This window comes from Talpa occidentalis, unplaced genomic scaffold, assembly GCF_014898055.3.
Source record: "Talpa occidentalis isolate TD23 unplaced genomic scaffold, MPIMG_talOcc4v2.1 talOcc4.7, whole genome shotgun sequence".
Classification (NCBI taxonomy): Eukaryota; Metazoa; Chordata; class Mammalia; order Eulipotyphla; family Talpidae; genus Talpa; species Talpa occidentalis.
The window spans coordinates 80,827,572-81,095,397 of NW_023605083.1; the positions used below are offsets into that span (position 1 = coordinate 80,827,572).

The 267,826-nt window shown below is 43.2% G+C and overlaps 4 protein-coding genes, 1 non-coding gene and 2 pseudogenes across 13 annotated transcripts; 2 read left to right on the top strand and 5 right to left on the bottom strand.

Moving 5' to 3' along the window:
* Nucleotides 1-21,311: 21,311 nt before the first annotated feature.
* LOC119231270 (myb/SANT-like DNA-binding domain-containing protein 3) lies at nt 21,312-22,433 on the bottom strand (annotated as a pseudogene).
* Nucleotides 22,434-26,163: 3,730 nt separating this feature from the next.
* On the bottom strand, nt 26,164-54,553 carry ZNF207 (zinc finger protein 207). Of its 3 annotated transcripts, XM_037492199.2 has the most exons (12): nt 54,341-54,553; nt 52,686-52,812; nt 46,403-46,541; nt 45,036-45,203; nt 44,824-44,899; nt 44,277-44,324; nt 43,236-43,306; nt 40,398-40,555; nt 39,486-39,578; nt 38,248-38,490; nt 37,272-37,431; nt 26,164-37,124 (listed from the first exon to the last, which is right to left on the bottom strand). In XM_037492199.2, exons 1-12 carry the CDS (start codon nt 54,379-54,381, stop codon nt 36,964-36,966), a joined length of 1,485 nt encoding a protein of 494 aa, XP_037348096.1. In that variant the 5' UTR covers nt 54,382-54,553; the 3' UTR covers nt 26,164-36,963. The 3 variants fall into 3 exon arrangements, with proteins under 3 accessions (XP_037348096.1, XP_037348098.1, XP_037348099.1); XM_037492201.2 differs by lacking the exon at nt 44,277-44,324; XM_037492202.2 differs by lacking the exon at nt 39,486-39,578.
* Nucleotides 54,554-67,472: 12,919 nt separating this feature from the next.
* CUNH17orf75 (chromosome unknown C17orf75 homolog) lies at nt 67,473-81,346 on the top strand. Its single transcript, XM_037493836.2, has 10 exons — nt 67,473-67,671; nt 68,346-68,426; nt 71,052-71,177; nt 72,983-73,126; nt 74,308-74,365; nt 75,881-76,000; nt 78,490-78,554; nt 78,978-79,114; nt 79,846-79,949; nt 80,765-81,346. The coding sequence occupies exons 1-10, from the start codon at nt 67,532-67,534 to the stop codon at nt 80,978-80,980; spliced, it is 1,191 nt and encodes a 396-aa protein (XP_037349733.1). The 5' UTR covers nt 67,473-67,531; the 3' UTR covers nt 80,981-81,346.
* A 7,835-nt stretch (nt 81,347-89,181) lies between these two features.
* RHBDL3 (rhomboid like 3) lies at nt 89,182-177,054 on the bottom strand. 3 transcript variants are annotated; one of them, XM_054688884.1, is made up of 8 exons: nt 132,962-132,979; nt 117,681-117,839; nt 114,472-114,696; nt 110,065-110,213; nt 108,288-108,400; nt 101,020-101,120; nt 92,330-92,390; nt 89,182-89,633 (listed from the first exon to the last, which is right to left on the bottom strand). In XM_054688884.1, exons 3-8 carry the CDS (start codon nt 114,694-114,696, stop codon nt 89,362-89,364), a joined length of 921 nt encoding a protein of 306 aa, XP_054544859.1. In that variant the 5' UTR covers nt 117,681-117,839; nt 132,962-132,979; the 3' UTR covers nt 89,182-89,361. The 3 variants fall into 3 exon arrangements, with proteins under 3 accessions (XP_054544859.1, XP_037348595.1, XP_054544860.1); XM_037492698.1 differs by lacking the exon at nt 132,962-132,979 and adding an exon at nt 134,477-134,594 and having other exon boundaries at nt 89,234-89,633; XM_054688885.1 differs by lacking the exon at nt 132,962-132,979 and adding an exon at nt 177,015-177,054 and having other exon boundaries at nt 89,314-89,633.
* LOC119233090 (U6 spliceosomal RNA) lies at nt 151,484-151,589 on the bottom strand. Its single transcript, XR_005122256.1, has one exon. It is a non-coding gene; the product is annotated as a U6 spliceosomal RNA (small nuclear RNA).
* Nucleotides 177,055-183,241: 6,187 nt separating the features above from the next.
* Nucleotides 183,242-242,174, bottom strand: RHOT1 (ras homolog family member T1). Of its 5 annotated transcripts, none has more exons than XM_037495258.2 (21): nt 242,054-242,174; nt 225,876-225,934; nt 224,174-224,255; nt 221,614-221,657; nt 221,334-221,387; nt 221,127-221,179; nt 218,061-218,169; nt 217,649-217,750; nt 210,874-210,972; nt 210,251-210,359; nt 209,367-209,487; nt 206,708-206,792; nt 206,235-206,380; nt 204,311-204,411; nt 202,334-202,464; nt 201,541-201,624; nt 200,723-200,842; nt 198,383-198,585; nt 197,251-197,346; nt 195,477-195,599; nt 183,242-184,355 (listed from the first exon to the last, which is right to left on the bottom strand). In XM_037495258.2, exons 1-21 carry the CDS (start codon nt 242,127-242,129, stop codon nt 184,238-184,240), a joined length of 2,115 nt encoding a protein of 704 aa, XP_037351155.1. In that variant the 5' UTR covers nt 242,130-242,174; the 3' UTR covers nt 183,242-184,237. The 5 variants fall into 5 exon arrangements, with proteins under 5 accessions (XP_037351155.1, XP_054545795.1, XP_037351156.1 ...); XM_054689820.1 differs by lacking the exon at nt 242,054-242,174 and adding an exon at nt 239,066-239,095; XM_037495259.2 differs by lacking the exon at nt 197,251-197,346.
* Nucleotides 242,175-265,022: 22,848 nt separating this feature from the next.
* Nucleotides 265,023-265,132, top strand: LOC119233218 (U2 spliceosomal RNA; annotated as a pseudogene).
* The last annotated feature ends 2,694 nt before the right edge of the window (nt 265,133-267,826 follow it).

Here is a 267,826-nt window from a genome sequence, read left to right on the forward strand (position 1 = left end):
GGTGAGAGGATTCACCAGAGACAGAATGGGGAGCAGAACAGGCAGATCTACTGAAATACACTGCTGAGGGAGCAGAGTGAGAGGCAGGAGAGGTCTGCTATGCCATGTGGGTCAGCTCCCTGGCCAGTGATCAAACTCTTGCTGCAGTGGCTGGCGATAGCTTGATAGTGCTGTGTCTTTAACCCCTGTGCCACTAGGAAAGCCCCAGTATAGATATTTTATAAACTTTCTGGGTAGAGAAAGCGTTTCAGTTTCCTGGTTGCCTGTGCTCAAGGGAAATAATGAAGTTTCTTAACAAACAATAGCACACTCACACACACACACACACACACACACACACACACACACACACACACACACCATGAAGCTCTGTCTTGCCCACATGCTCCTCTGTAACCTTGTGTCTGATGATGCTACTGTGAAATCAGCATCCAGTCTGACTCTTATTCTTTTCTCAGTAGTCTGATTTCTCTCTCTGATACTCGTCTCCAAATCTATAAATCACAAACAAAATTTAAGTTGATTTTTTTATCTTTTCTTTTTATTTTTTAAAATGAAAGTTATAAATAATTTAAGTCTTGTGTGCAGGAGAAAGACCCCTGGCTTCTATTACCTTTAAAAAGAAGCATAAAAAGGGCCTCCCCGGTGGCGCAGCGGTTGAGCACAGGGTTGCGAAGCTACCCGCAGCCTCTGCAGCGCCGGTTCGATCCCCGGCTGCTCCCCAGCCACCAGAGAAGGGCCCCACATGGCGCACAGACCTCTCCTGCCACCCGCTGCTCCCCTCAGCAGTGTGCCTCGGTCCCCCTGCCTGCTCTGCTCCCTGCTCTAGCTCTGGTGAATTCTCTCACCCTCCCTCCTGCACTTCTGACTGTACCCAGTGCTTGTATAAATAAATAAGTAAATCTTAAAAAAAAAAATACTTCTCATTGTCAAGATCTCCAACATAGTTCATTTTTTAAATACCTGTTCTTGCTTCAAGGATGTAACATCCTTGCCTCTCTCTGGCAGTGTTAATTATGCTTTTTCTACCCCACCAACTGGGAGAACATTTTTGCACACAACACTAATGATAAAGGACTGATCACAAAAATCTGCAAAGAGCTGATGAGACTCAACAACAACAAAGAAAATAATCCCGTCAAAAAATGGGCAGAAGAGCTAAAAAGAAACTTCTCTGAAGAGGAAATGCAAATGGCCAACAGGCATATGAAAAAATGTTCAACATCACTTGTAATCAGGGAAATGCAAATCAAAACTACCATGAGATACCATCTTACACCAGTGAGAATGGCACATATTAAAAAAACTAGCAACAACAAGTGTTGGCGAGGGTGTGGAGAAAAAGGAACTCTTCTGCACTGTTGGTGGGAGTGCAAACTGGTCCAACCACTTTGGAGAGCTGTGTGGAGATTTCTGGACCTACTAAACATAGAGCTTCCATATGATCCAGCAACTCCACTCCTAGGTATTTACCCAAAGGACACAGAAACATCAATTCCAAAGAACACCTGCACCCCTATGTTTATAGCAGCACTGTTTACAATAGCTAAGCTTTGAAAACAGCCCAAATGCCCAAAAATAGATGACTGGATCAGGAAGATGTGGTACATATACACCATGGAATATTACTCAGCATTCAAAAAAGATAAACACATGCAATTTGCAGCAACATGGATGGCGCTGGAAGGGATCATGCTCAGCGAAATAAGCCAAAAAGAAAAAGAAAAATACCGGATGGTCTCACTCATAGCAGGAATCTAGAAAACTTAAATAAGGGACCAGAAAAATGAATAACTATAAGAAAGCGAAAATCAAAATCAGCAAAAAGCTATGAACCAGAGACACTTTTTGAGGGGTGAGGGGCAGGAGGGGAGGGATTGGGGTCAGAATGGGGGGGTTGCAATTGTATGGGGAATATAAAAATAAAATTTATTATTTAAAAAAAATTATGCTTTTTCTACAGGTTTGTTCCAATTCTTTTTTTTTAAGATTTATTTATTTATTTATACAAGAACCGGGGTACAGGCCAGAGGTGCGGGAGGGTGAGAGGATTCACCAGAGACAGAGCGAGGAACAGAACAGGCAGAGTGACTGAAATACACTGCTGAGGGGAGCAGTGGGCAAGACAGGAGAGGTCTGCCACGCCATGTGGGTTGCTCCGGTGGGGATCGAACCAGCACTGTCGAGGCTGTGGACAGCTCCACAGTGCTGCACTCAACCACCTGCGCCACCAGGGAGGCCCCCCAATTCTTTCTTTATTTTTTTTTTAAAGATTTATTTATTTATTTATTTATTTATTTATTTATTTATACAAGCACTGGGTACAGTCAGAAGCGCGGGAGGGTGAGAGAATTCACCAGAGCCAGAGCAGGGAGCAGAACAGGCAGACTGACGAAATACACTGCTGAGGGGAGCAGCAGGCGCGGCAGGAGAGGTCTGCTTGCCATGTCGAACCCTCACCGGCGGCCGGGAATCGAACTGGCGCTGCAAAGACTGCGGGCAGCTTCGCAGCCCAGCGCTCAACTGCTGCGCCACCAGGAGGCACCCCAATTCTTTCTCTATTTTGAAGATTTATTTTATTTATTTATGCATACAAGAATTGGGGTCTAGGCCAGAGGTACAGGGGGGTGAGAGGATTCGTCAGAGACAGAGTGGGGAGCAGAGCAGGTGGACTGACTGAGATACACTGCTGAGGGGAGCAGCGGGTGAGTCAGGAGAGGTCTGCTATGCCATGTGGGGTAGCTCTCTGTCTGGGTATTGAACTCATGCAGCAGTGGCTGGCGATAGCTTGATAGCGCTGAGACTTTAAGCCCTGCACCACCAGGGAGGTTCCAGGTTTGTTCCAAATCTATTAGTTATGTTTCATCAAGTGAATTTTTGGTTCTTGACTCTATTTCAGATACTCACATATCTAGGCATTCTTTACCAGAAATCCATTTTTTCCACTGAGATTCTGACTAGATTGTAACATCCTCTACTTGGCCAGTTGACTTTCAGTGTTGGGGTATAACTGAGGGAGGTACAGATTTTTTTTTTCCCAAACATTTATTTATTTATTTACCCAAGCACTGGGTACAGTCAGAAGCGGGGGAGGGTGACAGAATTCACCAGAGCCAGAGCAGGGAACAGAACAGGCAGAACAACGAAATACACTGCTGAGGAGAGCAGTGGGCACAGCAGGAGAGGTCTGTCGCGCCATGTGGGACCCTTGCCCAGCAACCGGGGATCGAACTGGCAATGCAGAGGCCATGGGCAGCTTCGCAGCCCAGCGCTCAACCGCTGCGCCACCAGGGGAGGCCCAGTACAGATTTGATTGTTGGGGTTTATCATCCATGTGATCTTCAGTGAGACTGGAGGATGCGTAAAAAATGCTATGAGCTGTGTGGAGTTTCCACTGAACACTAAAAATAGAATCTTCCATATGATCCAGTGATTCCACTCCCAGGAATTTACCCAAAGGACACCAATTCCAAAGGAAACATTAATTCCAAAAGAATCCTGTGCTCTTATGTTTATTGCAGCACTGTTTACAATAGCTAAGATATGGAGACAACCCAAATGCCTCAAAATAAATAAATGGATCAAAAAGCGGTGGTATATTTACACAGTGGAATATTACTCAGTGATCAAAATAGACAAACTCTTGCCATTGGCTGCAACATGGATGGAGCTGGAAGGGCTTATGCTAACCGAAATAAGTCAGAAGGAAAAAGATAAATATGTATAGCCTCACTTATATGTGGAATACAGAGAAAACAAACAAAAGATCAAGAAAGCTGTAACTAGCGGGGCCTCCCTGGTGGCGCAGGGATTAAAGACAGCGCTATCAAGCTACTGCCAGCCACTACAGCATGAGTTCCATCCCCAGCTAGCCAGGGAGCTACAGACCTCTCCTGTCTTGCCCGCTGCTCCCCTCAGCAGTGTGCTTCAGTCAATCCTCCTGTTCTGTTTCCCACTCTGTCTCTGATGAATCCTCTCACCCCCCACACCTCTGGCTTACACTCCAGTTCTTGTATGCATAAATAAATTTTTTTAAAAACAAAGTTATAACTAGTAAGCTGACCATAGATATGAAGCATATAGCAAGGGAAGGGTGGGACAAAACAGGGGAAGGAAAGCTCACAGGCGATATGGTGATGGGAGAACTATGATGGGAGGACTACAATGATATAGGGAAAAAATGTAATAGAAAGAGGGGGAAAAAAAGAAAATACTATGAAGACATAAGCCTCAGCAGTTAGTTGTCCAGATTTAAGGGCTCCTTGTTGTTCCCTGATATTGCCAGCCACTTGAGACACTGTCCTCAATCTGAGGTACTGCTCCTATCTGGAGAGGGTGGTTGCAGTTGCACGACCTACAGAAAGGAGAATGGAGGGCCTCCCTGGTGGCGCAAGGGGTTAAGCACAGCACTGTGAAGCTATCCACAACCTCTGGAGCATGAGTTCGATCCCTGGCCGGCCAGGGAGCAACACACATGGTGCAGCAGACCTCTCCTGACTTGCCCGCTGCTCCCCTCAGCAGTGTATTTCAGTCAGTCTGCCTGTTCTGCTCCTCACTCTGTCTCTGGTGATTCTTCTCACCCCTGGTGCCTCTGGTCTGTACCCCAGTTGTGTATGCATAAATAATCTTTAAAAAAAGAAAAAGAAAGGAGAATGGAACAGTCCCGGAGGGTACCACAGGACTACCCACTAAGCAGTCTCTTCCTGCCCCAATCGCCCATCTCTTCCTGCCTCCGCCCATCTGAAAATGAAGCTCTCTCTTCTTGTGGTAGAACTGAATTTTGTTTTTGTTTTTTTAAATATTTATTTATTTATTTAAACAAGCACTGGGTACAGTCAGAAGCGAAGGAGGGTGAGAGAATTCACCAGAGCCAGAGCGGGGAACAGAACAGGCAGACTGACGAAATACACTGCTGAGGGGAGCAGCGGGCCTGGCAGGAGAGGTCTGCGTGCCATGTGGGACCCTCGCCGGTGGCCGGGGATCGAACCGGTACTGCGGAGGCTGCGGGCAGCTTCGCAGCCCAGCGCTCATCCGCTGCGCTACCAGGGGAGACCCAGAACTAAATTTTGAATTCTTACATACACAATGGACTGCCATCACCCTCTTCAATTCAATCCCATCTGATTTAGTCAGGAATTTCTCACAATCCCTGAGAATTTATCTTGTTTGAGAGCACATTAATGAATATGTTAAATAAATATTTTTTCCCATCATTTCTAAAGTTTGGGGAAAAGGTCAGAAACTGCAATATGTGCAATATGTTCACCATCTTGAGCCAGAAACTCTGATGTAAAATTCAAGTGAAATGTTATTTTTGTTAAAAATCACCATGCAAACCATTTCATTTTAATCTGTTCATTCATTTATACGTCTCTCCATCCATTATCCATCTGTCCTTCTATTTGTATACCTACCGTAAGGGGAGAGATATGTGGAATGCTTTTACCTTAATATTAAAATACTATTTGAAGTGATTTCTTTTCTAATTTCTATTTTACTGCATTTTCTGAATTTATAATAAATATGAGTAAATTTTTACAAATAAAGTAACTGTTAAAAGCATGTTAAGGTAAATTGTCTTAGAGTGTGGGGATCACAGGTAATTTTTCATTTTGCCTATATGCATTTCCTAATTTCAAAAGTGTACCTGAATTTTTGCTGCTAGTAAAAAAAGTTGAAAGATGGGGCCTCCCTGATGGCATAGCGGTTAAAGACACAGCGCTATCCAGTTATCCGTGCCAGCCACTGCAGCACGAGTTCAAGCCCCAGTCAAGGAGCAAACCCACATGGTGCAGCAGACCTCTCCTGTATCACCCACTGCTCCTTTAAGTGTAATTCAGGAGATCCACCTGTTCTGTTCCCCACTCAGTCTCTAGTGAATCCTCTTACTCCCCGCACCACTGGCCTACACCCCAGTTCTTGTATGCATAAATAAATAAAATAAATCTTTTTGAAAAAGGAAGGAGCTGTTTTCTTACATACCCACCTCTTTGTGAGGAGTACTCAGGTTTTTCCTTGGACTTGTACTCTGAATTATAAGGGGTTGTTAGAAAACCCATCTTGGGGGGGGGGGCGGTTTAAAAAAAAAAAAGAAAACCTATCTTGTGCAAATACTGAGGCTTTATTAGCATTCCAACTATTTAAAAAGGGCTTCAGATGTCCACAACTTGTTCCATTTGTTCTTCCTCCACCAGGTAGAACTGAAATCGTTAAAAATAATAATGACAAATAAGAAGAGGACTTGGAGTGCTAGTGTCATTGCAGCTGGAGGCTGTGACACAGTGCTCTGCCTGTCAATTGTAGGAGCTCCTTAGCACCAGGGAGCTAATCAAGTAACTGATAGTGAAACTGTTACTTCACTTCATCCTTAAAAACACTTCTGATAGGGCCTCCCTGGTGGCACAAGGGGTTAAGAACAACACTATGAAGCAATCCGCAGCCTCTGCAGCACAAGTTCGATCTCCGGCCTGCTAGGGAGCAACCCACATGGCACAGCAGACCTCTCCTGCCTCGCCCGCTGCTCCCCTCAGCAGTGTATTTCAGTCAGTCTGCCTGTTCTGTTCCCCACTCTGTCTCTGGTGAATCCTCTCTCTCTCACACACACACCCCCCGCACCTCTGGCCTGTACCCCAGCTCTTGTACGCATAAATAAATAAATCTTTTTTTTTTAAGATTTATTTATTCAAGCACTGGGTACAGTCAGAAGAGCGGGAGGGTGAGAGAATTCACCAGAGCCAGAGCGGGGAGCAGAGCAGGCAGACTGACAAAGAAATACACTGCTGAGGGGAGCAGCGGGAGCATCAGGAGAGGTGTGTTGTGCCATGTGAGACCCTCGCCCCAGTAACCGGGGATCAAACTGGTGCTGCAGAGGCTGCGGGCAGCTTCGCAACCCAGTGCTCAACCGCTGCGTCACCAGGGGAGGCCCTAAATAAATAAATCTTTAAAAAAAAAAAGCACTTCTGATAGAAAATACTATACAATTTGTGTTTTACAGATGAGGAAATAGAGGCTGACTTAGAGAAAGTATAGAACCAGCAAACCCCCACAATTAGGAAGCAGTAGTCAGTATAAATCACCAGGGAGTTACACAAAGATCAGGAAGGTGAGAAAAGAATACATTTAATTCACCACAGGGCAATCCCAACAAACAGAGCCAGTCACTGGGACATTACCATTTAATGCCCATATTCTTGGCAGGCATCTTGACACCAGAGCATTTGGTAGCTTTATCTTCTCTTGAAGTTGCCATTTCTCGTTGTTTCTTTCTCTCTCTCTTTTTTTATTTTTAAATTAGGTGAGTTTTTTTTAATATTTTATTTTTATTTATTTATACAAGCACTGGGTACAGTCAGAAGTGCAGGAGGGCGAGTGATTTCACCAGAGGCAGAGCGGAGAGCAGAGCAGAGAAGGCAGACTGACAAAGTACACTGCTGAGTGGAGCAGCGGGCAGCAGGAGAGGTCTGCGTGCCATGTGGGACCCTCGCCCGGTGGCCGGGGATCGAACCGGAATTGCAGAGGCTGCGGGCAGCTTTGCAACCCAGCGCTCAACCACTGCGCCAGCGGGGAGGCCCTCTTTCTCTTTTTTCAGAGACTTTTTTTTCCCCTGACCTTTTCATTACCTGGATTCATCTCAAGAGTACTTCACTGTCCTTTTTGAGGAAACTTCCCAACTAAATAATTTTCCAGCTTTACCCTAGAGTCTGGTGTAATTTAGTATATTGCAGGAATTACTTCCCTATCTCTGCTTTTCAGCAAATATTTCTGTCAGACATAGCAACACATAACTATAGCATTAGCTCTGTGAGGTCTGGTGAGGATCTCATAGATCTCAGAAAGGATTTCTCAAACCCATGTTTATTTTGAGGAATTACAGAAATCTGCTGATTTTTTTTTAATATATTTGAGATTACTGCATCAGTCAGTCTTAACCATAACTCATGTTCCACACACACACACACACACACCCCTGACATACACAATTGCAATGTTTCATTGTATGCCAGGCTTCTGGTCAGTTCACATTTTATCATTGCCTTTGTCACAGTAACAAGATATAGGACAAGATCTGTTAAGACCGCACCCTGTCCCTTTGGCTACTAGTCAAAATTCCCGTTGCTAGTCCACCCGGTATCCTGCATAGGTGATTTAGACATATTCTGTGCAAAATCTTTTTTTTTAAGAGATTTTTATTTTATTTTTTAAAATGATTTATTTATTTATGCATACAAGAACTGGGGTACAGGCCAGAGGTGCAGGGGGTGAGAGGATCCCCCAGAGACAGAGTGGGGAACAGAACATGCAGACTGACTGAAATATACTGCTGAGGGGAGCAGGAGGCTAGTCAGGAGAGGTCTGCTGTGCAATATATGTAGCTCCCTGGCAGGGATCGAACTCATGCTACAGAGGCTCCAGAGAGCTCCACAGGGAGGCCCAGATTTTTTTATGCATACTAGAGCTGTGGTGCAGGCCAGAGATGTGGGAGGTGAGAGGATCCACCAGAGACAGTGGGGAGCAGAAAAGGCAGATCTACTGAAATGGCCTGCTAATGGGCAAGACAGGAGAGGCCTGCTGTGCCATGTGGGTAGCTCCCTGGCAGGGGATCGAACCCCTGCTGCAATGGCTGTGGATAGCTTCAAAGGACTGCATCTCCACCCCTTGTGCCATCAGGAAGGCCCCTGATTACAAATAAGTAATCAGTATTAAGTCAGGCAAGTCACAAGCCACATTTTTCAAATGTTTCTCATTTAGTTAATTCAATAGTACAGCTATCTGCCCAAATTTTGAACAAGAATTTTGTGTTGTGAGAATGAATTTCCCTAGGAGAAATTGTTTCTGGTATAATAGTCGTGGCATTTTCATTATATCATGTATGAAGTATGTATAATTCTCAGTAACTAATAGTGCTTTTACCTGACACCACATAATTCCTCTTCCTTCATAGTTTAATCAGTCAGATCAAGACAGACATCTTGGTTTTCCTTTCACGTTGGGGGGGTGGGGTAGAGAAGGCACAGAATGGCTCCCACAAAGAAGCCTGGCGAAAAGAGCCTTCACACCACAAAGGGGCCAGTTACCAGAAAGTCACCCCGCAACACTCAAGGGCACATCCACCAAGTGGGTTTCAGGAAGTGCGCTGCTAGAGCACGTACAGACCAGGAAGTCTGTGATGAAGGAACTGGGCACTCCAGATGTGCACAGTGAAACATTTGGCTCAACAAAGGAATTAGGAAGCCTGCCCCGTGGCGCAGTGGTTGAGCGCTGGGTTGCGAAGCTGCCCACAGCCTCCACAGCGCCCGTTCGATCCCTGGCCACTGGGTGAGGGTCCCACATGGCGCGCAGACCTCTCCTGCCGCGCCCACTGCTCCCCTCAGCAGTGTGCTTCGGTCCTTCTCCCTGCTCTGCTCCCCGCTCTGGCTCTGGTGAATTCTCTCACCCTCCCGCGCTTCTGACTGTACCCAGTGCTTGTATAAATAAATAAATAAATTAAAAAAAAAAGGAATTAGGAATGGCTGGGCCAAAAGAATAAGGAATGTCCCATACCATATCATGTACAGTGGTCCAGAAAAGGTAATGAGGATGAAGATTCACCAAACTGTATACATTGGTTATCTGTGTACCTGTCACAACTTTCAAAGATCTACTGTCAATGTGGATGAGAACTAACCACTGGTTGTTAAATAAAGTTAGGCAGTTGTAGCATGCAGGAGGTAGTATGCAGGTTAACAGATAATAAAATTACTTTACTTGTATTATTCCATTTAATTCTCCCAACAACCCAATGGAAATAGATATTATGTAACCAAAAAAGTGTCACTAGAAAAGATCAAAGCTAGCATTAAAGTTCAGTTACTTCCAACATCAGAATTTTCTTCCCACTACACCATGATTAAAGAGAAACACATTCATATAACAGTGACACAAACTATAACAACTTCTTCTAAGTTATAAATATATAGTTATATTATGTCATATAATATATAGAGTTATATAGATAAAATGCTGCCCAAAACCTACAGTCCCTTTTATCTGTCAGTAGTATAAATGTTTTTTTTTAAAAAAGATTTACTTATTTATTTATACAAGCACTGGGTAGAGTCAGAAGCACGGGGAGGGTGAGAGAATTCACCAGAGCCAGAGCGGGGAGCAGAGCAGGCAGAAGGACTGAAGTACACTGCTGAGGGGAGCAGCGGGCAGCAGGAGAGGTCTGCGCGCCACGTGGGACCATCCTCCGGTGGCCGGGGAGCAGCTGGGGATCGAACTGGCGCTGCAGAAGCTGTGGGCAGCTTCGCAACCCAGCGCTTAACTGTTGCGCCACCAGGAGGCCCTCTATCAGTAGTATAAAGGAAAAAGAGAATTCTTATCAGTTAGTTGAAAGACTAGGGAAGACTTAGGGAAGATATGGAAACTGAAAAAGGTATTTAAGGATGAATAAAATGTCAACAGGTCCTGAAATTCAGTCATCAAGTAAATTTCCCATGTAGATTCACAGGGAGGATCACTTAGTCCTCATACTCTCATACTTCTGAAAATTCTTCAGTACTTTGGAACCCCCATCTTCAGCATTTCTCCATTTCACCTGCAAATGCTGCAAGCCAAAGCTTTCCTTTATATCTTTTTTCCAGGACACCTAGAGTTATCCTGGTTTAAAAATAGTCAATTAATTCAAGGCACAAGACATTTTTTTTTTAAAGATTTATTTATGTACATAAGAACTGTGGTACAGACCTGAGGTGCAGGGGGTGAGAGGATTCACCAGAGATAGAGCGGGGAACAGAACAGGCAGACTGACTGAAATACACTGCTGAGGGGAGCAGCGGGCGAGACGGGTGAGGTCTGCTGTACCATGTGGGTAGCTCCCTGGCCGGCCAGGGCTAGAACTTGTGCTGCAGAGGCCAAAGACAGCTTCACAGAAGACACAAGACTTTTCAACAGCACTTTGCATTGTACTCATTCCATGCATTCTGATTGATTTCTACCTACCTAATGTTGTCTGACCTTAGTTTATGTTTTCTAAGTTTTCTTTCACAACCCTGTAAATGTGGTCTGGTCTCTCCTCCTCCTCAGTAACAGTCTATAGTCTGAAAGCTAAAAGCAATAGAAAGAAGGATGAACTTATTTAACTCTAATATCAACTGAATAACAAAATTCAATAATAAAACTAAAAAAATGCAGTAATGCTTAATTTCCTTTGATGATCAAATGTTAACAACATACAAATTCATAACTTATATCACAATGTTTTCACTGAAATTTCTCTTTATTATACTGCGAAAGTAATATTAGGAGAAACCTCACTTTTCCGAGTTTATCTACCTTGGAGATGCAAATAAAACATGCCAAACATTGCCCCAGGCATTTGTATTGTTGATAATGGAAAAATTGTACTTATATGTGGGGCATTGTGTTAAGGTTTTAATTTTCATAGGAGTCTATATAGGGACTCCCTGGTGGCACAAGGGGTTAAGTCTCAACGCTGTGAAGCAATCCACAGCCACTGTGGCATGAGTTCGACCCCTGGCCAGGGAGCTAACCCACATGGCACAGCAAACCCCTCCTGTCTTGCCTACTGCTCCCCTCAGCAGTGTATTTCAGTCAATCCACCTGTTCTGCTCCCCACTCTGTCTTTGGTGAATGCTCTCACACACATACCCCAACACCTGGCCTACACCCCAGCTCTCTTATGCATAAATAAAAAAAATAAATCTTTTTTAAAAAAGAGTCTATAAAGTACTACTAGTGTATTTTTTACAAATGAAGAAATTGAGATTCAGAGAGATTGTATTACTTGCCCAAGATTACACTGCTAGTCAGGCTGAGCCAGTGCTTGAAACAAAATCACACTAATTCAAACCAAAATCACTCTGACACAAAACGTCTGTTCTTTCCACTATAGAATGTTCCTTTCTCCTCCAAATCCTGCACAAAGAGGTCAAGTCATTGAACCAACATGTTTCCCCAAAATTATCAATACAGAGTGTCCCCAGGTGTGGAGTCACTGACAAACTGCATCTGAACGCCACAAAAGCAGAAAGCAAAGCTTACTAGGCAATTTTATCACACTCCTCCTTCTAGCTATTGTTATGGAGCAAATCTGTCATACAAAGGGCAGTTCTAGGGGAAAATTGGATTTGGCCTAGGTAAGGAGACAAGTGAAGCCTCAGGATCACCCTGATGGGTAGCATTAGATAGCAGCACTGCTCAAAATAATTCCACTATTCCATTGGGTACAGGCTTTCTGCTCAGAATCAGAATAAAAGAATTCCATTCCAAAAGAAAACCAACCCCTAACAAAGCTTCTGTTATAGTGTTTACAAGGTCACTTTCATAAGAAAGAATTCTACACAATCCACAAAAGAAACTGCAAAAAATTGGCTGTTTTTCGATGGCATATAGATTAGTACCAGTGTAATTAATATAAATGGACTATGTATTCATCGTTGATACATAACTTTAAAAAAAAGCAAGCCTGTCTGTACCTCAGAAATATGACTGAAAACAATAGCTTCTCTACTTCTCAAATTTAAAAAGTACATTTCCTGGGCCTTCCTGGTGGCACAGGGGGTTAAGTCTCAGTGCTATCAAGCTATTGGCAGTCACTGCAGCATGAGTTATATCCCTGGCCAGGGAGCTGACCCACATGGTGCAGCAGACCTCTCCTGTCTCACCTGCTGCCCCTCTCAGCAGTGTATTTCAGTAGATCTGCTCCCCACTCTGTTTCTTGTGAATCCTCTTAACCCCCACACCTCTAGCCTATACCCCAGTTCTTGTATGTATGCATAAATAAATTTAAAAAATGAATAAGGGCAGGTCAAGAAAGAAAATCACAAACCGCCTCATGAGTGTAGATTAAAGAAAAACAAGATTTTAACAAATTTAGCAATTATTAAAATAATACATAACATACAAGGAGGATTTAATCTGGAATGCAAGCATTAAAAATTCTTTTAAGGGCCTCCCCGGTGGCGCAGCGGTTGAGCGCTGGGTTGCGAAGCTGCCCGCAGCCTCTGCAGCGCCGGTTTGATCCCCGGCCTCTGGGTGAGGGTCCCACATGGCACGCAGACCTCTCCTGCTGCCCGCTGCTCCCCTCAGCAGTGTATTTCTTCAGTCTGCCTGCTCTCCTCCCCGCTCTGGCTCTGGTGAATTCTCTCACCCTCCCGCAACTTCTGACTGTACCCAGTGCTTGTATAAATAAATAAATAAATCTTTAAAAAAAAATTCTTTTAAGGGCCTCCTCTGGTGGAGCAGGCGGTTGAGTGCTGCGCTGTGAAGCTGTCCACAGCCTCTGCAGTGCTGGTTCGATCCCCGGCTGCTGGCGAGGGTCCCACATGGCACTGCAGACCTCTCCTGTCGTGCCCGCTGCTCCCCTCAGCAGTATATTTCTTCAGTCTGCCTGCTGTGTTCTCTGCTCTATCTCTGGTGAATCCTCTCACCCTTCCGCACATCTGGCCTGTACCCCGGTTCTTGTATAAATAAAGTAAATAAATCTTTAAAAAAAAAATAAAAATAGGGCCTCCCCGGTGGCGCAGCGGTTGAGCGCTGGGTTGCGAAGCTGCCCGCGGCCTCTGCGGCGCCGGTTCGATCCCCGGCTGCTCCCCGGCCACCAGAGGAGGGTCCCACATGGCGTGCAGACCTCTCCTGCCGCCCGCTGCTCCCCTCAGCAGTGTACTTCGGTCCTTCTGCCTGCTCTGCTCCCCGCTCTGGCTCTGGTGAATTCTCTCACCCTCCCGCGCTTCTGACTGTACCCAGTGCATGTATAAACAAAAAAAAACAAACAAACAAACCAGCAAACAAATAAATAAAGCATGCCTCTATAAAAAAAAAAATAAATAAATAAAAATAAAAATAAAAATAAAAATTCTTTTAAGACCTAAGAATCACCTATCACTCCTCTGTTCAAAATTTTCCAACAGCAAAATATAAGGTTCTGTATCAAGGGCCTTTGTACTTGTATGTATTTTGTTTTAGGTGTAACTTTAACTTCATGACTGATATTTTGATTTCACAATTGAACTAGCAGCATTTTATTTTATTTTGTTTAAGATTTATTTATTTATGCATACAAGAGCTGGAGTACAGGCCAGAGGTGTAGGGGGTGAGAGGACTCACCCAAGACAGAGTGGGGAACAGAACAGGCAGATTGACTAAAATACACTGCTGAGGGAGCAGCGGACAAGTCAGGAGAGGTCTGCTGTGCCATGTGGGTTCTCCCTGGACAGCCGGGGATGGACCTTGTGCTGCAGTGGCTGCGGAGAAATTCATAGGTTGCTTCTTAACCCCTTGCGCCACCAGAGAGGCCCTGGGTTTTTTGTTGTTTTTTTTTTAAGAATTATTCCTTTAGATCTCCCTGGTGGTACAAGGGGTTAAGCACGGCACTATGAAGCAATCATAGCGATGCAGGGGTGAGGGGGTTCACCAGAGACAGAATGGGGAGCAGAACAGATGGATTTAATGAAATACACTGATGAGGGGAGCAGTGGGCAAGACAGGAGAGGTCTGCTGCACCACATGTGGGTTAGCTCCCCATAAGACTGGGACTGAACTCAGGCTGTAGAGGTGATAACTCTGAGACTTGACCCCTAGGCCACTGGGGAGGCCCCAAAAGTACATTTCCATACCTTATTTCATTTGGGCTTCAAAGATAGTAAAGGAGGTTTATTCACTTAGTGATCATTTATAGAGGAGGTCTGGTTCCAGGTTTTGTACTACAACTTGAGGAACCAAAGATAAGACAAAATTGATCATGACTTCAACTAAAAGACTGACAACGTTGGGATATACAACTAGAAGTGTAAGTACGAGGGGCCTCCCTAGTGGCGCAAGGGGTTAAGTCTCAGCACTATGAAGCTATCCGCAGCCACTGAAGCACAAGTTTGATCCCTGGCCAGGGGGCTACACACATGGCACAGCAGACCTCTCCTGTCTCACTCGCTGCTCCCCTCAGCAGTGTATTTCAGTCAGTCTGCCTGTTCTGTTCCCCACTCTGTCTCTGGTGAATCCTCTCACCCCCCTGTTCCTCTGACCTGTACCCAGTTCTTATATGCATAAATAAATAAATATTTTTTAAAAAAGAAGTGTAAGTATGAAAGAATAGAATAGGAAGAGACTGATTATTGGGATGTGTGGTAATGGTAGATGGTGATGGCATTTATAGTCTGTCTCTGTTACATACTTTTTTCTCCCCCCAAACTTTATTGAGATATAATTGACATATAACATTGCGTGAGTTTGAGGTGTACAGCGTGCTAACTTGATGTGTTATAGTTTTTATTTCAAAGAAGAGTTGACATTTCGTCCATTTTGAAATTGTTTCACAATTTAACCTGATTTGATGTCCTTTTGAAAATTATATAAATTTTCTGCAGTTATAATTTTTTCCTCTGGAAAATATGAGTGATGTTAGAACATTCAGCCTAGGACACCCACCTTGATACTGCATTTGTGGTAGGCGTAATTAATCTATGTACATAATTTGGCCCCTTGCATCCAAGATGCAATTTTGTTAATTAGAAATATTTTAGAAAATTAATGATTTGTAGGTTTTTGTTATTTTTAGATCTGAAAAAGATGAAGAGAAAAACACGACGTCTAGCGATTGAAGTACATGAAAAATCAAACCACAAAAACAAAAGCCCTTGAGATGAAGAACAGAAAATCTGTGATTATTAACATTATTAACTCCACAGGGGTGTTGAAGTGATCAGAGTATCAATAGCATAATTAAGTGGAAATGTAACTTTTATTTATTTTTTTAAAAGATTTGTTATGCATACAAGAACTGGGGTACAGGACAGAGGTGTGCGGTTGTGGGGGGGGGGAGAGAGGATTCACCAGAGACTGAGTGGGGAACAGAACAGGCAGACTGACTGACATACACTGCTGAGCGAAGCAGTAGGGGGACAGGAGAGATCTGCTGTGCCATGTGGATTGCTCCCTGGCCAGCCAGGGATCAAACTGGTGCTGCAGTGGCTAGCAACAGCTTGATAGTGCTATCTCTTTAAGCCCTGGGCCTCCAGGGAGGCCCCTTGACTGTCTCTTTCAAGCAGCATATAGAAGGGTTTTAAAAAATTGAATATAGCAAACTAATCTTTCACAGAGGAGTTAAATCAATTCATTTCTTGACTACTGGTATAGCTGGACTTATTTTCCCCATATCAAGTGTTTTCTGTAAATTTCTCCCTTTTTATTCCCTCCCTGCCTTTTACTGAATTGAACAATTTCTGTATTTTTCTTTCATAATTATGCTTGTTTGGAAACTACATGTATCTAGCTCTTTACTATAGATTGTTACAGGATACACACTTACGTTTACATTTATTCTGAATGTTGCACTGTTTGTCTTCCTCCTGAACATTGTACAGGTCCTCTTTCTTGTTATTCCTATTTAGAGCTGCATGTCTCAGAGTGTGTCCCCAAAACCCATTTAAGAATCTACAAGGTTAAAACTACTTCGAGAAAATTGAGAGGCTGCTTTTTGCCATTCTGTTGATATTTGCATTGAAGATACAAAAACAATGGGGAAAGCAGCTGGTGTCTGTGCATGAATGAAGGCAGTGGTACCAACTGCCCCAGCAGTCACTATATTCTTCATTGTCACAGGGAAGGAAAAAGCCATCTATGCTTAAAAAGGCACTTTATGGGACCTCCCTGGTAGCACAAGGGGGTGAGCCATGGCACTATGAAGTTATCCGCAGCCAAGTACGAGTTCGAGTTCGATCCCTGGCTGGCCAGGGAGCAACCCACATGGTGCAGTGGACCTCTCCTGTCCTGCCCGCTGCTCCCCTCAGCAGTATATTTCAGTCAGTCTGCCTGTTCTATTCCCTGCTCTGTCTCTGGTGAATCCTTTCACCCTCCACCCCTCTGGCTTATACCCCAGTTCTTGTATGCATAAATAAATAAATCTTAAAAAAAAAAAAAAAAAGCGCCTCCACGGTGGTACAGCAAGTTGAGCGCAGTGCTGTGGAGCTGTCCACAGGCCCTGAAGTGCAGGTTAGATTCCCAGACAGCCAGGGAGATACCCACATGGTGCAGCAGACCTCTCCTGTCTCACCCAGTGCTCCCCTCAGCAGTGTATTTCAGTCAGTCTGCCTGTTCTGTTCCCCACTCTGTCTCTGGTGAATTCTCTCACCCTCCCACATGTCTGGCCTGTACCCTGGTTCTTGTAAGCATGAATAAATGTTTAAAAATCTAAAAAAATATATATGGTATCATTTAAAAAAAAAGGCACTTGAAGCAGTAAAAATTGTTAATGCCATTAAAATTTGACTTTGATTACATGTCCTTTTAAGATTCCAAGTAATATGGGATGCAGACAGCATTTCTGTTGCACCCTGAAATACAAAGTTTGTCTCCTGGAAAAGCACTTGTGTGATTGAATTGAGCTTGATTAGCCACTTTTATTCACAGGACATCATTTTTATTCAAAACAACAACTGATAGGTTAACCATGATTTTACAGACATGGGTATTTGACAGACATTTCCTTGATATGAGTCTGTTACTTCAAGGTAAACAACTCAGTTTTTGTTGTAACAAAATAATTCAAGCTTTCAAGTAAAAAGGTTATAAACACACCTTTTTCCAACTACATATCTGTGAGGCTAAATTGTATATTTCAATTTGGGAATTAGAATTTCTTATCAATGTGACTCCTTCACATTTAACAGTATATATGTATATATGAAGATGAATACATGAATCATCTAAATCATCTATAAGAACCCAGGTGCCTCCTATTAAACAATTGAAAATCTTGCAAAAATTATAAGAATGACACTTATTAAATTTTCACCTTGGAAAATATTTAAATGTGCTCTTCAATATTGGGTTTATGATTTCTAAATGAAATAATTTTAAATGTTAATTTCTAATATGGCAAATATTGACATAACCCACAGAACAAAAGGTAAATATTGGACCCGCAACAATTTTTATTTAAGAGCATTAAAGGGATCATAATAGAACTGTTCATTTCAATTTTTATTTTCAGACTTTTAGCAAGACCATTTTTTTTTTTTTTAAAAGATTTATTTATTTATTTATACAAGCAATGTCACAGTCAGAAGCACAGGAGGGTGAGAGAATCCACCAGAGCCAGAGCGGGGAGCAGAACAGGCAGAAGGACGGAAGTACACTGCTGAGGGGAGCAGGCGGCAAGAGAAGTCTGAATACGATGTGGGACCCTCGCTGGCAGCCGGGGATCGAGCCGGTGCCGCAGAGGCCGCAGGCAGCCTTGCAGCCCAGCTCTCAACCGCTGCGCCACCAGGGGAGGCCCAGCAAGACCATTGTTTATAGTTAATAGTTGATTTAAATTTATTGATTGGCAAAACTAATTTCTATGTTCATTTTTTTTTTTTAGTTCTCACCTCTATCATTAGACACTTTTACTTCTTGATTCCAACATTTCCCTCTGAATTCACTTTCTTGTAGAAGTGTATCTTTAATTTTAAAGTGATGGCCTGTATTAATGTATAAAATGTTTATAATTTGCACTTTTTAGAAAATATTTATGAACTCAAGAACTAGGGTGTAAGGCAGAGGTGCAGGCGGTGAGAGGATTCACCAGAGAGAGTGGGGTAGCAGAATAGGCTGATCTACTGATAAACACTGCTGAGGGGAGCAGCGGGCAAGACCGGAGAGGTCTGCTGCACCATGTGGGTTAGACCCCAGGCCAGGACTGGGGAACTGAACTTGTGCTGCAGTAGCTGGTGATAGCTTGATAGTGCTGTCTTTAACCTCTGTGCCAACAGGGAGGCCCTGCACTTGTTCTTGAATGTTAGTTTAGCCATGTGAAATTTTTTATTTTAAAGATTTATTTATTTATTTATTTGTTTATTTATTTATTTATACAAGAACCGGTGTTGCACGGGAGGAGAGAATTCACCAGAGACAGAGCGGGGAACAGAACAGGCAAACTGACAAAACACACTACTGAGGGGAGCACCAGGCAACAGGAGGGATCTGCTGAGCCATGTGGGACCCTAGCCGGCCCCCGGGAATCAAATCGGCGCTACAGAGGCTGCGGGCAGCTTCACAGCGATCAACAGCTTGCACCACCAGGGGAGGCCCTTTTTTTATTTTTTAATTTTTTTTAAGATTTGTTTATTTATTTATTTATACAAGCACTGGGTATAGTCAGAAGCGCGGGAGGGTGAGAGAATTCACCAGAGCCAGAGCCGGGAACAGAGCAGGCAGACTGAGGAAATACACTGCTGAGGGGAGCAGCGGGCAGCAGGAGAGGTCTGCGCGCCATGTGGGACCCTCGCCGGTGGCTGGGGATCGAACCAGTGCTGCAGAGGCTGCGGGCAGCTTCGCAGCCCAGCGCTCAACCGCTGCATCACAAGGCCCAGGGAGGTCCTTTTTTTTAAAAGATTTATTTATTTATGCATACGACAACTGGGGTACAGGCCAGAGGTACGGGGCGGGTGTGTGTGTGTGTGTGTGTGAGAGGGTTCACCAGAGACAGAGTGGGGTAACAGAACAGGAAGATTGACCAAAATACACTGCTGAGGGGAGCAGTGGGCAAGTCAGGAGGAGTATGCTGTGCCATGTGGGTAGCTACCTGGCCGGGGATCAAACTTGTGCTGCAGTGGCTGTGAACAGCTTCATAGGCTGCATCTTCACTCCTTGTGCCACCAGGGAGGCCCAGCCATGTGAATGTTTTGGTTAACATTTTTTTCCTGAGTTTTTTTTCCCAAGTCTTTTCTTTCCTTTTTTAAAAAGATTTATTTATTTATACAAGCACTGGGCACAGTCAGAAGCACCGGGGGCGGGGGGGGGGTGAGAGAATTCACCAGAGCCAGAGCGGAGAGCAGAACAGGTAGAGTGACGAAGTACACTGCTGAGGGGAGCAGCAGGTGGCAGGAGAGGTCTGCGCGCCATGTGGGACCTTCACCGGGTGTCCATGGATAGAACCGGCGCTGCAGAGGCTGCGGGCAGCTTTGCAACCCAGCGCTCAACCGCTGCACCACCAGGGAGCCCCCCCCACCCAAGTCTTTTCTTTTAATAAAACAAACATGACAGAAATCTAAGTGAACATATCCTTAGTTCCAACAAAGCTAGGATTGTTGGAAAAACTATTTGGAATTCCTCTTTGGGGAGGTGCCTTAACAGGCTATTTATGGGCCACATAGAAAACATCCTTCCAAACGTTGGTATGTTGGGGGGCCTCCCTGGTGGCGCAAGGGATTAAGATACAGCACTATAAAGCTATCAGGAGCCACTGCAGCACGAGTTAGATTCCTGGCCAGGGAGGTGACCCACATGGCGCAGCAGACCTCTCCTGTCTCACGCGCTGCTCCCCTCAGCAGCAGTGTTTCAGTCAATCCGCCTGTTCTGTTCCCCACTGTCTCTGGTGAATCCTCTCATCCCCCGACATCTCTGGCCTGTACCCCAGTTCTTGTATGCATAAATAAATCTTAAAAAAAAAAAAAAAACACAAATGTTGGTATGTTTCACAACCGAAAATCCACACACAAAAGATGACACTAAAAAATGAAAAATGTGTTGTAGCTCTCACAGAGGTGCCCTGAAGACCTCCAGCAAGTTTTTTTTTTTTTTTTAAAGATTTATCTATACAAGCACTGGATACAGTCAAAAGAGTGGGAGGGTGATAGAATTCACCAGAGCCAGAGGGGGAACAGGCAGACTGACAAAATACATTGCCGAGGGGAGCAGCAGACGCGGCAGGAGAGGTCTGTGCGCCATGTGGGACCCTCGCCTGCAGCCGGGGATCGAATTGGCGCTGCAGAGGCCGCGGGCAGCTTCGCAGCCCAGAGCTCAACCGCTGCACCACCAGGGGAGGCCCAAGACGTGCAGCAAGTTCTGAGCAACAGCTCCACCAGGACATATGTGTGGCCACCAGGACAGGCACTTTCAGTGGGAAAGGGATTCATTTGATAGAAAAGTTCTGCTGCCTGTTAAAAACAAAACAAAAACAAAAACAAACAAAAAAACTCCACACACAAACAGCCACACTCCTTTATAGTCACACTTCCTTTCGATTTAAAAAATACAAGGGGCCTCCCCGGTGGCGCAGCGGTTGAACGCTGGATTGCAAAGCTGCCCACAGCTTCTGCAGCGCCGGTTCGATCCCCGGCTGCTCCCCGGCCACCAGAGGAGGGTCCCACATGGCACGCAGACCTCTCCTGCCACCCGCTGCTCCCCTCAGCAGTGTACTTCGGTCCTTCTGCCTGCTCTGCTCCCCGCTCTGGCTCTGGTGAATTCTCTCACCCTCCTGTGCTTCTGACTGTACCCAGTGCTTGTATAAATAAATAAATCTTTAAAAAAAAATACAATACTCACACATGGTTCTTGTATGAATTCTAATTAAGAGACATTACATTCAGAATTATAGCACTCAGTGATAATTTTCAGAAGATGCTAATAGCTTCTTTGCCACTTAGAGAGGGTACAGAGGGTGCAACTGTTTACCTGAATGAATTCTTAAATAAGTGACTCCTACTGCTCTAATTTTCCTAGATATAGCTCAGTCACAAATTATTGACCGTGAGTTTGTGTTCCAGACTTTCTTTAATCACAAAGGTGCCATCCCCAAAGTCTTAGGGTGAATTGGGAAAGGGCTGGTTAAATGAGGAAACGGGCCATTCCTTGGTAAAAGTTTGCAGTTTTCTTTCCCAATACATCTTCTTTTACTGAGAACTTCCATTTTTATTCTGTGTTCCTTCTCTGCCATCTCACACTCTTGCTCTATCTGCTGGATTTTGGCCACAGGCACCTCATTCGTTTGTATCAGCTGCAGTTGTAAGATGGACATTTGTTGATGGTGTTCTTTCTCATGCATCTTTTTAAAGCACCTTCCTGAGAGGTTTTGCTCCTGTAGTTTTTATTGGCTGTTATTCCTTATTATTTTTATTGGCTGTTATTAGCTGAACACGTGGGTTCAGGTTGAGAGGTCCCCTCACATACTGGAAAATGTATGAACTCTTTCTCATCATCGCACAGTTCTCTATTTGAAACAGCAAATGATTCTTGGGCTGCGGGGCCCGGATGGAACTGGGGCTCCTCTTCCAGAGAGCTCTGGAGAAGTAGAGCTGCTCGGGCAGCTGGAGATCTTCTCCTTCCCCAGCAGGTGGGTGCTCAGGAGGGGGCTGACGCTTAGTTTCGCTTTCTCTCTCCTTCCATGGGCCTTAATTTTTTTGGTCCGAGCCTTGTTCTCCCAGCACTTCTTCAGCTGTTTGAAATCCCTCAGCGACACGCCGGGCTGAGAGTTGTACTCGTGGGCCAGCGCCTGCCAGGTGCACTGCTTGGGGGCAATAGTTCGGGCATCACTTTTCTTACATTCCAGCACATATTTGTACTTTTCTACCAAAGCAAGCAGGATACTCTTTTCCAACTCTGAGTATTTGGCAGGTTTTATAATTTCGTTGTTTTGCATTTTCCAGTGTTTGTCCTGGCCATTAGCTAGCCTGCAGCAGCGGTACGGCGGCCAAGGAGACCGCGGGAGGGGCCGGCGAGGCGCGATCGCGGGCGGCCTCGGCTCCAGAGTGCCGGGTGGAGGCGGCCCGCTCCTGGCCGGCCAGGCCCCGCCGCGCGGGCCGTGGCCACAAAATTCCGAGCTTTTGAGAGACATCGCTTGTTTTCTGGCCTGTTGTTGCTGGCAAGCTAAGTCAGTGTGATTGACAGTAATTGGTGGTTCTTTGTAAATAATGTTTTCTCCTGATGTTCCACAATTTTACAATAATGTGTCTGGTGGTGGGTTTTTCTTTATCCTGCCTGGTCCTCAAGATGCCCACCTAGTCTGAAAATTCATGTTTTTTTAATTCTACAAATATTTCATTCTTCTCCAATATTGTCTGCCATTCCCACCACCTATTTCTTGAGAACTCAAGTCATTCAAATTTTTCTCAAGTCTTCTCAATCTGGGGATGATTTGGCAATATCTAGGGAACACTTTTGTTTGTCACACCTGGTCAGGGGTGGGTCACAACCGGGAGGAGGTCCTAGTATATGATGCAGTGTCCCTGCAAAGAGCAGATGCAGATCCCCACAATAAGGACTTACCTGGCCAAAAATGTCAACAATGAGGTATAAAAACCATGTAACCATACACTAACACTAGATATTTTAAGGTTTATTTATGAATACAATAACTGGGGTACAGGCCACAGGTGCAGAGGGTGAGAGGACTCACCAGAAGACAGTGGGGGAACAGGCATATCGACTGAAATACTCTGAGGGGAGCAATAGGCAAGACAGGTCTGCTGCCCCAAGTGGGTTGCTCCCTTGCCAGAATTGAACTTCTGCTGCAGAGGCTGCGGGCAACTTCATAGGTTGCATGTTTTTTTTCCCCCTCCCAAGATTCATCTATACAAGAGCTGGGGTACAGGCCATAGGTGTGATGGGGAGGAGGTATGAGAGGATTCACCAGACACAGAGTGGGGAGCAAAACAGACTGACTAAAACACACTGCTGCCGGGAGCAGCAGGCTCAACAGGAGAGGTTTGCTATACCATATGGGTTGCCCCCGGCCAGCATGGAATAGAACTCATCCTGCAGAGGCTGGGGATTGCTTCATAGTGCTGTGCTTAACCCCTTGCTCCACCAGGGAGGCCTAACACTAGGTAATTCTTGTCTCTTACCATCCTGGAAAACTCATTACTTTCCAATTAACTGATTCTCTTTTCTTTTTCTTTAAAGATTTATTTATTTATACAAGCAATGGGTACAGTCAGAAGCGCGGGAGGGTGAGAGAACTCACCAGAGCCAGAGCGGGGAGCAGAGCAGGCAGAAGGACCGAAGCACACTGCTGAGGGGAGCAGCGGGTGGCAGGAGAGGTCTGCACGCCATGTGGGATCCTCCTCCAGTGGCCGGGGAGCAGCCAGGAATCGAACCAGTGCTGCAGAGGGTGCGGGCAGCTTCGCAACCCAGCGCTCAACCACTGCGCCACCAGGGAAGCCCTTAACTGATTCTCTTTTCAACAAGAACTGGGGTACAGGCCAGAGGTACAGGAGGTGACAGGATCACCAGAGACAAAGCAGGAAACAGAACAGGCAGAACCACTGAAATACACTGCTGAGGGGAGCAGAGGGCAAGTCAGGAAAGGTCTGCTGCGCCATGTGGGTAGCTCCCTGGCTGGAGATCGAACTTCATAGGTTGAATCTTAACCCCTTGCACCACCATAGAGGCCCCTATGATGACAATTTCTAAGGTATTTTCTTTATCCAAGTATGTGATCTCAATCCCGCTGTGGTACTTCATTGTTCCAAAATCTAGGAACTGAAGTCCTGTTGAACACTCTTGTATTTATTCCCACCTACAACATTCAATTGAATTCCACTGGCCAGTTACTGCTTTAACCACATCAGTCTAGTCAGCAGCTTATCCCCCTTGATATCATGCTCCACCATGCTGACTAATCATTTGCCTCTCTTCCATTATCAGACCTTCTTCCTCTTTGGGACAATCTAGTTTGCTTGCTAGTGAGAGCTGCCCTAAATTTTTTAAACTTTTCTAGATAAATGAAATCTAACAATACTGGCCAAACACAACACAAGGCAGGAGCCATATTTAGAGGGATCATGAGTTTATTACTCTCCAGTGGGTGTGTTTATTTCTAAAGGTATTTTTATTTATGCATACAAGAGCTGGGGTATAAGGCAGAGGTGTGGGATGGGGGGAACATTCACCAGACAGAATGGGGAGCAGAACAGGTGGATCGACTGAAATACACTACTGGAGGGGGGGGACGGACAGCACGCAGACAGAAGAGGTCTGCAGCACCATGTGGGTTAGGGATCAAAAGGTGCTTCAGTGGCTGCCAATAGCTTGATAGTGCCGACCTAACCCCTTCTTTCATTTATTTTAATCACCTATATGATGTAGGTGATTTCAGTAGCTATTTATGTTTTTGTTATTGCTGATCTAGCCTACCTATTCTGGAGTTAATCTTTCACTGTGCTGACAACGGGAACTTTTTACTTTAACATCTCATGGGAAGTTATTTCTCAAAAATCCCTTTAATCTTCTTGGAAAAACACAAATCATGTTTTTCACGAAGCTTTGTCCAAGAGACCTTTTTACCAGTTTTAGTAGAGCAAAAACAAGTCCTTAATGAATCTTACAGAGCAGAAGTGGGTACTATGTTCACCTTTAACACTCTCTGCTCTCCTTTGCTGTTTACATCAATAGTGGCTACCACCACTTCAACTTTTTCCGTGATCATCCAGTCACTAGCTTTTGAGCCAGATTGTCTTTTAACTACACCCTACACAGCCCACAAACTGCCACCACCTCCTTCATTCCACCATCCAAATTAGCATCTTTAAAAAAAATCAAACCTTACCAGCTCAAAGTCTTGTCAGCAGCTTCCATCAGACAATAGAAAGTATGGTCCCATGTGACTTGGTCCATCTCTCACTCCAAGCTCAAAGCACACACCTACCAACCAACCAACCTACAATTCACAATCTTTTCCAGGACTCTATGCTTTCACACCCGTTTTTGTGCCTAGCATTCCTTCTGCCTACAATAGTTACCCAAAGTGCTGACTAATTAAATCCTCAATTCTAAGATCCCTTTTCAGATAAATTTCTTACCTGTACACATTATCAAAATATATAATATGCATTAATGTACACTTTTAAAAAGATTTTTTATTTATACAAGAACCGGGGTACAGGCCAGATGCATGGGAGGATGAGAGGATTCACCAGCGACAGAGCAGGCTACAAAAGAGGCAGACTAATAAAATACACTGCTGAGGGGAGCAGCGGGTGAGACAGGAGCGGTCTGGCTCGCCATGTGGGTTGCTCTGAGGCCAGAGGGGATCAAACAAGCACAGCAGACGTTGCAGACAGCTTCACAGCGCTGCACTCAACCGCCTGCACCACCAGGGACACCCATTAATGTACGCTTTATTTTTTTTTTCTTTTTAAATAGAGGCATGGTTTTTTATTTATTTATTTGTTTGTTTGTTTATGCATACACTGGGTACAGTCAGAAGCGCGGGAGGGTGAGAGAATTCACCAGAGCGGGGAGCAGAACAGGCAGAAGGACCAAAGTACACTGCTGAGGTGAGCAGCGGGCGGCAGGAGAGGTCTGCGCACCATGTGGGACCCTTCTCCTCCGGTGGCCGGGGAGCCGCTGGGGATCGAACCGGCACTGCAGAGGCTGCGGGCAGCTTCGCAACCCAGCGCTCAACTGCTGCGCCACCGGGGAGGCCCTAATGTACACTTTAATAGTTTAGATTTTCACTAACTGCCTATCCTTACCCCACCCTCATTTGAACTGGCTGGCAAGAAAGCTTTCTCACATGGTAACCTTTCTCACAGGCCTGGGGAATTATTACCATAACTAGATTTGACTTCATGCTCTAATTTTAGTCTAAAGCATAATACTAATTCCACCTTCTCAAACAACTTTTATCATGTTACCCACAATGAGAATCTTTGTTTTACCCCTTTATCTGTATAGACATTCCATATTTAACAAAAATGACTGTCTTCTATTTCCCAGAGCACAAGAACTAATCAGGGACAACTGATACCTATCATTATCCATTCTCAATATAAATCATTCAGTAAACAACTTAATGACATGGGCTCAAATATGCAAACTTTTATTCACCTTTGTAAACAAGAGGCCGGCAAATCTTTCAAAACTGAAAATTGCTTCAGGTTAGAAAAATAAAGCAACATTTTCCAAATGGTACTTTAGCTTTGTTAATGCTAATAACCCTGAAACACCTCAAAGGAGAAAAGTATCAATGTCTTTTCTGAATTCTAAGTCTTAGTTATTATATGGCTCATACATTAAAGAGTACTTCTACCACAGACCCTACCATTAGACTGGAATTATTCCACATAATCAAACATCACAAATGCCGAGTCACCCACTTCACTTTTCTTTTGCACAAGCTTCTGTCAAAAATGGGGGGGAAAAATATATATGTATGCATGACCCTAGCAATTAAGTAGATTTAATGTTGGCAAATTTTTAAAGCTATTTAATTACAAGCTTGAGTGAATTTAATCACATTTAAAAATGGCCACAATTGGGCCTCCCTGGTGGCGCAAGGATTAAGGCACAACCTATGAAGCAATCCACAGCCACTACAGCACGAGTTCAATTCCAGGCCAGCCAGGGAGAAACCCACATGGAGGACAGACCTCTCCTGTCTCGCCTGCTGCTTCCCTCAGCAGTGTCTTTGGTCCTTCTGCCTGTTCTGTTCCCTGCTCTGTCTCTGGTGAATCCTCTCACCACCCCCCATCTCTGGCCTGTACCCCAATTCTTGAATTAAAAAAATAAATAAATCTTTAAAAATAAAAAAGGCCACTATTATGTGCTTGGCTAAACCACATAATCATACAGGTGAACTGGCCATTTAATCCTTTTAAGTTCAAGTCCTCCTTACCTAAGTTCCTGGTGTGATTTTGCTCTTTGCTGCCCTCCTTGCCTGGAGAATGAATTGAGGGAAAGGTCCCCACTCTTTCCTACAACCTATTGGGATCTTACACCAGTTCACAAATTTAATTAATGCTGTACTAGTATGCATAGAAAACGATTTACTTCTCAGAAATAAATCATCGTCCTGAGTGTAACAAGTAAAAATGTTTGTACTTTAATCTTATTTAATACATGGTTATCACAGAACAAGGGTGAGGGTGGAGTAACATCTTATCATCATTTCTTCTTAATTTAAAAAGCATTGCTTTCATGCAATTAAAGTATTGGCTTAATAACATTTTACTATTATGCAACGATTCCTCAAAATAATCCAGAAAAGAACACGACTCCCCCCTCCCCGCCATTTTAGATTAGTTGCCTATTTATTGTGTTTTAACTGGAGCTGAAAAACAAAATCACTGCTTTAAATAGTGTATTTAAACAATTCTTATCAAAGATAAATTTTCCTTCATGTTCAATAAAGGAAATGGCAAGGGTATGCCACTGATGTCTACCCTGAAAAGAACTTGAAATATAAAATTAGTATTTAAACACGATACAAAATAAAACAAACCAGACAAAGGAGTAAAGCACGTATCAATTTAATAATTAAGCACAAATTTGTAAAAATGCTAGCCACACACATACTGAGTCGCAAAGGAGATTCAGGGATTCTTCTTCATGTCTAAATATTATCTTAAACTAAGGAAACTTGGCTACTTACTCTCATGACTATCACATGCATTTAAAGTTACATACTTACCAAGTTTTCAATGTCTGTTTATTCTTGCTAGGAAAGGACAGAGTTCCTTAGAAATTTACTTCACTTTAAATCTTAAAGACATAAATTGAGGGTCCACACTTTGTTTAGTGCTTAACTAGAAGAATACATCACCATTATCACATACTCAGACATCAATTTCCAGACAACTTTAGACACTATCATTGTTCATAATAAAAAGCATTTACTGACTGTTCATTATTGGTTTACAAAGATCCCAACAGGAAATATGTGAAAACATATTTAGCCTTACTGACATAAGCAAGGATGTGGCTAAAAATAGGTAAAAAAAAATTTAAAAATCATGTGTAACATACTGTCGCAAGATATGGAACAGGACACATTTAATTGGAAATATCCTCAGGTTTTCACTGGCATACAAATCCCAGAAATCATTGTTTCTGACAGATTTAAGATTACACTTCAAATTATCAAGTCTCATTCAAACAGATCCTACTGAGCAATTATGAGACTGGGTGTTCCTTCAAACACTACCTTCAGCTTAATTGCTCACAAATCTCTAACAGCTGAATAGAACAATGGACAGAAATTTAGATAGTTTTACACCTATGCAACTTGGGAACTCAAAGCATGAGAAAGCTTTTGACTGTCAACGAAAAAGCAAACCTAGTTTTAAAACTTCTTTAATGGTTGTTGGTTGTGAGTAAAAACACCTTTTCATGTCACCAAAAGGAAATAATTTGTGTCAAATTAATGCAAAGGTGAACCTGGAACTACCAAAAATCCTAAGTACCTACCTACTAATTAACCTTCCTAATATTCCTGATTAAGATACCATTACCTGATGAATATAAAAATTCAGTTCTCTCAGTTCTTGTGAACTAAGCATCCCATTTAAGTGAAATTTTAAAGGAAAAATTTTGATAGGCAAAATTTGAGTACTCACCAGAAGCTTTAAAGAGCTAGTTTTAAGGAAAACCATTTCGATGTATCTATGCCATTTCTTATAAACTGTGAAATGCAATGAAACTTAAGCCCTCAGGTAATTTGATACTAAGAAACCAGTGAATCTTATAAAATATATATTATCAGCTAATAAGTTAATGTCAAAAAATTTTAACCAAATGCATGACCTTTACATAAAATAACATTTAATAACGTTTTAAGTGGCTAACCACCACCCCAATTAGATAGTACAAGAGGAGTCAGTTTTATGACTAGTTGTCTCAAATTAGTCATTACACTTAGGTAAAAGGAGTAAGTCATGTATACTAATCAACCTCACAGATTGGAAGGATGGTTCAGGCTTATAAAAACTAAACTTGTATGCTTTATTCTCTTCTTGGTGGCTTATTTTTTTAATCTAATTTTCTTTGCTTAACATTAAAAGAAAAATACTTAAAAGGAAATCTCTCAGGGTGGGGTCAGGACAATAATAAACTGGTAAAACCAATGAAAATAAAACCATTAATATAACCTTCACAACACATTACTGTCTCTATCCCCTTCAAAAGAAATACATGAAGAATATCATCTAGATTGATTTCTTGATGGGAAGTCTGTTTTCATTTGCGTATTAATAAGATTTGTCATTCTTAGTTCAAAGTAAAACCCCACAGTGGTGGTATACCAACAGAATAGGTGGTTTACAAAAAAATAAAAAGGTAACAAAAATTATTTACAGCAAGAATTACTAACATTTAAAGAAAAAAAAGGAGTATAAAAACATTTTCAAGCCTATGATTGCACACCAGTGAAGAGACTTGACTTTTTTCTTAGGTTGATTCATACTGTAAAAAGTTGAAAGGCAAATGAGTACCACACCAAAGAGTGGCTTAAATCTAAGATCCTGGACTCAAAAACCTTGCACTCCTTATCAAATACCATCATGGGCACATATAGCCAATGGAAATTTTCACTGTCTTCTCCTTTAAGAAAAAAGGTTTCTATTTAGGTTCAACCTCAACCAAATAATAAAGGAGCTTTATTACAACTGAGATTAGCAAACCTAGAATTACTATGGCCCAAGCACTCAGTGTTTAAAAGTGTCCAATGAATCTACTATTAGTTATACTCACATTTAAGTAACTGCATAGCTTTCTTCCTTGTGTGGGTTATATGGATATGTTTGAAAAAAATACAAACATCAGGTACTTACAGATTAAACTAACCTGTACTGGCAGGGCTGTGGGATTTTTCTTCTCTACCAGTAAGTAGCAAATGCTGAAATTCTGCTGCTAGTTAACAAAAACACAAATTGTATTAAACTGAGGAGTTCAATCCATAGCTTAAAAGTCAATGTGCATTTAATTTCCTCAGAGCCTGACATTAATACACTGAAAATTTTTCCCTAAGTCTTAAAAATATTACAGTAACTGACCTTAGAGTTAAGAACACTGTGTATTTCGGACACATCTCATTTTGAAAAATAAACTGTACTACCGCAAAATTTCAGTTACTCTAAAAAAGCGGGGAGGAGGGCCATATATCTGGGGGGCGGGGAACCTCTCAAATGTTGTAATTTCTATATTTAAATATACATATAGAGACACATCTGAGGCAAGCAATTCTTAATAGCTTTTAATTTTCAAAAATCTTAATCTCAATAAAGATTTTCAATTTTAAAAACATGGACTGAAAAGTAAATTCTACTGGAAGCACATTAAACAAGTCAATATCTAAAAGGAAGGCTTTGCCCAAAATGAAACTGTTCTAAATCAAACTTAAAGGGACTTTAAACTCCTTGTCTACTTGGGTGGTTAAGCAACCTCATTTCATTAAGAGAGACTGGAAAATGTTAAGAATGAGCACTGAATTATAATAAATGATTTGGCAAAATCTTGTAACATGCAAACAGGAGTGCTGTTAACTTTCATTACATTAACTTTGACATTATATACAATGGCCTCTTTCAGATAATCACTATTTTGACTGTAATAAATGGGGAATCCATTGTCATTGAGTTATTCAAACTTAATGAAAGGTGAAAAATAGAATTCATTATCCATCATGGTGAAATACAAAAACAAAACCCCAGACACAGTGAGAATGCCAGAGGATTGGGAGAATTGTAAAAAGGACTATCTTTTTACAAACACAGTACTACATAAACCCTTGACCAAACACACAGCTATTAACATAGGTGTGCCATGACAACCTCAGACACAGCACTATAGCATTTAGAATTAATGGGTGGAGTCCAAGTAATTGACTATAATAGTTCACTCACATGGCTCTTCTCTGTAGTTATTAATATGATCAAAATTAAGTCTCATAAAATAGCTGGTGATTAACATGAAAGAACCTAACCATGAACCAACCAGTCTTGATTTATAATTTGCTTCAGAAAAAGTTGAAATTAAGCTTCAGTGAGCTCTTTGGGGCTCCAATTTTTGCTTAATATGACTTTTACGTCCTGCTTAGTAAACAAAAATACTTTCCCCTGAGAATATGAGATCAGCTCAACAAACTTAGATTCTAAAACTTCAAAGAGGTTTTTCTAGAGTTGGGAAGAACGAAAAGCTCTTCCTTTTATTGCCAAATTACTATGCAAAAATGTATAGATCCCAGAGCAGGAAAAACAATGTTTCTAAAAGCAATTCTCTTCTGAGCCTTACTGAAGAAACTGCTTTTTAAAAAGTCTCTTTTCAAACGGATTGCTCAACAAAAAAGTCAAGTAAGAACATTAAAACATATGGATCTATTTAAAATAGGAAGCTATAACTGAATTATAACATTATAGGGAATGCCTAAATGCTGAGATATTAAATATGTAGTTCTGAAGATTCATTACAAAATTGTGAATATCCATTATGTGCATGACATACATCATTAAAAAGTTTATTTTGCCCAGAAACATCACACAGAAGTGTTAGATGATTTCTATGCTATAAAAACAAAACATTACTTGTTGATTCAGATAACAGAAAGCAAAATACTGAGTAAGGGTTAAAAAAAAAACCCTTCACTAATTTCAAGTCATGAGGTATTTAGCAGAAGTCAAACTGGGGAAATGTTTACTTAAAAAAACCTGCCCTGAATCTTCCATTTATAACATTTTCCCATAAAAAAAGCAATTTCATTTCAGAAGAAGACACAAAAGGTTATTAAATATTGTAAGGAGTATTTCACCTTTGAAAAAAGGACATACCTGATTTACACAATACTTAAGGAGGGTACACATTCCTTATTTCTTATCCCCTCATCAATTCAAGTATCAGTTAATGCAAAAAAAATTTTCTCACTGAAGAGGTGATATCAACATTTCATTTACCACATTTCACCAGTGGACAAAATAAACAACTGAAAATTATAGAATTTCCAAAATCGCATTTTTTCTACATCACAGAACTACAGAGACAACAAAGAAACTGTATTTTAAATTAGGTATTAATACTTTCAACAAATTATTCTACCTCTAAGAAAACCCACCCACCTTCAGTACCAAGGGTCATTTTTAATGACTTCAATTAATCACTATTACTGATCAGGACAGGCAGTTTTACTCTTGAATTATTTCGGTATATGGGGGGATAATGAGGGCAATAGAAAACATCTCCAATTACAGAGTCTTAAATGTAACTTGAGCAGGGCATCAGATATTGTAATGGACTATTTTTGCTGTCACAAATTTTTTTCAGTCATAAAGATCTTTTATCCCAAGATTCAGTTACAGTGAAAAAAGGCATGTTTTAATTAAGTGGATTAACAGGCAAAAATCTGAAATTCACTTAATGTATATATTTGATGCTTCCAAAAATTAAAAGCACATAGAAATACAATCCCAGTTTGGAAGTTAAATATTATTGTTCAGAAGAAAATGCTGTCTGGATAGAAAGGTGGCTTAAATACATGAACGACAAAAGAATCCAGGCTTTTGTTTTGATCTCTCTCCACAGCCTCCTTTACCCTCTACAACAAACATACAAACACACACACAACTTTTCTCATAAAATGAAAGAAGTTTTAGTTGGAAACAAGTATTTTCCATGTGTGAATACTGCATAAATTAGTGTTCAGTAAGGCAGAAAACAAATCTCAAATGGTTCCAAATAGTTTAATATACTACCTTATCAAATGATTCCAATTTCAGTTTGGCTATCTTAAAATCAGTAATCTAATAGGAAAGGTCTGTAACAAACTTTCTATTATACTTTTCAGCCAAATGTGTAATGTATATACATACATACCACAAACATATAGCACCATCTTCCCACTGTCCACAGGGCTCTACATTAACATTAGCTCTAATGTGGTGAGGTCTGAAAACTTTAAAAATCACAAGCATTTCCAAATGACCTTTCAACCTTAATGTGCAGATTTCAGTATCCAGTAGCATTTCCAAAGATTAAACTTAAGGATCCTTAAGGTTAAATTTAGTAGTTTAGGAGGAAATAACCAATAAAATTTTCCTTAAGATCTAAGTGGAAAATTTGAAACATCTCATGCCTCAAAATCAAGTATATGAAATTTTGTCAATTCACAAACGGTAAATACAGGAATACCAACTTTACTGAGGCTGTTAATTATGCAACACAAAGTAAATCACATAAAATCACATCTATTACTTTTTACTTATGCTTATTAACACCACAGTCAAACATAAATATTAATATAGAGCCTTCTCTGCCAAAAGAGTATAAAAATCCTAAATTTAATTAAATTTAGGGGCCTTCACCAAACTTGCTGCAAGTTTGGGGACATAAATATCCAACAGCCATAAAGCTGTGAAAGCCCCTATAAGGAATAAAATAAATCCCACTTGCCTCAGACTGAACAGGGCAACACTGAGACTCAGCCTCAGCCTGTCCTATGGCAGGGCTATAGGAAGAAGAAAATTTTAATTTTAGAAAAACATTACCCAATTAATTTAAAAGACATGCATTAAAATTTAAAAAAAAAAAAAACCCCAATGATCAAGCAAGCAAAGGAAAAAAGAGCGGCTCTGCTTTTACAAACTCCTGTCCAATAATATGATTCTATTCTGAGCCCATATTTATTTATACTGGTGATCACCCCCAAATAGCTAAGTTTAATTAAGCCGAGTTTAAGTTCATTATGTAACTTGATCAGTGGAACTGGAGTATGAGTGCTTTCTCCACTCCTAACAGTAAGTGCATGAGAGATTACTATACAAAGTATTCTAATCAAATTGTCAATTCCAACAGTCCCCTCAAAGCTGAGCATCACTTTCTGGTCCTTCTTACTGTCACACAGTAAGAACTACACAATAGAAACTAGTGCCAGACAAAATATTTAAGCCACAGTTTCATGGAAAAGTTATACAGGCGTGGAGTAGAGCCAAGGCTGGCAGCTCCATTAACCTTACAACTTCCTTAATTACAGCAATCACAATGTCTGCCTAAGTATATTAAGTTCCAAAAGTTGTCTTCTGTGAGTAACTCAAGTTCATCTTACTATTTAAGAAAGCATAAGTCAAAGTTAACTATTTCACCATAATTTGTTCCACTCGCGATTTAACCACATTATGGACCCCAGAAGCAGTCAGGTAAAAGTATTTTCTAGAAGCTTAATTATGCTCTGATGCATGCACAAGTTACACTTTATACCAAATGGGCACAACTGAGCTACACACCTATCAATGCAGGATGTGCACAAGCTTATGAAGTACCCTGTATAACACTAAGAGTTGACTTTTAACTGTAATTTTATCACTTAAACATAAAAGTATCTCCTTTCAAACCTCAAAAACAACATACCTCTTTAGAAAATACTGCTTTTCTTTGCTTTTAATGCAAATAAATATTTTCATCACTTCTGGAACTAGCTACTAACCCATTTGTAGTTTGTTGATAAGTCTGTACATGAAATGCTTGAGACATCAGGTCTAGGAGAACATCTTCTATTAAATCATTCCATTTTGCCTTAAAGATTTTCAACTCAAGTTTTTCTTTAGCACTATGACAATTATGCTGCCAAATCTAGGAAGTGCACATTAATTAAAAACCCAGGCATTTGGTGAGGGAAGTGGCATGGGGCTTGGCTGTTGGCAGAAGGGAAAAAAATGCATTCTTGGTGATAACGTGGATGTTGCCTTTTAAACTATGGAATTTTTTGAACCTCAATGGTAACCACAGCACAGGAGCTATAAAACCATTTGGAGCAAAATATCAGATTTAAAATAGCACTCATCTATATCATACTTGCAATGTTTTCTTTAAATAAGTGACTTCTACTTGCTATCTAATTATGCACACAATTTTATGATTATTGAGACATTTTTCAATTTATTTTCCTTTAAGGTGAAATCCTGTACTTTCTAAACAAAACTTCAGATTCCATGTCTAATATCTATACACATAAAGGTAATGAAATGTTATTACCCTTTTCTCAAAAGTCTACTTTATACTCAGGAAAAACTTGATTTCATAATATTAATAATTATACTTTGTACATATCAACAATTATAAAATTCCCCACAAAAATATCAGTTAGCCAGATGCCCCCAGAAACGTCTCCGAGAACTATTATATTTGAAATACAAGATAGTGAATAGCAGTTACTTCTTCAGAGAGGTTCTCCATAGGAACACAGTAACAAATTTCCAAGAATGAAAAGGTTTATCTGTAAGGCTATTGAGGCTTCGTAACAGAAGTTAGCCATCTGATCAAATATGTTATCTTCCAAGAAAATCCTAAAACTGAAAATTGCAAATGCATCTGTTAAGCATCCTAACAGAGGCTCATTCACATTCTAGGCATCATACTTTCCCATGAACAGCAAAAAAACTATTACTGCATGCACCTAAGCTTCTAGAAGTTTGCACCTGAAAAGCTTCTGAGGTCCAAGCAGTACTGCAGTTTCGAAAATAATCAGAAGGAAATAAATGGGTCTGGCACTAGGCTCTAAACATAAACAGCAGCAGGAAGGAGGGAATATTATGGTTTACATTTTAAATGGTCTATAACATCTAACATGTATTTACACCAAGGAAGGTGGAAACGTGACACATATAAAGATTTCATACCCATTATGTGGTGACCCGTGTATCTTAAGTTTTTCTGTCAACTGAAGTACTAACATACAATTCTCTACACACTGTTCTGTTTAAAACATGCAGCTAAGAAACAACCTACAATTCAAACACAAAATTCAAAGATATATCAAAACTGCATTGATAACTGAATTTTTATTTGTGGACATCTACTGTGGCATGCATCTGTACAAACCTTTCAGGCAGTGGTCCACAGCTGGGTTATGAATAAAAAGGCATAAACTTTTCTCTCATTTTATTACAATGAAGTTTAACAGTACAGAAAAGTCACATAACCTTGGTGGGTCAGATTTCTTAAACCCTGCAACATGAGGAACTCTAAATACATTAAATATTGTTACACATTCAGACTTCCAATGTACAGGTACTTGGAAACAGTTACAGCCCTCACCAAGCTAGGTTGGGGACATGAAGTCCAACAGCATCTGAAATGCTGTGAAGGCATAACTTTACAAAAAGCAATGTAAGCTTACAGAACTTGCCTTTATTAAGGTGGTATGTTCATGTATTTCCAGCGCCTTCACAATATAACGAACCAAATTTACTATACTTCACTTCTAAAAACCTAGATGAAACATGAAAAAGAAGCCATACAGTATAAATTGCAACTTCAGGAAAAGTTCCTGCTTTATTATTCCAAATAATTTTTCCCATGTAAAATAAATGTCCAATAGTTCCTGGTATGTGGGAAGATAATGTTTGTTAAAGTCACAATGAAGCCTTATTGACGGAAGCTTGGCTATATAAACAGCACAAGTTGAGAAAAGGTTTAATCTCCAAACCTATTAGATTGGATGAAGTAAGATCAGTAACGGCCACCTTGCGACATTACAGGAGGTCTCATTCCCATCGGAGGTCGAGGAGGCCCACCTTGGTAAGGGGGTACCATTGGCGGTCCCTGCCCATATGGAGGCATGGCACCAGGAAGATAACCTGGCATGCCTTGATGATGACCACCATATTGACCTAAAAAACACATTCAAAACACACACACACAAAAAAATAGATTGTTAGTCTATGCACTGTACTCTTAAATACAATATATTTTGCAGATAAAATAATTATCTGTATATTTGAAAATTCACTAAATACAATAAACGTAAAGAGGAATACCATGAGGCGGCATTGGGGGTCTCATTCCTTGTTGCTGTGGGATGCCTGGCTGTGGTGGCATCATACCTCCAATTGGTCCAACTGGTGGATTACCAATTGGAGGCTGTCCTGGTCGAGGAAGATTACGTTGATATTTAGGTAACTGTGCCCTTCTCTCTTCCTAAAATAAAAGCAAGTACAATATTAAACAACTAAACACGGATTCATTAGGCATAAAGGCAACATCTTAAATTTTAAGTCGCCAACTCTTTTATCTGCCACTTAAGTGTCACAAGTCAGTCCAATCTTACAATCTCAATGCCGCAAGAAAAACTCACCTACTTTATTAATATTTAACGCACAGCAAACAACTCTCTAGGAATTATCAGTTACTTCAGCAAGAAACTGTCTAGTGGGCCTCCCCAGTGGTGCAGTGGGTTGCGAAGCTACCCACAGCCTCTGCAGCACCAGTTCTATCTCTGGCCACTGGGCGAGGGTCCCACATGGCGCGCAGACCTCTCCTGCCACCTGCCGCTCCCCTCACCAGTGTACTTGTCAGTCTGCCTGTTCTGCTCTCCGCTCTGGTGAATTCTCTCACCCTCCCGCACTTCTGACTGTACCCAGTGCTTGTATAAATAAATATTTTTTTTTAAAAAAAAAAAAGAAAAACTGTCAAGTAAACAAGGAATGTTTCAGGGGGGATTTACAGATTCTACCCCACATTTAACTGTTCCAGTTAATTTATGCAAACCTATTTCTAACGAAATGATTAACAACCCAACTTAAAGAAACAGTGGAGTCGAGAGAAGGAAATGTCTTATATCTCAGGTCAAAAATGCAATGCTCACTGTATTTTGTGGTTTTAAAATAAGAATGGTAAAAATCACTGAGTATTAAATGAGAGCCTAAGATGTTACACAAAATCAACAATATCCAAATTAGTTGCTACAATGCTATTCAAATCAAACTCAACAGTGAAATATTACGAACAACTTACCAGTGATATATCCTCATCTGGATGGATCAACTTACTGGTTGCACTGGTTGTTGTAAGTGTAGCAGGCTTACTTGTTATTGAAGCTGCTGGTTTAGCTGCAGTGCTATTTGTTGTACTAGTGGTAGAAGCCGTAGACTGTGTATAAGCAGGGAATGTAGGCTTTGGGGGTTCTGTAGTTGTTGCAGGGGTACTATTCAAGGGCTTGAAATCTGTACCAACAGGTCCTTGGACAGCTGCCTGAGCCTGTAAAACACAATCTTTTATCAACAAAACTTTAAAACCTAAAATTATCAAGCGTATCTACCAATTTAACTTAAAAAGACATACATATATTTATAAACGACTAAAATTTAAATGAAATTGTAACAAACCTAACATGAGAAATGCTCCACAGAATTCCAGAAAAGACTAAGAGAACGTCAAAAATGCTGGGTCAAAGTCACACCCAAAACACAGCCGTGGAAACAAGAAAGACTGCATAGGAACTTCTCCAATGTCATCTATTACCTCACCAAAATTATAAAGCTTTGTATTTATTTCAGATTGATGAAATTAAGTAGTATAGAGTGGAACAGCTTAAATTATATTTTTTACTACTCTAAGTTAGATTAATCTACCAAGCAGCTAAAAAAAAGAATTACAGAATACAAACATTTGGATAAATTTCAGTTACTTAGCATAGAATGAAAAATTAGTATTGATGACAGATTAAAGAATATGCCCTCCAGAGAAATGTTCTTTGTATAGTAATACTAATACAATGCCCTCCCAAATAGAAATGGCTAGGTGACTGTCATGGACAAAGGGTTTAGTAGGATCTTTTAAGTAAAAAGTTATCAGCAATAAATGTGTTACTTTTCATAATACCAATTATCTAAAACATGTAGACTAGGCCAACTTAAGAACGAAATGCAAAATACTAAATTTCCTTACTGTATACATGATGCATTAAAGAGCATAAATCATAATAGCTTAATCATGCATCAGGCTAACCATTGGCCACTATAATGCTTTTACTGCTTACATGCTTTTTTAACCCTTTAGAACCATAGGTGTTTGGGGTATATTCTTTTTCTATTCATATCAGTTCAAATTTTCAAATGACATTGATTTATTTATCGTTAGTTTTACTTGTAATAAGTTAAACATATTTTAGGGAAAGATTTAGTTTAAAGTAGGGTCCAAAGGGTTAAGTTATAAAGCCATTTTAACAATTTATACTGCAACTTCCTGCGTACTTGTGCTGTGCTAGGAAACAGAGCTTTAGAAGATGCAGACAGACTTTCTGAATTGGATGAAGCTGTACTTGAGCTTGTTACAGGTGTCCCCATCTGTAGCATAAAAGAAAGGAAACAATGAAAAGTCTCCAAACAAATGGGTAAAAATAAGCCAGGTGGTAGACTTTTTTAGTAGATTGCATGTTTTGTAAATGCAAAATTATAATGCAATCAAATCTCTATAAAGGCACGCAGCTAATGCATTTACAATAAACAAGTGACAGTATGAGCCTCAAAACTTTTTAATTCTACACCAATAATCTAGTTAACTAAAACTAATGTGTTTCTGTACTGTATTTCACAAATGATACCTTAAACAGAGAATATGGAAGCATTATTTTGACGCTTCAATTCTCTACCAATGAGATTTTATTCCCTCTTAATAAATAACCACACAAACATAAGTTAATGTGCTTAGAGCACTTACAGGCAATACTTAAAAATCAAAACAAATTACTGTATACATAATACATTTAAAAGAAGCACCTTTCACTTGTGAATTCTGGAAGAAAAAAACAGTTGGAAATAGAAGTATGACCAGGTTAACTGCCATTAAATGACCTGGCAAGACTTTTTTCTTTTACTGTGGTTTCATGTAAAGGAGGACTTTTTTTCATATAATTAAGACCCCAGAAATTAAATTTTCATTTTTAACTAAAGCAAAGAATAAGCAGAGTTTACAGCTATGAAAAAATTAATTTACTACATTCTCTCTGGCTCCAGTGAGAAAATTAATGCATGAAAACATGAAATAGGCCACTTGTAAGTATACTAAATAGTTTATACATTAAGACAGTGACGATTTCAAAGATTTCTGTCAAAACTGCATGATACCTTCAAACAGAAGTGCACTCCTCGGAAATTTCACCTTACCTGTCCTGCACTGGGGAAAAGAGGTTTAGTAACTGGAGGCTGTGGAGCAGGAACTGCTGCTGTTGGTGCAGGTGGTCTATTAAGTATACCTGGCGCTGACACAGCCTGTGCTTGAGTCATTGGAGGAATTCCAGGACGTGGAACAGGAGGGGGCATACCTGTAGAGAAAAAATGTTTGGGGGGAGGAGGTACCCAACTGTTGAATTATTTAGTACAGAAAAAAGATTATTACCCAAGACTGCTATTCAAATATATCAAAACTGCTTCAATAAGGGTCTCCCAGGTGGGTGCAGAGGTTAAAGTCTCAGCGTTAGCAAGCTATATCGTCAGCCACTGCAGCATTAGTTTGATCTCCGGCCAGGGAGCTAACCCACATGGTGCAGCAGACCTCTCCTATATCACCCACTGCTTCCCCACAGCAGTGTATTTCAGTACATCTGCCTAGTCTGCTGCCTACTCTTTCTCTGGTGAATCCTCTCACCCCCTGCGCCTCTGGCCTTCACCCCAGTTCTATGCATATTTAAATAAAATGTTAAAAAAAAAAAAACTGCTTCAATACTATAAAGTTACTGACAATTAACTACTAAAGCTCCATGAAGTCTATGAAATATAGGTATCTGACTCTTGGAAACACTCTTGCCTCAAACTTGCCATTCCTTACACCTATTCACAGAATCTGGGGAAGTGAAAGATACTACTAGAGACTGTGTACATATATACAAAGCAGCAATTTAGTTGTTATTACTAATCTAGCTAATTGAGATTTCAATAATATGACAGATGTTCTCTGAGCTGTAATGCAAATTAGTTGTCATACCCACAAAAATGTTTCCATAAGACTAATTCTACAACTTTATTTTTTTTTAAGCCTCACTCTGTTATTCTAACCCTGAGATTTTATTTATTTTTAAAGATTCATTTATTTATACATACAAGTACTGGGATACAGGGCCTCCCTGGTGGTGGAGGTCAAGCGTAGCACTGAGAAGCTGTTCATAGCCTCTGCAGCGTGGGTTTGATTCCCGCCAGCCAGGGGGGAGCCACGCACATGGCGCAGCAGACCTCTCCTGTTCTGCTCCCCGCTCTGTCTCTGTTGCATCCTTTCACCCTACTGCACTTCTGGCCTGTATCCCCGTTCTTGTATTTAAAAAAACAAACAGAAAAAGAACGGGGGTACAGGCCAGAGGTGTGTGGGTGAGAGGATTCACCAGAAGACAGAGTGGGGAGCAAACAGGAAGACTGATGGAAATACACTGCTGAGAGGAGCACTAGTTGAGACGGGAAGTCTGCTGTGCCGTGTGGGTAACTCCCTGGCCGGCTGGGGATCAAACTCGTGCTGCAGAGGCTGCAGGACAGCGTCAAGGTACTGTGCTTAACCCACCAGGGAGGCCCTCTACTAAACTACTTCAAATACATTTTTTGTAAAATGCATCACTAGAAGGAGTCTTTAAATTAACTCAGCTTAACTTCAACTATTCAAATCTTACTGCTGCTTGATTTTTCCTGTATCCTTTTGCACTAAACATTATGTAATATTTACTTCTCTAAATCTACCATGGACTGGGGCCTCCCCTGGTGGCGCAGCGGTTGAGCGTTGGGCTGCCCACAGCCTCTGCTGTGCCAGTTCTATCCCCAGCCGCTGGCGAGGGTGCCACATGGTGCACAGACCTCTCCTGCCGCGCCCGCTGCTCCTCTCAATAGTGTACTTTGGTCCTTCTGCCTGTTCTGCTCCCCGCTCTGGCTCTGATGAATTCTCTCACCCTCCCATGCTTCTGACTGTACCCAATGCTTGTATAAATAAATAGATGTTTTTTTTAAAAAAAAAATCTACCATAGACTGCAAACCAATCTTGCTAGGATTAAAAAAAAAAATAAAAAAAGCCACCAAGAGACTCATAAAGGCCTCCGTAGTAGACACTCTAGACTAACCATTACATCTCTTTCCCCATAGTCTGTAAAGTCAAGACACTTCCATTTCCCAAATTCCCTTATAGTTAAATGGTCCATTAGACCTACTACTGAAAAATAATTTGTAAGGGGCTAAGGAGCTACAGGGAAAAGAACAGAATACACTGCTGTTGACACGCTTTCCTGCCTGAGTGAAACCTTGAAAACTACTGCATGACCTATCTGAGGGAAAAAAAGCTAAGGTTAGATATGAAGCAAATTTAAAAGTTATGGGTTCTTGGGGCCTCCCCGGTGGCGCAGCGGTTGAGCGCTGGGTTGCGAAGCTGCGCGCGGCCTCTGCGGCGCCGGTTTGATCCCCGGCTGCTCCCCGGCCACCGGAGGAGGGTCCCACATGGCGCGCAGACCTCTCCTGCCGCCCGCTGCTCCCCTCAGCAGTGTACTTCGGTCCTTCTGCCTGCTCTGCTCCCCGCTCTGGCTCTGGTGAATTCTCTCACCCTCCCGCGCTTCTGACTGTACCCAGTGCATGTATAAACAAAACAAACAAAGAAACCAGCAAACAAATAAATAAAGCATGCCTCTATTAAAAAAAAAAAAAAAAAAAAAAAGTTATGGGTTCTTGGTATCACCAAACCAGTGAATTTACAACTTTACCTTCTGCTGATGATAATGCAGGTGCTGCATACAGTTTATTGGATTTCTCTTTTTACTTTCTACAAAAGTCTGTTAATCACTCCGGCTGTTTTTATGTCTATTGTTTATACTGTATTTCAAAATACAAGGTAAATCATAGCACTTCTAACTTTATTTTAAAATGTCACCAACCTTTGGAATTACACTGCACTAATGCCCACTAATCAATATCTTAACTAAAATACTCAAGAATAAAGTATTTCAGTCATATTAAAAAAGAAATTGCCTAAAATTTCATACCTGGTGGCATACCAGGCATCAGAGGTGGTATTCCTGGTCCAGGTGGCATCATTCCACCCATTGGCATCATTCTATTAGAAAGCAAATGTCAAGAAACAACTGCAATTAACGACTTATTAGAAAATATTTCGGCTAAAGCCTGAAACAATAAATAAGACTTGAACTAGACCCCTAATATTGAAAAGCAACCAACCTAAAAGCACACACAATACACTAGAATAATCCTATCAAAACACCTCTGAAAACCAGCAAACTCTTGGGTTTACCAGTAAAAGGGTCCAGTTTTTATTGAGAAAACATTTTAATACATTTAAAATCAATGAGAGCATTCTTGTATGTTCCTTTAGATAAGAGACTACATCTAAAATATGTATACAGTAATTAGAATGCCAAACCACTCTCTCTCACTTGGAAAATATCCACACAACTTAAATTTTAGAGTTGTCAAATTTTTCAAAGGGAAAATATACTGTGAAGGTTTTTTTAAAAAATTAAAATTATCACCAAAATTAAAGAAAAATAACTCAATACTTAATTCCAAAGTAAACCCAAATCACCTTTTATTCAGAACAGCTACCTAACACTAAACCATTACTTAAAAACATAACCCGTAATTATTTTATTTCCCCTAAAATAGCTCACCTTCAAATATCTGTGTCCAATTCACTTGATTTATGTAACTTCTATCAAATTTCTAATATATATTTTAAAAGAAAATTCAATTACCTTCTGCAATATTAAAGCATATAATTTTGCAAAAGAAATGTATTTTTCTTAAATACCAACCATTTTTACTAAGTCCCATTACTTTTAGCAATTTAGGGAAAAAACTGCACCTTTAAAAAGGTCTCTACTATTTTCTCACAGATGTTTTTATTTCCCTCCATTAAAAGACCTATGTCATCAGCTTGCACATTTAAAGTTTTAGTGGAAAAGGTCAGAAAATTTCGGAAGTCAACTGAATAGATACCATTTAAACACACACAAAAAAATGACATTATGATTATACCTCCTGAATTACATTATGAATGAGATGCTTACATGTTTTCACCGCAAAATGACTGGGTGTATTTTCTCTGATGATGCAATCTGTGAAAATGTATGACAAAATCAAAATCTAACTGTGATTTTCAAAATACAGTGGGAAAGTGTATTGTATACCTCTGACATCCAACAATATTTAAGTAAAAGTGATGGGCATGAGCACCTCATCCTCATTTTAGTTCTCGATGACAAATCATTTTACAGCGTTTCCTTCTTGTCACAACTACAAAGTGTCACGGACAGTTCTGAATCTCAGAAACTCAAATCTCTAACCAAGTACTTTAATTAATCAGATGCAACTGAAGTAGATGGATGCCTACATATATTCTAAAACCCAAAAGTCAATTCTCTTCAGAGGCCAATTTATTCTTTACAACTTATTGGTAGACCCCTTTATTAGAAAAGTTAATATTTACAGAGCCCATACTGTTCAGAAGCAAAAAAAAAAAAAAAAAAAAAGGTACCAAGCAATTCATTTAATATCCAAGGTGAAAAAGATCATTACTAGGCATATGCCCACAAATCAATTAAAAAGTTTTCTTACCCCGGTGGCATGCCTGGCATTACTGGTGGCATTCCTGGCATCAAAGGAGGAACACCTGGCATTAATGGGGGTATGCCTGAAACAAGAATTAAAAAAAAAAAATCACAAGTATTAAAGGGTTAGGAGAAGGAATTTTAATACTGCATATCCCCCTCCATGCCCCCAATGAATAATATTCTAAGAACATTCAAGTTAAGAAATCTTATTGTTACCTGGAGGCATTCCTGGTGCTCCAGGAACTGGTGGCAGTCCTGGCTGTGCCATCGGTGGGATGTAACCTTGTTGAGGTTGAACAGGTTGTGGTTGAAATGAAGTTGAAGCTGCAGAGTCATCATCATCATAGTCATCAGAATCATCTTGTTGCTTCTTTTTTTGACTCTCTGCTAAAAAAGTTCTAATTAATTTTCCCCAGAGTAAAAAACGAAAAACCTAAGCAAGTTTAGGACAGCAATGATTTTTTAGTTACTTCAATACATTTTGTTTTACATTTCACATGTTTTTAATCTATAGTAAGTAAAAAAGTTAATATTCCTTCTTCTCTCTTCTAAGACAGACAAAAGTAATTACCCTACATCTTCCTATTACACCAAATGGAAAACTATGACAAAGAGCTTTGACCTGTTATGCCTTTTAAGAAAGAAAAGTTTACAGGTGAGTTAGCAGTTTCTATCGTATGAGTAGTTTATCACTTCAAATTCCACATCAGGGCCTCCCGGGTGGTGTTAAGGGGTTAAGCACAGCACTGTGAAGCTATCCAAAGCCTCTGCAGCAATTCCAGGCCAGCTAGGGAGCTACCCACACTGAGCAGCAAACCTCTCCTGTCTTGTCCGCTGCTTCCCTTAGCAGTGTATTTCAGTCTGCCTGCCTGTTCTGCTCCCCACTCTGTCTCTGGTGAATCCTCTCAACCCCTGCACCTCTAGCCTGTACCCCAGTTCTTGCATGCATAAATAAATCAATCTTCAAAAAAATTTTCCACATCAAATAGTAAATTTTTCTTACAACTAGTGGTTACATAAGTCAAAGCAAGCTACCTTCACTTTTAAAACCTCAAAACTTTGTTAATTCCTCTTGGATTCATTATGAGTTAAAAAGATAAAATGTTTTTGAATGATCCAAATGCTATCACAGATATACAAAGAAAACTTATAACTTCAAACAGAAGACAAGTAAATCTCAAAATTGGAATATGAATAAATGTAGTATCTACCATTAATTTTATTGGTAGTACTAACAAGCTTACTAGTGAGGCTGTATTTAAAAAGTTCAATATTGGGCTTCCCCTGGTGGCGCAGCGGTTGAGCGCTGGGTTGCGAAGCTGCCCGTAGCCTCTGCGACGCCGGTTCGATACCCGGCTGCTCCCCGGCCACCGGAGGAGGGTCCCACATGGCGCGCAGACCTCTCCTGCCGCCCGCTGCTCCCCTCAGCAGTGTACTTCGGTCCTTCTGCCTGCTCTGCTCCCCGCTCTGGCTCTGGTGAATTCCCTCACCCTCCCGCGCTTCTGACTGTACCCAGTGCTTGTATAAATAAATAAATAAATAAATAAATAAATCTTTAAAAAATTAAAAAGTTCAATATTTACCTTGGGTTTTCTGTTCAAGAAGTCGTCTTCTTTCATCCATGTCTTTTTCTGGAATACCCTCCATACCATATATTTCCAACTCAATGTCTGTTCTCCCAGGTATTGCATTTGGTACAGCATCTATTGTCTCTTTATGTACCTAACATTAAAAAACAGAAAACCTCTCATTAGACAAAAGTTATTCACAAATTCCTCAGAGACCACTTATAGAATAATGGTTAATAACTGGTTCTACAGTAAGGCTACCTGGATTCAATTTTCAGTTTTGCTGCTTACTTCTTTGAGATTGGGCAAAGCATTTGGTCTCTCACTCACATTTTATTCCACCCATACAGTACCTAACTTCTAGGGTTATTTTTAGTAGTAGCGCATATAAAAGGATGTGAAATAATGCCAAACTAACATTATTTTGAATTTACCATGTCATCTTGCTTGAATAATAGCAATGAATTAGTCCTACACAAATCAGAAAGGTTCAGTTTTGAATAAAAAAGTAAAGCTTACACAAGTCTTGAATATTAGAATTAGAAATTAGACTATTCCAAGGCCTCCCTGGTGACCTATGGGTCAAGTCTCAGAGTTATCACCTCTATGGCCTGAATTCAATACCCAGCCAGGGAGCTAACCACATATGGCACAGCTGACCTCTCATTTTTCAGCCACTGCTCCCCTCAGCAGTGTATTTCAGTGCATATGCCTGTTCTGCTCCTTACCGTCTTTGGTGAATCCTTTTAACCCCCACACCTCTGGCCTGTACCCCAGTTCTTCTATGCAATAATAAAATCTTTGGAAAAAATTTAGAATATACCAAGAATGATCTTTAAGCAAACCAGTAGTTACACAGCTACATTTACAATTACCATCATCCATAACATTATTTCTGGCACTTTAACACTGCCACAGTTGTGATCTCGTCACTGTCCTACCTCTGAATTTATATGGTAGGTCACAAATAAAGAGGTTTTATTTATATTGTGAACACTGACAATGTAGGAGTACATAGTGTTTATCAGATCAAATTTTTATAACACCCAAATGTGGAAACTTCTGCCAGCATGTAAAACCCTCATCAGTCTTGGTTGTTAACTGTGAAGGCATTAACTTAGGCTAAAGAATCTTAAAATTGGGCCTCCCCTGGTGGCGCAGACGGTTGAACACAGCACTGTGAAGCTGTCCCCAGCCCTCTGCAGTACCAGTTTTATCCCAGCCGGCTGGCGAGGGTCCATAAGGCATGGCAGACCTCTACTGTCTCGCCCGCTGCTCCTCTCAGCAGTGTATTTCAGTCAGTCTGCCTGTTCTGTTCCCCACTCTTGTCTCTGGTGAATCCTCTAACCCTCCCACGAATCTGGCCTGTACCCGGTTTTTGTGTAAATAAATAAAAATCTTAAAAAAAAAATCTTAAAATTATTTTGCTTATACTGAATCCTGCAAAGTCAGAAACTCTTGATTTGGGCCATCAATTTTAATAAATCTTCCAGACAATTCCAATGCATGCTTAAGTTTGATATCCACTAATTTATGTTTGTAAAAGATTTTATTTTAATTTATTTATGTATACAAGTACTGGGGTATAGGCAAGAGATGCAGGGGTGAACGGATTCACCAGAGACAGAGTGGGGAGCAGAACAGGCAGATCTACTGAAATACACTGCTGAGGGGAGCAGCAGGCAAGACAGGACAGGTCTGCTGTGTTATGTGGGTTAGCTCCCTGGCCATGCCACAGTGGCTGGCGATACAGCTTGATAGCGCAGAGAATTTAACTTCTGCACCACAAGGGAGGCCCAGAAAACCACTAATTTAAACTAATGACTTTGATCTAGTTATCCAAGATAGTAGTATTTTTTCTTCTCAAGACACTGAATAGAAAAAGTTGTTTTTTTCTTAAAAGATGCATTTCAGAATATTGCCCTACAAATCAACTCACACAACCTTTACATCTGATTAATCACTGAAAGTTGGGGGCCTCCCTGGTGGTACAGGGGTTCAAGTCTCACAGGTATCAAGCTATCACCAGCCAGTGTAGCATGAGTTCGATCCCGGGCCAAGGAGCTAAATCACATGATGCAGCAGACCTCTCCTGTCTTGACCACTGCTCCCCTTAGCAGTGTATTTCAGCAGATCTGCCTGTTTTGCTCTCCACTGTCTCTGGTGAATCCTCCCACCCACCCCATCTCTGGTATGCATAAATGCAAATACTTAAAAGCTGGTCCTTGTTATGATTAAACAATCCATTAATAAAGCCACTAAACAAGTGACTGAATGTTTCTTTAACTTTCTAAATAAGTTTTATTTCATTTATTTGTTTATGCACACAAGAATTTGTTTATGCACACAAGAAAGGATTCACCACTGACAGAGTGGGGAGCAGAACAGGCAATTTACTGAAATATACTGCTGAGGGGAGCAGCAGGTGAGAAATAAGAGGTCTGCTGCACCATGTGGGTTAGCTCCCTGGTTGGGGATGAACTCAGGCTGCAGTGGCTGGTGACAGAGCTGAGTTTAACCCCTGCACCAGCTGGGAGGCTGAAGTTTTTAACAGCCGCTATTCTTGATTAAAATGCAGACGAAGTAACTCATATCCTAAGTTGGTTTTTTTAATGCATTTATACACTCTAGTCTTCACTACAGGTCTATGTGACAGGGACAAAATTAAGCTTACAAGCGAAAAAAACATACTTCACCTAAAAATCTCCAAACATTACAGTAATAGGATTGCTTTTCTAAAAAAAAAATATTTATTCCATTTATGCATACAAGAGCTGGGGTAAGGCCAGAGGTGTAGGGGGTGAGAGGATTCACCAGAAACAGCGGGGAGCAGAACAGGCAGACTGACTGAAATAACACTGCTGAGGGGAGCAGTAGGCAAGTCAGGAGAGGTCTGCTGTGCTATGTGGGCAGCTCCCTCGCCAGGGATCAAATGCGTCCTGCAGTGGCTAAGGGATAGCTTCATAGGTTGCATCTTAACCCCTTGCTCCATCAAGGAGGCCCAGTAATTAGATTTCTTAAAACCCTGCCTAGCTGTTTCTAGGGTATTGGTTGAGAAGATAGGAATATTGATGTAACTGTCTGAAGTTACTTATGCCCTAGGGTTTATTATCCATAAAACTGGAATGTGTGTGATATAGCTGCCATGCCTATCTCACTGGTCACTGTAAAATAAGAGTAGGGCTATATAAATAGAAGCACTTAGCCAATTAAAAATGTTATTAATAGTTTCTCAACTAATCTCCTTCCACTTCATTTCAAGATTATCTATTACAACTCCTTGAATGAGTGCCTCCACTTTTTCACTTTCTCTTCAAAGCATTCCAATCAGGCTTTCATCCTCATCATTCAAGGAAATCACTCTTAGCAAGTGACCAACAACCTCCACTCTGATTAATACCAATGTCAATCTAAGTTCTATTCTTCTTTGACCTACCACCAGGACTAGACTCAGTTAAATAACTCAATTCTGTCAACATTTCATATGAGCCTTCCAGGGCACTATACTCTCTTAATTCCCCCCCCCTTGTATTTCCCTATGTGGTTTTTCTTTAAACTTCTGACCTGTAAATGCTGAGCCCTTGAACCTCTTTTCTATCTATATTCTACTCTAGGAGGAAAGGACATCTAGTATCATGGCTTAAAATAGCAATCCTTACATGAATCCTGCCAAATCTCTAGCTCCAATTATCTCTGAACTCCAAACTGTAGATCTCACTGACCTATCTCCACCCGGATAGTCAGCAAGGCCTTCTCAAAAATATATCCCCTCTCAAAGTTAAAACCCAACCGTAACACCTCACTTTCTCTCATGCCCCACATTTAATCCATCAGCAAATTCTGGTCTGTCATCATAACCTCCTGCTCTACTCAAACTTCCCATTTCATTCAGAATGAAAGAAAATGGCCCGCAAGACACTGAAGTCCTCCTATATAAAAGGAGCACAATACTGCCCTTCCCCTTTCCTTTAATATAAAGTTCTTCTGAGGACCTCCCCTGCTGGCGCAGCAGTTGAGCCCTGGGCTGCAAAGCTGCCCGCAGCTTCCGCCAGTTCCATCCCTGGCCACCAGTGAGGGTCCCACATGGCTCGCAAAACCTCTCCTGCGGAGCCTGCTGCTCCCCTCAGCAGTGTATTTCACCAGTCTGCCTGTTCTGTTCCCTGCTCTGGCTCTGGTGAATTCTCTCACCCTCCTGCGCTTCTGACTGTACCCAGTGCTTGTATAAATAAATCTTTAAAAAAAAATAAAGTTCTTCTGATAGGCATTTCAACTGCTGTTTCCTTGAAGTTCTCCTTCGCAGCCTTGCAGATTTTTGGTCAGATGTCACTTTTTCATTCAAGTCCTCCCTATGCTCTTTACCCAGTGTTAGCTCTGGTAACACCTTAAGCAAATCAAGTATTTCCTCCACAGTACAGATCTAAATAGTGATTTTGTTTTCTTCACAGCTGTATACCCAAGTGTTTAGCACAGCGCTGTCTCACAGACTTTCTGTGATAAACAATGTTTTGTATCTGTACTAACCAAAACAGTAGTTATCTGCCAGTTTTTGACCGGAAATGTGGAAATAATTTGACTGACGAATTGAATGTTTTTAATTAATTTTCTTTCACAGAGCCACATGTAACATATAGTGACTGCCATAGCAGTAAGCTGTGGGTGCAGCATATAGAACGGAGGCGCTTAAGTATTTCTGATGGATATTAAACTGCTGTTACAGTTAAAAGAACCTATAATCTTATTTTTATTTTTTTTTTAAACTTTTTTTTTTTTTTAAATAGAGGCATGTTTTATTTATTTATTTGTTTGTTTGCTTGTTTTCTTTATACATGCACTGGGTACAAGCACGGGAGGGTGAGAGAATTCACCAGAGCCAGAGCGGGGAGCAGAGCAGGCAGAATGACGAAGTACACTGCTGAGGGGAGCAGCGGGCGGCAGGAGAGGTCTGCGCGCCATGTGGGACCCTCCTCCGGTGGCCGGGAAGCAGCCGGGGATCGAGCTGGTGCCGCAGAGGCCGCGGGCAGCTTCGCAACCCAGCGCTCAACCGCTGCGCCACCGGGGAGGCCCCTAATCTTATTTTTAAATTTGAGGGATCAAAGTGTTTTTTTAATTTGCCTCCCTGCCTCCTGTCAACAGTAGTTTCCAACAAATAGGGATCTGCTCATCTCTTCTCTCTAGGGTCCAATTAAGCAAAAATGTAGGCAGCTCTAGGATGGGTAAAATATGTTGGGCCTCCCTGGTGGCACAAGGGGTTAAGATGCAACCTGTAGGGCCTCCCCGGTGGCGCAGCGGTTGAGCGCTGGGTTGCGAAGCTGCGCGCGGCCTCTGCGGCGCCGGTTTGATCCCCGGCTGCTCCCCGGCCACCGGAGGAGGGTCCCACATGGCGCGCAGACCTCTCCTGCCGCCCGCTGCTCCCCTCAGCAGTGTACTTCGGTCCTTCTGCCTGCTCTGCTCCCCGCTCTGGCTCTGGTGAATTCTCTCGCCCTCCCGCGCTTCTGACTGTACCCAGTGCATGTATAAACAAAACAAACAAAGAAACCAGCAAACAAATAAATAAAGCATGCCTCTATATAAAAAAAATAAAAAAATAAAAAAAAAAAAAAAAAAAAAGATGCAACCTGTAAAACTATGCCCAGCCACCGCAGCACAAGTCTGATCCCTGCCCATGGAGCTACCCACATGGTGCAGAAGACCTCTCTTCCTGACTTGCTGCTGCTCCCCTCAGCAGTGTGTTTCAGTCAGTCTGCCTGTTCTGTTCCCCACTCTGTCTCTGGTGAATCCTCTCACCTTCCCCCCACACCTCGGGCCTGTACCCCAGTTCTTGTATGCATAATAAATCTTAGAATGTACTCTAGAAATCACTGAATGATATGAAAAGATACCATTCCAAAAGAGGTCCTTGGAATAACTTAAAATAAGTCTAGCTCCAGGCTACAGATACAACAAATCCCTCAACAGCAATGAGTAATGGCAGCTAATTATACATTGATTCTTAAGAGTTAGAAATGGTGTCACAAAATTTATATCGCTGATCCTTCTTCTCTAACCCAAATACTGAGATACTTTGTGATTTCAACTATTCACTAATCTAACCTAGGATCAAAGATGCTATCAATAATATAAAGGTAAATGGCAATACAAGTTTTCTTTAAACATGAACAGAGGTTTTTCTTGAGGGCTAAAGAACAGGTTTGTTATTTCTTAAGCTGTGTGGTCACCTTACCTAACCTTGTGTAATAAAGTTTTTCACATTCTTTCCAAATTACAGAAGTGCTAAACTCAAGAAAAGAAAAACCATTACCTGCATGCAGTGAATAGCCAAGCCAGGACCTGTGTACAATTTCTTATGACATATATGGCATTTAAAATGCTTTGCTTTTTGGTGCTGTATAAGGATCTTCTCATCATCAAAATCTCTATTACAATACCTGATCAGTATTGTTAAGGTACAAAAATAGCACAATGGTGGCAATGCCTATTTTAAAAATCTGTTAAAAGATGAGAAAACAGGGTTAACGCTAAAATAAAGTAACAGTTAAAACCAAGAAGGCACTTTAGAGAAAATTTGGTTTTGGTATTTATTAAACCTATAATCAAGGATTGTTAGGGGGAAAAGGATGTCTGGGTTGCCCTATAATAGGATTATACCTGATTTCCCAGAAGCCTATAAACTCTCTTCACCATCCCTCAACATATCTCGAAACAGACTACTTAACTTGGTCCAATTCCCGTGTTTAACAGAAACTTACTTGAAATTAACTTTCCTATTATTAAATATTTCAATATTTACAAATACCCCACGGACTTACATAGCTTGGTTCAATTCCCGTGTTTAACAGAAACTTACTTGAAATTAACTTTCCTATTGTTAAATATTTCAATATTTACAAATAAACCACGGACTGCAAAGACTCAATATTGTTTATTTAAAAAAAACTCAAGGTTTTAAGTCAAAAAAATTTCAAAATTCAATAAGAACATTCGAGTTAGGAATTTAATATTTAAAATCTAATATTGCTATTACTGAGAAGCTAAGAATAAGTTCGAAGTGAATACACAATTTCGTAATTCTTCAAGTTGTTTGCAGTTCGTATAAATCGGTTGCCAAGGAATATACTTACACTCACAGTTCAGTTAAATTAACAAAACTGGGAATTCTCTCACTGGTCACAATTTCCTGAAGCACACTAGAAATTTGGTGACTTTTTCCATTCTAGATAAATCCAGCTCTCTAACAAATCATTTTAAAGTATAAGGCAGCAAATAAAATCTGTTTATGTAAAGACAATGCTTCTATAAAACGTCACGTTTTATTCAGAAAATAAAAGGGCCGTTTCTCTCCCCCACTCCGTCCAACAACGCTAGGACCCCACCCTGAAAGAGAACGTTTCTAGAGGATTAAGGCGCCAATGGTGAGACGCGGAAGCTAGTTCTTTCCTCCGCCCCCGCCAAAAAATGAGGAGGGGGGTGGTGTTGAAATGAGGGTCGACTGCAATAAACCTTGACTAAATCACCGATTTTACAAAACGAACAACAAAAAAACCCACGCGAAAAGCGGGTGGCGGACTCCGGAAGCTCTGCCCCAATCCTCCGTAAATACTCACAGAAAGTCCCTTTGTTGGCTCGTCACCAAAACAAGGGTAGCACAATAGTCCCTAACAAACGCTACCCTTGCTGGAGGGGTCGAGGCCGCCTCCCAGGGGCACCTCAGCAAGATCCTCCTGAGTCACCGGAGTCACACGACTCATAACTGCAAAAGCCTCTCGTCCAAGGGTTCCCTTCCTCGAGAAGCCTACCCAATGCTAAGTCTTCCCAAATCCGACTCTAGTCGCAAGTCACCAGTTTGGGGCCTAAATCCCAGACCTTCTCCGCCACAGGCCAAAGACGGGCCTCCCAGTCCCAACCACCACAACCCACGCCACCACTCGGCTTCCACTTCAAACCGACAAAGGATATCAGCACCACGGCTTCAGCTGCTTCTTCTTTTTGCGACCCATAACCGGGCTCTGCCGCCGAAGTAAAAGGGAGAAGAAAACAAACACGGAAAACGAGGCGAACAACCGCTCACTCTTCCGACCCAACCGCCACCACCGCGTCCCACAGGAAACAGCCACAAAATGGCCGACGCCCTCGTTCGGTGCTCTGCCTCCCGTCAGGCAATGCGGCTGAGGGCGGGGCCAGGCAGGAAAGGGTCACGTGACGTCGACCTCCGCCCTGAGTGGGTGGAGATTCAGGGCCGCTGAAGGCCGGCCGCCATTTTGTCTGTTTAAGCAATCCGGGCTCTTCCAGGCTGTGCGTTCTGATCCCACCGATTTCTTCTGTAAATGGAGGCGGGGACCTAGGTACGCCTGGGCGCTCGCGAATTGAAAAGAAAAGGAAAAAAAAAAAAACGAAAACATCACCAGGACAATTAAGGGCAGACTACAAATAAAGGATAATTGAGCTAGCCCCCAATTGTTAAATTTGGTTCATTGCCTGGATAAATCCTTTTGGTAGCAATTGTTTGATATTTGCCTCCTCTATACTAAGTCAGAAAAGCCGCAGTCTCTGCCTTATAGTGCACAACTTGGTGACAGAGTACAACAACGCGGTGTTTGTTTTAGCGCGGCGATGCGAGGAATACAAAGTGCTGCGGGACCGCAGGGGCGCGGAACCCCACAGGGTGTTGGCAGTCAGTGGGTATGGAGAGAGGTTTTCTAAGGGTCAGTGGGCGCGGAAGAGGTGGAGGGAGCGAAAGGGTCAAGTCTCCGAGGCTGAGCACCTGAAAAAAAAAAGCAGATGTTCATAGTGAAAGAGCCTGGCCAAGAAATAGTGCTAGAAAGGCCGGCAAAGGCAACTTCTGGACGTCCAGGAGCAGTCTGAGGAGTTGGACTCCGTGCTTTTAAGTCTCTGGGAAGACACAGGAGATTTAAGAAGACAATTAGAGAATACTGGAAATAAGAGACCGTACAGATGCTTAGGAGCACGGTGTTTGGTTTCCTTTTCCACCAGTGCCCTTGCTGACCTACTTTGGACAAATCACTTAAACTTATTTGGCAGCACTTAGAGTTTAGCACCTAGAAATAACTAGATGTAAATTATATGTTACTATTAAAAACAAAAAAAAAATAACATCTCCTTGAGCGTTTATTGTGTGTCAGGCATTGTAGTTTAAGTTTTATATTATTTGTCTCGACAAGCCTGTGATGGCGATGCCATTAACACCTTGTTAATACATACATAAGGAGGGGGGGGAAGAGGCTTAAGAGTGTTGAATTAGGGCCTCCCTGGTGCGCAGGGGGTTAAGTCTCAGAACTCTGAAGCTAAGTGCAGCCACTGCAGCACAAGTTCTTTCCCCCCTGCCAAGGAGCTAACCCACATGGCACAGCAGACCTCTCGTGTCTGGCTCACTGCTACCTTCAGCAGTGTATTTCAGTAGATCCCACCTGTTTTGCGCCCCACTCTGCCTCTGGTGAATACTCTCAGCCCTCCCCACACCACCACCCCCAGCCTACCTTCCAGTTCTTGTGTGCACAAATAAATAAATCTTTTTTTTAAATGTATGTATGTAAATAAAATTTACTAAAAATGAAAAGATTGTCACCTCACAGGGCAGCAGCATTGGGAGTGGAGTGGTGCAGGATGGAGGGAAGACAACTCAACTCTAAGTGGAGACAGAGCAAGACCTAGAGGGACTTGCGCCTCTGGAGATGCAGGCCTATTCCCAGGGAGGTCTCACATTTATTGGAAATCAGATTCAGGGAAGGTGGGCAAGTAAATGGAGGACGGTGCTGGTGGGAATGTGTATTGGGGATGCATAACTGTCTGGCACAAGGTAGGGGGAGTGAATAGGGGCTGTTACCTGGGGGGCTCCATTGTTGCTGCTGATCAAACCATTTTATCTCTAGTTCCTGTTTACACCTAACTTTTTGTCAGTGTGGTCTAGCTGGTGTGGTCTAGCTGGTTATGCTAATCTGGCCATAATGTCGGCCTGCTGTTTTAGGCAGATACTGTTTTTTTCAGTTTGTTCCTCATACTATGACATTTGTCCTGGCAAGAGGCCCCCTGCCTGACTATACATATTAGCTTGACCAGCAGGAACTTTGGGCACAAGACAACATCCTGAACAAGGGAGGCTGGGGAATCCACAAAAGATTTCACCTTTTTTTTTTTTTATAGCTGAGTAGTATTCCATTGTGTATATATGCCACATCTTCTTTATCTACTCATCTGTCATTGGGAACTTAGGTTATTTCCATAGCTTGCTAGTGTGGATAGTGCTGTCATGAACATAGGAATGCATACATCTGCCAAATTATTGTTTTGAATTATTTGGCTAAACACGTAGGGGAGAGACTGCTGCATCATATGATAAATCTATTTCTAATCCACTCCTGTCTTCACCCCCATTAGCAGATTTATTTTTCTTTTAAAAGGTTTCTTTATGCATACAGGAGCTGGGGTGCAGGCCAGAGTTGTAGGGGGTGAGTGTATTCACCAATGACAGAGTGGGGAGCAGAACAGGCTGACCTACTGAAATACACTGCTGAGGGGAGCAGTGGGTGAGACAGGAGAGGTCTACTGAACCATATGTGGATTAGCTCCCTGGCCAGGATCATCCCTCCCAGGCCATTAGGGGTGATAGTGCTGAGACTTAACTTGCAGGCCACCAGGGAGGACCTAAAGGGAAGGTTCATGAGGTGGGGTGGAGAGCAGTCATTACTGTTCTGGGTTGGGCTATGCCTCAGCATGTATAGATGGTTACACTCCAAATGTGCATTCACATCTAGGCCTTTTTTCTCCATGAAAATTGTGAGAAAATCATAAGTCAGGAACTAATGCTTTTTGTGTAGCATGGTACTTCACAGTGAAATTGTTTGGACAGAGGCCTCCAGTCCATGATTTAGTCCACGTGTTCTAACAGGACTGGGTGGCAACACATCCTATTGCCTCACAATTTTGTTCATTTAGATTGTTTCACAAGTATTCTACTTCATTCTCTTTAATAGTTGCGTAGTCTTCTGTTACCTATGTGCATTTGTTTCCTGCTATGGGGAGAAGATGGGGTGAGGCCAGAGGCATGGGGCATGTAAGAATTTACTAGAGTGGAGATGGATTTATTAAAAGACACTGCTGGGGGCCTCCCCGGTGGCGCAGCAGTTGAGCGCTGGGTTGCGAAGCTGCCCGCGGCCTCTGCAGCGCTGGCTTGCGAAGCTGCCCGCGGCCTCTGCAGCGCTGGCTCGATCCCCGGCTGCTCCCCGGCCACCGGAAGAGGGTCCCACATGGCGCGCAGACCTCTCCTGCCGCCCGCTGCTCCCCTCAGCAGTGTACTTCGGTCCTTCTGCCTGCTCTGCTCCCCGCTCTGGCTCTGGTGAATTCTCTCACCCTCCCGCGCTTCTGACTGTACCCAGGGCTTGTATAAATAAATAAAAATAAATCTTTTAAAAAAAAAAAAAGACACTGCTGGGCCTCCCCTGGTGGCACAGGTGGTTGAGCACCGCGCTGTGAAGCTGTCCTTAGCCTCTGCAGCGCTGGTTCTATCCCCGGCCACTGGAGGGTCCCACATGGCACACAGACCTCTCTGTCGCGCCCACTGCTCCCCTCAGCAGTGTACTTCAGTCCTTCTGCCTGCTCTGTTCCCCGCTCTGGCTCTGGTGAATTCTCTCTTGCCCTCCTGCGCTTCTGACTGTACCCAGTGCTTGTATAAATAAATAAATGAATCTTTTAAAAAAAAAAAAGACATTGCTAAGAGAAGCAGTGGACACTAAGGAGTGCACACTAAGGACAAGCAGTGCACACTAAGGAGTGCACACTAAGGACAAGCAGTGCACACTAAGGAGGATTTGAGGCTCTTTTATACTCTATTTTCAAGGGCTTTTTTTTTTTTAAAGATTTTATTTATTTACTTATACAAGCACTGGGCACAGTCAGATGCACGGGAGGGTGAGAGAATTCACCAGAGCCAGAGTGGGAAGCAGGACAGGCAGATGATGAAATACACTGCTGAGGGGAGCAGCGGGCACAGCAGGAGAGGTCTGTCGAGCCATGTGGGACCCTCACCGGCGACCAGGGATCGAACCGGCGCTGCAGAGGCTGCCGACAGCTTCGCAGCCCAGCGCTCAACCGCTGTGCCACCAGGGGAGGCCCCATTTTCAAGGGCTTTCTAACTTGGGGTACCAGTTTGCACCAGTTACCCACTGGGATATCTGTTCTCAGGCACTGGCCTTTGACACGGAAACATGTTCTGGCTTTTGCTGCATTCCTGGAGCTGGGCTGTTTTTTCTGGTCATGGTGGTCAGTTTTATGGCCTTGTCTGCAAGGCAGTCATATCCATTCCCTATCTATTCCAGCCTTCCAAATCTGTCTACTGGGTCAGGAGTGGGGGTTTAGTTTTTAACCTAACTAAACTACTCCTACATTTACTATTGCTGATTTAACAAAATATCACAAATTGAATGGTTTAAAACAACACAATTTTTAAAAAATTTATTTTATTTATGCATACAAGAGCTGGGGTGTAGTCCAGAGGTGCGGGGTGGAGGTGGGTGAGAGAATTCACCGGACACAGAGTGGGGAGTGGAACAGACACTTTGACTGAAATGCATTGCTGAGGGGAGCAGTGGACAAAACAGGAGAGATCTGCTATGCCATGTGAGTTAGTTCCCTGGCCAGGGATCGAACTCATGCTGCAGTGTTTGCTGATAGCTTCAAGTGCTGAGACATAACCCCTTGTACCACCAGGGAGGCCCTAAAACAAACATTTAAAAAATGTTTTATTTTGTCTTTGTATAGGAGAAGTTGGATGAAGGTCAGAGGTGCAGGGGGTGAGAGGAGTCACCAGAGACAGAGTGGCAAACAGAACAGGCAGATTTACTGAGATACACTGCTTAGGTGAGCAGCCGGTGAGACAGGAGAGGTCTGTTGCAACTTATTTGGGTAAGCTCCCTGGGAATCAAACTCAGGCTGTAGAGGTGATAGCACTGAGACTTATCCCCTAGGCCACCAGGGAGGCCCAAAACAACACAATTTTATTATTAATTATATATTAAGCTTGTTGTCTATTATTCACCTGGAGCCAAGTCTGAAAAGGGTTGGCAGGACTGCATCCCTTCTGAGAGCCAGAGGGGAGAATCTATATATTACCTTTCCTAGCTTCTAAAGGATGCCCAAACTTCCTGACTAGTGGTCCAAATCATGTCAGTTTCTTTTTTTTTTTTTTTAAAGACTTATTTATTTATTTATTTGTTTATTTATACAAGCACTGGGTACAGTCAGTAGCACAGGAGGGTGAGAGAGTTCACCAGAGCCAGAGTGGGGGACAGAACAGGCAGACTGACGAAATACACTGCTGAGGGGAGCAGTGGATAGGGCAGAAGAGGTCTGTCGCGCCATGTGGGACCCTCGCCGGTGGCCGGGGATTGAACCGCCACTGCGAAGGCTGCGGGCAGCTTTGCAGCCCAGCGCTCAACCACTGCGCCACAAGGGGAGGCCCTCACTTCAGTTTCTGTCTCAGGTGTTAGAATTGCTTTCTTGTCTCTGATTTTCTCCGATTAACTCTGGGAAGTTTCACCAGAGGGGCTTCCCCGGTGACGCAAGGGGTTAAATCGCAGCACTATGAAGCTATCTGAGGCCAGAGAGCTGACCCACATAGCGCATCAGACCTCTCCTGTTTCACCAGCTGCTCCCCTCAGCAGTGTATTTCAGTCAGCCTGCCTGGTATGCTCCCCACCCTGTTTCTGGTGAATCCTCTCACCCACAGGGCCTCTGGCCTGCACCCCTGCTCTTATATGCATAAATAAATAAATAAATAAATAAAGCTTTAAAAAAAAGTTTCACCAGAGCTCCCTTTCAGAAGCATGCAGTAAATTTCCCAGGTGATTTTCTCCAAGAGACAGAAGCATTAGTTATATCCAAAAGGGCAGATTTATCATAAAAAGGGGGAGAAGAATAAAGGACACTTGCATAGACATAAGTAGCCAGAATGAGATGCCCCTGAAAGGAACAAGTTTGCTAAGAGAGGCCTGCATGGTCACAGGGGGGCAGCCTTGGGAGGAGCTGCTGCTGCTGTTTTGCAAAGGCAGGTCAGAGAAGACAAGCACAGTACAGGCATGGGTGGATAGGAGGGCTGCTGCCTGCTGCCAAATAGAGAAATTGCGCTCATATAGCCTTCTCTTTGGGAGGGGTTCATTACTTCATGGAGTCATCAACTTTGTTAACCTAATTACTTCTAGGGTGTGAGTAGGTTGATTTGTAAGTACCAGTTATTCTCTAGAATGACTCTCAATCTCCATATCCCCACTTCTGGTCTATGCCTCAGGATACTTTCTATAGCCCTCTGATGCTTGCTATAGAAGTTGGTGCCTAAGGATTTTTTCATTTCTATAGCTGGCTTAAGGACTGTTAATCAATTCTAAACCCACCTGCAGCTTTTGGCCTTCAGTGACCCAGGTTTCTGGTCTTGTGGTGCCTCCTGCCACGTTTTCTACTTTTTTTTTTTTTTTTAAGATTTATTTATTTATACAAGCACTAGATACAGTCAGAAGCGTGGGAGGGTGAAAGAATTCACCAGGGCCAGAGGGGAGAGCAGAGCTGGCAGACTGATGAAGTACAACACTGAGGGGAGCAGCGGGCAGCAGGAGAGGTCTGCGCGCCATGTGGGACCCTCGCCAGGTGGCCGGGGATTGAAATGGCGCTGCAGAGGCTGTGGGCAGCTTCGCAACCCAGCGCTCAACCGCTGCGCCACCGGGGAGGCACGTTTTCTACTTTTTTTTTTTAAAGATTTATTTATTTATGCAAACAAGAACTGGGGTACAGGCCAGAGGTGGGGGGGACGAGAGAATGAGAGGATTCACCAGAGACAGAGTGGGGAACAGAACAGGCAGACATACTGAAATACACTGCTGAGGGGAGCAGCAGGCAAGTCAGGAGGTCTGCTGCACCATGTGGGTAGCTCCTGGCTGGCCAGGGATCGAACTTATGCTGCAGAGGCTGCGGATAGTTTCATAGTGCTGTGCTTAACCCCTTGCGGCACGGGGAGGCCCGCATGTTTTCTACTCTTAACCTCCATCAATTGCATTGGCCCACATGGATAATCTAATTAAGAGAGTCTTAATTTAATCATACATTCAAATCTCCTTTTGCTATGTGAGATGACACTCAGGTTGCAGGGACTAGGACAAAGACATTTCTTTGGGGGGGGAGTGGAATGTCATTATTCTACCTACCACCCATACCATAACTTATTTTATCAGTCTCCTACTGACCAACATTCAGATTGATACCGGAATTGTCAGGTCTAGTCTCCCAGCCAGGAACGGATCTCAGGCTGCAGGGGCAGCGCTGAGCCCCAGCCACTAGACCCCCAAGGGTTGGTGTCTCACGAAGCCGCAGCAGGAACTTCGCAGAAGCTCAGGCAAGCAAGCGAGAAGAGGCAGGTTCGTTTATAGAAAGAAAAAGTTTATTGAGGAGGAAAAGAGCAGAAATAAAGTGGGACTCCCAGGCCAGGGAACCAGGCCTGGGAGGGGCAAGGAAGCCAAAGTGGAATTGTGTTTCAGGGAATATATACCTTTTTTCCCTCATTATTCTAAAGCTTTACCAGTCTCTCTGTGATTGGTTAGTTCTCGGTTGTCTCACTTAATTTGCTACTGAGTGGGGATCTTTACATTTCTTATCTAACAGCTTTTTCTTTTTCCATTTGTTGCATCTTTAAATTTATGGCCCAGTCTTCTGGATGGGCATCCCTGCATTGAAGTTAAACAGTTGCCCTTCTAATGTGACCATAAATTAAACCACTCTCCATTTCTCCAATCTCCGCCTCCCTTTAACACCTGAAGGAAACCAGGACCAGCATTAACAATGTTGTCCTTGGTCCTGGCATGTTTGTTTTTCCTAATGGAATTGGTTATATTTCTTTGGTTGTCCTTATCTCTGAAGCCTCCCTAAATTCTTCAGAGGTCCCCTCCTGCACTGTCCCTAAAACTGCCTAATAACCCTAGCTTGCCCTGTCTCAAGATCATGTCTAGTTTTTCATTATTCCAAGCTATGCTGCAAGGACTATCTTTGGACATATTTATTTTACTCGTGTGTCTAAATTTCTTCCCAAAATGCTACAGGGCAACCCCGATATGAAATGGGCTGCCTGACTGGGTCCTCACCAGCATGCTTAAAAGGGACTTATAATAAGACTCAACTGCAGGCACACACAAAAAGGTTAATAAAGGGTTTGTTTACAAAAGAAGGAGAAATGAAGAAATGAATAACTCATGGAGAAATAAAGGGAGAAAAAAATTGGTGAATGAGTCCTACCAGATGCTCTGAGCTGGAACCCCAATAGCATGCTAAAAACTAGGGAAAAGCCAAGAGACCCCTAAGGCCCGCAGGTCTGGTTATATACCAAGCTTGGCTGCTAAACCCTCAGGTCCCAGCAGTCCTCCCTTCCGTGATAATGACATTGTGGGATTTGTGGTTCTTGGTGTCTTGGATCTCTTTGGTCTTGGGGGGTGGAGTCCATAAAACCTGTGTTTGTGGAGTTCCTTCAGGGCATCCTTTCCCCCCAACAATTGCATGTGCATTAATCTTATTTCTATCAATCGTTTATGCAAATGCTTTCTTACACACTCCAGTTCAGGGTATTACCATACTTTTTAAAGATTTATTTATTTATGCATTTGTCATTTGTGTTTGACTTTGGGTTACAAAGAAATGTTACATTTTTATTAATCTTTCCTGTTTGGATTCTAAGAGGTACAAGGGAAGGGAGTGAGAGGATTCACCAGAGACAGTGTGGGGAGCAGAACAGGCAGATCCATTGAAGTACACTGCTGAGGGGAGCAGCAGGCGAGTCAGGAGAGGTCTGCTGGGCCATGTGGGCAGCTCCCTGGCCAAGGATGGAACTTATGCTGCAGAGGCTGCAGCTAGCTAGATAGCGCTGAAACTTTAACCCCTGCACTACCAGGGAGGCTCTGGAAAGGTAATCTTTAACTGATCCCGGTTCCCCCACCCCCATCCTTTCTTTTTAGTAGAAGTTATTTAAGGAAGTGACCAGTCATTTCCCTAGTTACTCAGTTTCACTGAGTCACTCTGAATCCTAGGGCAAGTTACGAAGAATTAGGCAGCCTTAAGGACAGTGCAAGGACTTCAGGAGAGTTAAGGAAGGCTCCAGGGCCTCCCCGGTGGCGCAGCGGTTGAGCGTTGGGTTGCGAAGCTTCCTGCAGCCTCTGCAGCGCCAGTTCGATCCCCGGCTGCTCCCCGGACACCGGAGGAGGGTCCCACATGGCGCGCAGAAGTCTCCTGCCGCCCGCTGCTCCCCTCAGCAGTGTACTTCAGTCCTTCTGCCTGCTCTGCTCCCCGCTCTGGCTCTGGTGAATTCTCTCTCACCCTCCCGCGCTTCTGACTGTACCCAGTGCTTGTATCAATTAATCAATCAATCAATCAATCAATCTGTATAAATAATAAATAAATAAATCTTTAAAAAAAAAAAAAAAAAAAAAAAAGGAAGGCTCCAAAGATAAGGACAACAAATCAAACACCCCAGGACTTAATGACATTAGGGACTTATTTTATGACCTTAGGGTCAAGAGGACATTCCAAATAGAGGGCAACGAAGAAAGATAAGGGTTGGTACACAGAGACTTAGTTCCCGGCACAGAGACATTTAGGCAGTGAGTGAGACCACTGAGAACTAACCAATCACGAAGAGACTGGTGAAGCTTTAGAATAATTAAGGAAAGAAGGTATATATTCCCTGAGACTGGACTCCACTTTGGCTTCCTTGCCCCTCCCTGGCCTGGTTCCATGGCCTGGGAGTTCCACTTTATTTCTGTTCCTTTTCTCCTCAATAAACCTTTTCTTTCTCTGGGCCTCCCTGGTGGCTGAAGGGATTAAGCACTGCACTATGAAGCAATCCGCAGCCTCTGCAGCAGGAGTTCAATCCCAGACCAGCCAGGGAGCAACCCACATGGTGCAGCACACCTCTCCTGACTCGCCTGCTCCTCCCCTCAGCAGTGTACTTCGGTCAATCGGCCTGCTCTGTTCCCCACTCTGTCTCCCGTGGGTCCTCTTGTTAGGGGGAAAGGATGTCCTGAGATAATCCCATACAGGCTTTGTGGACCCCACCCCCACTCCAGACTAAAGCCATCAAGACATTGGGAAAGACAAATCCCATCACCACCAAAGGGAAGGTGGCTGGGACCTGAGGGTGGAGTTGGGCAGCCAGGTTGGATATAAAAACCAAACATGTGGGCCTTGGGCTGGCTCGCTATTGCTCGCCTCCTGGCTTCACTGCTCCTGGCTGGCGGCCAGCTCTCAGAGTGCCATTTGGGATTCCCGATTGGCGGATCGGGTAGGACTCATTTAAAACTTTGTCTCCCACTTTTCTCCCTGAGCTGTACATTTCCTCATTTCCCCTTTCCTTGTATTAACCTTTTATTAACCTTTGCGTGTGCCTGCAGTAGAGCATTGATAAGTCCTTTTAAGCGCGCGGGTGAGGACCCACAGTCAGGCACCCCTTTTTGTATCGGGGTTGTTCTACAACACTCTCACCCCCGCATCTCTGGCCTGTACCCCAGCTCTTGTATGCATAAATAAATAAATCTTAGGAGAAAAAATAAAAGAAATAAAAATAAAAAAAAAAAACAAACTTTTTCTTTCTCTAAATAAACCTGCCTCGGGCCTCCCCGGTGGCGCAGCGGTTGAGCGCTGGGTTGCGAAGCTGCCTGCGGCCTCTGCGGTGACGGTTCGATCCCCGGCTGCTCTCCGGCCACCAGAGGAGGGTCCCGCATGGCGCGCAGACCTCTCCTGCCGCCCGCTGCTCCCCTCAGCAGTGTACTTCGGTCCTTCTGCCTGCTCTGCTCCCCGCTCTGGCTCTGGTGAATTCTCTCACCCTCCCGCGCTTCTGACTGTACCCAGTGCATGTATAAACAAAAAACAAACAAATAAAAATAAATAAAAACATGCCTCTAAAAAAAAAAAAAAAAAAAAAAACCTGCCTCTTCTTGCTTGCTTGCCTGAGCGTCTGTGAAGTTCTTGCTGTGGCTTTGTGAGACACCAACCCGTGGTGGTCTAGTGGCTGGGACTGGCTGGGAGACTAGACCTGCAAACCTACAATTTCGGTATCAACTCCCAAGTATACAAATTATTATTAAACTTTATATTTTGTTTTCTCCTTTTGTCAATCTAAAAGAATGAAGAAGGGCCTCCCCGGTGGCGCAGCGGTTGAGCGCTGGGTTGCGAAGCTGCCCGCGACCTCTGGGGCGCCGGTTCGATCCCCGGCTGCTCCCCGGCCACCGGGGGAGGGTCCCACATGGCAAGCAGTCCTCCCTGCCGCCCGCTGCTCCCCTCAGCAGTGTGTTTCGGTCCTTCTGCCTGCTCTGCTCCCCGCTCTGGCTCTGGTGAATTCTCTCACCCTCCCACGCTTCTGACTGTACCCAGTGCATGTATAAACAAAAACAAACAAACAAATAAAAATAAACATGCCTCTATAAAAAAAAAAAAATAAAATAAAAGAATGAAGAAGGGAAGGAACAACACCTCCCTTCCCCAATCCATCTTTCTTCTGTAAACTGACCGTAATTTTTGTTTGTTTATTGATAAGTAACAGCACTTCATCTATTAAATATGTTGCAAATATTTTTTCCCGGTTTGTAATTTGACTTTGGGTTACAAAGAAATATTACTTTTTTATTAATCTTTTCCTGTTTGGCTTCAAAGTGCTTGATTAGGTTTAGAAAGCTTTCTCCAAGAATTAAAAAAAATAATTCTCCCATATTTCCCCTCCTTTCTGGCCAGGGGAAAAGGAAGCCTCATTTAAAATTCTTAAGGGCCTCCCCGGTGGCGCAGAGGTTGAGCGATGGGTTGTGAAGCTGCCCGCAGCCTCTGCAGCGCCGGTTCGATCCCTGGCTGCTCCCCTGCGACTGGAGGAGGGTCCCACGTGGCGCACAGACCTCTCCTGCCGCCCGCTGCTCCCCTCAGCAGTGTGCTTAGGTCCTTCTGCCTGTTCTGCTCCCCGCTCTGGCTCTGGTGAATTCTCTCACCCTCCCGCGCTTCTGACTGTACCCAGTGCATGTATAAACAAATAAATTAATTAATTAATTAAAAAAAATTTTTTTAAATCTTGGGGCATCCCTGGTGGGGTTAAACACTAGGGTTAAGCACCTTACTATGAAGCAATTCGCAGTCTCTGCAGTACAAATTCGATTGTCAGCAGGCCAGGGAGCAACCTATGTGGCGCAGCAGACCTCTCCTGTCTCTCCCGCTGCTCCCCTCAGCAGTGTATTTCAGTGGATCTGCCTGTTCTGTTCCCCACTCCGTCTCTGGTGGATCCTCTCACCCCCTGCACTTCTAGCCTATTCCCCAGTTCTTGCATGCATAAAAAAATAAATCTTAAAAAAAATAAAATGCCTAAATCTTTAATCAATTCAGTGAATAGCGTATTCTACAGGGCAACCCCGATATGAAGTGGGCTGCCTGATTGTGGGTCCTCACCAGCATGCTTAAAAGGGACTTATAATAAGACTCAACTGCAGACTCAACTTCACGCGCATGCAAGGGAGGTAGAAGAGCAAGCTTTTTTTTTTTCTTCTTCTTTTTTTTTTTTTTTCTCCACCTGCTAGTTGTATCAGCTTTATCACATAAATCTCTTAAATGACAGAGCGAGGAGAAAAAGGAGTTAAAAGAGAAATGGTGAGGGCCTCCCTGGTGGCGCAGCGGTTGAGCACTGGGTTGAGAAGCTGCCCGCAGCCTCTGCGGCGCCGGTTCGATCCCTGGCTGCTCCCTGGTCACCGGAGGAGGGTCCCACATGGCGCGCAGACCTCTCCTGCCGCCCGCTGCTCCCCTCAGCAGTGTACTTAGGTCCTGCCCGCTCTGGTGAATTTTCACCCTCCCGCTCTTCTGACTATACCCAGTGCTTGTATTAAATAAATAAATTTAAAATAAAATACTTAAAAAAAAAAAAAAAAAAAGAGAGAGAAACGGTGAAAGGTTTTCCGTAAAGGTCGTCCGCTAGCCGGGCGGGGAGCCCAGCCTTTCCAGGCCAGCTTCGCCGCTCGCGGACCCGGGAGGCAGCGGAACGCAGGAGCGCGAGCCCGGAAGCCGGGCGGGCCGGTGCCCCAGGGCGGTGCAGCCGCGGCGGAGCTGTTTGGTGGGAACACCGGCTGCTCGCAGACGGCCGCGATGCTCCCCTCCCTGCAGGAGTCCCTGGATGGGGACGAAAAGGAGCTGGAGAGCAGCGAAGAGGGTGGCTCGGCCGAGGAGCGGAGACTGGAGCCGCCGCCTAGCAGCCACTACTGCCTCTACGGCTACCGCGGAAGCAGGTACAGGGTCCGGCCGCCCCTGCGTCCCTGCCCTGTCCCGGTCGCCCGGCCCCGCGGCCCATCCCCGTCCCCTCCCGCCGCTCCCAAGCGCCGTTTTCTCCCCTCCCGGCCGAGATCGCTGGCTTCAGGGGCTTCCTCGCCTCCGTGCCGTTGTTCCAGGCCCCGGACTTTTGTGCCAGGCCCTCTCAAGCCTCTGCCTCCCTCGCTGTCCTGTCATAGCGCCTGCCTGTCCTTTGTTCAGCGCACTGCCTCGCACGCTCAGTAGCGTCAGTTCCCAGCCCCCCACCTTGCTGTCATTATCTCCCCGCTTTCCTTCCTTTCCCCGCCCCCCCTCCCTTTGGTTACTCTCTGTCCTTGCTGCCTGTTTTTCCTCCTCCCCACCCGACTTCCCTGGGACGCTATTGGTACTGTCATGTCTGTTTTGTAGGGGATAGTTCCTGTACCCTTATGGATATTTAATTAACCTTTTCTCCACCCCTTAGATGACCTGGAGAAAGTAGGGACATTGTCATCCCTATTTTATGGTTTTATGAGGCCAGGCAGTGGTTGAGCCATGCACTTCTTACTTGAAGCATTTTGGTTGACTGCTGACCCCCACCCTGCTTGCAGGCTCCCCATTCTTCGTGTGAGTTTGAGCCCATATCTGATACCTGTATTGCTTTTGTGGCGTACAGATTGACACAGCAACGAGGGGACAGTGATGATGGAAGCCCAAGTGGCACAAGTGCAGAAACTCCCTCTGGTGATGATTTCAGGTAAAAACAGCTTGACCATGACCTATGTATGTGTTTTTATCTTCAGTGCTTCTTTGCCCTGTAGATGTTAGTCGGTACCCTATATCCACGTTCAGTGGTAATTTTTTTGCTTTCTCTAAATCAACCCATCCAACTCACCTATACCCCTATGAGCCTCATCTTTGTTTTGTTATTACTCATTCAAGGCTGGGATAAATCCAAATACTAATCACCTAGTGACCCTAAGTGACCCTAATCACTTAGTGACCCTAAGTGACTACCCAGAGACAATTATGCTGTTTCTTGGTTGGAACTCCAGTAAAACATTCAATATCATATTGGTATCAAGACATTTTTTAAAAAGCTGCTTTTATGTATGCATACAAGTGGGGGGTGAGAGGATTCACCAGAGACAGAGAGAAACAGAACAGGTGGATTGACTGAAATACACTGCTGAGGTGAGCAGCACGTGAGACAGGAGAGGTCTGCTGCGTCATGTGGGTCACTTCCCTGGCCTGGGATCAAACTCGTGCTTCAGTGGCTGTGGATAGCTTCATAGTGCTGTGTCTTAACCCCTTGCACCACCAGGGAGGCCCTGATATCAAGCAGTTTAAATCTAAAAACCCGGTCCACACACATGTTTGAATACACTTTCATGCTCTTCTACTACAGAATAGAATATAACAATCCCAGGAAAGCAGGGATTTGGTGGTACCTAGCATATGGTAGTTATTTAATACATATTCATTAAGTGAATAAATGAATAATCCTTAACACTTGATACAAAGTAGGTAGGATATAATACAGAAATATTATGTTCATTGATTGGATAATGGATGATTTAAGGAATTTTCCAGAAGTCCTAACAGTATTATGGCTATATTTGCATACTTATACATCTTTTTTTTTTAAAGATTTTACTTTTTTATGTATACAAGAACTGGAGTATAGGTCAGAGGTGCGGGGTGGGGTGGGGTGAGAGGATTCACCAGAGACAGAGTGGGGAACAGAACAGGCAGATTGACTGAAACACACTGCTGAGGGGAGCAGCAGGTGAGGCAGGAGAGGTCTGCTGCGCCATGTGGGTAGCTCCCTGGTTGGCCGGGGGATTGAACTCGTGCTGCAGAGGCTAAAGACAGCTTCATAGTGCTGCTCTCAGCCCATTGTGCCACCAGGGAGGCCCTGAGTTCATACATATATATTTTTTAAAGATTTATTTATTTTTATACAAGAATTGGGGTACAGGCCAGAGATGCCGGGGCGGTGGGGGGAGGGTGGTGGTGAGAGGATTCACCAGAGACAGAGCAAGGAACAGAACAGGCAGACTGACCGAAGTACACTGCTGAGGGGAGCAGCGGGCGAGACAGGAGAGTTCTGTCCTGCCATGTGGGTTTCTTTCTGGCGGGCCGGGAATCGAACTCGTGCTGCAGTGGCTACGGATTGCTTCATAGCTTGCGTCTTAACCCTTGCGCCACCAGGGAGGCCCTGAGTTCATATTTTTTAATGGGAAGTTTGATGATTGAAAAGGGAGACCTTTTCTTCCTGAATATTCAAATAATAGTCTCTGTTTATATTCTAACCTAAATCAAACTGAAATTTAAAATTTTATATAAATGATCACTTTGGTGATCATTTATATAAAATTTTAAATCACTTTGGTGATCATTAAAAAGTCATAAATGATCACCGAAGTGGTATGTTTATTCCTGGGATGTAGTTAGAATATTGCAGAAAGTGGAGGATGCACGAAATAGGATCTAGGAGAGTACAGAAGTTAGTAAAGTGATAAATGTAGTGATGGGTAGAAGAAGGAAGGGTCCACTGGAGGCTAGTGATCATTAATTTAAAATGAGATAAGACATCGTTGATGTGAGTTTTTGCCCCACGACATTCCACCGCATAGGTGCAGGTGCAGCATAGACAGAGAGTTGGACTAACCAGGCTGAAGTTTCTCTAAGCAAATATAGTAAGGTGAAAACAACAATGGGGGTGAATGAGAACTTGTGTAGGGGTGTGATTATAGTGACTGATCATGCAATTCAAGCTGAATATAGAGAGGTGCAGTGAGGAAAATGGGAAATTGGAGGGACTATGAAAAAGAGTGGGGCATCCCTGGTGGTGCAAAGGGTTAAGACGCAGCAGTATTAAGCTAAATGCAGCCACTGCAGCACGAGTTCAATTCCTGACAAGGGAGCTGACCCACATGGTGCGGCAGACCTCTCCTGACTGGCCCGCTGCTCTCCTTAGCAGTGTATTTCAGTCAGTCTGCCTGTTCTACTCCCTACTCTGTCTCTGGTAAAGCCTCTCACCCCCTGCATCTCTGGCCTGCACCCCAGCTCTTATATGCATAAATAAATAAAACTTAAAAAAAAAAAGAAAAGAAAAAGAGGGAATGCCAGGATTGGGGGTCCCAGTGGAGTCACAGTACGAGAAGGATGTAGTGCAGAGAAAGGACTATTTTACATTGTTCAGTGAGGTAGGAGGTGCTTGGTGATGTAAATTCCTAGAAGTGTCTCTAACTTGAGTTAGAGAGAAAACTCCCTCAAAGTCCTTAAAGAGACTCTGGCCTTTGGAATATTCTGTTTGATTTATGGTGTATGAATGCAGTAGTTCACTGATAAGGAATGTGTGTCTCTCTTTGTCAAGCCTCTCCTTGGTGGATACTAATCTACCATCTGAAATGGAGCCAGAGCTGCGCAGTTTCATTGCTAAGCGTCTTTCCAAGGGAGCAGTCTTTGAAGGGCTGGGTAATGTTGCATCTGTGGAGCTGAGGTAAGTGTAAAATGTGCTGTGTCTTGAGTTTTTATTTCTGAGTTAAATATGAGAAGTGGTGAGAAACACCAAAAGATCAACCTTTATTAAACCTGCAGTGTTCATCTCTTTCCTCTGGCAGCCAAAGCACTAGGCCACACACTTAAACATTTATGGATGAAATTCATTGACTAGCGGAGACCCTACCTTCCAGGTGTACTTAATTTCATTTTGTACTTGGAAGAAATGAATTAATTACCCAAACTGAAACTGTATACTTGGCATTTGTAAGGTGCTTTCACAGATTTTGATGCCATTCTCCCTATAAAAGGAAGCAGCAGATAGACACTCTTAATTTCAGTTTCAGTTGAGGAAATAAACTCTTAAGTTAGGTCACAACACTGATTACATCAGTGGCATTCAGGCTTAAACATAGGAATCCACTGTTGAATTCCAGCTCTCTTTCAATTACACCTCTTTTTTAAAAAAAGATTTACTGGGCCTCCCCCGTGGCGCAGCGGTTGAGCGCTGGGTTGCGAAGCTGCCCGCAGCCTCTGCAGCGCTGGTTCGATTCCCGGCTGCTCCCCGGCCACCAGAGGAGGGTCCCACATGGTGCGCAGACCTCTCCTGCCGCCCGCTGCTCCCCTCAGCAGTGTACTTCGGTCCTTCTGCCTGCTCTGCTCCCCGCTCTGGCTCTGGTGAATTCTCTCACCCTCCCGCACTTCTGACTGTACCCAGTGCATGTATAAACGAAAAACGAACAAACAAGTAAATAAATAAAACATGCCTCTATAAAAGAAAAAAAAAAAAACTTGCAAAACACTTTAAAAAAAAAAAATAAAAAAGATTTACTTATTTATGAATAGAAGTACTGGGGTATAGGCCAGATGTATGGGGGGTAAGGATTCACCAGAGACAAAGTGGGGAGCAGAACAGGCAGATCCACTGAAACACACTGCCAAGTGGGCAAGACAGGAGAGGTCTGTTGCGCCATATGTGGGCCATCTCCCTGACCAGAGAAAGACCCCAGGACGCAGTGGTTATAGTGCTGAGACTCAACCTCTAGGCCACCAGGGAGGCGCTCATTACATCACTTGATGGTAGTTCACTTCAGATCATGATGTTGGTATCAAGGATTATGGGCCACAGCCCAAAGATAAGGCCACTGGATAAATATGTTGCATCTGCCTAGAGCTTCAATACTTTGTGAAGGTTTGTGGAGGGAGAGAACATGCTTAAAGTAAACATGGAAAAACTATGAGTGAGTGAAATTCACGTGAATTTTTCACATAAGACAAGACAATTCAAACAGGGGCTACCTACCCTCGTGGTGCAAGGGGTTAAGAAGCAACCTATGAAGCAATCCGCAGCCTCTACAGCATGAGTTTGATCCCCGGCTGGCCAGGGAGCAACCCACATGGCGCAGCAGACCTCTCCTGACTCGCCCACTACTCCCCTCAGCAGTGTATTTCAGTCAGTCTGCCTGTTCTGTTCCCCACTCTGTCTCTGGTGAATCCTCTCACTCCCCCACACCTCTGACCTGTACCCCAGCTCTTGTATGCATAAATAAATAAATCTTTAAAAAAAAAAGAGAGAGAGAATTCAAACAAGTTCCATGTTTGTCAGGTGCTGCTTTAGTTAAAGGCCATCATGGAATATGTTTTATTTCCTCTGCTATTACAAGGAAACCAAGGAAAAGTCTGGGAAGCTCTCGCTAGTGGGCAGTCTAACAGTATTGCCAAATCAAGATGTCCAGGCTTTAGAGCAAGCCACAAATTAGATGTATCAGTTATCAAAATAATACATTTTACCTTTTTCTTTTCTAGAACCCCAGGTTATCGGGTCGGATGTTATTACTGCCTTTTCCAACAAGAAAAACCGCTTCCTGAAACAGCAACAACGGACTCTGAGAGTAACACTTCAGAGTATGTGGTCTGTTTTTTAGGAGGTTCTGAAAAAGGACTTGAGCTATATCCTTTCTTTGGTCTTTGAGAATATCAGGAAATTTTGGGAAGGCAGTGGATTAACTACTAACCTCTAGAAAGCTTTTCTTTCCTTCTTTCTTTCTTTCTTTCTTTCTTTCTTTCTTTCTTTCTTTCTTTCTTTCTTTCTTTCTTTCTTTCTTTCTTTCTTTCTTTCTTTCTTTCTTTCTTTCTTTCAAGATTAATTAATTAATTAAATATATTTTAAAAAGATTTATTTATTTATTTATACAAGCACTGGGTACAGTCAGAAGTGCGGGAGGGTGAGAGAATTCACCAGAGCCAGAGCGGGGAGCAGAACAGGCAGAAGGACTGAAGTGCACTGCTGAGGGGAGCAGCGGGCGGCAGGAGAGGTCTGTGCGCCATGTGGGACCCTTGCCGGAGGCCTGGGATCGAACTGATGCTGCAGAGGCTGCGGGCAGCTTCACAGCCCAGCGCTCAACCGCTGCGCCACCAGGGAGGGCACAAGATTTATTTATTTATGAATAGAAGAACTGGGGTGTAGGCCAAAGATGCAGGGTTGGGGGAAGGTTGAGAGAATTCACCAGAGACAGTGGGGAGCAGAACAGGCAGATCTACTGAAAGACACTGCTGAGGGGAGCAGCAGGCAAGACAGGAGAGGTCTTCTACGTTATGTGTGTCAGCTCCCTGGCCAGGGATCGAACTCAGTCTCTAGCGGTGATAGCATGAGACTGAGATTTAACCCCTAGGGCACCAGAGGCCCTAGAAAGCTTTTCTTTTCTTTTTTTTTTTAAGATTTAATTTATGCATACAAGAGCTGGGGTACAGACCAGAGGTGTGGGGGGTGAGTGGATTCACCAGAGACAGAGTGGGGTGCAGAACAGGCAGACTGACTGAAATACACTGCTGATGGGAGCAGTGGGCAAGAAAGAAGAGGTCTGCTTCGCTGTGTGGGTTGCTCCCTGGCTGGCTGGGGATCGAACTCTGCAGAGGCTGCGATTGCTTCATAGTGCGGTGCTTAACCCCTTGTTCACCAGGGAGGCCCCCAGAAAGCTTTTCTACCCCTCTGTATTTACTTGAATTTTTTGTCTTCCTATGACCAGTTTATCTTGGCTTATTTTAATCACAGTTTGCATCATTTGAGAATTGTGTATTGAGAGATAAAACAGTACTTTGATGTATCCTTTATTGCTTCCTTAAGAACACACTTTCAGACTTGAATTGGACAAGTATATTCAAGGGCTAAGAAATAACCTGAACTGCGAGGTAAGGTGAATCATTTAATAGGGTTTTTTTTTAAAGATTTATTTATTTATTTAAGCAAGCACTGGGGTACAGTCAGAAGCGTGGGAGGGTAAGAGAATTCACCAGAGCCAGAGCAGAGAGCAGAACAGGCAGACTGACGAAGTACACTGCTGAGGGGAGCAGTGGGCGGCAGGAGAGGTCTGCGCCATATGGGACCCTCACCCAGCGGCCGGGGATCAAACCGGCGCTGCAGAGGCTGTGGGCAGCTTCGCAACCCAGTGCTCAACTGCTGCACCACCGGGGAGGCTCTCATTTAATAGTTTTTTAAGACAGAGATGTTTAATATACTGTAATGACATAGTTATCAGACCATACAGGTGGACACCTAAATTCTGAAAAAGTGCTACTTTGTGGGTAGTAGAAAGATGATTGTTAAAAGAAACAGAAATGTAGTCCTATATATGCTCCTGATGTTTTGTATACATGAAAAATTCAGTTCTTTAAATTCCATGGCATCTGGTAGTACACCAAATGAGGAAAAGATGCTCTTTGCCTGATTTTTAGGAACATAAGCTTTATATTCTGGTTAGAACCAATGATCCATGATACTATGCTTCTGGCACTGGACATAATACACAGTGTTATGACTATCTGCATTTCAATGTTTAAGACTTTGGGGAAACATTCTATTTTTCATTAATTTGTCTTTTATGAGTTACATACATCCATATCAATTAATTCATTAATTTATCCATACCTTTTAAGAACTATGCATTCAACTTGTTGCAATTGTTAAAGCCATGTCTCTTATAAGTTTGCGACCCATTACATGTGGTAATGATTCCTTTTACATATTACTGCAGAAGAGGAAAGGGTAGCATAGGAATGAGCCAGGGACCTGTGTCCAGAGGAAGCTCTCCCAAGCTGGAGCTATTCCTGGCTGACACTAGTCCCCAGAGAGTAGTACAGCCAGGAAAGCCAAGCATGCTCATGCACGGCAGCATGTCTGACGACTGGAGTGGGCTTGAGTGCTCTGACAAGTTAACTTTTCTTCCTTATTCACATTTGGAATGTGAATGAATTCTCTGTCTACACTCATTTATTCACCAGGCATATAATAAGCTCATACACGGATATTTCAGACCCTGCAGCAGGGGCTGGAGAGACAAGGATTTCTAAGAAAGTATCTCCAGTGAGTAGTGTGTGTGGTGTGTGGTGGGGGGATGCCCAGCTCTTGCCAGTGAAGAAATAACATGGGACCCTGTTCAGTCTCTTCCATTTATGTAAACATTTCTTAGTAGATCTTTTAAGAAACTCAGTACAGAATTGATCCTCAATCCTTTAATTTCTGACATGCCCAGGAAAGTTGTATCCTAATTCCTTTTTCTGGAGTTCGTAGTGTTAGCTTAAAAAAGGAGGTGTATGTTGCCAGTTCTTTTTACTGACAGAAGTATGGAGAAGAAAATGTGAAGTCCTCTAAGCTGTGTTAAGTCCATTTGCTTTTGTTAAAGCAAATGACATTCTCTCTTAATCTAGGAAAGGGGTCTGGAAAACCACATAAAATCCTACCTGAGCAGCTGGTTTGAAGATGTCGTATGTCCAATCCAAAGGGTGGTTCTTCTCTTTCAGGAGAAGCTCACCTTTCTGCTACATGCTGTAAGTATTCCCCAAACAAAAGCATTTCCTTACTCAAGAATCACTGTGGCATGGGAGCCTCCCTGGAGGCTCAAGGGGTTAAGCACAGCACTGTGAAGCTGTCCTGCAGCCTCTGCAGCACAAGTTCGCTCCCCAGCCAGGCAGGGAGCAACCCACATGGCGCAGCAGACCTCTCCTGTCTCGCCCACTGTTCCCCTCAGCGGTGTATTTCCATCAGTCTGCCTGTGCTGGTCCCCACTTTGTCTCTGATGAATCCTCTCACTCCCTGCACCTTTGGCCTGTACCCCAGTTCTTGTGTGCATAAATAAATAAATCTTAAAAAAAAAAAAAAAGAATCACTGTGGCAGAGTTTGGATTATTTAGAGACATTATTATCTTTGAACATTGCTCCCCCCAGCCCCTAGTATCCATTCAAACTATGCTTGCTAGGGAGGGCCTCTCTGGTGGCACAGGGGTTAAAGACACAGCATTATCAAGCTATTGCCAGCCATTGCAATATGAGTTTGATCCCCAGCCAGGGAGCTAACCCACATGGTGCAGCAGACCTCCTATCTTGCCTGCTGCTCCCCTCAGCAGTGTATTTCAGTAGATCTGCCTATTTTGCTTCTCACTCTGTCTCTGGCGAATCCTCTCATCCGCCACACCTCTGGCCTATACCCCACTTCTTTTTTTTTTAAGATTTATTTTATTTATTTATGCATATAAGAGCTGGGGTATAGGCCAGAGGTCTGGGGCAGGGGAGGGGGGTGGTGAGAGGATTCACCAGAGACAGAGTGGGGAGTAGCACAGACAGACTGACAGAAATACACTGTTGAGGGGAGCAGCGGGCGAGACAGGAGAGGTCTGCTGCACCATGTGGGTAGCTCCCTGGCTGAGGATCAAACTTCTGCTTCAGTGGCTGCTGATAACTTGATAGTGTTGAAACTAAACCTCTCGGCCACCAGGGAGGCCCACACACCCCATTTCTTGTATACATAAGTAAGTAAATCTTTAAACAAACAAACTATGCTTGCTATTAAGATTTTTTTTTGGGCCTCCCCGGTGGCGCAGCGGTTGAGCGCTGGGTTGCAAAGCTGCCCGCGGCCTCTGCGGCGCCGGTTCCATCCCCGGCTGCTTCCCGGCCACCGGAGGAGGGTCCCACATGGCGCGCAGACCTCTCCTGCCGCCCGCTGCTCCCCTCAGCAGTGTACTTCGGTCCTTCTGCCTGCTCTGCTCCCCGCTCTGGCTCTGGTGAATTCTCTCACCCTCCCGTGCTTCTGACTGTACCCAGTGCATGTATAAACAAAACAAACAAACAAATAAAGAAAGAAAGAAAACATGCCTCTATAAAAAAAAAAATAAAGTGTACACTTCCATGTTTAAAAAAAAAAAAAAAAAGATTTTTTTTTTTGTATTTACTGTATTTGCTCATAGTTACATTACTATGGTAGGATTGCAAATACTGAGTCTTCCTGGTAAGTAATTTTAAGTAATTACTTTTTGAAGTAATCTGGGAGATGTATACTTTTCAAAAAATTGGAAATTGGAGTAGGAAAACAAAAATTCCAAATGGTTTCTACTATATAAGTATCCAAATGAAAAAATGAAAAATTCCCAGACAAGGAAGTCTTCAATAAATGGCTCAGTTTTTCATTTAAATATGTATTTGGGGGGCCTCCCCAGTGGAGCACAGCGCTGTAAAGCTGTCCGCAGCCTCTGCAGCGCAGGTTGGATTCCTGGCCGGCCAGAGAGATTCCCACATAGCACAGCAGACTTCTCCTGCCGCACCTGCTGCTCCTCTCAGCAGTGTATTTCAGTCGTCTGCCTGTTCTGCTCCCCACTCTGTCTCTGGTGACTCCTCTCACCCTCCCACACCTCTGGCCTGTGCCCCAGCTCTTGTATAAAAATAAATAAATATTTAAATAAATAAATATGTAGTAGGTAAGGGCAACTGTGCTGGCCTAGAGGGTAAGTTGCAACGCTATCACCGCCATAGCCTGAGTTCGATCCAGGGCAAGGAGCAACCCCACATGGCGCAGCAGGCCTCTCCTGTCTTGCCCGCTGCTCCCCTCAACAGTGTATTTCGGTAGTTCTGCCTGTTCTGCTCTCCACTCTGTCTCTGGTGAATTCTCTCACCCCGTGCACCTCTGGCCTACACCCCAGTTCTTCTAAATAAATAAGTCTTAAATAAATAAGTCTTTAAAAATAAGATATAAATAAAGACATAAATAAATAAATCTTAATAAGTCTTAAAATAAATAAGTATAAGTAAATATGTCTTAAAATAAGACATAAATAAATAAGTCTTAAAAAAAATGTGGTGGGTAAATGCAACTGAGACAGGATGGTCCGTTGAGGGAGGGGGCACAGCATTGTTTCAGGCTAAGCATGGTTTGGGAGAGCTCCAGGGTTGTGCCCATCAAGCATCTTCTGAGGAAAGTGATGTTTAGTCATGAGTAGCTGCTCTACCAGGAAAACTGTTATCTGTGAAGCTTTTTATTCTCTTGTAGGCCCTGAGTTATACTCCTGTCGAGGTTAAGGAATCAGATGAAAAAACAAAGAGAGACATTAACAGGTAATGAACATCATTTTTGGAAAGAGAGGAACTTTTTATGTTTTTTTTTTTTTTTAAAGATTTATTTATTTATTTATACAAGCACTGGGTACAGTCAGAAGCGCGGGAGGGTGAGTGAATTCACTAGAGCCAGAGCGGGGAGCAGAGCAGGCAGAAGGACTGAAGTACACTGCTGAGGGGAGCAGCGGGCGGCAGGAGAGGTCTGCGCGCCATGCGGGACCCTCCTCCAGTGGCCGGGGAGCAGCCGGCGATCGAACCGGCGCTGCAGAGGCTGCAGGCAGCTTCGCAATCCAGTGCTCAACTGGTGCGCCACCAGGGAATCCCCACTTTTTATGTTTTTAAAGCCCCCTTAGTGCAGAATGAATTTGCTTTCTCCATCCTGTCCTTCATTACTGTTGATGGAAAAGGACTTTGTGTGTCCAGGTTTCTGAGCGTGGCCAGTCTTCAAGGCCTTATTCATGAAGGCACCATGACATCTTTGTGCATGGCCATGTCGGAGGAGCAGCACAAGTCTGTCGTCATCGACTGCAGTAGCTCCCAGCCTCAGTTCTACAATGCAGGTGAGCTGCATCTCTGAAACAGCTTTCTTGGGGCTCTGATGTGTCTCCTTTTTTGCACTCAGAACCAGTGATTCAGACTTATCCTTCCTTCCATCTGCTATTTGACATGTTTATCCCAAACTCACCAAAACCAATATTAATTGTAGGAACATGGAAATCACATCATGCCTAGCAGTTCCATTCCCGTGTACATAGAGAAACGCTTATTATGTACATAGAGACAAATATAAAAATGTTTATAAAGGCATTGTTTGAAATAGCAAAAAATTCGAAGCAGCTTAAATGTCAATCAACAGGAAAACTATTTTCAGATAGTGAAATACAGTATAGCAGTGAAATAAATGAACTAGAGCTATGTGTCTCAGTATAGCTTGTACATACACTATTTAGTGAAACAGACATTTAGGAAAAATACGTAAGGGTTTAACATACCCAAGATAACACTACATAGGGTTTAGAGATAAAAACAGTATGTGGCAAAAGTTTAAAGAAATTCATGGAAATGATAACTCTATCTGATGAAAAGGAAGAAGGGGGTTGAAGTTGGTACGAGGCACATAGGGACGTCAACCATTGTGTTATTTCCTAACCAAGTGGTGAGTACAGTACTTTTTTATACCATTGTAGATGTCTTAAATAATTCACTATAAAAAGAAATAATTTATAAAAAGAAAGAATATCTTCCACTTTGTAGGATTTCATTTTATTTATTTACTTTTTCTATAATATAGGAAGCAACCGGTTTTGTGAGGATTGGATGCAGGCTTTTTTAAATGGTGCTGAAGGAGGTAACCCTTTTCTTTTTCGACAAATAGTGGAGAACTTTAAACTAAAGGTAAGTAGTTGGCGGTGTGCCAAGTACCACCTAATTTTTGTTTGAATTTTAATTAGTATCAGTAGCAGAGTAACAAGTCTTTACAGCAGTGATATCTATTAAGTAGGACATTCTCAAACCTAGTATCTTCAGAAGACTATTAGTTTTTGCATTTTTCACTGGCTTCTGCATACATATCATTTTATTTCTAATTAATTGGGTTGAATGCTTATATCTTAGGGACGTCAGTCTTATAATTTGTGACATGTCTTAGTTGGAAAGCACATAAAAAGTGGTTCAGTGCCTAAGGGTTCAAAATTCTGGTGGGAAGTGGCCTGTTATCACCTTACTTAGGAGAGTTTAAGTAATTTTACTTTATATAAGAGATTTTGTTCTTATATATTGAAAAAGCACATTAGTGATAGAAAATGACAAATATTTAAAATAAAAAGCAAACATCTCACAACATACTGAGTTCTCAGGTAGATAGGAGGGTTTTTTTTAAAAAAGTTTTACTTTTATTTATGCATACAAGAAACTGGGGTGTAGGCGAGGGGTGAGAGGATTCACCAGAGGCAGAGTGGGGAGCAGAACAGGCAGATCTACTGAAATACACTGCTGAGGGGAACAGCAGGTGAGACAGGAGAGGTCTGCTACACCATGTGGGTTTCTCCCTGGTTGTGGATCAGATCAAACTCAGGCCTCAGTGGTTGGTGATTGCTTGATAGTGCTGAGACTTTAACCCCTGTGCCACCAGGGAGGCCCCGGTAGGAGGTATATTTTAGGCTTCATTGTTATCTTACTGAACACATCTTTAACTGGGTATCCTTTTCTAGGCCATACAAGACACAAATAATTTGAAGAGATTTATCCGACAGGCAGAAATGAATCATTATGCTTTATTTAAATGTTACATGTTCCTAAAGAACTGTGGTAGTGGAGACATCCTTTTGAAGATTGTTAAAGTGGAGCATGAAGAAATGCCAGAAGCCAAAAATGTGGTAGCTGTCCTGGAAGAATTTATGAAAGAAACTCTCTCCCTAAGTTTTTGATCATAAGTTTTGAGATGATTATATTGTGAAGTTGTACATTGGAGCCTTGGTGGTGGTGTAATTGTTCAGAAGATTGCTATTTAAGATTATCTGAAATGCATTCCAGGTATCTTCATTTTTTACTTTTAAATTTTAACTTAATTAAACATAAAAATCTGAGGAACAGCTTCACTGAGTCATAGATAAATATATATTGGAGTTGTAGAATTTTGGTATTATCTCTGGTGCCATAAATTTAGACTTACAAAGTTGTTGGTTAAAAAACTCCAGGGGTGATTTTTGTGGCTTCTCCTAGAAGTTTGCTGTAGTATTTAGAAATTTTTCCTCCCAGAAAAATCATAATACTTCTCAATAAATTACAGCTTCCTTAAAAAATAATTCCTAGTTTAGGGCAGATTAGCACAGTCACACCATCTCAGAGACAGATATGTGCATCCTGTGGGTGCTTGACAGATTTTTTTTTTTGGTCTGGTTGATAATGGCATGAACAATGAAACCAGCTTTAAGTCAATGTGCAAATCATGAGTCTGTAAGAAATTAAAAAGAACTTAAATATAAAGCATTGTTTCTGATAGAAAGCTCCTGCAGATTGGCCCCTATCTTCATTTATTCACAGTTATTTTCTTTTAGATGAAAATGTTGGAGTTTTTAAACAATGTCCAGAAAAAGAAACAAAGGACATAAATTTTATAAGCAAACTGTAATATAAAGAACAGAGTTACTCATTGATTTTAGTTTTTTGTACATCTGTTACAAGCCTCATATTGTTTTACTCTGAATCAGTTGAAAGCACTCTCAGCTAGAGCCATCTATAATTCCCATGGAAGCAGATTGTAGCTACACACACCATTACAGTTTGTTCTGCATAGCTCTTTAATAAGTCCATTTGATAATGATTTTTTTGTTTAGAAGATCAAAAGTCTTGTATTCTCACTGCCCTCAGGATGCTCAGAGGAATACAAGCCCATAAAAGTGAGGAATCCTTTCTTAAACTCATCTGAATTCACATTAAGTGCTGAGTTTTAACTTTTGAAATGACTGACAATGGCCTTCTCCTTTCTCCTTTACAAAAGTCTGTGGACATGACTCATCAAGCCATTTCTTTTCCTTTAATGAGAAATACAATTCAGGATCTTCATAAAGGCTTTCATATGGTTTTAAACTTTAATAACTTGGATTGTAGGCAGTGTAGAAAAAAATCTAAACACTTCATAGCATTAAATTCAGAACTATGGGAAATCAGCAATTTTATGACACTACGTTTGAATCTGAGTTTTTCTAATGTACCTTGTTGCTCACTTGGAAATCATTTTTTTAATAAGCATAATTAGAATGTTGACATTTTGAGCCTGGGAATTATTTTTCATTTTCAAATTCACAGCTCATTCGTGAGTCCATGTTGTAAATGATATTTAAAGCAAATGCTTCAAATCACTTTATGATTATAGGCAACGTATATTTAATATATTCTTTACATGTATTTATGTACATGTACATATTTTGTAATGTAGACTCACTAAATTACACAGTTGTATACAATACAATCTTATTTTAAGTCTGTGACAGGCCGCATGTCACTGCTGTCAATAAGGAAACTGGTGACATGGAATTACCTTGTTGGCCATGAGAAGAAACTCACAGAGCTCATGACCAGAAACATGTACTGTATTCAAATTTCGATAAGCTAATGTACTAACTTTTAAAATTTTAAAAAGGATTTGTTCAGCTGTGGAATACATTTGTGTACTTTTTGTATGCTATACAGACGAAATGTATGTCATGGAAAAATGGTTTCATTTTATCTGTAATTACATTTGTAATAATAATAATAATAATAATAGCAACTTAGTTTTTCACCAACGCAGTCATTTTTATTTAATGAGCTTGCTTCTCAAGCCTAACATTTTTACTAATTTGCAACAAGTTTATGGGGAAATTATACTTATTATGCTAAGGAATTTGTTGAAGAAAACCAAGTTGCCTGCTGGGATACACCCTTCTGCATCAGGCAGGGTATAAGAGCAATTTCCATCACAATGTTTTATTCATTGTCTAGCAAAGTTGCACGTAGAACTCAATAACCCAAGTCATCCTCTTTCTCTTATTTATTATTGACCATGACAGAATGCCTGTCTTTTTTTTTTAAGATTTATTTATTTATGCATACAAGAGCTGGGGTACAGGCCAGAGGTGTGTGTGTGGAGCGGAGGGTGAGAGGATTCACCAGAGACAGAGTGGGGAGCAGAACAGGCGGGTCTACTGAAATACACTGCTGAGGGGCACAGTGGGCAAGTCAGGAGAGGTCTGCTGCGCCATGTGGGTCACCTCCTTGGCCAGGGATCGAACTGGTGCTCATGCTGCAGTGGCTGCCAATAGCTTCATAGTGCTGAGACTTAACCCCTTGCACCACCAGGGAAGCCCAGAATGCCTGTCCTTTACTAGAGGCTCACTTATGCCAGATGCTAGGAAAAACTACAGGCTTTTTGGAAGTAAGATTCAGTTACTGGGACCACGCTTTCCTAACCATGTGTCCTCTCAGTAATGGAAATCCTCCTGGCTTGCATGAATTCTTTCCACTTGGAGTTCTAAGAAGGCAGTTCCAGTTCTACAATTGCTAAATTTCCTAACAACCTGTGCTTTCACAGACTTTAAAACATATGGATACATCTGAGTTAGCAGTTCTAGATTCTGGAATCAGGGTTGATAGGAAGTAGTAATATATAATAGCTGTAGATTTTCTTATAAATACTTCTAGGAGGGCTGACCAAGTGGAGATCCTTTTGAGTGAACACCAAGTGAATATTCCAAGTTAATTACTATGACTGGATGCACCCCCCTGCCCCACCCCCCCCCGACACAGTTCAGTGAGGCTGAACTTTATTTTTTTTTTTTTTTAAGATTTTATTTATTTATTTATTTATTTATACAAGCACTGGGTACAGTGAGAAGCGCAGGAGGGTGAGAGAATTCACCAGAGCCAGAGCGGGGAGCAGAGCAGGCAGAGGGACCAAAGTACACTGCTGAGAGGAGCAGCGGGCGGCAGGAGAGGTCTGCGCACCATGTGGGACCCTCCTCCAGTGGCCGGGGAGCAGCTGGGGATCGAACCGGCGCCTCAGAGGCCGCGGGCAGCTTCGCAACCCAGCGCTCAACCGCTGCGCCACCGGGGAGGCCCGAGGCTGAACTTTAAACAGCACCCTGACACAGTGTCCTTGAAGTCCTATACAAATAACCTGAGACTGAAAGCATGAGCTTTGGAACCAGGCAGCAGTCTGGGGAGTGAATTCAGAGCCATGTCCTTCCAGCAAATTATTAAAGAATTTTCTAAGCTTTTCTTTAATCTGTACCTACTTCACACCAAATAGCGGTGTGACTAAATGAGAGTAATATATTGAAATGCCTCACCCAGTGTCTGGCACATAGTAGGAGCTCAGTAAATTAACTCTATTTCCTAATTACTTTATCAACATACATCAAGTTTTTTGGTTTTTTTTTTTTTTTAAACTTATTAAATCAATGACAATTTGGTGGGAGGGAGGAACCAGAAAAGAGGGAATGCTAGGTCAAGGGCAAAGCTAACTACACAGTCTCTGGCTGGTCAGAGTGCTCACCTTTAATGCTCAGGGGTTAGATTCTAAAACTGCCCAGTGAGAACGTCAGTGCTCAGAGAGGGTCCCCAATTTTCCTGTAGGGAGGTCAGTTCTCCACATTCCAAACAAGTGGGGTCTTTGTCCTTCATTCTGAACTGTTCTCTAAAGTTGTTCTGGGATGACTCCTGCAGTGTTTAGAAAATGATACACAGGAAACTGATGTGAAAGAACATTATGGCAAACAACTCCCACACTGAAGTTAATGGGATAATTTAATTCTCAAAGGAAATTTAACAGTTATGAGTGACAAAACTATATACACTGCCAGTGGCTCAGAAAAACTGGTAAAAACAATTCACTTTCTCAGCCTCTATCCATTCAAAGCCCATTTGATTGTTAAACTCACCAAGTACCAGGCTTACCTTTGATGCTTCTTCTCTTTATTTTTATTTTTTATTTTTATTTTTTAAGATTTATTTATTTATACAAGAACTGGGGTACAGGCCAGAGGCGTGGGAGGGTGAGAGAATTCACCAGAGACAGACTGGGGGGCAGAACAGGCAGATGGACTGAAAACACTGCTGAGGGGAGCAACGGGCGAGACAGGAGAGGTCTGCAGCGCTATGTGGATATCTCCCCAGCCAGCCGGGAATCAGGAATCGAACCTGCGCTGCAGAAGCTACGGATGGCTTCACAGTGCTGCGCTCAACCTGCTGCACCACCCGGGAGGCCCTCTTCTTAAAGATTTATTTATGCATACAAGAACTGGGACTTAGGCCAGAGGTGTGGGGCGGGAGGGGGAGTAGGGGGGAGAGGATTCACCAGGGACAGAATCGGGAGAACAGGCGGATCCACTGAAATATACTGCTGAGGGGAGCAGCGGACGAGTCAGGAGAGGTCTGATGCTCCATGTGGGTAGCTCCCTGGCCGGTGATTGAACTTGTGCTGCAGTGGCTGTGGATAGCTTCATAGTGCTGCGTCTTAACCCCTTGCACTGCCAGAGAGGCCCTGATGCTTCTCTTACTACATTTATGCCCCCCCTTACCTTCCTTTTCTGTGTATGAACTGACCATGTCTTTTCCCCCTGAGAACCTTCCTATACCGCCTCAAGATCAAGGTGTTGACAGCCCTTAGGAATACCTAAAGACTAAGATTGGGACAAAGAAGGAAGTACCTAGGTATTTCGAAGATTCTTCTAATAATAAGTCAAAATATTAGTCTCTCACAGGGAAAGATATGTAAGAGTGAAAAGACAGTGTCACTGAGGTTCTTGACCTGAAGCCATGAATGAGTTCCTTATTCATGTTTCCCCAGACCCCAAAATGTACACGTTGTCTGTGCTCTTATATGGGAACTCATATCTTTCGTACCTACTCAAAAGAGTTCAGTGTTTCAAGAACTCTCAATTTGAGTTCTTAGCCACCAATCTAGAACCCCCTGGGCCACCCGATGCCCGGGCTGTACTGTATAAATTGTAGACCGAGCACCCCTGCTGTCCATCCTCCCACTACCCTGTCCCAGCCCAAGAGGAAACAGGTTCTAAAGCCCACCTTCAGGTCACTTCCTGAATAACAGATGGCTTAAAAAAAAATCTTTAATGGAATCTGTGCTCAAATAATATGTTACAACAAAAATATACAGAATGTACACAATACAAAAATATTTAGAAACAAACATTGCAGCTTGTGTTTTGTTTTTCCACTTACTCAAGTCTTTGGGGGCGAGTTCAGAGCTGGGTATGTTTTTAAGGCAGAGGAGTGTGGGTGTTCTCCAGCCAGCGCTGGGAGCGGCACCCACCATGCCAGGAGAGGCTTCCGCTGCACCGGGAATCTGCATTATTTGCAAATGAAATTGGATGCTGGGGAAAGATCCAGGCTTGGTGAACAGTGACTCCTCTAAGTCTCAGGGCAAGAATGGTTCTCATGGAAATTGAGAGTCCTATTAGCTGCAAAGAGCCTCATTAGGGAGCTTTTCCTAATTAAAAAATGAATGATTAATGGTGTCATTAAAGCAAAATTTCTCCTTTGAAGGCTTGCTTTCCTTTCCCCAGGTTCTGTGATTCCTCTTCCGTTTAACCAGCGGGCGAGTCTATGGCTGCTGTTTGGGGAATCCCCAGCTTTCAATTTCTGTATCCCTTGAGTGCAGGGCCGCCCTCTTTCCACAGCCTGAAGAGTCATACCACCCTCAGCTTCCTGGCATGCTGGGCGGGGCCACACTGGAGAGGGGGGGAGGGGTAATAGGGAGGTGCTGTGCGCTGGGGTGCAGGGAGCTAGGGAGGAAAGGCACCTGCTGTGGAGAAAGTCAGACACCATAAAGCAAAGCCTACCAGAGAGCTGTCTTGGGCCCTGGGTTGTTAGCACTGGCTGTTGTCAGCACTGGGTGGCCTTGCTTGGAAGTAAAGGGGTGGGGGGTGTGTATGTGTCAAGCAGCCAAAAGAACTTTTGGACACTCTGCTGAGGGAAGTGCAGTTGGTTCTGGTGGCAAGAGGTGTGCACCTGGGACTCCCTTAGTATGTCCCAATCCTCCAGGATGGCAGGTGGGATCCCCTCTCACGCAGTCCTTCTGGGTAACAAGCTTCCATTTCAAGCCCTGAGGGAACTGGGTGCTTCTCTGAGGGCTTTCTAGAGTCTTCTAGTTCACAGTCATCTCACCCCTCAGAGAGAAAGGCTCTTCTCCAGGTTGCACCAGACAAAGGCAAGGGTGGCTCTCTGCTCCCACTGCCCATAAGCCTGGGCCCCCTGGTGCCAGGACAAGATCTGAAGGGGAGGCCCTGCCTTTCAGTAGGGCACTGGCAGTCTCTGCCCCCCAGAAAGGCCAGCACCCCTCAGGTTAAGCCGCAGCTGCAACCTGTGACCAGGACCCCTCTGCTAAGAAGCTGATTCTTCCTTCTACATCTTTCTCTCAGGGGGGACAGACATTGGCAGCACAGACAAGATGCCCCACACTGATGCAGTCCACACCACCTGGGCCCATCCTACCTCAGTGGCTCAGCAGTGTTGGCACAGGACAGCAGCAGTTTAGAAGCCAGATATGGGCGCCAGAACAATTGATTTAGCATTGGGCAAAGGGCTTGGCATTGCTTGGGGTTCACCGGGGGAGTCCTTGGGTAGGAAGACCCTGCTCATTTACATGTGATCACTGGGTTCAGGAAGCCACAGCAATCTAAGTCCCCTGAATGCCTGGGCTGGTGACTCTGAAGCTCTGACAGGCATAAGCCCAGGACCTCTGCAGCCCGGACCTGGGGTTCTTCCTCCTTTCTCACTAGTGAAAAGGGGGTGGGGCGGACTTGGTAATCTCCAAGTTCTCCACCGCTCTGAGCATCTGAGTCTACAGCCGCTGTCACCTCCGTGGGTACAGGGCCACCCTCTCTCCACTTCCGACACTCACCCAAGCACTCAACAATTCTTCTCTAGAAGCAGTTTCCTCCATACTTGAAATTCCTCCTGTGCCTCCAACTCAAATCAACACATGGCCTCCATAGTTCTTCCCCAGTCTCCCTTGCACCCCCAAAACTCCTTCTCGCCAAAGGGAGAGAGAACAGAATCTGCACATATGAAAGTCATCCCAGAGGGAAACAATAACAGAGCTCGGCAAAGGCGAGGAAAACCTCAGCATCCTGAGGGCCTCTGGAAAGGCCTTAGTCTCTATCTCCAACAATTCTCTTGGTCAATCCCTGATCAGTGATTCTGAGGGAGAGGCTTGGAAGGATGGGGGATGGGACAGGAGAAAGCAAGCTTTGCTTAAAAAATGCAAAGATGCTCAGGACCCCTCTCATGCTCCTCACATACTCCCACTGCCCCTCACTGGCTTCCTCTGCAGTCTCCCCAGCCTCACATCAGCTTTCCCACCACATGGGCATCTCTGCTTACTAAACCACACACACACACACACACACACACACACACACATGCGCACATGCACACACATGTGCATGAATACGCCAGAACACTGTCTCCATAACCAAAGGAGAGGCACGATGTGGGGTCAGGACAAAGGAAGGGTAAGAAAAGACCCCATAAACAAGGCAGGGCATGAGAGGCTGGGGCAGTGGTGTCAGTATTCTGGGAGAAAGGGAGAGAACAGTCTAAAGTTGGTCCCGGGCCTTCCCTAGGGCGGAACTTAGCATGCAGTTTATTCTCTCCTGCTTGGGTTCACCTTGCTGGGTTCCTCCCAGGCACGGGAGAGAGTGGAATTACAGCATCTTCCTTCTTTGCCACCAGAGCATGAGAGGTCATGCCTCAGTGCCCAGCGACAGGCACAGGGGGGCAGCCTGGGCTCCCCCAGGCCAAAGTCAACATGTCCACTACCAGGTCCTCTGCTCTAGAGCTCCAGACCCAACAGCTGCAGGGGAAACACTTCCTGGTTTGTAACTTGCTCTGGGCTGGACAGGGCCTGCCTGGCTACTGCACCCTCAGGTCTTTCTTATGTCTCTTAGGGTCTCTCAAGGTGGATGATGAGGGAGACAGCTGCTGTTTAATCTGTGACAAGGGAAAGGACCCCAGGACATGTAGAATAAGCCTAGCCCAAGGGGAAGGCCACTCTCACCCCACCCCAGGCCTTCACCCTGGACTGATGTACTCAAACAGTTTAGAAAAACAATGGCCACATCCATCTCCTCCAGCAGGTGCCTTTCAGAAAAGTCTCCAGTGTCTCCAAGTCTGAAGACAAACATCACAGCTGCCCAGCACCTCCTGTCCTTTCCTTCCGGCCTCACTGAGCTGGTGATGTGATAAAGAACACAGATGCACCTTTCTGATGCTGCTCCTCCCTCCCCTCCTTGGATCCTCCAGCTTCTTAGGGGGGTGGTGGCAGCTTTAAGTCCAGCAGGGTGTAGGCAAAGATGTTCCAGAAGATGGCGAATAGCACAAAGATGGTGTACATGGCCACAAAAATCCACCACAGCGATTGGTCCTGCAGCCTCTGCTCGTAGTTCCTCAGGACTACCACGCCCAGGGTGATGCCCACAGCCACTCCACCCAAGTGCGCCACAAAGCTTGGGTGAGGGCACGGGGGATAGGCCGACGGGTGGAACCGGAGCCACACGGCCCGCCCAAACTCCATGCTCACTGCAAGGGGGAGGAAGCACAGAGAGTCACAGGAGGGCCCCTGGGCAGGGACTGAGGCAGAGAGGCCTTGGAGCCATCCACCCATCCTCCCACCCATTCATTCATTCATTCACTGTCTAGTAAGCCAAGCACTGTTCTATGCCCTGCAGATGTAGTGTAGAAGGCAGATCTCTGTTCCCCCAGAGTTTCGAAGGTTGGGACCTAAGCCAGCATGCAAGCACCTACACAAGGTAATCTCAGGAAGAGAAAAGGCATAGGGAAAAACAGGTGATTTAAAAACAAAGCCAGGCATAAGGCAGGAGATTCTTTGCTTTGGGGAGTCTGGCAAGATCTCCCAAAAGAGCTGAGATGTGATCATCGAGAGAAGCCCCTAAGAAGAGCGTCCTAGGCAGAGGGGAAAGGCTCTCACTGATGCCCAAAGGCTCTACAGTCATGAGTTCTGGAAACTCAGTGTCCCCTTCAGGGTAAATTCTCAGCCCCAGCGGGCCAGGTTGCACTAATGGGACATGAATAACAACTTCAGTACATGCTAGAACTTTTAATAGTTTTCACGTTTTCACGCATTATCTCAAAACCCTTAGAAAACTCTCAGAATCAATGTTTTTGTGGTGGGAAGGAAGGAGTGGAAGGGAAGAAGGCCAAAGAAGGAATGGAAGTAAAGAATCCCACAAGTGTTGGAAATCATAACAGATTCTAAAACGCTCCCAGCCTGCTCTTCAGTTCCCCTTCCTTGTGTAAACTTATTGGGTCCGCCAACCCGGTGGGGGCGTATCCTCAGAAAGGACAGGTGGGGGACACCGCCGCTGCACGGCCCACCACCAAACGAATACCAAGGGTGGGTTTCTGACCCCCATTTTACAGATGGGGAAACGAAGGAAAATTTGATATATTTTTGAAAGTCCTTTGGAGGGAATTTCACACTTGCTCAATTACTATTTAATTAACCAGTGCCCACTCCCGGGTGCCAGCACCTCCTGGAACACTCATTCCCCTTGGGACTGCCTGACCTTCTGGACTTGCGACCTGCAACTCCAAGGATGGCCGATAGATGGCGGGAAAGCAACAGCCAGGGACGGACACAGAGCCTCCCGCCACCCCACCACCCACACCTCCTCCCTAGGCCCTGAGGCATCTTTCTAACAGCTTAATAGGCCCTCCCTGGGTTTCACTTGGGAGGTCTGAAAGACATTGGCATGCCATCCTAAACTGCCTAGTTTTTAGGCTGCTTAGAGTTGGGTTTCATTAAACAACAAGATTCATGCTTTTTTTTTTTTTTCCTCTTCTTTGAAAACAAACTCAGACAGAGCAGACAGGGAAAGCTATGCCCATCCACTGCAGCCCTCTGTTCTGGTTCATGGGATCCAGGGCTGGAAGGTCCTCTCTGGCATTAAATGGGATTGGTCCTCCAACCCCATGCAGACATAGAATGTGCTAATGGAATGAATGAAACCAGAGAGCCCTGCAAGTCATGGGCTAGGGAAGTGGGGGGTGGGGGTCAAAGTGGAGCCTGTGCTGGTGCTTCCTCCCTTCCAGGTTGGCTCAGGATCCTTCTTCCTCTTCCGCACGCAGGAGGTGGCACACCCAGGCAGAGACAGTCAAAGTGCCGCTGCTTAGCTTGGCTAAAGTGTGGGCACTAGAAATGGGACAGGCTGGCAGCGAATTCTGGCTTTACCACCTCTAGCTGAGTGGCCTTGGACAAGGAACTTCACTCTGAGCCTCGAGTATCTACTGTAAAGCAAGCCTGCTAATAAAAAGCCCTCATGGCGTGGTCTTCTGAGGACTGGATGACAGAATCTGTGCTCCCTCTTGTCTCTTCCTCCCTCTGTTGCTTCTGTTCCAACTCAGCTTTTTCTATCACAGAGAGAGCCTCTTGGCCTCTGGTCTCATCCCCCACAGTCAACTCATTCTCCACACTGCAGCCCCACCAATGTCCTGCAACTCCAATCTGTCAGTAACTCTCTTGTGGGAAGCCCTCAGTGACCTCTCCGTGCGTTCAGGATGAAGTCACACGTTTCTCCTTGCATCTAAAGCCTTTCATGACCTCACTCCTATTATCTCTCATCACAATCATGCACAGACCCAAATCACATGTCAGTTTTGCTAACATCGCTTGCTGGTGATGGCCCTTCATCCGCCCGTGTCTTTGTTCATGCGGCACCTTTGCTGGAAATGCCTTTGGACTTAGTCTACACGGTGACCCTGTCTGTCTGTCTTTAACACTCAAAATAGTCTCTGCAGGTGGCCCTGACTTCTTCCCAACTAGGGCCCTCCCCCAGTTTTCACAGGGGCCTTGGTTATAATTTGTGAACTTGCTAAAACTGCAAGACTGTGTGCGTGTAGGCACACAGGTGCACATATGTGCATTTTTCTGGGGAGAAGGATCCTAGTTTCTATCAGGGGATCTCAAAACATCGGTGTCATGACCCAAAGGGTTATTAAGAAGTTCTTTTTCCTGATCTGGGTACTTGAGTTTGTCCTGTGTGTACTTTTCCGTTGGCACATTCTATGTCCACAGAAAGTTGCTGAGAGCCGAAGTGGTAGTAGAGCAGGACTCCTCTCGCTGTATTACTGACTTGTCTGCTCTTGTTTCCTTGCCCGGGAGCCCCTTGAGGGCAGGGACATGCCATCTTTACGTCCCAGGCCTGCTGCAGGGCTCCCTTTCCCCAATCTGCCCCACGCACCCCTGAGGTACTTACTACAGATCAAGGCCACAGCCATCCGCAGCAGCTTGAACTGGCACTTCATGCCTGACCAGTTCTAGGGGAAAAGGAGAGAGTTCCGTCAGTTCCAGATCAGGCCAGCGTAGAAGACTTTTTTCCCTTCCAGCACACAGCAAGTTTATTTATTTTTAGAAGATTTATTTTTATTCATGTATACAAGAACTGGGGTCTAGGCCAGTGGTGCAGGGGATGAGAGGATTCACCAGAGACAGAGCGGGGAGCAGAACAGGCAGATCTACTGAAATACACTGCTGAGGGGAGCAGCGGGCAAGACAGGAGAGGTCTGTTGCGCCATGTGGGTAGTTCCCTGGCTGGGGATAGAACTCATGCTGCAGTGGCTGCCAATAGCTTGAGAGCACTGAGACTTAACCCCTGCACCAGCAGGGAGGGCCACATGGCAAGTTTATTAAGGAAAAGTATAAAAAGCAAAGAGAGGGAGGCAGGTGAGCAAGAAAACTTGATGTTTAAATAAATAATCTCCATTAAGTATTGCCTTAGGGGGTTATGGCTTAGCTGCGGATCACACTAGCTTGGCTTTGAGACTTGAGACAATGGTCAATTTATTGTTGCCATAAAAGCTCTTGGGCTGCACTAACAGAAGAGTCTGGATCCAGAGAGGAAGCCCCTCTCCCCTGCACGGACAGAAGGCGCTGAGAGTTGCAACAGTTGCTGGGGCTCATGCTCACAAAGGGGTGCAGGACAGCAAAGCAAAGTCCAAGCAGACACGACAGGATGATGAAAGAACTCAAAACCCTGTGTGTGAGGGTCGAATGAAGAGAAGACTCAGGGGTCAAGTTCAGGCGGCCAAGTTATCTAGTGAGCCAACACGGGAAATGGCATACGCTGTGTGACCAGCAAGTAGGAGACGAAAAGGATGAAACCTTCAGAGGTTTTTGTTTGTTTGTTTGTTTTTAGCTCAGGATAAGTACTTCGAACAAGGAGAGCTGTCCAAAGACGGAATCCCCCATCTTGGGGGATTGTGAGTTTTCCATGATTGAGGGGTCCACATGGCTTGGAGGGGATGCTCTAGAGAATTGGGCACTGGAAAGGGGGGGACCAGATGGCCTTCAGACAAATCCCTCTTTCCCCTGAGAATCTCTGAATACTCTGAACCCCCAAAGCAGATAAACAGAGTACAATTATTCATCTTATAAAAGGATTTTTCACTCTACAAAAGACTTCACCACAGGACTCCTTTGCAGGGCACTCCTGCAGTGCATTCAAAGCACCACTCCCTTTAAGCAGATGCGGGCGCGCGCACAGAAGCCAGCCTGGACCAGAAGCCAGCCTGGAATCTTCCTGGAACACATCAGCTCAAGGGAAGGAGGCAACTGTGTACAGCCAGGGGCTTCTGTTCCCTCCCACACACCCTTTCTGCCTTTGCCTCCTGGCCCAGGCCCATCTGGGGGGCATGTCTCACACTCCTTTGACATTGAGGGGACACACGTGAGACTTCGTGAGGGCCCTGAACACTGGCACGTACAATAATGCTACAGAAGCTTGAGTTGAGCAAGCATTATGCAGGGAAACTGCCAAAAGAGGGAGAAATCCTGTAGCATTGGGCGTCTTGTTCCCTCCCTCCCTTTCTCCGATTATTCCTCTGACTGGCAACTTCTTCACAAAGGCAAGGTGGGTGACACATGGCCCCTCTAGGTGGGAAACGTCTGATCTCGGCTTGCTCACAGGAGTCTGTGCTAAGGAGCAGACGGCAGGACGTCGTTGTCACCTGTTGACATCTGCCCACAGGGGAACCCTGCCAGGAGACGAAAAAAATGAGAGTTGGAGTCCCCTAATCTCTCTAGCACCCCAACCCACCCAGCTTGGTTCATTCACTGATGGTGGGTGTAGGTTGAACCGCTAAGATGGGTGGGTCCTTGGAGTCACCTGATGGACCATCTCCTCCCACAGTGACATACAAAGGGCCCTCCCGCCCCTGCAACAGGGAGCTCACTATGTCCCACAGCAAACCTGTGAAGGGGCTCCAATCTCTGCAAGTTCTTTCTGCCAGGATTTGCCTCTTTCTCAGGTCCACCCACTGGTCTTAATTCTCCCTTAAAAGTGACACCTATGTTGGGGCCTCCCTGGTGGCACAAGAGTTAAAGACACAGCACTATCAATCTATTGCCAGCCCCTGTGGGTCAGAGAGCTACCCACACGGTGCAGGCCTTTCTTGTCTCGCCCGCTGCTCCCCTCAGCAGTGTATTTCAGTCAATCCACCTGTTCTGCTCCCCACTCTGTCTCTGGTGAGTCTTCTCACCCCCCACCTCTATCTTACACCCCAGTTCTTGTATGCATAAATAAATAAATCTTAAAAAAAAGTGACACATATGTTGATAGAATACCATTTACAACAGGCAAGAAGCAGAAGCTACCCAGTGTCCATCCACAGATATACAAGTCAAGTATATACTCCATTACAGATGAGGGAATATTATTCAGTCTTAAAAAAGAAGGGTGTTTGACACATACTTCAGTGAACTTTGAAGACATTATGCTAAGTGAAATAAGAGTGTCACAAAGGGACACATATTACACTGTAGAATTCTATTTACATGAGGTACTTAAAGAGTAGTCAAATTCTTAGCAACAGATGGTTGCAGTGGGTAGGGTGGGGAGCCGTTGTTAGTGAGTAGAATTTAAATTCTGCAAGGTAAAAAACCTTCTGTGGGCAGATGGTGGTGATGACTGGACGACCATAAGAACACACTTAACACTAGTGAACAGTACACTGAAAAGTGGTCCAGATGGTAAATTTTAGGCCATGCATATATTTTTTTTTTTTTTTTTAAATAGAGGCATGTTTTATTTATTTATTTATTTGTTTTGTTTATACATGCACTGGGTACAGTCAGAAGCGCAGGAGGGTGAGAGAATTCACCAGAGCCAGAGCAGGGAGCAGAACAGGCAGAAGGACCGAAGTACACTGCTGAGGGGAGCAGCGGGCGGCAGGAGAGGTCTGCGCGCCATGTGGGACCCTCCTCCGGTGGCCAGGGAGCAGCCGGGGATCGAACCGGCGCCGCAGAGGCCGCGGGCAGCTTCGCAACCCAGCGCTCAACCGCTGCGCCACCGGGGAGGCCCCATGCATATATTTTTTTAAAGATTTATTTATTTTGATTACAAGAGCTGGGGTGCAGGCCAGAGATGGGGGGTGGTGAGAGGATTCATCAGAGACAGAGTGGGGAGCAGAACAGGCAGACTGACTGAAGTACACTGCTGAGGGGAGCAGCGGCTGAGTCAGGAGAGGTCTGCTGCGCCATGTGGGTAGCTCCCTGGCCGGGGATTGATCTCACATTGCAGTGGCTGTGGATAGCTTCATAGTGCTACGTCTTAACCCCTTGCGCCACCAGGGAGGCCCCAAGCCATGCATATTTGATAATGAAAAACAGACACCAAGAGTGATACAGAACACTCCCACTACCCCTTTTCTTCAGAAAAACACCTTACCTGAAGACATCGTCTCTCACAGTTCTGAGTGATGATTTGGCCAAGCAGGTCCAGAATGTACTTTAGCCGAGGTTCCACCCATCCCGGGCCCTACCTGGGTTTCATTTTAGAAAGTACCATCGTCTTTTTGGTCTGGCAAGAGCATCAGTGGGATGGCTCGGAATTTCTTTCTCTCTAGTATCTCCATTTGTTAATTTGAGATCATGATAGTGCCTATCTCAATTACCTACCTCACTGGGTTGTTGTGAAGGTAAAATGAATTAATACGCAGAGAGCACCAAGAATGCTGCCTGGCATGCGGTAAGCGTCATCTTAAGTGTCTGATATTAGCATCTATACATGAAGCAAAGATGGTGGGCTTGCCATGCAGAGAGGCTTTGTGACGTCTGCATGTCAGTGGCCGTGGATAGAGTCCGGGAGCTCCAGTTTTGCCACAGCACTCCCCAGATCAGCTGTATTCACAATACCTGCCTGGGCCCTGAAGACAATGGACTTTGTCAAGAAAATCCAGCCTCACATGCTTTCTGCACTTTAAGGAAGAAGAAACTGAGGATCCAGAAATACCACTTTCGGGTTACCATGAGTTGATGACTTTGATAGGGTTCCCAGTCTAGGGCTCTGTCCACCCACACCTCTGTCTGTCCCTGGCGGCTGCCCCAGCTGCCCCCAAAGCCGAGCAAAAATCAGCACCTGAGGGGTTAAACTGAAGTCACCCTTTCCCACCTGCTGCCTCATTTCTCCAGTCCATTATTCCTTCCAATAAAATGAGAACAGTGAAACAACAGGAGAAAAGGAAAAAAGCTCACCCATAGCAGCACCGCTGAACTATCAATGTTGAAAGCCTGTGGGCCCCTGGGGAATATAAACCTTTTGCAGGCCTTTTAATTTCATTCTCTTCCAGAGCCTCGCAGGGTGAGACAGTAACTCACCCACAGCAAACCAGGCAGTAGCGCGTCCCCTCCGCTTCTTGCTCACCCAAGGAGTTAAGAGCTCAGAGGCTGAAACCCAGGCCTGGAGCTTCCATTCCAATACAGCTTTACATATACCCAGTAGAAACAGTTTCTTATCAAGTGACTTCAAGAAAACCCAACACAGGAAAAGGGAAAGTATAACATAAATTAGGGATCCATTATTTGTTCTACGGAAGGATTTTTACTTAAAATGAACCTTGTAACAGATCTTTCGTATCTTTTAGATGATTTTTCCTTGTGCTTTGACAACATGATTAGTTTGCAAAATTCAGATCTCAAAACATTTTAGGAAAACATCTCTGACATGGAGCAAAATATAAGTAAATAATTATATATTTAAAAGTGGAACCCTGGAGGGCCTCCCCGGTGGTGCAGCGGTTGACAGCTGGGTTGCAAAGCTGCCCGCAGCCTCGGCAGCACTGGTTTGATCCCGGGCCACCGGTGAGAGTCCCACATGGCGCATAGACCTCTCCTGCCGCCCGCTGCTCCCCTCAGTAGTGTACTTGTCAGTCTGTCTGCTCTGCTCTCCCTTCTGGCTCTGGTGAATTCTCTCACCCTCCCACGCTTCTGACTGTACCCAGTGCTTGTACAAATAAATAAATCTTAAAAAAAAAAAGTGAAAAAAAAAGTGGAACACTGGCCAGCTGGTTCCAGCAAAAGACAATTAATAAATTATGTATATCTTTATACCTCTAGTATTTACAATAAGAAGTTTTGACTATAGGTGTTTTTTTTCCAATTTTATTTATTTTTGCATAGAAGAACTGGGGTGTAGGTCAGAGGTGCAGGGGGTGGTGAGAGGATTCACCAGAGACAGAGTGGGGAGCAGAACAGGCAGACTGACTGAAATACACTGCTGAGGGGAGCAGCAGGTGAGACAGGAGAGGTCTGCTGTGCCATGTGGGTCAGCTCCCTGGCCGGGGATGGAACTCAGGCCGTAGCAGTGATAGCACTGAGACTTAACCCCTATGCCACCAGGGAGGCCAATGACTGCAGGTATTTTATGTCAACCAGATCTTTTGCTGCAATACTTTCAGAATTTAATCCCTTGATGTAAATTGCAAACATTTTGGAACACAGTATGTTTTCATGAAAAATAAGACATAATTTCATTCAAGACAGTAATCTCTCATTTAGATAGATAAGCCTGAGACAACACCTGAGAGATCAAACACTACAAAAATGAACAGTGATGTAAAAATATATAAATAAAAAGGAAAAAAAAAGGATAAGCCTGAGCAGCGGTTGAGCACGGAGCTGCTGCTATATGGCGCGCATCTCCTTGCTCCCCTCAGCAGTGTATGTCACCCTCCCGCGCTTCTGACTGTACCCAGTGCATGAAAAAAACGACATGTTTCTTGATTGTTCTCTGTACAGAGATCAGGTAAAATGTATAAAGATTAGAACAATTACATGTCTATAAGTACAGACACACATACATGCACACACTCAGGGTCTCGGTACTGTGAGGCTATCTGTCACATGGAAAGCATTTCCATGTCCAGTTATTCCATGACTTTCTTATAACTACCTTGTGAAGAAGAGAGTACAGACGAGAACAGCCCTGAGGCATGAAGGCACTCACAGCTATTCCGACAGTGACACCACACTGAAATTTGACTGCCCAGGCCATGCTTTCCCTCCTTTTCATTCCAGCGAAGTGCTTTATTATGTATATACACAGAGAAAATCTTCATCTTCATTTTGGAGTTAAAAATAGTATATCCATTAGGTTGAACCGTGTGTGAAATCGCCATAGTCTAAGTGCTTCTGATCTACGGAGATGCAATTTCATAGGTTCTGTCCAACATCTCTCTGAATTGCTGGGCACTGAGCTAATTTGAGTAAAGGCAGCTTCTTAATGAAAGGAAGCCAACCTTCCTTTTTTTTAAAAAAAATATTTATATATATTTTTCATCATTGTTCATTTTTAAACAGTTTGCCTTTTTTTTTTTTTTTTATCCTCAGGCATTTGTTGCTGTCAAATAAGCACCACACAACTTCTTGAGAAGGCCTACGTTATCATGCTCTGGGGCCTATGAAGTGCTCAGTGCCAGGTCTAAAGCCATGTGCTTCTGGAAGGGCTCTCAGATGGACCGGTCATCACCACAGCCACAGGATACTTGCCAGCCAGCTGGAACAAAACTGCTTTCACACCTCCCTCCTCAACTCCCACGCCCACTCCCTGGTCTTGGGGAGATCAGCCCTCACCACAGGAACTTCTGGGGCATCAGGGCTGTTTCCCATGTACTGGGGAAGGAGGTAGAAATGGGGGCATCTTTATGAACAACTGTTTGCTTCTTCTTTCCCACATTCACTTGGCTGTGCTTGCTCATCCCCTTACACATATACACGTCTTGGGGGAACAGGGAGGGAAGGTTAGCATTTCCTTCTACTACAGAGAGGAATTGGGGCAGGGGGAGGAGGCAGTGGAGGAGGCAGAAATCCGAGGAAAAGCTGTGTCTGGGGAAAGCTGTGGCACTGATACAGAATGACCCATTTAAAAGGGCCATGTGAGGCAGCTGCGCGCCCAGGTTCTCAGCAGACTGAGCGGCGTGCATGTGCGAGGTACGTGTGTGCGTGCACGTGTGTGAGTAAACACACACGCATGAGCACACACCCAGACTCCCACATTCACGCAGGCTTTCCCACACCTGCTGTATCTTTCCAAGTGCTCATCTCAAGTTGCCAAAATTCAGGCAAGTAGCAAGTACAGTGAGTATCTCCTGGCTTTCCCCCTTTCTCAACTCTCTCTCCCTGCAAAGAAAAAGGATTTCTCTGGTGAAAAGAAGAGGCATGGTATTGAGGAGTGGGGCAGGTGAGAATGGCAATAATAAAAAGAAATGGAGAACCGAGGAACTCCAAAAACAGTTGCAACTGAGCTTCACACAGCGACTGAGTGAGCGAAGACAGTGATGGAGGACGGAGGTGAGAGCAGGGGGACCCTGAAAAGAAGTCCGAAAAGCCTTTTCTGGACATTGTTCATTCCTCCTTCGCCAACATTTAGTAGGCTCCATCAACCAGGTACTCTGCCCCACGCCAGGCACTGGGGAACCAGGTGAGTGAGACCTGGGCCCTACCTGAAAGCTCCCCAGGACAGCAGGGGTGTGAGGCAGAGGTGGCCAAGCACAGCCAGAGATCCCATCTCTAACCTGAGGTCACCTGGCCTCTTCTGGGGGCACTAGGGAATTAAGTTAACATTTATACTGAGTGTGGGGCCCCTCTGGTGATGCAAGGGGTTAAGATGCAGCACTATGAAGCTATCCGCAGTCACTGCAGCATGAGTTCTATCCCTGGCCAGCCAGGGAGCAACCTACATGGTGAAGCAGACCTCTCCTGTCTCGCCTGCTGCTCCCCTCAGCAGTGTATTTCAGTCAATCCTCCTGTTCTGTTCCCCGCTCTGTCTCTGGTGAATCCACTTACCCCCCACACCTCTGGCCTGTACCCCAGTTCTCGTATGCATAAATAAATAAATCTTTAAAAAACAAAAAAAAATTATACTGAGTGGTTATCGCATATCATCTCTTTTCACAGATGAAGAAACAAAGACACAATGCAGTTAAGTAATCTTTTGATGGCCACACCTTAGGAAGCGGGTAGTTGGGACTCAGACCTAGACTGACTGAGTTCATGGCCTACACGCTGAACAATTTCCCTAGACTGCCTTCCAAGAAAAGGCAGAGAAGAGGGAGCGTGAGAAATGGATTGGTCACGTCCTGCCACTGTGAGGGACGGGTGTAGGGGGACAACACTTTAACTGTTGTCAGGAGCTGTAGGTTCAAGTCCCCATTTGGCCACAAACTTTACAGTGACTTTGGACAAATCATTAAACCTCCCAGAGTCTCCTTTCCAGTTTGAGAAATGTGATGAGATCATATCTAAGATCATCTCATAGCTCATACCATCTATGACAAACAACAAATTACAATTATTCATTTCAGTGGTGAAGAATTTTAGCACTTTTTAAAGTCACCGAGTGGGAAAAAGGAAGTGGGAGGTAGGGAGATGGGCAGAGTCACAGGCAAGGTCATGGCTGGAGAAAACAGGAATTGATCGGAAAGGGCCCCGTGGAACGGGCCTGCAGCGGGGAGAAGCATCTAAATTCTGTTACTGGGCGGGTCTGGCTACTGCTTGATGGGCCAGGCTGCAGCGTGGGTGAGGACCCAAAGCCCAGCTCTAGCAGATGAACGCCTGGGCTGAGTGAGTCAGAGGGCAGACCAAGAAAGGCGAGTTGAGACAGGAGGTGCTCACCATCACAATGTTGGCCAGATGGGCAGAGACGAGTGCATAGACCCCTCCAGAGGAGCCCACGACCGGCGCAGTCATGTCAGCCACGGACACTGCCAGGGACCCTGGTACAGAGAGAAAGTGCGGATTTAAGAACTCTGCAGTAGGGTCCTCACCCCAACCCCAGGCTCTTGGAGGCTGCAACCTGAGGGTAAGACCCCAAAGCTGAGGGGCGGGACCGTCGAGTTGGTAAGAAGGTTTTGCTGATCTGTTGCTTGGGGGCGAGCTTGCGTCATTCATTTGGACCCTGCCCCCATTTCTTATAGCCTAGCAACGCAAACCAGGGCCATAACTGACCCAGTGGTAGAGGAGGCGGTGCTGCAACTTTGGCGATCAGAGGAAGCCTGTGGAACCCGACCCAACGCTCACTGAGATGTGTCAAGAGTCATAGCAGTGACTTGCCCTTCAGGACAAGAAGGGTAAGAATGAGGGAGAAGGGACATAAGTCACTTAAATAGTATTGCTTGGGCCTCCCTGGTGGCGCAAGGGGTTAAGCACCGCACTATAAAAGCAGTCCGAAGCCTCTGCAGCAGGAGTTCAATCCCCCGGCCGGCCAGGGAGCAACCCACATGGCACAGCAGACCTCTCCTGACTCACCCGCTGCTCCCCTCAGCAGTGTATTTCAGTCAATCTATCTGTTCTGTTCCCCACTCCATCTCTGGTGAATCCTCTCGCCTCCCGCATCTCTGGCCTGTACCCCAGTTCTTCTTTTTTTTAAAGAAGATTTATTTATTTATTTATTTATACAAGCACTGGGTATAGTCAGAAGCGCGGGAGGGTGAGAGAATTCACCAGAGCCAGAGCGGGGAGCAGAGCAGGCAGACTGACGAAAAAATACACTGCTGAGGGGAGTAGCAGGCGCGGAAAGAGAGGTCTGCGCGCCATGTGGGACCCTTGCCGGTGGCCGGGGATCAAACCAGCGCTTCAGAGGCTGCAGGCAGCTTTGCAGCCCAGCGCTCAACTGCTGCGCCACCAGGGGAGGCCCTGTACCCTAGTTCTTGTATGCATAAATGGATAAATCTTTAAAAAATAAAAATAAATAAATAGTAAAAAAAAAAAAAAGACCCCAAAGCTAAAGGCTCTCTTCCTCCTATGGTCCTATGTCATCTGGGAACCTCCTAGGGCATTAACTTACAGTGAAAAGAACCATTTCACTCAAACCTCTCTTTTTTCCCCTGGGGCCTCCCTGGTGGCGCAAGGGGTTACGCACTGCATTATGAAGCAATCAGCAGCCTCTGCAGCATGAATTCCATCCCTGGTCGGCCAGGGAGCAACCTACATGGTGCTGCAGACCTCTCCTATCTCGCTTACTCCTCCCCTCAGAGTGTATTTCAGTCAGTCTGCCCGTTCTGCTCCCTACTCTGTCTCTGGTGACTCCTCTCACCACCCCGCATCTCTGGCCTGTACCCCGGCTCTCGTATGTATAAATAAAATCTTTTAAAAAAACACCTTTTTTCCCCAAAGATTTATTTATTTATGCATTTAAGAGCTGGGGTTCAGGCCAGAGGTATGGGGGGGCGGGGGTTGAGAGGATTCACCAGAGAGAGTGGGGAGCAGAACAGGAGGATCTACTGAAGTACACTGCTGAGGGGAGCAATGGGCAAGACGGAAGAGGTCTGCTGCGCCATGTGGGTAGCTCCCTGGCCGGAAATTGAACTCATGCTGCAGTGGCTGTGAATAGCTTCATAGTGCTGAGACTTAACCCCTTGTGCCAACAGGGAGGCCCTTAAACCTCTATTTTTACACATGGGAAACAAAGACTCAGCAGACGGAAGTGATAGTCTGTCTCTCACTCCAGCCTCTGCCTCACATTGTGCTATCTCAGGGTTCTGGAGCAAGAACAGAAATAGAACAGTAGTTATTGCAGAAACAGCTACTATGGATGGGGCACCCTGCACTAGACGCTGGCCAGGCATTTTACAGAGCTCTCCTCTCTCACCCTCAAGGCAGTCCTTTGAGGCAGGTGCTGACAGTCTCATTGCAGAAATGAGGAGACTGAGCCCAGAGTCACCTGGTAGGAAGGGCTGGAACCAGGATCTGAGGCCAGGTCTGCCTGACACAAAGCCTGTGCTCCTGGTCTCTCCAGCAGGAGAGTGTCTCTCTCCCCAAACAGATAGGTCAACCACCACCCTCCATGACAGCACTCTCTGCTCCATAGCTCCAGAAACCTGCTTAGCCTTACCTCCAACCTGCCTCTTGCAGAGTGAAAGCACAACAGGCCAACAGGCTCTCCTGAGCAGGGGCTTCTTTGGAGGAAAAAATGTCCTTGAAAAATCCCCAGAAAGAGAGATGATGTCATTCCCTCTGGGAAGGGTATAGACTCTTGGTCAGGGGGATGACAAACTTTTGTCTTGGGAGGGAAGCTGGGCAGAGAGGAGATGGGAAATGTATTGTTTTGGTCTCATTTAAGTGTGATCAATGCTTTGGCTTCCAGGGAAGGACATGGGAGACTAAAAATAACTAGGAGGTAGAGCCCAAGGCTCGGAGGATGAGAGGTGACTGGTCTGGGTGAGTGTGCAGAAATCACCGCTGGAAAATACCCGCAGGCTCATGAGCCAATTAGCTGCTGCCTGGGTGGAGAGAGGGGGCACAGCCTGCCACACTCTGCAGGCTCTACAGGATGGAGTGCCTGCTACTTGGAGAGACTGGGCTCAGGCAGCAGAGAGCCCCTGTGACAGCCCCATGTCTCTCTTGCCCACCCCTGCCCTGCCTTTCTCTCAGCTCACGGGATCCTTCAAGGAAGTGATCCTCACAACAGATTCTTGGTCTCAAGGGGGATGTAATCTCTCAGGAAAAAACAAACTGTCATGAATTGAGAACTCCCAAGTCCGTCTCCCCTCCCAGAGCAACTATAAATCTTTCTTCTCGCCTTTCATGCTTTCCCTCTGGCTTTAATTAGGTATTGATCTATTGTCAGATAACTTTTTTTTTTTAAACTGCCTAGCCACAGGGTCAGCTATGTATAACAGAAAAAAAAAAAAAAAATCCCAGGGTGGCAACCAGATAGGCAGGGGGATCTGCATGACAAAGGATTCCCACGCTCTCCTGGCGGGCTGGCTAGGAAGGCTGCAGTGCAGGGCTGCAGAGGGCTGGATGCCCAAGCCACTCCTCATTAATTACCGTTTGGACAGAAGAAGCCCCACAGCCTCTAGGGACTGGCCTTTTTTTCAGCTTACATCCCTACATGCCAGTCCAGACTCTGCTCCCTAGGCCTCCTCAGCGCAGCAGGGGAGAGGAGTCAGGGAAGCCTCGGCAGGGGCCTGGCCTCCATACAGTGACCTTTCCTTCACCTCACCCGTGGATGGGAGGCCTGACCCCAGGGCTAGGGGTCAGTCTCGGATTGTGGCAGGAATATGAAATGGGGGTGTGGCTGGCTAGTTGTGTGACCTTGAGCACAGCCCCTGGATTCTTTGGGCTTCAATTTTCACATCTGTGAAACAAGGAGGTCTAAAGCTTTCCAACATTTGAGTAGTGAAACCCTTTTTTCAAAGGAAACCTTATCCAAACCCCTACCCCATGGAGCAGGGCACAGAGAGCTACTCTGGCTGAAGGGGGAGGGGTGTGGGGAGCAACACTCTTCACTCATAGAAGGGACCGTGAAGGTTCCTTCCAGATGACATAGATATCCAATAATCCGAATTTTGGCCTAAGATCCAGAGTCTAAGACTCTGATCCTGGTTCTAGAATTGTGAAGGGAACAATCTGGAGGTAATTCATCTATCCTCCATTTGTGGCATAAATTCTTTCCTGACAGGACTCTAATTAGCCCTGGACCAGGGTGCCTGGAAGAGATCAAATCCAAGCAGAGGCATGTATGTATATGAACACGGTAATAAAGGTCATGCCTGAAAGGATTAATTAATAAAGGCAGAATTCCTGACAAGCTGTTCTGAACCTAACGGTAACAGTACAATAAGGTCAGTATGAATTCCATGAAGGTGGTAAGGTTAGAGGACGGAGAGGGAATGGCAAGCTGGGGTGACACGTCACTTCTGCACAGCAGCAGGCCAATGACCACTTCTCATCAGGGTTATGAATTTTCCCCCAAAATTCTGGGTCCACGCCAGCATGCGGGTAAATTGGCGACTTTGCCATAATGCTCGGCTGTGATAATTTTAGCCTGTAGAATTTAAAGCAGGTGTTCTCTAACATCTCCCTTGGCCGGTTAAAAAAAAAAATTCAAATGCAAATTGGCAGAATATCTATCTTTAGGCAGCATAATTTTATTTACATATATATTCTTTCATTTGTTCTACAAATATGTGTTTAACATGTGTCATACCCTGCACTAGACTCCTGGGGTGTACTCATGGCTTATAATCTATACTCAAGGCTTGGTGGAACTATTAGAATTCTGGATTTTTTTTTTAAGGTTTATTTATTCATGCATACAAGAACTGGGATACAGGTCAAAGGCGCGAGAGGGTGAGAGGATTCACCAGAGACAGAGTGGGGAACAGACAGACTGACTGAAATATGCTGCTGAGGGGAGCAGCGGGCGAGGCAGGAGAGGTCTGCTGAGCCAAGTGGGATTCTTGCCGGCCGGCTGGGATTGAACCCAAACTGCAGAAGCTGCGGACAGCTTCAAAGCGCAGAGCTCAACCGCTTGCGCCATCAAGGGAGGCCCTAAAATGCTGGCTCTTAAAGGATTGAAATTGTTAGCCAGAAGTGAGATACTTATTGGCCTCAAGCATTGATTAGAAGCACAGACAGGAGGGAGGGTGTCCACCCCAGTTCTAGTACTTCTCAGCTGAGCAAATTGAGCAAGTCATTTCACTACTCTCAACTTCTTATGAAACAGTGGGGGACAACGCCCCCCTCATAAGACTGTCGTAATGAACACAGGAGATAATAAATTCATGTGCCTTTATCACATGTTCTGGGGTACTGATGTGCTCAGCAGAGGTGAGTGACCATTGTTACAAAACATGTGATGGCCTTGGATTTGGAATATTTTCACTGGGCAAGAATTAGAGGGCAGGGCCAGAAGTCTATTAAGACCTCCGTAGGGGCCTCCCTGGTGGTACAAGGGGTTAAGATGCAGCACTATGAAGCTACCTGTAGCTACTTGCAGCACCAGTTCGAGTTTGATCCCCGGCCAGGGAGGTGACTCACATGGTGCAGCAGACCTCTCCTGTCGCGCCCGCTGCTCCCCTCAGCAGTGTATTTCATCAGTTTGCCTGTTCTGCTCCCCACTTTGTCTCTGGTGAATCCTTTCACCTCCCCACACCTCTGGCCTGTATCCTAGTTCTTGTACGCATAAATAAATAAATCTTAAAAAAAAAGATCTCCCTTGGTTTCTGGCGATAAACTGCACAACAGTAAGGTCCACCTTTCAGCTCTCATAACACTAAGGGAGTGATTTAGAGTATGACTTGTAGTGTCAGACAGTCAGGGTTGAGCCCAGCTCCACCACTGACATCTGTGTTTTCTTGAACAGGTCACTTGCTTATTTAAGCCTGGGCTTCTGTAACAGGTGGAGAGTGAGGGGACCTGCCTCATGGGGTTGTGAGGATTTGATACTCCCCAACACAGCAGGCACTTGATAGTCACTGGCTACCCAGTCAGGGTCTTGCACTCTGTTAAAGCCCCCATCCCCCATGACGAGGGGTGTATATGGAGTGGAAAGGGAGGAAGAGGTGGGCAGCGCAGGCAGAGCAATCAACTCAATCCTGGAGATCAATGATATGATATGTGTCGACCGGAGTGCCCTCCGGTCTGAATCAATGACTCAGACAGAATAGCACAGTCCTCTCATTTAGCGGGCGAACCCCCCTTCCGCCTGTGTACCACCCCCCAGGAAGTGATACCTGAGCTGTCTCCTGGCTGCGTGTCATCTGGTTTTAGGGAGGCCTGAGTCATTTTGAATCTTATTTCTGTCTTCCGGGTTATTGGCACACCCACCTAATTGACTACAAACTGCGAGTGTTACGAGTGCCTTTCCTGTTCCTTGCCATTAACCATCTGGGTCTCTGGGTATCTGCTACAGAAAATGTGGCTATAAATTCCCAGATGTCAGGACTAGGGTGTGTGTGTGTCTGAGTGTAAGCCTGGCACACATAGATGCTCAGGAAACCTCTGTTCAAGGATGTGGGAGGTGCTGGATTCTGGGAGATGTTCAGTGGCTGCTGTCCAAGGTGGCCAAGTTTTTGACCTCAGCACACAGAGTGAAGGAGATGGTGCTGGGTTGATCTCGCTGGGTTGATGCGGAGGGTTCACTAACTAGGGGAGAATAGGGTAGGGCCTTCCCTCCTCTACTCCTGAAACGATTTCAGTTACTTCCAGGGCCCCTACCTGCCCATTGTTTACAAGGCTGACGCTGCTACCCTCTCTCCTGATGACAACTTTAATGCCACTCAGAAAGGATTAAGATCTTATTTAAACATACACACTTATTTATCTTATGGCTGTCAAGGTGAAGAGCTGAGGCAGCAAACCATGTTTAAAAAAAAAAAATCCAGCCATAAAGTTGGAAACATCACGAAGGAGATCTCTCTGCTCAGAAGTCCAGTTTGTGCAGACTTTCCCTGCAGAAATCTGCTCTGCTCTCCATGGCTCACCCCCGTCTGCCTCACCTGCCCATGGGAGGGAGGTGGGAGTCATGCTGGCCACCGAGAAGCTGTGGTTGCCGCCCCGAGTAAGCCGATGCCCAAGTGCCTCTAGCTGGCCAAGCACTCAGCACCTCCTAGCCAGACTTCCTTTTGTCAGCAGTGAGTCATTCGAGGGGACGGTGGGTGGCCTGGGCAGAGCAATCGCTCCCTTTGGGTTCGGAAGCTGGACTGGCCAGGGGAGGTACCTGGCTCCATCCACACCTTGCAAACACTGTGCCTTTGCAGTTGACATAGCACTCTTATTCCACTCATCTCACTCACTCCTAACATCCTACAGGCAGATGCTACTGTTTTCCTCTTTAAGCTTAACAGGGCCAAGAGAGGTTAAGGAATTTTCCCAAACTCACACAGATACAAATGGTGGTATAAAGACAGAAAGTCCAGTCTCCTGGACAGTCTCCACTCCTTTGCCATCACAGGCCTCCCTCTCTGGGTGGCAGTCCCCTTTCCAGTCTCCCAGGGAAGTGGGGAGATTTGCCTGGAGGACCACAGGCAAATCAGGCGCCTTGGTGATGAGGGCTCTCTGTGTCCCCTGAAAGCCTGAGGCTTAAATGACCTTATGGAGTCTCCCAGACACCCTCAGGAGATTTATTCCAGTGGACATGGGGTCCACCTGCCTACCTGCTACAACACCGGCCACGTACACCAGCCCAATGCGGGTTGCTCCATGCACCATCTCCAGGGGCACCCCCACCAGGAGCTGCAGCACCACGTTGAGTCCCAGGTGTTCTATCCTGTAGGGAGAGACCACACTCATTCATCATTCATTCATTCACTCATCCATTCATTCTTTCAATCAATTCTGTATGCCAAGATACTCTACCTGTCTTTCAGGGGTTCCTGGTCTGGTAGGGGGAGGAATTACAATGCAGACAGATCATCTTGGAAAGAGTGTTTTTCAGGCCTCCCTGGTGGTGCAAGGGGTTAAGTCTCAGCTCTATGAAGCTATCAGGAACTGATGCCTGGCCAGGAGACCTCTCCTGTCTCACCTGCTGCTCCCCTCCACAGTGTATTTCAGTAGATCTGTCTGTTCTGCTCCCACTCTGTCTCTGGTGATTCCTCTCACTCCCCTCACCTCTGGCCTGTACCCTAGTTCTTGTATGCATAAATAAATAGAATAAATCTTTAAAAAAAGAGTGTTTTTCCATACCTTTCCTGCCATTTGGGATAGGAATACATGTGTAAGGCCTGAGGGGTTACAAGCAGTGTCTGTACTTGTCACAACGAGAAGGACTAACCACAGTCAAGATTTAGTAACTCCATGGATTGGCACATAAGAAGCTGAGGCTCAGAGAAGGGTACTGACCACCTTATGGTCACACTGTCATTCTAGCTCTTGACTGCAGCTGTAAGAATTCTAGGTAGTCATTGGGCCAGTTTATCATGAGGTCCTTGCTAGGGTAGGAGGCACCACTGAGAACTTGCCGCGGACCAGCACAGCAGTGAACGATGAGGCCATCTCAGGGTTGAGAGACTGCGCAGGGTGGTCAGGGAGTTGGCGAAAGAAATGACAAACAGACATACTTCAAGAGAGTGAAAATCTGAGTGTAATTTTCTTTGAGTTGGTGACCAGTATATAAAGCCATTAGCCCTAAAGGTCACTGCAGGGGGAGGTGCAGCAAGAACTGACTGCACTCTAGCTGCAAAACCCAAAAGAGGCCATAAACTCTTTAAACAGAGACTACTGCCAGCTCTTCAAGAAGATTCTAGGGAGGAAGACAGTTTCTTTTTTTTTTTTTAACTTTTATTTTTATTTATTTATGCATACAAGAGCTGGAGTATAGGCCAGAGGTGTAGGGGGGCGGGTGGTGGTGGTGAGAGGATTCACCAGAGACAGAGCGGGGAACAGAACAGGCAGATCCACTGAAATACACTGCTGAGGGGAGCAGTGGGCGAGACAGGAGAGGTCTGCTGCACCATGTGGGTAGCTCCCTGGCTGAGGATTGAACTCGGGCTGTCGCGGCAATAGCACTACACTACAAGGGAAACCCAGCGTGGAAGACAATATATCTATGCTTTTTTCACTTACAGGGCACACACACACACACACACACACACAACTTATGGACAATGAACCTAGTGACTGACTACATTTCTCTCTTCCCTTTGGCCACTAGGAAGCTCAGAATAAATTTTGTAAACTTCCTTCAGCAAATATATAGACTCACATGTTGATCTCATTGACATTTTTGACATTTTCCTCTGTTGTTTCCATTCCCATCCTCTCTCAACAATTTACTCATGGAATTTGGTATTAGACGAGTTTTAAAGAGCCACCTCAAATCTTATGTCCACGTAGAGAGAAATAAACTAAGGAATATATTTCAATCCAGACTCTCTGACACACTTTTCCCCCCCATAGGGACTCCTGGTAGTACTGAAGATGACAGGCACTCACCCTGCATGCATGAAGATGTATGTCAGGTAGCGCCATGCCTGGGCTCGGAGCTGTGGGTGGTACACCAATGAATTCTTCAGGTACCGTGGGTGGGTTACCTGCAGCACAAATTGATCCAGTGACACCCCATTGTAGAGGAAAAAGGCAACCTGGATGAGAGTGAGAAATGGAGAGGACCTGTTACCAGGTGCAAATTGCCCAGGAGCCCCCTTTGTGCTAACATAAGTCCTCCCTCTGGAACCTGTCATCTTTCCTTCTCCAATAACGTGGAAATCCAACACTCAATCTAGCTTTCAATCACTGCTCACCCCACTTCTGTCTGTATGAAGTATTCACACGATGATCACATGATCTCTTGGCCCATACTTCTGTGAAAAGCAGGAGAGTTTGGAGGACTTTGAACTTCTAGTAATATCTCACATATTCACTTGGGGGATGAAGCAATTCCACATATTTTTTTAAAAATTGTGGTAAAATACCCAAAGGACACAGAAACATCAACTCCAAAGAACACCTGCACCCCTATGTTTATAGCAGCACTGTTTACAATAGCTAAGCTTTGGAAACAACCCAAATGCCCAAAAATAGATGACTGGATCAAGAAGATGTGGTACATATATACCATGGAATATTACTCAGCATTCAAAAAAGATAAACACATGCAATTTGCTGCAACATGGATGGCGCTGGAAGGGATCATGCTCAGCGAAATAAGCCAAAAAGAAAAAGAAAAATACCGGATGGTCTCACTCATAGCAGGAATCTAGAAAACTTAAATAAGGGACCAGGAAAATGAAAAACTATAAGAAAGTGAAAATCAAAATCAACAAAAAACTATGAACCAGAGACACTTTTAGGGGGCGGGGCGGGAGGGGAGGGATTGGGGTCAGAATGGGGGGCGGCAATTGTATGGGGAATATAACAATAAAATTTATAAAAAAAAAAAAAAATAAAATAAAATAATGTAGTTTTTAAAAAAAAAAAAAAAAAAATTGTGGTAAATACATACGACATAAATTTATCATCTTAATCAGTTGTTGGTTGTACAGGTCAGTGGTGGCAACTACACTTACACTATTGTAGCCACCACTACCATGCCCCTCCAGAACTTTCTCATCTTGCAACGCTGAAACCCTGTACCCATTAAACACAAACTGTATTCTACTTTCCCCTAGACCCTAACAATTATTATTATTTTTTAAAGATTTATTTATTTTTATACAAGAACTGGGGTACAGGCCAGAGGCGCGGGAGGGTGAGAGGATTCACCAGAGACAGAGTGGGGAATGGAACAGGCAGACTGAGGAAATACACTGCTGAGGGGAGCAGCGGGCGTGGCAGGAGAGGTCTGCTAGCCATATGGGTTGCTCTGAGGCCAGCGGGGATTGAATCGGCACTGCAGAGGCTGCAGACAGCTTCACAGCGCTGCGCTCAACCGCCTGTGCCACCAGGGAGGCCCACAATTATTATTTTTAAAGATTTTATTTATTTTTGCACAGAAGAACTGGAGCGTAGGCCAGAGGTGCAGGAGTTGAGAGGACTCACCAGAGACAGAGGAGAGCAGAAAGGCAGATGCAGATGTACTGTAATACACTGCTGAGGGGAGCAGTGAGTAGGCGAGACAGGAGAGGCCTGCTCTGCCATGTGGGTTAGCTCCCTGGTGGGGGATCAAACTCAGGCCATCCCATTGACAGCGCTGAGACTTGACCCTAGACCACCAGGGAGGCCCACCCCCCTGGCGATTGTTATTCTACTTTCTTTCTCTATGAATTTGACTACTCTTGATACCTCACAGAACTGGAAGAATTATAGAGCATTTGAGTTCCTGAGACTGGTTTATTTACCTTGCTATGTCACAAAGTTTATCCACATTGTAGCATGCATAAAAATTCCCTTCCCTTTTAAGGCTGAATAATATTCCATTGTATGTATATACCACATTTCTTTTCTCTACTCATCCATTGGTAGACCCTTGAGAATAACATTGCTATAGAGATGGGTGCACAAATATTTGAGTCCCTGCTTTCAGTTCTTTTGGATCAATATATAGAAAGGAATTTATGGATCATATGGTCATTCTATGCTTAATTTTTTGAGGACCTGCCATATTGTTTCCTGTATCAGCTGCACCATTTTACCTTCCCACCAACAGTGCACATGGGTTCCAATTTCTCTACCTCCTCAATACCATTCCACTTAAAGTGAAACACACTTATTTAAATCTGAAAAGGGTATTTATTTTACTTCTTCTTTTTTTTTTTGATTACTCAGCCCTGTGTCCTTTGCCCCTTTGTCCTTTACACATTCACATATAACATTTTATGGCTGCTTTCAGGTATTGACTAGGCCATAGTAGTGATATCTTCTCCAGGAATTGATGGGGCTTATGCTCCTACACTAAATGGCCCCAAATTCCTGTTTCTTTATGACTCAAGTTGGTTTTTAAATTTCTTTTGTTCTCTCCCATATTGCCATATTATCAATAGGTTGTTAAGCAGGTAGTACAGCCAGACTGCTACTTTCTATTGCTGGGTGGTAGCTTCTATTGCTTTCCTTCTATTTTTTTTCTGTTAGAGAGATGGAAAACCAGGTTACTAGAACTGTATGTAAAAGAAAAGCCTTGGGTTTTTAGTACAAGGAATTTGAAACAGCATTTTCCCATTTCTTCTAGATTGAGGGTTCAAGTTTACATAGCTGAGGTTCCTGGAACATGGAAAACACTCTGGCCACAAAACACAAAACACTCTGGAAGACCTTGGCAAATTATTTGAATTCCTGGGTCCTCAATTTCCCAGTCTGGAAATGGGTATATCAAAGCCTCTAGTTCCAGGGTGGTGATGAGGTTTTAAAGAGCCAGTCTCGGGCCTCCCCGGTGGCGCAGCGGTTGAGTGCTGGGTTGCAAAGCTGCCCGAGGCCTCTGCGGCGCCGGTTCAATCCCCGGCTGCTCCCCGGCCACCGGAGGAGGGTCCCACATGGCGTGCAGACCTCTCCTGCCGCCCGCTGCTCCCCTCAGCAGTGTACTTCGGTCCTTCTGCCTGCTCTGCTCCCCACTCTGGCTCTGGTGAATTCTCTCACCCTCCCGCGCTTCTGACTGTACCCAGTGCATGTATAAACAAAACAAACAAACAAGCAAATAAATAAATAAATAAAACATGCCTCTATTTAAAAAAAAAAAAGAGCCAGTCTCACTCAGCTCTAATCAGCGTTGGGTTAAGACCTCCTGGACTGAACCTGGAAACAGCTCAGACCTCCTGGCAGCCTCGGAAGCTCCTCGGCTCTCTGGAAGCCCTTCTGTCCACCTAAGACAATGCAGGTGGCCTGGCTGAAAATACAGCTTCCAAGGCAGCTCATTATTATTGGTCCTCAAATAGAAGTTAATAAATAGACCAACACAGTAAGCGCTTCGAGAACAAGTCCAAGAATATCTCAGAAAAATCACAACTTCAAGATGTACTTGGATGAAGCCATAATAACAAATGCAGGAGCTCTGGCCTGCAGACCACATATTCTGATTTAAAAAATAAAAAAGGAAAGATGCATGAAGCTTAACAATCCTGCCGTTTGATTAGGCAGGAACTTTACAAGAACATATGCAGGGGGCGGTAATTAGGCCTATGGCTCTGGAAGAGAAATGGTGGAGATTATAAAACGCCAAGGGAAGCCAAGCTTCCATTCAAGAGCTGGGGTTGGGGGTCCACAGGTTCTTGAGCTGAACAGCCAAAAGAATTCAGAGTTCTTCATACATGAGCATAGATTTAGAAAGTGGTACCTTAGGATTCTGTTGCATAAGCTAGAGACTTATAGAATAACAATAGGCATGGATGATTCCCTATGGGGAGACTGTTCTTTCACAATATGTTAAGCCCACATTTACCTGTTCATAAGCATGCCCTACCCTAAGTACTGGTGATGCTTGTGTTCAGAAAGCACCAATGGCCATCCTTTCGCCCTAAATAGAGGAGTCTGAAGGGAGAAGCAGGGCAGGCCTGGTTATTCCTGCTTTATAGGCAAAAGATGGAGTCCCAGGGGAGTAAATGACTTTTCCACATTACTCAATGGGGAAAAGCTAAAATAAATTGTTTTTAATGAGTTAGCATGGCTTAAAACCCCCAAACCAAGGAACTTACTACATTTTTCAGTGGCTATTTTTGGTGAGGTGGTCACATGGAGATTTTGGTGCAGCAAATATTGCTGAAATAACCACTTTGGACTATTTTTGAGTTCTAGGGGTTATAGCCACATTTGTATGCACTGCAACAGGGCATGACTTGCAATGACCACTGGATCTTCCACCATCACCATTTGGTGGGGAAGATGTTGCCCTTTTCCTCAAGATCTCAGATACCCTCTTGGCTGTTCTCCCTCTAAGTCTGAGCCACCACCATCCTCCCTCCCTCTTGTCCTTGCCTCTAGTAGTGTGACTGTGATCATGAACCAGGGCGGGGGGCAGCAGGTGTAACTGTCGTAGTACCACTTGCGGTCAATCTCCCGCGGCAGGGTTTCATAGGCCACGTGGCGGATCAGCCGCTGGGAGAGGTTTAGCCCCTTCTCCTCCAGCAGCGCCTTGCTGCAGAGCCTGCGGTTCCCCTGCAGGATGGCCTGGCGGAAGCTGTTGGATCGCTTGTTGCTCATCTGCATGGGAAACATAGTGAGGGAGAGCGTCAAAACCAAGGTCTCAGGGGAGCCCTGACCCCATTTCTTGGCCAGCACACTCCTTAGACCAACCAGGCCTAATCCCACTTTTTTCTTTCTTCTATGGCCTGCAGCTGCCCTGACATATCCTTAGTAGGGGCCTGACTCCCAGAGACCAACGGTGGCCTTGCTGGCTTCCAGCTTGAGGCCTCTGTGGCTGCCCACCTGCACTCCATGACCACATTGTAGATCCTTTTTTTTTTTAAGATTTTATTTATTTATGCATACAAGAACTAGGGTACAGGCTAGAGTTGTGGGGGGTAATAGGGTTCACCAGAGACAGAGTGGGGAACAGAAAAGGCAGATCGACTGAAATACACTGCCTAGGGGAGCAGAGGGTGAGTCAGGAGAGGTCTGCCTTGCCATATGGGTTGCTCCCTGGCCAGGGATCAAACTCGTGCTGCAGTGGCTGTGAACAGCTTCATAGATTGCATCTTAACCCCTTGCGCCACCAGGAAGGCCCTGTAGATTCTTCTTATGGAAAGATGTGCTGGAGACATACCTCTCCCAACTCCAGAGTCCACAATGCTGCCTGGGTGGCTGTTCTATGGTAGCTGGAGTGGGACTGTAGACCTAGGTGTGGATAGTAGGGTAAACTTGAAGGCGGGAGCTCAGAAAGGGCTGGCAAGGTGCACCAGGCCAGACCAAGGTACAGATCTAGAAGCCCTGTCAGGGGAAGGTAGCTGGGAGTACTGAGGTTCAGATCAGGCCAGGTGGAATGAGCCTCTACCTGAGTGCCCCTTCCCTACATCTGAGTGTACAATTTCTAACCTTCAAAATTTGGCTTAAAGTTTGTTTTACAGGCAGGATGTATTCCTTCCAACAATTCCCTGTTCTCATGCCTATAATGCTGAAAACTGACACTTCTTAGTGGCTTGCGAGTTTAGTAAATGTGGCAGGGATTGGGGCTGCATGCACACTGCAAGCCCAAGAGAGGAGCACATCGTCACATTATTCTGTAGCCACTCTTACCATCCTTTCTCCCAATGCCCAGGTGCGCACATGCACATGGGTATGGGCTATACACTTACAAACACATTCGTGGCCACACCCTGAAGACCTACGATGGGAACAGACTCCGCATGCGTATAGGAGAAGCAGTGTGTGTGCAAACACCCTCACCTTTCACCTGCACCCATGCCTAGATCTGTGCTGGGCACAGTAGTAACCACGACCTCGGGCCTCTGAGAGCTTAAAAGGAAAGATGGACATGTAAACAGCAGCAAAAGAGGATGTCATCTTAGTTATTTGGTGCATAACATTATCCTCAGTTATAGATGAGACAAAAGCCTAGAGAAGATAGGTAATTTTCTCAAGGATCCATAGTTAGTTCTTCACAGTCAGGATTCAATCCCAATCTGCCTGACTTCAGTGTACCGGAGAAGGATCCAGCTCCATCTGATCCCAGGCCACGAGCTCTCCATCCAATGCAAGTTTCCCCTGTCCTCTAGCTCCCATCCCAGGAGCCCCTTCTTAGTCCTGGTCACATGCTCTGGCTCAGAACTTGACTGGAGAAATCCTGAGAGTAACAAGTAACCTGCTGTTGTAACGTCACCCAGTCCCCCAGCGGGAGAGAGCATTTCACTGCTTTGGCTACGTCCTTGCTCTGCCAGAGATTGAGCAGGGCTCCACGGTGCAACTAATATGCTGGTGCTGGGATTATGGATGAGTCTATACTGGCTCAAACCCATGGCCTGGGTTTTGGTGGCACTGCTGGGCTCCAAGTCACAGGGCTCACCTCCACCACTGACTCCATGGATCCCAGCTGTCCCCAACTCAGCTCTGTACCTACCCTCTAGGAGGCAGCCCCCTGAGTCTACCCTGAACAGCAGTAGATTCCTTTGCCCTTCTAGCTCCTTTCTGCAAATGTTAACCTTTGGACAAAGGTGGGCTCTAGCTAAGAGGCAATTAAATTAAGTTCAAAGCTCAGGGGCATCCATATCAGAAAGCTCACCTGGCACAATGACAGGCGTGGTGGGTACTGGCTCCTCCATCACTAATGTCTTGAATTCTAGAAGTCTGGGGAACTTCACCAGTCATTTCACTCTCCTCCCCTCCAAGGGTCATAAGAAGGGAGGCGGTAGTCTCCATTTCACCAAAAGGGAAACCAAGGGGTGACTACTAGCCTTGTGTTTGTCCTGCTAGTTAATACAACTTCTACTGATGCCCCATCCAGCCACGGTGGGTAAAATGCTGCCTGCTTAACCCCACTGAACCCCACTCCAGTTCTTACCACAGTAGCTCCCCTAACAGCATAGCAGTAATTCCCAGTGAGGAGGAAGTCCCTACTTTCAGAACCCAGAGTGCTGGGCAGGATTCATGAACTGCCTCCAGCCCCTCCAACAACCCAGGACATCTGCCAGCAGGACTGATGAGCCTTAACCTACATGACCCATTGCTCCCCAGGAGGTCTGGGTTGAACAACGAACACCCAATCCTCAGTTCTGTCTCCTGCTAACAATAAATAACTTTCCATTCCCAGCTCTTCCTTTCAAAGGAACTGACCCCACTCCCAGTTCCAGGGGTGGGCAGTGACTGACTTGAGTCAATCAATGCATGATTCATTCTAGGCTAATAAGAAGGAAGAAATCCCAGGCTTTGTGAGAGTGCTGCTACAAGAAGTGTCCCTTTCCTCTCCTGTATGGTAAGACCCAAGGGTGTGAGGGCTGGAGCAGCTGCAGCCACTTTACCTCCACAATTGGAAGGTCTGGAATTGCCAGGGGCTTCTTGAGAGGGGGTGACACTGTAGAAGGCAGAACTGAGACAAAGAGAGACTAGGTCTTTGGTGGTATCCTTTTACCTGCTGAAGTCTGGCCTTTTTCAGTGCTGTGGGTCAACAGATCTCTTTAGTCGTACCTAACGATCCTCTAAGTGGCAACCCCCAAACAGGTCTCTCCCAGAAGCGAGGGCCCCAGAGCTCTCACCAGGTTGACAAAGTCCTGGTAGCAGATCTGCCCATCTGCATGGCTGTCGGCCAGAGCCAGAAGCACCTCCCTTTTGTGGGGATCCAACTTGGAGCTGTGGCTCTCCAGGAGGCTCCGGAACTTGCCTGTGCTGATGTAGCCCGTGTTCCCAGGGTCAAACTGAGGGAGAAGCACAGACAGAAGTAGGGTCAGTGGGGCTTGGCCCCCCTCTCAGCTCTGGGACAGGTGCCCCCTCTTCCACCACTCAACAGCTCTTGTCTCCAGTCCTCTGCCAACAGAGGCCCAGGCTGTGTCTGGGATGTGTCCAAGTCCCCCATGGGAAACATCCAAATAAGGGCATGGACAACCACTTAAATCCTAGAAGCCCTGGAGATCTTCGAGATCACCCACTCCAACTGTCGCATCATGGATAAAAAACTGGAGTCTCAGAAAGGTTTACTTCCCTCCTCTCCCTTACTCTTGACTTTAGACAAGAGGAAAGCAGCAGTGAAAAAGCAGAGAGTTCCTCCAAGAGGAGGGGCTTTTGTGGGAAGAATCAAGGCAGGGGAGCAGGGACACAGCCTTGCAAATCCTTTGTATCAGGTTGCCGCCCCCTTCCATGCCCACACTCATGCACCCCCAAACCACCCCACCCCACACGAGGGCTGCACAGGGCTCCCTGCTCTGGGCACCATGCTCTATCTTGTGTTATTTCTTAACTATGTCCTGCTGCCCCAGCACTTTGCACACAGGAGTCCCTCTAGCTAAGATTCCCTTTGCCCCTCATCTCGCTGGGAGTCTCCGACTCACCCTTGCCAACAACTCAAATGTTTCATTTCCCGGAAGGCACCTTTGCCGCTCACCCTGCACTCTGGACAGACCTGGGACTTCTAACCCACACTGTTGTCCAATGTCCACTTCCGCCTCCTCACCGGAGATGGCCGGTTCCTCTACGGTCAGCATCACAACTTATACCCGCTGCTTAGCATAGAGCCCGGCATTACCGTCACTCAGTCGGGATTTGCTGTGTGAATAACTAGTGCATGCTGGGAGGAACAGACGGGAATGAATGTTCCAGGGGAAGTCTCACCGGCTCAGTTAGAGAAGCATCTTATTTATCTCTCAGAGAAGACTGGACCCTTTCTGTGCCTTTTTTTTTTTTTTTTTTAAGATTTATTTATTTACGCATACAAGAGCTGGGAAACAGGCCAGAGATGCAGGGGGTGAGAAGATTCCCCAGAGACAGAGTGGGGAACAGAACAGGCAGATTGGCTGAAGTACACTGCTAAGGGGAGCAGCGGGCCAGTCAGGAGAGGTCTGCTGGGCCATGTGGGTTGCTCCCTGGCTGGCTGGGGATTGAACTCGTGTTGCAGAGGCTGCAGATTGCTTCATAGTGCGGTGCTTAACCCATTGCACCACCAGGGAGGGCCCCTTTCTGTGCCTGTTTAACAGCCCCTCTCACCTCACAGAACCCATCCGCTGCCCCCTGCGGGAAATCCCTGCTAGAAAATCACCCTGACTGCCTCTCCTGGGAGCCAGGGGTGTTCCTGGCCACACGTGCTTCCCTGCTGACTGCGCGACGCTGGACTCGGCGGTGGGTGGCTTAGGATTTACAAGGCAAACACATCGTGGATGTCTGTGTACATGAGGGAACTGGGGAAACCAAACCCACATTTCCACCCTTTTCCACATCAGGTCAATGAAGACTATTTTAGGAAGGCTGATTCTGTGTGCAGCGTTTCTAAGACAATCCAAAGAAATAGCCAAGAGTCACAAGTCATGGGCTGCTTCAATTCTCCCTAAAACTCCACAAGGGCATCTCTAGCGAGACCTATTTTAAAATCTGCATGTGGCCCCACCCTCAAGCCCAACACCAGGTTTCCGGGATGACACCTATGTTGTTCACACCCTTGAGTATTTCAGGAAACTCACCTACACCCACTCCTTTAAGATCTTTAAGAAAAAAAACACCTAATACTTGCTGAGTTTGTTCCTGGGGCCAAGTACTGTTCTCAGCACTTTATGTGTTTTTCCTGGACCTCCTACAACCACTTTACAAAGCTGGTCCTATTATTACCCCCATAGTACAGATGAAGAAAGAGAGGATGGGGAAATGAGCACGGAGAGGTTAAGTGCCGAGCCTGGCAGCCTGGCGCCGGCTCCTCATCACTTCCCGTTGCCACTGACCTTCAGCCTCCAGGGGCTGCTCAGCTTCTCAGAAGCAAAATTTATGGATCAAAGAGGTGAGTCCGGACCCAGAGAATAGGGGGCTCTAGGAGTCTCATGGATTCGCCCGAAACCGGTATTTTGAAAGCAGGAAAGAGCCCCCCAAAGCAACAGTTCAGCCCTCCCCTTTCAGAGAGGAAAGTGAAGCCTGGAGGGGAGGGGCAGGGGCAGTCAGGGAGGGTCTCCTCGAATGCTGGGCACCTGCACCAAACCTGACTCTATGGGGGGGGGGGTTGGGGGGGTAGGGCCGCGGGGGTGGGTAGGGGGTGGTTCACCAGCCTGGTTCTCATGCTGGGTGGGCTAATGAAGGGGTGTGGGGCTGGGGCAGAGGGGAGGAGGCTCTGAAGCAGCCTGAGTCCTGGGAAAATCCCCAGTGTGCACTGCAGGGGGGCAGTGGTCTGTTGCAGGATGAATCCCTCCTGCCTGAGCCTGTGGAGGAAGGCCAATGGCCTTGCAGTCCCTGGGAGCAGGGACACCAATTCCCTCCCAGGGGCTGCCTCGGAGGCTTGGGAGGACAGTGGGGTGGAGGGGCTGGGATCAGGCAAGGGCCTCTCTCCCTCATTCTGGCTCCAGACAAAGAACCACCTGCTCCCCTCCCGCCCCTCCCCCTCCAGGGCTCCCTGCTGTTGTCCTAGTGACAGGGGCTGCCCTGTGGCTCCTGGAGCCCCCACCCCCACCATGGCCTGCCAGTCCTGCCCCGAGCATATTACAGACTCCAGACTGCAGAGAATGAGCTGGAATCAGGCCGAGCCTTCCTCCTCTGCCAAAACTCTACCTTTCATGCCAGGGCCAGACAGGCCAGACAATGGGGGGTCACGGCTACCCTAATAATGAGGCCTCGGGGATGAAGGAGGATGACTAGGGGGAGGAGAGGCAGGAAAGGGGTTGGTTGCCTGGGCTCACAGATGTATACAAGACATGATCCAACTTCCACCCCAACATCACGGAATATGAACTTAAGAGCAAAGGGTAAGAGTGGGCATGGGGCACAGGGCAGGCAGGGTGGGAAGGGGAGACAAAGGGAGAAAGAACAGAGAACCAGAGAGACGATGCTGCAGGAGGCAGGGAGAGGTAGGTCCGTTGCCCAGAAGGAAGAGTTTCTGAAGGAGGCGGCAAGGAACCAGGTCAATCCCATTCCTGTCTGGGCCACCAACCAGTTGGTGTAATTTAGGGTAAACACCTGGAGCCATGAGGGCCGCGTCTATAAAACCTTGCGGGATGAGCCAGTGCCGAGTAGCTGCTCTCCATGGCCACAGGCCCCGTGAGCAGCTCCACTGGCCTCATTCAAAGCAACGCAGGGTGCGGAGTGTTCATGGAGGCTTGGCTGACCCTCCTGGGCACACTTCCCGCCTCTGGTCTCCTTCAAGGTCAGTGACGGGGGATGCGATCACACTAGGAGCTCACATTAGTACCACAGCTTGGAGCTTTTGGGGAAACAAACCCCACAAATGCAATTTCCTTGTAATTAATATGTTGGCGTTCCCCATGCTCCCACTCCCAAGTACTCCATGCCTTGGATTCACCCATTTTTGAAAACAGGGAGCTCTTGGAGTAACGTCCAGGAAGAGTAGGATGAAGGAAGACTGATTCTAGTTGTGGGTGGTCGTGGCAGCCAGAGGAATGTGGCATGAGCGGCCGCAGGCAGGGGTATATAAGAGGCAGGAGTCAGGCTGGCATTCTCACAGCTGCCTCCAGCACAGGCCCTGCACTGCGCAGGAGAGGGAGGCCACCTTCAAGTCCATGTTCCATCTGAGTGGAAGAACTGGTGGGAGAGGGTAGGGAATGCACAAAGCGAGGCGCTGAACCTCCCACAGTTATCGCCGCCCCCACCTGTCTGGCCTTGAAGAGAACTGTGGCTCTGTGGGGAAGGGACGCTGAATCCCACTGTCATCCAGCCCTCCCGCCCCTTAATCCTCTAGCTTTTCCCAGCCAAGGACCCCACACGTCTTCTGCCACATATCCCACCTCCCACCCTCGGCCCCTTCCTGGGGACTTGTGGCCTAGGCTGGGACAAGGACTCACCAGGTTTTTTTCTGTATTGTTGTCACCTAAGGGTTCCCTTTCCCTCTCTGGGGCAAGAAGTCAGGGAAGAGTTCCAGAAGGAATCCTGTGCCAGCTGCTGGCAACTTAGGCAGATACTAACCAAACTGCCTCAGTTTCTTCACTAATGATATGGCAAGAACTGTCCCTTCTGGGGTCCATACCCACCCCTGTGCATCAATGCATATGGGGGATGGGGAAAGAGAAATCTTTCATGCATACAAGAGGGCAACTGATCTTTCTACCTCTTTGCTCCATCAAAGGGTGGATGGGAGAGCCTCCCCAGTGGCACAAGGGGTTAAGATGCAACCTTTGAAGCTATCCGCAGCCACTGCAGCACAAGTTCGATTCCCGGCCAGGGAGCTACCCACATGGCACAGCAGACCTCTCCTGTCTCGCCCGCTGCTCCCCTCAGCAGTGTATTTCAGTCAATCTGCCTGTTCTGTTCCCCACTCTGTCTCTGGTAAACCCTCTCACCCCCCACATCTCTGGCCTGTACCCCAGTTCTTGTATGGATAAATAAATCTTTAAAAAAAAAGGGTGGATGGGAAAATCAGTATCAGTATGAGGGAGGTCCACATTGGGGGTGGGTTAGGGTGGAGACAGCTCGATTTGTGCTGTCAGCGGGGCCCAGTGACACTTGGGGAGAGGAGCAGCAAGGCAAGAGGTCATTAACCACAGTCCCAAACTCAGTGGTTTTCTAACAGCTCTGCAGAGTAGCAGAGCCCAGAAAGGTGGGGAGGGTTGTGAGCAGGCCCCCCACCCCTCTTCAGCCAGACTAGCTCCACTCTGAGCTGTGTAATGTACTGGCCTTTTGCACAGCCCTTGACTGGACAACAGTGGGTGTGAAGTGTGTACAAAGCCTGCTAGATATCAGGCACCACTTCACTGAAACCTCAGGTCACCCTGCGTCTCCAGTGTGCCTGGAGATCAAGAAGTCTATTCCTCTGTCTGAGCACAATTATTGTATCTCTTTATTTTTTGAAAAAAGATTTATTTATGCATACAAGAACTGGGGTATAGGCCAGAGGTGCGGGGGTTGAGAAGATTCACCAGAGACAGAGTGGGGAACAGAACAAGCAGATTTACTGAAATACACAGCTGAGGGGAGCAGTGGGCGAGTCAGAAGAGGTCTGCTGTGCCATGTGGGTAGCTCCCTGCCCAGGGATAGAAGTCGTGCTGCAGTGGCTGCGGACAGCTTCATAGGTTGCATCTTAATCTTGCACCACCAGGGAGGCCCAACAGTGTCTCTTTTTTAACTAACCAACTTGGACAATGTTATATGGTCCCCCTATTGAAACCTCACAATAACCCTATGAGGTGGATACTATCATGAATTCCATTTTTCAGTGGAGAAAACTAAGGCATGGAGAGCTGAGTTGCTCAAGTCTGAACAGCTGGTAATTGGCACCCACGGACTCACATCTGGGTGGAGGGGCCCAGAGCCTCTTGCTCCCATTCTTAGGATGTTGTGGCTAAAGAGAGTTTGAAAGAGGCAGTTTGATTCTCTCATTCAACCATATGCCAGACGTCGTCATCATTTTATGGCTGGGGAAAGAGAGTTAGAGAACAAAAAAGACAAGCTCAAGGTCAAGGAGTGAGGCAATGGTCAAGATGGGAAGAGTTTGAAGTTCCTCCATTGGGGTGGCCTGGACCCAGCCTTGCTCGTCTTTGTTTTTCTCTGTCCTGTTCAGTTAAATGAATTATAGTCCCTGGTTTATGATGATCCCACAGTTTGGGACCCTTTTGTAAGGGGTGATACATAAAACCATCTTAAGGGATCTGCACGGCCTTACAGTGGAGAGGCCTGTCTGGATTTGTTCAGTCCGACATTCCCTAAATTTACTTGACCTTTGATGATTGTGTTCCTCAACATCCCCCCCCCCCCCGCCCCGCCAACACTCTAAGGAACACTCTGGGAAAAATGTGTAAGTTCAGGGTAGAGTCATTTTTCCCTTCTGTGAAACCCAGACCCTTTGCTGATGGTTCCAAACCAGCCTCTCACCTCCATCTCGTGGGTGGCACAGGGCCTCAGAGCAGCTGACACTGCCTGGAATCCACCAGCAAAGCTAGACTCTTTGGGATTGGAGCCCCAGCCAGAGGGTTGAGTGGGGAATGACAGGTCCCAGGAGAGCCTGGAATCAGTGACTGGCTTAATGGGCCACTGAGCCTTCATCTCAGGGAACAAACCCCGAGGGAGCTGGATCTGCCTGCTCAGCACCCGGGACAGCGGCGCCACTGCTCTCCTCCCAGCCTCAGGCCAGCAAGCAGGGCCAAGGCTTCAGAATTTATCCAGCAGCGGCAACGCAAGGAACACATTTATTTTATATCTATTATGTATGTGTGATCTGCACAACTACATTTTCCGGACAATTACACTTCTCGTGCCTGCTCTCTACACTCGAATTTCCCTCTTTCTCCCTGAAGGATCCTCTCCCTAACCTTGATCTGGAGAGACCCAGGACCTTAGTGAGGGGGGTGGCACTTTCAAGGACTCCGAAGGCTGCACCTGGGTTGCCATCCTGGTGAGGATACCTTAGGTCTGAAATCTAAGGAAGGCTTCCATTCCCAGCCCACTGTCTCTCTGTCCACCAAGATAGAATGAGCCCTGGGAAATGACCTCAGGACGTGTGTGGGGCTGGAGGAAGGTGTTGGCAGCTGTCCCTCTCTCCTTGGGGGTTACCACAGCTCATCTGCTGATTCTTTGCATCATTACCCAGCTTCTGAGCAGAGCAGAATTAACAAGGCTGTCCAGGGGCTTATAGCTCAGCAGAGCTGTCCCCATCCAGCAGTCAGGGCCCACCAGGGAACTCTGGCCCATTCATAGATATTTACAGCTCCATAAATTAGGTCCAGGCCCGCAGCTGCTAGGGTCAGGAGGTGAGGTTATGGGAGTGGCGCTTTCTCTTCCAATTCTCCTTCCTTGCAAATGAGGATACTAATTCACTCCATAGAGAAAGCCACCTCCAGACCCATGCCCTGACTTTCCCCTCTGATTCAAAAATATTGATTTTTCACAAGTATTTCATCGTTTTAGTCTCATACCAATCTGGGAGTGTGATTAGTCCCATTTTACAGATAAGGAACTGAGGCACACAGACATAAGCAGCCTGCCCAGAGGTAGTTTGAGTGAGCAGACAGAGTACATCTGGTCTGTTGCAAATGGAAGCTGAGAGATTTTCAAAGACTTCAGGCGTCCCTGGGAAGGACAGAAAGTGGCTCCTAAAAACCAGGTACTGACCCCTTCTGTCCTTGGGTCTAACAAGATAGAGGCATAATAGGGGTGGGAGGCTTGTGCTCCCCTGACCAGGCCAGGCTCTGACACCTGGAGAAGTTTCAGTGATTCCAGGCTTCACAATTATATTATCTCTTTCAGTTGCCACCACCAGGGGCCTGGGGTGAGGCAGGCAGTTCATATCTCAGGGAGCTTCTTCCAGAAGCCTCAAACCAAGCTCCTGAGCATCCCCGCCTCCCCTCAGTCAAATAGCCAACCCCCAGGATCTGGAGCTGGCAGGATGAGTAGGGAACTAGAATACTCTTCCCTCAGCAGAGAAGAGGGCCTCCAGGCCTGAATCCAGGGCCGAATCCAGGCTGAGCCAATGGACAATCAACACATTTCCAGAAAACTACCCAGCTCTCTCAAGGAGGAGAGCTCTTAGACTTTTCCTGCAACACAAGAAGCTGGGTTGGGTGGGCAGTGAAGGGTGGGGGCAGTCTCTTTTCAACAGCCCTGTCTCTCCCCACCCTGAGAGGGGGCCCACTGGAAGACCCTGCTTCATCCCCTTCAGTGCCTCCCCAAGGCCTCAGAAACACACAGACTCTAAAGGGGATGCAGGGGGCTGTGACTCAGAGGCCGGCCCCTTGGGCCCCCAAGAGGAAAGGAGAGGAGGAGAGGAGAGGGGAGCAGATGCAATGCCAGTGCTGACTCATGCAGGCCCAGCCGTCACAGCCGCCTGGGGACTGAGGCCGAGTCACAGTCATAAAGCCACGAGTTCCACAGGAGCAGCAGACAAGGAGAGGTGGGAGGGGTTCAGTAGGGAGGGGGCCTCACATCTGCATGTCCCTCCCCTTCAGTCTCTAAACCTGTTTCCTTCTGATGTTTCTCCTAGAAGCCACCAAAGGGTCCCTCTGGTTTTCTAGAAGAGAGTGCTACAAGATCCAGGAGGGGAGCAGGGAAAAGACAACAAAGGTCACTGAGCTGCTGCTTCTCCTGCTGTGGCCCTCTGCTGTTTCAGAAGCCACCAGGAGCCTGTGTGTATACACACACACACACACCCTCTGCAGAGGGACCTCATTTGCTCTGTCTTTGGGAAAGACCTGCTCCTTGACCCTTAGTTTCCTCTGTAAAGAGAGGACAGCACCACTCACTTCACAGAACTGCTAAAAGATCAAAAGATAATGGATTCTTGCATACACATCGGGCACTCAGTGTTTACCACCTCACAGAAATATATTCCAGCTCAAATCTGCACCTTGCTTCAAAAAAGGTGATGGGGGGCCTCCCCGGTGGCACAGCGGTTGAGCGCTGGGTTGCGAAGCTGCCCGCGGCCTCTGCGGCGCCGGTTCGATCCCCGGCTGCTCCCCGGCCACCTGAGGAGGGTCCCACATGGCGCGCAGACCTCTCCTGCCGCCCGCTGCTCCCCTCAGCAGTGTACTTCGCTCCTTCTGCCTGCTCTGCTCCCCACTCTGGCTCTGGTGAATTCTCTCGCCCTCCCGCGCTTCTGACTGTACCCAGTGCATGTAAAAACAAAACAAACAAACAAATAAAATAAATAAATAAAAAAAACATGCCTCTAAAAAAAAAAAAAAAAAAAAAAAAAGGTGATGGGATGGGATGGGGGGTTTACATAGTTACCTCTAGTTATTCACAATTCAAGATACACACTGACGCATTTCCATAACCACCCCAGAAGGTCAGTGACCTGTTTCCTCTTCTGCAAAATGAGCAGACTGGGCAAGATGCTCCCGGTGGCAGTGCCTGGGTCCAGCTGCCACATGGGAACCAGCCAGAGGAGGTCTGCTTGGGTCACCTGAGGATGGGCACCTGGTTCTCACCTTTCACCTTCTTCTCTGCAGGGCACCTCCTTGGACTTCAGGAAGGGACTGAGAGCGGGACTATCAGTGAGCAGAAGGGTAATGGGGTGTCAACACCCCCCCAGGCAGCCTATGTCCAGAAACTTTTCATTCTTTCTGGAAATTTCAGCTTTCCAGCTCCTGCCCTACAGAAGTCAATTTGACAGCAAGCAAGGAACCCCAGACTGGGGATCTAGACACTGTGATCCAAGACCTAGAACTATTCTGCATCAGAGGTTATTCTGCAGTGTTGGGACAGCCCAGTGACACCGGAAGTGCGGCCATGTTTATCAGGAGCTCACCACGCACTGTGCAATGTGCTGCCCAGGCCCACCTCCTTAGGCCTCACAACCACCCTGAGGGGAAGGTACTATTCTGGGGCAGCTTGCAGATGAGAAACCGGAGGCTTGGAGCGGGCACCTGGCTAACCCACTGTCACCCACGTAGGAAGAGCAAACTGTGATGTGAGCCGGATGCGTTTCTTCTTTTTAGTGCCTTAGTCACTAAGGGCACCAAGTAAGCCAAGGAAGTCTTCAAAGCCTCGTGGCAGGAACATGGGTCAGACAGAGTGGGGATGGGTTCCTGTCCCAGCTCTGGCACCAGTGGACCGAGTGACCTCAGACAACTTCATCTGTAAAATGAGCAGACTGGAAAAGATGCTGCCAACGACATTCTAATAATCCATGTCCTGGAGGTAGGAGAAGCCTCGGAGGGCCTGAGACAGGCCCATGAGCTGCTCCTGAAGAGGACAGCTGAACCCAAGACAACACATGCAGGGCTGGAGCTCAGCTTGCCATTTGTTCAAACATGTGTGTGTACCTGTTAGATGTCAGGCAGGGGCCAGGCAGCATAGTCTCAGATCCCTAGGCTCCACTGCTCAATGGCTACCAAGTCCCTTTTTGACAGTGGTCAGAGAACAAAGGGCTAATTGGGCATGACTGCTGGGGTCACGGGGGCAGAAGCAGGGTCAGGAAGCTGGCTTTGTGATGGAGGGATACCCACGGCCTCAAGCGTTGGAGGTGCAGAGTCCAGGCAAGGGGTCCAGTTAAGCCCATAGCTTTGTCCCTTTCCGGGAACCCCTCTCTGCTGATCATGTGTTCTGGGGGCCACTGCTAAGGTCACTATCTCTGGGAAGCTGTTTCTTCTATGGCTCTTTAATTAATCCACTTGGTGGTGATGTCTGAATCTCTCTTCAACTTCCAGAACCCCCTTAAGCCAGCTAGACCAGGCTGGAGGGAAAGAGGCTGGGTAGTGGAGATATTTGGTGAAAGAGGCAGGAAAATCCTCTGGGCTCAGAAATAGCTCTATCCCCAGGAGCCAGTACAGGGGATGAGCTGGTTTAGAGAGGCTGCCATCTTCCTGGGCGGCCCTGGGCTTCATTCCAGCAAATTCTGATCCCCGGTCAAGAGTGAGCTATCAAATGTCCACTGGGTATCAGACATCGGGAAGGGAGTTTCCACCTCCACTTGATTCCTTCAGTGGTCCTTGTGTTACAGATGATCATCTCCATTTTATAGATGAGGAAATTGAGGCTCAGAGAGCAAGTCACTTGCCCCCAGATCTAGGGTGCTGTCCTGAGCAGACACCTAAGTTGCCTTGTATTCTGCCCATGGTACATTTATAACTTCAGTGGGACAGTCAAGATAGTGTGCTTTCCTTCTTAGAGATTAGCAAAGTTGGGGGTCTCTTTGGGATCTGGGAAATGTTTACTTCCAGTTTGAAAGGAAAAAAAGATAAATACAATCAAGTTACTTTTAATTCTTCCTTTTTCCTCTTGTTCATTTGAGCTCAGAAGCAATTGTGCTTTGTTGTACGAACAGAATTCTGCTCTAAACTCTTTTGCTCATTAAGCATTCACAGACATTGAAAGCATTTTTTTTCATAGAAGGCACTTTTAAGGTGAAACTGGAAAAGGTTTTTCCCACCCTGGCAGCTCTTTCTGGGCTAAGTGGGCTCCAGGCTCACATTTGCCATTGACCTGCCATTTGACCTTAGGTCCTTGAGGGCACCTCCCTGAAATTCAGGAAGGTACTGAGAATGGGATGATCAAAGCATAACCTGAAAAAGAGGAGCTTGTAGGAAGGCTATGAAATATAAATATATGTATATTATGTAAAATATATGTTATGTAACATATATACATGTATATACATATGGAGGGGAGAGAGAGAGAGAGAGAAAACTAAAAGGTACTTTACCTTACCTGCACAAAATTATAAATCAAAAAATATATAACCATGTATAAAGATTTACCAAATTATCATACTTCTCAAACACTGTATAAGGGGTTTCTTAAGAAGTGATGCTGGTATAACTGGATAGGAATAAAATCTGGATGGAGTAAAGGGTTAGATGATCTTTTTAAATCATCAAAAAGTAGTAAGAAAGAGATGCATGTTTATGAGATCTGAAGAAGGATGGAAACTGTCCCAGGTCTGAAGCAATAGAAGGAATCATGAAGGTAAAGCCCAACAGATTCAACTGTAGAAAAACAAGACATTTTTACCAAGATATTACACTATAATAACAGATTGATAATTGTGGTAAGTTTAAATCTAATGTTGAGGAAAATCATTAAGATCACAAAGGTAGAAAAAGACAATTCCTTCAAGGAGAAGTTAAAATAGGAAAAACACACACAGAATATCGGCATTGAGGTCATGACCTTCATGTTTCTTGCCTGCTGTGTCTTCTGGGACTCATGGGGAAAAACTGAGGGATGACACGCTAGTCCCCTGCATAAGCAGACCAGAATATGCCCGAAAGTGATTGGGGTGACCACAGGACTGGGGTCACCTGTTTCCTCCACCTCCAACTCCCACAAAAGGTATCCTGGCCATTTGGTTGAGGGGTGACTGCATAGAACCAAAAGGCCAAGGTCATAACTGCTAGCCCTTGGGGGTCCAACTAGCTTCATGCTGAGTGGAAATTACTCTATATACTGAAGAATCAGACAGCAAGGAAGGGCTGGTCCAACTCCATCCCTAACATCTGGAAAAAGGTCCCAGCAGAAACTGAGTGACCACTGATGTCCCTGTGTCCTAGAAAGGGAAGGAGGACTGACCATTCTTCCATCTAATGACCTCCAGAATGTGAACTCCGGCGCCATACCAGCTTGCAGGACTCTGGCAGGTGTCCTGTGACTCTCACCCCATCTCCCACAGTGTGAGCCATCAAGGCACATTTCTGTATGAAATGATGGGGAGGGTGCCTGCAGGCTCCAGCCAAACATTCTGGCCTTAATAGCACTAAGTTCACCAATCTCCAAATCCTACCTTTAAGGAGGTCCAGAGAGAGGAAGAAAGGATAAAACACGTCTACTTCTGAATAACAAGGCATCCTTCCGAAGCTGTGTGTCCAATCGAGAGGTCTCATACCTACTTTTCATTTAGCCCTGTTAGGGGAATGGCCCAGGCTGGTGACACAAAGTAGAACAAACACAAGGGCGGTGAGCAGCTCTCCTCAAACACAAAGCACCAATAGGAAAGGAAACAGCAGAAATGGGCATCTGATGCTGCAGGAGGGGTGGGAGGAGACATAAGGCAGAACTTTCTGAGAGAGTGCGTTTGATCAGAGTAAGCTTTGGGACTTCCATTCCTGGAATTAATTGTGTCTGTCCAGAAAGGTTCTGGGTGGGCCTTCTCAGAAGCTGGGGGATGCTCTGTGCCACCCAGGACCTGGTAGGAGAAATTGGATTTCATGGACTTGTGGTGCTAAGCATTCTCTCTGCTCCCTCAAGTTCCAAATTATTCCTAGGAGCTTTCCCCCATTCAACCAATGAGTTGTCTTAAAATGTGGACTCTCAAGGAACTCGCAAAGGAAATTAATCAAATGAGAAAGATAGACACAGACAGAGAAAAAAGAATGATGCACTTTGTTCTAGGTTCTGATTTTAAATCTGGCAGAAGGTGTGAAGGGCTGGCAGCTTGTTGGTAGTGGTATCAGTGGCAGCAGGCAGCTCCCGCCTGCCTTCGAGCATCAGGCCGGCAGCTGCTGTACTCTTAGGAGCTGGAAGGAGAGTGGGTGGCACTCAGGAGCTGAGGAAGAGATGCGCTATCCCACCAGGACAGGCGCTGGTGGATATTCCCGAAACCTCCACTAGGCCTTAGGTTAATGCGGACAAGATGCCAAACCACTACTCCAAGCCCACATGTCTTTGAGGCTGCAATTCCACGTCTTCCATCCCACGTGGGCATCTGAATTGATATGACTCCTCTGATTAAACCTGTCTAAAACCAGGGCCTCCCTAGTGGTGCAAGGGGTTATGAAGCAATCCGCACCCTCTGCAGCATCCGAGTTCAATCCCCTGCCTGCCAGGGAGCAACCCACATGGCACAGCAGACCTCTCCTGACTCACCCGCTGCTCCCCTCAGCAGTATATATCAGTCAATCTGCCTGTTCTGCCCCCTACTCTGTCTCTGGTGAATCCTCTCAACCCCACATCCTGGCCTGTACCCCAGCTCTTGTATGCATAAATAAATAAATCTTTCAAAAAAAAAAAACCTGTCTAAAAACAAAACCACGGGCTTCCTTCATGGCGCAAGGGATTAAGATGCAGTACTATGAAGCTAGCCTCAGCCACTGCAGCAAAGTTTGATCCCCAGCCGGGAGGTAACCCACATGGCACAGCAGACCTCTCCTGACTCGCCCACTGCTCCCCTCAGCAGTGTATTTCAGTACATCTGCCTGTTCTGCCTGTTCTGTCTCTGGTGGATCCTCTCACCCTCTGCATGTCTGGCCTGCACCCCAGCCATGCATAAAATAAAATAAATCTTAAAAAAAATTTAAAAAAAAAAGGAAATAAAACCAATACCACATCCTCACCCTGACTTTTCTTCCTCGATTCAGAATCTCAGAGCCATACACATAGTTCACTGCATCTATTCAGGTCTAGTAAGATCCATCGCCAGGTCCCTCTCTTCCTTTCCATTCTTTTTGTCATCTTCCAAGTCAAAATGCCTGTGTTCATTCACCGTAGCAGGATCCTGGCTAGTTTCTCTCATCCCTGAAGTCCAGCTCACCCCTATCCCACCATCACACAGAGCTTCCCAATGCATTGCTTGGCTCCTGTAACAAACCTGCTAAAAAAAACTTTCAAAGTCTTCACCGGCATTCAACATGACACTGTCTGGTCCAAGTCACTTTTTCAGCTTTATCTCCCTCTCCAAACCAACACATTCCCTCTGGTCCAATCAAATGGGTCTCTCAAAGTTGTACAGACTTCATGGCACAATCACTTATCCCAGGATCAAAGTACTCACTACTCCCCAACACTGGGACTTCTCTTGCCTCTTCTGCTTCATGTAACAAAAAGGGAAAAGAAACTACTTGACAGCACACAACCTGAGTACCAAGCAAAAGAGAGAATAATTTCCTTGCTGAAGGTCAAATGGCCATCTCCAGATTCAAAAGTTGGCATTCTCCATTCTATTCCGCACACCTAACTCTAGCATTACAAGCAATCACATACTATTTTCCATCTATAATGTCTCCATCCCTTGCTGCAAAATTAAATTAGAGTGAGCTTTCAAAAGAGTGTATTGTGAGTCACCCTGCAAAAAGGGCAGAGATTTGACTTCAGGGGTAGCCACGGATCTTTGATGGTGGAGGCAGAAAGAGAAGAGGGGATATTAACCCACCCCCAGGCCAATGGAGATCTCCTGTCATAGAAAGAAGGTTCCAGGCTTTCAATATGTATTGTCCATTTTCTACACGGCATACACCTGACTCTGGTGAAACGAAGTTGGGAGGAGGAGGAGAGGAGGCTCTCTCAGGGGAGCCCACTGCCTCCTTCTGAAACCTGGAGAGCAGCGGAGAACAGTGTCTTTCAGTCTCAGATGCACTAAGCCACGCCTCCACCCCACGTCACAGTCTCAGGAGTGCAGAGCTAGGGAAGCCCACGCAAGCAGGGAGACTGAGTGCAGGGAGGGCTGGAAGGAAGGGGGATTTAACTGCTCACATACCTGATCAAACAGGACTTTCCAGTGCTGGTAGAGAGGGAGACCATGCAGGAGAGGAGGATGAGGAGAGAAAGAAAGAAACACACTTATCACAGGCCTCTACAGTCCCCTCAAGTTCCTAACATATCTCCCAGCTGCTGCCCCAGATCAGGGACCCACCAGGAGACCAGGAAAAACCTGGAAAGAGCTGGTCATGACTGTGTGCCCAGTGAAGGGAGGGAATTCAGAAGAAGGGGTACCTTTCTTTTTGGGCCAGGCAGAGGGAGGGATGAGCAGAACAAGGTGATTTTCAACAATTAATAAATAAAGGTGTCCAGCTCTGTTCCGGGTCTCTGATAATGTCTGCTGCCTAAAGTTCACATCTGTGTCTACTCCCAGGCCTGGGAAAGCATGGCCAGGTGCATTTTCAACAGATCTGCTGCAGTGGTATCAACCTGCAGGGGGTCAGAGACCCTCTATTCATGAAAGCACCCCCTTGCAATAAGCACTAACATTTTGCCAGAAATTTGGGAGGAAGGGGCTTCCAAAGGCACTGAAAGGCACCCAGTCTCTCCCCTGGCTGAATCTAAGCGCTGGGGCTTTGGGGCCAGAACCACAGGAGGTAAAGGGGTGGGGAGACGTTATGCTCCCCCCACCCCAGCCTCCTACAGGCTTTCAGATTTAGGTTTGGTGGGTTGAGGGGCCTGGCACCGTTTCCACTCACCACCCTAAGAGAGGGACAGGGCAGGGCCTAAATTTTAACCTCTATTTGCAGGTTAACTCGGGAGCGAGCAGCTTAAGAAACTCCAGTTCCCAGGACCGCCCAGCGCCGGCTCCGCCGAAGGCTCCCAGGACGAGAGGGAGGGAGGAGACTGGAGCAGCAGATGGCAGGGAAGCCCTGTGGGGCAACTCCTCCCTTCCTTGCCCAGGCACCGTCGCTGGCACCGACGCTGTCTGGGACTCCAGAGCCCCCTTCTGGGGGCAAAGCCTCCCCCAGCACTCCCCTCGCCCCCACGGCCGGGCTGGGGCGCAGGGGCCAGCTTGAATCTCAATCAGCGTCGCGACAGAGCAGGTGCCGGGCGGGAGCCGACCCCGGAGCGGAGAAGGGGGTCGCCGCACCGGTCTGCGCGCCGGCTCGCGTGGACTCTGCGGCGCCCGCTGCTCCCCGGGCTTGGGGAGCCCGCAGGTCGCGAGTGGGAGGGGAGGGGGAGTCACTGCCGTGACGCGGCCGCCTCTGCGGGAAAACGCCGTGTCCCGGGCACTGCACCAGCCGCGGGGAGGGGGCTCTGGCGGCCGACGGGTCCCCGGCGCAGCGGCTGGAGCTGCGTCCCGCAGGGAAGCCGCGGGAGCCCGGGCGGGGGGTGGCGCGCGCGCGTTTCGGGGAGACCAGTCCCTCCGCCTTCTCCCGGGACACGGCCAATCCGGGGTGCTCCCGCGTCACCTTGAAACCTCCAAGTGGCCCCACGGGGGGCGGGCGGGGGCAGCTCTCCCCACAGTGCCCCCCAGAAAGTTTGCCCAGGCGGGGGAGGGGGCACTCACGTCCTCCGGCGCCGGCGGCGGCCGCTCCTCGGCCTCGGGCTCCAGCTCCTCGATGCGCTCCGCCTCGGCGCAGGCGGCCACTGCGGGACCCGGGCTGGGGTGCTCGCCCATGTCGAGGAAGGGGCCGGGGGGGCCGGCGGCTGCGGGGCTCGTCCCGGGGCGCCGGGCTAACTTTGCGCCGCGGCGGCCGCACCGCTCGGGGGGCTCTGAGAGCGCCGCGCCGCCTCCGCGCCAGCCCGGCCGCCCGCGCTCGCCCCCATGGCCCCGGCCCCCGCCTCGCGACCCCGGGACGCCCGGCCCCTCGGCAGCCAAACTTCTCCGCGCCCGCGGCCCGGCCGGCCGCCGCCTGCACCCCGGCCCCGCGCCCGGCTCCGAGGCGAGGCGCCCTTGGGCCGCCCCGACCCCGCCGCTCCCCGCGCTCCCTTCCCGCTTCCCGCGGCCCCCGCTCTGCGCCGGCGTCTCCTCCTCCCCGCGGACTCCTCGGGGGCGGCGCGCAGGCGGGGGCGGGGCTGCTCCCGGGGACCGCCGGCCCCCCCCCACTCCGGGCGCCTCCCCCCGGGCCGGAGCGGCCAGAGCGGCGCGGCGCGAGGAGGGGGAGGGCTGCGGCGGGGCCGGCGGGCAGAGCCGCTCCGTCCCCGGCCCTGTCACCACCGGCCTGCGCCCCGCGCCCGGGTCCGCCTCTCCGTGCAGGCCCGGGGTGCACAGCCCACTTCCCCGAGCCGCCGGGGTACGACCACTCGGAGGCGGCAGATGCCTGGAGGCTGGGGTGAGGTTTCACTAAGTTGGCCACGTGGGGGTTAACTGACTGGGGGTGAATTGGGGGCGAGATGCTGGCAGGAGGACGCGATTCCCCCACCCTTGGCAATTTAGAAACTGGAGAAATCAGCTAGCGAAACCTCGGACCCCCAATCCTGCATCTTTCCCCTCTGCACCCAGAGCTATCATGGTAGTGAGCGCCCTGGCTTCATCTGAGCAGGTTGACAAAGCCCAGGGAAGTGCCCCAACTGGGAGAGAGGCGGTAAAACAAGTAGGAATGAAGTTAAAGCAAAGGAATAGAGAAAAACCAAACCCCAGTGCTGTTTCCCAGCAGGAAAGCCCCTCCCCTGGAGATCTGTCTACCTAAGAAACTGTCTCCCAAGAGGAGGCTCTGCCTTTAAAATGATGGCTGTGATGGGCTGGGTCAGCTGCCCGGCTCCCCCAGGCAACTCGGGGACTCCGTGACCACGTCCTGCAGGCAGTCTCCAGCCCACACCAAGGTGGTCCCCTTTCACTCCTCTCCCCACCAGCTACCAGCTCACTCACTTGCCTTTTTGCCCCCTTCTCCCTATCAGAAACTGCGGCTCTTTTCCCCTGGTGAAAGCTGCAGTTAGTAAGAGGGATAGATGTGTTGATAAAATCTTTATAAAGCAAACACCTACCCTTAGCCCCCATCCGACCTGTGACCATCTCATCCGACAGACAGCTCCCTTGAAACACAGAGAAGGAAATTAACTCAGTTCTAATTAGGTGAGTTTGCTACAGACACCAATTTTCATCTTCCTTTCAGAATGTGTGATCATTTCAACTATTTTTGTTTCTCATCACCATCTCCCCCCGCCTCCCCTACTCTACTAACAAGTCAAGAATCTGCCAAGATTTCCTTGTAAATAAAACTGTCTGCATAGGGTGTGATTTTGAAAACAGCCTTCAGGGGACAGAGGAGAGGCTGATTTCTTTGTGGAAAGCCCAGAAGGATAAGAAGAGGCTGCTGGGGCCCCTGAGATCATTATCGCCTCCCCTCCCCCAACATCATTTAAGTGACCCTCCTGGGTGCTGGCTGTGTTACCCTTAGATGTTTGGGATTGAAAGAGTGGCCAGGAAGAGGGTAGTCCCAGGGGAATCAGGTGGCAGGAGGGGGCACTCCAGAAGGTTAACCACTTTGTCAAGATGCCCTCCAGAAACTGTTTATTTGGAGGTGACAGCTATCCAAGGGGGTATAGAAATGAAAAGGAGGGGGTTGTTGTGAGTCCAAAAAGATTTCCCGAAGGATATGGCCCCAGAACCAGGCAAACTGGGGAAGTTGAAGGGGGTTCATTCCAGCCAGTGGGAACAGCATGGACAAACTCCAGTAGGAGTTTGTGAAACAGTAGGGTATAGGAGGGGGAACTACAGGCAGTTTGGCAAGGCTGGAAATCAGAGCAAGGAACTCAATCTAAAGAATATAACCTGGAGGGGCCTCCCCAGTGGTGGCACAAGGGGTTATGTCTCAGCACTCTGAAGCTATCAGCAGCCCCTACAGCACCAGGGAGCTGACCCACATGGTACAGCTGCTCCCCTCAGCAGTATATTTCAGTAGATTCACCTGTTTTGCTCCCCACTCTGTCTCTTATAAATCCTCACACCGCCACCCCCAACACCTCTGGCCTACACCACAGCTCTTGTATGCATAAATATTTTTTTTTTTTTTTTTTTTTTTAAAGAATACAACCTAGAGAGGAGGGTTTCAGGGGCTGTGAGTTTCATGAGAAAAGAGGTTGCACTTTCCCCTGAGGACAATGGGGGAGTCATTGAAGAATTGTGTGCCACACAGTAATATTTAAAATTAATATTTTAATAGTCTTTAGTTTACAAGATAGAAGGAAGGGAGGTTGGCCTGCGCACAGGGAGTTGTGGGCCAAAGCAGCAGCAGCCAGAGGGAGGATCTGAAAAATATCCCAAAGCATCTTGTTCCTCTTTCTGTCCTAGGAACATTTCACCCCACCCTCACAGATGGGGTGACCAAAAGTCTTCTAGGAAAAAATTCCAGCCTCTAATGATCCTCCCTTCAGGAGACAGTCTCCCTTTTCCTGACCCCCGCTTAAAGTATAGCCATCTGGACTTGGAGATTGTTAGGATGAGTTGTGACATCAACATCCTTCTGAACCTGATGCCACACTCTCACCTTTTGCCCTCAGTGTTGCCTCGTGATGCCAGCCCCAGGTGAATCTGCAAATAGGTATAGTCCAGGGCCTCCCTGGTGGCACAGGGGTTAAGTCTCAGCACTATGAAGCTATCAGCAGCCACTGTAGCACTAGTTCGATTCCTGGCCAGGGTACTAACCCACATGGCGCAGCAGACCTCTCCTGCCTGGCCCGCTGCTCCCCTCAGCAGTGTATTTCAGTACATTTGCCTGTTCTGCTCTCCATTCTGTCTCTGGTGAATTGTCTTACCCCCAGCACCTCTGGCCTCCACCCCAGTTCTTGTATGCATAAATAAAAATAAATCTTAAAAAATTATAGGTATAGTCCATTCTCCAGCAGGCTGTGGGGCCTGGAGCCCGAGACCTGGAAGCCTCTAAGGGATGGGAGTGACCAGGCTATCGAATAGCTGTTGTCCTACTCCAACCTAAGACCACCTAAAGACTGGCATGCTCTGCGCTATGTTGAGGACAGAGGAGGGACTGGGCCTGGTGCCTACTCACGTTCACTGAATGGCTGCCATGGGTCAGGTACATGTAGAGGCCTTGAGCTGCCTTCAGAGCTCCCAGGACTAGTGGGAGCTCCCAGGACAGCAAACCATGACTAACTGGCACCTATATATATCCTTATTCTTCATTTTATAAGCACACCACATCCACAACCTCTGTAAAGCTCCTAATGAGACACTCTAAGTCAAAGCAGAAGAGCATGAGAGAGGAGTTCAAACTCCAAAGGTCAAACTCTCAGTTCAGAGGGGCAGCAGCCTGCTACTGGGATGTGCCTTGAACATAGGCAGCTTAGGGGTAGAGCATATACAGGGGTTTCTGGGAGGAGGGGGCTACTGTAGCAAAGACAGACAGGAAAGTCAGACCCGTGCTGGGAACAGAACAGCCAAGTGGGTGAACACAATGTGGGGATGGACATCCAGGTGGGTGAGAACTGCGTCCCCGAGTCACAAAGGTCCTTGCCTGTCAGTCTGAGGAGGTTGGGTCTTGATCAGTGGGAGAGGGAGAAGCTGTGAAGGCTTCTAACTGGAGCAGCATTTTAGGAAGATGAAGTTGGCAGCAGCTCAAGAGTGCAATTCAACTAATTCATTGGAGTGTCCATTATTTGCCAGACCCTGACCTAGGTGCTGAGAATACAAAGGGAATAAGACCCAGTCCCTGGCCTCCTGGGAGAAAATTAGATAATCCTCTCATTACAGCTCAGTGGGATAAAGGAGGTGGGAAGAGCAGTTTGGGGACTGAGCTTCTAAGATGAACCCACTGAGAGAGAGAGGGTTTGTTTTTATTTTTTAAAGATTTATTTTTATTTATTTATGCATACAAGACTGGTGTATAGGCCAGAGGTAGAGGGGATGAGAGGATTCACCAGGGACAAAGTGGGGAGCAGAACAGGCAGATCTGCCGAAATTCATAGCTGAGGGGAGCAGTGAGCCAGACAGGAGAGGTCTGCCATGCCGGTGGGTCAGCTCCCTGGCTGGGATAGAACTGATGCCGCAGTGGCTGCCAATAGCTTGATAGTGCTGACTTTAACCCCTGCGCCACCAGGGAGGCCTACGCTTGTTTTTTTTTTAAAGGATCTGATGTTCTGAACCATGGAGGTAGGGAGGCTGATAAAAGGGGCACAGGGCTGCCATTGGTGAGCCAGGAAAACCAGGAGGAACCACTGGGAGAGGAGGGGTGTGGGGAGCCGAGTTTGTTTGTGGACAACGTGAGCTAATGAGAAGCTAGGGAAGAAACATTAAGGGCTGTAATTACGGCTCAAAGCAAATGGCAGCACTGAGAAGGGGGGGTAAATGGGGTGACTTTTTCTCCAGAACGTCTCCCACTTGGGCCTCTTCTTCAGCAACAGTTTCCAATTCTGAGTTTTCCCAGGCCCACACCCTTCAAGGGCCTTTCTCTCCCTAAAGGGGACCTAAACTGACCCTTACAGTCTCCTCTCCCCATGGGGAGCTCCCATCTTCTGAGGAGTCTGCAAACAGCCCCAAGCTGCTGAGCTGCCGCCGGCTGCCTGCCTGAGATGAAGACATGAGTTATTTTTGACTGAGATCCAAGCCCAGGCCCTGAATTCTTTTGTCTTCCAGGAATCCCCCAGTTATGTTTGAAGTCTGCAAGTCCGAACAGCGGACACAGCTCAGGGAGGAGACTGCCACTTGGAATCCAACCACCCTCCATCCTGCTCCTGCTCCGGTGTTCTCCTCTCATGGCCCGCTGTCTGAGATCAAACAGAGCCAGATTGCTAAAAGGCTTTTTCCCCTTTGCTTTCGTCTCTTCCGTTCTCACTGCAGGCTCCCCAATTTTCTGAGTAACTTGAATCATTGCTGAAAGACGTCTAGGTTCACAGACACCCAACCCTTTCAAAGAAAGGCATGGGCACCCAAAAGTTAAGCTCAGAAAAGCACAGAGGAGACATTCCCAGTTGAAAGATTAGGCCAATCACACATACAGGGAAACTACCAGCTGCTTTGTTGGGTCTCGTCTTCCTCTCCGCCATCTCCTTGGGGCTTGGCTGGTACCCAAGGACCCATTTCTGGATTTTCTTTGGGCCACCAGGGCTCTGTGTGACCTCTGGCTAGGCTATAGGCAGGTCCTGTCTCCTCAGTAAACAGCCTGGGGCCTCTCTGGTGGCGCCAGGGGTTAAGACGCAACCCATGAAGCTGTCTGCAGCCACTGAAGCACGAGCTCGGTCCCCAGCCAGGGAGCAACCCACATGGCGCAGCAGACCTCTCCTGCCTGGCCCGCTGCTCCCCTCAGCAGTGTATTTCAATAGATCCGCCTGTTCTGTTCCCCACTCTGTCTCTGGTGAATCCTCTCACCCCCACATCTCTGGCCTGGACCCCAGTTCTTGTATGCATAAATAAATAAATCTTTCAAAAAAAAAAACACCCCAGCCTGTTCAATCAGGAATGCACATCTCTGCTGAAGCTTTTCTCCCACCAAGGCTTTCCTCAAACCTCCAACCCAAATGGATCACTCTTTCCTCAGAATCACTTGTTCCTTTCCATCTTGCGTGGTATTATTGAAGTTTTATCTTCCTCATACCAGAACGCATATCCCTTGAAGGAGAGGATATAGCTTATTCAATTTTGCACCCACCCAACACACATCATACACCATAAAGCTGAACGAGTCCATTTAATGAGAAACAGAGCATTATCTCTTGATATGACACAAGTCTAATGACATAGTTGTTACTCTCAGCCCCCAACAGGAAACAAGCTTCATGTTATGGAGAAAAGATTCTTCTGCATAATAAAGATATAACTGTACATCCTCTGTCTTTATTTAAAAGCACTTTCAATTTGTCATTTCATTTTATCCTCAAAAAGCCAGACTTCTGATGTAAGCAGATCAGGTACAATTGCCTCTACTTTACAAAAGGGAACATGAAAATCCCTGGACTCAAAGGAGTGATTCCTCATTCCTTTGACCAAATTTCTTATTTCAGAGTGAAAAATAAAAGCCCCTGATGGTGGGGGGAGTGTCCCTGGCCCTGATCATTGCCAGCAGTGACTTCTCCCAGGTCAACCGGGTGGGGCTCAATCAGGGCATTCAAGCAGGACTGGTCCAGCGGCTGGCGAGTATAGATCAGAAACTTTTGGGGATGTCTGTCTTTGGCTTTGGAGCAAAAGCCAGTAGTTTGTTTATCTACGTTTCTCTTTAGCTGCACATACAATCAGTGTCCCCAGAAGGAGGGCGAATGGTACGCTTTCATTCAGACTCATTAAGAGTGAAAGAAGGGCCTCCCTGGTGGTGCAAGGGGTTAAGTCTCAGCACTATGAAGCTATGAGTTCGATCCCTGGCCATGGAGCTGACCCACATGGCACAGCAGACCTCTCCTGCCTCATCTGCCACTCCCCTCAGCAGTGTATTTCAGTCAGTCTGTCTGTTCTGTTCCCCACTCTGTCTCTGGTGAATCCTCTCACCCCCCACACCTCTGGACTGTACCCCAGCTCTTGTATGCATAAATAAATAAATCTTTTTAAAAAAGTGAAAGGAATGGTGAGAGTCTGCAAGGGTCACGGGCAAGTAGCCACCAGGCCAATGCTAGATCTTCTCAGTAGAGTGGACACTCCGTCAGGACAAGGATTTGGTTTTGTTTCTTCACAGCAGTGTCGTCTACTCCTACGATGATTCTCATCATGTAAATATGCTTGCTCCATGAACAAATCTGTCCCCTTCATACTTCTCCAGGTTTAGGGTAGGTCTCCTAGAGGTCAGGATCCCGGGAAAGCCTGTCCAGCATCTGGCCTCACAGGATTTCCTTGGTCTTCTTTGGGAAGAATGTCAACAAATCTAGTACCTACTCCAGTGAGAGGCTACTGTGAAGAATGCCTTGGGGTCCACAAGAAGGTTTTTTGACAATGAGGCTACAGCAATTGCAGCAAAACATCCTAGAGCTCCAGAGCCAGCTTGGCAAGAGGCAAACAACATGCAAGAGGAACGCATCATCCATGACATCCATTAGCTGTGAAAACAGCCCTGAACAGAAATGTGGCCACTGTGGTAACAGCAGCGGCAGCTGCCTGGGAACACCAGGCAGAGGAGTGAGACGGTGGGCACTCAAATCTGTTTCCTCCATCTCAGCCACACAGCCCAAGTGAGGCTGTGTGAGAACTTCTCAGCACATTGTAAATACCATCTGTCACACTGCCTGCCCAGACGCGGTCTTCCTCCCTGGAAGGGAAGCATTCTTTATTATTTATGCAGAACACACCCTACTTAAGTGCTGTGCCACCAGGAGAGGGAAAGAAAAGCCTAGAGGAGTCAATGACTCCAGGGACTTGCCCCTCAGATAGCAGCTGGTTGGAGGGGGGGGGCTTGGCCATCGTCTTTCTGGGGTGGGAGGTTAACTCTCACCCTTCCCGAGCATGGCAGTCGGGCAAGAGCCTGGGAATTAGCCTGCATTCTTGTCCTATTTCTGCTTCCAGCTAGCTGTGTGACCTTGGGCAAAGCACCTCAATCCTGTGGACTTGCATTTTCTCCTCTGAAAGTGCAGAGATCATATGAGAGAACTTGTGACATCTTGTCCAGCTCTAAAATTCAACTGGGGGGCCTCCCTGGTGGTGCAGGTGTTAAAGACAGTGCTATCAAACTACCATCAGCCACGACAGCATGAGTTCGATCCCTGGCCAGGGAGGTGACCCACATGGCACAGCAGACCTCTCCTGTCTCACCCACTGCTCCCCACAGCAGTGTATTTTATTCAATCTATCTGTTCTGCTCCCCACTCTGCCTCTGGTGAATCCTCTCACCCCCTGTACCTCTGGCCTACAGGCCAGTTCTTGTATGCATAAAAATAAATTGTTAAAAAAATTCAGCTGGTGTTGCTCTAACACTTCTCCTGCCACTGACCCAGAAGCGTGTCCATTACCCATCAGCACTCCTACCCCGGCCAGACAGTGGAGACATGTCAGATTGTGATTTCTTAGTGACCAAGAAGTCAGCAGACCCACAGGCCTGTCTAAATTGTCACTATTTAGCCATGTGACCTTTGGGACGGTAGCTTCCTAAGCTCAGTTTTAATTTTGTCTTTTGTGAAACAAGAAGGTGGGACTATGAGACTTCAGTAGGAGAATCCAACTCTACCTTCAATTTTCCTTCTAAAATACCACCAATAGGGCCTCCCTGGTGGCACAAGGGATTAAGATGCAACCTATGAAGCTATCTGCAGCTACTGCAGCAAAAGTTCGATCCCCGGCCAGGGAGCAACCCACATGGCGCAGCAGACCTCTCTTGCCTCACCCACTACTCCCCTCAGCACTGTATTTCAGTCAGTCTGTTCTGTTCCCCACTCTGTCTCTGGTGAACCCTCTCACCTCCCACACCTCTGTGGGAGTTCTTGCATCCATAAATAAATAAATAAATAAATAAATAAATAAATCTTTAAAAAAAATAAACAAGACCTTTCTTATAATTAAAAAAAAAAATAAAATACCACCAATAAACATCTTTTGCAGACTGAGACTCCAGATGCAGAAATTGAAGAGATATAGTCTCTGCCCTCAACAAGTTCTAAGACAGGTGGAACATACATCCTAAAAAACACAAACAAACAAACAAAACCCTGCAGGTACAATGTGATAGGTCCTCAGCAGAGAAGTAGAGATGCATGCAAAGCAGGTGGTAGCAGAAAAAGGGCCAAGTGGATGATTCTGGAGCTGAATCTTAAAAGAGCAAGTAGGGGTTCACCAGGTGGATGAGGCTTGATATGTTTGAGACAGAAGGAACTGCTCGTACTAAGGCAGGAAGGTGTGAATCTGCATAGAAACTGCCTGCCTGTTGTTAGGGTGATGGTGACATTATGGGAGTCTTTACATTGACTGCTTCCTTCCCTATCCATCTGGAACAACACAGTACGGGTGAGAGAGCTTATATTGATGGGTCTGCTTGGTCTCCCTGTCCATGAAGCACATTATCAAGGAGATGAGAGACTAACAAGAGTCTCTTTCTCTCTCCTGCCTTTATGTATTTTTTTGAATTAGAACCCGTGAAGCAGGCTGGAAATAGAGGGCTGACTCAAGTGGTCCCAAGGTGACCCACAATTTTCCAGCCTTGCACACCATCAGGCTGGGTCAGAGGAAGAATGTGGCTTGTGCAAAACCAGGCCCAGAGGCTGGCTGGCTGATGTGGGCAGTCTGGGTTTGCAGGGCATCCTTCCGTGTGTGGCTGGAGCACGTGATCTGTCCTACAGCTGTGGAGGCCCATTGTGGCTCCTTGGGGAGCTGTCCAAGTCCTCTGCAGAGAGATGGAGTTAACCTGTCCCTTCTCCGTGAAGGACATCCTGCAACGGAAATGCTCCACCCCCCTCACCGCCCCCCACCCCTCAGTCTCTCTATCTGGTGGCTGCACTTCTGGTCTGCAGCTCACACGCCTGCTCTGCTACTCCAAAATATACCAGAACAGCAGAGAGGAGGAATGCATGCATCCAAGATCCATTAGCTGTGAGTAGCCTCCTAGGCTGCGAGCCATGGGGTTAACCAGGCTCAGGGAAAGCCTGTGAAGCACTGGTAAGCATTCTGCTGGTTTGGCTTGCAGCAACAATTTTTATTCAAGAAAAAGAAGCGGCAAGTCAGGGAAATACCAGAAACGCTGAAGGAAAGGGCACATTTGCCAGATGGTTCCTGTGGCACAATTATATTTGCAGAGGGACTGTCTGCAGGGGGAGGTCCCTTCATTGGAGAGCAAAGGCGCTGGCTGATGGCTCATTCATTATCCTAGGGCTTGTCTGGAGGAGAGTGGTGGCTTGAAGCACACCCACGCTCGTCCTTTCTTCCCAGAACCTTGAAGATGTGATTGCCTGAGTTTGAAGTGCCATTCGGGACTGGGTCTCTCCAAGCATGCCTAGTTCTGCTTCTTTAGATACCTTCCACCTGTATCTTCTTTCCCAGCTGAAGCCAGTTAGTCCATTCTCCCACCACCAGCTGTCATTCTCTCTCCTTAATGTAACTGACCACATTTAGTTAATTACACAGCTTGGCCTCTTATAGTGTGAGCTCAGTTGTGCTGTCAAGGCTGAACTATGAGACAATAGGGATGCGACCGGGGGTGGGTTAGTGTGTTTGAAAATATGAGTAACTGAAAGGGTATCTGAAATTATTTGCTACATTAATTAGCACAGAAATTTTAAGAACTCACTGCTTTTGCCTGATTACCCATCTGTTTATCTTTACCTTCCTCCATGAAATTACAGACAACAGTGGGGACTATGTCTATCCTGGCCTTGCTACATAGTCCAGGTGTATTGGTGGTCATAGCCTGAGTCATGCAGATATCCCAAAAGACTTGGCGGCGGGCAGACGTAGTGAAAGCAAATAGACCACACAAAGGCATCACAAAGCCCCAGTGATGCCCTTTTACTAGTGGTCAGTGGCCTTTCCCCGCCCCCCACCCAGGATGGCATTAATGCAACAGCAGCAGCAGCAGCAGCAGCAGCAGCAGCAGGCTGCATGTTGTGATGGTGCCCACTTATTAGGGGACCACTAATCATCTGTTCCTTTGTTGAAACTTCCATGCTGTATCATGACCTCCATGAGGACATAATTTTGTAACTGCCTTTCACTATCTCTCAGTACCGTGCTGTCAGCATGGTGTCTAGGGGTTTAGTGGAAAACATACATATTTATTCATATGGGCCTCTATTTGCATCTGGCAGGATAAGCTTCAGTTAGTTCATGTAGGTTCAAGAAACCTCAGTTTCCTTCGTTTGAATGAGACGAATATGGCACATCTTGTTCAGATGTAGGTAAAGATGATGGGAAGGTGCTTGGCACAGAGTAGCTCTCAGTAAGCGTCAGTTCCCTTCCCTCTTCCTGTTAGATACCCAATGCATGGTGTTGAATAAATGAATAAATTATTTCAGAGATGAATACACTTTGGCATCTTTCTTTGATACATTCATATTCCAAAAAGTCCATATATTGCAGATTTAAAAAAAAAATTCAACTAAGTAAACCAATTTGCAATTTCCCGAAGAGCAGACACATTGGAGGTGGCTAAAGTGGTTTCCAACGAAAGCACCTATCTTCATTTTTTAAAAGAAATGTCAAAAAAGTTACCCTGGGGCCTCCCCGGTGGCGCAGCGGTTGAGCACTGGGTTGCGAAGCTGCCCGCGGCCTCTGCAGCGCCGGTTCGATCCCCGGCTGCTCCCCGGCCACCGGAGGAGGGTCCCGCATGGCGCACAGACCTCTCCTGCCGCCCGCTGCTCCCCTCAGCAGTGTACTTCGGTCCTTCTGCCTGCTCTGCTCTCCGCTCTGGCTCTGGTGAATTCTCTCACCCTCCCGCGCTTCTGACTGTACCCAGTGCATGTATAAACAAAAAGAAAGAAAGAAAGAAAGAAAACATGCCTCTATATATATATAAAAAAAAAAAAAAAAAAAAAAAAGCTACCCTGGCAAACAATGCCATAGAACTTCATGTGTTACCTCTTTGGTCTCTCCCCTTGACACAAGAGACACAGTTGTAACCTAATAAATGTACTCAGGGCTGGCCTTGTCTGAGGCCTTGGCATTGCAAGAGTCGAGTCCTGGAGCCACAGTGTCCTCTAGTGGGGATGAACAGCCATAACACTCTGCACTGCGGTTCAAGACACAGGAAGCCCAGGACTCTCAGGTTGCCTAGAGTGTGACCAAGACCTTCCTCATGACTTGGAAATAACAAACTAAGGAACCAAACACTTCCTAGGACATGCTTTCCCAAATGTATTGCTCAGAAACAGCCACTGCTGTCATATTTGTTCCTTAAAATTCCTAGGCATCCGTCGGCTAAAGGGGTCTAGCCTGTGATTCTAGGCTGCTAAAAGCCAGGCTTCTAAGAAAGAAACCAGACATTTGCTGCCTCTCATGGAAGTACACAGCATCACCTACAAAATACTTTTGATTTGAACCTGAGTCTGATCAAGTCTCTACATCTAAGCAGCAATTTACAGGAAATAAATTGGTAGTTAACAAATACATGAGTTTAGAGAGGAGTGTGTTGAATGAAACCACAGGGATACATTTAGAAAAATCCACACTGTGTAAAACTCTACAGGACAGATGACCTGGTTTCTTAAGCAATAAATTGCAAAGGAGAGAGGGAAAAGATGAACTTTTTTTTGGATCCGGATTTAAAGAACGTGGAAGGAGCCTCCCTGGTGGCCTACGGGGTTAAGTCTCAGAGCTATCAGCACTACGGCCATGTCACCTGCTGCTTCTCTCAGCAGTGTATTTCAGTAAATTTGCCTATTCCGCTCCCCACTCTGTCTCTGGTAAATAACCCCCTGTACCTCTGGCCTACACCCCAGTTCTACACAAAAATAAAAGTTAAAAAAAAGTGGGAAAAAATTGTTTAGACAACTGGGGATCTCTGAACACTTAAAAAGTATGAATAAGATATTGCAGTTACTTTTGAAAGGTTCTCAACATTTTAGAGATACACCGAAATAGTTTCATATGAAATGATATGCTGTCTAGGATCTGTTCAAAATAATTTCACAGTGAGTGGGGCAACAACAGATGAAACAAGACTGGTCATGCCAATAATTGCTGAAGTTGGATGATGGAGCCATGAGGGCTCATGATACTATTTGTTCCATGTTTGTTTGTATTGGAACATTTTCATAAGGTAAGGAAAATAATCCCTACTAGAAAAGGTTCCACCTCAATTCTCCTGAGAGCGCACAGATGACTCCTTTCAAAGCTTTATTCTACTCCTCGATGAGGAAATAGGAGCCCACGACGAGACAACCTCTGTAGGATAGTGTGTTAGAGGCAGCTCTCACCTGGCATATCTGAGACTAAGATGAACTGCTATGCTTAACAGCTGCACCAGATGAATGAGCATCTGTGCTTTCATTCACTTATTTATTTATTTATTCATTATAAGTCTTTTTTTAAGATTTATTTATTTATGCATACAAGAACTGGGGTACAGGCCAGAGGTGTTGGGGGTGAGAGGATTCACCAGAGACAGAGTGGGGAACAGAACAGGCAGACTGACTGAAATACATTGCTGAGGGGAGCAGTGGGCAAGACAGGAGAGGTCTCCTGCGCCGTGCGGGTATCACCGTGGCCGGCTGGGAATCGAACCTGGGCTGCAGAGGCTGTGGACAGCTTCACAGCACTGAGCTCAACCTGCTGCGCCACCAGGGAGGTCCTGTGCTTTCATTTAGTCCTGCATAACAGGGTGAGATGAAGCAAGAAAAAGCGTAGTGGACAGATCCATTAAGGGAGCACTTTGGCAAATGCTCTGACTCAAGGGAGCTAGTTGTTCCCAAGCTCTCTGCAAGCTGCAGATGATCTGCACAATCTTCTCAGCATTACTCCTTAACCCACAACTTTCTCCCAAAAAGGCACTGGACATGAGAGCATCAGCAAGTGTATAGTGGACTCAGCACCTCCTGCTTCCTTTCTAACCCTGAGCCTCTCCTCTGCCAGCAGCTTACATAAACACAGCTGTATCAGCAGCCTGCCAGCTGCCAACTCTCCTCGAACATATTCGGCACTTTCCTTATTCTGGCTAAAAATAAATCTTGTGTTCTCCTGGGCATCTGCAGGTGGTGTGCTCACTCTGCCATGATGGAGTTTTCTTAGGATGCTGTAACTTAGATATGTGGAATTGCTTATACGAAGTCCACAGCAGAATTTCTACGCCTTCCCTAGGGAAATGATCATAAGCAAACTCAAAGTTGAAAGAAGCTCCTGCCTGTCCCTTAAGGGCTTTACTAACATCAGTCATGGCAGAGAGCTGCAGAGAGAGGGTGTGGATTCATGTCCCTGTCCTGTTACTTAGCTGGGTCTATAATTGGTTGTTCAAATCTTTTTAGTCTCAGTTCTGTTATATTTATAATGAGGATGATGGTAATTATGAGAATTAAATATGTGAAAAAAGCTTTGGAAATAGCTCTATAAACTGCATAGCCCACCTCCCCTTTTTTATTACACTCTCCCAATACTTCCTTGTGCCATCAGGCTTTCATTTATACATCCACTCAACAAATATCTGAGTATTTGCTATGTGCCAGGTACTGTCCTAGGAGTTGAAAGTAAGGCTGATCAAAAAAGGCAAAGATTCTGCCCTTACTGAATTTTTAGTGTTGGGGAGACCAGCAACTAATAAAATTAATTATAAAAGTATAGTATATAAGGTGGTGATAGAGCTATAGAGAAAAATAAAGCAAAGATTGAGAATAGAAAATGCCTGTATAAGTGGAGATTAAAGTTTTAAATAGGTAGAAAGGAAGAACTTATTGAGAAGGTGATATTTGAATAAGGAGGTGAGGGTTAAGGGATATGAATATGGAGATGAGCATTTCTGGTAGAGCTAAAAGCAAGTGCAAAAGTCCTGGGGTGGAAGCATAACTCATATATCCTAGGAATAGAAGGACATCAAAGTAGCTTAGAGAACTGAAAGTAGGAGATAAAATCAGAGAGGTAAGAGATGAAGTTAGACAGAGTCATATAGGACCTTGTCAGTCATTTATAAAACTTTGGCTTTTAAGATGAGAAGCCACTGGAAAATTCTGATCCACAAACACATTTTAGTGGAATTACTCTGGCTATTGTGATGAGAAAAGACTAAAGACGGCAATGGTAGAAGCATGGAGGTTTTGAAGATATAAGATAGACCCAAATTGAATTTGTAGAGATGAAAAAAACACAATGTCTACATGAGCCATACATTGGCTAGGATTAACAGAAGAAAAGTTTAGTGAATTTTTTTAAAAGATTTACCTTATTTATGCATACAAGAGCTGGGGTGTAGGCCAGAGGTGTGGGGGACGCAAGGAATCACCAGAGTCAAAGTGGGGAGCAGAACAGGCAGATTGACTGAAATACATTGCTGAGGGGAGCAGTGGGCGAGACAGGAGAGGTCTACTGCGCCAGGTGGGTAGCTTCCTGGCCAGGGATAGAACTCATGCTGCAGTGGCTGCTGGTAGCCTCATAGTGCAGAGACTTAACCCCTTGTGCCACCATGGAGGCCCAGATTAGTGAATTTTAAGACACAGTAATAGGAGCTATCAAAACTGAAATAGAGAGAAGGAAAGACTAAAATTAATAAGTGAGTAGTGGGAAAACATCAAGCAGCCGTGTGTGTGTGTGTGTGTGTGTGTGTGTGTAGTGACAGGAAAAATGGGGAGCAGAAAAAATATTTGAAGAAACAAAGGACTTAATGGTCAAAATTTTCCTCAATTTGATGAAAACCCTAAATGCACAGACACCAGTACCTCGATGAACCCCAAGAACAAGAACTATGATTAAGGTAATTCATAATCAAACCGAATAAAACTAATGATAAAGGGAAAATCTAAAAACAGCCTGAGGGAAAAGACACACATGTTACGTACAGAAAAACAAAGATGACAGCAGATTTATCTCCAGAAATGATGCAAGTCATAAGGCAGTGGAGCAAGGTCTTTAAAACACTGAAAGAAAAAACGATGACCCTAGAATTATTTACCTAGTGAAAGTATTTTTTATTTTTTATTTTTTTTTTTTTTAAAGATTTATTTATTTATTGATTGATTGATTGATTTATACATACAAGCACTGGGTACAGTCAGAAGCTTGGGAGGGTGAGAGAATTCACCAGAGCCAGAGCGGGGAGCAGAGCAGGCAGAAGGACCGAAGTACACTGCTGAGGGGAGCAGCGGGCGGCAGGAGAGGTCTGCGCGCCATGTGGGACCCTCCTCCGATGGCCGAGGAGCAGCCGGGGATCGAACCGGCGCTGCAGAGGCTGCGGGCAGCCTCGCAACCCAGCGCCCAACCGCTGTGCCACCGGGGAGGCCCTGAAAGTATTTTTTAAATGAAGGTGAAATAAAGACTTTTCAGGGCCTCCCTGGTGGAGCAAGGAGTTAAGACGCAACCTATGTAGCTATCTGCAGCCACTGCAGCATGAGTTTGATCCCCAGGCAGGGAGCTACCCACATGGCGTAGCAGACCTCTCCTATTTCACCCACTGCTCCCCTCAGCAGTATATTTCAGTCAGTCTGCCTGTTCTGTTCCCCACTCTGTCTCTGGTGACTCCTCTCACCCCACCCCCCACACCTCTGGCCTGTGCCCCAGTTCTTGTATGCATAAATGAATAAATCTTTAAAAAAAAAAACTTTTCAGACATATAAAAAGCTGAACTAATTCATCAGAAGCAGACTTGCCCAATAGCTAATGTTAAAAGAAGATCTCTGGACAGAAGGAAGATGATATTAAATAGAAATCTGGCTCTAGACAAAGGAACAAAGAATATCAGAAAGAACAGATGGGTACTTAAGTAAGTATCTTGTCCTTTATTTAAATACCGTCAAAATACAAGCAATTTCTCTTTTTAAATTAATTTATTTTTAATTGAGGTAATGTTTGGATACCCCCAGCAGGCATTGCCACTGTAGTGCACCAACCACTAAATCACCCACAGTTCACCACAGTCTATGGTGTTTCTTTCCATCTTTGTTCTTTACCCCCTCTTCACCTCTCCCTTCTCTGGATACTTCAGTTCAGTGGTCAGCTTTCAAGGGTTAGTTTTTAACTTTGTCCTTATTTGACTCTTAGTTACTCTATATTCCACATATCAGTGACACCATCCGGTATTTATCTAAAATCATGGAACGTTGCATGAATTTGTGTGTCATCCTTGCTCAGGGACCATACTATCTTCTCTGTATTATTTCAATTTTAGTATATGGGCTGCTGAAGTGAACACAAGATAGCCATTTCTTTTTTCTTTTTTTTTTAAAGATTTATTTATTTATTTATACAAGCACTGGGTACAGTCAGAAGCTCGGGAGGGTGAGAGAATTCACCAGAGCCAGAGTGGGGAACAGAACAGGCAGACGTACGAAATACACTGCTGAGGGGAACAGCGGGCACGGCAGGAGAGGTCTGCACGCCATGTGGACCCTCACCCGTGATCGGGGACCAAACTGGCACTGCAGAGGCTGCGGGCAGCTTCGCAGCCCAGCGATCAACTGCTGAGCCACGAGGGGAGGCCCAAGATAACCATTTCTTAAAGTGAAGATAACAGTGATTTCTGGGGTTTATAACTAATGTGATAATAAAACATACAACAGCAATACCCAAAGGCCAGGAGGAGAGAAATGAAGTATACAGTTTTAAGGTTCTTATATAATATGTAAAGTGGTATAGTATCAGTTGAAAGTAGATGGCAATAAGCTAAAGATACATATTCTAAATTCTAAAGCAACCAGTAAAATAAAGCAAAGTGTTATTGTTAGGATTAAAAAATCAGGGGCCTCCCTGGTGGTGCAGGGGTTAAAAACTGCACTGTCAAGCTATTGCCAGCCATTGCAATAGTTCAATACCTGGCCAATTAGGGAGCTGACCCACATGGAACAGCAGATCTCTCCTGTCTTGCCTGCTGCTCCCCTCAGGAGTGTATTTCAGTCAATCTGCCTGTTCTGAGCCCCACTCTTTTTTTTTTAAAGATTTATTTATGCATACAAGAACTGGGGTACAGGCCAGAGGTGTGGGGGGTGAGAGGATTCACCAGAGACAGAGTGAGGAACAGAACAGGCAGATTGACCTAAATACACTGCTGAGGGGAGCAGTGAGCAAGTCAGGAGAGGTCTGCTGTGCCATATGGGTTGCTCCCTGGCCGGCTGGGGATCGAACTTGTGCTGAAGCTGCTGACAGTTTCATAGGTTGTGTCTTTACTCCTTGTGCCACCAGGGAGGCCCCTGCTCCCCACTCTTTCTGGTAAATCCTCTTACCTCCACCCCACGCCTCTGGCTTGCACGCCAGTTCTCGTATGCATAAATAAATAAATCTTTTTAAAAAATCATGGCCCAACAATATGTTGTTCACAAAAAACCTAGTTAAAAATGAAGATAGCCTAGGTCATCCCTGGTGGCGCAGCGGTTGAGCGCTGGGTTGCGAAGCTGCCCGCAGCCTCTGCGGGGCCAGTTGGATCCCCGGCTGCTCCCCGGCCACCGGAGGAGGGTCCCACATGGTGCGCAGACCTCTCCTGCCACCCGCTGCTCCCCTCAGCAGTGTACTTCGGTCCTTCTGCCTGCTCTGCTCCCTGCTCTGGCTCTGGTGAATTCTCTCACCCTCCCGCGCTTCTGATTCTACCCAGTGCTTGTATAAACAAACAAACAAACAAATAAATAAAACACGCCTCTATTAAAAAAAAAATGAAGATAGCCTAAACGTAAATACCATTTCTATATAATTTTTTTCCCACATAATTAAGAGGATGGAGCGATTTGCCTACTATGGAATGGCTGGGAGAAAGAGCATGAAGAGATTCGCAGGGGGAGGCTCAAGGTGCTGTCTCCCTTCTGTGTTGTTTCCCCTGCTCACCACTAAAACCTGAAAAAAGGATGCCAAGAGCTCTAAAATTCTCCTTCAAATTTCTAGAACTGATGGTGAGTCTATTTAGCCTGGGATGGTTGCAAAACAGACACCATTGAGTGATCACAAAGCAGAAGAATGTGCTTCGGCTAACACCCAGGAAATGGATTGACAGCCTTGTCCTCTAATTCTGCAGGGCACAGGTATCTTTGCGTCCAGAACCCACCTAGACTGCGAGGAACTGGGAAGGGCTGCCCCCACAGCCAGAGGTGAACTGATAAGCGCCCACAAGCCAGGTCCCTACTGGCCGCCAGTTTGAGCTCAGAGGGGGATCCAGCCACCATCCAGGCAGACTGTGGGTGCAGGAAAATGCCTGACTCGCTGTTTTAGATCAGGTATCTTTGCATCCGGAACCCACCTAGACTGCTTGGAACTGGGAAAGGGCTGCCCCCACAGCCAGAGGTGAGCTGAAAGCCCCCACAAGCCAGGCCCCGTCTGGCTGCCAGTCAGAGTCCAGAGGGGTATCCAGTGACTTGCACCCCAGTGGGCAATCCAGCCACGGCCAGAGCAGTCTGTGGGATGGCAAGACCCACCTCTGGAATTAAACAAATACAGAAGGAGGAGATTTTCTGTGACAGCGACCGCTAACATATTCATAGTACCACTGCCCTACCGGACTTCTGGCATAACAGTTTTTGACTTGATTGGACCACCAGTTTCTGACATCCCAGAAAGAGCATACCAAAAAGATGCTGGCCAACACAGTGTCCCAACACATAGGACAAATTAGAAAACAAGCAGCAGGGAGAAGACAAACTACAAGCAACCAAGCAAGGACTTCTGAGCCTTCCAGATAGAGAATTTAAAATTGCCATGATTAAAAAACTGAAAGAATTCATAAAAGGACACAATAAGGGAAAAATAATCGACAATCAGAAGAATGAAATTGAGGGAAGTAAAAGAAATGCAGGAGATCAAAGGATTAATGGAGGAGCTAAAGAACTCTGGGAAAAGCAGTGAAAACAGAATAGATGAAATGGAAGAACAAATAAGTACTCTCAAAGACACAAATAAAAAGAACCAAAACAGAAAAGGAAAGAGAAGTACAAAGGAAAAAGAATGAAGAAAGACTTCTGGAACTATCTGACTCCATGAGGAAAGGAAATATAAGAGTTATAGGAATCCCAGAAGGAGAGGAGAGAGACAGGAACAGAGAAAATATTCAAGGAAATAATTGAAGAGAACTTCCCAAACATGAAGAAGGAGCTAAAAATAGACATATAAGAAGCAAGAACAACACCAAACTTCCATGATGAAAGGAAAAATACAGTAAGACACATAATAGTAAAGCTCCCAAGAATCCAAGACAAGGAAAAAATAATGAAGCTGACAAGAGGGAAGAAACAGGTAACATACAAAGGAAAATCAATCAGGCTGACATCAGACTTCTCTGAAGAAACAGGCAAAGAGAGAGGGTAGGGACATAGTCAACAAACTCCAAGACAACAAATGCCAACCAAGAAAACTCTATCCCACAAAGCTTTCCTTCTTCTATGAAGAAAGAATAAAGACCTTCCCAGACAAACAGAAACTCCAGAATTTCATTACGACTAAAGCCCCACTCCAAAAAATACTACAAGGAGTCCTAAAGCCAGAACCAACAGAGGGATGAATAAGAACGAAACAAGACCAAAAAAAAAAAATAAAAATAAAAATAAACCAGAGAAAAGACAAACAAAATGGCAAATACAGACACTAACATATCAATATTAACTCTAAATGTAAATGGACTAAACTCTTCAATAAAAAGACACAGAGTCACAGGTTGGATTAAGAAACAAAACCCAACCTTTTGCTGTCTCCAGGAAACACATTTAACTACAAAAGATAAAAATAGACTGAAAGTAAAAGGATGGAAAACAATCCTACAAGCAAATGGACCAAAAAAGAAGGCAGGAACAGCTATACTGATATCAGATCAAACAGATTTCAAACTCAAAAAGGTAAAGAGAGACCCAGTCACTACATTATGATCAAGGGGACAATACTTCAAGAAGAAATAACACTCATTAACATATACTCATAAAATGAAGGAGAACCAAAATATATCAGACAACTATTATCATTTCTGAAAACAGACATCAGAGAAAATACGTATGTAGTAGGAGACTTCACACACTATCAACAATGGATAGATCAATGAGACAAAAAATAAGTAAGGACACTAAAGCTCTAAATAAGTATCTAGAGCTCATGGGCTTAACAGACATCTATAGAACACTAAACCCAAAAAAATATGAGGACAAATTTTTCTCAAGTGCACACAGATCACTCTCCAGGATCCATCCCATACTGGAATGCAAGACAAATATCAACAGATACACCAAGATTGAAATCATACCAACCATCTTCTCTGACCATGAAGGCATCAAACTAGAAATAAACCATAAAAAGAAGGCAAGGAACCCTCCTACCTAATGGAAATTGAAACCCACACTACTGGAAGACCACTGGACTAATGAGGAGATCAAAGAAGAAATTAAAAAAATATTTTGCATTGAATGACGAGGACACCAATTTCCTAAATGTATGGGATTCAGCAAAAGCAGCAATAAGAGGAAAATATATAGCAATATAGGCTCACATCAAGAAACAAGAAAGAACTCAAAGAAAAACCTAATCTCACATCTCAAAGAACTAGAAAAAGAACAACAACAACAACAACAACAACAACAACAACCCCTAAAATCAGTAGAAAAGAAATAATAAAAATCAAAGCAGAAATAAATGAAATAGAAACTAAAAAAACAATCCAAAAGGTCAATGAAACCAAAAGTTGGTTCTTCGAAAAAAATAAATAAAATAGACAAACCCCTAACCAGGCTCACAAAGGAAAAATGGGAGAAAGCACAAATAAATAGGATCACAAATGAAAGAGGAGCAATCACAACAGACACAGCCGAAATCAAAAGAATAATCAGGGGCCTCCCCGGTGGCGCAGCTGTTGAGCGCTGCGTTGCGAAGCTGCCGGCGACCTCTGCGGCGCCGGTTCGATCCCCGGCTGCTCCCCGGCCACCAGAGGAGGGTCCCACATGGCGCGCAGACCTCTCCTGCCGCCCGCTGCTCCCCTCAGCAGTGTACTTCGGTCCTTCTGCCTGCTCTGCTCCCCGCTCTGGCTCTGGTGAATTCTCTCACCCTCCCATGTGCTTCTGACTGTACCCAGTGCATGTATAAACAAACAAACAAACAAACAAACAAATAAATAAATAAATAAAGCATGCCTCTATTTAAAAAAAAAAAAAAAATCTCTTAAAAAAAAAAAAAGAGTTGAAGGAGACGAGATTTAAAAAAAAAAAAAAAGGGGCCTCCCCGGTGGCGCAGCGGTTGAGCACTGGGTTGGGAAGCTGCCCGCGGCCTCTGCGGTGCTGGTTCGATCCCTGGCTGCACCAGAGGAGGGTCCCACATGGCGCGCAGACCTCTCCTGCCGCCCGCTGCTCCCCTCAGCAGTGTACTTCAGTCCTTCTGCCTGCTCTGCTCCCTGCCCTGGCTCTGGTGAATTCTCTCACCCTCCTGCGCTTCTGACTGTACCCAGTGTATGTATAAACAAAACAAACAAACAACCAAATAAATAAATAAACATGGGTCTATAAAAAAAAAAAAAAATCATAAAAAAAAAAAAAAAAAAAAGAATAATCAGAAACTACTATGAACAGTTATATGCAAACTAGCTCAACAATCTAGAAGAGATGGACAAATTCCTATAACTCTACAATCAACTAAAGCTAGATAAAGAGAAATAGAACATCTAAACAGACCAATTACAAGCAGTGAAATTGAAATGGTCATAAAAACCCTCCCCAAAAACAAAAGCCCAGGACCAGATAGATTTACAAATGAATTCCAAACATTCAGAAATGAATTAGTGCCTATCCTTCATAAACCATTTCAAAAAATTGAGAAGGAAGGGATAATACCAAACACATTCTATGAAGCCAACATTACACTAATACCAAACCCGAACAAGGACAACACAAAAAAGGGAAACTACAGGCCAATCTCTCTAATGAACACTGAGGCAAAAATCCTCAATAAAATTTTAGGTATCAGAATCCAACAATACATCCATAAGATAATTTACCACAACCAAGTAGGATTTATTCCAGGGACACAAGGATGTTTCAACATCCGAAAATCAATGTAATACAACACATCAACAAAAAGAAATATAAAAATCTTATGATAATATCAATAGATGCTGAGAAAGCTTTTGACAAAGTATAACACCCATTTATGATAAAGGTGCTTGAAAATCTCAGGATACAAGGAACATACCTCAACGTCATAAAGGCCATATATGACAAGCCCATAGCCAATACCATTCTCAATGGTGAAAAGCAGAAAGCATTTCCATTAAGATCTGGAACAATACAAGAATGTCCACTCTCACCACTGTTTTTCAATATAATACTGGAAGTCCTAGCCAGAACAATAAGACAAGAGAAAGACATACAAGGAATACAAACAGGGAAGGAAGAAGTCAAACCATCACTATTTGCAGATGATATGATAATATACATAGAGAATCCCAAAAACTCCACAGAAAAACTAATTATAGTAATGAATCAGTTTAGAAAAGTAGAAGGATACAAAATCAACACACAAAAATCAGTGGCCTTCCTATACACAAACAATAAATCTGAAGAAGAAGAAATCAAGAAAACCATTCCTTTTATTATTGAAACAAAAAAAATCAAATACTTGGGAATAAACCTAACAAAAGGTAAAGGACCTATAAAAAGAAAACTATAAAACACTGTTAAAAGAAATAGAAGAAGACATAAAGAAATGGAAAGATATCCCCTGCTCATGGATTGGAGAATTAACATTATCAAAATGGCCATCCTACCAAAAGCAATTTACAGATTCAATGCTATTCCAATAAAAATTTCAATGACATCCTTCAAAAAAATAGAACCAATATTGATGAAATTCATATGGAGCCACCATAAACCCCAAATAGCCAAAGCTCTCCTGGAAAAAAAAAGAAGGGAATGGAAGCGTCACACTCCCAGATTTCACACTATACTAAAAAGCCATAATAACCAAAACTGCATGGTATTGGAACAAGAACAGACACATGGACCAATGGAACTGAATTGGAAATCCAGAAATAAACCCACAGATACAGACAACTAATCTTTGACAAAGGAGCAAAGAATATGCACTGGAGCAAAGAAAGTTTGTTCAATAAATGGTGCTGGGAAAACTGGGTCACTACATGCCAAACAATGAAGCTTGACTACTACCTCACACCATGCACAAAAACCAACTCAAAATGGATTAAAGAACTAGACATAAGACCTAAAACCATAAAATATATAGAAAGAAATATAGGCGAAACACTACATGACATACACCTCAGCAACATCTTTCAAGACTCATCACCTAAAGCAGTGATAACAAAGGCAAAGATAAACAGCTGGGACTACATCATATTAAAGAGCTTCTGTACAGCAAAAGAGACAGTAACCAAAACAAAAAGACAACCCACCAACTGGGAGAAAATTTTTGCACACAACACTCACGATAAAGGACCAATCACAAAAATCTACAAAGAGCTGAAGAGACTCAACAAAAACAAAGTAAATAATCCAGTCAAAAAATGGGCAGAAGAGCTAAAAAGGAACTTCTCCAAAGAGGAAATGCAAATGACCAACAGGAATATGAAAAAATGTTCAGCATCACTTGTAATCAGGGAAATGCAAATCAAAATTACAATGAGATACCATCTTACACCAGTGAGAATTGCACATATTAAAAAAACTAGCCACAACAAATGTTGACAAGGATGTGGAGAAAAAGGAACTCTCCTGAGCTGCTGGTGGGAGTGCAAACTGGTCCAACCACTATGGAAAGCTGTGTGGAGATTCCTCAACCTGCTAAAGATGGAACTTCCATATGATCCAGCAATTCCACTTCTAGGTATTTACCCAAAGGACACAGAACCATTAATTCAAAAGGGCATGTGCACCCCTATGTTTATAGCAGCACTATTTACAATAGCTAAGCTATGAAAACAACCCAAATGCCCAAAAATAGATGACTGGGTCAAGAAGATGTGGTACATATACACAATAGAATATTACTTAGTAATCAAAAAAGATAAACTCATGCAATTTGCAGCAACATGGATGGAGCTGGAAGGGATCATGCTCAGCGAAATAAGCCAGAAAGAAAAAGAAAAATACCAGATGGTCTCACTCATAGCAGGAATTTAGAAAACCGAAATAAGGGATGAGGAAAAAACTAATTATAATAAAGTAAAAATCAAAATCAACAAGCAACTATAAACCAGAGACACACCACAGAAGGTGGGGGAGGGGAGGAGGGATTAGGGTCAAAATAAGGGGGGTTGGGAATGGTATGGGGAATATAACCAAGACGAAAATGCATACATTGTGCAAAAATGAAAAATGATGTAAAAACGTATAAAATAAAATAAAATAATAATAAAAAAGAGGATGGAGTTCTTAACTAATCTGATGAGGCCAGCATTATTCTCACACCAAAACCAGAAAAAGACATAAAGAACTTAGAAGAAAAAAACAACTACACACCAATATCCTACATGAACAGAGTCAAACATTCTTAAATTTGTGGCAAATCCATTTTTATAAAGGATAATATATCATCACCAAATGGGGTTAACACCAAGAACGCACAAAGTTAACAAGTGAGGGCCTCCCCGGTGGCGCAGCGGTTGAGCGCTGGGTTTGCGAAGCTGCCCGCAGCCTCTGCAGCACCGGTTCGATCCCTGGCTGCTCCCCGGCCACTGGAGGAGGGTCCCACATGGCACGCAGACCTCTCCTGCCGCCCGCTGCTCCCCTCAGCAGTGTGCTTCGGTCCTTCTGCCTGCTCTGCTCCCCGCTCTGGCTCTGGTGAATTCTCTCACCCTCCCGCGCTTCTGACTGTACCCAGTGTTTGTATAAATAAATAAATAAATAAATAAAAGTTAACAAGTGAAAAATCAATGTAATTTCCACATTGAAGGAAGGGAAGAGGGAGAGAGGGAGGGAGGGAGACTAAGGCTAATCTCAATAGATGCAGAAAGTCATTTGACAAAATTCGACATCGATTCATGATAAAAACTCTCAGGCAATTGCTGAGTTGAGAAAAGTCTGAAGGAAGCAGGAAGACCAGTTAGAAGCCTATACAACAATTTTAGCTGGAAAAAGACCAGGACAACAATCTAACCATGGAGGTGGTGAGAAGTAGTTAAATTGGTTATTCTGAAGGTATGTCAAACAGGATTTGCTGATGGGAACAGGTAGAGTAAGAGAAAGAAAGAAGACAAGAAAGATATCTCCAAGATTTCTGGTTTGAGTGACTGGAAGGATAAAGTTGCAGTTAATAATGATGGCAAAGACGGTCTCCCTGGTGGTGTAGGGATTAAAGACACAGTACTATCAAGCTATCACCAGCCACTGCAGCACAAGTTCGATCCCCAGCCAGCCAGGGAGTAACCCACATGGAGCAGCAGACCTCTCCTGTCTCACCTGCTGCTCCCCTCAGCAGTGTATTTCAGTAGATCTGCCTGTTCTGCTCCCCACTGTCTCTGGTGAATCCTCTCACTCCTCGCAACCTGGTCTATACCCCAGTTCTTGTAGGCATAAATAAATAACTCTTAAAAAAATAATGATGGCAAAGATAGCAGAAGTAGCATGTTTTGGTGGGATAGATCAGGTTAAATTTTGGATATATTAAATTAGGAAAATAATTCAACAACCAGGTTAAGACGTCCAGGAAACAATAGACATATGAATCCAGAGATAAAGAGAAACAGATCAAATCTGAACTCCAAATTTGGGAGTTTTCAATATATAGCTGGTGTTTAAATTCAGAAGAGTAAATGAAATGACCAAAAGTCTGAGAAAACACAGAAGAAAATGTCAAGAGCTCAGCCCTGGGGCCCTCCATTGTTAAGAGATCTGATAGAGTAAGAGAATCTAGCAAAAGAAAATGGAAAGAGTGGCCAGATGGTTGTGGAAAGAAAACCAGAGAGTGCAGAGGCCAAGAAAAAGGAGTGTTACAAGAAGGAAGAAAATGTTGTGTCAAATGCTGATATGAGTATAAGATGATGGTTGAGAACGAGCCACTGAATTTGGCAATAGGGAGATGATTTGAGTCCTGACAAGTGCAACATCTGCAGAGAATGCTGATTAGAGTAGTTCCATAAGTCTGCTTAGAGAAAGTTCAAGACAAAAATAGAAACACCAATCCTTCACAAACTCTTCCAAAAGAGGAGGAACACTTCCCAAATCATTCTAAGTCTAGCATTACTCTGATACTGAAACAGATGAAGGTATCACAAGAAAACTACAGAACAGTTTCTTTTATGCTATAGATGCAAACACCCTCAATAAAATACTAGCAAACTGAATCCAACAATATATAAATATTTATAATATGTATCTGTGTGTATATGCGTATAAAATATGTATACTATACAAATTTCACCATGACCAGTGGAATTTATCCCAGAAATGAAAGGTTGGTTCAACACACAAATAAGAATGTGAAACACCATATTGAAGGAATAAGGGAGAAAAACCAAATGATCATTTTAATAGACACAGAGAAAGCATTTGGCAAAACCCAACAATCTTTCATGATAAAAACACTCAACAAACTAGGAACAGAGGGAATTTACTTAACCTCATTTAAGTGATAGCTAACATCATACTTAATGTTGAAAGGACTGAATGCTATCCTCCTAAGGCCAGAAACAAAACAAAAACGTCTGTTCTCACCACTTCTATTCAATTGTACTGGGGTTCTGCCCAGGGCAATTAAGAAACAAAAATAAATAAAAGGCATAAATATTGGACAGGAAGACATAAAATTATCTCTATTTGCAGATAAAACAACCTTGTATTTAGAAAATTCGAAGTAACTTACACTCACTATTGGAGCTAATGGTTGCACAATACAAGATTAATATACAAAAATCTATTACATTTCTATACATTAACAATGAATAACCTGACAATATTTCCATTTACAATAGTATAAAAATGTATGAAGCATTTAGGAGTAGATTTAGCCAAGGAGGTAAAAGACATCTACAAAACATTGTTAAAGAGAGAAAAGAAGACAAATGGAAAGATATTCTATGTCCACAGATTAGAAGACAATATTGTTGAGAAGGCAATACTCCCAAATCATAAGATTCAATGCAATCCCTACCACAATCCTCGTTAGTTTTTTTTGTGGGTGTGTAGAAACTGACAAGCTGAAATTAGAATTCATATGAAAATGCAAAGGCAGAATAGCCAGAACAATCTTGAGGGGAAAAAAGGACAAAATTGGGCCTCTCCTGGTGGCGCAGTGGTTGAGCGCTGGGCTGCGAGGCTGCCCACAGCCTCTGCAGCGCCGGTTCGTTCCCCGGCCGATGGCGAGGATCCCACAAAAAAAAAAAAAAAAAAAAAGAACAAAATTGGAGGACTCACAATGTCTAATCTAAAACTTACTAAAACTAAAACAATAGTACAGTACAGACTGCATGTAATATATAGATCATAAGCATAGATATATAGCATAGATATATAGACCAATAGAATAAGCATAGTATAGGGGCCTCCCTGGTGGCACAAGGGGTTAAGATGCAACCTATGAAGCTATCTCTAGCCACTGTAAACACGAGTTCAATCCCCCGGCCCGCGAGGGAGCAACCCATATGGCACAGCAGACCTCTCCTGACTCACCCTCACCTGCTGTTGCCCTCAGCAGTGTATTTCGGTCAATCGGCCTGTTCTGTTTCCCACTCTGTCTCTGGTGAATCCTCTCACCCTCCACACCTATGGTCTGTACCCCAGCTCTTGTATGCATAAATAAATATTTTTAAAAAGAAAGAACAAGCATAGAATAAACATAGATCAACAGAATAGGCATAAGCATAGATATATAGATCAATAGAACATAATTGAGCTGTAAATCTTTACATTGATGGCCAGTTGATTTTGACACGGGTGCCAAATCTATTCAACAGGAAAAGAAGAGTCTTTCCAAGAAATGGTGCTGGGACAAGTGAATATCCACATGCAAAAGAATGTAACTGACCCTGTAGGTCACATAATATATAAATTAACTTAAAATTAACCAAAGACCTAAATGTAAGAGCTAAAACTTTCAAAAGCAACACAAGCATAAATCTTAGTAACTCTGGATTAGTCAATGGTTTCTTAGGTAAGCAAGCAACAAAAGAAAAAAGATAAATTAGACCTCATCAAGATTAAAAACTGGGCCCCCCTGGTGGTGCAGTGGGATGAGTGTAGTGCTGTGAAGCTGTCCACAGCCTCTGCAGCATGGGTTCAATTCCCAGCTGGCCAGGGAGCTACCCACATGGCGCAGCAGACCTTTCTTGTCTCACCCGCTGCTTTCCTCAGCAGTGTTTTTGGTCCACCTGTCTGTTCTGCTCGCCGCTCTGTCTCTGGTGAATTTTCTCACCCTCCCGCCCCTCTGGCCTGTACTCTAGTTCTTGTATAAATAAATAAATCTTTAAAAAAAAGATTAAAAACTTACGTACTTCAAAGGTCACTATCAAGAAAATGAAAAGATAACTCAAAGAAGTTATCTTTGCAAATCATATTCTGCTAAAGGATTAATATTTAGACTACAAATTTCCCCTGTTATCTGAAAGTAGAATATTCCTATTCAGTAAGATATTTTTTGAGTCTGGGAATGCTATTAACAGTAATGTATATGAAAAAAATATTAGCAATCCCAGACTCAAAAAATAATCTACAAAATCACACCAAACAGTAATAGTCTGCTTTCAGATAGCAGCAGAAACCTATATGTAACAAACTCTTACAACTCAACAATATAAAACATCCAATTTGAAAATGGACAAAGGTTTGAATAGACATTTCTGTAACAAGCACATACAAATAACCAATAAGAACATGAAAAGATGCTCAATATCACTAGTCCATATGGAAAGCAAATCAAAACCACAATGAGGGCCTCCCTGGTGGTATAGGGGTTAAGTCTTAGTGCTATCACACTATTACTGCTGTGGCCTGAGTTCCATCCCCGGCCAGGGAGCTAACCCACATATGGCACAGCAGACCTTTTCTTTCATACCCACTGCTCCCCTTAGCAGTGTATTTCAGTAGATCCACCTGGTCTACTATCCGCTCTGTCTCTGGTGAATCTCTCACACCCTGCACCTCTGGGCTACACCCCAGTTCTTCTATGCATAAATAAATAAAATAAATCTTTAAAAAAAAAACCCACATACCATTGCACTTTCCAGGATGGATAGAATAAAAAAAGATGGACAATAACAAGTGATAATAGTGGGAAAAGATGATAGGAATGTAAAATGTTGCATTTGCTTTAGTAAAAGTCAGGTAGCTATTAAAAATATGAAACATAGAGCCCCCTTGGTGGTGCAGGGGCTAAAGTCTCAGTGATATGAAGCTATCACCAGCCACTGCAGCATGAGCTCGATCCCCCAAAAGGGAGCTAACCCACATGGCACAGCAGAACTCTCCTGTCTCACCCACTTCTCCCCTCAGCAAGGTATTTCAGTAGATCTTCCTGTTCTGCTCCCCACTCTGTCTCTGGTGAATCCTATCACACCCCGCACCTCTGGCCTATACCCCAGTTCTTGTACGCATAAATAAATAAAAAGCAAATTTTTTAAAAAAGTGAAACTGAAAATGTATGTCCACTCAAAAACTTATATATAAATGTTCAAAGGAGTGTTATTTATAGTAAGCAAAGATTGGAACCCACTCAAATATCCACTGATTGATAGTTGAATAAACAGAAGGGGTATATCCATACAATATAGAATACTATTCAACCACAAAAAGGAATGCAGTACCAATACTTGTTATAAAATGAATGAACCTTGAAGACATTATGTGAACCTTGAAAACATTATGTGAAAAGACCACATATTTCATGTACATATGAAAGAACAAGCAAATTAATAGAGATAAAAGGTAGATTAGTCGTTGCCAGGACTGGAAAGAAGTGACTGCTAATGTGTATGGAATTTCTTTTTAGGGTAATAAAATGGTGATATTTGCACAACTCGGTGAAATATTAAAGAACATTGAATAGTATGTTTTAAAAGGGTAAATTGTGTAATTGTAAGGGTAAATTGTATCTCGTTTTTTTTTTTGGTAAAGATTTATTTATTTATTTATTTATTTATTTATTTATTTATTTATTTATGCAAGCGCTGGGTACAGTCAGAAGCACAGGAGGGTGAGAGAATTGACAAGAGTCAGAGCAGGTTGCAGAACAAGGAGAACGACGAAGTACACTGCTGAGGGGAGCAGCGGGCGGCAGGAGAGGTCTGCGTGCCATGCGGGACCCTCCTCCAGTGGCCGGGGAGCAGCCGGGAATGAACCGGCGCTGCAGAGGCCACAGGCAGCTTCCCAGCCCAGCGCTCAACCGCTGCACCACCAGGGGAGGCCCTCTTTTTTTTTTTTAAAGATTTATTTATTTATGCATACAAGAACTGGGGTATAGGCCAGAGGTGAAGGGGGGTGAGAGGATTAACCAGAGAGAGTGGGGAGCAGAACAAGGAGATTGACTGAAATACATTGCTGAGGGGAGTAGCGGGTGAGGCAGGAGAGGTCTGCTGTACCATGTGGGTCACCTAGGGATCGAACTTGTGCTGCAGTAGTTGCAGATTGCTTCATAGTGCTGCGTCTTAACCCCTTGCGTCACCAGGGAGGCCTTGTATCTCAAGTTTTTTTTTTTTTTTTTAAATAATAAATTTTATTTTTATATTCCCCCATACAATTGCAAACGCCCCATTCTGACCTCAATCCTTCCCCTCCCGCCCCCACTCCCCAAAAAGTGTCTCTAGTTTTTAAAAGAGACGGAAAACACTGGAGAAGCTCTTTGAAGCAATTTTGTGTGTGTGGGTTTTTTTTAGATTTATTTATTTATTTATACAAGCACTGGGTACAGTCAGAAGTGTGGGAGGGTGAGAAAATTCACCAGAGCCAGAGCAGGGAACAGAACAGGCAGACTGACAAAATACACTGCTGAGGGGAGCTGCGGGCGTGGCAGGAGAGGTCTGCGCGCCATGTGGGACCCTCGCCAGCGGCCGGGGATCGAACCGGCGCTGTACAGACTGCGGGCAGCTTCACAGCCCAGTGCTCAACCGCTGTGCAACCAGGGGAGGCCCTTTGAAGCAATTTTGTAAAAAGGAATAGAAAAAGAGGTTTCAGATGTGAGAAATGTTTCTGTAGAAAGATATGGAAAGAACAAAAGTTAATGAGGTGGGTGGGGGGCAGCTGAGAGGGGAGGTGATGAGATATTGTTGAGGATGTAGACAAGGATAGGAATCCAGTGCTTAGGTAATAGTGGACAGTTTATCCTGTAGTGACAGGAGAGAAAATATAATAGATAGATACAAATGCGGGTAAGAGGGTATAAATGGTGTAGAAGTTTGAGAAGTTCTTTTCCAAATGCCCTCCTTCAAAAAACTCAGTGTTTTCCTTAAATATTGCTTATAGTCTCCTACCTCAATGCATGTCTTCAAAGAAAGCAAACTGGCTTCAAAGAAAATAAACAAGCATATACATACACATACAGCACCACTTCATTCTCTTTTCCTAACCACTGTGATGTGAAGGTTAAAGGTATGTCCTCAAAGTTTGTGATACTTTCCCCTTCAAGAGCTGGGACTCCCTGGTGGTGCAAGGGGTTAAGATGCAGCACTGTGAAGCTATCTGCAACTACTGCAGCACTTTACATATGGACAACAAATGTGTTCCATCTTCTCCATCATCCCATTTCAATATGAAAAGTCCCCTGCCAGCCATGAAGCCTACCACAAACAAAGAGTATAAGGCTTTCTTGTCCCATTGGCTACCCCTTCTCTCCAACAATGGTCAAACCATACATCTGAGTTTGCTCCAACCTCGTTGCTACGTGGGGGTTTGAATCAGTCTTTGCTGGCCCATTGCATGTGTCCTCGGGTGATGATTTTCCCCAGACTAGATGATGTTTTAATTGGTGCTACACCAGCAGTTCTGGTCAGGGTGAATCATACAATTTTAAGTATTTGAAATGAATTCAATTTGTTCAGAAAGCAGAGTCAATGAAGAAATAAACCTGGCTCTCTGGGATTTCCTGTCTCTGCCCTGATCTGGGCAGGCCTCCCTGCAGTGAAGAGAGGACCTGTCAACTGTATTCTTAGAACAAAGATTGGGGGAAAAAATCCAGTCTTTTCCTGGGAGTGGGAAGGCAGCAGATAGCGTTCAGATATTTTTGTGATGAAACTGTTACCATGGGAATACTTCCATCTCTCTCCCTTAATAATGATGGGTAGAAAGATGAACAGTATAGCTCTCAGAATTCCAGAAATAAAGGGAAAAAGGGAAGGGAAATGAAGCTAGAAGACCAGGTATCAAAGAAAGAATTTATCAGTTCAATTTAAATTGCCCTGGCTGCATTCTAGAAGGAGGTGGGTAGTTTGTAGGTCAGCAGTTTTTCCCTGAGGATAACAGTTCCCCTTAGGCAGGGTGTGGGTGATGCTGAGGTGACTGGGGTAGGGTGACAGAATATTGCAAGTAAGGGGGCTAAATTGGTCTCTCCTTCTTGAGCTTTGTGTAGGAGGTAGGGAGTGAGGGAGGAAAACTGAACACTTAACAAATCTAGATGCTTATAAACACTTCTCCATTTCTGTCCTGGCAAGATGACAAAGTGCTCCCGATCTCTCCATCCGGAGGGCTTCAGACTGTACCCTGGAGGCAGAAGCACATGGTACACAGACATTTCTATCTTGTAAAGCATGTCCTATGCTGTATAGCCCTTTACAAGGGCTCAGGAATCATTTCTTAACTAGAAGGGACCACTACTTTTTCCTTACCCTAAACTACCCACTGCTTGAAGCACATTAGGAGTCTCCCCGGATCACTCCCAGTTAGGCTCCTGTTTTTCTCGTTTCTGGAGATGTCAAAGGTCAGATGACTCATTGAACACAATAGCTTATCTTTGTGACACACATTTATCATCAGCCACACCCCCTGTCTCATAAGGATTTTTTACCTTCCCGTTGTCTCTATTTTTTTTTTAAATCTTTTTTTTTTTTAATAGAGGCATGTTTTATTTATTTATTTGTTTGTTTATTTGTTTTTTTTTTTTTTTTTTTTTTGTTTATACAAGCACTGGGCACAGTCAGAAGCGCGGGAGGGTGAGAGAATTCACCAGAGCCAGAGCGGGGAGCAGAGCAGGCAGAAGGACCGAAGTACACTGCTGAGGGGAGCAGCGGGCGGCAGGAGAGGTCTGTGCGCCATGTGGGACCCTCCTCCGGTGGCCGGGGAGCAGCCGGGGATCGAACCGGCACCGCAGAGGCCGCGGGCAGCTTCGCAACCCAGCGCTCAACCGCTGCGCCACCGGGCCACGGGGGAGGCCCTCTTTGTCTCTATTTTTAAAAAAGATTTATTTATTTATGCATACAAAAACTGGGGTACAGGCCAGAGGTGTGGGGGGGGCGGTGAGAGGACTCACCAGAGACAGAGTGGGGAACAGAACAGGCAGACTGATGAAATACACTGCTGAGGGGAATAGCAGGCGAGACAGGAGAGGTCTGCTGTGCCATATGGGTAGCTCCCTGGCTGGGGATCAAACTCATGCTGCAGAGGCTGCGGATTGCTTCATAGTGTTGTGCTTAACCCCTTGCACCACCAGGGAGGCCCCTGTTGTCTCTATTTTTTGAGAAGTGGCTCCCCAAGAGAATCATCCTGACTAGAAAAGGAATAGGAATACAACATGCTAGTTGGTTAAGCAGGTAAAGATATGCAGCTTGGGTGTTCTTTTAATGTAAGCACCTCTTAAATATAACACACAGGGGAAAGAAATGGATACTACCTTGGGCCTCCCCTGGTGGCACAGCAGTTGAGTGCTGGGTTGCGAGGCTGCCCACAGCCTCTGCAGCGCCGGTTCGATCCCCGGCCACTGGTGAGGGTCCCACAAAAAAAGAAAAAAGAAACGGATACTACTTCACCAAACACCCTAGCACATGTGAACCGGCCTAAGCAGAGACAAGGTAACAAAGGATTGCCTGCTTGCCTGAGTCCTTATCTGTCAGTTCCTCACAGATCTAGGTTTGCTTAGAGTGTCCAAATCTGGGGATAACCTCTTTGTTCTTGAGATCTTCAGTTAAAGTACAATGTACAGCCCTTAAACTGTTACTTGGAGGTAGCAGGTAGAGTTAATCCTAAAAGGAGTGAAGCTTATGGAACAGAAATCATATTGGGTTGGGAAAACAACCAGTGTCTTCCTACTCTAAACAAGCACCCAGTGAAGCAACACATACAGCCACGCTGTCTCCCGTACCTCCAGAATCACACATTCTCTGTCCTTAAATTTATGACTCACAAAGAGTAAATTAGTTAAAAATATTTTGATTTAGCATAAATACAAGTTCAGCAGAGTGCAGAGGGAGCTCTAAAGTTAAGTGGCTCCACTGGCATAGAGACACTGGCTAAGAGACACCAAAGGCCAGCTGCCTTGGCTACCTCCCCTAGTCCCTGGGTTTTGGGATTGTTACAGTCCTGACCACATGAAGAAGGCTCTAACAGGGGACATGCTTTTCCTAACTTGTTTTGACTCTGACTCCTACACAGACAGGGTTTCTTCCTTTGGTTTCAAGGGTCATTTCAGGTAAACAGTAACTCTCACCCCCGAAAAGTGAATCCTAAAATGTGGCAGAATTCTGAGTGCTGTGTAAGATGCTGCCTCTGCACCTGGCTTGTACTCTGGTCTGTTTTAGTGACTGCTTGTACCTTCAGGTGAACAGTTTCTGTGTTGCTTGAGATGGGCTCCCGTTTCCAGTATTTTAGCACACAGTATATTTTTCAAATGCAGCAGCTACTTTGACTTTTTTTTTTTTAAAAAAGATTTATTTATTTATACAAGCACTAGGTACAGTCAGAAGTGCGGGAGGGTGAGAGAATTCACCAGAGCCAGAGCGGGGAGCAGAACAGGCAGACTGATGAAGCACACTGCTGAGGGGAGCAGGGGGCGTGGCAGGAGAGGTCTGTGCGCCATGTGGGACCCTCGCCAACGTTCGGGTGGTGAACCGGTGCTGCAGAGGCTGTGGGCAGCCCTACAGCCCAGCGCTCAACTGCTGCGCCACCAGGGGAGGCCCTACTTTGACATTTTTTTATAGAAGTGTGTGTCTAAATTTTTACATACCATACTGGAGGAAGTTCCTTCAAACAGGTGATACTCCTTCAGTCCAAGTGAAACTAACTTAAAATAGGCTATGGTGGAAGACTGTGAGTGCTGTGGTGGTGGGAGGCCTATGGTGACCACACCTGAAGGGCAGATCCTAGACTGTCAAAATACAAATAAGGGTGTAAAACAATGGTACTTCATTAAAATAAATAAGTGAAAGAAACTAACTTAAAATACTTCACGACATTCTCCACAGTGTTTTGGAAGCCCCTCAACTGGATTGTTGAAGCCCCCCTCTGCTTGAATTTACATCGCATTTCGTTTTATTTTTTTGGGTTCCGAACACTTTTCTACTTTTTTTTTTTAAAGATTATTTATGCATACAAGAGCTGGGATACAGGCCAGAGATGCAGAGGGTGAGAGGATTCACCAGAGACAGAGTGGCGTATAGAACAGGCAGACTAACTGAAATACAATGCTGAGGGGAGCAGTAGGTGAGACAGGAGAGGTCTGCTGTGCCATGTGGGTAGCTCCCTGACCAGGGATCAAACTCATGCTGCAGAGGCTGCAGATTGCTTCGTAGTGCAGTGTTTAACCCCTTGCGCCACCAGTGAGGTCAACACTCTTCTACTTTGGAAGATTATCTTCAAACACAGCACTTTGCCTGAATATAACCATCTCATCTTTATTTCTCACAATACCTAAACTCAATACTTTATTTTTTTAAAGATTTTTTTATTTATGCATACAAGAACTGGGGTACAGATTAGAGTGTGGGGGGTGAGAGGATTCACCAGAGACAGAGTGGGGAGCAGAACAGGTGGATCTGAAATACACTGGTGAGGGGAGGAGCAGGCAAGTCATGAGAGGTCTGCTGCACCATGTGGGTAACTCCCTGGCAGGGTATTGAACTCATGTTGCAGTGGCTGGTGATAGCTTGATAGTGCTGTGTCTTAAACCCCTGTGCCACTAGGGAGGCCGTAAGCCCAACACTTTACACAGAGGAGACTCTGTATTTCTGAATGATGAATGACCTAGCAATATGGACGCCCCCCAGTAAGGTGATTGGAGCATAGGAGAGAGATCATTGAGCACAGGCCACGGAGTCTCACTGAACAAACTTGAAGAAAAAGCTTAGACCCTAATACTGAAGCCTATTACCTCTGGACCTGAATTACCTGAGTATCTGCCATTCCATAGTTGATTTTGCTTATGTTCCTCATCACAGTTCAGTTGTCAGAGTCATCTCAGCATGAAATATTTGGGTTACCCTTTAGGTTTATTTCCTCATTCAGGGCCTCGCTGGTGGCACAGGGGTTAAAGACACAGTGTTATCAAGCTATTGCCAGTCACTGCAGCATGAGTTCAATCCCCAGCCAGCCAGGGAGCTACCCACATGGCCCAGCAGACCTCTCCTGTCTTGAATGCTGCTCCCCTCAGCAGTGTATTTCAGTAGATCTGCCTGTTCTGCTCCCCACTCCGTCTCTGGTAAATCCTCTCACCACCCACATCTCTGGCTTATACCCCAGTACTTGCATGCATAAATAAATAAATCTTTAAAAAATATTTCCTCACTCAGTACAGAAAGCTGCACTGAGTAAAGCTTTAGAGTTTTAAGGCAAAGTGCCTGAAATTTGTTTATTTTCTCAGACATTTCATTCACTCAAAAATATTTGAGCACAGACCATATGCCAAATATTGATCTAGGTCCTGAGTATAAAGTAGTGGCCAAGACAGACAAGATCCTACTCTCATAGATCTTACATTCCGCAGGGCTCAGCAAATGAAAACAGACTGAGGAAAAAAGAAAAAGGAACACAGGTGGTGAGAAGCTGAGTATCTGGGTGATGTCAGAGTGAGTTTTTTTTTTTTTTTTTTTTTTTTTTTAGAGGCATGCTTTATTTATTTATTTTGTTTGTTTGTTTGTTTATACAAGCACTGGGTACAGTCAGAAGCGCGGGAGGGCGAGAGAATTCACCAGAGCCAGAGCGGGGAGCAGAGCAGGCAGAAGGACCGAAGTACACTGCTGAGGGGAGCAGCGGGCGGCAGGAGAGGTCTGCGCGCCATGTGGGACCCTCCTCTGGTGGCCGGGGAGCAGCCGGGGATCAAACCGGCACCGCAGAGGCTGCGGGCAGCTTCGCAACCCAGCGCTCAACCGCTGCGCCACCGGGGAGGCCCCTCAGAGTGAGTTTTTGTAAGATTTTTTAGATGAGATGGTCTGGAGTTTCCTTTCTGGGAGTGACATTTAAATGAAGATGTGGACAAGAATGAGGCAGTTTTATAAAAACCTGCATTTTTTTGCAAAAGGAAAGAACATTTCAAATAGAGAACAGTCACTGTAAAGGCTCTCAAGCAGGTACTTAATGGGTCTAGAAAACAGTCAAGAGCATCTCAGGTGGGCTTTATAGGCATGGCAAGGACTCTGGGTTTTATTTAAATGTGATGAGAAAATACTGAAAGAATTTAAGCATAGCAGTGACATGATGGCAGGTGTAAAAAAAAAGGATTTTAGAAAGAAAACAAAGGAAGTGGGAAACCAATAGTGAAGTTAATTAGCACTTAGTCTGGGTGGGAAGTCATGGTGTCCTGGACCTACATCGTAGCAATGCAGATGGAGGTAAGTGGACAGAGATACATGTTTCGGAGGTAACATCAGAGGACTAGTTGATGATTTGCATGGGTGGGAGAAAGCAGAAGATAACTTTCAGATTTTTTGCTCTGAGCAATGAAATAGTTGGTGGCACACACTGCTAAAATGGGAAATTAGGAAAAGGGGAGAAAGGGTTGGGTACCAAAGGCCCTGGTTAAGGTGCCTCAGCTATCTAAGAGGAAACAATTGGCAGGAAACTTGAGTGCAGCCTTCTAGAATGAGGTCAGGATTGGTAATATCAATTTGGGAGTCGTTTTAAGACTGAATTTATTGGGTTTTTTTTTCCCATAGAGTTTATTTATTTTTGTGTAGAAGAACTGGGGTGTAGGCCAGAGGTGAGGGGGGTGAGAGGATTCACCAGAGAGAGCAGGGAACAGAACAGGCAGACTGACTGAAATACACTGCTGAGGGGAGCAGTGGGCGAGACAGGAGAGGTCTGCTGCACCATGTGGGTAGCTCCCTGGCTGGGGATTGAACTCAGGTCATTGTGGTGGGCCATCATGGTGGTAGTGCTGAGGCCCTTAAGACTGAATTCAGGGAGGCCCTTAAGACTGAATTCAGGGCCTCCCCGGTGGCGCAGCGGTTGAGCGCTGGGTTGCGAAGCTGCCCGCGGCCTCTGCAGCGCCGGTTCGATCCCCAGCTGTTCCCCGGCCACCGGAGGAGGGTCCACATGGCGCGCAGACTCTCCTGCCGCCCGCTGCTCCCTCAGCAGTGTACTTCGGTCCTTCTGCCTGTTCTGCTCCCGCTCTGGCTCTGGTGAATTCCCTCACCCTCCCGCGCTTCTGACTGTACCCAGTGCATGTATAAACAAAAAACAAACAAACCAGCAACAAATAAATAAATCATGCCTCTATTAAAAAAAAAAAAAAAAAAAAAAAAAAAAAAAAAAAAAAAAAAAGACTGAATTCAAAGCCAAGGGACTGCAAGTAGCAAGGAGCTGTACCTAGAGCTAAGATCCTGGTTTCTAAATATCAATCTCTAATAGAAGGAACTAGGGTTCCATGGAGAAATGACTGATGTCAGGACTAGGGCAGGTAAAGGATAGAATGAAGCCTGGGATATACACAAGGTACCTAAGACATTTTCTAGGGTTGGAAAAATGGAGCACTCAGAAAATAATGGGCACATGTGGAAAGGGCCATGTTGAAGAAGCTCCCGTGGCCACATCTGGGATAACAACAGATGGGCAGCAATTAAACAAATACAACGACAGTAATAGATTATGATCCACAGAATAAAATAATTCCTGAGTTCACACTGATATAAACTGAAAAAATAGATGGGGGGGTGGGCCTCCCCGGTGGCGCAGCGGTTGAGCGCTGGGTTGCGAAGCTGCCCGCAGCCTCTGCAGCGCTGGTTTGATCCCCGGATGCTTCCCGGCCACCGGAGGAGGGTCCCAGATGGCGCGCAGACCTCTCCTGCCGCCTGCTGCTCCCCTCAGCAGTGTACTTCGGTCCTTCTGACTGCTCTGCTCCCCGCTCTGGCTCTGGTGAATTCTCTCGCCCTCCCGTGCTTCTGACTGTACCCAGTGCTTGTATAAATAAATAAATAAATAAATAAATAAATAAATAAATCTTAAAAAAAAAAAAAACAAAACAGATGGGAAGGGCATTGAAATTCCTTACAGTACAGGGCCTCCCCGGTGGCGCAGCGGTTGAGCGCTGGGTTGCGAAGCTGCCCGCAGCCTCTGCAGCGCCGGTTCGATTCCCGGCTGCTCCCCGGCCACCAGAGGAGGGTCCCACATGGTGCGCAGACCTCTCCTGCCGCCCGCTGCTCCCCTCAGCAGTGTGCTTCGGTCCTTCTGCCTGCTCTGCTCCCCGCTCTGGCTCTGGTGAACTCTCTCACCCTCCCGCGCTTCTGACTGTCCCCAGTGCATGTATAAACAAAACAAACGAACAAACAAACAAATAAATAAATAAAACATGCCTCTATAAAAAAAAAAAAAAAAAAAAAGAAATTCCTTACAGTACAATGCAAATTAATAAATGCAGAACATTTGGCAAATATCACAGTAATAACTATTCTGGGAAAGACAGTCAAAATCACAATGAGTTATTTCATGCTCACAAGAATGATTACATAAAAAAAGAAAAAGACAATAACAACAAGCATTGGCAAAGATGTAGAGAAATAAGAACCTGCATATATAACAAATGAGAATATAAAATGGAGCAGTCACTTTGGAAACCAGTTTGGCAGATCCTCAAAATCTTGAAGAGTTAGCATATAATCCACCAATCCTACTCCCAGGTAAATACCCAAGGGAAATGAAAGCAAATGTCCACACAAAAACTTGTACATAAACATTCATAGGAGCACTATTCATACTAGTCAAGAAATAGTAACAATCCAAATGTCCATCAACTGATGGACAAACAAAATGTGGTATGTTCATACAACAGATATTATTCAGCCAAGAAAGAGAAGTAATGAAATGCTGTACATGCTGCAATGTGGATGAAACTTGAAAACATTATACCAAGTCAAAGAAGCCAATCATGGGCCTCCTTGGTGGTGCAAGGGGTTATGATACAACCTATGAAGCTGCTGAAGCCACTGCAGCACAAGTTTGATCCCTGGCCAGCTAGGGAGCAAGCCACATGGCACAGCAGACCTCTCCTGCCTTGCCTGCTGTTCCCCTCAGCAGTGTATTTCAGTCAGTCTGCCTGTTCTGTTTCCCACTCTGTCTCTGGTGAATCCTCTCACCCCCCCACACCTCTGGTCTGTACCCCAGTTCTTGTATGCATAAACAAATAAATCTTTAAAAAAAAGCCAATCACAAAATACCACTTAATGTATGATTCCACTTACATGAAATTCTATTTCTAGGAAATCCTACTATCATTTTGGCAACTTTAAAAGTGTTTCAAATTATTTCAAAGTAAAAAGATAAAAAAATAAAATCAAGGTTCTTAATGAGATCATCTAGAGACAGAGTATAATGAACACAACACAGAATGAAACCTTTGGGTATGCTAACATTTTAGAGATTGAGCAGAGGTCAAATACCCAGCAGAATAAAGAAGAAAATGTAGCCAGCATTTTCTCAGCTCTTTGTGCTGCCTGCCAGGACAACAGGGCTAAGGGACATTTTGTTGGCCCAAATACTCAAGAGATGAAAAAGGAACTCTCCTGCATTGCTGGTGGGAGTGCAAACTGGTCCAACCACTTATGGTATGGAAAGCTGTCTGGAGGTTCCTCAGTCTACTAAAAATGGTGCTACCATACAACCCAGCAATTCCACTCCTAGGGATCTACCCAAAGGACACAAAAACATTGATTCAAAAGAGCACCTGTACCCCTATGTTTATTGCAGCTCTATTTACAATAGATAAAACCTGGAAACAACCCAAATGCCCAAAAATAGATGACTGGATCAAGAAGATGTGGTATATATACACAATGGAATATTATTCAGCAATCAAAAAAGATAAAACTCACGCCATTCGCAGCAATGTGAATGGAGCTTGGAATTATGCTCAGTGAAATAAGCCAGAAGGAGAAAGAAAAATATCGGATGGTTTCACTGATAGCAGGAATATAGGGGAACCAAATAAGACATCAGTGTAAAAAAATAACAGTACAAAACACAGCAAAGCAAAACCAGAGAAATTATAAATCAGAGACATACTGCAAGGATCAGAGGGAGGGAGGGAGGAGCACAGGGGACTGGTGATGGTGCATGGGTGCATTGCTGAAGGAAATTCTATGGGAACTACACCTGAGGGGGGGTGGGAAGCAAATATTGTTTTAAAATGATGTAAAAAACAATTTAAAAAATACTCGAGAGGGCCTCCCCTGGTGGCGCAGCGGTTGAGCGCTGGGCTGTGAGGCTGCCCGGTTCGTTCCCCGGCCGTGCCGGCGAGGGTCCCACAAAAAAAAAAACCCAAAAAACTCAAGAGAGCTTAATCAAGACATTTCTCAGATATATGTAGAAAAAAAACTTACTATCTGCCGCGGACCAGCACAGCAGTAGACGATGAGGCCACCTCAGGGTTGAGAGAAGCGTGCAGGGTGGTCAGGGCGTCGGCGAAAGAAATGACAAACAGACACACTTCAAGAGTGAAAATCTGAGTGTAATTTTCTTTAAATTTGTGACCAGTATATATATGTTTTCCAAAAGCACAGGAATGAATATCAAGGAAATTAGCTTGCTCATGGGCTCAGTCTACCACTATCAGGGAGGTGATCTACATAACAAGCAATGACCATTATAGAAGAAAGAAGGAAGTTTAGAAAGACAAATAAGGGATTAAAGTTTGTAGTTCTAGGAAGAGGGATAAGATTTTTAGCATTCTTGTAGTGGTTCTTGGTCGTTATCTATTGATAAGCTTCTGCCTTTTCAGGGAACTTCCGTTGCACTTCCTCTGCTTCAGGCTGTTCTCCCCCTGCGCGCTGGTTGCCCAGCCGGACCTAGGGACCGTGGCGAAAGCCATTCCTAAAGATCACTGCGGGGGGAGGTGCAGCAGGTAGGGTTTTGCTGTTCTTCCCCTGCGCGCTGGTTGCCCAGCCGGACCTAGGGGCGGTTAGCCCTAAAGGTCACTGCAGGGGAAGGTGCAGCAACTATCATTCCTGCCTCTCCAGTTTCCCGGATGCAATGGTTCAGCTCTGTTCAAATGCAGGAAGGGCAGAGGCTTGCCACCCTGCAGGGCTCACTGTGGGGATGCAGATCTCCTAACCTACTGGGGAAGTAGGGTGGAACGACACCCACCAGGGACAGACCTCAGTGAACATGCACAACACTGATCTTCATTTTTGTGGAGGGAAACAGAACTAACATGTCAGAATTTGCACAGTGGGAGCTTTGCAGATGCTGTCTGTCTAGAACTCTGTTCTCCCAGCTCCTCAACTTTTTAGTCTCAGAAGATTCAAGATCAGGAGCTCAGTCGTGTTGTTTAACATGCATCTGTACTCTTTTTTTTTTTTTTTTTTTATAGAGGCATGCTTTATTTATTTGTTTGCTGGTTTGTTTGTTTGTTTTGTTTATACATGCACTGGGTACAGTCAGAAGCGCGGGAGGGCGAGAGAATTCACCAGAGCCAGAGCGGGGAGCAGAGCAGGCAGAAGGACCGAAGCACACTGCTGAGGGGAGCAGCGGGCGGCAGGAGAGGTCTGCGCGCCATGTGGGACCCTCCTCTGGTGGCCGGGGAGCAGCCGGGGATCGAACCGGCGCCGCAGAGGCCGCGCGCAGCTTCGCAACCCAGCGCTCAACCGCTGCGCCACCGGGGAGGCCCGCATCTGTACTCTTCATCTGTCTGTCCTCACCTGTGTTCAGATTCCATCAAAGGGCTTAGGCAGAGGAGCCAAGTATAGGTGGTAGCAAGTTGCCTTCCCCTGTCCCTGAGAAACTGAACCTGGGGTAGCTGACCTGTTCTCTGTTCTGCCCAGCTGCATCTTTTTGGCAGTGAATCGAGACCCTGATCTTTGCACACACACCCCACCCCCACCCCCGCCACATGCCTGCCTACTCCCAGGGGGATATGTATTAATGTGGTTGGGTCTAACTTAATTTCCTTGATTTGTGTAACTTGTTCTTTTTTTTTTTTTTTTTTTTTAAGATTTATTTATTTATTTATACAAGAACTGGGGGACAGGCCAGATAAGTGGGAGGGAGAGAGGATTTACCAGAAACAGAACGGGGAACAGAACAGGCAGACTGATGAAATACACTGCTAAGGGGATCAGCGGGCGAAACAGGAGAGGTCTGCAGAGCCATGTGGGACCCTCGCCGGCCGGCCGGGATCAAACCGGTGCTGCAGAGACTGCAGACAGCTTCACAGCGTGGTGCTCAACCACCTGCACCACCAGGGGAGGCCCTGTGTAACTTGTTCTTGAGTAGTAACTTGACTCAGTCACTGGAGCTATTGTGGAAATATTAACTAGCTGTCTTGTTCACAAAATGATCTAGTGGTATTAGAAATTCATTAGGTTGTAGATGGAGTAGAAAAGCATGGACCGAAGAGCTAAGACCTGAATCTGAATCCCAACTATGCCATGTTCAGTGTGCAAATTACATGACTTTTCTTGCTTTCTTTCTCTCTCTACAAAATGGGTGCATAAGGTACATTCTTAGAACTGAAGGAAGAGCTCTGGCTAGAGTGTAGTAAGATGGGGAGAGCACAGATTTGCCCTCAAAGAAGGTCTGGGGATAAGTCTGCAGAACCTTGTAAATCACTTAAGGTTTGAACTGTATCATAAAAGTAAAGAGTTCTATTTTTTTAATCAAAATTATACTTAGGCATCATTTGGATTTAAAAATTTAACTACTGTTAACTTATCCAGATTGTAACTTCCCTAAGGGCAAAGACTGTGTGTAACTACTTTGACCTCTTCAACGTTGAGAGTGAATTTTAGCATGCATCAGAATCCTGGGTGGGGGATTGGAGAGGCGGGGGCGGGCTATAAACACAGGTTTCCCTAGACCCACTCTTACCTCCAAGTTTCTAATTCAGTAGGTCTGCAGTGGGGTGGGGCCTGAAATTGTATTCCTTACACGTTCCTAGGTGTTGTGACTACATTTTAAGAAGGGGGAGGTGAGGATGGGAGATCTGTAAAGAGAGTAAGTGAATGTGTGAAGATACACTCAGCCACTTATACTCTAGACAGTATAATAGAAGTGGCTGGAATGGAGAAGACTGAAATTGTAGAAATCCCAGAGGCAGATTAGAGAAGTAGAGATAAAAATAGTTATGTGACAAAATTTTATTTTAGTTTTTTCCTCTGTTAAAGCCCGTTTCAAGGGGCTATTTATAAATAACAAGTGAAAAGATGGCTCCCCCCCATTTAAGAATAATTAAAGAAAAATCATAAAGTGCTTTAAAAAGAGTAGTTATATCCCTACTTCCCTCAATTATCTATACCTGAAATAAACCTAACCACCGAACCTGCATGCCTCTAAATAGACACCATCAATTACCTAGTGACAGCTACCAGAAATGAAGGCAAAATGCCTCAGAGGAACTGAAAGGTTTCCAGAAAATTTGCTTGGCCAACTTTAACCCTTTTTAGTAACAAAAATGTCAAAATTCTTTGGTGGTTTTTTTCTTTCTTACTCTTTTTTAGACCTGGTATTTTTAACTGAACATACTACAGACTCACTAAGGGCAGGACATCAAGTTGTTCAGAGTTGGCTCCTACAGAGGAAGGAGTACTAAATAGGGAGTCAGATACCTGGGTTCCAGGCACAGACTCATCACGAGGCTTTTGATAAGTCACCTCCATTTTTTGTGCTGTTGAGGCTATGAAAGAAGAGTTGGACAAATGAATGTTGTGGTCTATTGAATCTCTAAAATAAAAAGAAATAATAAGCATTATCACAGTGTCTTGTGCACAAAGGGGAAGATTCCCCAGGTAATTAGACTTCAAACTAAACATCCTGTAGGATTCTTCCACCATTTAGGTAAGCTGAAATGTACAACTGGGCAAACTGAAAAGAAATACAGACAGGGACCTTCTTGGTAGCCTAGGGGTTAAACCTCAGCACAATCACCACTATAGCCTGAGTTCAATCCTTGGCCAGGAAGCTAACCCACATATGGCACTGCCTTGCCTGCTGCTCCCCTTAACAGAAATCTACCTGTTCTGCTCCCCACTCTGTCTCTGGTGAATCCTCTTACCTCACACACCTCTGGCCCACACCCCGATTTTCCTACACAGAAATAAAAAAAAAAGATAAATATCAAAAAAACAGTTCCAGGAAAGTGCTCAGAGGAAGTGAAATTAGCTGTAAGTTCTTTCTAATATTCTATCTTTACAAATTCCAAATCACGTACTGTTAACCACAGACACTTTTATCATTATAGGAGGAGCTAGTTGTATCTGTCCCAGTATGTTTTTGTACAGCCTGTGAACAAAGAAAGACGTCCACATTTTAAAATGACTAAAAAATAATTTGCAATACGTAGAAGTTATATGAAATTCAGATTAGTGCCTATCAAATTTTAAGGGAATACAGCCATGTTCATTTGTCTACGTGCCACCTATGGCTACTTTCTTGCTATGACAGAGTTCAGTAACTGCAGAAGTCTCAAATATCTATTATCTAGTCCTTTACAGGAAATGTTCCCTAATGATGTAAAAAGCCAGCCTTATAGTAGAATGCCTGTATTTTATGGACCAAAAATAACTAGGACAAATGGTCTGACTAGTGGCTCCTGTGTGCTACAGGAGCAAAGGGACAGTTTTGAGTCTGGGACTCACCAGAGAAATCTGAGGTATATACTGTGCTGCTCAGAGGTCAGAATTCCACAGAGCTAAGGGCTGAACAGGTTAACAGACATTCACTCTCATTGATGGAAACTCTTGATAAGTAGAGTTAAAAAGATATGAATGACTTGCTAGTTTAGAGGTTTAAGCAGTGGGTTACTTGGACTGAGATTCTGGGGAGCAAGAGTTTTTGAAAGGCCAGGCTAACTGGAAAATTTCGACACTCTAAGTATTAAATAAATTTAGAATCTTGAAGAGTGCTGTTTCTCAGAAAAAATCTAGTCTTGAATCAGTATCCTAAAAACACACGGACAAGTAAACCAAGTAGGTTGTCAAGAAAATAAATGTGTTAATGAAAACTAGGTCACATACCATTTTTTAAGATATGCACATAAATTTTAAAGACACATTTATATTGACTTTTACTATAGTCCAGACAAACAGGGCATCAAAACTAATACTAGTTGCATGCTGAAGGCATGTTTAACAAAGATTTATGCTCTACACAAGGCTAGAGCATTTACTGCTTTTTACTCCCTGCTATTCACTATTCAACTGCCTTGCCTCAGCAGAAAAGCTCTCAGTTGATTCAGGACTGGCTCAACAACACACTTCCTCTTTGGGGCCTTTCCGACAGGTGATGGTGTAGAAATGCACAAACAGAAACCCAGAATCCTCCTACCTCTTCTTTCATAGGCCATTCTAGGACGGTTATGTGCTCTCCTATTTCCTAACACCAGAACCTACTCCAGTAGCATTCGTAAGTGTAAGAAAGTGAAATGACACTCATTTTTGGTCACATGTGAAAAACAGATATGCGAGTAGCAAAAAGCAACAGATCCTTGATGGATATTATTAGTAAGGCTAAACTATTATGCCACAAGACCACAAACCCTTAAAGCGATGTTTCCTCACATGACTGCCTCATTATTCATTAAAACGGAGTAGCAAAAAGTCTCAGAATTGTCCATTTAAAAGAAAATATAATTGGTGCATAAGGAAAGGTTTTCATTCAATCCTCAAGTTCCCATTTTCCTCAATATGCAGAGCTTGCATCTTCTGAGTAAATTCTAAAAGCCAGAAGAAGTTGAGCATTGTATTTATTCACTATTTCCCCACATTATTATTCCCTAAATTGGATGTGAAATAAAGAAAAACATCCCTGCATGCCTGTAGGTTAAAGAGAAGAAAACAGATGAGCCTTCCCTTTGCTAACCTGGTTGCCCTGACTGACAGCAGCTGAGAAGACTGCCAGGCTGGGCAAGGGCGATGCTGAAGAGCAAGCGAGAAAAAAGGCAACTGCTGCTCTGTCCACTTGTGAAACAGAACTCAAGCTTCAAATGAAAAGAGTAAGAGAAAATCTAAACACATAAACACACCACCTTTAAATTCTTGTCAAACTACCTTCTTTCTTCTAATTCTCACAAAACAACAATCTATCGGGCATATTCATTTAAAATATTTTAGTCTCAATAGGAAAGAACTTGAAAGCAAAGAATTAACTGTCATTAGAAGCTGTGTAACTGATACATTTATTTGGTAAATAGGAAACTCAGAAAATGAGAAGTGCTGAGATATTTGCTACTTTTTCCTTTTCCTCAAATTCAGAATGAAAATGGGAGGGGAACAGGAAAGCACACAAGCAAATATAACACAGAATACTTTACAAGTTAGTAAGTTATGCCACTACTAGCTGCTCGAGGAGTGCAAACTTAAGAGAAAAGACCCTTCAGAAGAGCAAAAGGGGAAAACAACTCATGTTAAAGGAGAAAACAAATGAGAATCATAGCAGAAACTATATTAATTAGGTGTAAAGGGATAAACAATTCATCTTTTCTAAGAATAGATTTCCTCTTATACATACAAATCGTACTTGTCTTCTCTCCTAATAAGTACTATTATATTTTTAGACAAAAAATAATTTACAAGGTAAAAAAAAGATAGAAACCAGAGAATTTCATTCACATCAATACAGAAATATTTACTTTGTAAGACAAAAAAACTCAAGATCACAGTACACAGCAGTTATTTATTTAAATACTTGAAAAGGTTGATGATGGAAAAAATAGGTATATCATGAGTTTATAATTATTAGATTTATTTTACCATTAAAAAAAGTGCTGCTTCTAGGTTATCCTAGGCAGATATAGAATACTTCATGACACATGCATTTATTGTAATAGACTATAATAGACACAGTCATTATAGAATGATTTACACTTTGGGAAGAATTTCAATAGTAGTAATGGTGACAGTTTATTTAAACATTGATAATATACAAATTATTTTTCTCATTTGATTGAAAGGGCTATAAAATTCAACATATTGACAAAGGAAGCAACATAATCTCATAGGTAATGCCTCTGCTAGTTGTCTTTAGCTTATTGCTCCCTTAAAAGAGAGCCTCACACTCAGCTATACAATGGCTTAAAGGCTGGCCTACCATAAATGACTGAAAGAAAGTTGTGTTGGTAAGCTGACACTCATTTGTTTTTAAAAACGGAGAGAAAATGGCAAATTGTGCCTCACATACTTAACCCAAAGGATCATTCTGAGTAAATGTGAAATAAATAAGTGATCCATGAGTAAATACAATCTCTGAGCTGACTTAAACCTAGGAGAGTGAGCCAACTGAGCACTAACAATACCATGTAGAAACGTCTAGAAACATTTCTAGAACTCAGTTTGGGAGACCAGATCTTGCCTGAATATGTACATTATTTACAAAATGTTCCCTTTTGGCCTCTGAAATTTAGCCATTTTAGTTTGGCTGTTAAGCTGTTTTCTTTCCATATGCTAGCCAATACTGCAGTTATAACTATCATTAAAATACTCTTATGCATGAATTACAAATATTAATAAAGTAACTCTGCATGTATAAATATCTCAATATTTCTAGCAGAATTTAAAGCATTCAGAATGTACATAAAAGTATTTGTTTTTTGGTAGGGCCAGTGGTTTTTTAATCATCGCTGTTTCAATAATGCTTTGTACATAGCAAAGCCCAAAACTGCAAAAACAGTAGCACCAAAACTTGCTCGAAGCCAAAACGTGGAGCTCTTGAGGTCAGCTTGTGTCACGTGCCTGTAGTCAGAAAATATAATTAATGTTTAAAACATGATTTGTATGAAAATACCAGTTACATAACAGTCTACTTTTAGGGAAGTATTAGCACACTTGTCAGGCTAATTGCATACAGAAATGTTACTAAAAACCATCAGTATACACTGCTTAATCATTAGCTTCAGATATAATGCAGACATTAATAAAGATAAATGTCTTTACGATTAGCTAGTATTTGGGAGTAAACAACCTCTAAAATTTTATGCATTTTCTTCATATGGGAAGTAGAGACAAATCAACCTACCACTTTTAAATACCACCACTGTCCTTCAAAATGAGAAGTAAGACTGAGATCTCCCAATTTTGAGAGTCAATATCATGGAAATTAATGTACAATCTCCTGTCTCCAGGAACTGAAAGCTATCTTGTAAGCAGTTAAGTGACAAGTGACAATACTTTTCCAAGAGCAACGCTTAAAGTCAACTTTGAAAATACTGAGTCCCATAAAAATTTACCAAAAAAAGCCCAAAGGGATAGGGGAAGATTTACCAAGTTTGTATTAATTTGGTTACTGCTGATCAAGGAAAGAAACAAAATGAAAAAACGAACCTTGGTGTTAGTCAGACAAGCAGTGACAATGGTATCAACTAAAGGATATAATGGAACATGACGGACTGGAAGGTAAATGACATAAAGAAGCTGTATTATGCATGACAAGAACAGGGACAGCCTGTACCACAAACTGAGTTTGTGAGCATGCTCAGTTAATAACACTGCTAAGCACCCTCAAGAGTCTCAAGTATGACAGCTTACCATGAAGAGGATAAAGCTTTAAAGCAAAGATTGGAACATTTTACTCAAGTGTCACTGAAGTTTTAGTTAAGTGAACACAATTGAAGTGATACAGAAAACTTACAGAATTCATAGCTTATAGAGAATATTTTAGGACTTAAGTTAAACAAACAGATCTGGAGCAAGTTAGACATCATTAAAACACCAAGACACTGACATATGCAAAAGAGTTAAGAGCCAAGAATGTAAACTGTACAAAACTGCTTTGCCTCAGTAATAGTCAATGAGTGAACAGTCAGATTAGTTATCAGAAAATGCAATCTGTACGTTTCCTAAAGCCAGAGTGCTCCATGCTTATCACTATGTCCAAACAACACACAGCACTCCGAATCCTTATCCTTCCCAGTTCTTTTTTTTTTAATCACTCCTTACATAATTATTATTTTACAAAGCAAAGTGATAATACAGGTTCATCCCACTTTGTGAGTTAGTGCTTCCAACAAGCAATTTTATTTTTTTTAGAGTTAGGGGAGAGAATATGTGGCTTTAGTTTTTCCAACTGGAAAAACTCCAACAAAGTCAACCCACTAGTTGTGGGGAATGTTACCTGGCTTCAAGAAAAAGTGGACCATGGGATGACTCCATGAAGATGGAATCTTCTACAGAGCTGACGGCGTGCACCTGGTGAGTAATACTGCCTTCGTCGTCTGCTAACAGCATGGCACCCCACTCAGCTAACCGGGCTCTTAACCTTTTATACACATGCACACAGTTTGCAGTTCACAGCAGAGCTCACAAAAAGAAGGGAACTGAAAATAACATCTCTCAATTAAATATCCCACATATAATTTATGAGTTGCTACCCTATATGATGCACCTCATGCTTTCTTTATTTAAAACAAATATATTCTATACCAAATTGCCAAACTTAAAAAATCTATCAGTATATACTCTTAAGCCACATGTACCAGGCAAGGAAACCTAAGACTGCTACAAAAATTCTCTATCTATCCCGCAGAGGCTGGTCTTGGTATATCCAAAACACTAACAGAAGCCCTTGAAAGCAAAACCATAACAGTACTTGACAGTATGTGGTGACCATAGGAGGCTAACAATTATTAGTCATGAAGTTTACAGATGCTTCTAATTTAAAACTACTAAAAACTACAATATACATCTGTGAAAAATTGAGGCCAACATCCCAAACTCATAAACGGTCATGGACATATGTTGAGAGTTTTCAAGTTTACAACTCCAAGTCAGTAGAAATGTATATAATTAAAGTGCCAACACAGGCTAAAAGTACATTAGAGCTTTTGCTTCGATTTTAGTCTGTTTCATGCATCTTCACTGATGGAGAATACCTTTTTTTTTTTTTTTTTTTTTTACATTTCAGTTTTCCAATGGGGAAAAATGGTTATGGTTAAAGCTAGCTGTAACCATATTAAAATCAGTCAAAACTATTTTGCATATTCTTCAGCCATGGAATCTTCCACATAGCTCCCTTTGTTATATTTTAAGAAAGTCCCACCATTCATGAAATGCGTTTTGGCTGACTCTATTGCTTAGTTTTCTTTTACATTTTAAGTTATTAACTGTTTTCCCCAAGCTATAGCCTTCAATAGGTAAAACAGTTCATATTTATGAGAAACAACATGCTCAAAATATAGCTAATTAAAAACATGGTAACTATTAACTCAAAATTTATTTCAATGGCTCCATTAGTGTTACAGGTTGTTTAAGACACTTTTTTTTTTTTTGGTGGAAACTATTTAGAGAACTATTTTATGCTTTGACCATGTTCATTTAAAAAGCTGCACTAACCAGACTCTATTTAAAAAAAGAGAATGCATTTATAATGGTTGGCACATTCATCCATCATTGCTTTGTTAGCTCACAACACCTAAACAGCGAGTAAGTGCAATATTAATTGTATTCCCTGAGTATTAAGAACTGAGCCATGTTTGTCACTTCAGGTCTCAAGAAGAAGCAGACTAACAGTCTCATAAAGCTGCTTCCGAACTCATTTCTAAACTCAAGCAAAATAATTATTTTACAAATTCAAAAATGTATTTTTCAAACTGACTCATAAAATATCATTTCAGAATAAATTATAATCTTATTTCATACTTTTTCTCCTTAAAGTTTTTCTTTTGACTATTAAGGTAGTATATGCACACTAAGATGTGGAAAATAAAGAAAAACAGGAAGAAAAAAAATCACCTACAGTCCTATCACATAAGGTAACTAATTAAAAATGTGGTTCTTGTCTTTTAGACAAGGCTATCTCTAGTGCTGACTATAACTAAAGTGATGAATATCTTTCTGTATTATATAAGACTTTTCTCTATATTTAAGATAGTTTTTCAAAGATAGAGAATTTTATGGTGTTGTGTGTATGTGTGTGTGTGTGTATGCATGTATAAAGGTTCTATTTATTTATTTATTTTAAGATTTATTTATGCATACAAGAACTGGGGTACAGGCCAGAGGTACAGGGGGTGAGAGGATTCACCAGAGACAGAACAGGCTTATGTACTGAAATACACTGCTGAGGGGAGCAGTAGGCAAGACAGGAGAGGTCTGCTACACCATGTGGGTCAGCTCCCTGGTCAGGGATTGAACTCGTGCTTTAGTGGTTGCTGCAGTGGCTGCTGCAGTGCCTGCGGATAGCTTCATAGTGCTGTCTTAACCCCTGCGCCACCAGGGAGGCCCTAAAGGTTCTTTTTAATAATATAAACTGCTATACTAGAAACACATTTTCTTATCTATGTGGATTAAAACAGTTTAGCTCAGCAGTATTCTTTTGAGAACATAAGAAATAATGACTAAATGCTGAAATATCACCTTAATTAATCATTTGAAGCTTGTCAGTGCTTTTACATTCTTAGGGAGAAAATTCATGAGTGTGGGATACCGGCTTTTTGGCTTAAAAAGTACTGAGGGCCCATATATCTATCAGATGACAAGTGCTTCTTGATATAGGTGGAAGTTGAACAACATGTTTGGACTTGAGTCTTATTAAGGCTGCTACTTAATAAGGTAAAAATAAGAAATGTCCCCAAATTCAGGCAATAAAGAATTAAATTAACAGCTACTTGTGTAAACAATCATGCAAGGTCTGTAACAGGGCCTTTAACAAAATTCCTATGTATCTCTGCACAGAATGCCTTAAAGAAGGCATTCTAGGAAGGTTTTGATTAACTCTGCAATTTATGATGACTCTAAAAAAGATGAACTAAAATCTTTTTATGTATTCAGTGTATTTACCCAATAATCAATAAAGGAAATATCACCAAATACAATATTTAGAAACATAAAATAATCAAATTCTAAAGGACTCACTGAAATTCTAGTTAATCCGAAATAGGGTATTTTTAATACTACTGTTCATAACCTATATAGGGCTTTATAGCAGGGATAAATTAATTATACTACAGAGACCTAAAAGTTTGTAAATATTAGGATTTGAGAAAGGGGGAGAATTCAGAAATGTCCAAGTATCAATTAACCTTGGCTTAAATTACAGCCTATTATACAAAGGAAAGATAAGTTCAGTAGAACATAATCAAAAGCAGCAAAGCTAAGAGACTGTAGGAAAAGTAGTTCCACTCAATTCAATTACTCCTCTTGTACAACTTCTTTGAAACAAATTTGAAATTCCTATTTTTTTTATTCTTCTCATTTCACCATTTTATCCTTTCCAAACACCTCACAGGTATACAAAATTATGAATATGAATGCTTATAGCTTTACAATTCTATCCATATATGTATTTCAGATATAAATTTTTACGTTAATATTTTGAAATAGCCTATTTAACTATAATAAAATACCTAAAGTTACTAGTGTTCATATCACATATAGCTTTTTCCTATTTGCAAACATAGATCTAAGGTTGAAAATTAAACTGAGGTCATCAAAATTGTATTTAAGTTTTCTGTTTAAAAATATTTTACTTTGGGGCCTCCCCTGGTGGCGCAGTGGTGGAGCGCTGGGCTGCGAAGCTGCCTGCAGCCTCTGCAGCACTGGTTCGATCCCCGGCCAACAGCGAGGGTCCCACATGGCGTGCAGACCTCTCCTGCCGCCCGCTGCTCCCCTCAGCAGTGTACTTCGGTCCTTCTGCCTGTTCTGCTCCCCGCTCTGGCTCTGGTGAATTCTCTTACCCTCCCCGGCTTCTGACTGTACCCAGTGCTTGTATAAATAAATAAATAAATAAATAAATAAATCTTAAAAAAAAAATTTACTTTGTCTTCTAAACCTCCCTGCTTTCATCCTTTCAATATTTCTGCCTGGTGAAGTATTTTAAAATATTATTTTTAATAATAATGCTGTTACTGCTAACAATTTTAATAATGGCAATTCTATTTGACCTAGTAAGTAGGGAATATTTTAGTAAAATATTGCTCAAAATAGGTTAAGAAATCAAAACATAGTGTCCAACAAAGATGAATGCAAGGGCCTCCCCGGTGGCGCAGTGGTTGAGCGCTGGGTTGCGAAGCTGCCTGCGGCCTCTGAGGCGCCGGTTCGATCCCCGGCTGCTCCCCGGCCACTGGAGGAGGGTCCCACATGGTGCACAGACCTCTCCTGCCACGCCCGCTGCTCCCCTCAGCAGTGTATTTCATCAGTCTGCCTGCTCTGCTCCCCGCTCTGGCTCTGGTGAATTCTTTCACCCTCCAGGCTTCTGACTGTACCCAGTGCTTGTACAAATAAATAAATAAAATAAAATAAAATGTAAAAAAAAAAACAAAAACCTTTAAAAAAAAAAAAGATGAATGCAAAACAAATCATAAGAACACTGTTAACCGAGCATGCCTAAATAGGACATACTTTGGAAAAGGACAAAGGTGTGTATTAATGTCACCAAGTTTCATCAAACATTAAAAGAATCAAAACTTAGATGATGGCAGATACATGGGAAATACTCCATTATCCATATGTTAGGACTAATACTTAAGGAATAGAATAGACAAATTCCACCTTGTTGTGTTCTTCAATATACTAACCAAAACATTTTTAAATTATAATCAGCTTAATGAAAATGTATAACACAAGCTCTTGTGTAATTTTAAGTATATTACTATGTATTTAAACTCAAAGAAAAGCCTTATAAGGACCTTCAGTCAAACAAACACAAGTTTCATATGAAATGAAACAAAGGATGAACTTCCTCTGACACAGTACTTAACTAATACATAATATCCTATGAATATGTAGAATTCTTACAGGATCTCTATAATAATAAGATATCTGGGAAACTATCCTTTTTGTAAGGCAAGCCTATGAAAAAGCAGTTCATTTTGGTCTGACAATGATAAAATCCTCCCTCAAGGATTTTATTAAGTATATTAAAAAAAGCAACATGATTTTAAACTATATAAAAGAGGATTTTATGTGATCTATTAAGGCTAAATGAGTGAATGAAGTTAAGTCATTAACAAATGACTAAAAGAAACGTCACATACAACCAATGTAAAAAAAACATAAAAATAGTGTAAAAAAAAAAACAATGGCTCTGTGATTGTCCACCATATATTTGGGTCCCTATAAATACTCAATATGAACCATGCTAAAGTAAAATGCTGCACCAACTTAAGAAGCAACACAGTTTATATGTCTTATGCTAATAATAAAATAGGATGAAAGAAATCCTAAAATCAAATTATTTACATCAAAGAAAATCACACCAAAATAATAAAATTGTAAAATAAATAACTGGTTAAATTATAGGTTAGGAGAAGTGGGAAGATTATACACAGAAATCTAGATGGGAAGGGATTTAGAGGAATTTAAAAAAATGACTAAGGGCCACAGATAAACAAATGAAAATGAACAACTGAAGGAAAGGACAAATTTCATACCACACTACAGTATTACAGCATCCTTATGCAAAGAAAGTGTGTTTTGAAGTGAGAAATTTAAGTATTTAATAAAAATCCTGGGTAGTTCAAACCAACAATCAAGCTCACTCCTCTCTAATCATTTTAACACTTCCAGATTTAAACAGATACTTAAAATTTAAAATATAATCATGTGGCATTTTTTCCCAAGTACCACTACACTATTTCATTACACTATTTGAAATCAAAGTAACCCCCCAAGTTAAAGTCATCTGATCACAAGTTAATCATCTTCCAAATGTATTTAAATTAAAATAGTAACTTGTAAATTATTCTAAAGAAAAACAAAAACTGTCCAGATCAGAAGAGTGAGATCATAATTACCAAAGAACAGTGTTACATGTCAGATATGTAAGTCTCTTATGTTGAAATCTATATACATTCAATTGGAAAGAAAAAAATTTATCACTACTTTTTACTTCAAACATATAGTGTCTGTAAATAAACTTAAAAAAGACATCTTTTCTGGTTAAAAACAGATAGTTAAGGAAAAGGACCTTTTCAAAAATGAAATATGTTGAAACTGTCTTATTACAAATTAATTCACTAGGCTTCCATCCTCTTATGATCATAAATTATAGTACTTTTTGAGCATGAGGGACTAAGGTTACTGAGACTATAGCCAACATTTAAAAAAAATTAACAACATAATACTTAGAAAGACACTTAATGGAAGATCTACATCCATTTCATCTTATTTTGCCCCAGTTAACTGGAGGATGCTACCTAAAGCAGGTACTTAAATCAAGGAATTGAATGAATACATCAAAGTAAGGGGTATAATGAGCAAAGGGGAGAATGTAGCCTCAAACCAGAATTACTTCTGGAAGTAATTTCAATTTCTTTGACCAAAAGTTTTACAAGCACACTAAACAATGCACTAATTTGAGACCAACATACACGTATCAATGTTTGTATATTAATTTCTTTGCAGACACTTAATGAAGCTTTTTGCTTAAATAAAAAATTTAAAACTGCCCTTTCACAGTTCTAAATCAAATACCAGGCAGATTTCTAAAAACATCAGATATAGTGCTGAGTGAGACTCCTCTCTTACTAAACTAGAGTGAAAATTCTCAAATGACTTTTGCTCAACCAATTCCTTTTCTACTTATATAACCTTAAGATATAGCTGCAGTGACCAGCCACCAACGGTGCCAAAACCTGAGAAAGAGTAAAGAAAGGTGATTCCATTCTTGCCTGTTACCCTGTAACTTTTATAAATTTTTCATGAGGAGTAAATTTGGGAGTAGGGGATAAATAAAAGATATTTTCATTCCTTATATTTCCCCACACCTGCATTTTCACAACTCTAGGCTGTGAGGTTGCAACTGAGGTTGCAAACTAGTAGCCTGTAAACACACTATTTATTCTGATTAGCTTAAAATGTAAAATTATTTAAATTTAATTGCCATTATTTAAATAACAGGAAATTTCATATAAAACCAATGAATTCTAGTGGCTCATCAACCGGAAGACATGGCTATACCAGGCCTGGACAACAAATGGCCAGAGCTGAATGGTGGCTGTTTCTTTAAGCCTGGGCCAGTCAGAATCCCTTCTTATTTTTTATCTGGTCACCCTCATTCTTCCAGATCCCATAGGCACTTAGGCTTTAGGCTCCTACACCCACCTCTCTTATCCACATCCTTTTATAAGCTAGAAGAAACTTCATCAGAAATTCCTCTGTTTCCACTGTACTTCTTTAAAATAAATTATTAAAATACTAACAGGAAAGAGGAAGAAGCTCTTTGAAAGGCACATTGGTTTTCCTCATCTTTTTCATTCTTTCCACTCTTGATTACCAGATGTCAGTGATGTATGCTGACATTACCATTAAATTACTTCAAGCTTATACATATGATAACATGTAGTAATTTCTCTTCAAGGATTATTGTACAGACTAATTTACTATGAGTGAGCACAGAGCAACTAAACCAACCTAAGAATAAAACTGTCACTAAAGATGCAGACAATTTATGGATAATCAAGAGCTTTCAGAATAAATAAAACTGATGGTTTATAATAAGCAATATTAGTAGCCAAGGCAGATTCACTATGAATAAGATAACAAATAGATGTCACTTCCTATTTAGATAAAATTATTATGTTGGTAGAACAGAGGAATGTGGCACAAGTTATATACTGATTTCAAAAAGCCCTCCATGAAATCTCCTGTAAGATAAGAAAATATGGGCTGCGTAATGAAATATTTTTAATTGACAGAATAATCTTTCTTGAAGAATTCTGAACCTGTGTCACTGGGAAAGAGTTCTCTAGTGGAGTATGAAGGGCTTACTCACTTTATTTAGCGTTTTCTAATTTCAGGGAAATTAACGTTTTTTTTAATCAATTAACTTGAAAGGTAAAGACCTATCTACCAAATTTGCAAGTAACATTGTGCTGAAAGAGATACCAATGGGACAAATGACAGAAATAATGTTTGAAATGACTGAGCTAGAACAAATGGATCAAAAGGAAGAATATGACAATTGAAAAAGATACATAAGTATTTGTATTAAAGAGTCAACTAAACTGTCAAATACACAACTAGAGAGAAGGGGTCACTGCCTTAACAGACTGCAAATAAAAAATATCTGATTTCAATTAACCCCAAGATTAATATGCATCATTAGTGGAGTGGGCTGCTAAAAAGTTTACATGCTGTGGGCAGGTGCTGCCCTAACTGTGGAACATGACAGCCCACTGTGCTGGACTAGGCAGATCACACCTGGGAGCACTGTTCTCCATTATCAGTGGTACCTTTAAAGAGGTACTCTGAAACCCTAAGGGGCTAACAGATGAGGACAACCAGGAAAGGTGAGGTTACTAAACCATCTAATTTAAGAACAGGCTGAAAGAAATGGGGATGTTCTACCTGGAGAAGAGAAAATTAGGGAAGACATGATGGCCGTCTTCAAATGTCTGAAGGATTGCTATGTTGAAGAGGGAGTAGAATAGTCGTGTGTTGTTCTAAAGGGCAGAACTAAAACTAAAGGAGAGAAAGTTATAGGGAAATCATTTTAGTTAAAAAATAATAAAAAGCAAGAGCAAAAACCCTCTCCAATGAGGAAAGCCATGAGCAGATAAACAGCACTTTCAGGAAGGCTTGCAGGAAGGCATTCTAATGGGAGGTTAGCAGGCTGAATTCCAGGATCTCACCCAGCTCTAACATTTCCAATACCAAAGCTCCTAAATCTTGTTTAGTTTAAACTAGTCTTGCACTTTCTCAGGCAGTCATCATGAGAATATCTGTCTGTGTTCCTGTTTTATAAAATGTCGGTCAAAGAATAGAGGTAGAACTTTACCACCAAGTGAGTATGGTGATTCCTTCAAAGCAGTCACCTTAAATGTCTGCATTCTTATTCCAGAGCATGTTGCTCAAAACATCACTGAAACTCTTCTGGAATGCCTTCAAAGTTTCTGATTCACCTAAGAGTCTCATTTTTTTATAGCGTTCTCTACTATATATCTGGTAAACATAAAATATCCTACTCACTTGGTAGTCAGCGCCTCACCCTTGGAGACAGACCAATAGCAAGCCAAATAACTGACCCAGCTGTACTCAAAATTTATTACAGAACCTGATCATTTGTCTTAATCAAGCTCAGCTTCCACTGACATCTGAATGATTTAAAAAACCCAATTCATCCTTAGACACATTGAATTTTACATTAAATCAAGTGCTCACAAAATATAAAATCAATTTGAACAAAGGAAGCATGACCAGAATAAGAACATAACCTTCCGAGTTCATTGTTTTGAGGGTTTTTTTTTTGTTTTGTTTTTCTTTCTTTTTTAGAAAAACCTACTACTTTCTAGGGATATTTCATGTTTTGGACTCTATTATAAAGACCTCAAAAACTAGAACAACAGATCTTTTCTTTTATGTATTTCTTTAAGTCCTTAAAGGTAGCTGTTATACTCATTTCTAGAAACCATGTTCCTTCAAAAAACATTCCAGGTACTTAAAAATAAAAGTAAATCATGATTAGAAGGGGATTCCAATAATACAGGAAAATTTCAAACCCAAAATATTGCTCACATCAATATGGTTTCCATAAGTTGATTTAAATGTAAGTTGAGTACTACATAACATTTGGGATCAATGTCTTTTCCTTACTATATGACAAATCCTTGTTTATTTCTATAACGCAGCCAAAAGATTTTAATCTTCCCAACACATACTATTCTCTAAAATGAGGTACTTCAACTTCCTTAAGGAAAAAGATCCAAAATGTTATTTTATAGTTCCCTAAATATATCTATTAAATTAAAAAACTCTAGGATGATTCCAAAACTAAACACTGTCACCATAGTGAGAATTTTAGTGGAAGTTAGTTGGGTATTGGTCAGCTTGTTGTCTTTATAGTATCTGTATAATAGTTATCCACTTTTTTCTTTTGTATTTTAACAGAATGCCTGGTACCCAGTAAATAAAGTTAAGAACCTGTTAAGAACTGCAGTGAAGATTTTGTTCTTTACAGATTGCAGCAAGTCTGAGTTGAGGAAGTTCTGACAGATGCAAAATGTACACCTGTTGCAGGTGCACATACAGCGTAACCGGGCATGGCTGCGAAAACACACAGAAGGACAGGCGTTGAGTTCTTACTTACAAATATGGCACAAGTCAGGGTGTGCCAACTTAAAAAAAAAGATTTAGGCATAAGCAACACTAAGGAAAAGGATACTGTGGGGCATGCTAAAGTTGTGCAGAATTCCACATTTACCAAAAATGTAATAAAAAGCAATAGCTCCCTCCTCCCTCCCTATAGAAAATCTAAGGAAAATTAGCTAACGCTTTTGCTTTTTTTTTTTTTTTTTTTGGAGGGGGGATGGAATTATCATCACAAGAGTTTTAGTGGAATAAATATGCACAGCAATAGATGGCACCCTCATCTAAATTAATAAAAAAGAAAAACTGAGTAAGCCATAGCACCCATCAAAAGGACAAAGTTTACTAGCATTTAAATGCCATTCCCTCCTCCTCCCTCAGCACACACACATGCCTGAAAACCAGGAAGGAGAAGAGTGACAAATACACAAAAGAATAAAAGACGAGTATATTCAACCCTGAGAAGATATGAACAACATCGTCTTTAATTCATCAAGCACCCTGGCTCCCAAAGGAAATCAAAGTGCTTCATAAATTTCCACTGGAACAAAATACAATTTTATCTGCTACTAAAACACAGCAGCTAAGTATGATTGTATGGAAGCTCTGGGTAAGGACGTAAAAATCATCAACAATGGATCCAATTGATATCAGGTGAGAAATTTAGGGAGGCTTTCTGACTCCTTTCTGGTTGAGTGGAGTTGTTCTAGTTGTTAAAGACACATGGGGCCACCCACCTCACCTTCACCCTAACAACAAAAATAGGGGGTCTCCAATGACTGCTCAGTGGTCAGAGCCACTCAGATATACAAAGCCATCACACCACCCCTGAAGAGCTACTAGCGCAGAACCAACTCAGAAGGGCGCCACCTGATGAATCAATGCCATCACTTCCTTTAACACCTGAACATTTTTTTAGAGGCTTCTCAAAGAAGTGACCCAATCTGACTTGGCTTAGCTTGTGAGATCTGGTGACACCACAGCATAAGGTGACATGGTTGTGGAGATTAGCAGCATACCAATAAGGCCTAATTCCCAACATGAAGAAAAACAAGGATTAATTTTTTAAAAAAACTCATCATATTGGCTCAAGACATTCCTTTTTTAAAACTTGACTTGTGATAAACATATCACATAAGTCACTGCAGCTGTCATACTGGAATCCATCTGTTATTTTATAAATTGAATCTGACTCTTCAACATACACAGGCTCCACCCACCAAAAAGGAGGGATGCAAAGTATGCTTAGCAACAGGGAGATGCTTCATGAGAAGTAGTTTGGGATTGACTATATAAACAAGTGTCCATGTATGTACATTTATCATATACACACACACACACATACACACACACAAGAATTGCAGTACAGCGTTTTAAAGGTGCAAATCTAAAACACAATTGCCATTATTTATAAAATTAAAACAGTACATTCACATAATAAAAAAACCAAAAACAAAAACCATAATATACAGTTAGGCAGTAAGCCTGACCAAGCAGTGCGTTTCTGGATAATTATGAAATATTAATTATGGCAAGAGAGGAGATTTGGTCATCCTGTAAGAAAATGTCAACAAATTCCCACAGAAGTCATAAAGAAAAAGTAACTTACAAAGCAGTTTTTAGAAAGACCCAGATTTTTCTCAAATTCTCTATTCTATCAGTGTTGCCCATGTCTCGGGAGAGTCTGTCTCTGTAATGATCCTCTCTGTAGATAACATACATGAGAGTTTTAAAGCAAAGGTAAAACATAAATATGGTTTTGCTTATCTTATTGTAATAGGAATGACTTCTCTTCTAATAAAAACAGGATTTCAAGGGTGTGCTGCATTTTAAAAAAAAAGTTTGTCAATGGAATAGCAGTAAAATTAGCTCTGACTTGAAAAACCTGTACAAATTAATACTTTTCTGAAAAACCTCAATTTATAGCAATGTCTATTACTGTTTTATATTGTAGTTTTCATAATAAAAATAATTTATAGACTAACCTGATAACATAATAAACTATAAAGTTCTAAGAAACGCACTGCCTGAAAAACTACCTTGTTACGAAACAGCATTTATACAAACATAGTATTTGAGAATGCCATTAAGAACCATGCAATTTTAAGGCAGTTAATACACTATGAATATATCCACAGTTATGTGCTTGTGCAAATGTATGTGTAGATATATAATAAATGTACATAAAATTGTGGTTCATAACACTTAATGTAAAACATTTACATAGTAGGAATTCCAATTACATCTACCTTTTAAAGAACTTAAAGACATTATATGCTGAACTCAAAATACCTATATTTAAATGTCAATTAAATAAAAGGTTTTAGAATCCTTCACATATTCAAGGTCGATTAATCAACCAAAAAAATGTTAAAATGAACTTTTTGTTCATATGGAAATGCCCTGTAAGTATGAAATAACATGATGCCAATCCCATTTTATTGCGGCAAGACTTTTTTTAATGCTGGGTGAGGGGCTGAGTTCCTTTGTACTAGTCTCATTAAGACAATTATAACCTGCTCAAAAAAATACCAATATTGTCAGAAGCACTGTTTAAATAATTTCTTTCTATCACCCAACCAAACTTGTATCAGCTCAAATTTGCTCCTTCTCATTACAAAGTCTCTTTCTGTTGCTGAACAACTTATATGTGACAAAGATTCCACCCTCATGGCTAATAATGGCATGCAATGTGGTTATGAACCATGCAACATAAACACGATGGCAGAGCAAGTACTTACGGGTACATGGCCATTGTCGTCAATTTAACAAAGATATCTTTACTGGGTGCATCAGCAGTATTGCAAGTGAAGGCTTGTGGTGGAGGCATTTTGTGTTTCCTGCAGAAATCAGTAGGTGAAATACTATACTCTTGTTTAACTTCATGCAGGTCTGACTTTGCAGCTATGATTAAGCAAGGTATTCTGCTGTCCATAAAGTGTTGCTGTGGAATAAAAAATGAGATCATAATATGACAAGTTCAAATTTTATTAAACGTGCACTAAAAATTTTCTCTGGATAGGCAAAGCATCAAATTAGCTTCAAAATGCAACGGAACAAAGCAGCAAAGATTGGCGATAGTTCAGATCAGTCTCATAATGAGACGAGCATTAGTTTCCTACTTTCCTAACAATGATAATAACACAAACTGATTTTTCAGATTCACTACAATTTGAAAAATAATGTATTTTTCACTAAAAGACATAATACCTGAAATAAAGAGAAATCCACTTAAACTCCTCTATCCTAGCACACTATTTTTTAAAAAAAAGATTTATTTACTTATGCATACAAGAGCTGGGGTACAGGCCAGAGGCGTTGGGGGTGGTGAGAGGACTCACCAGAGACAGAGTAGGGAACAGAACAGGCAGACTGACTGAAATACACTGCTGAGGGGAGAAGCGGGCAGGACAGGAGAGGTCTGCCTTGCCATGTGGGTTTCTCTCTGGCAGGCTGGAGATTGAACTCATGCTGCAGATGCTGTTGACTACTTCATAGTGCAGTGCCTAACCCCCTCCGCCACCATGGAGACCCAGCAGACTATTTTTCTATTTTCACTTTCTCACATTACCTTAGTTCTTAAGCCTAAGCATTTACATGTTTATTTATACAGTTGCAATTATGAAGGTCATAAGCATTTCAAAATATAATACTGAATGGGCCTCCACAGTGGCGCAGCAGTTGAGCGCTGGGTTGCGAAGCTGCCAGCAGCTTTTCAGCTCCGGTTCGATCCCCGGCTGCTCCCCGGTCACCGGAGGAGGGTCCCACATGGCGCGCGGACCTCTCCTGCCGCCCGCTGCTCCCTTCAGCAGTGTACTTAGGTCCTTCTGCCTGCTCTGCTCCCTGCTCGGGCTCTGGTGAATTCTCTCACTCTCCCGCGCTTCTGACTATACCCAGTGCTTGTATAAATAAATAAATAAATCTTTAAAAAAAAAAAAAAATTCTTTTAAAAAAAAAATATAATACTGAATCTTCCATGTTTTCAGAATTCAAGACCTTTTTTTAAAAAAAAAAAAAGATTTATTTATTTATTTATTTATTTATTTATATAAGCACTGGGTACAGTCAGAATCGTGGGAGGATGAGAGAATTCACCAGAGCCAGAGTGGGGAACAGAACAGGTAGACTGACGAAACACACTGATGAAGGGAGCAGCAGGTGCGGCAGGAGAGGTCTGTCGCGCCATGTGGGACTCTCGCTGGCGGCCGGGGATCGAACCAGTACTGCAGAGGCTGCGGGCAGCTTCGCAGCCCAGCACTCAACCTCTGTGCCACCAGGGGAGGCCCAAGACCATTATTTTAAATGGTGGCTGGATTATTTCATCTTAATTTGGTCAATCATCCTCCTATTTTTAGACAAATGGATTATTTACAGTCTGTTTGGTATGAAAAACAATGCTAGAATAAATTCCTTTACTTCCATTGAATCTTGTTGATAATTTCAAAGTGACTGATAACTATTCAACTCTGACTGAGACCCTTCTCTGGTTATTACTATTTTTGGTGTAACAGGCAAAATATAATCCATATATATTACTAAGAGTCAAGAAGACATTCCAGCAATGTAGAGGTTCTCAATCAAGACTGCAAATCAGGGCCTCCCCGGTGGCGCAGCGGTTGAGCGCTGGGTTGCGAAGCTGCCCGTCAGCCTCTGCGGTGCCGGTTCCATCCCCGGCTGCTCCCCGGCCACCTGAGGAGGGTCCCGCATGGCGCGCAGACCTCTCCTGCCGCCCGCTGCTCCCCTCAGCAGTGTACTTCTGTCCCTCTGCCTGCTCTGCTCCCCGTTCTGGCTCTGGTGAATTCTCTCACCCTCCCGCGCTTCTGACTGTGCCCAGTGCTTGTATAAATAAATAAACAAATCTTTAAAAAAAAAAAGACTGCAAATCAGTCATATGTGGAGGGAAAATATTTAAAAAAATACAGATGTCAGATGTCTACCATCTTAGAATGGGATAGGACACAAATGCATGCATCTTTAAAAGCTCCCCGAATGATTTTCTTGCATTTCCCTGGTTAGAAAAACCATTTCAATTTCATTAAACGCCATGAAATTTAAACTTAAAGACCAAAAAGAGCACAAACCTTAAAAATCCTGGCACAGTATTCAAAGGATTTGGGATTACTGACGTCATACACCAGGCACACAACATCACAAATGATCTCAGCTTCAGTTAGAAATTCCGATTCTGAGATATCATGCAACTTGTAAAATGAAAACCAGAATGAGAAACTTAAGTATAATATTGAATATAAAGTCATGATGTCTTCCTATCTAACTTTGTAATAAAAAAATACTAGTTAAGCATAACTCTTGAGACCATTTTCAGAAGTAGAAAGTGTAGTTAAGCAAGTAATTTTTGATTTAGTGGATTAAAAATGGTGACTAAATTTCTACAGAAGCTAACATGTAATGATGCATATAAAAAGAAAGTCTTTACATACATTCTCTACATCTATCTTTTCAGTCACACCCTTCTCTCATTCATTTGTTTTTTAGATTAACACCTTTATTAACGATATTCCTCTGTGCTAAAACAGGTAAAACTTGATGCAGATTACAAACTACCTATACTACCTATATTAATTTCTAGTCAACAGAAGAGATATAATTTTTAAAACTAAGAATGGAGAAAAGAATAAAGGGGAGTTATATCTTTCATATTACTTTCTTATTGTGGTATAAAACATATAATTATGCACACAAATTTTTACTTTTTATCTATACTCATGTAATCACCACAGAGATAGAGAATTACAATTAATCCCAATCAATAAACCAAGTGAAAAAAAAATCACAAAAGTTCTATACAGAGCCATTAAATTAAACGCAACTGCTTTCAAAGAGCCATTTTAAAATGTACTAAAAATTTATAATCTTTATATGCCAGAGAAGTTCTTACCAACAAGTATTTCTCTTGTCCATATACATAAACAGTGTTTATTGCATAGTAGGATTTATGATCATCACGAATTTTCTTCTGCCTCTGAAAACAACCAAAAATCTCAATATTTACAATAAGAAATTACAGCAACCAGTTTTCATAAGCACATACTTTGTGTACATAAGTGGGCATGTCATAACGAAAAGGGTATTCCTCTCTATATTATGTATTCTCTGTTGGTACAAAGAGGATACTTATTTTTTTGTTTCCGAGTTCTTAGGGTCTAAGAGAAAAGATGCATTTGCTTTGCATAAAGTGAAAGCAGTAGCTGAAAAGGAAGTAAACAATATTGCTGAAGGCATATTCCAGAGCCACCTACTGGCAATTCTCAATATACTAAAATTTGGTCTGATAAGAGGCTTGTAAGGAGCCTTTCTCCTTATGTAATAAGTCAATCTCCTTACTCAAGGCAGTAAGTGGTCAGAATTAGAGCATCAGTAATATTTGAGTATTTGAAATATTTACTGTACATTTACTTTAAGATAATATCTATATTAGGTGCTTTCAAATGTGTATTCATTTAATCCCCACCTAAACAAAGTTTAAAAAAAGGGACAAATATTAGCTAATATCAATGAGACAAAGTCAATTCAACAGATTATTGTTATTCTTCAGATATAACAATACCTGAATAATACTCTGCTAATATACATAGATCAGAGTTCTAATAATCATAGTTGATAGCTCTGAAAAATTATGTAACTTGTGACTATAAAAATTTGTTAAAGTTCTATTTTCTGAGAACTCTCACCATTAAGTTTCTTCCAAGAAGAGCCTGAAGAACGCCACTTTTTCCACAGTTTTTCATCCCTATTACATTACATCTGAACACATTTCTTTGAGTTTGTTTTTTCTGAAGGTCTATCTTTTTATCTCTTGTTACTAAAAAAAAAAAAAGAAAAAAGAAAAAGAACTAATTATGCACCGCTTAGACACACTCAGCCTGTTTCACTGTTTTTACAATAGGATGGTGCTGTTTATGACTTTTATGAAGTGTTTGATAAACTATATGACAAGAGATTTGTGAATTAAAGTACTAGATATAGGGCCTCCCCGGTGGCACAGCAGTTGAGTGCCGGGTTGCGAATGTGCCCGCAGCCTCTGCAGCACCGGTTCGATCCCCGGCTGCTCCCCGGCCACCGGAGGAGGGTCCCACAAGGCGCGCAGACCTCTCCTGCCGCCCGCTGCTCCCCTCAGCAGTGTACTTCGGTCCTTCTGCCTGTTCTGCTCTCTGCTCTGGCTCTGGTGAATTCTCTCACCCTCCCGCGCTTCTGACTGTACCCAGTGTTTGTATAAATAATAAATAAATCTTTAAAATAAATAAATAAATAAAGTACTAGATATAACACCAACAGGCCTCAGTGGAAAAGATACACTGTTGAAAGTTGGCTGTAAAGTGAGCTTCTAGGACCCAAATAACTATTTCATCTAAAAATAAGTAGCATATTTTCATAAGGAAAATGATAAAAGTGAATGAAAATTACAATGAATAATAAACTATTATATCCGTTTTTTGTTTTTTTTCCCTCTGTGATAAGTTGCCCTAACAAATTACAAACTAAAAGATGCTATTCTTGGATCTATAAATGGAAAAGGGATCTGTACTCTGGTGGTAAACTGGCCTTTCAAATGTAAATCAGTAAAAGATGCAGGCCAGGAGACAAAGCTGTATCAGCAGAGCAGTGGGGCATCTATCCCTTCCTGAGGTACAGAGTCCTTAAGCTGGACCCAAAGATTCGACTACAACAAACAAAGCTCACTGGAGGCATGATTTATAGTAGCAAAAAAGCTAAAAAGATGACAAAAAATACAATCATTATGGGACAATTAAATAAGTTATAGAACATCTATATAATGACACATTATTTAATATTAAAGATACACAGAAGTATACTTATTTATACAGAAGGATATCCACAATATTGTACTGTATGAAAGAACCTCAAGCTGTCTAGCAATTAGTTTCTTATTCTTTGTACATTAGTTTCTTATTATTTGAATTAAATGCTGTATAATTGATTAATAAGCACTTTAAGGGTACTTGTTCTGTGAATTTTAGATAGGCCTTCTTGCCTGAAGCTTCCTGTAAGATATGGCATTTCCCCTCACAATTAGGATGGAAGAAGCTTTTGAATCGATTGTTCCCTAATTTGTTATTCCTATACCTATGGGTTTGAAGGGGAGCACACTGTTTGGCAAGAAAGCCTGGTTACTATTACAAGATCTGCAAAAGACTTATTAATGTGGAAAATGGTTACAAAGTCAAGAAATGTACAATTAGTTCAATATCCGGATCACGTTTAACAGGCATTGTTTTATTTTTTTACATTTTGAAAAGACAGGTTTATTAAGAAAAAGAGAGCACCTGCATAGTCACAGGTGGACAGGAGAGCTGCCACTCCTATTTTGCAAAGGGAAAAGATTTGTGAAAAGAATGTAGGCATTATTTTAACATTTAAAGAAAGCTAAACTAAAGAAAGTAAAGGCTTTTAATACCCACAGTCTTTCTGACTTTCATTGGCAGGATACACTCAGGGGTAAAACAAAAGTAAACCCATACTTTCTTTTTTGATAAACAACAAAATTGAGCATCTTAACTCAAAAGGGAAATAAAAAGTGTAGACATGGAAGACTAATGAAGATGAATTTGTTTTTACTCTTTAATACATGAAACTGAAATCATAAAAAATATTTCTAATCATCAACTGAACAGTACTCAGATTTGTACCTGTAATGGCTGAAGCTTGCGACTCCTGTTCAGTCAGTATTGAATAGCCTAGATAACCCAGATACTCCAGGCACCGCTGTACATCTAAATAGGTTGTGAGTCTGGAAAAGAGAATGTCCTGAGTAAACATTTATCGAAAAAAAGTCCAAAAGTTTAAATAATTTCACAAAAAGACCCAGATCATTTTTAAAGACTTAATTTCCCAAATATCCAACTGTGGTTCTCCTCTTATACTGCCATTCTTTTTTAAATTAAAATGTTTTTCTTATATCATTGTAGTCCCCATAGTTCTGCCACCGTATCACCCGTGAACCATCACCATATTCCCTTATGCTCTTCCCTCCCATTTTGTCTCCCCTTCCCACCCCTTCCTTTGCTGTATGCCTCAGTTCTATGACAGTTTGCTAGTTTTTTTTCTCTTTTTTTTAAATACAAGGCTTTATTTATTTATTTATACAAGCACTGGGTACAGTCAAAAGCGCGGGAGGGTGAGAGAATTCACCAGAGCCAGAGGGGAGAGCAGAGCAGGCAGACTGACGAAGTACACTGCTGAGGGGAGCAGCGGGCGGCAGGAGAGGTCTGTGCACCATGTGGAACCCTCGCCCAGCCGCCGGGTATTGAACTGACGCTACAGAGGCTGTGGGCAGCTTTGCAACCCAGCGCTCAACCGCTGTGCCATCAGGGGAGGCTCAGACAGCTTGCTAGTTTTGACTTTTTCTTGATCTTTCATTTGGTTTCTCTATATTCTACATGTAAATGAGCCCAGCCGTTATTTATCTTTTTCCTTCTCACTAATTTCAGCTAGCATTATCACTTCCAGTTCCATCCACATTGCCACAAATGGCATGAGTTTGTCTTTTTGATCACTGAGTAATATTCCATAGCCATCCATCTATTTTGGGGCATTTGGGTTGTTTCCATATCTTGGCTATTGTAAGCAGTGCTGCAATAAACATAGGAGTGGAGGTTTTTCTTTAGAATTAGTGTTTTTGTGTCCTGTGGTTATATTCCTAGGAGTGGGATCACTGGATCATCTGATAGACCCATTTTTAGTGTTCTGAGGAACCTCCAAAGTGCTTTCCATAGTGTCTGGACCTACAGTGCCACTCTTGAAGCAGAGACAAAAGGGAGAAAAATGCAATACGGTGGGAGGGAAATTCCTATATTTACTCTATCTGCCCAGAGAGAGCAAGGCCATATAGATGAGCAGTAAGTGTTGGTAAAATCTAGAGCAGGAATATTGTATTATTTGCTTCTCAAGTTACATAGTGTATTGCAAACATTGGCTATTGGAGAATCTAATGACAATTAAATCTTTAAAAGTTTGCAAAAGGTGCAAAGATAATTAAAAGGCACTTGAAATTAGTCATTCTTATGATTAAAAGAACACTAGATCTTAGTGTTGAGAAAGGTAGTCTCATCAAAACCAAAGTAATTATGTCATTATGCAAGACCAGAGGATTTCCTTAGCAGACTAGATACAATGTCAATCATGTTGTAACTACCTGTAGAATAAACCCCCACTAAATCTAAGAGTGTATTAAAAATGACAATACAGAAAATCTCAAAGTAAGTTCTCAGTATCAAGTAAAATATGCCTCCACATATTCTGAATCACATGTAATAACAATGATTCCAACTCCTTTACTCAAAAAAGTACTAAAATTTCATTCAGTTTTGATGTAAGACTTTTTACTGTTTCCCTGTAAATCATCCAAAACTAAACACATCCCTTCCTGGCAAATTTATAGAATATCTAAAGTTCATCTTAGACAGAACAGCAGGACTAAAAATCCTGCTTACAGGTAAGTGATGACTGAAACATTCTGTAAGATCTGACAAATTTGTAAAATGATGAATACAATGCACCATAATTTTAAAACCAGCTGTAACTCTAGAGGAAAGAGGTGAACTCTGTACTCACGTCCACTGGGAAAGGAACCCCTGGTATGTTATCCAGCCTCTCTCATTAGTACAAACTGTGTTATTCACATCAGGCCCCCAAGGTATGTAAGGAAAAACTTTAAACAAATCTTTAAGTTCATCAGGTGACAAAGCACAGTCTCTATCCTGAAAATACACAAGGAAGTAAACATAATGTTTAGATATCTAAAAAAATAATTCCTAAACATACAAGCCCACAGTCTAGTAAAGCATGTTTCTAAAAACAAAATTTTACCAAGAAAATTCCTTATATTTATATAAGAGAACCTGAGTCTATCAAAAACTATTTTTTCACTTGAGAAAAAATTTAAAAAATAAATTATTTTGCTAATTTAAGAGAGTTTGAGCAATTTTTGACTATTTGATATGAGCACCCCAACACTAAAGGAAATTAACACATTCACAGAAAAACATTTCACCATATGTCACAGAAAATTGCAACTAAAAGCTTACCAAGTCATGTTTGTCAAAGGTGCTTTGGAGAAACAAATATGCATGATGATTTAATTCAGTGGTGCAATCAGGGGGTATTTTCAGTCTGTTGATGAAAAAATTTAAGAGTAAAATAAATCATTAATCAAAAATTAACATTTAAGAAATGAATATAGAACTGCAAAAAGTCTTTTTGCTAGATGACATGATTTATAGAATATCCTTACTGGTGCCATTAGACTGGAGTGGTATGGCATACTCTGAAGGGTCAATATAATGCTCATTCCAAGGTGACAAAGTTTTCAAAAATATCTGAAGGGCAGACTAAAACAAAAATTTTACAAATACTGATTAAATTATAATGGGTGTGTTCTTTCTACAAATCATAAGCCATAATTATGGGCTTTACACAATGTCAACATTGTAATGAGTTGAAAATTACGTGAAGAGATGTTATTTCTGCCTGATTTATCTTTTTGACCCACCATAAATTCAGGTCAATAAACATTTATCAAATGCACTGAGTTAGGTATACTAGGGATGCAAAACCAAGAGACGTTCTCTATCACTACGGAACCACATGGGAGACTGACCACAAACAGATAACCTTGCTATCTCAACAGAATGAGGCAAGTGCTGAGCATGGGTACGCTAAGGATGCTGGGAACCCACATGAAAGGGAACATCTCTGGCCTGGTAGCAGAAGGGTATCAGCACTACTGAGGACACTGTTACCTGAACTGAGACTTGAGGGATATGAGGCATCAATTAGGCTCAGTCAGGAAAAGTAGGGAGAAGAGTGAAAACACATGGACAAAAGTCTGGAGGAGGAAATAATGTATGACTGGTAGGCTATAAAAATAACCTCCTATAAAATTTATTTAGCTGCCTAAATGGCACAGAAGAGAAAATTCAATGATAAGGTCCTGGGAAAAATCCATTCATTCAATATGTATTTACTGAAAAATCTGGGAAATTACTCAAGCCAAAATTTAATAACTTTGGCAAGGTACATTTCAACTTAGAAGTGATTAATGGGTCAAGAATCCAAGCAAAGGGCCTCCCTGGTGGCGCAGTGGTTGAGTGCTGGGTTGCAAAGCTGCCCTGCAGACCTCTCCTGCCGCCCGCTGCTCCCCTCAGCAGTGTACTTCGTCGGTCTGCCTGTTCTACTCTCCGCTCTGGCGAATTCTCTCACCCTCCAGTGCTTCTGACTGTACCCAGTGCTTGCATAAATAAATAAATAAATATATCTTAAAAAAAAAAAAAAAAAAAAAAAGATCCCTTCCGCCTTTGTTTAAAAAAAAAAATCCAAGCAAAAAAGAATAATGGGGAAGAAAAAAACAACAAAGTCATTCTGCACCCTTACAGACTGAGGTTCTATACTAAAATAAAAAAGGACAACATGAAGAGAATATACCAATAAAAGGGTGAAAAAGAAAGGTTGAAGCCTCAAAGGCCAGATCTCAGGAAGTCACTTCCCTGAAAAGCCCACTTCCTTGGGGTGGATTCATTCTCTGGCAAGGCAGGCTGTTTCAGGTTGACACTGGGGCCATCTTTTTAAAAAAATTATTAATGAAGTACCATTGTTTGACATCCTTGCTAGCATTTTGAGTACAGAATTTCCCTCCTTCGATGTAGTAACCAGAGCACTCCTCCACCATAGTCCACTGTATTCTACCATCCCCTTCCTCACCCCTCCCCCTTTGAAAATCTTAGATCTATGGTCAGTTTTTAAGGGTTGATTTTAAAATTTGTCTTTGTCTGACCCTTTGTTTGGTTTTTCTATATTATACATGTAAGTGACACCATCTGATATTAAACAGTTCTTAAACAGCATTATCTAAAGGAAAATAACTACAAATAGATTGGTTATTTAGGAAAAAAGCTTTTTATCCAAGGGTAAGAACAGGATATAGAATTCATAAAAATAAAAGTGTGAACCAATATATTTATAATTTCTGGGCCTCCCTGGTAGTGCAAAGGGTTAAAACACAACCTATGAAGTTATCTGTAGCAGCATGAGTTCGATCCCCAGCTATGGAGCTACCCACATTGCACAGCAGACCTCTCCTGACTTGCCCGCTGCTCCCCTCAGCAGTGTACTTCAGTCAGTCTGCCTATTCTGTTCCCCACTCTGTCTCTGGTGATTCCTCTCATGCCCCCGCACCTCTGGCCTCTACCCCAGCTCTTGTATGCATAAATAAATAAATCTTTAAAAAAAAATTTATTATTTCTTTTTTCTTTTTCTTTATAATTTAACTTCAAAAAACAAATTTGTCTAACATCTTCTATTCACTTCCTCAGCAAAATAAATTTAAAAAGATACTTGTGTTCTTCATAAGAGGAGGAGGGAAAGTTTGAGCTATGCTATAAATCAGTGACTCACCTGGGGATGATTTTGCTCCTAAACATCCGGCAATATCCAGAGACATTTTCAATAGTCAGGATGGGGGCGAGAGGGGAGAGGTGCTATTGTCATGTAAGGATATATGAAACATCCTGTAATGGGACAGACTCTACAATAATTATCTTGTCCAAAATGATGTTGAGAAACCCTACTATAAACTTCTCTATAAATCTGTATTTTTCCTGAGCAGCTCAAAGCCTACCTACCAATGTGCTTAATGAAATTTTACAATGCTTGGCAAGTGAAATCAGTTAGGAAGTCAAAGGTACATACAAGGGGAATAAATATTCAGGTGTCAAATCCAGGTCATCATCATAACCAAATCGTCGAAGCACAGTCCAAGTAGTTTCATGTCTCCCTCTCTGGATAAAAAGTGTGTGTAAAAAAAGAAAACCTGAAATAAAATTATTCAGTAAATACAACTGGTGTGAAAAAGGTACAGAGTAAAATGGACGAAAAGCATGCAACACATAACAGCAAGAGTCACATACATGAACATACTGTATACTCGTTCTGAATACTAAGGTTAAACCAAAGCAAACTTCACAAGTGTCTCAATGAAACAACCAATTTCAGGATCACTTCACCTATATATTTAAATTAGAAAGAGATTGCACCAGATGAAAAGGCCAAAAACACACCTCAAGGAATACAGTAACACAGAGTTATGATGAAAGTAAATGAAATTGTTTTACAGATCTTTGCATTTATTTCTATAAAGAAAAACTCTGTTTTTCAATTTTACTTTTTATTTCATTATGCTCTATAACATATTCTACAGGGAACATTCTGTACTTGGTAAATTTGACTGGTAGACAAAACGTCTTCACTAAAAATAATTTCTATTTTTAAAGAATGCTTATGAGTAAGAAGAATTTTAACATCAATCTGTTTGTTCCAGAAATCTCTTTTCCTTAGATGGATCTCTGAATTCCTGGGATCCAATCAATTTCCTTACCTCTAATTTGTGTTCACAGTAAGAATTATTATCCTCATCAATGATCTGTCTCTTTCAATTCTTAGACATCTAGTTAGATTTCAGGCATATTAGTAAATATCAACATTTCCTTAAAGTATAAATAATGTTAAAAGAACTTCACTTTCAGCCAAGTTTTGAAAATACTAAGCTCAAACAAGGAAAAACCTCATTCGCTCACCTTTCAATGTCAATCCACTGTCAGCTACACCATCACTTATATGTTTTCTGACGACATTCTTAACATCTTCTAGAGCTTGAGGAGCTAATGGAGTGTTAAAACAAATTCTCTAGCAAAATAAATGAATGAATAAATAAATAAATGAAAAACAAATCAGCATTAAAAACACAAATAATATAACACATTACTCTATAAGGCAACATTAAATAAACAAGTTGCAACCAAAAGGAACAAATTCTAAATTAGGACAGTTTCTGCTTTGCATTATTTAAGTAAAACATGTCATACTTAGAATAAACTTTCCCCACTGTGTTCCTAAAACACTGAGTTCTTTGTGTACTTATATTATACAAAACCAAGAAAGAAAAACAATTCAGTTCAGACTGACAGTTCAGACTTCAAGTCATTCTTAATATACCCACTGTAGACCATAAAATAACATTAACAGAGAGTCCTCTCAATTTCTATGCATAAGAGTGTTATAACCTAAGACTTAAATAGCTTAATGTGAAAGACAGAGACACAATTATCAACATATCACTGCTTAGGCTAGTAGATTTTTGTACAGCTTTTTTCACACACAAGACCAAGATATGCAAATATCTAATATAAAACAGAGCTACCTGAAAGAAGTTGAGTTCAGCATCATTGAGAGTACCGTCATTATCTTGATCAGATATTTTAAATATACGAGTAAGGGCTTTTATGCAGGCTGGTTTCATCTATAAATTATTGAGAAAAAAACAACTATTGCAATTAAAGTTGTTGGGATTCTAAAATAAGATTTTCCTAAGTAATGTTCAGAATAATTGTCATTGTTTTCACTGTCTAATAATACAGTCAACATGAAAAATGAACTCAAGACTTTTAAGTAAAAGAGAAAATATTTTACTTGACTGATTATTGGAATGTGATGTCTCCCTTCATCATCGTAGAGGATGGGCAAAAGAGAAGTTCATCTTCAGGTATGATTCATTCTTACAGTCACACAAAGAATTATTATTTATTTATGCCCTCTCTCATTCCATATAAACTTGAAGCTAAATTGGGCTTTCCTTCCCAACTTCTGAATTTTGACCATCCATCTTCTGGTAGCAGAATGGGACTAAATGTCCTCATCTGTCTCCATGTGTGTACTAGTCAAAGGCGGGGTATATTGATAAAATGCTTATTCCCAAACATGTGTCAAAACAGTTCTGGTTGCAAATGCAAAAGTCCCCTTTTTTTTTTACTAACTTCTTATTACAAGAAGAATTCCCACATTAAAAAAAATTGGCCTGTGACTGAAACTTTTATAAGTAATGTTGCAGGGAATGTACTTTGATAATTTCCTTAAATTTTTGTTTTAGGGCCTCCCCGGTAGCGCAGCAGTGCGGGTCTGATTCCCGGCCGGCCAGGGAGATATCCACATGTCGTGGCAGACCTCTCCTGTCTCGCCCGCTGCTCCCCTCAGCAATGCTTTCAGTCCGTCTGCCTGTTCTGCTCTCCACTCTGTCTCTGGTGAATCCTCTCATCCTCCCGCGCCTCTGGCCTGTACCACAACACTTGTATAAATAAATAATAAATCTTTAAAAAAATTTTTTTTTGCTTTAGTATTTATAATGGGTAGAATAAATATTTCAAATATCTGACTATTTAAAAATAAGGCTCACATGCTTCAACTAATTGTGATAGGATAATCACTGCTAACAATTTTGAGAAAATAAAGCTTTCAGGATGATTATCTGGAGATAGATCTCTTATGGACATATCCGAATCAGGAAAATGAGATGACAAAGTCTAGATATATGTACTCATTAATCAGCAGGCCTCCAGAGCATCTAGTAATGATGAGTTTTGATCAAACTCAAATGGAGAAAAGAAATTCTTTTCAAAACAGGAAACCATTGCCTTCCAAAATATACAGACAATCCATTCTTTTTTTGTGTTAAGTGGGGTCTATAAGAGAGCAATCTGGCATTTAAAAAAAGAGATAAAATCTAAAATATAAAGAGATTAGAAAGAAGTGCAAAAGGTAAGTCAAACATTTAGAGAACATTGGACAGAATGTCCTCATAAAAAAGTACTAAATGGACTATAAGCTATTTTTATATAAAGAATGACAAATGTGATTCCAATAGTAGATATTCAAGATGAATAAAGATTATATTTGTTTACCCTCCTTTAAAAAAATCTGTTATTTAATAATCGAAGTGTTTCAAAATGTAGCAAAAGACTAAATAAAAAACAGAATTGAAGAATGCCTTTATATCTTGTGCAAGTGGTTTTCTTCACATCACAAAAGTTACATGAAAAAGGTAACTTGGAGAAAAATAAAGTAATGCATTTTCATTAAGGGTTGATGTACATCAAAAGCTAAAGTGCTCTAAGGCACTTGTTCAATGTGATATGTAAATATTAACCATCTCAAAATACAACATGAAAAATGACTACTTTTTAAATACCGCAATAAAACTATAAATTTTATAGTATAAATGGGGCCTCCCTGGTGACGCAAGGGGTTATAAGATGCAACCTGAGGCTATCCGCAGCCTCTGCAGCACAAGTTCGATCCCAGCCAGGGAGAAACCCACATGGTGCAGCAGACCCCTCCTGCCTTGCCTGCTGCTCCCCTCCAGCAGCGTACTTCAGTCAATCTGCCTGTTCTGTTCCCCACTTTGTCTCTGGTGAATCCTCTCATCCCCCATACCTCTGGCCTGTACCCCAGCTCTTGTATACATAAATAAATAAATCTTTAAAAAAATTTTATAGTAATAAGCCAATGTAAGTAATGTGCAAATGTAAGCAATCTAAATCCTCACACAGTAAACATTATAATCACCTAAGAGTTACATTTCTTTCAGTATTAGGTCAGACAACTCCAAGGATCACTGGAAACATTTACTTCCTCCTTGGAAACATATTTACAGTTCAAGCTTTAGCTTTTAATATGATCTTTTTGATGATTCCACTCCATATCTGCATTAAAAAATTTTTTTTTAAATGAGAGATCCAGTTTAAGCTTAGACTCAACATTTGTACTTGTCTAAAGCAAGGCATAGAATTTAAGTTATGGATTTTACCTCAGGCAAGTATATCTAAGAAACAAATATCAGCTGGTGGCAGATGCTTTATGGGATTGGAGAAGGGGTGGGGGTGATTAGCAGATGAGCAGAACTAATAATACACCTAAGGAAAAAATAGCAATTGATGAATCAAGAATAAACTAATAAGGGGAATTAATGTACCACTAGGCTAAGGACAGAGGCAAATTCTATGAGATTGGCTCCCAAATTTCCTTAATCATAAGATATAGGAGTCAAATTAGAATCTATGTTTTTAATAGGTACATATAGCAACTATTATGAGGCAAGTTTGGGAAATATTGGATGAAGAGTAGTTAGAAAGAAGCATTTCAGTTAAAGAACAGTAAGTCAGGATGATTAAGGAAGAGTAAATGAGGATCAGATTAAGGGATAATACACATTGTCAACTTATACGTGGGGTCAGCACTTTTTCTGCAAAGGAGAACATAGCAAATATTTTAGCTTCTGTGAGCAAATAGGTAAAATCCAGGATATGAAGGTAAACAGAAATGAGAATCAAATTTCCACAAAAAAGTTACATAAAATCAAATTATTGACAAAATTCAAAATATAGTAATAACTGCGTTAAAAGCATATATAGATATACTAATTTGAAGAATGGAATTCTCTTTAGAGAGGTAACATTTTGCTTAATTGGGGTTCAAAGTTAATGTTCTCCATCATGAAAACTGATAGCAAAAGTTAATCTGTAAGGCTTATTGTTAGTGAGATTTTATACATTTCATCTTTGAAAATGTCGTTTTGTATACATATACCACCAATATTGATACATAATACATAAACATATGTTTTTATTTGAACACACTCATTTGCTTATAAGGCATTTACAGAACTATATTAGATTCTTTTCTTGATATGTGGCCTGCTAGCATGTCAATACACTGCAGTTGTAATGACAGTTCAACTGAAGGTTAGGCAGAAGATCCTCAAATACACTGTCAGACAGATTATGAAATTTCTTTTGCACCTGCATCAGGATAAAAAAAAAAAAATGCTAGAACTGTAATCTAAGCTCAAAAAATACATGTTTTTGTCATCTAAAAATCCATTTTAGGGCCTCCCCTGGTGACGCACGGTTGAGCGCTGGGCTGCGAGGCTGCCCGCAGCCTCTGCAGCACCGGTTGGTTCCACGGCTGCTGGTGAGGGTCCCACCAAAAAAAAAAAAAAAAAAAATTTCCATTTTGCCTCCTCCTTGTTTCAACATGATAGATAATGTACTGAAAATTAAAAAAAAAAAAAAAAAAAACCACTAAATGTTACAGTACAATAATACATATGATGGAGTGCTGCCAAAAACTGTGCCAGTGTATGCAGCTGTGCACATAACACCAGTGAAAGAGATGAGAGCAGTGCATACGCGCTGTTACAACTACTCAGCTCTGCTTTGTAGAGCAAAAGCAGTCAATGCAAATAAAGGAATAAGAGTGGCTGTGCTACAGTATAACTTTACTTATGAACAATGAAATCTGATTATCTTAATTTTCCCGTATCATAAAATATTTTTTCTTTGAAACTTTATGCAATCACTAAAAAAGGAAAAATGTATTCTGAGCTCACAAGCTGTACAAAAACAAGTGGCAGGACAAATCTGGCCTATGGGTCAAAGTTTGCAAACCACTCACCTACACTAAAAACATTTCAGAAAAAATTCTGAAAAAAAAAAATCTATTTTTCACTTATTAAAAGCACAATAGAAAGACAAAAAACTCAATTAAGAAATGGACAAAAAAAGGGCCTCCCTGGTGGCGAAGGTGTTAAGTCTCAGCGCTATAAAGCTATCACTAGCCACTGCTGCATGAGTTGGATCCCTGGCCAGGGAGCTAACCCACATGGTGCAGCAGACCTCTCCTGCCTCACCTGCTGCTCCCCTCGGCAATGTATTTCAGTCAATCCACCTGTTCTACTCCCTACTCTGTCTCTGGTGAATCCTCTCACCCCAGCCCACCCCAGGGCTATACCCCAGTTCTCATATGTATAAATAAGTAAAAATAAATCTCAGGCCTCCCTGGTGGCGCAAGGGGTTAAGCACCACACTGTGAAGCAATCCGCAGCCTCTGCAGCACGAGTTCGATCCCCAGCCAGGGAGCTACCCATATGGCACAGCAGACCTCTCCTGTCTCACCTGCTGCTCCCCTCAGCAGTGTATTTCTGTCAATCTGTTTTGTTCCCCACTCTGTCTCTAGTGAGTCCTCTCACTCCCTCCCTCACCCCACCCCACACATACACCTGTGGCCTGTGCCACAGTTCTTGTATGCATAAATAAATATTAAAAAAAAAATACTGAAAGCAAATGTTCAAGTGTGTGTGACTGTTCATGGCAGCATTATTAGCAACAGTTAAAAAGCAGAAGCAGGGCCTCCTTGGTGGCGCAGCGGGTTGAGCGCAGCACTGTGAAGCTGTCCGCAGCCTCTGCAGCGTGGTTTCAATTCCTGGCTGGCCAGGGAGATACCCACATGGCGTGGCAGACCTCTCCTGTCTTGCCCGCTGCTCCCCTCAGCAGTGCTTTCGGTCCGTGTGCCTATTCTGCTCCCTGCTCTGTGTCTGGTGAATCCTCTTATCCTCCTGTGCCTCTGACATATACCCCAGTTCTTGTATAAATAAATAAATCTTTAAAAAAAAAACTGTATTGAGAACTGTCTAAAATAGTAAAAAAAAAAAGGCAGAAGCAACCAAATGTTCACCAACAGGCAAACAGATAAACAAATGTAGTATTAGCCATGTAATTCAGTATTATTTGGCCATAAAAAGAAGTAAAATACCCAATGTACCTTGAAAACATGCCAGTCACAAAACACCACATAACCACATATTGGATAATAGCATATATAAATTATTATTCCAAATATATTGGGTTGTCAGAAAAGTCATGATGCATTTTTGCTTGAAAAACAGAAAGAATATGTCATGATTTTTCTAACACAATAAAATATGCAGAATAGGCAAGTCCATAGAAACAGAAAGAAAAAAAAAAATTAGTGGTTCACAAAAGTGGTTCACAGGCCCTCCCCTGGTGGTGCAGGGGGTTGAGCGCAGCGCTGTGAAGCTGCCTGCAGCCTCTGCAGCACCGGTTCGATCCCAGCTGGCCGGCGAGGATCCCACATGGTACAACAGACCTCTCCTGTTGTGCCCGCTGCTCCCCTCAGCAGTGTACTTCGGTCCTTCTGCCTGTTCTGTTCCCCGCTCTGTCTCTGGTGAATCCTCTTACCCTCCGTGCATCTGGCCTGTACCCCGGTTCTTTTTTTTTTTTTTAAACAACACGTTAACATTTTTTTAAAGATTTATTTATTTATATTTATACAAGCACTGGGTACAGTCAGAAGCGCGGGAGGGTGAGAGAATTCACCAGAGCCAGAGCAGGGAGCAGAGCAGGCAGACAGAAGGACCGAAGTACACTGCTGAGGGGAGCAGCGGGTGGCAAGAGAGGTCTGCGCGCCATGTGGGACCCTCCTCCAGTGGCCGGGGAGCAGCCGGGGGCCGAACCGGCGCCGCAGAGGCCGCGGGCAGCTTTGCAATCCAGCGCTCAACCGCTGTGCCACGGGGGAGGCCCTGTACCCCGGTTCTTGTATAAATAAATAAATAAATCTTAAAAAAAAAAAGTTGTTCACAAAAGTGAGTAACTGCTAATGTGCAAGACTTTCTTTCTAGAGAGATGAGGTATTCAGATATTCTGAAATTAGACAGTGGTGATGGATGCACAATTCTGTGAATGTACTAAAGACCTGAACTGTACACTTTAAAGGGGTGAATTTCATGTTATGTGAGTTATATCTCAATAAAAAAATAATTTTACAAGTGTATGGAAAAGTGTTATATTTTAGTTATTTCATTAAGGAATTACTGTGTTCCTCAGTTATGAAACAAAAGGGAGCATACAAATTATATCACATGTTGTACCCACGTCAAATAACTATACAAGGTTTTTGTCTGTGTGTTTTTTGTTTTTTTTTTTAAAGATTTATTTATTTATACAAGCACTGCATATAGTCAGAAGCGCAGGAGGGTGAGAGAATTCACCAGAGCCAGAGCGGGGAGCAGAACAGGCAGAAGGACTGAAGTACACTGCTGAGGGGAGCACTGGGCACTGCAGGATAGGTCTGTGCGCCATGTGGGACCCTCGCCAGCGGCCGGGGATTGAACCGGTGCTGCAGAGGCTGTGAACAGCTTCACAGCACTACGCTCAACCTCCTGCGCCTACAGGGAGGCCCAAGAATACTTAAGAGTTATTAAAAATCACTACCATACTGGAATTACTACCTAAACATCCAACTCCTATTAACATAGTTTTGGGGGTGGGGGGAGAGAAACAGTTTACCTCTTTCTCCTCTGGGCAGTACAGTGGCCCTGTAGGATGAAGTACAGCTTTCTGTGCATAATAAAAGAGCTCTGATATGTTCTTCAGGTTTTTTGCTGAACACTGAAAAAAAAAGTTAAAATTTTTATATTCTGAAAACAATTATGAGAGCTAAAATCAATTTTTAAATGATCAATTTGAGGTAGTGAGAGTCTCTGAAGTAACTGAAAAATGCATTTTTCTTAGTGGATATCACAATACTAATGTCTATAGAGAATTCAGATGTTAACTTCAAGTCTTATTTTATCTAGTTTCTATAATTTCACAAATGACAGAAACTATTTTCTGTCCCATCTTCCTACCTCTTATTCTAAACCTCAGTTTAGTGAGGTTTCACCAAGATTAAACTTCAAAACCAAATGATAAGACATACCTCCACACAGGTTTCTATTTCTGTGTACTGGTTCATAATAGGAAGAATAGTCTCCATACTACTATATTCCACCAGATCAGATTTGTTCCCAACCAATATCAAAGGCAATCTGAAGAAAATGGGACACATTGTAACAGTAAGGAAAGCAAAATTCGTTAGATTTATATTTTAATGTATACATCATAACCCATTCCAACCAACAAACTTAATCTCCCCAACATGAACTACTATAATTAGTTTTAGCCCCCTTAAGAGCATGTTCATACTCAACAAATATTTGGCTGTTAGAAGCCTGGTAATGTTCTAAGAATTAAGAACAAAGTACAGAAGATGCCTGCCCCTTTCCCCCCAAAAGTGAAAGTTAGAAAATAGACAATAATAAACAAAGAAAGCAATTTGCAACTTTGTAAGTACTATGAAGGAAATGAATAGGGGGGTATGGGATAGAGTACTGGAATGGGCTAATTAAATATGGTAATCAGAGAAAAATCTCTGACAAGGTGGCATTTGAACTCTGGAATGAAGGTGAAATGGTATCCGCCATGTGAAAAGTCAGGAAAAAGCTGGCTGAGAAGGGACAGCATGTGGAAAGGTCCCACCTTGAACAAAACATTCTGGTGTTCTTGCCAGAGTGGTTAGAGAGTACTGAGCAAAGGGGACGATGTATGAAAAGGAGGCTGGAGAAGGGAAAACAGGCCAAACACACATGGACTTAGAGCTGAGTAAGAAAACCACATTATATAGGCAAGTTTAAAATGGGAAGTCACAGAAAGATGGTAAGTAGGGGAATGACATGATTTAATTGTCATTTTTAAATGTAGTCTCTTGTTACTATATTTTAAAAAGTAGAATACAGACTAATATTTCTGAAAATAGATGTAAAAATTCTCAACAAAGTACTAGCATACAGAACGCAACAACACATTGAAAGAATCACACACTGTGACCAAATGAGATTTATTCTAGGGATGCAAGGATAGTTTAATATATGCAAATCAAATACTATCATACATTACATTGACAAAAGGACAAAAATCATTATCATATTAATAGATATAAAGAAAGTATTTGACACATTGTACCCAATTTAGGATAAAAAAAATTCTTAACAAAATGGGTATATAACATAGCTCAAGATTATAAAAGCCATATGTTAGAAACCCAGAGTCAACATCAGACTCAATGGTGAAAAACTGAAAACTCTTTAAGATCAGGACAAAGCAAGGATGTCCATTTTCACCACTTTTATTTAATTTAGCATTAGAGGTCTTAGCAATGAGACAACAAGAAATAAAACGAATTCAGATTGGAAAAGAAGTGAAATTATTATAATCTGCAGATGATATAATGATAAAAATAGAAAACCCTAAAGATTCCACTAACTAGGAACAATAAGTAAGTTCAGTAAACTAGCAGGCTACAAAATTAATAAACAAAAATCTGTTGCATTCCTATATACAAATAACAAGTAAAAGAAATTAGAAAACAATCCCATTTACAATTGTATGAAAAAGAATTAAATACCTAGGAATAAATTTAACAAAGAAGGTGAAAGAGCTACACAAGGAAAACTGTAAGACACTCTTAAGAGATACAGAACAACACACAAAGAGATGGAAAGCTACCCCATGTTCTTGGATAGGGAGAATTAATCTAGTCAAAAAAAAAAAAAAAAATCCAGCGAAAAGTAATATGGAGAGTCAATGCAATCCCTATCAAAATTCCTATATTTTTGAAGAAAATAAAACAAACAAAAAAACTGAGTGTACATGGAACCACAAAAGATCCTGAATAGCTAAAGCAATTCTGCAGGAAAAAAAAAAAACTGGAGGCATCATGTTATCAGAATTTAAACTGTATTAGAAAGCAACAGTAATTAAAACACTATGTTATTAGAATAAAAATAGCACACAAATCAATGGAACAGAATCAAGAATCCAAAAACAAATCCATACACATATCAACCTAATTGATGACAAAAGAGCCATAACCATACATTGGAGAAAAGAAAATCTCTTCAATAATTGGTGTTGGGAAAACTGGGCCACCACACATGAAAGAATGAAACCGATCACCTGCTACCTCTGCATACAAACATAAATTCAAAATGGATTAAAGTGTAGAATGTAAAAACTAAAACCATAAAATACATTGAAGAAAACACAGGAGGAATGGGGTATTTGATTCCAAGGGCAAGGGACATGAAAGCAAAAACAAATTAAATACATCAAATTAAAAAGTTTTTGCATAGGGAAATAAAATATCAGAAGATTAAAGGGACAGCCTACTGAATGGGAAAAGATATTTACATCTCACATATTCCATAAGGGGTTAATAATCAAGATCTGTAACGATCTCATCCAGTTTAGCAACAACAGAAAAACAAACCAAATATAAAAATGGTTAGAAGGTGTGAACAGACACTTTTCCAAGGCAGACATACAGGTGGCCAACAGACATGAAAAAATGTTCACCGTCACTTCTTATTAGGAAAACACAAATCAAAACCCCAATGACCTATCATTTTACACTTGTGAGTATGGTTTACATAAAAAAAAAAAAACCCTGCTAACAACAGGTGCTGGTGAGGATGTGGAGAAAAAGAAACCCTTATACTGCTGATGGCAATGTAAATGATGCAATCATTTTGGAAGTAGATCCTCCTCAAAAATCTAAAAACAGAACTATCATATGATCCAGAAACCTACTTCTGGTCATCTATCCCAGGAATAAGAATCATCAACCTGAAGAGTTAATATGCATCACAAAGTTCATGTAATTATTAGATTACATGTAATTATTAGATTATATGCATGTATATAGATCACAAAATAAAATTATTTGTTTTGTTCTCAAATATATGTGCTGCCTCAAATAATTCCTCCAAAAAAGGGGTTAGATGTACAAACAGAGAGATAAAACTACAGATAAAGCAAATGTGGCAAATGTTAACAACTGGTAGACCTAAATGAAAAGTTCACAGATGTTCATTGTACTATATTTCCTGCAACACTTCTATAAGTTTGAAATTTTTAAACATCCAATATTTGAGAGGAAAAAAAGTACCTGCTGTCTTTATCTGTTCTTTCATTTATGAGAGGAATCCATCGACTTGTTACCTAAAATGAAAATTAGCAAGAGCTAAGCCATGATAAGGACCTTCTATGAAAAATACTGCTGTTGAAGCACTAAATTCTAAATTAAGGATCAATTCTGAGAGTGCCTACATTGAATTTTAATTAACTGTAGTGAAAAAAAGTAACACATTCATACCTTATCAATAGAGTGCTTGTTGTTGACAGCATATACTATGCAGATAACATTAGCCTACAAAAAAATTAACAAATTAATGTTATTTTTAAATAATAAAAATGTAAACAGTGATATTTTATTACCAACTAGTCAATATAGTTGGATCAAAGGAAGAACAAATTTGGAAAACAAACAAACAAAACTTGGCGAGCCTCTAAGGGAAAAAGTTCCTATGAGAGAATGAAAACGGCAGATTCACAGGACTGTTTTCCTACCAAAAAAACACAATTTTTAAACTCACCTGTGATATTTCTTGATGAAGCTGTTCATCACTCTGTTCTGCTTCTACAAATGACAAAGTCAAAAAAAGGTTTCATTTTAAACAGTTCCAGAAAAACTAAGGGCCACCACCTAATATCCCTTAAAATATTCCTTGGTCATTTACATGGTGCAGTGCTAAACTAAAGGGCAGAGACAAGGGCAAGCAAAGAGAAGGGAAATGTGAAACTATGATAAGGAAGGTGGCTGGCATGGAAAGAAAAGTCTACAAGAGGATAACTCAAGATTGGAAGAGCAGAAGGCATTGTGTGGTAAATCTAGGTTAGCATCTGATCCTGAGTTGAAAAGGGTCTGGCAAAAGAGATTAGAAACCCAAGCGAGAAGACTGGATGTTGAAGAGTCAAAGACCTGCACAGAATCTATAAACACAGGATCAAAAGGTCAGGAGAGATACTGAGCAACACAGTTTAAGATCTAGATAGCAGATACGAGTAACATTAACCAGGCACCAGAAGCAAAACTGGAGCATGATAATGAAGAGTATAGAATTCCCTCTTTAGTACATATCTCTGGCAAGAACTGGATGTCAGTGGGTGGATGGGACTATAAGTCCCACAGGTGCAGGAAATATTTAACTAAAATAAAGAACAAAGCAAACATAGACATATTAATTTAGATTCCTTACAATAACTGTTTCTCAAACAAGTGCCTGTTATTTCTGACATAAAAATTACTATCATAAATAAGTACAATGGTGTTGGGCTGTCAGAAAAGTCATGACATATTTTTCTGTTTTCCAAGCAAAAATGCATCATGGGGCCTCCCTGGTGGTGCAGAGGTTAAAGTCTCAGCTTTCCAGCCACTGCCCCATGAGTCTGATGCCCGGCCAGGGACCTAACCCACATGGCACAACAGACCTCTCCTGTCTTGCCTGCTGCTCCCCTCAGCAGTGTGTTTCAGTAGATCCGCCTATTCTGCTTCCCACCTTGTTTCTGGTGAATCCACTCACTGAATTGGGCCTGTACCCCAATTCTTGTATGCATAAATAAAAAATAAATCTTTATTTTAAAAAAATATGCAGGGACTCCCTGGTAGTGCAAGGGGTTAAGACACAACCTTTGAAGCTATCCCCAGCCACTGCAGCACGAGTTCGATTCCTGGCCAGGGAGCTACTCACATGGCGCAGCAGACCTCTCCTCACCCACTACTCCCCTCAGCAGTGTATTTCAGTACATCCACCTGTTCTGTCTCTGGCGAATCCTCTCACCACCCCACACTTCTGGCCTGTACCCCAGTTCTTGTATGCATAAATAAACAAAATATGCATCTTAATATCTTAAAAATAATATGCATCATAACTTTTCCAACAACCCAATAGTTATTATGCTAAATTGTATTTTTAATATCTTTTCATATGTTGAGGAATCAATGGGTAATGGCGTCAATAATACTGAAGTGAATCTAAATAGGTGGTCACACATGTTGAAAAAAGAAGTTTTTTAAATAGAGCTTGTTATGAGATGTAGCAGAACATATCTACTCCCCTCAGCTTTTAGTGCAGTGCTGTCCAGTAGAAATATAATACAAACCATATACATAATTTTAAACTTTCTGTAAATCACCTTAAAAAAAGAAATAAGGAATAGATAAAAATCCCTTTTTAAATTCAATACGTCAAAAATATTAATAATTCAACATTTACTCAACAAAAAAGTTAAAAATTGTTTTCATTCTAAGTCTAAATCCTCTTGTATTTTATACTTAGAGTAGTCACATTTTAAGTCTGTAATACACTTACATATATTGGACTGCACTGTTCTACTACTTCATTTTCAGAATATATGGAGGAATAATGCCAGTGTAGCAAAACAAAGTATTACCAATGCATTTCAATCCATTTTGGAAAGCAGATTTTATTTTTTAGAGCAATTTTAGGTTTGCAGCAAAACTGAGCTAAAGATACAGTTTCCCCATACACCTCCTGCCCCCACATAGTTTCCTTCATTAGAAACATTTATCATCAGCATGGTATATCAACTACAATTACAAATGATCCCTTTCTAATAGAAGTCCGAGAACAAAGCAAAATAATCCAAAGATTAAAAAGCAGTGTGTAGAAAAAATTTTTAATTAGCAAAAGCAATACAGATGTGCTTTTATTACCATATAATGTAAGCTGGTGTTTTATTTGGGAAAAAGATTGACAAATTAAAGAACAAATTTTAAACTCAACAAATTCTCAAATTCAAAACTCCTTCTAAATCATCAGAGCATGCCTGCGCAAAATTAACTCAGAACTTCTCTCTGCAAAAATGCCAGTTCAAGGAGGGTAATGATTTCTCTACTAGTCATTAACCATTTCTTCTTCCTTTTCATTATTACAGAAGCCAACCTGGTAAACTAGGGGAAGAGAACTGCAAGATGGATCTTTTAGGTGGAGTGTGGGCTGGCAGAGAGATATGAGACGAGAATAGTAATTGATCATTAATTGCTAGATAAAAAGGATCACTTTTTTAAAACTTAATACCTTTTTTGAGGACTAGTAAATTAACCCTACAGCTTTACCTATAAGAGGACATTACCTGAGTAATCTACGATATGTGTCGGAACTCTCTCAGGGGTGACATCAGCTGGAATGGTGATTTCTTCTGCCCGGGGAGGAACCTTTGTTGCAAACATAGAAAAGGAGAAACCTTCAGATGTTTATCAATCAAACTTGTTAATGGCTTAGGTAAATTTATCTGTAAGTTAGCCCCTTTCAACCATTCCTATCCTTAAGGTCCGATGATTTCAAATGGTTATTTTTGTGCTTGACCATAGATGCAAATATATACCAAAGATATGAAACATCTACTTTTTTAATTTTTAAATTTTTTTTAACATCTTTTTTTTTTTAAATACACATTTTTGCTTATATGTGCACAGGAAATATTATTGACACTTCAGATCTCACAATAACTAAAATAATCCTTAAGTTAATTTGGTTTTTCAAACACTAGATTTTTAAAATATGTGGTTTTCATTCTATTTTGTTGAAGGCTTTAAGACATTCTACAAATGAAGTATGTTAATCCAAAACAACCCTCAAATAAAAAAATAAATTATTAATATTAATTTCTTAAAGATGTTAACTGGTTAGCTACATAAAGCCTTATGCTTAATAGTTCCTTTTTTTTTAAGAAACACTGCATGATTTTTTAAGTTAGTGAAAAATCCCTAACCACACTCAGGAGGTCAGTACTAAAATGACAATTTTAAAACAAGTTAAGCTATCAGAGAAAACTTTTAGGTATTATTATATTGAGTGATTCCACAAGTCACACATGAAAATACACATTTCACAAAAATAATTACTTATTTACCCATCTTATTTAAGAGGGAAAAAAAGGCAAGAAAAACAAAGAATGCTCATATTGCAGTTGTAACTGCTCATTACACATCAAATTCCTGTGCGAATAAAGAAATTATATAGATATTCCTATCTAAAAGAGTAAAGAGATAAATGTGGAATTAGCAATATCTACTATGTGAAGAGAATAAAAGATAATTTTCATCACATTTATACTGATCCCACTCTACACAACAATATCTTAACTTTATAAAACCTTAGCTAGCAAAAATATAAAAAATAAAAATAAAGTTAGCCAACATACCAGGTGTAACTTCCAAAATGCAAATAAATATATTGCCAGTAATAATAAAACCACCTTACATTTGGAGGCACTCTACCATTATTAAGCTTATCTTATTTGAGATCTACAACAATCTTTTGAGGTAAGCAAAGGTGGAATGAATTATTGTCTTCATCTGTAAAATGATGGAGGTGGGTAGGCTGCAGACTTTCAGATATGTGTGTCACAATCCTAGTGGTTCTAATCCCTCGAAGACTTGGATGTGTCAGATGGAAGGCAAATGAGATCTAAACCTTTCACCCTAACTTTATTGAGAGGATCATCTGTTTTGAATTTTTGGCTGATAAGTAAAATTTTGTTTTATAAAAAGAATTATACAGCTTACATGATAGCTAATAGCCCTTTCAATTTTCATTTCACAGGTGAGACAACTAAGGTATAAAGATGACAAAGTTCAAAAGTAGAAAATGCAAAGTAGGCAGGTGAACTCATCTATTTTGAGTCTCCTACACTGTATTTATACAAACTGATATATTATATAAACTAAACTTTTAGAAAGTCATAATTATCAGAAAGGAAAACATGCAAAAAAGGGAAGAATTTAACACAATTTGATAATTTTTTAAAGAAAACAAAAGATCAAAATGTTTACCTCTTCTGGGAATTCTTCACTGACCAGAGACATAATCAGTGATGTCTTCCCAACTCTAGCTGTGGAGGGGGAAGAAAAAGATCACTTTAATAAAATGTTCAGGGTCTATATTAGCTGAAAATTCAACTACATAGCAAAGTCTATAGAGGCATCCAAATTATAAAGTTTTAGTATAATAATTAAAGTATACATTTTCTGCTTAGAAAAGTTTCATATACCATTGCTTAAAGCAAAAAACTACCAAAATATATTAAATATAATACTAAATTAAAAAAATTTCCAAAATATCTTCCACGAAGAGCTTACTCTCTCTCTCTCTCTCTCTCTCTCTATATATATATATAGTCCCCTTGATTTTCCTACACTTATGATTTACCACAGTGGAATCATAGTATTCACATTATTTTCCTTCCTTACCACTTAACTATGTATTTGGACAGTATTCATTAATATATAAAATCCCTGAGAGAGGGGAAGGGAAAGTTATTGTTTAATGGACACAAAGATTTGTTGGGATGTTAAAAAGTTTAGATACAGAAAGTGGTGATTACTCAATCTTGTGAATGTATTTAATGCCCCTGAATTGCATACTTAACAAATGGTTAAAATGTTAAATATTACGTTTTATATATTTTATTGCATTTTAAAAACTAGCATTGACTGTCTCTTACATTGTCTTTGATGATTGATAAGAATTGTTGTACGATGCCATAAGTTGGTTTTTTTTTTTCCAAAAAAGATTTATTTATGCACACAAGAACTGGGGTACAGGCCAGAGGTGCCGGGGGTGGGGGTGGGGATGTGAGAGGATTCACCAGAGACAGAGTGGGAAAACAGAACAGGCAGACTGACTGAAATACACTGCTGAAGGGAGCAGCAGGAGAGACAGGAGAGGCCTGCTGGTCATGTGGGTAGCTCCCTGGCCAACCAGGGATAGAACCTGTGCTGCAGAGGCTGCGGATAGCTTCACAGTGCTGTGCTTAACCCCTTGCGCCAAACCAGGGAGGCCCATGATGCCATAAGTTATTGTCATCTCTTAATGAACTTTGCTCATTTTCCTTTTTATAAACAATGCTGCAATGAGTGTTTCTACAGGACAAATCCCCAGAAGTGAAATTGAAATTCTCATGTAGGATCCCTTGTTTTTACTAGATACTGTTAAATTACTTCCAAAAAAGAATAAACTAACTTAAAATCTCACCAACAGAAGATCAGAATGTCTATTTCTATATACGTCCTTACATTCTTTCTTTTTTAGGATATCATATTTATTTATTTATTTATTTTAAAGATTTATTTATTTATTTATACAAGCACTGGGTACAGTCAGAAGTGCGGGAGGGTGAGAATTCACCAGAGCCAGAGTGGGGGACAGAACAGGCAGAGTGACGAAATACACTGCTGAGGGGAACAGCGGGTGCAGCAGGAGAGGTCTGTCGCGCCACATGGGACCCTCGCCGGTGGCTGGGGATCGAACCGGCGCTGCAGAGGCTGCAGGCAGCTTCGCAGCCCAGCGCTCTACCGCTGCGCCACCAGGGGAGACCCTAGGATATCATAAAGTGTTAGTAAGGACAAAGCAACTTTCTGGTTACATTTGCTAATCTAGTTAAATTTTAACGCACAAACTTAAATTTTTTTCCATTTTGAAATTTGACTTCTGTTCCCATCACAGATCATGTAATTACTGTTGTTGGACATTCAACTGCTTACAACTAAATTCCTGTACAGAAAAAACAGTCCATTTGCCTACTACTTCTGCCATAACCACAAATTTTAGTTTGCAAAAGTAGACTCTAATTATAAAAGAATTACAAAAGAATTGAAAATTTTTTAAGTTAGGAAAAGTTACTGCCAAGCGAGTCTAGGACAAAAGAAGCAAAATCAAAGTACGAATCAAGGTAATGGCTGCCACTGGACTCTGCGCGTGTCCCTCACCCACGTGTCTCTTTCAACTGTCTCCACAAGAGTCTCCATCCAAGTGCCCCAAGTCTCTGGTAAAAGTCAAAAGCCAAGAAGCAAGCAAGCTCTTTTCCACCTGTCTCCTCTTCAGCCCATCTGCGTTCCTTGTTATATAGCTTCACCTGGGCACTCAGTTCCATACCCTAGGTTCCCAGTAACTAATCCGAAGCAGCAGCATGTAAACAAAGGCAGGCAACATGGTACCTCCTCCTTTTTTTTTTTTTTTAAATTTTTTTTTTATTAATAGAGGCATGTTTTATTTATTTATTTGTTTGTTTTGTTTATACATGCACTGGGTACAGTCAGAAGCGCGGGAGGGTGAGAGAATTCACCAGAGCCAGAGCGGGGAGCAGAGCAGGCAGAAGGACCGAAGTACACTGTTGAGGGGAGCAGCGGGCGGCAGGAGAGGTCTGTGCGCCATGCGGGACCCTCCTCCCGTGGCCGGGGAGCAGCCGGGGATCGAACCGCCGGCGCTGCAGAGGCCGCGGGCAGCTTCGCAACCCAGTGCTCAACCGCTGCGCCACCGGGGAGGCCCGGTACCTCCTCCTTTTATGGAGATGCCTCTGTCACATAGTCTCTGGAAAAACAAGGAAAGGCTAGAAAGGAGTACTGGTAAAAACAATTTTGGGGGTGTACTGCAGACAAAGGGAGTACTGCTGGTGGAGGGATAGATCAGACAGTGTAACAGATGTCTTCAAGCTCTGATTGCTTTTCAATTGACTTGTATGAGAAGGCATGGGCCTTTTTCAGGTAGTTGACAGTAAGATGTTATTTCTCTGAATTCTGACTATGTCAGAGAATTCAGAGCCCATTACAGATTGCTGGAACCTCTTCATCAATGGCAGCTCATCCAACATCCATAACAAAAGAACTTCAGATCAAAAACCTGGGTCTCAGAGACAGTGATTTTTCTCAAGGCCTCCCCTAATAGATTAGCTGCAGATCTATGCAAATAGCCTATCTCTTGATGCCTAGTCAGTGTTTGCTCTCTTATGCCATGCTTTAAAAAAATATTAACACAAGTTGATACAAAAAAAGGAATGGTAACCACTGAAGTCAACAACCACTGCATACACAGCACTATGTACATTAAAAGTATTCACTGACTGGGCCTCCCTGGTGGTTCAGGGTTGAGCGCAGTGCTGTGCGCAGCGCTGTGAAGCTGTCCACCGCGGGTTCGATCCCCACCAGCTTCGGAGCAACCCACATGGACAGCAGACCTCTCCTGCCTTGCCCACTGCTCTCCTCAGCAGTGCTTTCGGTCTGCCTGCCTGTTCTGTTTCCCGCTCTGTCTCTGGTGAATCCTCTCACCCTCCCACACATCTGGCCTGTACCCCGTTTCTTGTATAAATAAAAATAAATCTTTAAAAAAAAAAAGTATTCACTGACTCACTGGTGATTAATCCAGCAGCTCTGGCTCACTTTTTTAGCTTATTTTGACAAAACGTCACTTACAAAAAGAAACTGCAAAAATTATACAAAGGACTGTCTATCCTTTAACCAGAATCCCCCAATGTTAACAATTTACCATGCTTGCAGTATTATTCATTCATTCTCTCGCTCACTCTCTACACACACTCACACAATTTTAAAAAGTCCTTTGAAAATAAGTTGTAGACATGATGCCCCTTTATCCTTAAGCACCCATAGTATTTACTTAAGATATATGTATAAAACAAGATCATTCTTAGATAAGAATGTAGTGGATTTTCAAAATCAGGATTAATACTAAACAATATTATCTAAACAATATTACAATATTACAGAAAGTCTAATCTGTAGACTTATTCACATCTCCTTATTTGTAAGACTATTATTATCCTTTATAGAAAACAAAATGTTGCATTTGGTTGTTATGTATCTTTAGTCTCATCAATTTGGAAGAGTTCCTCAATCTTTTTAATCTTTCACAACCTAGACATTTTTGAAGAATACAAGCCATTCAATTTGTAAATATCCCTCAACTGGGTTTATATCATGTTATCTCATAATTTCAGGTTTTAAATTTTTTGGCAGGAATATACCAGCAGTGATATTGTGTCCTTCCCAGTGCATCCTAGCAGAAGGGAGATGGTGTTAATGTCTCCCACTACTGGTGATGTTAGCTGTCTTCACTCAGAGGAGGTGGCATCTGCCAGGTTTTCCCACTGTAAATTTAAGATTTTTTTACTTTGTAATTAATAGCATCTTGTGAGGAGACACTTTCAGCCAACATAAATATCTTATTTCTCTTCAAACTTTTGCCTACTTGTTTCAGCACCCATTCCTGATTCGTATCTGATACCTGTACTGCTGCAGTGGTTGCTAGATGGTGATTTTCCATTTCCTTTTTTTTTTTTAAAGATTTATTATTCATTTATGCATACAAGAACTGGGGTGTAGGCCAGAGGTGTGTGTGGGGAGAGGGGTGAGAGGATTCTCCAGAGACAGAGTGGGGAGTAGAACAGGCAGATCTACTGAAATATACGGCTGAGGGGAGGAGCAGACCAGACAGGAGAGGTCTGCTGCGCCATATGAGTCAGCTCCCAGGCCTGTGATTGAACTCCTGTTGCAGTGGTTGGCGATAGCTTGATACTGCCATACTTTAACCCCAGCAAGACCAAGGAAGGCCTTGATTTTCCATTTCTGTCAATTCTTCTCTGTTATTTTGCAGTGTACTGTAAGGAAAAACATTCCCTTCAGGGCCTCCTTCGTGGTGCAAAGGGGTTAAGACGCAACCTATGAAGCTATCTGCAGCCACTGCAGCAAGAGTTCAATCCCCTGCCAGGGAGCTACCCACATGGCACAGCAGACCTCTCCTGACTTGCCCACTGCTCCCCTCAGCAGTGTATTTCAGTCGATCTGCCTGTTCTGTTTCCCACTCTGTCTCTGGTGAATCCTCTCACCTCCGCACCTCTGGCCTGTACCCCAGTTCTTGTACACATAAATAAATAAATCCTTAAAAAAAAAAAAAAAAAAGAAACATTTCCTTCAGATTCATATTAGTGTTATCTCAGAGATTCTTATATTATCCTATGGGTTATGGGAGGGCACAAGTACTCTTTGGGGTTCTTCTAGGCTGGCAAATAAACAAGCATCAACTAGACTGATAAGAGAAGCCAAAAAGAATTCTATAACCATGTATACCTCCTGTATACATGGGAGAGACCCAACATGACTTCTCAACAGTGCTTCTCAAATATTTTAACTAAGAAGGGGTTTATGGGAAGGGGTGAGAGGAGAAAAGAAAAGTTACTTAGGGTGTTCAGGAGAAGGCACAATAGACAAAAGATATGTAGATTAAGTTCTGCTTTCTCTATTGAAAAGAAATAAAGGGAGTAGGTCTTCTGGGTACACACCCTTACAGTGTTTACAAGTAAATTTTTTTTTAGAAGCCAACCACCACTCTGCCTTCAGAGCCTCTCTCACTAAATTAATCTTTTGCCAAAAAGACTTATTTTGGAGAGGTAGACTTTTGCCTCCCTAGAGTTATAATCTGTTGTCATTATTTGGAAGCTCCAGTAAATTGCTCCAGTTTACTTTCCAAATGACATTCATGCAGGTATAAATCAGAGTATATACTATAATCCCATTTTATAATTATGTATTTATAAATAGAAAGATGTTTCCAAATTTTCTACAATAAAAGTATATAATGTTTGCTACTAGAAAAGGTCAAGAAGTACCATTTTAAAATTCATTTCTGATGGTAAAAATTGGCCTGTTCTGAATATAGGGAACAACTGAAATTTACCTAAAAGTTGAATGTTAAATGCATCTTTCACCCCTTCCCCAGATATAATACATTGAATATGTCTACATTCCAAACACTATTCCAAAGGCTCTAGGTCTTCCCTACTTTTACTTTGCTGGAGATTATATTCCAAAGGATTTATGAAATTTTCATCAATAAAGAACACTCTTTCTACACAGTATTATAAAAAGTAAAAATTTAAAAAACTAGCCACTTTTGATTTATCTTCTCTGCGCTTAGCATTCAAATAGTTGAATTTCTTTGCAAATTTTAAATGCTCATTATTTTCCTGTGTTCCTACCCACCCCCCAAAATTGTGGTACTTTTACTGTGACCACCCTCTTAGTTCTCAACTTTCTACTCCTTTGTGCCCCTTCTCCAATCTCTCTTCTTTATCTATGAACAATATAAATGCTGGCCCATCCTTCTTACAGTTTGCATTTTGTAATTCACTAGATCAAAAGCCTTCTTTGACTTTTTTTTTTTTAAGAGGCATGTTTATTTTTTTATTTGTTTGTTTTGTTTATACATGCACTGGGTACAGTCAGAAGCGCGGGAGGGTGAGAGAATTCACCAGAGCCAGAGCGGGGAGCAGAACAGGCAGAAGGACCGAGGTACACTGCTGAGGGGAGCAGCGGGCGGTAGGAGAGGTCTGCGCGCCATGTGGGACCCTCCTCTGGTGGCCGGGGAGCAGTCGGGGATCGAACCGGCGCCGCAGAGGCCGCAGGCAGCTTCGCAACCCAGCGCTCAACCGCTGCGTCACTGGGGAGGCCCCTTCTTTGACTTTTAATTATCTACCACATCAAGGTGAAAAAACGATTCCACCGACCTTTGAAAATCATACATAATTTAACCCCAACTCATCTATCTAATCTCATTTTTCGGCATTCCCAACAGACATAGTTTACTTAAAGAAGGCCATTATGCTCTACAGAAGCACAAAAGGATAAATCCTGACCCCCCCTTACATGGTTTTCTTCATCTAAAATAGTATCATCTCTTTTACAAATATTAACCATCTTTCAAATTCCACTCTACCCCTAAAGACATCTCAGGGCTATTATGGCACTCCCCTTCCTCTTTGACTTCTTTTTGTTCCACATAACTGACACCAAATTGTTATGAATGTAAGATACATACTTAATACTTATAAGCCTAGATTAACACTTGGATATTAAATAGCAAATGTTTTCAAATACTTGTATAACAAACTGAATCTGTAACAGCATAGTCCCCAGGAAAAGGGAAGGCTCCAGGTTCCCTGCCTGGCCTAAGGGAGGGTGGAGCTGAACCGGGTGGAAATGAAGCTGGAGAGGAGACTGGAAAAGGAAGGAAGCAGGATGGAGAGCAAGAGGAGACCTGGTGGAGGCACATGGAGCAGAGAGACATGTGAAGAAGCTGCACTTGCTTCTTGGTCCTGGGCTGGTTAAAACAGATGTGGGTGAGAGGCCATGGAGAGGTTAACAATGGCAGGGTTTGATCTTGATTTTGCTCTTTTCCTTCCAGACTTTTCTGGTTGTTTCTGCCCCTTTTCTATGGGTCCCCACTAAAATGTGCTTTAGACTTGTGACAGGCTTTCGGACCTTGCTTTGGGCCAACCTGTTTGTTTGCCACAATGGACAATGCCTGGTGACTGACTGTTGTTTTTCATCCAAACTGGAACCCTGAAAAAACTGTCAGCTGGGGCTGCACCCCAGCATCCATACATTTGACCTGCATCACCATAGAAATGGTGACATAAAGGGGAAGGGGGGAATTGTTGGGGCAGGGGAAAGGATGTCCTGAACAAACTCCACAAACACAAGTTTTATGGACACTGTCCCTATCCCTGATTCTATGGGATCTGATGCTAACTCCAGGTAGCATCAAAACTGAGCTGAGGGCCTCCCTGGTGATGCAGTGGGTTGAGTGCAGGGCTGTGAAGCTGTTCACAGCCCCTATAGCGCGGGTTCGATTCCCGGCTGGCCAGGGAGATACCCACATGACGCAGACCGCTCCTGTCACACCCGCTGTTCCCTTCAGCAGTATATTTCGGTTGTCTGCCTGTTCTGCTCCCCACTCTGTCTCTGGTGAATCCTCTCACCCCCCACATAAATGGTTTGTACTCCAGCTCTTGTATAAAAATAAATAAATCTTGAAAAAAAAAACAAAAAAACTGAACTGAATTGTAGGACACCCAGTTAGTCTGAGAATTGTCAGAACACAGAGGGCATGAGAGTTTTATGTTTATAAAAAGAAGTGATGACTCAAAAAATGGAGAAACACTATATAAATAACAGATTTTCTACCCAAGAGTGGGAGCTCCACTCAGACACATTTGCCCCTACCTATACCAAACTACAGAAAACACTAAAAGATTGTAGAGTTTCATCTTATGCTTCTACATGACCCATTTTTCCTGTGCAGAATTCTACTCTTAGTTCATTTGATAAGTATTTACCTGATGATTGTCTTCTAAATACAAAATTGAGTCTTAGATACTATTTGGGGATAATATGAAAAATGTATTAGACAAGATAGATAAAACAGGTATGGGTTAAGTGCTATGTTCAATCAGTATTTTAAAAAAGGAAGGATAAGGAAGGGCAGAAAGAGAAGGGAATATCAACTTCTCGCAGAAGTCTCAAAACATAGCTCAAAAAAGAAATCAAAAAGCTCATAGGAGAAGCCTATGCTTATGCTCTAGGAGGAAAAGATCAATAATCAATTAAACATGCGCTTTCTGAAGACAGTATTGTGCCTGTGTGATACACAGACTATCTCCTAGCATATGATCAGCAGTCTCCAGAAGGACTTCCTAGGTAAAAACCTGACATTTCCTTCCAGCTACTGAGCATCTCCAGAGAGACCTAGGAACAAGGGTCAGGGGAAGCAAAAAAAAAAAGACTAAGGAACAAGTATTTCACTATTACCTACAGAAACACCATAAGGGAAGGAACAGGTCTTCTTTACTGTTCAATCTCTAGCTCCCAGCAAATAATAGAACTCAGAAAATGCAGCTGTACTGCTTATTGACTCACAACATATTTGAAATTGAGGAAAGTGCTTGGTTACTTTTGAGGAAAATGCAATGGGAAGAGAGCTGCAATTGACTAGAACTGATTTATATTACTTTACCTGAGTGATGGGCATTTGTTACGTTATTCTTTATCCTCCAATATAAATATTTCACAAAAAAAAAAAAAAAAGAGAAAAATATACAGGCTTTGAAATCAGAACTGTAGTGAACTCTTAGTGCCAGTGCTTACCAGCTGTGTTTCCTGGGCAAGTCATCAAGTTTAGTTTGTTAATCTATAAAGAATGGTGCAGAACAGCTTCATAGATTTGGTAAAAGGATTCATTAAGATAGCATGTATAAAATGCTTAGGACAATACCTGGCACACAGTAAGTACACAAAAGGTTACTGTTTTTGATGCTGCTGCTGAATTTGAATTAAAGGAGTTAAGTACTGGACAGGCCAGAAAATCTGGATGTGGGAACCAGCTTTGTCATTAACAGTATGACCCTGCATGGTCATGGACTCTGAGGGGCTCCATCTCCTAATCAGGTCAAAACAATTAAAGAAAGAAAAGATTGGACTAGTTGCTATCAATGCTTATATTCTATGATTAACCATGTAGCACACCTAAAAAACAGACCTGTGACAGAAGTGCACATTACATTAGAAAAGATATACTGCCCTAAAAATGACAGATAGATTCCGACGTTTTATCTGTTATCTATTTTCATTATGTATGGGAAACTGATTTGGCAGGAATATTCATATACCTATATGAACAAAATGGGACTTACCAAGTCAATATGGTGTCCAGGAATTTCTATAACTTGCTGACCTAACGTGTTAATCATTTTCCTTAAATAATTCCTTTCATCATGGCCTTGTTTAGTACCCCCAAAAATTCAGTTAACTTAAGTTAGTATCATCTCAACATCCACATCAGTCCATTCTAATTCTTTATGCTTATGCCCAATGGAGGCAAAAGAGTTACCTTAAAATAAGTCAAGTCACCATCCTTTTACTCCAGCATCAAGAAACCTACAACTTGGACTGCCTAATTTTTATATTCTTGGCAACTGATAGGGCAGAGCAAAAAGGATACATCTGGGAGAGCCCTAATAAGTTTCCTTGTAAAGAACAGTTATGTTGGGCCTCCCTGGTGGCGCAGCGGTTGAGCACTGGGTTGCGAAGCTACCCGCAGCCTCTGCACCGCCGGTTCGATCCCCGGCTGCTCCCCGGCCACTGGAGGAGGGTCCCACATGGCGCGCAGACCTCTTCTGCCGCACGCTGCTCAGCAGTGTGCTTCGGTCCTTCTGCCTGCTCTGCTCCCCACTCTGGCTCTGGTGAATTCTCGCACCCTCCCACGCTTCTGACTGTGCCCAGTGCGTGTATAAATTTAAAAAAAAAAAAAAAAAAAGAATAGTTATATATGATAAAAGACAACACAGCAGGGCTCTCTGTAGGTCACAAGACAGAAAAATGCCTCTGCTATGACATTCAATCAAGTCACTGGGTCCTGTACTTGACATAATTTATTTTAGTAGTTACATAACTCCCAGGTACTCAAAATAAGTCTTCAGAAGATCCAATGGCTGTACATTTACTAAATTCAGGAGAAAGCAACCTCATTAATCCATAGCTCATATTATTAAACAAAAATATCAGGATTAAGCCAACTACCAACAATAAAAGGCCTAATAATATCCGAAAAGTTAAAAACCTGAAGCAACTTAACCTTAAACCTGATCACAAACATTCAGGATCCCTTTGCAAAACGCAGGCCTTCAGCAGGTGTTTCATGCCACCTGTAAGACACTAAGATACACACACACACACACACACACACACACAAACCCTTACAATTCGTTCTTCTTAAAATTCATTAGCACAACCCTTTACTGGGCTATAGTCCTTTTCTCCTTTTCTCATGGGCCTCCAACACACCCAGTGATATTTTCAGAAGAGAAAGATCAACATTGAGGAAATTCAGATTTCTTCACAGCTCAGTCACCAGGGCAGTTGTGGCTGTCTGTGCAGCAGCAGGCTCCTACCAAAGTACAAATCTGCCACCAGGTCTATTCCAGTGAGGCAAGCTTGGAGACAAGAAAGGACACACCTTGTGCGGCAGGAAGCATTGTAAAAACCGCAACAACTAAAGAGCTTTACTTGCTTGAATACACAGACTTACAGGACAGTGGTAGCAAACAGTGGGAACAATTCTGTTTAAATGATTTACACTAACACTAACTTTTAGAATGTGATCTGTTATTTATTCATTTATATCTAGTCTCATCTGTTAAAGAGTTTGAGACAGTTTAGCACTTACTACAATAAAATAATTACATCTAGTTTCTGAAGCAATTGTATCATAAACAGCCTTTTAAAAATCAGAGACTCTTCCACATAAAAGTTCAAGAGTGATTTTCTTTTTTAAAAAAGTTCAAAATTAGTGCAAGAGGGACTGATTAAAGTGAACATGGGAGAAAATGAGCACATTTTCATTAGTATCATTTTGGGTTTCCTTCTTGAAAAGCAGTGATACGGTAGCTACTTTAATAAAGATTAAACAGATATGATTTAGTTAAGAAAGGCACCAGTAAGTCTAAAGCAGGGCCTTTTGCTTCCCTCAAGCCCTACCTATTCACCCTTGAGTGAAACTATCAAAACCATAGTGAAGCAGTAGGCTTAAAATTAAAATTAGCCACTTCCAAGCTAATTTTAATTGAGAAATTTGAGTGCTTTATAGGAAAGGAAAATATTTTAGAATACTACATTTTAACAACTATTTAAATAAGCCTATAATCAAAAAGGTCCCTTAACAGTGGCAGATGTGAATATAAACTCTACATATCTTTAACCACTCCAAAAAATAAAAATTATCTCATAAAGGAATAAAATCCCAAGCTTTTCTCTATTAGAACAATTATACATTTACATAGTGTAGGTATATGTAATTTTATAATTAATAAATTTAATAAAAATTACACAAAATATAAATACAATTAATATACACATGAAGGACAAAAAAAATGATCCTTTGTGAGCCAGTCATCTACTGGTCTACATTTCCTGTTTTGCCAGAGAAATATTGTAGTAATCTATAAAAACAAAAGGCATGGGGACAATTATTCCCAAGGACAGAGGCCTTCTGATTCAGTGCAATACAACATGCCACAGTGTGTCTAAGATTCCATGCTTCTAAGTAGGTCATCCATGGGAAACATAGTTCATCTCTATGGTGCAAATTATCTAGATTTATCCAGGCGAGGAGTTCTTTGTCTTTTCATCACATCTAGTTCTAAGTGATAGTAAATTCATAATATTTATAAAGCAAAATATTTTCTGATTCTAACTATCACCCTGTGAGCCATCAAATGGCAAAGGGACCTGCTCCTCATTTTTTTTTTTAAAGATTTATTTATTTATGTATACAAGAGCTGGGGTACAGGCCAGAGATGCGGGAGGGGAGAGGATACACCAGAGACAGAGTGGGGAACAGAACAGGCAGACTGACTGAAATACACTGCTGAGGGGAGCAGTGGGCGAGACAGGAGAGGTCTGCCTTGCCATGTGGGTTGCTCCCTGGCCGGCCGGGGACCAAACTCCTTCTGCTGAGGTCGCAGACCGCCCCACAGTGCTATGCTCAACCCCTTGCGCCCCCCAGGGAGGTCCTTGCTCCTCATTTTTATTTCCTTCTTTTTTTTTTTTATTAGGTCTTTTTTTTTTTTTTAAGATTTATTTATTTATTTGTTTATTTGTTTATTTATTTATTTATTTATTTATTTATACAAGCACTGGGTACAGTCAGAAGCGCTGGAGGGTGAGAGAATTCACCAGAGCCAGAGCGGGGAGCAGAGCAGGCAGAAGGACCGAAGCACACTGCTGAGGGGAGCAGCGGGCGGCAGGAGAGGTCTGCGTGCCATGTGGGACCCTCCTCCGGTGGCCGGGGAGCAGCCGGGGATCAAACCGGCGCTGGAGGCCGCGGGCAGCTTCACAACCCAGCGCTCAACCGCTGCGCCACCGGGGAGGCCCTTTATTTGCTTCTTTATTATAAAGTTTTGTAAGCTCTTCCTAAGTTAAGATAATTAAAATACATATGGAGATGTATTTTTTACTGTAAAACTTTAGCATTTATGGAAATAGTTGAGCATTGTTTCAAAGGAAAATTGCACTGACCACACACAGATGTGGACACAGAACAAATGTAAAGTCTATCCTTCTTCAATCCAGTGCCTCCTGGGACCAGAGGCACCAAAAAGGCATTGAGAAGCAGGTTTCAGTACCTATGAGATGATCATGTAGAACAGACTCCATATGAACAGAATAGAGTATGTAGCTCTCTATGGCCAAGGATGCTTGAACCCAGGTATTGAACACAGTATTATTGGGCCTGGAATGATTAAACTTCATATACCATGCCAATAAAGACCAGAATGGAGAGCAATATGGTTTTAAAAGGAACACAGAAATTTCTTTCTAAAGCAAATGCTAGCTTATACCTGACCAATCTTTCCTCAACCCCTGCAAACCTTTAAGATGGTGTCTGGTGTTTCAAGGAGATGCTGGCCTCTTTTGACAAGAACTATAATTCCTGGTAGTCAAGGCATGAAACAGACAAGGCACTGTCATCACAGTCACTGGTCTACTTTATGACAGAATACAGGAATGTCCAGGACAAAATTAGCTGGATATGTGGAATAAGAAACTAGATGAATGCTGCCCGTTCAAATTTAACAATAACTACATCACACTAAATTCAAGAAAAGAGAGTGATTACATTTCTATGACTGAGAGAAGTGGACTGGAAATAAGAGAAGTCTAAATAAACAAAAACTGGCTTGAACTCTTCATTCTTTCAACAAATACTTAAGTGCCTACTTTTCACCAGGCCTTTTCTAGGCACTGGAGATACAGCAATGAATCCTGTGCCCTCATGAAGTCTGCTTTTTAACCCACATGACAATAAAAAAAGTGAACAAATTTTCAGAGCAGTAGGAATAATGCCTGGGTCAGGGGCTTCTCATAGAAAAAACAGTGAAGGAGACAGCAGTGAAGAGTGAAATAAGGGCCAGATTGTAAAGGACCTTGCAGGCCTGTATTAAAATGTTTGAATTATATTTTCAGGTAAAACAGAAATCATAGAAGAATTTTTTAAATGGGTAACAGGATCCAAGATATTTTCTAAAGATGAGTCTATGTATTACATGGAAAATGGACGAAATTAGACACAGGGAGACCAGTTAAAGAGAGATTACAAAAGTCCAGGCCAGAGTCAACAGAAGTTTGAAAAAGTTTGTCAAAGTGTTCAATGACAAAACTAACCGTATTTAGACAAACAGCTACGGGATTCTCCTAAAGAAAGAGAACAGTTCCACTTTCTCAATGAATTTGAACAAAAGACAAATATATCTCATTTTAATTTTAAAAAATAAGACTTCACTAAAACTTAAACTCTTGTGCTTTTTAATGTAGCTACATAAATTAAATGAAAGGATATAAGGCTCTTAGTGATTTTATTGCAACAAGGACATTTGGAAAACATACCAATGCAAATCTAATTAAAAACAAAATTCTTCCCAACAAATGTGATCATGAACAATAATAACCAAAAAAACTAAGTTTTATGTGGTGGCATTTTTAAGGATTAAAAAAAATCATTAATTAATTGATTAATGATTGAAAAATCATTAAAAACATTAAAGTCAGGCTGGATCAGAAGAAGTGGGTCAAAAAAAGACCCACTTTACTGAAGTGTGTAATACAGGTTTAGTTAACGGAATGTTGAAACTATTCACAACTGTTTTGGAGATTCAGAGAATGAAGTTGCTGCTGCATGATTCAGAGACAAAAGCTGACAACAAAACATTCTGAAGTAATGAAGAAAGAATAGGCTTTACAAACGTTGAATTATTTTACATATTCCCCCAAAAGTAATACTGTTAACTTTTTAACTTAAGTGGTCTAAGCTTGACAATATATCTTATCTCTGAATTGCATTTCTCTTTACATGTTTTACAGAATAATCATGTGATTGCTTCCGATCTTCAAAATTAAAGCCAAAACATATTTTTTTTGGCTTGAAAAAAGTTATTCGAAGTTACTATATTACAAACCTACTTTATGATACAGTTACATATGGATCACTGACTCACTTTCCCTATCTTGCTCCAAATGCAACAGTATGAATCCTATGTAAAATAATACCTTCCTGAACTTTGTCAAGGAAGTCCATTCAAAATGCAGATTAAGACAGTTATAACTAAAGACTAAAATTCACAACTGCAAAACAAAAAGCAAACTGTGGCTGGACATGTGCACTTCTAAATTCTGATTCAAAAGAATGATTTCTCCAAATAGCAAGTGGACAGTTTTCAATGAACATGACAGAACACTACAGAAGAGGTTGAAAATGTGTTAGCTTTCTTCCTTGGAAGTTCATCACAGTGACCAGGAGGGGTTACTCTACGGAGTTTAGAATAGAATGCTTCAAAAGAGCGTTTGCAGAGTATTAACTAATTGTACTTTAAAACAAACAATCCAGTCCTCCCCAGCCCACTTTCTTCTTATTTTAGTCCCACGGACTGAGTCACCTAACTTGAACAGAGACATCAAGAAGTCACTCCTGTTCTGGCCCCCAAGTCAGTGAACAGAAGGCATTTCTCCTTTTATTATGTCTTCAAAAGGTGAAACCTAAGAATCTCTAGGAGGGGCCTCATATGTACGTGTAAGTTTGGGTCTCAAGTGTTCCTGTTGTTATTTATTACCAAGTAGCTCTGGAGGAATAAATAAAGCTAAAAAGAAGCGAGGGAAATAGGCATTCGGGTAACAATTTTCTCAATTTAAGGACCCTCCCCCAAGTAATTATTCATTCACAGAGCACTTGCATAACTTCAGAATATATTTTTGAGGAAATACCGAGTGTACCTGGAGCTATTTCACCGCAACCTATAAAAACCGCTATGAAACGCTTCCTACCTTAGTGACAGAGCCTGGAGGAAAGGAAGAGTGCAAGCGCAAAAAATGCAGAAACCTGACCTTGCTCGCAAGCCGAATAGTTGTGCACCCCTCCCCCTAGCTCGCCGGCAGCCGGTTCACGCCATCCCCAGGGGTCAGTCAGCCTGTTCCGGCACCTGCCTGGCAGTGACAAGGGGATCTCCACGCAAGACGAGAGGGTCTGAAAGAAGGCGGCCTCAGAAACACTGTGGCCCAGCAGGAAAGGATTCGAAGAGGGAAAGGAGAGGATCTCTGCAGGGATGAGGCCGGTGGTCGGAAGCTAATGGGGATTAGGCTTGGAGGCGGCGGGGCGCACGGCCTCAGCGGGGCCCGGGGGCGGTGAGCGGGTGAGGGTGGTCTGCCGGCGGCCAGGGGAAGGGCGCAGGGGCTGGGAGGCCCCGGGGCGTGGAGAGAGGGCAGCCGCACCGCGAGGGGCGAGCAGGCCCCAGGCGGCCGGGCTGCGGTGGCCTCCGTCCCCCGGCGCGCGGACTCACGTTCTCCCACCAGCAGGATCCGCACGTCTTTCTTCATGTCGGCTGCTCGCAGGGGCCGGGCTCGGCCCGCACGCATGGAGCGGACTCCTCTCGCCGGGAGCGCCCACCCCACGGTGCCGCTCGCCCCGCGCTGCCGGCGCTGCCTGCCAGCCTCCCCCGCCGCCCCGCCCGAGCCTCGGCCGCCCAGGTCCGCGGCGCCGCCTCCCCCGCTGCTTTGCCCGCTCAGAGCCCGGACAGCGCCAGCTCCGCCTCCTCCGGCTCCGCGGGCGGCGGCGGGGCCGACGGGTCGTCACGAGGGACAAGCGTTGTCGGAACGCGAACGCTCTCTGCCCCCTGAGCAGCGCCCCCAGCGGCCCGCTCGGGGCATCGCAGCGCCAGAGCGCCTCGCCCACCCTCCTCCGGGCGCAGGGATCGCGGAAATGCTTTGGATCCGGAATCGAGAGCGGCAGATTCGCCAGTCTGGCCCCAGTTGTTTTACGGAATAGAGGCAGAAGTTCCTTGCCAAGGTCACGCAGCTAGAGCTTGGCAGTGACTCAGGGCGACTCATCAGATGATAAACTCCAGGAGGCCGAGAGCCCCCACCATTTTACTCAGAAAATGCTCTGAGTAAACAATGAGAGATTCTCAGAATCAAGCACTTTCCACTACCCAAAGCCCACCACCTTAATGTTTGTTTTTTTTTTTTGCCTGTGATGCTTATAAAATATGATTCTAAATGATGAGGTTCTTTTTTACGTTGTCTGTGTAAATAGATTCATTTCTTTGTTGCCAAATTAAGTGGCTTTCCTCTATCTTCATGCGGTTTACTTCTGGCAGGGTCTTCTCAGACTTTGTTTTATTTTTTTAAAGATTTATTTATTTATGCATATAAGAGCTGGGGTACAGGACAGAGATGGGGTTGAGGGGAGGAAGAAAGGATTTACCAGAGACAGAGCAGGGGCAGGGAACAGAACAGGCAGATTGACTGAAATACACTGCTGAGGGGAGCAGCGGGCGAGTAGGAGAGGTCTGCTGCGCCACGAAGGTTGCTCCCTGGCCGGCTGGGGATTGAACTCGGGCTGCAGAGGCTGCCAATTGCTTCATAGTGCGGTGCTTAACCCCTTGAGCCACCAGGGAGGCCTTCTTCTCATACTTTAGACCCTCATACAGGGCCTTTCACTTTACTCAGACTTGTCCTAAGTGATGCTGGTCACACAGGTGATAATAAACTCACTGATTATTCTAACATAGTTTCCTTCTCATCCTTTCCATCTGGAGGAATGGCTGCTGCTACATTCCTAATACTAGAATGGTGCTTGGCACACAGTGGGAGGGAGATAGATAGATATTAGACACATAAATGAATTGTGGGTGGATAGATGAATGGATGGATGGATGCACAGATAGAACAAATGAAACACTAACTGCATGATGTGCCTTTTTTCTATCTTAAATATTACATAATGAAAGTTTAAAGGAAATAAAATATGCATAACACCAACCCCCCTTTCTCCTAGGAGAAGCTTTGTGATCTAGTGTAATAGATGAGAAATGCTGGCAAATGTTTGGGTTTTAATCCAGATTCCATTACCTAATAGTTAGGTGACCCTGAATGAGTCCTTTTACTTCTCCACACCTACCCCGTCTTCTGTAACATGGTGTAGGGTAAATAACTGGAAACCTTTTCTGCCCTCCCACCATTAGGATTGGTGATGGATCCCTGTGGTCCTGAATGCATGCCTGATGGTGGGCAGTTGGAGTGGGGTGTGGGCATGCGTAGGTGGATACACCTGGGCTGAGAGACTGGGCTTATAAGGGCAGCGTCATGGGGACGCCAGCAGAAGAGAGGAAGAGCAGAGAAAGCAGAACAGCAGAACCATGAGAACAGCAGAGCGAAAAAGTACGAAAGAATGGAACAGCAGAGAAGCAAGGCCACAAGAGAACTCTGGAAAGCCCAGAAAGAGTGAAGACTTGTGGGGACCTGGGAGGCCAGCCAGCCTCCTGCTTAGCCCCCCTCACTCCCCCCACCCACCTGCAGTGAACTGGGTAAAATCCCAATAAAGCCTGCAAAAGCCACCAAGGGCTCCAGGACTCTCCCTCACTCATCTCCAATCATAGAGATCCTGCTCCGTCCCTTCCTGCCGCTACACATGGCAATAATGAATTATTATTCAAATGGCTATAAAGAATAAATAAAGCAATAAATGGCAAACATTTGGTACAGTGCCAGATTCACAGCTCTAATCTACTGATCTCAGCTATCATTATCAGAAAGTTCACTGAATAGTTGTAATCCACAGGTTTTGAGGCAAATACATTATGTTTATAGTGGTATGTCATCAGTATATGATGTCCCTAAGGTGTACAAGGGAGGAAACCCTTCCAAAAAATACTCCCTGTGATATAAGGAGAAAGACAGGAAAGATGTTCCTTACTCACTGGGAAATAATGAAGTCAAATTCCAGGATGGATGCTGGATAAATATAAGATGGATGGAAGTGTGAACATCAGGAGTCTTGATTACCTGATCTTTCAGGAGAAAAGTAGTCCTCCAAATTTTAGTATTACAAAATGCTGAGTTGGAAGGGCTCTTACAAAACACCTATTTCAATCCCTTTCCTCTGTGGGTAAGAAAAGGTCAGGAGAGACATGGTGACCTGTTAAAGGCAGCACAACTGACACAGCTCTGGTTTTCTGGCCAAGTCACATCGCTTCTCTGTGCCTCAGCTTCCTCTACCAAGGAAGAAGATCATTTCTTTCCAGCCTCCTGCCTCATGGAGTTGTGTGGAGAATCCCATGAAATAATATATTGCATGTAAAAATCTTTTATTTAAAAAAATAAATCACACAACTATCAGGACAAAAGACAAAGACCCTTTATAGGAGAGTAAACTCTTTAGGGTGCTACTTGCTCCAAGCAACATTGTGTAGAAAATCTTGACCCCAGGAGCTCTGCATTAGCATTGCCAGTTAATGACCATGTTTTTTCTGTCAGTCTTCTCCAGGAGTGGGAGAAGAGACAAGGGGAACTAGGAGGAAAAGTTTATGTTGGGAGAATATCACCGAGATCATATTGCAAATTCCTTAAGTAAAGGAGTAAATAAAACAAAAATCCAGACTCAAAGGCTGCAGAAAGGAGGCAAGCAGCAAGTAACTTCAGTTGGCGGTGACTAACGGTTTGGTCCACAGACACCACCACTCATTACAGTGGGCTGGGGCAGTCTGACTTGCTAGAGAGAGCCTCCCAGGCAGTATAAATTCATTTGTAGAATCTCTCCTCAGCTCCTGAACAGCGATTCTTCTGAAATTCTGACCTGCCTTTCCTTGAGCTCTGTGCCCTTCTCATGATGTTAGTGATCCATCAGGGGTCACTCTGTGGTTCTCCTGGAGACAGAACAGCTCCCTGGTTAAGAGCAGGAACTCTGGAGTTGTCCTGCCTGGGTCTGAACCTAGCTTTGCCAATTACTAACTGCACCATTGGGCAAATTGCTTAACCTGGGCCCCATTTGGCAAATGGGAATCATACCATGCGGGATTACTATGAAGACTAAATGAGTAAATGAAGCAATCAAAACCACTTAATGCCCAGTATGTGATCTGGTCAGTGATATATAAATGTTAGGGAAGTTACATAAATCATGAGGAAAGAGACTTCTTGAACCTCTCTGAGGCTGAGGATGTTGCCACAGGATAATATACTGCAGTGAGACATAAACCAGAGAATGGATTTGTGGGACATTTGCAGATTGATTACTGTCTATTTGGTAGCATGGATAAAGCCAAGAGGACAGATAAGTATCTAGACAGCACCAATGGAATTTTCCTCTAGGTCTACTTTCACATGACCAACTGCAGGCCTCCTCAACTGTGCAGGGTACATTGGGAGATCTAAATAAAGCACTTTTGTCAGGAGTTATGAGGAGCCAACTTTTATGCCTATCCTAACTTACAACACAGCCTCTCTCTGAGACAGTGGACATCCCGGTCCAGTGGGCAGGCCTGCTGGGTAGAGGATATATCACATGTGTTAAATGAGTGACATTGGGTGGAGCTAGAGGCTGGTCTCTGATTGGTGAGTTAGACACAGTCCTGGGCAGGAGGCCAAAAGCATGCGTTGGCTTCAATCCCACTCTTCAGACTCATCTATCTTTGGCTTCTCAAGTTAAACCCAAAGTAGCCTCTATCATTATCTCCCATTCTTCACTTCACTTTCTACCATTCCTTCCAGGAAGACTTTGTTTTCCTGCCACATCTAACCTGGTGGAGCAGAAAAGTCCAATACCTTGATATAGGGTAAATATTTTATCTTGACTTTAAATGTACTTGTTCGTGGTTCAATGTTCAAACATCCATGTCCTTTGCATAGTCACATGATAGGACTCTAGAGGACACAGATCCTGTTTGCATGAGTTGGCCAGAAGGTGCATCACTTAGCACAATTACTTATTAAAAGGCATTAGATTATAACTAATACTGTTAAAGGAAAGTTTCCAGACAAGAGCCTCATTTATTGATTAGGTTGCATTCAATTTTATTTTAGTTTCCTCAAGTTCCTTTCAGACACATATTATAAAACAAATACCCTCAATTAAAAGTGAGAATTAACACTGAGATGGCTTTGGGACCATCTTTCTTCTCTAGTGGCCTGAATTTCCTTTTCTTCCATTTGGTGAAGAAATTGGGAATCTGGATTCTATATTCCATCTCTTTGCTATATTTATGCTCTTTCCAATACTTTGCTACCTGTGCAACATTGAACAAGTTATATAACCTCTCTGAAGAATGTAAATCTTGTCTATAAAATGGAGTTATCTCACTGGGCTTTTTGAGAACTAAATAATAATGCAGGCAAAGCATTTATCACATTGCTTAACACGTAGTACATGTTCACATAGTACTCTCAGCAACTGGAATTTGAAATTTGAATTTTATTTACTGAATTGTGTTGCCTTTCCAAGGGTGAATTCATTAGTCTGACCATCCAAATTGTAAACTCTGAAAGTCAAAAGTGCATTGAACATAAATTTTAATCGCTATAAGGACATTAAAATTTTTGGCAACTTATTAGATATACCAAATTGTGATACCGAAAAAAATTTAAGCCACTGGCCATTTCTGCAAAACAGAAAGTTCCACAGAATTTTAAATTCATAGTTTCTGTTTATCTCTACAAAAAAATCATCACAATTAAATATATCTCAATAATTCAAAGGCAAACATATATATATAAATATGCTCTGTTTGTAGCAACATTATACAGTAGTAAAAAATGGGAAAATGTACAATTATATGGGAATAGCTAAATTAAGTATGATAACACTGGGATTTTTGTAGTCATTAAAACTACTAAGTGGGCCTTCCCGGTGGCACAGCGGTTAAGTGCTGGGCTGCGAAGCTGCCGGCAGCCTCTGCAGCGCTGGTTCGATCCCCAGCCTCTGGCGAGAGTCCCAGATGGTGCCACAGACCTCTCCTGCTATGCTTGCTGCTCCCCTCAGCAGTGTACTTCGTGGGTCTGTCTGTTCTGCTCCCCGCTCTGGCTCTGGTGCATTTTCTCACCTTCCTGCGCTTCTGACTGTACCCAGTGCTTGTGTAAATAAATAAATAAATCTTTATAAATAAATAAATAATAAAACTACTAACTATGCAAGATATGGAACTTTCTCTCCTTTTCTCTCTATCATGTTGTATATGGTTGACTGTTTCTCGCTGTGTCTTCTCAAGAGACTTTCAGGATCCAGTGATTTCTGGCCAAGAAGCAAAAGCAGAATTGTCTGATTCCCCAATGGATTAGAATGAAAACAGGTGCAACTCCCAGAGGTGACACTGGAGAACCAAGTTGAGCGATTAAGGGGAATAGCTTGTGGGATGGTACACATTTATGCTGATCGAGATGACTAGTACTGTGCTATGTTATGCTGACAAATATCGCTACTAGTTGGACATGTTTGTTTAGGAAATTATTTTTCTCCCTTTCAACCTCTGCACTACTAAGCTGACTCAGTAATAAATATGTGGAAGCATTGTTTGAGAAAAAATATTTACAAAATAAGTGAAAAACAGAAATATAAAGTCATATATACATTTACAACTCTATAAAAAGTAAGTCTGATATACTCATTTATGCAACTTTTATTTGTTATACTTTTGCAATTTTGATATTCAACAAGTATGCAAATGTGTTCATTGAATAATTAAAAGTTAACGGATGTATATAAATATTAGATGAGAGTACAAAAAATAGAAAAGATGTGATAAAGATAATGGATGAATTTTTAGTACAATCATCTTTAGTAAAATGTCAAACTTAATAATTATAGCTTTGAAATTAAATTAATAGAATTATTTAGAAGAATAACTGCTTTACATGAGACGTTAATGTAAGATATCATTTTTTTCCCATTTATTTATTTAGTAGAAGAACTGGGGTGCAGGCCAGAGGTGTGGGGGGTGAGATGATTCACCAGAGACAGAGTGGGGAACAGAACAGGCAGACTGACTGAAATACACTGCTGAGGGGAGCAGCAGGAGAGCCAGGAGAGATCGGCTGTGCCATGTGGGTAGCTCCCTGGCTAGGGGTGGAACTCAAGCCTTAGTAGTAATAGGGCTAAGACTAAACCCCTAGGCTACTAGGGAAGCCCCTAGGATATCATGTTTATTAAGTTGTTTAACAAGTATTTTCTGTTTCCACCACGTGGAAGGTTCTGTGCTGGTGCTAGGGATGCCATAATAAATGACAGTTTGTTCTCCTGCCTAAAGACAGCTGTGGACAGGGCAGCTTGGCTTTAGCCATCCATCTTTCTTTTCACCAGACCCTCCAAATCATTATTTATCTGCCCAATCTGCCCCTTCCAAAAGCTTCCCTGAGAGGGTGGCATCAATCTATCTCAGTCTCTCTACCACCTTCTCCCCACTCCACTGCTAACCAAAACCAGCTAGACTTGTGTGATTCTGTCCCATTCCTTCTAGCAGTCTGCTCTTCCTGCATGATTTTGCGAGCAGATGCCCTTCCAGGTAACACAATGCCTAGGCCCCTCAGAAACACAAATAACCCCAGAAAACTCCTAGGGAAATGACCACGGTTTTAGCCTGAGGGGCCTTCCTGTAACTGCTCCAATATTAGCGAGTCTACTTAGATCCAAGCTAAACCCACTGGGCACATATTGTCACATTAGCAGTGACAAGACAGTAAAAGACTCCAGTCTCTCTGGCGGAAACCACATCTGCGTGTCCACTCTGGGAACTCTGACTTCTGTCTGGATAAGAGAGAAGAGGCAAAGCCAACTGGATGTGCAGAAGTAATTATGTGAAGTAAAACAGGGTGGCTGGGATGGCCGGTGTATGTGGGAGGTGACGGGAAGAAGGGTCTGGCTAGAGGTAGGTAAGAGCAGAGATAGGATGTGGAACTGCCTTAGGCACTGGGGAGAATGGGGAGTATTGAAGCCAACAGGCGAAATGATCTGATCAATACTTTGGAAAGTTCATGTTAGCTGTATGAGGACAATGAACGAGAAGAGAGTTCTGACTGGAGATAGAGAGGCTCTAGTTAAGACAATCTGGGAAAGAAATGAAAGTCTGCACCGGAGCCTAGATGCAAGGGGAAGAGGAAGGACGGGAATTCAGATGATTTGAGAAGGCTGAATCAAATTCAGAACTTGGGGACCAGTTGTAGGAGAAAGGTGATAAGAGAAAAGATCCCGTGATGACTCTTTTGTCTTAGAGATTGTCACTGATCAAAGCCATAAGGTTTCTCCTTCAAGCATTTATTTTGGAAAAGTGAAACTATTTTATTGTACCGGGAAAAAAACATACTCTTCTATGCTGCACCAGATCAATCTCTCAGAATCTTGTTTTCCAAAGTGGGGGAACATGAGGTAAGTAAATGGGACAGAGACAAACAGTGACTTGTGTGGCCAGAACATTTTGCTATTATCTTTCTGTCCTGATTAAGTCAAGGTGAAAGCCTTAGTAAATTCTTCTAACACCTGAAAATCTCATTGAGAGAGAGAGAGAGAGAGAGAAAGACTGTGAGGCAGAACAAGCCTCAAGTTCAGTCTTAGAGGATAGTACCTTTGTTTTGTTTTCCCTCAAAACATATATTTAGGGATTATCCCTTTATTTTAAGAGACTGTTCCTGGTCTGCAGTTACATGATTTTTAAAAAGTTTATTTGGAAATAAATGTACTTGAGGGACAATAAGTCAGTTTAGAAAAAAAATCACATACACACAGAGAAAGAGAAAGAAAGAGACAGACAGACATATACACGAGATATGCAGATGAAACAAGAATCATGAGTTAGGAAAGGCTAAAGTTTGGGAAACCCTGTCTTTAAAATCTATAGCTTAGGGCCTCCCTGGTGGGGCAAGGGGTTAAGTTCTCAGTACAATGAAGCAATCCACAGCCACTGCAGCATGAGTTGGATCTCTGGCCAGAGAGCTAACCCACATACCCGCAGCAGACCTCTCCTGACTCGCCTGCTGCTCCCCTCAGCAGTGTATTTCAGTCAATCTGCCTGTTCTGCTCCCCACTCTGTCTCTGATGAATCCTCTCACCACCCCACCCCCCATATCTCTGGCCTATACTTCAGTTCTTCGATGGATAAATAAATCTTTAAAAATATATATATATATATATATAGCTAGTTATGAAGGGAAATGCCAAATCAAAAGAAATCTTCATACCCTAAGTGTGATTTAAAAAGACTTCAATTCCCTGGATGGACAACAGTCATGCAGTGATGGGGATTTTGAGCAGCTACAAATGCTGAATTTGGACTGGGACTGAGGGGTCAGCAAAGGATGAAGCTGAACATACACAAAAGAAGATACCCCAAGTGCCCCTGAAGAAGGGACATCTTCAACCAGAACAAGAGGGTTTGGTGTCCAGAGAGCAGATTATTTGATTTTAAGGTTATTTTCTAAAATCAGCTAGGGAAAAAAAGTATTCAAGTCAAACTTTTCCAGAAAAAAAAAAATGTATTTGAGAATGGAGACGCAAAGGACAGATAATTGAATCAGCTAACTCACGTGGACAAACCACTAAACCTGTTTAGGCCTCTACTTCTTGTATGTTGCCAGGAAAATACTATTCCTATCATGTGGTCTTGAGGCTCAAAGTACAAACTAGTAGATGGTGCAGAAGGATTCCGCTTGCCCCTGTTGCTGAGACTTGTGTATGGAAACAAAGTATAAACCTCAAGATGTTAGAAGCCAAGGTGCATAGAAGTAAAATGTCACTCTGTCACTGTTTGTGTGGTTATAATCACCCCAGAATTCTTCCAATTTCCTCACCCTTTACTTTTTTTAAACCAACATTTAAGTAATTTTCATTCACTCACAGGATTATATTCAGGGAGTACAACGCCACATGTCAACACATGTGCACATGCTTTCCTCACTGTCCCCAAGCTCCAGTGCCATGACACTGTCACACCACCCCCAGCCCTCCTTCCTCCCCCTGGCCCTCTGGGTAACCACTGTATTATTCATAGTCTAAGAGTTGTTTTTGGTTTTTTTTTCCTCAAAAGATTTTATCTTTTTTGATAAAGATTTTTATCTTTTGATTTTTTTTTCCTCAAAGATTCATTTATGCATACAAGAAGAACTGGTGTTGGGGGCAAGAGGATTCAACAGAGTCAGAGTGGGGAACAGAACAGGCAGATTCACTGAAATACACTGCTGAGGGGAGCAGCGGGAGAGTTAGGAGAGGTCTGTTGCGCCATGTGGGTTGCTCCCTGGCTGGGGATCGAATTCATGCTGCAGAGGCTGGGGGCGGTTCCATAGTGCTGCATCTTAACCCCTTGCGCCACCAGGGAGGCCCTATTTTTGTTGTGTTTTGCCAGGATTTTTTTTTCATTATTTGCATTCCACAAATGAGTGAAAATATCCAGTAACTATCTTTTACTTTCTTACTTATTTCAATTCACAATCACCTCAAAATCCATCCATTTTGTCCCAAAAAAACGCTGCTTAATAGCTGAAGGGAATTCCATTGACTATCTATACTATTGAGTAAAGGTATGTATGTTTACTTCTTTATCCAGTTATCTGGTGATGGTTCCATGACTTGGCTATTGTGATCAGCACTGCTATGAACACAGGAGTGTGTAAGTCTTCATGTTAGTGTTTACATATTCTTTGGGTGAATGCTTAGGTCTAGTATTGCTGGATTCTATGGTATTTCCATTTTGAGTTTTTTAAGGATTCTCCATACTATCTTCTAAACGTACCAGTTTACATTTCTACCAACAGTGAATGAGTGTTCCTTCCCCCTCACGTTCTCACCAACAGTTATTATTTTCTGACTTTTTGATATAGACCATTCACATAACGTCCTTACCTATTACTTTATTTCATTCTTTCAACAACCCTTTGAGGAAAGTAAAGAAGGGAAGATAATAATCACTTCCATTTTACAGGGGAGAGAGTCAAATTAAATGTATTGTCAAAGGTTGCCTGGCTGGTTTGTATCACAAGGCTTTCTGCTCAACCCGTTTTAAGTGAGTTGAAATTTCTATATCTTCAAAAGAGATGCTAATGCCACCTGAGGTCTTACATTCCTTACAAATGAATTGTAAGGAAAAGAAAGGTAAGGTAGATTAGGAAATTTAAAAGCATATTGCTAATTATCAACTGCTAAAGTGTATGACAATTCTTTCTGTAACCTCTGATATATACCACAGCATAACGTAGCTGTGAACACTTAGTAAGAAAAAAATGATTGAGAGATTATTTTTATCTTGGAGAATGTGTACTCTTAAATCTAAATTAAATAAAGTGCTAATCTGAACCATGTCAAGGCCTTCTATGGGAAAGATCTATAGGGTTCAACAGAAGTCCAGGAGGCTATATAAAAGGGCACCTAGTGGTGGTCTCTGGTGGCAAAGGGGTTAAGATGCAGCACTATGAAGCTATCCATAGCCACTGCAGCAAGAGTTCGATCCCCGGCCAGGGAGGTAACCCACATGGAACAGCAGATCTCTCCTTACTCACCTGCTGCTCCCTTCAGCAGTGTATTTCAGTTAATCTGCCTGTTCTGTTCCTCACTCTGTCTCCAGTGAATCCTCTCACCACCACCCTACACCTCTGGCCTACACCACAGTTTTTTTATGCATAAAGTAAATAAATCTATAAATTAAAAAAAAAGAGGTCACTATGGAAAGTGAGAAGTAATCATATACTTGTATGTTCTTGCACAATGTATAATCTCAATGGACTAAGAGAAACATATGTGTAAGCACAAATACACACATGCCTGTGCATACGTGGACTCTAATGGTGAAATTGGTTCCTTTACTCTTTTTTGTTTCCTTTACTGCTTCTGTGTGGAGGAACTTCAGGTGATACTACTGAATAACTTCAGCCACCAACTTTAACAGATTTGCACATTAGAGAGAGATTACAATAAGAGAGAAGACAGGAGGCATGTGATTTCATTTTATGTGATTACATTTTGTAAGATTTAATGTCCCTCTAAGCATAGGGAAACCATACAAGGGATCACGGGAAAAAAAGACAAAACTAGCAGGCAATCTTTAAATCAGAGACATTCACCAGGGGAGGAGAGGTGAGGGGTCAAAAAGAGAGGGAAGAGCACAAGAGACTATGGTGACACCACAGGTGACTTTGGTAGTAGGAATTTTATGGGCATTCCACCTGAGAGGAGAAATCAAACATTGTATAAAAATGAACAACGATGTAAAAATATATAAATAAAAATGAAAAAAAAAAGTACATAAAGGACATATTTAAAAAACAGATTTAATGTCCCTCTAGCTAAGAGATTATCACTCCCTTGTTGGCTTTGAAGAATAGTAGCTATGCTGCAGAGGCCTGTGGGATAAGGAGCTGAGGATGGGCCCCAGCTGATAGCCAGCAAGAAACTGATTCCCTCAGTCCTCCAAGGAACCCACAAGGAACTGAATGCAGCCAACATCATGCGTGCTTGGAAGCAGATCCTTCCCCAGTCGGATCCTTCCTCCAGATGTCATCATGGCCCCAACTTGTACCTTGATTCTAGGTCGTGAGACCCCAGAGCAGAAGCCTCAGGTAAACTGTGCTCTGATTCCTGCTCACAGAAACTATGAGATAATAAATTTATGTGTTTTGAAACTACAAAGTATGTGATAATAATACACAGTGATTGCTAACATGTCTCTTGCATTTGGGGAGCCCTAAAATCACTTTTGGGTTCAGTGATTATCTGGAAGGATTCACAGAACTCAGCCAAGCCTTTTTTTTTTTTTTAAAGATTTTATTTAATTATGCATACAAGAACTGGGGTATGGGCCAGAGGTGTGGGGAGTGAGAGGATTCACCAGAGACAGAGTGGGGAACAGAACAGGCAGACTGACTGATGTGCACTGCTGAGGGGAGCAGCTGGTGAGGCAGAAGAGGTCTGCTGCACCATGTGGGTAGCTCACTGGCTGGGCATTGAACTCTTGCTGCAGTGGCTGGGGGTAGCTTCATAGGTTGCGTCTTAAGCCCTTGCGCCACCAGGGAGGCTCCTCAGCCAAGCGTTTTATTCTCAGTTACAGTTTATTACAATGAGAGGATTTTGGTTAAAATTAACAATCAAAAAAGATACGGACACATAAGGCAGGGCCTAGGAGGCACCAACAATCCTGTCCCCGTGGAGCTGCTTAATTGTCCTAGTAATGACGTGTGACAACATGCATGGACTATTGCAACCAGGGAAGTTCCTCCAAGCGTTGGTGTCCAAGTTTTTTGTTGGGGGCTGATCACATAGGCTGATCTTACCACCCATGCGGCTGACTTTAGTCTCCAGCCTCTCCAGATGTGAAGCTAATACCAAGTGCCCCAGGTCTCCTCTTAAATACCCATTTCCCAAGGGCTTAAAAGTTATCTTCTAAGAGCCAGAAAGGGTGTACTTTCTTTGGAATGTGCAGTTTGAACATTTCAAGCCTGCTGAGTTGACTCTTTCCTCACACTCTTTCCCATGTCTTCAGAAGTGGGATTCTTAAGTTCCCACCTTACTTGAAAGCACAGAACACTGTGTTTCAACATCTGATGAACCCTCATACCTTTACAGGCCTTACAGTCAGGGGGTTCCCAGGATGTAAGCCACATTGCCAAAAGGCAGGTAGAGAATAGACACTCATGCAGAAGTTTTTCTGATTAGCTACTGAATAGGAGGCAAAGTTCCCCTCCTCACCATTCAGCCAGATACCCACCAGTCTAAGTCTGTCTGAGTCAAGGACAGCTTCTATAAACATATGCTATGCAGAGAGCTGTTTAGTCCCCTTCCAGTCTACATGTCAGGAACCCTGGTCCTTCCTAGGATATTGTCACAGCTCATATCCCCAGAAGACACCCCGACTGCCCACTGGCTGCCATGCTGAGTGTCCAAGTCACAGCACTGCTTCCATACTTATGGAAACATGAGATCTGGCTGGTTGCAAACCTCTCAGGACTCCAGGGAAGGGGCTGTATGAAGTTACATAAGTCACGGACTGGTGATCTTTGGAGGTCTCTGGACCACAGGAGAGGCTGCTCCAGACTGACAGCACCAGAGGGAATAAAGAAGAACATGACCAGCCAGTTTTGACCATCTGAGCTAAAAGGTCCTGAATAGCAGCTTTGAATCTTTGAGTGTGATAGTTTTATTCATTCTGGTATTAAAATTGGTACATCAGCTTGCAATTTTCTGTATATGTTCTTTTTTTCCCTAAAGATTTATTTACTTATGCATACAAGAACTGGAGTACAGGCCAGAGGTGTGGTGGTGGGGTGGGGTGAGAGGATTCACCAGAGACAGAGTGGGGAACAGAACAGGCAGATTGACTAAAATATACTGCTGAGGGGATCAGCGGGCAAGTCAGGAGGGGTCTGCTGTGCCATTTGGGTAGCTCCCTGGCAGAGGATCGAACTTGTGCTGCAGTGGCTGCAGATTGCTTCGTAGGCTGCGTCTTATCCCTTGTGCCTCCAGCGAGGCCCTGTATAGACTCCTTTTTTTTTTTTTAAGATTTATTTATTTATGCATACAAGAGCTGGGGTACAGGCCAGAGATGAGGGAGCGTGAGAGGATTCACCAGAGACAGAGTGGGGAACAGAAAAGGCTGATTGATTGACCGAAAGACACTGCTGGGGGGAGCAGCGGGTGAGTCAGGAGAGGTCTGCTACGCCATGTGGGTAGTTCCCTGGTTGGGGATCGAACTCGTGCTGCAGTGGCTGCAGATAGTTTCATAGGTTGCATCTTAACCCCTTGTGCCACCAGGGAGGCCCTTGATAATGTTTAAGATGGTGAGTTTTATGTTATGTGCATTTTCCACAAATAAAAATAAAAATTTTTTAAATGCATACTTCAATAATCATAGAAATTGGTAACTTCTGCCACTAAATCATGTTTCATCAGTTGAATAAGAAGAAACATTTTATTCTGAACAACATTATTAAATATAAAAATGTCTCTAAAGTGGTGCTATGCAAATACCTATTTGAAATTCACAATGGCACATCCTAGTATAAATTTCAAATGGGTCAAAGATTTAAATTTAAAATGCAAAACCAAAGATTTAAATATAAATACAAAAGTACACACACAGGGCCTCCCTGGTGGCGCAGCGGTTGAGCGCTGGGTTGCGAAGCTGCCCGCAGCCTCTGCAGCGCCGGTTCGATCCCCGGCTGCTCCCCGGCCACCGGAGGAGGGTCCCACATGGCACGCAGACCCCTCCTGCCGCCCGCTGCTCCCCTCAGCAGTGTACTTCGGTCCTTCTGCCTGCTCTGCTCCCCGCTCTGGCTCTGGTGAATTCTCTCACCCTCCAGCGCTTCTGACTGTACCCAGTGCTTGCATAAATAAAATAAATAAATAAATTAATTAATTAATAATAAATCTTTAAAAAAAAAAGTACACACACACACACACACAGCACTAGTCTAATTAAAACTTAAAATCTACAAGGCCAAACAGAAAAGACTAATAAAATGCAAATGCACTTAAAAATACAAATACAAATGGTTGGGGGGAGAAAGAAAAGAGAGAGAAAATACAAAAATGTCTAAATGGCATTCCAGAACCATGCTAAACAGTATCAAAAGAAAAATGATAAATTAGGAACAAAATTTGCAATTCCAATCACAAAGAAAAGCTGAGCTCTCTAGTTTATAAAGCATTCCTAAAAAGAAAAAATTATAGCACTATTTACAATAGGTAAGATATGAAAACAACCGAAGTGCCCAAAAATAGATGACTGGATCAAGAAGATGTGGTACCTACACAATGGAATACTATTCAGCAATCAAAAAAGATAAACTCATGCCATTCATAGCAACATGCATGGAGCTAGAAGGGATTATGCTCAGTGAAATAAGTCAGAAGGAAAAAGAAAAATATGGAATGGTTTCACTTATAGGAGGATTATAGGAGAACCAAATAAGGGATTGGAAAAAAATAACAACAACAACAACAATAATGGTAATAATATAAAACAAAATTAGCAGGCAACCATAAATCAGAGACATTCTGAGAGGAAGAGGGAGGAGAAGGGACCAAAACAAGGGAGAGAAGAGCACAAGGGGCTAAGGTGATGGTTCACGGGTGAATTGGTGGTGGGAATTTTATGGAGACTACACAATGATGTAAAAGATATAAAAAAAATCACACACAAATTTTTTTAAATACCAACAACACAAGATATAAACAATTAATGGAGAAATATGACAAAAGGATGCTACTACCATATGTTACTTTTTTTTTAATAGAGGCATGTTTTATTTATTTATTTGTTTGTTTGTTTGTTTGTTTGTTTGTTTATACAAGCACTGGGTACAGTCAGAAGCACAGGAGGATGAGAGAATTCACCAGAGCCAGAGCAGGGAGCAGAGCAGGCAGAAGGACCAAAGCACACTGCTGAGGGGAGCAGCGGGCGGCAGGAGAGGTCTGCGCGCCATGTGGGACCCTCCTCCAGTGGCCGGGAAGCAGCCGGGGATCGAACCGGTGCCGCAGAGGCCAGGGGCAGCTTCGCAACCCAGTGCTCAACCACTGCGCCACCGGGGAGGCCCCATATATTGCTTTTTTAACCCATTGGATATGCAAAAAATTTCAAAAGTGTGACAGCTCATGCAGTTTATAGGCTATGGGGATATACATTTGTTCTGTGAGAGTGTAATCTGTCATAATGTTACTGGAGGGCAATTTGGCAATGCACATCAAAACCAGAAATGAATTTACCCTGACTCAGAATCCTTACTGGTTATTCAACCTGTAATTATATCTGCATATAAAATAACATATGTCCAGTTACTGACTTTAACCTTGTTTGTAATTATAAGTACCTGGCATCTTGCATTCATGAGTACAGGACTGGGTAAACAAAAGTTGTCATAATCCATCAATTGGAATATTATGAAACTGTAGAAGGGAAAATACTTGAGGAACTATTTCATTAAGGTGTCAAAATAAAAAAAAAAAAAGCAAGGGCTACCCTGGTGGAGCTAGGGGCTAAGATGCAACCTGTGAAGCTACCCATAGCCACTGCAGCATGAGTTTGATCCCCAGCCAGGGAGAAGCTCCCCGTACCTCTGGCCTGTATCCCAGCTCTTATATGCATTAAAAATTACTCTTTAAAAAAAAAAAAAAGAAAAACACCAAGCCCTGATACAGTATGCTAACTTTTGTGTTTTGAAAAAAAAAAAAAAGATTGGGGGGGAATCCTCCTTGGTGGTGCAGGGGTTAAAACCTCATTACTATCAAGCTTTTGCCAACCACTGTGGCATGAGTTCAATCCCCAGGCAGGGAGCAACCCACATGGCACAGCAGACCTCTCCTGCCTTGCCTGATGCTCCCCTCAGCAGTGTGTTTCAGTCGATCTGCCTGTTTTGCTCCCCACTCTGTCTCTGGTGAATCCTCTAACCCCCTGTACCTCTGGTCTACACTCCCACTCTTGTATGAATAAATAAATAAAATATATTTTTTTAAAAAAATGATTGGGGGAAATAAAGATACAAATTCATACCTACTTGTACTTCCATAAGTAAATTTTTATTTTTTTTAATTAATTTATTTTTTTATACAAGAACCGCAGTACAGGTCAGATGTGCGGGAGGGTGAGAGGATTCACCAGAGACAGAGCAGGGAACAGAACAGGCAGACTGACGAAATACACTGCTGAGGGGAGCAGCGGGCAACACAGGAGAGGTCTGCTTCGCCATGTGGGACCCTCGCCAGCCGTCAGGGATCGAACCGGCGCTACAGAAGCTGCTGACAGCTTCACAGTGCTGCCCTCAACTGCCTGCGCCACCAGGGGAGGCCCAAGTAAATTTTTAAATGGACACTCAAGACACTACTAATGTGTTTAACTGAGATGGAGGACTAAGGGCAATTATGCAAGGGTGGGAAAAATACTTTCACTCAATGCCTTTTTATATTGTTTTGATGTTTTTAATTTAAAATTTAAGATTTAACCCCATCATTTAAAGATTAATTTTTAACTGGTATAAATAAATAAAATCACTAAGGAACCCAACCTAAATTTAGGAACATACAGGAACCAAGAGGGCACTTATTTCTTGGGTGATATTTTGAACAACTAATAAAGTGCATTAACTGGTTTGCTTAAGAAATTTTTCCAGGGCCTCCCCGGTGGCGCAGCGGTTGAGCGCTGGGTTGCAAAGCTGCCTACAGCCTCTGCAGCAGCGGTTTGATCCCCGGCCACCAGGAGAGGGTCCCACATGGCGCGCAGACCTCTCCTGCTGCCCGCTGCTCCCCTCAGCAGTGTACTTGGTCTGTCTGCCTGTTCTGCTCCCTGCTCTGGCTCTGGTGTATTCTCTCGCCCTCCCACGCTTCTGACTGTACCCGGTGCAGTGCCTGTGTAAATAAATAAATAAATTTTTAAAAAAGAAAAGAAAAGATATAAAATTAAAAAAAAAAGAAATTTTTCCAGACTAATTATAGTAAAGTAAAATTCAAAATCAACAGGCAACTATAAACCAGAGATACACTAGTGGGGGCGGGTGGAGAGGAGGGAGTAGGATCAAAACAAGGGTGGTGGGAATTTTATGGGGACTGTAACCAAGATGAAAATGCATACATTTCACAAAAATGAAAAATATATAAAGTTAAAAAAAACTTTTTCTAAGGAATCAGTTTTCTTCACTTAAATAAGAAACAACTTTTTAAGTCAAGCAAGATAATTTAAATATTAAAAAGAAAGTTAAGAGCTACATCTCTAAAGTATATAAAGCTGGCAGTGGCAGCAGCAGGAGGCAGGGCCCAGGGAGATCAGAGCTGATATTTCTGGGGCAGCTGTTCATTGTTTCTAAATCAGAACTAGGGGAAAACAGAACCTACAAAGCTAGGACAGAAATGTTCTCCACTGGGCCTCCCTGGTGGCGCAGCAGTTGAGCGCTGGGTTGCGAGGCTGCCCGCGGCCTCTGAGGCGCCGGTTCGATCCCCGGCTGCTCCCCGGCCACCGGAGGAGGGTCCCACATGGCGCGCAGACCTCTCCTGCTGCCCGCTGCTCCCCTCAGCAGTGTACTTCGGTCCTTCTGCCTGCTCTGCTCCCCGCTCTGGCTATGGTGAATTCTCTCACCCTCCCGCACTTCTGACTGTACCTAGTGCATGTATAAACAAACAAATAAATGAATAAATAAATAAAAGAAGTAGTCACCAGTCTCCCTGGTGACACAAGGGGTTAAGCCTCAGCACTATCAAGCTATCCGCAGCCACTGCAGCACAAGTTTGATTCCTGGCCAGAAAGCTACCCACGTGGCGCAGCAGACCTCTCCTGTCTCTCCTGCTACTCTGGCTAGTCTATAGGCAGATCTGGTCTCCTCAGTAAACAACCTGAGGCCTTCCTGGTGGCACAAGGGGTTAAGACGCAACTTATGAAGCTGTCTGCAGCCACTGAAGCACGAGTTTGGTCCCCGGCCAGGGAGATGCCCACATCGCGCAGCAGACCTCTCCTGACTCACCCACTGCTCCCCTCAGCAATGTATTTCAGTAGATCCGCCTATTCTGCTCCCCACTCTGTCTCTGGGGAACCCTCTCACCCCCCATAACTCTGGCCTGCATCCCAGCTCTTGTATGCATAAATAAATAAATCTTAAAAAAAAGTGAGTTTCTATCACTTAAGGGTCTGTGTTACTTCACACCTCCAGTATATCCCAAAACATGTGCCAAACAGAAACACCTCAGCCCACTCCTTCCTCATTGACAACACCACAGTGATAATAACACAGCTGGGTTCTGGGATCACGACCCCCAAACACAAAGCCATGGAACACTTTGCTCTTTCCCCCAAATTCATACTTACTCCTCATCTATCAAATAAAATCACCTCATCCTGCCTTTGTTCTTCAGCACGTGATGGCTCCTCATAATTTTTTCCACATTTACTTCTAGGTCATGCACACTGTCTCATTTCTCCTCACGTGTGCTGGAGAAGTCAAGGCAAGGTTCACCCCACCAGAAAGAGCCTACTGAGTAATCATTAAATCATTAAAAAATAATTAAAAGTCCCTTCAGGGATGCATCAAATGGTATGTTTCAGCTCTGCCATCCTTCTATAATTTTCCACTTACCTCCTACCAAGCTTTTATAAATATAATTGGGCCCTCAAAACATATACCTTGAAAACAATCTGATAATATATAATATAGCAAAATATTAGAGTAATCCTATCTGGGTGGTGAGGTTACAGATGTTTTCATTAAATTGCTATGTATTTTCTGCTATTTTGCACAATAAATATGGATTTCTTAGGTAGTGCCAAAAAAAAAATGCTTAAAAATTTTAGGCCCATTTTATAAGGGCTTTACAAAATAAATAATGCATACAGTAGCTGAGATAAGCCACAAAGGCCGGAATAATCTTCCCTGCACTATCATTATACCATCTCTCTTCTCCAAAGCTAATATAAGCATGTTGTTTCCATTCAAGCTATGTTCTCTGATTTTCTTTAACTTCAGGTCCTGTTATTCCCCAAAATAGCCTCTCATCTGCTAACCATCTTTCTATCTCATATGCATGACTTTCCTTCCCACATTTGCATAATCCATTCCCCATTTTTTCTCCATTGATTACAACAGTAGTAGGTATCACTTATTGAGAACTTTCCACTGCCCAATTCTAATTTACACAACGACTTCCAAGGTAGGGTTTATAGCCCCATTTTATTTATTTATTTTAAGATTTATTTTATTTATTTATGCATACAAGAGCTGGGGTGTAGGCCAGAGGTGCAGGGGGAGAGGTTGAGAGGATTCACCAGAGACAGAGTTGGGGAGAAGAACAGGCATATTGAGTGAAATACACTGCTGAGGGGAGCAGCAGAGGAGAGAGGAGAGGTCTGCTGTGCCATGTGGGTTACCTCCCTGGCTGGAAATCAAATTCATGCTGCAGTGGCTACTGATAGCTTCACAGTGCTGAAACTTAACCCTTTGTGCTACCAGGGAGGCCCATAGCCCCATTTTATAAGATAAGTTAAAGTTCATGGAGGTTATTAAGTTGCCATAGTACATTTTATCATCCTGCATTTTCACATTGCTCAGGCACTTCTATTTTATTTTTTTAAAGATTTGTTTACTTATACAAGAACCACGGTACAGGCCAGAGGCACAGGAGGGTAAGAGGATTCACCAGAGACAGAGCAGGGAGCAGAACAGGCAGACGGACCGAAGACACTGCTGAGGGGAGCAGTGGGCGATGCAGGAGAGATCTGTTGCTCCATGTGGGTTTCTCCCTGGCTAGGATCAAACCCACGCTGCAGAGGCTGAGGACAGCTTCAAAGTGCAGCGCTCAACCACCTGCGCCACCAGGGAGGCCCTTCTTTTCTATTTTATAGGTAGAAAACTGAGACTCAGAAAGATGACTTGTCCAAGGTAATAAGAACTGATGAGTGGCAATGTCAAGTCTAAAAGTCAGACTCTTGGCCTTTCCACTCCACTCCACTGTATCCCAGAAGACCCATTCATTCGCTCATAGGGTGGGTATTCATTGAGCACTTACTATGCACTAGTATTGTGCCAGGCCTGGGGATACAAGGATGAACAAAAACCAAAAGTCATCTAGGTCTCTACCGTCATGAAACTTAACAGTCGAGTACAGGGGAGGAGGGAGGACAGAGATTAATAAATTATGTACTAGGGCCCCCCTGGTTTCACAAGGGGTTAAGTCTCAGCACTATGAAGCTATTGACAGCCACTGCAGCACAAGTTCGATCCTGGCCGGGGAGCTAACCCACATGGTACAGCAGACCTCTCCTGTCCTGCCCGTTGCTCCCCTCAGCAGTGTATTTCAGTCAATCCGCCTGTTCTGCCCTCCACACTGTGTCTGGTGAATCCATTCACCACCTCCCTCACCTCTGGCATACACCCCAGCTCTTTTATGCAAAAATGAATAAATCTTAAAAAAAATAATAAATTATATATGAGTCATCAAGTTGCAACTGTGATAACTACCAAATGGAAGGAGGATTTAACTTGGTCAAGGAGATAAGTGATGGTTTCTCCAAGGAAGTGACGGTCTAGCTGGAGTCTGAAGAATGAGTGAGGACTACCTAGGTGACAGGGTGAAAGAAGAATATTCCATGGAGTGTACCCTGTGATGGGAAGAGTGTGAAATCTTACAGGGACTGATGTGGGCCAGTATGGCTGCAATTTGAAGAGCCAGGAGGAGCTGGGGTGAGATGAGGTGAGAGAAGCAGACAAGATGGGATCTTGCAGGACCTTGTTGGTCTTGTGAGGATATGGTCTTAATGCTACACAAACAGACACCATTGGAATATTTTAAACAGATGAGTTACAGGATCTAATTTATGTTTGAGAGGATCACACTGGTGACCATGAGAACTGACTAGAGGGAGGAGAGTAGGAAAATTAGAAGGCAGTTGTCACAATCCAGCCAAGACATAGTCATAGCCTGAATTACAGACATCTCAAAAGAGCTCAGGGGTAGTAAATAGATTCCAGCGATGTTTAGCAGGTGAGGGAGGAGATAACATCATTTCTAGATTTCTGACTGGTGCACTTGGAAGGATAACTGAGATGGGGAGTCCCAGAGGAGGAGTAGTTTGGCACATGTTAAGTACAATGTGCCTTTGAGATACCCAGAAGAAAAGATGAGGGGCCTCCCTGGTTGCGCAGGTGATTGAGTGCAGCGCTGTGAAGCTGTCAGCAGCCTCTGCAGTGCCGGTTCAATCCCCACCAGCCTTGGAGCAACCCACATGGCAAGCAGACCTCTCCTATCTCGCCCACTGCTCCCCTCAGCAGTGTATTTCGTCAGTCTGCCTGTTCTGTTCCCCGCTCTATCTCTGGTGAATCCTTTCACCCTCCCGTGCATCTGGCCTGTACCCTGGCTCTTGTATAAATTAAAAAAAAAAAAAGAAGAAGAAGAAGAAGAAAAAGAAGAAAAGATGAGAAGGAATATACCAGATTAGAACTCAGGCTGGATATATGCTAGAAGTGGGAATGAATGCCATGGGTTTGGGGAAACCACATTGTGGGGAAGAGAAAGGGACCTACAACTTAGTCTTGAGGAATTTCAGCATTTCATTGCTGAGCAGAGTAAGCCTGCAAAACAGACTGAAAGGGAGCAGCTAGAGAGAAATAGGGGAAGCCTGGATGACTGATGTCTCAGACATCAAGAGAATGCAGGGTGGTTCAACACAAGAAAATCAACTAATGTAATATGCCACATTAATAGAAAGAAGGAAAAATAACATCTGATGTTCTCAATTGATGCAATAATAGCACTATGATAAAAACATTCAGACAACTAGGAAGAGAATGGTTTTTAAAGATTTATCTATTTATGCATACAAGAACTGGGGTAAGGACAGAGGTGTGGGGGGCGTGAGGATTCACCAGAGACAGAGTGGGGAACAAAACAGGCAGATCCACTGAAATACACTGGAACAGCGGGTGAGTTAGGAGAGGTCTGCTGTGCCATGTGGGTAGCTCCCTGGCCGGGGATCGAACTCATGCTGCAGTGGCTGCAGACAGCTTCATAGGTTGCGTCTTAACCCCTTGCACACAATCGCTTCTCGGCCTTTTGGCTAAGATCAAGTGTAGTAACCCCTTGCACTACCAGGGAGGCCAAAATGGCATTTTTTTTACATGATAAAAGAAATTTATGAAAACCCACAAGCAGCATCATGGCCAAAGGTTAAGGACTGAGCACCTTCCCCTTACAAAGATGGCTAGTTTCACCACTGCTAGTCAACAATGTACTGAGATTAGAACCAGAGCAATGAGACAAGATAAAGAAATAAAAGACATTCAGTTGAAAGGGAAGAAGTAAAACTATCTCTATTCACAGTTGACATGATCCTATACATGAAAAATCCTGATGAATCCATAAGACAACCAGAGCTAATAAATGAACTCAGCAAAGTTGCAGGGCACAAGCTCAACACAAGAAATGAATTGTGCTTTTATACGCCTGCAATGAATTCTTAGATATGACACCAGAAACAAGAGCAACAGAAGGAAAAATAGATAAATCTGACATCATTAGACATAAAACATTTGTGCATCAAAGGATACTTTCAAGAAAACAAAAAGACAATCCACATGGGAAAATGTATTTGTAAGTCTGATAAAGATAAATATCCAGAATATATAATGAATTCCTAAAACTCAACAACAAAAAGACAACCCTATTTATTTATTTAGTTTTAAAGATTTATTTATTTATGCATACAAGAGCTGGGGTACAGGCCAGAGATGTGTGGTGGGGTGAGGATTCACCAGAGCCAAAGCAGGGAACAGAACAGGCAGACTGACAAAATACACTCTGAGGGGAGCAGCAGGCACGGCAGGAGAGGTCTGCGCACCATGTGGGATCTTGCCCGGCGGCCTGGGATTGAACTGGTGCTGCAGAGGCTGCGGGCAGCTTTGTAGCCCAGCGCTCAACCACTGTGACACAGGGGAGGCCCAAAAAAACAAATCTTAAAAAAAAAGAATGTGGGCAAATTGGAACATTTTCTTCCTGCATTGTTAATGGAGATGTAAAGTGGTAAATTTGCTGTGGTAAACAGTCTAACTGTTCCTCAATAAGTTAAAAATAGAATTGGCCTATGACCCAGCAATTCCACTCCTAGGTATTTACCCAAAAGAATTTGAAATAGAGACTCAGATGCTTGTATGCCAATGTTGACAGCAGTGTTACAGTAATCAAAGTGTGGAAACAAACCAAATGCCTAGCAGTGTTTGAATGGATAAAGAAAATAAGGTCTTACACATGCAATGAGAAAATAGCCACAAAAAGGAATGAAGTTCAGGGCCTCCCCAGAGACTCAAGGGGTTAAGCACAGCATTATGAAGCTATCTGCAGCACAATTTCGATCCCAGGCGGGCCAGGGACCTACCCACATGGCGCCGCAGACCTCTGCTGTCTCGCCTGCTGCTCCCCTCAGCAGTGTGTTTCGTCAGTCTACCTGTTCTGCTCCCCATTCTGTCTCTGGTGAATCCTCTCACGCCCAGCCGCCCCTTCCCGCCCCGCCCCACCCCGCACCTCTGGCCTGTACCCCAGTTCTTCTATGTATAAATAAATATATCTTAAAAAATAGAAAGAATGAAGTTCAAACACACTGTACAACACCAATGAACCTTGGAAACAATGCTAAGTTAAAAGTCAGACATACATCTAGAATAGGCAAATCCAGGAGGAAGGGGGATGAGGAGGTGCTGCTTAATGAGGACAGTTTCAGTTTAGGGTGATGAAAACGTTTTTGAAAATAGTGGTCCTGGCTGCAAGGCACAGAATTTAATGAAAGTCACAGAATTGCGCATTTTAAAATAGTTAAACGGTAAATTTTATATTCTCTATAATTTAAATCCCTATCAAAACCACAGTGAGATAGCATTTCACACCTAATGGGAAAGCTCTGCTAAAAAAGAGAGAAAGAACGAAAGTAAAAAAAAAAAAAACCGGAATTTGCCCAGTTACATATCCATGTTATCTGTACTAACACTTTTTTCAAGGAGACACAGTCTTAGGAAAGATCGGAAAGGTACGGACATAGGCGTAGCAGTTAGGAGGACAGAATTTCAGGAAGTTTGGATTTTTTTTGTCCTGAATCTTCACACTTTTCTGAACTTTCCAGAGAGAATTCTACCTGTAGCAGGAGAGAAGTAAGGGAGAGTAGAAAGGCCGGGAGAGTGAGAGCAGAGCCCAGGGGGAAGGGCAGCAGGGCCGGGGAGGCTGGAGGCGAGGAGAGAGGGGCGCCCCGCCCTTACCCGCAGCTGTGCGGCCGGAGTTGGGGCGCCCGCGCCTGGCGGCGGCCGGGGCTGCGGCGGCCGGCGGGCTGGCGCCGGGTCCCCCGACAGGCGGGGCAGGACCCGTGGCGGCCCAGCCCCGGCTCCCAGCCCCCCGCAGGCCCTTCCAGCCGACGCCGCAGCCGCGGTGGCCGCAGGGCAGGCCGGTGGGCCGGGAGAGCAGCCCGCGGCGGAGGCTGCAGCCCAGGCGGACCCCCGCCAGCCGCGCGGGGTCGGCCCGGCCCGCGCCCAGGCGCGCCGGCACCAACACCCGCGGGGCGCGCGAGCAGAGCCCAGCCCGGGCAGCGCGTCCGCGCCTGTGTCTCCGGCTCCTGCCTCGTTCCTCCGCGCCTTTCGCCGTCCTCGCCTTTCCTCCGCTCCAATCTCCGCCCTTTTCCATGTCTCCCGTCCTGCGGGGGGCCGCGCCCGAGCGTCACCGCCCAGCCCGAAAGCAACTCGCCCCAAGCCGCTAGGAACACGCTGATACCCCAAATTCGCCTTAAGCTCGACGCCCCTCCCCATTAAAATTAAAACCCGACACTCTTAGGGGAAAGCGGGAAAGAGAGGGAGGCTTCACTTCC

Coding starts and splice junctions, on each gene's coding strand:
- RHBDL3 (XM_037492698.1), bottom strand. CDS start 134,587: ATGGGCGAGCACCCCAGCCCGGGTCCCGCAGTGGCCGCCTGCGCCGAG. Junction 110,214..114,471: donor TCACAGTCACACTACTAGAG/GCAAGGACAAGA, acceptor ACTCTCATCCAG/GTTGCCTTTTTCCTCTACAA. Junction 108,401..110,064: donor TACATCTTCATGCATGCAGG/GTGAGTGCCTGT, acceptor CTCTCCCTACAG/GATAGAACACCTGGGACTCA.
- ZNF207 (XM_037492199.2), bottom strand. CDS start 54,381: ATGGGTCGCAAAAAGAAGAAGCAGCTGAAGCCGTGGTGCTG. Junction 46,542..52,685: donor TGGCTATTCACTGCATGCAG/GTAATGGTTTTT, acceptor TTTTAATGTTAG/GTACATAAAGAGACAATAGA. Junction 45,204..46,402: donor TCTTGAACAGAAAACCCAAG/GTAAATATTGAA, acceptor CTTTTTTAGCAG/AGAGTCAAAAAAAGAAGCAA.
- CUNH17orf75 (XM_037493836.2), top strand. CDS start 67,532: ATGCTCCCCTCCCTGCAGGAGTCCCTGGATGGGGACGAAAAGGAGCTG. Junction 67,672..68,345: donor TACGGCTACCGCGGAAGCAG/GTACAGGGTCCG, acceptor TGTGGCGTACAG/ATTGACACAGCAACGAGGGG. Junction 68,427..71,051: donor CCCTCTGGTGATGATTTCAG/GTAAAAACAGCT, acceptor CTCTTTGTCAAG/CCTCTCCTTGGTGGATACTA.
- RHOT1 (XM_037495258.2), bottom strand. CDS start 242,129: ATGCGTGCGGGCCGAGCCCGGCCCCTGCGAGCAGCCGACATGAAGAAA. Junction 221,658..224,173: donor ACATATCGTAGATTACTCAG/GTAATGTCCTCT, acceptor TGTCATTTGTAG/AAGCAGAACAGAGTGATGAA. Junction 221,180..221,333: donor ACAAGCACTCTATTGATAAG/GTATGAATGTGT, acceptor TTTTCATTTTAG/GTAACAAGTCGATGGATTCC.